Source organism: Colius striatus, chromosome 20 (assembly GCF_028858725.1).
Source record: "Colius striatus isolate bColStr4 chromosome 20, bColStr4.1.hap1, whole genome shotgun sequence".
NCBI classification, from domain to species: domain Eukaryota; kingdom Metazoa; phylum Chordata; class Aves; order Coliiformes; family Coliidae; genus Colius; species Colius striatus.
In genome coordinates, this window is record NC_084778.1 from 1,088,678 (window position 1) to 1,345,784 (window position 257,107).

The 257,107-nt window shown below is 49.4% G+C and overlaps 1 protein-coding gene and 1 long non-coding RNA gene across 13 annotated transcripts; one reads left to right on the plus strand and one right to left on the minus strand.

Annotated features, from left to right (window-relative positions):
* Nucleotides 1-2,650: 2,650 nt before the first annotated feature.
* On the plus strand, nucleotides 2,651-226,962 carry MSI2 (musashi RNA binding protein 2). Of its 6 annotated transcripts, none has more exons than XM_062012243.1 (14): nucleotides 2,651-2,733; nucleotides 2,927-2,967; nucleotides 3,127-3,208; nucleotides 3,575-3,659; nucleotides 7,841-7,882; nucleotides 80,125-80,217; nucleotides 138,985-139,033; nucleotides 176,588-176,670; nucleotides 183,722-183,836; nucleotides 190,693-190,767; nucleotides 204,900-205,007; nucleotides 222,010-222,218; nucleotides 223,882-223,959; nucleotides 226,462-226,962. In XM_062012243.1, the coding sequence occupies exons 1-13, from the start codon at nucleotides 2,672-2,674 to the stop codon at nucleotides 223,921-223,923; spliced, it is 1,086 nt and encodes a 361-aa protein (XP_061868227.1). In that variant the 5' UTR covers nucleotides 2,651-2,671; the 3' UTR covers nucleotides 223,924-223,959; nucleotides 226,462-226,962. The 6 variants fall into 6 exon arrangements, with proteins under 6 accessions (XP_061868227.1, XP_061868229.1, XP_061868231.1 ...); XM_062012245.1 differs by having other exon boundaries at nucleotides 204,900-204,962; XM_062012247.1 differs by having other exon boundaries at nucleotides 204,900-204,962; nucleotides 222,064-222,218.
* A 9,621-nt stretch (nucleotides 226,963-236,583) lies between these two features.
* LOC133627383 (uncharacterized) lies at nucleotides 236,584-252,433 on the minus strand. 7 transcript variants are annotated; one of them, XR_009820125.1, is made up of 10 exons: nucleotides 252,111-252,433; nucleotides 251,573-251,641; nucleotides 250,473-250,594; nucleotides 249,201-249,392; nucleotides 246,335-246,876; nucleotides 245,869-246,034; nucleotides 244,207-245,315; nucleotides 242,237-243,010; nucleotides 239,858-239,975; nucleotides 236,584-239,382 (listed from the first exon to the last, which is right to left on the minus strand). It is a non-coding gene; the product is annotated as an uncharacterized LOC133627383 (long non-coding RNA). The 7 variants fall into 7 exon arrangements; XR_009820127.1 differs by having other exon boundaries at nucleotides 244,207-244,342; nucleotides 245,259-245,315; nucleotides 245,869-246,876; XR_009820126.1 differs by having other exon boundaries at nucleotides 242,237-242,467; nucleotides 242,848-243,010; nucleotides 245,869-246,876.
* Nucleotides 252,434-257,107: the final 4,674 nt, after the last annotated feature.

The window sequence follows — 257,107 nt, forward strand, 5'->3', positions numbered from 1 at the left end:
AAGGGTGAGCCTACAAACTCTCCCTGGTCTGGAGAATAGGCTGTGGTTTGGAGCTGGAACAGCTCTCAGCAGGTCCTGCTTGGTCACCCCTGGGCATGTGGGGCAAACGGGCTCACTGGGCTTTGGTGGTCTGCAGAGGCTGGCAGCTGGTCACACTCTGGGTGTGCTCTGAGCTGCCATGAGGCAAAGGCTTGCATTGGGCTGTTTGCTGATGCTGCAGCATGCACTGTGTCCCTCGGGCCCATCGTGTTCTCGAGGAGCGGGGGCTCTGCTCTGGGGGCAGCAGAACTGGTCTCTGGGCACGTGGAGAGCTGTGAGGGCAGCCTTGACGAGAGGGAAAGCAAGCCCTGAACTCACTCTCCCAACTGTGCTGCCCTGAGCTTTCTCAAAAATCAGTTATTAGTGGGATTTTTCCCCTGCAAGTACCATCAAATGGCCTTTGCCAAAATGCCCTCAGCGAGGGCCAGGGGAGGTTCCAGCCCCACATACACACGTCAGCTGCTGGCTTTGTACAGCTCACGGTGGGCGAAAGCAAATGTGGAGATGGAGGCTGGCTGAAAACAAGCTGGGCTGGTAAATCCCAGCAGCGTGAGCAGAAGTAGCAAAAAATGACTGAACAGATTGAAACTGGTCACCTGCCCAAACCTGGCCTCAGCTCTGGGAGGGGCAGAGAAGGTAGCGGTAAAGGCTTTTAAAAGCCACTTTCCCGGTCACTGATCTAAGGGATAGCAGCAGAGATTTTGGGTTAATGTACAGAAATCCAAACTGTTTCCTTGAGCTGTAAGCAGCTGCACTGAAGCTCCTCCTGTCCATCAGCACATTCTGTCTCGTGCCTGTTCCTTCTGGAAACCCTTTAAAATTCCACCCTGTGGTCAGGGAGATTAAAGGGGTCATTTAACCCCAGGAACCACACTCCTGACGGGCAGCTTCCCGGTGATTATGACAAGAAACAGCGAAGATCTAAAGGAGGCTCAGACTGGGGAGAGAAAGGCTCTTTAATTCCCCCTCCACTTAGGTTGGATATCGGTGCCAGTGAGGAGCGGAGCCTCATGCAGCTGCCTGTCACGCTGCTGAACCGGAATCCATCACTTTGTGGCAAAATGAACCCAGCACAGGGAATTTTATTGGATTTTTACATTGGTTGGCACCAAAACACGAAGCTGACCGTTCCTCTGCCCACCAGACCTGTGCATGGCCTCGAATTTATGCCTTGTTCGTTAGTACAAGTACATTCACACACGGCCCCCACACACCTCACTACAACAGGTTATAAACCCTGAGCTCAAAACAGTTGGCAACCCCAAAATAGCTCTTGCAGCCACATTTGCCTGGCCAGGAGGGCTTCAGGGAGGAGACACTGGGTCTTGGGCGAGCTGAGCTGCTTAAAATCAGTGGATGTGTCTGAAAACGCAGGCCAGAGTGGCTCAGTCCCGTTGGGCAGGCAGCCCGCGCTTCTGCTCTCCGCTTCTCAATTTAGGTGAAACTGATTGCTTTCACCTCATATAATTATGACAATAGTTGGCAGCACCATCGCCACTTCTGTCTGACGCTGCAAATTGCTGTTTAAACGCCGAGCTGAAAATGCAGGAGCTGAGGGTAAGCGCTGCCACTCAGCCTGGGCTGTGCTCGGCTGGGGCTGGAGGCTGCCGGGCTGTGGGAGCGCTGGGAGACGGGGAACCAGGCAGCAGGCTGTCCTCGAGGCGGCGGGTGAAGCGCAGGGTGTTTGCAGCGCTGGGGCAGCGTGCGGAGCCCCAGGGAAGGGCGGAGCGGCTGCCGGTGCCCGGGCTGGGTGACAGATCAGTGACTCCTCACTGTAACGCCCGAGTATTTCACTAGTCCCTCAAAGTCACTTCGGCTGCCTTTTCCGTCCGGCTGCGTTCCCCTTCCAGCGGCCCGCTGCTGACCCTGGGGCCTCCGAGCCGGGCCTGGCGGTGCCGGCGGGGAGCAGGGCAGCGGTCACGGCGGGAAAGGCCCGCTCACGGCCAGGGGCTCTCCTCGCCCTCACGCCGCGGGGCTTGCTGTCGCTTTGGCGTCGCGGACCGTTACACGGCCGCAGCCGTTGCCGGGGCCGTGCCGTTGCCGGGGCCGCGCCGCAGCCGTTGCCGTCGCCGTCGCCGTTGCCGTTGCCGTCGCCGGGGCCGCGCCGCAGCTGTTGCCGTTGCCGTTGCCGGGGCCGCGCCGCAGCCGTCGCCGGGGCCGCGCCGCAGCCGTTGCCGTTGCCGGGGCCGCCCGCGCGGGGAGCGGGGCCCGGCCGCCCTGAGGGGAGCGCGGCGCGCGCGCGCGGCGGGCGGTGACGTCACGGCAGGGCCACGCGCCGGCCGGCGGCTCCGCCCCTTGGCGCGGGGGCGGGAGGGGGCGGGAGGAGGCGGCGGGCGGCCGGGAGGCGGCGCGGGATGGAGGGAGGAGAGGAGGGGATGGTGGCGGGGGGAGGGAGGGACGGCGCGGCGCTGAGCTAAGCCGATCCCACGTGTGACGGATCTGGCTGCTTCCCCAGCGCCTCTCCAGTGAGATCCTCCGGTAGCGGAGGGAGGAGGAGGGGGGAAGGGAAGGGGAAAGGCGACCGGAGCGAACCGAGCCGTAGCCGGGCAAGGGGGGGGGGGGCGGGTTGGGGGGGGTCCTCTCGGGGGCTTTCGCTCGGCGCGGCGCGGATCGCTGCGGGCTCCGCGCGGCCATGGAGGCGGACGGGAGCCAGGCTACCTCGGGGAGCCCCGGCGAGGCGCAGCACGACCCCGGGTAAGTCGGCGGGCGGCGGGGCGCGGAGCGGAGCGGGGCGGGAAGGACGCGGGGGGCGGCCGGCCGACCGTCCGTCTCCTCTCTCCCGCCCCGCTCCGCTCCGCTCCGCGCCCCTCCGCGCCGCCGTGAGGTGCCCCGTCAAAATGGCCGATCCCGCACCGGCGTTCAACTCCGCTCTCTTCTCTCCCTCCAGCAAGATGTTCATCGGCGGCCTCAGCTGGCAAACCTCACCAGGTAAGGACCGCCGCCCCCCGCACCCCTCCCCGTCGCGGCTCCCCCCCACCCCCCCACGCGTCCCGCCCCGCGTGGGCCGCGTCCCGCCGCGCCGGGGCCTGCCCGCGTCCCCCCCCCGCTCCTCTGCCTCGCTGCCCGTCTCTCTCTCTCTCTCCACAGACAGCCTTAGAGACTATTTTAGCAAATTCGGAGAAATTAGAGAGTGTATGGTCATGCGGGACCCCACCACCAAGCGCTCCAGGTAAAACCGCCGCCCACCCGAGTCGGGGTAACAAACTTCGCGAGTTGCCGGCGGGGCGGGTGGACGCCCCTGGCCCCGCTGCCCCTCATCCCCCCCACGCGTGGCCGCTGGGGCTTTTCGGGAGGTTTCTCCGCGCTCCCCACGCCGCATCCTTCCAGCCGGGAGGAGGAAACAAAGCGGCCGGTGGCGGCGGAGAGGTGCAGGGGCGGCCGGGTCGGGGCTGCCCGCCCGCCTCGGAGCCGGAGGCTGTGGGGAACGGGAGCGGGGAGGAAACGGCGATTTGTTTTTATGACTTCTCTCCCTGTCTCTAGTTCTCATCATCCACACACGCTCCCCCTCCATCTCCTTGCTCTTTGTCTCTCGCAGAGGCTTCGGGTTCGTTACGTTCGCAGATCCGGCGAGTGTAGACAAAGTCCTGGCTCAGCCGCACCACGAGCTGGACTCCAAGACGGTAGGTCCAGCGTGGGGCTGCCCGCCTGCCCTTTGCCGGTGCTGCGTGGGGCTGCCCTTGCGCGGCTGCGGCGGCACGGCTCGGTATGGCGGTGACAGGCGACGGCTCAGGGACCGGCCGTGCCCTCGCCTCCAGCGCGGCCGCAGCAGCCCCTCGGGCTGCGTTTCTGCTGGGTGGTGTCAAGCTGTCATTGAGCTGGGACTTGCGTGGTTGGGTTATTTTCTCTTTTCCTGAAGTCTGCCTTTAACTTACTGAAGCAGGTAACTTTCGTTTTTTTCTCCTGATTTTGCCGGTACTGACCAGTGGCTCCTCCCCCAACCTGAGATTTTATTGAGCAGTGACATTGAAAAAATTATAGAGTGAAACCCAACTTTTTCTGGTGCCCAGCTGCAGAAGGCTTCCTGCAGGGAACTCTCTACTCCTTTGGATGATTTTTTGACTATTTATTTATTGGGGCACGTGTTTTCAAGGTGGGAATGACTGCCCAATGTAAAAGCTGATTCTAGTGTTGTTTCCAAAAGCTGGTTTTTGGCTCAGTCTCCCTTACCTGGGGTGTCAGGGTCTTTATGAAACGTACATTTTAATTTATGGAAAGCTGTGCGAGAGCTGGAGAGTTGATGTGGTGGAGAAGCACAAGTCCTAATTTGTTGTTGTTTCTCCAGAGCTTTTTTGCTACACTCAGTCTCCAGTGGATAACATAAACAAAAAGCGCACCATCAGCTGATCTGTTTTGTAAAAATCAAGATTACCTTTATGGGAGTTTCTTGGTTTATGGTTTTTTCTATTAAATACCAGTTCCATGTGTGAGTTTGCCCCTTGACCTGGGATGGCATTTCCAGCATCGGGTCAAACAAAAGGTGTCGGACGTGTGCAGCTTCAGGCCCTGTTTTTCTCCTTGCCATCAAGGCCACACAAAAGATGGAAGTTTTGTGCCTCTTACTTTGTTGCAGTTTTAAGCCTCAGCAAACCTGTGCAGGGAGAGGGGAAGGACACTGGTAGAGGTCATTACTGCTTGGTACCGATCGGGCTGAAGGGGGTTGTGTTTTGGGAAGGGGAGGATCGTGTTGGTTTGACTGTCTGGCAGAGAGCTTCTGCCGTACGGATCACTGGTGTTTGTGGCTGTAACTGTCTGTTGTAGTCTGTATTCTGGATCTTAAAGGTTTTATTTTAACACGAGCATGGTGTTAGGAGGAATCGTGTCTCAGTGCTGGAACGTCTTGTGTGTGCCTGTGTGTGTGAGATTACAGTTAAATGAGGAATACAAGAAGCAGGGGACAGACATGAGTGGATGGTTTTTGAAATATGTAATTTGTAAGCAAACAAAAAGCCCAAAGCTCTCAGAGAAGCAGGTGGAATCTAGTGTTTTAATTCGACCTACAAATTCTGCTGGGCTTGTCTGAACACGTAGCCCATGCTTTCACATGCCTTAGTAATTTGATTTTAGGTTTAATCAGATATGGTAAGATAACTGATTCAACTGTGCTCCTGAGATTAAACTCACCAGACTTTTCATGTACAGCTATATTCTCTATGTGTTTTTAAAGATAAATTTAGATAAGAGGAACAAAGACAAACAGTATCTTGAATGAGGGTTTAAAAAGAAAGGAGAATCACGGCAGGACACCCTGTCATATTTCTGACTATAATTAGGTCCTCCCCCAGCTTTTTTCCTGTATGATAGTCTAGTCCCTGCAAATGTATTAATTTTCTCTTCTGGGGGAGGGATGACAAGCTGGAGTGGGACAAATTTCCCTCAGTTTTGATTGTGTGATAATGATCGAATCAGTCGAAATAAGAAATCGACCTTGGAATCAAAAGTAAAACATAAAACCAGGCAGGTTCCCTTGCAGGCATTTATTTGTAGACGTATTATAGTAACTGTTCTCTAGTATAACATAGCATTTGACTCTGTTTCAACGTTCAGCACAGGAGGCAGATCGGTTGGGTATTGGCATGGAAACGTCGCTCTTGTTTACAGTTACGTTAAAAGCTTTGTTTAGGTAATGGCCATTCATATCAGAAATAGTATTATAGTCATTTCCTAGAGGACTTGTAGCTACAGTAAGTAGAATTGTACCTAACTAACTAATTCATTTTTTTTTGTTAGAAGTTTTGTTTTTGTTCTTTTTTTTTTGTTGTTGTTGTTGAAATAGTTGACAGGGGTATGCAAAAGGTGTGGATTTGCCATGTTGATTGCTAGTGGGCATCTTCAAACACCCATGGTGTTGATCCAGGAGGTTTTGTGAAGGAAAATTGGGTGATTTAAGGAGGGCTGTCACTGTGGTGCAAAGAGCTCCGTGCTCTTTGAACTGACCTTCAAAAATGAATGTGTTGCTTTAGAGTTTAATGGCTCTTCCAACTTTTAAAGCAGAAGGGCTTTGCAGTGATGTCCTTCTGGTGGGACTGCCGTTCTCTACGGAGAAAGCTTTCCCTTTGGAAGTAGAAATGTGCATATTTGCCTCCACCTTTGGGTATCACCATGGAAAATCCGTACTTGTTGTATTTCCCAAGTAGACAAATGCCTAGTCAGTGCTGAATACATTTGTAGATAATGTTAATCTCTATGCAAAGGTTAGCTTTCTAGATAAAGAATTTTACTTTCTATGCTTTTTGAACAATAAAGTGCCATGTAATCGCTCATTTCTCAGGTATGTCCCAGGAAAGATACTGCATTTGTATCGCGTGTAGGCAAATCAGTTTATCGGTTGCACATCAAATGTTTGTGCAGCTTCAAATTTTGACAAATGAATTGAGTGAAAATGCCTTTTAGGAGAGGCCCGTGGCTATTTGTCAGTGATGGGAATATTTATCATCTCAAGAATAACAATACCAAATGGAAGCAGCTCCTTTTCCTAATCAGGGTTAGCTTGAGGGAGGGGAAACCCAGCAAACCCCAAACTGTTAAAGAAAGGCTCAGCTTCTGACTCTGCCCTAGCACATTGGGGTTAGTTTTGTCAGCCTGTTATATAGGCAAAGACGGTGCCAAAGCAGCCGCCAAGTTGCACAGTTCAAGTAGGATTTAGACCTTTTAAATATCCTTTTCCAGACTCTTTATTTAGAACATCTCTGCATGCAGACGCTGCTAAAAAGCAGAGGTGAAGTCAGCAGCACGGAGACATTTTATCACAAACCTTTTCCTAAAGATGCCAGTTGAAGCTGGGCAGTTGTTTGAAAGGTGTGGCTTTTGTTGACATCCATCCACGCATCTGCCCTGCTGTCTGCTTGGTTTTAAGTGATTTTGGAGCGAGTTGCTCTTTAAGGATGACCCGTGTGGAAGTTGTTTTTACAACTGCAGAACGAGCACTCTGTGGGATTGCAGAGGGGTCAGGCTCTCCAGCACAGTGCTGCATCTTAGACCCAGGGAGCGTGGGGTAAAGCCAAAGGTAGGGGGTTCTTTCTTTTTGTCTCTGTGGTGACATGCTTCATTCAAGAGTACTTTAGGTAACTCCTTCATGGAAAATCTTTTTCCAGAACTTGGTTACTTCTGGTTTAAAACACCTGTACATTTGTTTGTGTCTTGCTCTCCTCTCTTCCTGTTCCTTCTCATAAATGCCCTTTTGTAGTCTTTAATTGCTTGCACATATTTTTTGAGGGTGAGCAAAACCAGGTCGATTTGGCTTATTGTTAGGAGGGACAGTCTTGTAGTCCTCCTAATGTTTTTAGTTTTGATAATTGAGATGTGGATGATTTGACTCTGTGCTTTGCCTGTCCTTTTTGTGCACTGTTGCGAGTCAGTTCACAAAAGAAAGCAGAAGAATAAAGAGTAAGGCCAGACCTAGCTGAGGGAAGAGGCAGGTACGAAACACAACAGGCTAAGATCTTGATCGGGAGTGCTGGCCATCTTTCTGTGCAACCTCCAGATATGCAGATACTGTTTACCACGCAGTTTTTGTTGTAGAGGCAGCACCCAGAGCTGCCTCTAATGTGGAGCTCCCTGAGCACCAGTGGAGACTGTTGTCCAGAAGATGATGTGGGAGGTGTGCAGAAGAGATGTGTTCTTCCTCTCCTCCTGTCTCCCTCCCCCAGACAAACCCATCAGTTCTAGAGTAGTTCTAGATGACCCAGTGTGCTGAATTATAAGCCTGAGAAATGAGGGATTAATAATTCAGAGATTTAAAAACCAAGTAATATAAAATGACAACAAAAGCTATCTTGTTGATTTCCCCTTTCTTTTTCCCCAGATTGACCCTAAAGTTGCATTTCCCCGGCGAGCACAGCCTAAGGTAAGTAGGAGGATCGATAATAGGATTTTAGGCACACAGAGAATCGTTGTTGCCAGGCAGTTCAGGTTTCAAACGGGGAATTGGCAATGAAAGCTTTTAAAGCCGGGTGCATGGCGTCTTAAGGGGCTGTGAAACTCCAGGAGAGCTGCTTTGTCCACCGTGACTTGTCTCCGCTTTAACTGTCTCCTCGCAGAGTCGGGTCAGTCGTGGCTGGCTGAGGAGCAGAGGCTGCTCTGGCTCTGCTGGGAGGCTGTTGCTGCGTTACTTGTGTGTGTTGTGCTGTTTCACACAATATGTTTTGCATGGTGTTTGTGAAGGAGAGCGTTCGGATTAAGTGCAGACTTCAGGCTCGTTTTGAGCCGAGTTCTCGGCTCTGTGGTTGTGATGAATGGGGATATATCTCTGCCTTCATTGTTTGCAAATTTGCCTTTGTATAACTCCAGAGATGTGTGTGTAGACTAATAAGTGTTGGATAGCAAGTTTCTGATGAAGCTCTGAACTCTTCAGGCCACGGGGTATTCTTTTGCAAGAACAGGGAAACAATGAGCTTTAAGTCTCTTGGCCGAGCAGGCTGGCTGGAGCAGTGACCTTCTCCTTCCAGGGCACTCTTGCTGTAGTGCAGCCAGTTTCCAGGCAGGGACAAAGACGGTGTGGAGATGTGTGGAGAAGCTTCTGTCTGTGTGCTTGCTCTGAAATATCCTTGTGAGCCACTTCTCCTGGAGGAGCTGCTGTGGAATAGAAGAGGTTGTTGCTCTTTAGGCTGCGCCTAACAAAACCAGCAGATCAGTTTCAAATCCAAATATACAAGCAGTTGTATTTGGTGTTTTGAAAGCCAGAAGCTAAGAGAAAACTTTGTAGGTTACTTTTTAATGTTTTTGTTTGGTTTTGAGAGTGTTGAAAGAAATTGAGCTGATGAATGCAACTTGTATATACTCTAATTATTGTGGGTTACTTCAGTATTCTGTTAAAAATTGGAAAGACAAGGCTCTAAATTGGTGAGGAAAACTGGCATTGGAGTTGATGGCAGGAGGCTACCTGAACAAGTTCACACTGACAATTTTACTGTGCATCACTCCTCATGGAAGCAAGCAGTTTAATAGCATGTGGAACTATAATGTTAAACACGGTGCAAAACGTGCGTCTGGGGAAACTGCTAGTGGCTTCTTTGAAAGGAAAAAGAAATAAAGGGAACAAAACCCAGCAGCCTACTTGCAGAATTCTCAACCAAACTAATGTAGTCAGAGGTTCTTTTACTTCATAAGACATATCTAATAACTGATTAGTGGATAATGGCATCCCTGGCTTGCTTCTTGCTAAACAAAGGCTTCACAGTTTGTAGGGTTTGTGTCGTCTGTACTGTGTTGGTGGATTAATGCTCTTTGAGATACAATTTCCAGAATTACCAGAATTTTGTAGGGACTCATAAAGTGTGAAGGTGATCCTGTGCTGTGACTGATATCCCATTCCCCCTTCTGCAGTACCTTTAAAAGGCTTATTTACATTTTGAACTGTTTTCAGATACTAGTTACCTCTTTCAACAGTGTTATTTGTCAAAGTTTACAGTGCTTACAAGGGAGCTGCTAAGCTGTCCCAGCTCACTTCTTCTGTGACAATTAAAAAAACCAGAGCATGTCTTATGCTGAGGATCTTACTGAGTTACATTTTTGTGTTGCCACAAATGTGAAATCAGGTCGGTTTTACAAAGAGGATTTTGTTTTTCTCCACGTAGGTTGTGTGTTTACTTTTTTTCCCTCTGGCTTTGGGTAACACATCTTTGAGTTGTGGGGCAAATCCTGGAACCGAGGCTGGATTCCACTCTTAGCAGGAACTCGCTCTCTCTGGAGAGGTCAGCGGTGTCTGTTTCTCTGCTTTTTACACACTTGTCCTTTCTGAGGAGCTGGGGAGCGTTTGAAAAAAGATATCTTACGCTCGAAAGGAGTATTACTGGGAAGCTGGAGAAAATGAGATGCCACAAAGAGCAGGTTTTGCACCAATTATGAGTTATTATTCTGGACAGCATTTCATAGTCTGGATTTTTTGTTTTCTGTTTTTTAATGAGATACTGAATTAAGGTTTTGGACTTCAGTCGTTGGTTTATCCCAGCTGAATAGCAAGTGCTCACCGTTAAAATGTGGCAGTACTTTAGTCTAATTAACTCGCTAATGCTGGGGTCTGTGCAGATTAATGGCGTTTAATGAAACGTCTTTGTCTCTCTCTAGGTGCGAGGGGGTTTTGTTGTGTTATTTTTCCCTTCTCGATGCGTTCAGCAAAACGGGGATTGGGCTTTTTTCTGTGTCTTTCCCGGCAGGGACTGGCTGCTGAGGTGGAAGCAAGGCTGCGTCCTGTCCTCCCTTCTTCTGGTGCAGACAGACCTTCTGGCATCCTTAACTCCATCCACCCCCTTCCTTCTGGAGCCCTTTTGACCTTCCTCGGCACAATTAACTCTTCACTGGGCAGCGCTGTGCTGGTTCTCTGGCAGCCTTTGCCTCCCGTGCCAGATGACACGCTGCTCTGCGGGTCACACTCACTTATTTGGGCACATACGATCATTTGTGCTGTTCCTTCCCCCCTTCTGATTCACTTTAATTGGCTACTCTCCCCCTTTCAAACTACAGCCCAGTAAAATGCTTTCTTTTGGGCTTTTTAAACTGCTGCTCCGTGATTTGACACCTCTCTGGTGATGCAAATTGGTTACTGAGCAAGAAGTGGCAGGTTGTAACAGTAGAGCATTCTTCCCTGATTTTCTTAGAATGACCCTGGCAGAAAAGGCTGGGTGATTGCCTCCAGTGGATTATGCCATGATGTGTAATCCTCCTCTCCTTGTGAAGTCCAGGAAGACTTGAAGCCATTGTTTCAGGAAATTTGCTGCAGGGTTTAAACTTGCTGAGGTTCCAGTGTGTGGCTAACGGGGAGATGAAAGGAACAGACGTGTGTGCTCTCTGCCTGCTGCTGCCTTGATAAAAATCTGTCTTGCTCCCAAGTGCTGGAAGGTGCTCTGTAACAGCTGATCATTTGCAACTCTGCTGACTTAAAAACCCTTAAAAAGCACCAGTGATGGGAAAGGTAGCAGTTTTGTACCCCCTCTTGAATACTGAAGACTGCAATATTTTGCCTTTTTAATATACATAGGCTGTCAGTTGTGACATTACCTGCTGGATTAGGCTGGAGAAGCCTTATCAAGTTTAGCATGTTCATTAGATATTTTTGAATGTAAGCAATTTCCTCCCTCACCCTCCTGCCTCTGAGGTTTATTTAAACAAACCAGACCTGAAGAGCAAAAGGACAGCAGCCTCAGTGCATGAGGAAGCTCTGTGGCTGGGAAAACATCTTTGTGGGACTTACTAGTACAGAAATTTGGGTGCTTTGTCGTGCAAAGCCACCCATGAAATGCAGACAGAGAAAACTTCCAAGTTTACAGTTAGTGAGGCTACGTGCTGAGTTGGATTTTGTGCTCAGGTTCCTCCAGGATGAGACTGAGGGGCATTTTCTTCCCACCACTTACTACAAGGGCATAGTGCATGTGGCTGGCAATTGCTTTGGCAAGTCAACAAGCTGGAGCTGCTTGCAGTAGCATTCGGTGGCATTTGTTAGTGCTGTGTATGTGACCTGGTGACTGTAGGTTGTATCCTTCCTCTTCAGGGAAAGCCGGTGGAAAGGGCTGTAGCTACTGGAGCTGCTCCTGTGCCTTGCTGGTGTGGCTGGGCACTGGATGTCCAGTGTCATGTCTGCTGGTGGCCCAGAGCAGAGGTGCTTGTTCTCAAGATTTGTACTTTGAGTCCTAGCCTGCCCCAGTTGGGCTCAATACTCCAGAGACCATTTGGTCACAATAGCAAAAGGGCTTTATTGGGTGGGAGAAGCCTTTTGTGTGCTGATCAGGTGGTGATGCTGGGTACTGATGTGTTTTATGCTAACAGGACAGTGCAGGACTGATAACTGGTTCAGGCATCTCCATGCTCCAGTCAGTGTCTGTGCAAGCCCTGTGCACCTTGTTTGTGGACTGGCTGGGTTCCTGTGCACATCAGTTCTTTCTTCCCAGGTGAAAACCAGAGTGTCGACAACACGCCTTTCATTTGGGTCGCTGCTGGTTAAACCCATGTGAGGCTGGCTACTCCAGAGCAGCACATGGAGGGCATCCCCTTCTGCACTAACACCCAGGCTAACCTAGCCTATATATTTTTTAAAGCTAAGCAGTGGAGTTGGATGTCTGATTCCAGTTGAGCTAACTGTGGTGAGGTGTCTGTCCCTTGGCTGCCTGATAAGCGTGAGCCAGGGTTGCAGAGAAAGATTTTATTCCAAAGAAAATGATGGACCCTGAAAATCAAGAGTTCTGTTGTTTATTTCCTCCCCTGCTTTCTGTATACTCCTCCAGGTTAGTCCCACTACTTCCCATCGTATTTTAAGTACTGGGTAGACTTTGAAGTCTTTTTCAAAAGAATGTGAACCGAACGCAGCAGCAGAGCTCAGGATTCTTCCTTTCCTGCCACCCTTCCTTCCCCCCAGGCTCTGAAGAGCAGCAAGGTCAGACCTTTTCCCTATGATTTTTTTAATTCCCCTGCATTTGCAGGTCTGGATGAAGTAAGAGAGGAAATCTTTTCTGATCTTGGCATTGGGCATACACATGTACCTTCATAATATAGCTGTACTGTCTGCATACAGAGTGATGGGAAGTCTGCAGCAGATGGTGTGAGGGATTTCTTTCTGTGGTTGATGGACAGTGTTTGGGCATCATGTTTAACCAGACTTGACGTAGATCCTTGTCCAGGGTAAGCTACTCCTAGAATTTGTCTCCCTCTGACATTGGATGGTCAAATGGAAAAAATGGATGAGTCTGAGTGGCTAATCAGCCCAGTTCTTCTCGGGTAGTAGCAGATCAGAGTTTTGAAACCCATTATTCTTCGGCTCAGATTGTGTCTCTTTGTGATCTGTTCAAGGAAGAGTGTGATCTCTATTCTTGGATGCTGGCAGCCAGAGGGAAAAGTGGCTGTGCAAAGCATTCTGTGGAGTGCAGTGGGTTTTGTCAGAAGCAAGAGCTGAACTGGATTTTTGTAATGTTGGTTTTGGAAGTGTAAACATTTGTTTCTCCTCCCCAGCCACTCAGGTAGATTGCTCATGTTGTCCTTAATTCCCACAGACTGTCTTGTACTTGTGTGAAATTGTGTATTTTCATTATCACTGCCTAAGGACGTCTTTCATGTTAACAACAGTCCTGATGTACTTTCCTTTCCTTTGAGTTACTGCTAACTAAAAATTGAGGTTTAACGTTACCTAACTTGGGGATTGTACACTCCCCATGCTTTTCTGTGTTGATGGATTCTATTTAATGGCATCTGCCAGGTAACTTTTGTGCACTGAGACCTTGCTACTTGCATGTGCCAGGAAAGAGTCTGAAAGAGGGAGGTCAGGGAAATGGAAGAAGAGCAGCATGCTAACACACTTGTGTGTTCCTCTGCTTCCAGATTGAGTACATCTCGTCGGCAAAGTGCTGAGCCTCTGTCAGCCCGGGGGTAGGTCTACTAATGACTGATCTAAAACCATCAAATTCATTTATTTGTCACTGCCAGTGACAGGCCAGTTAATGCTAATGGATTCTTTTTTTAGCCTGTTGACTGTAGTGATAGTCTCATAAATGTTGTGAAATCCAAAGCATTAAGGGAACTTGTAACTTATTTTTAGAGGAGAGCTATTGAAACAAGGTAACATGGTGTATGTGGATCAAGGTCTTTGTTAGGTTGGGAAGGAAGAAGATGAGCTCCTGTGTTTCATTAAGCCATATGTAGATATCTCTGCTGTTTCTAATAGCTATTTGACTTTTCAGTTGTATTTTAGTGTGCTCTTTAATCGTATTTTGGGTCATGCTGTAAAGAGAGGAGAAGCTGTCAGTAGAGCCAATCATCTTAGGAAAAAAGGTCTTATTTCAGAAAGCAGTTCATCTGCAGGGCCTGAACCTTCTCTGTCCCTATTGTGTGAAAGCACTTAAGCATATACTTAAGTTGGCATAAGCATGTGAGTAAGTGCTTTGCTGAATCAGGATGGACTAAAAGCACATTATGAAATGCTTTGTTGAACTGTGGAGCCTGTAGCAGAAAAAGATTAAAAGATTACTTGGAGCATTTGACAGTACTTTGTGTATGGGCAGTCCCATCCCTTCCTTTTCAGAGAGCTCCAGTTTCATCTCTCTCACTTTCCTCCCACCAAAGATTCTCACTCACAAGAAAATACTAATGTGCTGTTTCCTCAAGAAAATGATTGCAAGGTCAGTGTGGCACCAGCCTTTGAAAAAAAGTAAAATCGTTGTCTAAGCTTTCTGTAGTCCCTTGCCCTGCAATCACACATTCTGTTTGCCTTAGTCACTGGAATAGTTCTGTAAGCTACGTGAATAGTGTTCAACGTGGCTTAGGTTTCTAAGATGTTATTGCTGTAGAAATTGTGGTTTGCTGAGTAATTTGAAAGTTAATGTGAATCTCTGTAGTCAGATCAGCATGTGGTATTAATAAGTTACTTCTAAACTTTGGCATTCTGCTGCTCTCCCGTTGAAACTATTTCCTTTTATATTCTTGAGTGCAGAGAAAACTTGGAGACTGTTAAGAAGTTCTCTTCAGTCAGTCCTTGTGCTGGGCCTTCTGCAGCTGCCTGTATTGTTGTGACTGAGTAGGTTTAAATAAGTATTAAGGCTGTACTTCAGAAACTTGCTACAAAGAAGGACCCTGCTTTGCAAAGACTTTTGCAGCTCTACAGATGAGGAGCAGGTACAGAGACCTCAGCAAGCACAGTTAAATGAGGAGAAGGCTTCTTAATATGTTGGTGAAGTGTACGTGGCAAGAAGGGTGAAGGAAAAGGAGTACTGACAGCAGCAGAAAGCATCTCTCCTTCTGCCCTTCCCTCCCCCCAGCAAAGACTTGCATTAATTTCCATTGACTCTGATGTACAATGGGGAAGAGGTTTCAAGCTGGCTGAAGGGGCAAAGGTCCAAGAAAACTACTGTAGCAAGAACTGATGCAGAGTGACAGTAATGAGGTGGCCTGGCAGGTGGGAGGGAAAATGGTGGGGTGGGGGAAAGAAACTAATATCTGTTGAATTAAGTAGTTCCCAGGGTTTGAAGCTGCTGAGTCCTCTTTGGTTTATTTTCCTCTGTTAGTGTCACACACCTGTGAGAGGTGGCTGGAGCAAGGCCTCCTTGGCCAAGAACAAGGGCAGGGTCCTGGTGAAGCTCCAGGCCTTGTGCTTCAGGGCTGGGTCACTGGAAGTGCTGGTGTTGCCCAAAGGATGTGAAAGTCTTCTGTATTGTCCCCAAACCTGTGCTGTGCTGTTTTAATTTGTGTTTGAGCATTCCTGACAACATCTTTATGTTGTTGTGTGGGTCAGTTTTGCGTCAAGTAGAAAGTGAGGTGAGGAGCACAGAGTGAAGTGTTCTGAAAGTGTGATGTATTTAAAATAGGAGCTGTGAGATGCCAACAAGACTCTCAGCTTCTTCAATGCCTGCTAGGTAGAGTCAGTAAAGTATTTTTACTACAATTGCTGGATGGATATTGTTCAGGAATCTTCCTGAAGGGGTAATTTTGGTGTGGTGTCTAAAGAGGCTGCATGGAGCTGAGTATTTGTCCCGAGTACCTGTAAATCCCACTGGACTCAGAGGTGTCGCTTGTGTGGGCTCGGTTTGTGGTGAAGGCTTGTCAGCAGCAAACCCTCAGCACTGGCAGAAGGTTTGCTGTTTGCTGCACTGATGGAAAAAGGTGTTACTGGAGGGGACATGGCTTGTTACTTTCCTGCGGGGCTTGCTGAAAGAGTGAACCTTCCGTGCCGTTTTCCTTTTGGCCACGTTATCAGTCATTTACATTCAGAGATGCATCGGTGCTGTTCCCTGCACTGAGCCCGAGCTGAGCACAGAGCCTGATACATACACTGACCATTTATCCTTTTGCCAGGGCTTTGCAGAGTGTTGTGAGCATAAAGATATTCGTTTGCTGGTGAAACTTGCCTGCTTCTGGTGTTGTGTTTGGCAGACCTACAAAGCCTGTAGCAGCGCTGTGTGCTCAGTGAATTGTGGAAGGGAACAGAAAACACTGGAAAGAAATGTGAAGTGAATGTTGAGGTGTGAAGTACAATAGGGATTTTCTGAGGACACGAGAGGTATCTCCCCATCTTTTGGTCCAGGGCTGCTGCTGACCGTTGTGCTCTGCCGTATCCAGAGGATCCCTGGGAGATGTCTCATGCTCTCACTGAGCCAGCTGTGGTGGAATATGTTAGCTTCTTGCAGCTGGGGCTCCCTCTCCACAAAAGGTCTCCAGTATAAGGTGTTTGGGGTTTTTTTGATGGATGTATTTGTACTAGACAGCTCACCTTCCTCCCCAAGTGCTTTCTGTAGGTCAATTCTGTAATTCCAGCCCTGGATGGGTGGCCTGCTGAATACACAGCACACATAACGTTGGAACTCTACCCCGTTCAAGTATTACTTGGAGAAAAAGCCCCTTGTAAAACCTGCTGTGATACTGTCCCAGGACCTCTGTGAGCTGAGTTTGGCCGCTGAGGAGGCACACACACCATCGCTGTCGGGGTTGGTCAGTCTGAGCATAGTGTATGGGAACCCAAAGAAGGCCCTGATGGGTCTGGAGCTGGTGCTGCCCTTGAGCCTGGACAGGCAAGGTTGGAGGGAAGAAGAGCAACGAGAGATGATCCAAAGCATCTCTGGCAGAGAACACGGCTGTTTCCTCACGCCCAGGTTTGATACCACACGGAAAACGGCCGCCTCTGTCTGACAGATGTTGGCGACGTCCCTGGGCATTGGGAAGGAAGCGTGAGGTGCAGCAGTGCTGGGTGCTGCGGCTCTGGACGCCACTTGTCTTTGAGGGGTTAAACTGAGAGGGGGTTTTGTTTGCTTTTAACAACTTCTGATTGGAACACTGCTCTGGGAGGCCCTGACCTGAGCGCTGGCTCTCTGGTGCACGGCAGAGGTTGCAACTGCCGAGTCCTGAGGTTTCTGCCCTGTGCTGGGGTTTCTGAACAGCAGCAGCGAGACTCTGGCGAGGGGGAAGCGAGATAAGGATGCTGGGCTGTAGTTTGTGGCATGAATTATGGCTAATGCCGGTCACATGGTGGTTGCAAACTCGCGTGGGGGCTGGGGCCCGGGGCCTGTGCGCTGGCAGGCAAGGGGGCAGACTGGCAGTGGCTTTAAATGTGCTCAGTGGTGCATTGCAGCGCAGGGTCCATCCTGGTGCCCTCAGTAACGAGAGGAGAGGAGGAAGCATGCTAAGCTGCAGGTGTCCTGGAGTCCTTCTGCCTCCAGATAAGCGTTGGCTCCTCTCCTCCCCGCAGAGCTGGGCGCTCAGCCATGCCGGACGCTCCTCCGCCCCCATGTCCAGCTCCTGGGAGCTGCCTTTCTCCTTTGTGCTGCGGGGCCGTACCCGTTTCTCCCTGTGTGGCCCGTCGTTGCTCCCTGTTGGAGCCTGGAGGGATGGCTGTGGCGGTTCCTCTGTCTTACACAGACAGGAGTGTGTCCTGACACGCTTGCCCTGCGCAGCACGGCCCGGCGGCAGGCTGCAGCCAGCCGGGGATTTCCTGCCCTAGCTGGCCTGGGATCCTGGGGGTGAAAAGCACCGGAGAGAGTCTCCTGCCACAGTACCTTTGTGCTTCAAGTTCCTGACTCACCCAGTCCCGTGCACTGTGATCAAAGCAGCAGGTTACAGGGTATGCACGCGCTGTGCCTGGCGGTTTATGGATGAGGAGAGAGTTGGGATTGCCTTGTGTAGTTTTTGTTTTTCCCTTCCCCTTTTTCATCTGGTCACATCCTCTCTGTCATTAATCTTCCAGATCAAATACAATGATAGTTGAAAGTCCTCCACAGTTGTGATTCCCCCAAAGTTTTGTGAGCATGGCTTTGATTTTGCTGTATTTATTAGAAGTCAGTGTAGGTTTGTGGACCTCTGTTCTGTAGGTGTCTCCAGTGAATATCTGAGTGTGTGGGGGGTTCTCAAATCAAGTATGTGTATGCAATAGGAAAAGAACAAAATATAGATTAGGAAAAAAAAATGAGAGCAGTTTCATTCCCAGTCCGAAGGCTTTGATGCTAAACAGCCACGAGGAAACTTTATTGGAACTATAATTGCAGACATAAGCAGTGATTATCTATCTTCATGATTTTATAGCCCCCATCACTGTCATCTGAAGCCATGAAGCTGATGAGAGTGTGTGCAGAACGTTATTCAGCTGATGCTCTGTAATCTCTATCTCTTGCAATATGTGGAAAGTAAAATAAAGTGTCAATTCACTTGAAAATGATGGGGAAAGAAAAAGGTGGGAGAGGACGAGAGTGCGGGAAGCAGCAGGCAGGAAGCACACGAGTATGCAGAAAGCATAACCTTATTTCATCCAGCCTGCAGCTGAAGGAATGGAGTTGACAGGGTAAACATCTTATATGGACACGGTCAAAAGAAATGTTGCTGTTTCTTAATGTTCTTAGAGGCCTTGAGCAGGTGCAGCCCTTCATCTTTGCAGGGTGCCTCCCTTTGTTCCCTGAAATGTTCTGAATTTCCTCCAGCTCAGAGGAGGACAACAGCACCTGTTTGTCTTGTGTTCTTAGGAACTGGAGATTGTTGGATCAAGGCAGACAAATGGATGCTGCCAAGTGCTTCTTGAGGTGGAACAGAGATCAGAGAGCAAGTCCTGAGTTGCTTGGCCTGATTATGGGTGCTGGTTATGCAGGTGAAAATGTGCTCTGGGCTGTGAAGAGTCGAAGGGAGGAAGAGGAAATTTGGTGGTTGAACACAAGATTCTTTTCCTGGTACTTGGCAGCCTGAAAGAGCTGAAATTCCTGGTATTGGCTGCCTGGTAGGTCGGTAGGCACAGGCTCAGGTGGTTTGAGTTTACTTAATGCAGACCAGTGTTGCCAGGGTCTGCCTGCAGTCTCTCCTGGCCCCGGCTCTCTGGCTGTTGTGCTTTCCAGGCAGGTGTGTCCATCACCTGGAGTCAATTTCTCAGCCTGCTGATTTTCATTGCAGTCACCTGCTCAGGGTGGCCTGGGAGTCAGTGGAAGAGATGAGTCAGGAGCCACAAGCCCTGGGATCTAGCTCTGGATCGTTCCTGTCCTCTTTGTTAAGTTTGGGCCTTAAGAAGGTAACTTTTGTGGCTGATTTTCGGGGAGGGGAGGTGCTTGTTGGGCAGGGGACTGGTTGTACTTTTTTAACTTCTTTTCCTGAAATGTGAAGACAAAAAGACAGCTGTTTTGAAGGAGGAATCCAAAACTTCCTAATCTGATTTTTGTTCACTCTTCCACTGAATTAGGACCAGATAAAAACACAAGTGATGAGTATGCTTTGGTAGACTTGTCTGAGTTTCTTAGTGGTGATTGACTTTGCTTTCCTTGAAGTTAGCAGCAGTTAACCACTGATGTCTGTTAGAGCAGGTCAAAGCAAAGCTCCTAAATTGCCTAATACATTCAAAGCCATTTTAAAACAAAATCAGAAATCTACTAGTGAGGTGCCCAGATAGATAAAGGAGTAGGTAATGCAGTTTCTGGAGACATGTGCCTGCCTGCCCTCTATTTGAAATCAAAATGAGATAGTGATGCTTTGGAAGTTTCTGGTCTTGAGCTTAGTGAGTTGCCAATGAAAAACTGGTTCTGGGAAAAGTTGTGTTCAAAATGCAGTTGAAAGTCTGGGACACACATTCCTGGAGCCTTCAGCATCCTACCTGCACAGAAGATTTACATGCTGAAGTAAACTAGTTTAAATCTGACCCTTATTCTTGTCATATGGAGATGAGGCAAGTGGTTGTCATCACCCTTGTTTTATTGATGTGGAAAACACCAGTGCTGCTCACGTGTTCTGCAACAGTGGGAATCTCCTGTGCCTTGGGAGAGGGTCATTCTGAACCTGATGTGGTGCTGGGGCTGTGTGCTTCTATGTGTTGGTGAAGAGAGGAGGCGTGGGGCTGGAGAAGCTGATGTCCTTGCTGTGCTGTGTGAGGAACTGCGTTTTCTTCAGTCCCCACAAGGTGATGAAGCTCTGTGTGAAGATGATCTCAGTGTTGCATCACTGGAGATGGGCAAGTCAGTCATGAAAAGGCTTTTGTAGCTCGTACTGGCTTATTGGAAGCAGTTGTTGAGAGCAGGCCTGGTTTCACCGGGCATCTGAAGCATCCTGAGAGTGATGTGCTCGAAGCCCGAGTGGGGCAGAAGCAGACAGGGTGGTAGGTTGTGAAACACTGAACAGGGTGGGTGCCCAGAAGAACAAAGTGAGTGCAGCAAACTCACCTGACATCTGCCTGGTGCTTCAAAGCCTGTAGTCAGCTACTGTAGTACGAGGCAAGGAGGGGAAGCAGAGGGTACAGAGCTGCTCCCTGCCAGGGTTTGATTAATTTCTGGGGGAAGCTCTGTGTGTGTGAATACGCAGCAGCACGAAGGGGTGATGAAACCCAGGGCTCTGTGCATGAAGGTGTGCTGCTGAACTTGGGTGCAGGGGAGTTGTGCTGTTTGTGTGGTAAGGGGAGGCCATGTGGGAAGCAGCTGGAGGGAGTCAGCACTCCGTGCTTGTTTCTGAGCAGTGCTTAACCTCTCCGTGTGCTTCCATCGCTCTGCAGTGCTGCTGCTGTGGCTCTGAGCACCCTGCACGGGCTCAGCAGCCCTCTGTCCCCGCAACAGGGCTGCCCTTCTGCATGGAAAGGACTTGCCTCTGTGGCACATGTGTAGAAGAGGGAAAAAAATGCAGCTCAGGCCTCTGGTTCCCAAGCTGAACACCCTGAAGACCTTGTTGTCTTGTCGCTGCTGCAGGCTCCTCTGCCAGGCTTGCTGGAAGCTTTAATTCATGTGCTTTGGGATCCTCTGGCAGGCAGAGCTGTAGCAATGAGGAGTATCATTGTGTTTTATTGTGGCTTCTAAGAAGGCCGTGTGTTTGTGCTCCGGGGAGCCCCAGGGGCTTTGTTTTTCACCAGGCCCAAGCTATTCTTCAGTGGAGCCTTCCCGGAGCGTGATCTAGTTCTGCCCATTAGGAGTGAGAGACGGACCTGACTGATTCCTGCTCCCTGCTGCATAATAAATCTGATACTAAAATTAGTGCTGGTCTCCCTAGGCCATAATTCTTGCTGAGATTATAGAGAATTGTGTGTGCAGAGAGGAATTGTGGTTGTGTGTGTTTGGGTTTTTTTTGTAACCTTGAGTGTCCAATTTCCAGGTTTTTTACTTAACCCCCACATCATTTTCCCCCTCTTCCTCTCTTTTGGGAAGTCCTTAGCCTTCCTGTGTGTTTTGGCTATTTAAGCCTCTGTCACTGCAGGCAGATGAGTTCCTTGGGAGCTCTTCTGAAGGTTTTGTAATTGAGTCTTTTACCACGGCGACAGGATATTATTAACCTTCAGTAAAGCAATTTATTTCGTACTCCTTTGTGGGACTAAGCCTTTTTTCCCCCAGGAAAACGTGTATGTGGGAAGGGTTTGACGTGCAGGGGGAGCTGGACGTGCAGCAGCCCTTGTGGTGGGATTTTTTGGGGAAAAAGTATAATTTACATGAGAAATGGGCAGTTGTGTGTGCGTCAGTGTGGGAGGAACCTTTGGTCCTGAATCACTCCCACCTCTGCCCCCGGGTTTAAAATAAAACAACACGCTTTTTGCCTATCAGTGGCTTTGAGAGGAGGTTGTATTTCATTTTGGAGCTCTAGATATTTAGCCCTTGTGAGCACTAAAACGTTTTGTTTTCATCTTTTGAGACGGCCTTAAAAATGAGCTGGGAGCTGGAGGGAGGAGCTCCGTGCAGGGTCTCCCTCTTGGCTTGGCCTTTGCCCTCAAATCAAACGCAGACTAGTCCAGAAGTCGTTAAAGACTGGGTAGCTCCTGGAACAGCAGTCTCCAGGGAAGCAGTGGGAATGCTGCCTCCGTGGCCAGCCTGGCTGAGTAACTGGTGCTTTCTATTGAACGTGGTGACGAAGGCACCAGTCTAGGACTGGGGGGATCTGGGCTGCTCTGTTACAGGCTGTTGTGTCATTGTTATCTCCCTGTGCCTAAATCGTTGTTTGAAGAAGAGGGTGAGAGTACTTCTTTTCCCATATCTGGTTAGACCTTGCTTCTTACTCCAGTAGGCTGTCAAGCACAAAAACAAAGGAGCAGTGTGCGGGTTTGTGTCTCTGCTTTCTGGTCTTCCAGATGCATTCATCACTTTGTATCCAAACTTTCTAGTGTCTCCTTGGTGGTTCCATCACTTCCCCATTGGATGGGCATTTGGGACACAGGCTGTATCCCAAAGCAGTTGCTCTTGACTTGAGAAGCAGTTGCTTGCTTTTGATTTGAACGCAGGTGCCTTGTGGCAGGGGCTGCAGATCTGCAGGGAGAGTGGGGCAGTTGCAGACAAGATGACCAAGATGAGGGTCAGGACAGTGAGTGTACTGCTTGCTATAGATTGTTCCAGCTGGGAGAGGATACTGGTGGTAAATGTATCTGCTGGGAAAAGCCGTAAGCACTCAGTGCATGCGGTGCTGTGGTGGTGGTGTGCACAGGCTTACTGGAAGGACTTGCCCCTTCCTTTGAGGTTCTCACTGCAGCAGTGACCTGAGAGTTTGAAATATAAAGGCCACAGCCTTACTTTTATGTCCCAGTCTTCAAATACCATCAGTTCAATGAGCTTCTGTGTCTTCTGACTTGCCAAGCCCAGCACCATGGTGCTCCTGCTTCAGGGGAACAAAGGGGCTTCTCCAGAATCTGCTCTCCTGTCGATCCCTCTCTCATGCCTGGCCAGTGCTTGGCCCTTTGGGGAAAGGGCACTTTCCTGTGTGGTCCTTTAACCTCTGCTAAAATGCCAGAGACATGTTACATGCAACAGAATGTTGGTTTTTGTTATCAAGGGTTTTTGGCCCCTCCACGAACTGGTTTTGTCCCAGCTGGTCGATGTGTTCTCACATCTTCAACCAGAGAGTTAAAAATGCCTAAAGTACCTTTTCCCCCCTTTTTACTGGAGCTGTTGTTGTAAATGAGCCCCACAATCTAGGAAAAAAAAAAAGTCTTTAAAGCTTCCCCAGCAGAGATTTAATTAAAATATTGTGAAAGGCAGTCATTGAAAATGAGAAACCTTTTGAGTGGAAGGCACCCTGATTTCCCTCCGTGGAGCTTTTTGTCACCATAGAGATGAAAAGAGAAGCTCAAAATTGCACTTTCCCCTTGTGTGTTGCTACTGAGGGACAGGGCTGCAGGTAGCAGCTGGCTAAAATGTGCTGGGAGGGCTGGGGAGGCTGGGCTGGGGCTGCAGGCTTTAACCCTTTGCAGGGCACAAGCGTGGCAGCGGGATTTCCTTCCCTGGTGGAAGCGCTTCTTCATCAGCTATTATTCTGGTTTAATTTCCTGTACTTGGGGGCTGGAATTTATCTGGGCTTGTGAAGGGGAAGAGCGAAGGTGCCCGTCTTTTGTCTCAATAAAAGCATAACTGAGCAAGTTTGTGGGCGGCTGTGGAGCTGCAGCACGCTGGAAATCTCGGCATTGTTCCCGAGGCGTTGTGCAGAGCTGCTGGGGAACAGGGCTGAAATCCCACTCTGCCTTCTTCACTTCACCACGGTGTATGAACTGGGACTCTGCAGCAGGGGTCAAGCCTGGCTGATTGTTACTCAGGATCTGTGAGCGGTTGGGCTTTTTGTTTGTTTGTATTTTAAAATAAGTGGGTTAATGTGGTTTTGTTTGTTTTTTCCTTTTGCTTTCAGTAACTCCTGGAAGTGTAGGGATTGGCAAACCAAAAATACACACTGTGAGTGATAAAACTGCTCTGATATGGGTTCAAAGACAGTCCCACCAGGGGAAGATTACTGGAGGGCACACGGCACTGGGCAGTGTTGTGCCTTTAATCGTTTCAAAACCAAATTTTTCTCCCTAATTGTATTAAGAGAGAGTGAAGAGCAGGCTGGAGGGCATGCTTGGCACAAGCCTCTCAGACAAATGAAAGTAAAATGTATATTCAAGCTGTCTGCTGTTGTTTATTTTACACCATACCTGTCTTTGTGCCTGATCTCAAATGGATGTAATGGTTTAATTTTAAGCTGTGTGAGCGAGACCTGTTGTGTTTAAACTTCCAGACAGAGAATGAACATAACCCATGTAATGGCATTATTAATAGGGAGTATTACTGAATTGTAACTTGCAAATTAATGGTTTAACTCTGAGATTAAATATACAGCTGTGATCTTGTGTAATGGTACAAGACAAAATTAGATCAGGTATTTAAAAACAGAAGGGCTTCATCCAAGACAAGCCAAGTGTCTTCCTGGGGCCTTCACTGAGCTTTGTGCTTGGCCTTTTCTAGCGCTCAGGGAGGCTGTGGGCCTGTGGCACCAGCAAAGTTACTGAAACCTGCTTGTGCCCTCAGGAGTGAGTTGTTAATATACAGATGTATGTGGAGCAAAGTAACGAGATTACTTGTTTGCATGGTGGCAGTGGCCAGGGCCACCCATGTGATGGTTGGGCTTAGCTCGTCCCGGGCTGTGCTGCTGTACAGATCTATTTGAGCCCTTGCAGAGTCATAGATACAGTGTTTGAGAGCTGGGCTCAGCTCTGATGCTGTTTGCCCTTGTGCTTTCCTTGGCTGTTGTTAATAAGAAGTGCTGGCCTAAACCAGTGTCCTGGAGAACCATCGATTCGCTAATTGCAGATAATCAAGTCCCTGCTCGTGCTGAGACCACTTTTGTTTCCTGCCATTCTGCCAGGATTCGGGCAGAGTCTTCCAGCCTTTGATGTAACCAAGAAAGTGAGTTTTGAGCTCTCACGTTGTTAATTCTCAGAGGTGATGAAGTTATTGGTGTTCAGGCGTGATAAACAAGGAGCTCTTACACCACTGACCTTTGCTGCCAGCTCGAGATGTGGAGGTGGAGGCTTGCGAGTTGAGTTGGGGGAAAGGGAGGTGTTGGGGAGCTGTGACAGCTCGGACTTTGGCAGCACTTGCCTCAAGTTAGTGCAGTCCTCAGCAGTGCTCTGGCTGCGCTGGGCTGTGCGAATGACGCCTGACACGTGCAGTAGTTGCTAATAATTGTAGTGCTTTTTGGTCACCGGCTGCACGAGGTGTTTGTTGGCTGATCTTGCAGTGGGGAAGGGAATAACGTGGGGGATGTGTGTGATGCACAGAGAGGCTGGCAGTTGTGTGAGGAGTGAGCAGGGGCTGAGCCAGTGGTCCCCAGCCTCCTTCCCTGCCGGGGCCGGTTGTCGGCCACGCTGCCGCTTTAAAGCCAACGCAGAGGAACAGATGATCGCTGGACAGCTTAGGTTACATAATCTCTTTTGGGTTTAATGTCAGGCCTCGCTGAGCCCCATCCAGCGCCAGCTTCCAATCTGGCTCGTAATACTCATGAATGTCCTTTTAATTTTTCTCTTTATTAATAGTTCTCTTACTGTAGTGTGCTGTCTCCCTGGCTTTGTGTGGTATGCGTGCCTCAGAGTTCGTTCCTCTGCTCTCCCCGAGGTCTCCACCGCCTGTGCTTCCTGCTCCTCTGCCAGCCCACAGCTTCTCACATGTGTTCTCTTTGCTCGTCCCAGAGCTGTTTTTGAAGGAGACCTTGTGAGGAGGTGGAGGTCTGCCTGCGAGCAGAGCACCCGCAGTCGGCTCTTGTCATTCATGAATGAAGCTTCTGTCAGTTCAAGCAGTTGAAAAATATTGCAGGGAAAGTATTTAATGCCTGGTGAACATCAGTGCATTGTAACAGCTGTTCCAAAAGAGAAGTAAACCCATGAAGAGCAGAGTGCAGTATACAGAGACTGTGTTCTGCAAATACATTGGTAGCGTGCTGAACCGAGGCAGAGGAGCCTGAGCTCTTGCTGTCTCTTAATCTCTCGGGTCCTTGGTTTATTTTTGCTGCTTTGAATGATGGCTTAGCTAGGAGGGAGGCAGGAGCTAGGTGAGGGGGGAGGAAAGCTAGGGTTGTGGGCAGGATGGATATGTTCAGTTTCTTCTGCAAACATAGGCAAGTGTTGCCCTCACCACCTTGTGCACCAGTAGCTAGTGCTTCCTGAATTCTGATTGTGAGTCAGTAACGAAGCAAAACTGATAATGACATCATGGTCTTGACTGCAAGCCAAGCTGTGCAAAATCCCAGTGGCGTGTCTATAGGTCTAAAAGAGCCAAAATAAATCACTAAGTGCTGATAACACAGTCAGCTGCTGCTATTTGCTGAAGTAGCCTGTGATCCCTAGGTGAGTAAGTCTTTAAGTTGTACTCAGAGATGATATATGGCATAGCTGGAGTACTACTGCCTTCTTTCACCGCCTAACGTGAAGGAGAAGAACCTAGGACTGCTGGGGTGCTTTGTTTTGTTTGAATGTATGGGATCAGTATTTTAGGCTGTGTCATTCTGCTAGTAGATATGTGCAAATAGAAGTCAAGACTGAGATGTGAGGGACATCATTGTTATTTTATGTGTAACTGTCTGTATGAACACACACCAGAGGGATGGCAGAATCTCTTCCATATTTGTGTGTGTTCAAGTGTACAAGAAATGTGATTGACACCACCAAAAAAGGGAGAGGGGAAAGTGAAATGAGTTACAGCTTTTGGTCCCTAAACTACTATTTCTTGCTGTATCCTGGAAGAACCTTCGTACTAATGATGCTGAGCAATAAATAACACAGGAAGATTAATAGCAGCCTATGGTAGCAAATTATAGTTGATTTATTACACATAATATATACAGGTGCAGCTAATTTAATTAAACACAAGACCTTTTTAATGCTGTGAAGACATTCCCCTCTAAAAGTGAAACAGCACTGTGGTACTGTAATAAGGCTCTAAGTGAAATAAGCAGCATTACAAGCAGAGCTGTGGTGGGGCTGATCAGCCTCCCCTGTATTTGGGGGAGGGAGTATTTTCCATAACCATTAATGCCACTTTAAGTCAACTTTCGCTGTAACAAGTCCAATTTAATACACTGAGGCAAGTTATCCCATCTCTGCTTCGTCATGTAACGGCAGCTTCCATAAAGCAGCATATGTAGCTTGTTATTTTCTTGGCTGACTCCTCGGCGCTGTGCAGGGGATGGCTTGACTTGTAGGGGAGGAGGGTTGGAGCTCTGATGGTGTGGGATCTCACCCTGGGATTTGTGAACAAATAACAAACAAGCAGTCATAGTTCCCAGGAGCCTCTCCACTTGCTAGTGGGTTGTCTTCTGTTCCTCCTTCATCTGCAACTGAGGAAGGGGACTGTGTTAAAGGAAGCTCCCGTGGAAGAGCTCGTCCAGGGGTGCACAGGCAGTGCTCTGGGTTAGCTTGTCTGCCTGTTGGCTTTTGCTCTTGTTCTGGGTTTTCATTTTAAATCCTATTCTGTTCTTTTTCTCAAAAAGACAAAGAAGTTGAAGTGGGTACCTGTGTGTGTGTATGCATAAAACTGCAACTTCAGCCTGGCTTTAGCTGTTCCCTCTGCTCCCTGCTGCTGTAATTTTCCTAGGAGCAGGGGCTGGTGGGCTTGCCCTGCAACACAACCTTTCTCAGCTCATCACGATGCAGAGTTGAACGCTTTTCCCTGCATATAATGGGGAAGATGCTCTGTGATACTTTGCCACCATTACTTGATTATTTGTGAACGTGTGCAAGGCTCAAGTAGCTGATTGATTAATTTTTCTCTAAGTTTTTCTTCCCTCTGTTGCCTTCATTTGGAATATGTAATCAGTGAGGGGAGATGTATTAGCAATAGATGGGTATGCATATGAATGCTTAATTTTTTCTAATTCAGGCATTCATGCAGACACATGTATCCTGATGCATGCTGTGCTAAACAAATCTCTTCCAGCACTGGCTGGAGATAGATGAGTGAGTTTGGTGTGTTTTTCTTCTTCAGTACTATAGTTCCTCTGTTCTGAAGCAGTTGCTGTTCCAGCTACTCGGGGAGTTACGAGGAGTGTCCACGGGCACGGCTGGAGGGGGGTGCGTGCACAGCTTGGGATCTCCTAGCACAAATCAAATATCTACTTGACCTTTTTATCCCTCACCACTGGGAGGAAGTCCAGCAACTCTTTGTCATAAATCTTTCTAGTCCGTTTGCTTTGGTCCAACACTTCAGTCAGTCACAGTTAAGGCTTCCGGTTTTAGGTTTAAACAGGTATTTGTTGTCAGAAGCTGGTGCTGGGGAAGTGTGCAGAGATGCAGGATCACTAACGGGTGTGCTGAGGTTGAGCCAGGAACGGGCTGTGGTTCCACATGACCCTGAGAACCTGCAGGCACCGGGTAGAGGGGAGCAGTGGCAGTGCTTGCTGCTGGGGGACACAATCACGTGTGGCTGTGCTTCCAGAGTCGAGCAGTGGAACCTCTCCAGATAGTGTGAATTAAAGCCCTGGAGGAAGAATGGCCTCAGAGATACCTCTTCTGCAAACTGGCAAAGTGCTTTTTAAAGTACTGTTCCAAGAAGAATAGTTTTTGTTTGCTTTTGCTTTTTCCAGGCTGTGTCATGTCTTACCTGCTCTTGTGTCTGTAGTGGCACGTCCCCAGTGCTCGCACGGGAGACACCTGCACATGGAAGGGATTGTTTTATTTTAAAAGGCTCAAAAAATGGTATTTCCATGTGGCTGTCAATTTTAGCAGCAGGTGATGGCAAGCAGTAAGACCAATGGCCTGACTCTATGCAAGCAGCTGCTTTGTTGGTTGATGTGGTGGCTCCATCAGAGATTTTCTGATTCCTCTTTAAAAAAACGGAATTCTTTTTTCTGCCTCTCTGTGCACTTTCTGGATGAGGATCTCTGTGCCTTAGTTGCTTATCTGTTTCATGGATAGAGTAACAATTAATCTCCCTTCTCAAGAGTTATGTTGTGAAGTGCTTTTGAGAAATCTGGGCTGAAATGTCACATTTGATAAGGCTGCTTGAGAGCTTCCATAAAAACTGCTTTTAATCCAAATTATGTTTGATGATAAAATATTGCAGAATGTATTGCTTCGCTCTCTTGCTCTTCTCTGTGCTCACTTTTTGTGTTGGGATGTAGAAGGGACCAGAGAAACTGGAGCCAAAAATGGAGCATTTTTTGAAAGCTGTACAATTACTTTTATGGTTTGGGAAGAATTGTCTGAAAATGTACCTTGAGAGTAAAGCACTGTTTTAGTTTCCTTTGGAAAAATGAACACTGTGTTCCAACCAGGTCCAGTGTTTGCTCTTCTGTGCTATACCAATTCTTCTCGTACTTGTAGTTCTGATTATGTTCCCTCAGCCAGTACTCCAGGAAATGTGTTCATCTTTGAGCATGTCTGGTGACTCAGACACGTCTCCTTAGCATCTGGTGAGCTAATTGTCATTATTAATCTGTCCCATGCCAATCTGTCTTCAGAGCAGCAGTGGGAGGAAGGGAAGGTGTTGCATGACTGGGCGTACATCCCTGGGCCTTGTTCTAGAGACGTGACTTTGGAGAAGAGGCGTATAGCTGAGGTGCTGAGGGACAGGGTTTGGTTTAGTGTGAGGTTAGCAGTTGGACTCTTATCTTAAAGGTCTTACCAGCTGTTAATGACTATGATAAGCTTGGGCTTGGCTGATGTTCTCCTGTCACTGTCTCCAGTACCATCAGAAATAAGCAGATGGGGCTTGATGAGCACTGGTGCTCTGATGTTTTAAAGCTGTGTTTGAGGCATGGCTGTGTGCAGAATAATTGAAGGAAGAGTCTGGAGGGAAGCAGTCCCATGCAGGTGCAATATTGTCACAGTTGTTTTGAATGTGTGCTGCTACCCTTGCTGATTTGAACTGCAGTGGGAGCATTTTGGTGTGAGCAGTTGCATGGGCACACAACCTCCTGAGGAACTGCCATGAGGTTTACTGGATCCCACTGCGTTTTCCTAAAAGCTGCTTAGCTTTCATACAAGCCTGTTAGCCTCTCTTGCAGAGCCCCTGCATGGTGGTGAACAGACACATCCCTGCGTGGCTCTGCTCGCTGACAAGCCGGCGTTCGTGACTCTGGAGGAAGAGCCAGTTGCTGAAGGGGCTGGGAGCAGCGTCCTGCCTGTGCTTGGACATCCTTGGCCATTGCAACCATGTTCTAATTGTGTAATCCTTCTATTTTTGATGTTGTGGGTGAGTGTGGTGTAAGTTCATATCTTGCTTTAGAGTTCAGAGTCAGAGATTCACTGGAAGCAGATACAACTTGGCATTCTCTCCAGAGCTTTGTGCATTTTCATTTTTAAACACAGTTGAGTGAAATCTCCCCTGATAAAGTCTGTTCTTTCCTCTCTGGTTGGTGTAAGGGTTCTGCTTTCCTGAGCTCTAACCACATGGTGGGTAATGCAGTAGTTTTAAAATTGCCTAAGCCCAGACCCTCCTTCATGGTGCCCATTCTTACAGCAAGGCTTTAACCACTTTTTCTGCTGTCTGTCTTCAGTGCTGTGAGTCTCGCTTCCCAGTCCATGTAATCACAGGCTTTTCCTTCATTCTCATTGTTCATCAAACTTGACTGCCTGCCTAATACCTTTTTTCCTGGGTTTTTTTCTGACATGGTGATTTTTGTCATTGCTTCCCTAACAGCCATTTGTTGCCTTTGGCTTTATAATAAATTGGGGAAGTTAATAGTGTGTGATTGAGAGCATATACTTTAAAATAAGTTGAACTAGAAATAGATATTTCTTATTACTATTAAAAATCTCTTTTTGCCGGTGCTTTTGTTTTGAGCAAAGGGCATGTTCTGCTTTAACAATTTTATCAGATGTGTGCTATTGTAATTTACATAAATGAATTTTAAATACAGTTATAAGCTGTGGGAAGATGTTATTGTCTCTGCACAATGAGTGTGGAGATTTATGCTGTGCGTACATCTTGTGTTAGATTAACATTTGTTCCCTTGTCTCTGTTGGATAGTGTCGTGATGGAGTCGTGAAATCTTTACATAGGTACTTCTCAAGCTTATTGAAAATGGCATTTGAATTACTGTTCTTTCAGTCCATTCATTTCATGTAAATATGCCTTTTGGATATTTGACTCAATTCCGATGACACTGGCAAAAATAACAAAAGTTGTGTTGGGAGATGGGAGCTGCTGTCAGTGCCCTCCCGCCCCCCAAAGAGAAAGCAGTTCCCATTGTTGCCAAGGTTTGTGTGTGCAGCTTGAGCTGTTCCACTGAAGTCGGTCCAACCATGTGCTTAAACTTCTGTTGCTTTGATGGATTGGGACCTTCATCACAGAGATTTTCTGCTGTGTTTGTCTGTCTTTTGTCCAAAGCCATCAGTGACAGAAGTCGGTTCAGCTCCTGCCAAGATTATTACGGTCCTCAGCTGTACGCTGCTTGTGACCTGAAATGGAAGAGGGTTTGCACGTGGTGAGGTGGAAGCCTTACCTTGGAGGGTGCTGGGTGTGCACACTCCTCCGTGAGGTGAAACCTCATGTGCAGTACAGACATGCTCTGCGTGTCCCAGGGGGAGATGATGGCAGGGTTTTACAGGGAATTAGAGCAGTTTGGAATGAGGGTCTGTTCTCTTCCTGCCCTTTCCGATTCCTGCTTTTCCTCCAGGGGAACACAACCTGCACGAGGGCGCTTTGCAAATTCTGCACCTTCTTTTTCAAGATAATGTGATGATGAAGTGAAGGTAGTGAAGCGTAGCATCAGGGAGAGGGCTTCTTTTTGCTGAAGGTATGGGTTTGGACAGGATGGCCACATGAACCAAAATGAGTAGGAGAACCTTTCCAAACATGTCTTGAGAGGAAAGCTAACGAACTGTAGCAAGGCTGCTTGCTGACTTGCCAAATCCGAGCCTGTGGTAAATGCTCTTGTGGGGGCAGTTAACATGCATGTTGTTAGGGAAGAGAATAACAATTTGACTTGGGGCTGGTGATAATTCTGTTGCAGTCGTTGGATTTCTTTCAACTGTGGTGGTGTTTTGAGTTTTGGGGACAATTACCAGCTCTTTTAGATGCCTCTTTATTTTCCACAGCTTGCAAACAGCCATTTGAGGCAGATCAACCTTAATAATGTACCTTTCTTTCAAGGCTACCTATTGAATCCTGACCATCAAGAGTCAGGTTTTAAATGCTTCCTTGTCGAGTAAGGGCCTGTTGCTTGGAGCTGGGCTGTGAGCGCACAGGCAGGCACAGGGGTGTGAAGGAAAGGCACGTTCACGTTTCCTGTGCACACCACAAAAGGACAGATTATTATTCTTAATTTGTCATCTACACAAGCTTCCATCTGGATTATTTGAAGCAAACTTTGTTGGACAGCTGTTCAGTTAATCTTAGCTCGTGTCAGCGCTGTCTGGAGAAGGGGTGGCTGTTCGGCTGCGAGCAGTGCAGGCGTGAGCCCGGGCAGCGTTGTGCCGGGCGGGATGGGCCTGGGGTGCTGAGGCTCTCGCTGTCCTGCGCTGCCTGTTGAGCTGCTCTGCACGTGAGGACATGGAGAGCAAAGTGGCTGTCCCAAGGCTGCCATAGCGGTGGGCTGAGGGAGGGCTGCGCAGTGCTGGTGGCACGTTCTCGCCCTGCAGCCCGCGATGCGGCTGTGCTGGGCTGCCAGGAGCAGTGCTGGTGGTGCTTTGTAACGTCACGGCTCTTGGGTTGCTGCCAGCTGGAGTCGTTTCCCATTGTGATGGAGAGCAATCTACTTGCCAGAAACGTTTCCTCTTAAAATAAAAATTAAACCAAGAAACTGAGAGTGCCCGAGGCTCCGGGGGGCGGGCGGCAGTGGCGCCCTGCCCTCAGCTCCCTGCGGCCCTGCTGCTGCCAGCCAGGAGCCCGCAGCCGCCCGCCTGGGTTGGGGCGCTTGTCCTGCCGCCGGCTGGAGGGTGAGGGCTGGGCTGGGGCAGGCTGGGCTGCTGGGGACAGGGAGCTGGGTGGCGCTGGGCACAGTGGGCGCCGTCTCGCTCGCTCACGCCAGCGCTGCTGTCACGGCCGGTGACGTAGGGATGGCTGCTCTGCCAGGGGAGGGAAGGGCTGGGCTTTTGCTTTGTGCCTGCTCTGAGGTGATGGGTTTTTTTGGACAGGGACACACAGGGAACAGTGCTGTGTTCTTTGCACCCTGGATTCTCTTTGCAGGCTCAGAGGGAGGTGCTGCCAGCTCCGCTTAGTGCGGGAGCAGGGGTAGGCAGGGCTGTGATTTTCATGTTTTCAGCTGATTTGCAGGGATAGAGGACAAGGGAGGAAGGCTACACTTAAAAAAGGGAGAAAACAATACAAATAACCTACCTACTTTTTGTTCTTGGAGTTTGCTCGTTACAGGTCTGAGTTGACTGATTATCTGCCAGGTAACATTTCCTTGGGGGGTCATGGCAGTAGGTCTGGGTTCATGGGGTACTGCCCTGGGGTTTTGCTTTTTTAATCTTTATTTGGCTGAAGCAATTCTGTTTCTAAAAATGCTGTGAATGTTTCAATGAGGTTTGGTTTTATGGTGTTAACCAGTTGCTACAGTGAGAGTTCTGCATGCTTTAAGCTCAGGCTCTTGCTCTCTTTCCACTCCTGCTCTGTGCTGCCTTTCATGTCCGAGGAACGCTCTAGTCTTGCTTTCTCGGTTTTGGACCGTTGCTGGCTGTGGGAAGGGCATGAATAACACTCGTTATTAGGTAAAAAAGGATACTGTGTGGTTTTTCCATAGCAACAAGCTCACCTGGAGGGTGGTTTCAGGTCTCTAAGGAGTCACTTGGAAGATTTGGTGAATTAACCTACTGGGAGATGTCCTGACAGGCAGAGGTGGTGAGGTTCTTCTGGCATCCCTGTGGGCTGTCTGGAGTCACCTCAGTCAGGGGAAGTAATTAATTGGCAGCGTGTGAGCATATTTGCTTGAACTCCAGGTAGCTGTTATAATTTCAGAGCTTGGTGCTCCTTGATGCTGAGTGTCTGCTGAAACTTTTTACCCAGATAAGCCATTTGCTGGTTGAGGGCTGTGAAGGAAGGCAGCTGTGACAAGAAGTTGCCAGGCTGAAGTTGCAGCCATTTACATGTGACAGTGTTGATTAAGCTGCTGAAGAGTAAGTGCCCTGGAACACAGGGCTGTTGGTACACGGATGGTCCCTGCCTTGCCCTCCTGTACTCGTTACAAAACCATGAGAGGAGAAAAAGTTTCTAGTCAGAAGCTTTATCTTGTGAGACAACGATTGCTCGTGCCCTGCTGCAGAGGTACAGCAGAGACTGGAAATCACAACAGTGCTTGTTGCTGAGGCAGATGTTATGTGCAGAAGTGCTGTGAGGACTAGAGTAACTGGAGGGGGTCGTGTTAAAAGATGTGCATTTAGGGTCTTAAATTTCCAAAGCCGTGTACAGACATTTAGTCCTCCATTGGGAACTATCACTAACTGCTACACAGGTGCAGAAAACTAAGGCACAGAAGCTGGTAGATGGCTGACAGTGTTTAAATGAATGCCTGGTCTTGAAACCCGAGTTGTGCTGACTAGACTTCGTTGTGATTACTGACTTGAGCTAATCAAAACTGTGGCAGGCCTACAGAAGACTATACAGGGGTCTCTTGTTTTCTTTTCAGGTCTGTGACAGAGAATGACAACAGGACAAGTTCAAGGATAGTCAAATTGAAACCAAAGACCTGCTGTCTGCTTAGAGAGGGACAGGATGGAAGTTATTGCAGTGGGAGCTTGAGACCAGTGCTATGATCAAGTTCAGACAAACCACCTTCTCTCCCTCCACCTCACATAAAATCATGTTCTGTAACATTGTTTGCTAAAACAGTTGGAGCTGAAAGGTGCTAATCCACAGCAGAACACGGGAAGTTTCCTGCAGAGATGGATCAGTGGGCATTGTGTAGGTGCACAATATGAAACTCTAGTTGCCCTCTTTTTGAAGCAATACATTTTCAGTCAGAACTAAAGGCAAGAAGTAAGGTGTGGATGGTTCAGATGTACAGTAATTAAGCTATGGTAATTAAGCATGCTATACCCTGTTCCCATTGTCTCATCTCAGAACTGCAGGAACAATGGCATGCTTCCCCAGCACCTGACGTTTCAATTCTCTCTTTGCCGTGGCTTTCATGCTCTCATGGGGTCAGAAGACACCGAGATCTGTTCTGCACAGGGTACTGTGTGAAATTGGTCATGGAAATATGACCATGCTGAGTGCACTGGTTATTAGGGTGCTTATCTGGAGGGAAGTTTTATCCCACTCATAGTGCAACAGTGGTGAGGAGCTGCTGTTTACAGACTCAGCAATAGGGGAGGAACACACAGAGAACTAAAGGTGGACTCCTTTTCCAGAGATCTTTTATTGTAGTGACAGGATGGGGATAAGTTGGATACCCCCAGTTTGACCTGACTTTTCTGGCTGCTTGGTAGCTGAGCCTTGAAGTTGATGCAGAAATGTTGTTTTGCAGACTATTTTGTCTTTGAAGGTTCCAGCTGGTGTTTCTGGCCAGCCTCACCCATCCCTTGGGAGAAAGCATTAGGTCATTCAGACTCCATTTGCAAGGGCACTGTGCAGGGTAGAAGGCAGCAGTTATTTTAAGCTTCTACTGACCAAAGTGGGATTTTAGACAATAAAAAAAATCCTTTCCTTGTGCTACTTCTTTCAGTTGTCCAGATTCAAGGTGTCTGTGTCACCTGGATGCAGGTTACCATGCAAGAGGAAAAAAATGGACATGGGAGGATGTTGATGGGATTCTGTGGTTTTGGTGGATATTTTCCCTTGGGAAGGCTTGGTCTGGGACACCCATGTGAGGTAATGCAGTGTATTGACATGCTCTGGGTTGTGCTGAGACTCTCTGATAGCAGAGGAAGCACGTGGCATGCCCTCCCTCACATGGAATAGCCGCTGTCACTTTGAATGGTCACATCTCTGCACTTGGGAGTTTTTCCTTTCTTGGTACTGCACGTCGGGTTCTGGGGATTTCACACCTCTGTGCAAAGATGACTCACTGCCAGAGATCAGCTTAAACAATACAAAGCGACTGGGGTCAGCGGTCTGCTGGCTGTGCTGGGCATCTAACCTGTGCTCAGCTCCTTCCTCTGCGTGAGTTAGGTTGTGTGGTGTCCTCTCCCTGCTTCAGAATCTTTCCTGTCTCTGTTTATCTTGTCTGCTCTCATGGGAAGCTTTCTGGAGCAGGGAGTCTTGCTCTGTTTATGTGCAGTGTCCTAACAGGGTATAGCCCTGATGTGCTGTGGACCTCCACGGGTGCTGGCCTCACATGAGGGGGGTAACAGTGCTGATGGTGGTGTCCTTCAGTGTCGTTTGACATGTGCAGCTCCAGTTCCACAGATGCCAAAGGAGAATACTGAAGGCAATTGAATCTGTAGTGCAGGGAATTGTGCAAGTATTGCAGTAAAGAGCCACTGCTTCCAGCATATGGGAACGTTGTGATTGACAGACAGTGTGTGCAGCTTTTCCCATGACTTTTGTTTGGGTTTTGTTTGTTTTGAGGGCTTTGTTTAGGTCACCTGCAGACATGACTTCAGGTTTGACAGAGTCTTGTTGATCCCTGAGTGGAAGTTAAGGGTAGAGAAGGGAATGTTTGCATTTAGCTACTTATGTGATAAACATATCTATCATAGTGACTGATCTATCTATCATAATACTATTTCCATCACTTTGATATATTTGGGTGATACTGAGGGGAGAGGAAGCGTTTGTTTCTGACAAATGAATCTGAAGTACACGTTGATGTTGTTTTCTGTCCTTCCAGTCTCCTCCCTGACAGAGTTTAAAGTTTGTGGAGCAAAGCAGCTTTAATGCTGTCACTGTCGTTCCTTTGCATTTTGAAACATTGCTTGCAGCTGCCATCCTACAGATAAAAACTTGCTTCCTGAGCCAGCAGGACTGCTGCTGGAAAATATGATGCATTCCCTTTCCCAGGCACTGAGAACTCCACTCTCCCTGTGAGTGAGGTCCAAGGACCCTTTGGGTACCCTGTGAGATGGTGACTGTGGTTATGGGGCCTGTTCTGCTTGAGTCTGTGCACTGCTCCTGGCATGGCTAAGTGTTGCCTGTAGGAGTCATGTCTTGGGAGGAGTAGGGGCAAGTGCTTACTGTTAAGAGCCATCTTCAGAAACAGAGCAAATACCAAGTCCCTCAGTGAGGGGGAAGATACATCTTGACTTCATGGAGGAGTCCGCTGCAGTGGTTCTGAATGCTTGCAATGCCAGGTAAGGGGACTTGCCTGGCTGCTGCCTGAGCTGGGGGTAACCTGTCTCCCATTTTGGAGTTGCTAAAGAGTGGGCAGATTATTTTCAAGTGCTTGTGATTTTTGGAAGCTCAAACTGTGAAATTTCACAAGTGTCCCGATGTTTAGAAGGTTCAGAGCCTGTCCTGGAGCAGTCTGAAGATGGAGAGTCCCAGGTTTGAAGCACGCAGAAAACAAGCCACTGTCCCTGTGAGTGTAGCTGTGCAGTGCTGGGGGGTGAGCTCCTGGGACAAGGCAGGCCTGCCTTGATGCTGACAGTTGCTGTTTCATATGGATGGTGTTAAGCAAATAAATTCTCTTCTTCTGCTGTTTTTTGTGGCGTTTCCCTTGTTTAAGGATGGATGGTTGAACCACATGTTTACTGAAATCCTCTTTTGCTGGGAGATCTGGATAGTTGCCAAAATATAAACACCAGTGACCTTGGGATTTGAAGTTCTTATTCCAGGAGCCAGGAGGTATAAGGTCTCTGCTGAGATGTTAACTGTGGCTTGTGCATAACAAAGTGTGCAGTAAGTGAGCACAGCCAGAGCTCTTTGGAGCACACACTTTACGATGCTGCCAAATGTTTTAAGGATGTTCCTTGGTGCACAAGCTGTGTAGTCCAAAAGAGAAGTAGTTTGCTTCCTGCATGAGGAGGGGAATGCTGTTAAACATGTTGCAGCATAAAGGTTATCTCTTATTAATGAAACTTGAAGGGAAGTTCTTACTGGAAGGAATCTCTTGAGCTTGTTTTAATGAAACATGGGGTCCAACTGTAGAGCTTGGTAGCAGGAGCAGGGAGAGTGTATTTTAGGGATTTAGTGCAAAAAGTCCCTGCAGTCTCTCTTGCTACTTCTCATCTCTTAGTAGTATGTGATTGTGCTTTTCTTGCTCTAACTTTGCACAGCAGCAGAGGTGTTGCACTGCCAGAGGACGGATTACTGCACACATTTGTTCATTGAGTGGAGATCCAAGGCTAACCAGTGAGATGGAAGAGTGTGAGGCAAATCCTCCCACCTACCCTGTAACACAAATATTTCCTGTCATGAAAACTTGGATGATGTTTCTCTCCTGTTGACTTCTGTAAATCATGTCTCCATAAGCAGTGGTCTCCTCCTCTTCCATACATAAGCCTTTGATCATTGCTTTTGCTTCGGAGCAAAGTGCCTGTGTGGCAGCAGGAGAGCAGCTGGCACAAAGAACTGATCGATACTGTGGGTTTTTAAACATTTCTAGTTTCAAAGATTAAATATTGTACTAGACTTTATGATTTAAGGTCATTTTAACCTCCTACCTCTGGGCTAAGACAGCTCATCTGCCTCTCATTTTTCAGGCTTTGTTACATATGTATTTGAAGCCATATGTAGAATAGTAAAAGCTTGTAGCTCTCTTCTGGTAGCAGCTGAAAAAGGGAGGGAGTGATGTAAGTGCCACGGGCTGTTTGACAGCTAATACTCCCCCAGCTTCTGATCAGAATTCAAAGTAAGCTTACAGCATTTGCCTTGCGACTGATGTTGCCACATTAGTGGTTAACCTCAGCAGGACACTCCCCACAGGGTCATTATTTTCTTTCAGGAAAATTGCTGAAAGAAAATTAAGTTCAAGTTGTATCAGGCAGACTTTTTTTTTAAGACCATTGGGGGAATTCCTTCTGAACAGGGCACTTGTGGGGAAGGAGGAAAGTTATGAGCCTTATTTAAGAGAAGTAAGTCAGGAGATCAGTCTCCCACAGCCAACAGAGGCTGGGAAATGTGATGGTGAAAGAGGATGGTGTTTGCTCTCCCTTTCCTTTTGCACATCTGAGGACATTAGCCCAGAGGAGAAGAATATTAAGTTCTGATGCTATTGGAGTGTGAGGTTAGAATGTAAAGTGCCAGCTGCTGAGGGCTCCCTGACCCTTAAAACCCAGGCCATCTTTCCTTTTAATTTTTCAGTAAAATGAGCTGTCTACCTGAAGTTCCTCCTCATGGTCTTTGTCTCTTTGCTTCAGTGATAAACCAACCAACCAGGAACAGTGGTTGTGTTTTGCTCAGGAGTTCACTGTGTAGACCTGATCATGCTGCAGTTGATGTTTACTCACGTTGGAAAGCAACTGCTGTCTTTTAAGATTAAAGGTGTAAGTGAATGGATGGTTCTGGTTCTGTGCATGTGTGTACTAAGTCTGTGTCTATTTTTGGACTTTTTTTCTTAAACATCTATGTGATGGTTTGAAGCTTTTTGAAGGGGCATTACAGAGTGAGGCTGGTGTTGGGAGCGTGGTGCTGCTGTGTGTGCCCTCTTCAAGTGGTCTTTAGCACTGGAGTAGCAAGCTGTTGTGGATGAGTGTTACTAGCCAAACCTGGAATGCTGCACAGAGGTGCAGGTGGCTTGAATTGATACATATTTCCATTACTCTTAAGCTGGATTCTGATTTCAGCAGTCAGGTTTCCATGTCCTGAATTGGTTTAGGTGATAGGAGAAGCTTACTAGAAGTGATTTGCCGTGCATTGCTCTTCCCCTAAAGGAACGGTGTCGAGAATTGCAGGGGAAGATTAAACACTTAGTCTTGCTCTCCTAATCAGAATTGTTCTGTGAAAGCTTAATTTTAAAGAGTGTGCTCCTGAACCAAATTTGCTGATCCCCCCTGGCAGCCAGTTCTGCAGCATATCTATAGCACACACACAGGATGCTGAGGGGAGTCGATTTAACCTCTGCCAAGAGGAAAACACAACAGTTGGGAGAGGCACAACGTAATGGTAAATATTTTATTGACATGTTCCAAACATATTGGATGTAAATTTACACTCTATCCGAGATTTGTTAAGTTTCCTTGTGAATTTTTTATGTTCCTGTAAATCCTGGTTTGTTAATTGGCTGTAAAGTAACAAACGGCTGAGCCAGTCCTTGGCCAGCAAGGGAAGCCTATGGTGGCTGATAACAGCCCCTCTGCCAGGACAGAGCCCAGACCCCCTCTGAGCAGCCCTGCTGAGTGCTCAGCTCGCTCTTCTGCACGCCTTGGGAGGTTCTGGCACAGGGGAAGACTCTTGGCTTGACTCCTCTCCAAAATGCTGGGGAGATAAAGTGCACGTTTGTGTCCATGAATGAAAGATGGGCCAGGAGGTGCAGAGAATGGGTTTCTGTCTGTGAAACAGGGTAGGGGGAGTCTCCAAAGAAACTGAAACTCAGGTTTCCTGGGTAAGTTTAATTAAAAAAATAGTGAAACCTTCTAAAGTAGTGGTTTTGGGCACTGACACCATATTGTTTGCATTATCAGTTAGCCCTAATATGGCTCCTGTTCAACAGTTTGTGACAGGAATGGCGCTGGATTTGGGGCAAGGCTCAATCCTTCAGTAGCTATGGAGGAACAAACAGCCCACAGGAGAAGCAGACCTTGATCCCTCTGCTCCCTGTGCTTCCCTCCCTGGGACAAGAGCAAAAACCTGAGGGCAGGAGGAGTTGAAAACCTCCCAAGGGGTGTCTGGATAGCAAGGTGACCTTGGGCAGGGTGACTGGCTGGTACCACAGTTTCAGGGAAATCTTGGTAAAGGCTGGAGAATTTTTTTCCCCTCTGTGGTTCTAAAATCTGAGAGTTTGTCCAAAAAGCAAAGGGTAGAAAAATTTTGATAAGTCAGCAGCTTGCTGTGGGTGTTGCACCTAAATGAGATGATACAGATGTGTGTCCTTCTGCCTTCTATCAGCGTCCTCATACTGTGAAGGTTCTCCATTAGATGTACAATAACGGTTTTCACTCTTGTGACATTCTGAAAGTGTTTTCTGCTGCCTGCCCTTGGATATTGGCTCTCTAATTGGTGATTATTAAAAAGAAAACACAAATCCAGTTTGGCACATACAGTTTGGCTCCAAAAGGTTGCACAACATCCATTTCACTGCAGTTCTAAAATTCCTTTCCTGGAGGATCGGGAGGCTTTTGTGTTTTTTAGTCTATCTAATTAGATTTCTGGGGCTCAGAGAACTTGGCTTGCTCTGCCAGTTGGGCTCTGTCAGAGCTGTCTTTGCCATGAGAAATCCAGAGACAGTAATGATGTCTGTATTCCAGTAGTTAACTGCAGGGGTTTGCAAGAACAAGTGATTCATAAGCTATGGCTTTCCATCTGAAGGTGGCCTGGTTGTAGCTGTTGCTCTCCTAAGGTGATTCTAACGTGGGGCAGTGGGGTGTTTGTGTGTTCATTTTTTAGACTTTCCAGGAGTGAAATCTTGTGTTCTGATCCAAGGTTAAAAAATAAAAGCAGGCTTATGTGCTCCAGTGAATCTCCTTCTGGAGATTACTTCAAGATTCAAAGTAACTGAGGCATGGCTAAATATCTTTTGAAAGATGCTTCTGCAGAAATTAAGAGCTTGGGCATGAGTCAGTTACTGGCAGCAAGGAGGTGCCTTGAACCTGGTGCAGAGCTTCACTCATTCCGTGGGACACATCCCTGCTGCTGCTGCAGAGGCTGTTTAACCCTGTCTGCAGCCACACCTCCTAAATACCAAATCCACAAGCTTCTGTCTCATCACCTGGAGAGAGCACGACACGGAGGATTAAGACTTGAGTAAGGCTTTCAAGAGGGTGCTTGCAGGCTGGAACACCTGTTCCAGGCAAAATTGAGATGCTGATTTGTTAAATGTAAATTTTCTGATGTTTACTGAGTTGGCACAGGAGGTAGGCAGGAAATCTGTATAAACCTGTCTTTCACTCTTCATTTAGAAGCATATTACACATCAGAGGGACCCATTTCGTGTTCTGCGTACTCGGGAGCTTGTTTTGAGCAGCTGTTTTGGAGACTTGCCCTCTCCTGTGCTCCTCTGGGTGACAGCAGCACTTGTGCTGCAGGGCTGCAGTGGGACAGTCCTGTCTGAGCAGGGAGAAGTGTCCTGCTGCTTTCCTGCCATTTTCCTGCTGCCTCAAGGGAAGTTTTATGTGTGTTAAAGTCCATGACAGTAATGGGAGAATAGAAAGTACTGCCCTGGAGGCTGTTCTTTTGCAGCTAGTAACGCCTGCAGAAACTCTGTCAGAGTCCTGTGCTGCCATTTCTTTACCTGCCTTCTTTTAGTTAGCTTTCTCCATTATCTCATTAGATTAGCTGCTGGATTAGATGGTGGTGATTGCAGTATGCAGCTCTGCTTTTTGGAAGGAGGACCTTATGTAATCACAGAAGAACAAAAACTGTAGCCATAGGAAATGTTGCTTGAAGGAAACACAAGGCATCTATTACTATTTTAGCCTACAACCTTGATGAGAAACGCTGTGTTTCCCCTCTGTACCCCCCTGGGATGGTACGTGGTCCTGTTGGGAACAGGAGTTCATCTGCTCTCACCCAGGAATGTAGTTCACAGCAGATCTGTAGCACACCAAAGAAAACAGCTTAAAAAACTCTGTTGGGGATAAAGGGAAGGATCAAAAGGAACCAACCTTTTGTCATCTCCTAACAAGCACAACACTCTTCTCAAATGTTAGTTATGGAAATATCCCTTTTACAGAAAGGAGTGTGTAGTCCTCCCAGCATTGAGTGTCTAATCTTCACTTGACCTGAACACAGGAAGCCTTTGTACACGTGGACTCTTTTTTTGTCCTGGATCTGCTTTTATCTTGCCTTAGCTCACCTGGCTTGAGCCTGTCTGGTGCTATGTGCAAATGTGCCAGTGCAGATGTGATAGGACTTGAAGAGAGTTGCAAGATTAGCTGAGCAATGCTTTTTCTTTCTGTTTTGCCATTTTAATCTTGGTTAAACCTCTTAGAGGATGATTTCCATTTCATCTTGAGTTACACTGGGCTTCCATGGCTCATTTCAAGCTCTAGCTTGTCTCCTTAAACTCCTGATGTAACCTGTTACTGCATGACCCCCATGGCAGCAGGGAGCCATTCCTACTCCTGGGTAGAGAAATGTTTTCTATTCTTTGCCTTCCTTTGTCAGACTTTTGGGTTTGGTATGAGCATGAACAGAAGAGTTTATGCTTGTTTCAGTGGGAAGGCAACAAACGTTTATCTGGATGATCAAAGCAGAATTTATGGGGAAATACAATGGAAACTATTCCTGGCTGTGTAGAAGCTGAGGTACAGCAGTAAGCCAAGAGGGAAAGAAATGAGTGCACTTGGTTTGCTTTTTCTTCTTAAGTCAGACTTCTGGGCCTTTCGTGGTCCTGAGCGTCAGCTTTGGCTCTGTGGCTTCTCTTTCAGAGTACAGTAATGTCTCTTGATTTCTTCATTGAACTTGGTTATTCCTGAGGAAGACCAAGTGTGTGTGTAAGGCTCATTTGGTAACAAAACCCAGGAAGTCTGGCTGCTATTTTACTGTGAATTAGGCTCCATTAACTGAAGGCAGCTTTATTCTGTCCTGTCAGTTGCTTGCTTTTGGGGCCAGAGGTGTGGGACCCTCTGCCACCATGGGATGGGCTTTAACTTCTGTTTCACCCACACTGATCTATATTTGCTTTGGCTTTCTTGGGTACTTTATCTCTTAATTGTGTTCAACCTGCTGGTACTGGATACACCCCTTCTTGCCCTAGGCAGGAGCATTGAGGGAATACTTACTCTGTTGCAATAGCAGCTTCAGGCTGTTGCTGGACTGGCAAAGCCCTTCATTCTTTGGACGGAAGTCAATGTAGTTAATGTCATGCCAGCTGAAGCTGTGCTGGACACTATGCTGGAAAATTAAAGATTTGTGGAGTTCAAAGGTTTCTGTTGTTTTCTTCAAAGTCTTTCGTTCCTCCCTCCTGTTGTTATGTTTCAAGACAGTTCTGTGTATCTTCTGAGATCTTGCAGAGCAACGCTGCTGCTGTTGTGGAGCTTGTGTAGGCCATTCCCAGATGGATATAATGCCTACAAGATGCTAAATACGTGTTTTACAGAGTGGGACAATCACCTGGTGGTGTCTCATTTAGTGCTTTTGTGATGTTTTTAATGACAACTGCAGCAGGTGTGTCAAGGGGCAGCATTGCCTCTTGGTGTAGAAAGAGACTGAGCTGGTGACTGAGAACGGATAGAAGCAAAGAGATTTGCACCAGCTGATCCTGCCCAGAGCTGCCGGTGCAGCCAGACTCTCGGCTGCCCCCGTGGTGCTCCCTGGAGCACAGCACAGTGCAGCAGCCCGTTTTAGCCTGGGAGCTGAAGGTTAGGCTGCAGCCTTTCCAAATCAATGAGCTTACCATCTCGTTCCCTCCCACACTCAGCATTTGGAACAGCAGTGTCCAATTATGGCCAGGAGACGCTGCAAGAGCTTCACAGAAGGGTCATTATTTTGTCACCTAGGTGACAGTTTGTTACCCTGCCAGTTGTCTGGAGTGCAGCAAGCCACTTCACATACAGCTGACGTGGTTTAGACACTTTTTAGTGAACAGAACAGATAGCTGTACCCTTAGTCCTTGTCGCCTGGAAAAATCAGTTTCCAACTGTTGCTTCTGTGATGAGGCTGCTTTGAATTGGTGAATTTTGCAGCAGTTGTTCTGCTTTGTCTCCTTCTTGCTTGAAAAGGTGATGTGAAGAGGGCTGTCTTGATTTAGAAGTGCTTTTAGAAACACGTATCTTCAGAAGGCGCTGGGAGATACGGCGGTGCTGTTCCTGCTTCTCAGATAGGTAAACTGAGATGTGGCACTGTGACTTGTGCAGAGCTGCCAGAGGCCATCCAGGGATCACCTCTTAGACTAAGAGCAGGCTTCTGTGTTTATGTGAACGTATATTTATTATACCTCCCTTTAAGAGGCTCCTCCAGGCTGTCCACGGTGGATTTACAGAGCAGATCATGAATCTAAGCTGGGCAACGACTCTTTGGTGACACCAGATTTAGGTTCTGTTCTGTGATTCTATTTTAAGTTAGTTGCTTTTTAATGCACTCTGGTATCTAATGCTGAAGTTTCTTCTTGGCTGATGGCCAAGTACCAAAGTTCCATCCCTTGCTGCAGGGCAAAGAACTTGCACCTCTGCTGTGTGTCTGTGGTGCCTTCTTGGGGCTGGTTTACATGTGTGGTGTTCAAGTCGTGTTGCACATAACATCCTGTTAAGCATTTGACTGCTCTCCATTGCCACAAGCTGCGTTCTAAAGGAATCCTTTGCTGTCTCCTCACAGGAAGATGAATTTGAAACCCTTCCTTTCATTTTAAGCAGGGGCAAGGTTGTGTTACTGGATAAGACTTTGCCTTGTCTACTTCTGAAGCAATGCTGCTTGTGCCAGCGTTTAGAAGGTCTCCTGGAGTGCCTTGTGCTCTCAGTGGTGTGTGGAGCTGAGCTTCCCCCAGTGAAACCAGTGGAGGAGTGGCTTCTGGGAGTAAGGCAAGCTGATAAAACGTGCCAGCTGACTTTTTTTAGCAGTCTGCCCTCTACCACCTCTTGAGGAGTCGTTCGTTAACAAAGGTACTCTCAGCCTGGGGAGTGCTCTGTAATCCTTGCAAGTCATTTAAGGCAGCGTAGGCAGTTAAAGATTAATTTTGCATGCAGTGACCTCTTTATTTTTAACTGCTTTGCCTCCTGCATCTTTAGAAATAACAAACAAATGTTCCAAACATACCAACCCCCTTGGAAGACAATGATTTCATTGTGGCCGTGAACATGACACACGTTACATAAATATTGGTGCTTACATGCCTGCTGATCCTTTGTCCTTGGATGCTGAGCCTCCCAGCCCCGCTGGTCCTGTTTTGTAAGAGCCTGGGAGGAAGCTCAGTCAACAATGTAAGACACTGACGTTGCTGACCGGTCACAACTGCTTCTCTGGCTTAGCAAGGTGGATGTTTTTTTATTAGCATGATGGGCTGGTTTCTCTGTTACTGGCAGACCACAGCTATTGATGCATTTGTCTTGAGCTTTTGGATGTAGTTATGTTGGTTATTGCAGGATGCAAAAGAGCTTTACCAGTGCAGTTCAAGGCTTGTGTTATTCCTGGAAGAAAAGTAACAAAATCTTATCCTTTTGAAGGTGAGAGGAGGTAGAGAAATTGTCCTTGTAACACACTGTAGATGGTGTTGCATTATGCCCCTTCCTCCCACGTGGCTTCTGTCCACGGCCAGTAGCGTCCTCCTCCAGCTATGCAGTCGTGCTGCTCTTTTAGCTCAAGTGCTGGGGTATTGTGTTAAGGAGGTGCAAGTCCCAGTTTTCAAACCCCATTCATGAGTGATGCTGGGGGTAGTTTTAATTGCCTGAAGACTGCATAGAACTCCAGTGGAGCTAAGAGTTGTTCTCTGCTTGTTCCTGTAGCTAGGCCACGCTTCCTTGCAGAGAATGAAATCTAAATCTCTACACGAGCCAACAGTTGTTTCCTAAAATATGAAGAAAATCAAAGAGTGAAGAATGTGTGTCGTTCAGAGCAGCCTGAGGAACTGAAATATTGACTGAAGTATCTGAGAAAATGTGTTTTGTGCGGGGTTTTTATAGATTGTTTAATGTGTTAAAATTAACTTTGCTGGCAAACCCTTTTTAAATTAAGTAAAAATAATTGTGTCTATGTGCTCCTGTAATTGTAAGGTTATTAAGGGGGTAAGTTTTGGTGCAGTGCCTCACTCCTTGGATCAGAGATACTTTATTATAGAAGACTGAGATACCTGTGTAAGAGAAGTGTAATCCACATATAGACACTTGAGGGTGGGGAGAGAGCCCAGTAGACTTGTTTAACCTTTGAATGCCTCTTGGCTCAATGGCCTTTGGATACTGCTACTTCATGGAAAAAGTTCTAAATATAGTACTCGTTTGTTGTTGAATAATGACTTTAGAGGGTGGATGTGAGAGTTTCCAGCTCCTTGCAGGGCAGAAACAGTGCAGAAGCTGTATACTGTAAATGAGACCAATGTTGAGTACTCAGCCCAGTAATACTGCTCAGCACTGACACAATTTACTTGTTGATTTGTTTGTAGACTATTCTGTTGAAAATCTGTCATGGAAAGACCGAGCTCTCCAAGGGGAAACCTGAGGCTCATTTTCCTCCTTGCCTTTTCATTCCCATTTTTTCTGGTATTTATCAGCTGCCAGCAGTGGGACCTTGCTGTCTGTTCATCTGCTTGCAGATTTGAAGGTGAACAGAATGAACGGGCAGGAAATGTTCTGGGGAAGGGGATCAACGAGACCATCTTTCCCTACGAGAGGGAGAGAAGAAATCTAGGGAGAGGTGGATCAGTTTGCCTGAGGTCAGCCAGGAAGGCTGCTATGGAGCTGGGGCCTGAAACAGAATTCAGTCCTTTAACCAAGATGTCCTCATTTGCTGGAAGTTCAAAAACGCTCTTGGTTTTAACCACCCAGGGAGTGAATCTGCTGCCTTTGTTGCTCTTGTTTTTCCCAGAGCTTTTACCTTAGAAGACCCCGCCGCCTTGAACAATTTCCCTGTATAATGCTTGCTTCATTGCTGTTTCATTTCACTAACTTTCACTTGAAAATCAGATGCTTCCCTCTCTTTTCTTTTTTACTTCCTTATACAGCCTTCCCCTGTTGCTGTGGCACATTAAATTGTGCAGCTGTGTGTTATTTAACATCATAAAGCGTTTAGAGATATCATTCATGTAAAAGGGTACAAGATGAATGTGCATTGTGATTCTAGTCTCGAGGTAGTGAGCTTCTACTTCAGTGTGGAGTAGTGACTTAACTTTTATGGCTTTGTGAAAGCTTTAACTTGCCTTTTTTATTTAGTGCTTTTCTGATTATTAATGATTTGTATGTAGGTAAATACATTTATAATGCAGTTATTAAGTAATCTGTATAATTATGTACATTACATTAACACAGGTATGAAGTTGTATTGAAACTGCCAATTTTTCTCCCTCCCAGTTCAGCAGCAGCAATGTGCTGAGGTGGATTGCTGCACACTGGCATAACCCCACGTGTACACCCTGACCTGTGGTCACAGGGCTTCTGTTCTGCTGGGAACTGCACATAAAACCGTGCACCAAACCTGTCCCTTCTGCTGGGGCAGGTGTGTTAGTGCCAAGGGACTAACCTCAGAGAAAGAAGACAAGATGACAGAACTTTGTTATCCAATTATTTGGTAATGAGAATCTTGCTGGAGTTTAGCAGCACAGATCTGAAGCAGGATGCCAGCTCTTTTGTGTTGTATTGGGTATTCATCACTCACTATTGAAAAGTAGCTGGCTTTCGCCTCTGCTTTCTTTTTCTTTTTCCTTTTCTAATGCAAGTTACTGAGCATTCTGTGTCTAGATTTTCTCTGCTGAGGCACAGAGATCATGCATGTTCTCTCCAGGAAGATGGAGAGACTCGCTTGGTGTCAATCACTTATGAAGTCAGGGGTGATACAGACAGGTCTGTCTATATCTGGGTTTTGGACTTTTGTGTGTGTTTGTTGTTGTGTGGGCTTTGTTTGTTGCTTTTAAATTCAAATACTCATTTCAGGCTTAATTGCCATTGTTTGCTTCTGTATTCTGGGTTAGAGTCAGGGAGTCTGTCTGCTGGTAGCTCTGCAGAGCTGTTCCTGAGATCAGGATCTCTTGGCCCCTGAGCCTCAGGATGCTGCAGGGGCAGTGAGGCTGTGAGGCTGTGGCTGCTCCTGGCCACCTTCAGTGGGACTCACTCCCCAGGGTAATGGGGAAACTTGACCATTTTGCCTCTCTATAGGTGTGTGTGTACAAACTTGTGCATGTTTTGAAGGGAAGGTGTTGATGTAGAAGGGTGTCCCATGGAGTACACGCATAGTGCTCTGCTCTTCTGGCTTTGCTTTTGAATGTGTGGTTGCTTGTGTTTCCATGAGAGCTGGTTTGTGGATCTCTTGCCCAACAGCGGAAACATCTTTAGCTGTGATGTGTGGGATATGGCTCTTCTCAACTTTGCTGTATGTGCAGGTAAAAGCTGTGTCATTGGTTTTATGTCTTAGAGTGACAATAGGATGCTTTCAGTAGTGCCCTGTCTTGCAGAACATCTTAGTAAAACCTTTTCACATTCCCCCTTGAATAATCATTTGAAGCTTTTTTCTTTTTTTAAAAGCATTCTGGCCAGAGCAAATAGGATAAAGAATGAGAGCAAGCTGAGGCTGGCACAGGGTACTAAACCATGACTCTAACAGCAATTAACGCAGAGGAATGAACGCTTTGCAGTGCCCTGCAGTTATCCTCGGTTCTCAGTGATGAACTGAAATAAGCCTGATCTCTATGTACTCACTAGGTTAACTGCCATTTTTACTGCATTACGTGGTTTATTGCTCATTTCCTCTTCAGTTTCGAGGCTTCTCTCGGGCTGCTCTCCTTTCACAGTGACCCTCAAAGGAGAACATTTCAGTTTTTGGCACAGTTGAGCTCTGATACTTGTACACGGTCTGAACAACTTGACATTTGACTGTATTCCTCTGGAGGTGGCTGAGAGAGCCTCTTCCCCGGAGGAGAGGGAAGGAAAACGGAGTGATTGGCGACGATTTCCCTGGCTCAGCAGTGTCTAAGTGCATGTCTTGCTTTAAGCTCAGGATAGTTCTAACTTTGCAGTTGCTCACATGCTCGGTTGAGCCTACATCCCGCCGTGTCCCAGGTCCTCTCTCAACAAGGAAGTTGTCCTGCCTCGTACACGGGGTATACTCTGCAAATAAATCTGTTTCTAGAAGCACTGTGCCCCATTCAGAAAGATAAGGTGGCTCTGTAATCTTACCACACAGGTCTTCGGTTTTGGACTGACACAATAATTTTCAGTAAGAACCTGACTGTCTTTGCATTTAAGAAGGAAAAGCATGAGTCAGCGTAGTTCCTTCCCCTTTGCAAAGACACTCACACCCTCTTGCTCTCCCACCCTTTGTCTTGGAGTCTGTAACTTGCAGTAAGTTTGGGGCAGGAACCATGAAGAGTATGCAGAGGAGCTTGTTTTGGTTGTGGCAGCCCTGAATCAGATAAGAGCATAGCTGTGAGCAATTCCTAAGCCAGCATTACCCCGCTGGCCTTGAAGCCTTACCACTTGTTTATGGAAAGAGGAGAGGAGGCAGAGCCTGAGCTGCAGTAGCTTGCTGCATGTGTGCAGTACTGCTGTATGAAGAACAGCTGTGTGCAAACTTGAAGAAATACACTCTTCAGGCAAGAAAAAGAATGTGTAATGTAAGAAAACACTGTAACTTCATACATTTCTTTTTGGCTTGGAAGCTGTAGTCGACACATGCTGTAATGCTCCTCACTGGTGTGATACAGTAGCAGCACAGCACTTCGGATTTATTGCTTCTGGGTTCTCTTTAAAGAAATCCCGATTCTGGAATCAGAAGAATGCTTTTTTCTCTTAAGCTACAGAAGGGAAAATATTTCAAAATGACATAAATCAAAAAGATATTAAAGGCCAACAAAACAGACGAAGGCTTTTTTGGAAGATTGTCTATAATGTTTGGCAGTAGACACTAATGTGCTGTGGTTTTTGGCTGAGTTTGTATATGTGAAATACTCTAGGGTCCATCTCCTTGAAATGAGCTATTTTTATGTATTTTATCTCTCTATATATTAAAATACCATCAGAGGTGATGTGTGTGTATTAGTGTGTGTAATTTATGTTAAGTATATATACTAGTTATAGCAATTCAATTACAATTTTATAGAGAATATTCAATTACGAACTGATTTATGTAGTGCAAACACTGGATCTCTCCATCTCAGCCAACGAATTCTGTATCCTCTTGTTGATCACAGGACAGGCAGTACTTAATTTTTTGGTGTAGATTAATTTCTCTGATGTGTTTATGTTGATGCACTTCATGGCAATTATGTTAGTGCATGTATGTGCTCAGCCTTTTTCTGGCAATCTGCACCATCTCCTGTTTGGAAGGTGCACCAGGGGCTTGTGATGAAAGCCAGGAGTGTTTGAGGCTTGCCTTGTGCCTCGCAGCAGCCGGATGGAAGTCGACAGGCCAAGTGGATGAGGATGAGTCGGCTTTGTGTGTGTTTGCGCTTAAGTAAACTTTTAAATGACGTGTTTCTTCCTCTTTTAATGCATTTTAAAGTTCAGTTGTGTGGTTGTGTTCAGTGTAACCAAGTCACACCACAAAGGACGCAGTGTGGGATAATAAGTAAAAGCCAATGCTTCCTCCTCTGACGCTTTGGCCTTCTGCCTCTGATCTCTAGAACGTTTCGGACAGTTTAAGCAAGGACAGTCCCTCTCTGGACTGGGCTTGTTTACTTTTAATCTAGGGAGGTTGTTTCAAAGTCAAGAGTTTCTGTAGCCCATCCTCCTAGGCTGGGAATCTGTTACAATCCCTGCCCTGTGATACGAAATGGATCCTCTTTTTCCCTCTAAATGGAGACTGTGAAGCTTTTCAGGGAAGGAGATTTGAACCCCGTATGCTGGTCACTTCAGTGATGCTGTCTGGCACAGTTTACATTCTGAAACTCAGCTGCAGGCTTGGGGCTCAGATCATCTTCCTGAGATTGACAAATTGCCATTTTTAAAAGCAGATCTTTCTGTGTAGAAATGCCTGTGTGTCTGTGTATGCAACAGCTCCTGAATTGCTACTGACACTGCTTAGTGTTTACAAGAAGAGGGTGACACTTCAAAGCTATCAATTAGAAATGACTAGAGCAATGACAAAAGATGTGAAAACAGTTATCGGTTTGGTTTCCAAAATAAATCTTGGGGCTGACCCTCTGGGCACGGCTGGTGGGTTTGGAAGCAACAGCTCTGGAGAAGACGAAGCCACCATCTGCTGCCAGCGAGGCTTCGAGGTATCAGCACTTCAGTGCAAACTCTGCTGAAGCCGGCGACTGTGCCCAATGAACAGGCTCCAAAATAGCAGAGACTTATCTTAAAGCTTTGATGGCAGAACATAATCAAGAGCAATTAATAGCGGTTGGTGATCTGAAAAGGGGCCTGTGGAGCCAAGGCTGTGTTTGAGCTACAGGCCCACCAGAAAGGACTCATCTTTTCAGGGCTGTGTGGCATCTTCCATGCTACTCAGAGTTGCACAAAGCAGTGCATTATAGAGCTGGGCTCCAGCTCTCTATTTCCCTTCTGTCCCTTTCTGCTGTGACTCTTTCCTAAGGTGCAGTAATGCTCATAACGCTTCCCAGTTTTGCTGTTTGCAGTGGGGAGGTAACAACTGAAAGCTACATGTAAACAGCTTTGTTGGCTACTTTTACTTTCCTTGCTTATATTGTACACCTTAAATGTGCTATTTCTTTTGGCATAATGGCAAAATCGCTGCTTATGGGAACTGCTGTAGATAATACAAAAAGCTCTTTGAAAAGAGCTTTATCAGAGTACAAAGTACTTGGAATTGAAAGCCCCTGGAGGGTTGCTTTATTTTCCCCCTTCATTCAAACTTGTAGTGGTGCAGGATCGAGATACATCATGCCCTATTTTCAGCTGATTTGCATGTTAGAGAGAACGGAGTAATTGGTGTTTAACCAGAACAAAAGAGGATCTGTTTGCTAAAAGAAAAAGAATTCTTGAAGTAGACCCTAATACATATACTGCCTTTGTCTCTTCTCTCATTAAGAATTGAATAGGATGGCCTAGTAATTAGAATGTGGAAGGCATTGCTTTGGTGTTGCTGCTTTTTGAGCTAATTGGTTTGAAAATTATATTTGATGTAGCTCTAAGGGATGTTGGCACAACACCTTCTTGGGACATGGGCATCCTGTACTCCCGTTTAACCACAGAAATAGGCACTTTGAGGCAAGGATTTGCCTTTTTTCCTTTTTTTTATTAAACCCATATTTACCTTCCCCATTGAATGCACAGGGTGCACTGTCACATGCCAATAATGCTCTCACTGGTTTGAAAACCTTGAACTGACCTTAGGAAGAGATAAGCCCCTCTTTTCCCAAATAAGTACTTGGTTCAGACCTTAATAACAGATATCTGAGGTAACCTGGATTTGGATTTCTGCCTTTTTGCATCTTGGAAGGGTTGTGTTGTTGTTTGTTTGCTTTTTTTCATTTGTTTTGGTTTTGTTTTGAGAAAAAGAGGAGAACAAATGTAGTTCTTGAGCAGGCTGGAGTGAGAGACGGGTGAGATGGTCCTGGAAACATGCAAGGGGCTTTGTGCTCATCTTCAGTCTGGTCTCTGATGCTGAAGATGTTAGGGAAACATTGATTGCCTCAATGGATCGTTCTGTTGAGTTCTGAAGTGGGATCACTTTAATCTGAGAACTTGGAAACTCTGTAAACATTTCCTGGGTCTCTCAGATTGCTGAGGGAGTCTTTGGACTTTGTCCAGATCACTTTGGACAAGCCCACGGGATGGTCTTTTTGATTTGCATCCCCTCTGTACCCAATGGTTTTAGGGTGGATGGAGGTACTAGGACCTTCAGAGAAGGAAGATACGTTTCTTAGACTGAGAGAAACTTTCAAGGTTTCAGTTTTTCATTTCTCAGTGTTTTTGTTTCTCTTCTTGCTTGCCAGAGTATTTCAAGTCAGTAGTAAAGTTGTGATCCTGCTTTAAGGTTTATGTGTTTATTGCACTGTGGCTTCAATGCCTGTTAGAGTCTTAAGGCTTTATCTTCAGATACTGTAGGTATCTAGAGGTCTTGGATATCTTGGTAAGTGACACTCAACTGTGTTGCATTTCTTAAAATGAGCTGTGTTAGGACTGTGGGCTCTGAGGCCTGTCGGTGTCTGTGTCCCAGGGAAGTCCTGTTTGACTTCTCTTTGGAGTTTCCACCTGTCTGTGTGGCAAACCCCTGCTCAGGGATCATCCTGGGTGGGAGCTTTCTATTAGTCTAACCTGGCTGCAAACAGCTTCTGCAGCACCAACCTCTGTTTCTTCCTCCATCTGTGCACATCAGCATGTCAGGAATCCGCCAGCTGGGCAGCGACAGTGAGGCTCCTACGGGCTGAAGTGCTGTCAGGGTAAGATCTTCCCCAGCTCTTTGTCTCCCTTCTTGCTTGTTTAGTGAATCACTCCCTTCTGGACTGTCAGCCAGGGGCTTTTCAGGCTGCAGGGGATGGCTGCTGGATGTGGGGCCGTAGTTAACCAGGCAGCAGTTCCATGCTGGGTGTGGACTGTGGCAGTCCAGGGCATTTGCTCCACTCGTGTACCTGATGTTCAGTGTTCAATACTACCCTAAACACGTGCTTTATATATCTGGGTTGTACATAAAGGCTCTTATATTTTGCATTTATGCAACACATGGTTTGCTCAGTGTGGTTTGCTGTGTCAGCATGCCTTTTGGCATGCATTTTTTTGTTGGCTGCAGTATGAATATCCCCAGTGGCACCAAAATCCTGCTCTTGGGAATGAGGGCACCCAGCAACGACCTACAGGTGCACCTTAGGAGTTTTTAATCACAAGTAGTATCTCCATAAGAGGGAGCTTGGAGGAGAAGAGGTAGGAAGAGAAACTTGCAAGATCAGACATGAGTTGGAGGCCACAATGTTGATATTTTGTAAAAGAAACTTCCTTTTTTTAATGTATTCTCCTTATTGAAAAGTGGGCCTAAAAGACAAATGGTTTGAAAGGGGTTAAATAAACAGAACAAAGCCCCATCAGTGTGTTTCCGTTCAGAGTTAAAACAAGATGTTGGGGATTGACTCAAAATGAAATTTTTCTCTTTTTTTTTCCTTTTAAGTTTTGCCAACAAGCTGAGAACATGTTTGTTCAATCATAGGCAAATTTATCCTCCTCTCTTCTGGTTCAGTTTTGTTTTCAGTTTAGCCAGCAAATTGAAAAATGGAGCTGTTCTGCCAGTGCTACTTCCAGTTAGGGTTGCTGCAGGGAAGCCGTGTGCATCTCCCCCTTTTACACTTTATCTAGGAACCATCAGAATTGATTTGCTGATTAATACCTTGGAAATTACAAATTAATCTCATGGAACTGCTTCAGTTTAAGTCAGTCGTATGTTCTGATGATAGCTAATCCCCTTAAAACGTGTTTTTAATGACCAGTTTATTTTCACCTGAGGTCATTAATGCTCTAAAAATAGCTGTTAAATGCACTAAAGACTTTTTTTTTTTGCCCAAGGAGCAATGCTGCTGTGCAACATATTTAATGGTCTAATACATTTTATTCTGCCTTACCTACTGGAGTCGCTGGCCTTTTGTAATGACCACGTTGGAAAATAAACTGTTTATTTTCTGTCTGGTGGTGACTGATCTTCCAGCCAGCTGGAGTGAGGGCTGTGGAGTAGGCAGTGCCCTGAAGCAGTGGCAGGAGCTGGCAGGGCATGGGGCTCAGGGCTGCCTGCTGCAGAGGGAAGGGGCACACAGCCCACTGCCTCCTCCTGCAGCCCTGTCGTGCTCTGAGTCATCAAGTCACCGAGGATATGAAAACTTTGGACGATGGGCTGTGGTAATTTCTCCTGCTTCCTTCTGCTTAGTTTTTTGTGCTGATTTATTGCTCCTCTATATTCCTACTTCTGTCACCTAAATGCAAATGCCCTGGCAGGCTGCTTTATGGATAACACTTAGAAAATAATGGTGCAGTAATGAAGGAGGAATTGCAGCAGAGATCTCGCTGAAGTGCTGGCAGTACCCGCATTAATTTCCAATGAATTAATTGCAGTTAATACTATTGTATTTAAAACTTGTCAGAAGCCATAATGGTGATTAGGGTGTAAGTGTAAAATGTTATTTCAGAGCAGCATCAACATAGTTTTGAAATAGCAATATGTGGTGTTAAAGTACGTCTGACCTCATGGCCAGCAGCAGCAGCTTTTGTGCTAAGCCAGTCTGGAACAGATGAATTGAGAGTATCTAACTGACGAAGAATAAGGACCGTAAACTCATTCATTTTTTCCCCTGATCAGAAGTGGGCAGATTCTCTAGTGGCAGGGAGAAAGAGGAGTTTTATCCATCAGGGCTTTGGGTCCTATCGATCTGTGGTGGAGGCTTGCACATGCTGCTGCTGCCAAACCTCTGTCACCAGGGGAGGGTTCCAGCAGGGACACAGGGAAATGAGGAACCAGCATGGAGCTAGGAAAGAAGCATTTCTTTACTATTCATTTCCAGTCCTTCAGAACAAATCAATGCTATGGCAAATGTATTTTTTATTCAGCAGTTAATACTCCAAACCAAAACCGTCCCAGTGCCTTTCACTTGAACCCTTGTTGGCCATGCCTGAAGCGTCTCCAGCAGGCTCAGGAATTTCCCCCTTGGCATTTCCCCTGCCAGCATCTGCTTGACACTTGGTCCAATTGCATCTTCATTCCTGCTGCCTGCAGTGGAAGTTACAGCTGAAATCACTCCCCAGGTGTTCACAGGTGAGGGATTGGGAGGCCTTGAAGTTGGGCAGTTGGGGCAGGTAAGGTCAAAAATGAAGCTTGTTCTTGTAAGGTGAGGCAAGTGTGAATGGAACTTAGTGCTTCAGGGTAAGAGCTGTCAAAGGCTAGGCCCAGAAAGGGTAGCACATGGGCAAAGACCTCTGCTCTGCTGCAGCTTGGAGAAACCTGGAGAGTCAGAAGAGGAGGGAGGCAGGGCAAGCTCCCTCTGATGTTAAACAGCCGTGGTGTCGTTTGCGCTCCCATTGCGTGCCATCAGAGACACTCCTCCATCCTCACACCTGGAGCAGAGAAACAGGCCTGTAGCTGTACTTTCAGTTTAACCACTTGTATTTCTATTTTAGTTCTTAGTGTCTGGCTTTGAAGAGCACTACACCTGCACTTTGTCTCCTGGTAGCGGAAAGCACAGAATATAATCTAAGATTAAGCCAGCTGCGTTCTGTTCATCTCGAGCACGAGTTCTGCTCGGCGATTTGCAGACACAGCTCCTGTCTGACATGAAGGCAGGGACTAATTCTGTGGGACTGATAAGATTTTAGGCCAGATCTCTTTTTTGGTGTGTTAGGTAGTTCAGTAATGAGTTTCCAGGTGCTTTGATTAGATCTGTGCTTTAGCTGATTGAGCTGCATTTCTCAATACACAAATAATTTATAAGGGGGGGTAAAACCCAGAGGTGGGTGTTAATCTCCAGCAGGTGATACTCTGTGCTGAAGTCACTCTGCACTGATTGTGAGATGTGCTGCACTGTTCAGTCTGAGCTTTACAGTTGTGTTGTTAAAAGCCTTTTATTGATGTAGATTTGTATGTATGTTTACATTTATATGGAAATGTCATTATTCAGTGGAGATCAGCAGTCAATTGTGTGTTACTAGTCATTTGCAAATTCATTTCAGCACAGGTCAAAAATTACTGTTACCGTGACATTTGTTTAATGCAATTCACCATTTTCTTGGACAGCCTTTCTGCTGCAAATTTCATCTGATTTCTTTCAAAAGCAGTGGGGAAGTTCATCATAGTCTCTCCTATTCTTAACCCCATCCCCATGTGGTAGTTTGGTAGTCACTCCCTGAAAAAGAGATCTGGGCCATGGAACCTATGGAAACCATGGATAACTGTCTAACCAGGTGACTAGTAGTGGAGGTGTTTGGCGTTACAGCAGCGTGTCTGAGCTCTGTGGTGTGGGGATGTGCTGTGTGGCATTGTGGGGTCTGACTGCTGTTGTCTGGAGTTTATTCATGATCAAAGAGTGTGACAGTGCTTTGCTGTTCACAGCTCACCTTGGGGATGTGATGGTGGTGACATTTCCCTCCTGCCCCAAAAGCCCAAGTGGCTGCTGGACGTGGTCCATGCTGTGCCCCAGGAGTGATCAGGATAATTCTGCTTCCTCTGTTCTGCTTTCTCTGTAGTTAGAGTAGAATTTGGGGCCTGAGGGTATGCTGGCTCACTCTTGTAATTGTGTCACTCCCACTATTAACTAAAGAGAGCAGATTCTTTTTTTAATAAAAGCTTCCTCATATGCATTCTTGAGTGTTGTTTTAGTTTGCAACTACTCAAATTGGAATGCATCCAGACGCCAAGTCCTTATGTTTCCTTCATGTCCTCAAACTCTCTTATGGGTAATTTGCATTTCAGCGCTGCTCAGTTGCACTTTGCTCAGTTGAAGGGAGGGAAAGGTCCATGTGGTAGCATTTGCTGATTTACATATGTTGCTACTACTAGCTAATTGTAATGTGGATGCTTCCTTTCCTTGGGGCAACCAAACCAGGGTATCTTTGCTGTAGTGTCCTGGTGGGTTAAGGTGAGAGGTAAATCGGAGCTTGCTCTGCTTGATTTACAGCTGCAATCTTGGTTTGAGGTCTGGTGGCAAAGATCCGAGGTGCCTGGAGGATGTGATCAGAGCTCAGGGTATCACTTAAAGAGCTGTTGCAAAAACTTGAGAAAACAAACTTTGCGGTTCACTAACTGAAAATAATAAAGGAAGGGAAGAAACAGCACAGGGAGCTGCTGAGGAGCTGCATGACGTGTCCTTTGATGTCTCAGCCTTTAGCAAACATTACGACATCTCTAGAGCTCCAGTGCATGCAGGCAGTGCTCGCCCTGGCCAGCTGCAAAGGTTTGCTGTCACCGTTTGCTTTGCTGAAAAGACAAGTTTCCAGATACTGGATCGTGTCTGTTAGTCTGCTGTGACTTTTAACAAAGTCAGCATGAGAGGGGGAAAGATGTTGTGAAGGGAGGTAAATAACGTGCTGATTGCAGTTTGCCCCTGCTACTGGTTGGCAGAGAGGGGTCCTGACTGAACTTGGAGGAGGTTTTGTGGTTCCTGCAGCAGAGCTGCGTTGATGTGGCTGCGTCTTGGCCTGGGCCAGTGTGCATAAAGGACACCAGCAGGCTGGGGAGCCCACTGAGGCGGTGTCCAGGCACTGCCAGGGTAATGCTTTTTCGCTTGCATTAGTTCTGTACCTGCTAGAAGGTTGTTGGAGTTTGTCACATGGAGACCTGCCCAGATGATCCAGCCCAGGTGTGAGGCTTCCTCTGCTGCCATCCGTGGTTGTGTTCAGATGGAAATGTTTCTAAAGCCTTCCCTGAAAAAAGTGTTTCCTGATTACTTCTGGAATTTGGGCTTTCTCTTCCAAAGCTGGGGGGATATCCTGATTGCTGTTTTCTTACTACAATGTGCCTTAATGACAGAGAAGAACCTCCTGCTGAAACAAAGCAAACCTCTAAACAACCTTCCTGTGGCTCTGGGTGCTGCCCACAGCATCCTCCCAAGCGCACGCAGTGGCTGCTGCATGGCCCTGGTCTAACCTGGGTAACAGCAAATGCAACCCTCAGAATTTGTGCTGTTGGGTGTAAAAATAAAATGGACTGCAAAGAGATGTCCCATTAAATTGTGGCTGTGCCACGCGAGGGCTGCGGACGGTGATGGCGCAGAGCAGCGCACTGGGCCCTTGGTAACGGTCTTTTCTTTCCCTGAGAGCTCTGGAGCAGATCCCTTATCAAAATGCTTAGTTTGAATGCTAATAACAACAATTTTGTTGTTATTTTACCATTTGCAGTGCCGATGGGTAGTTATTATTATTGTTATTATTGCTATTTGCAGTTCTGGTGAGGGCAAAGCTCCAGAGAGGTGCTGCAGGGAGACTGACCTCCATCAGCTCGCTCACGGGCATCGGTTCCTTGCCCACAGGCCTTGTTGCATGTGCAGGTGGCAAGTTGAATGCAAGGCTTCACACAGCTACTACACAGTCAAAACCACTGCTGTGCTGTATCCAAAACCCAGTGGCTGGTGTTAGGAGAGAGCTTAGGATGAGGTACACGTACACTTGATAACGGGATTGAGCTTTTCAGCTCATTTTTAGGGTTTGGTTTTGCATTGGTGTCCCGTCAGTGCAGAAGGGCCTCGGCCAGGTCTGTGTGCTTGGCTTCAGCAGGGAGCATCTGCCTGAGAGGGAGAGCAGGCAAACGGCAGCAGGGACGGTGCTGATGGAGCAGCTCGTTGCTGATAATTGCTGTGTGAGTCCTGACAAACTGGATGCAATGCTGGCTGGGTATAAACACAAGATCCTCATAGCAGCAGAGAGGTCTTTGCATGCTCTGACTCATGGAGCTGGTTTTAAAGAAAATTGGCATTTTTTTAATCCTATTTTCCTTCCATTTTCACCCTGCTTTGATGAAAGCACTTGAAACACCTTTTTAACTCTACATTTTAAATGCCTTTTTAAAGCCATGAAATACACCCTTGTGTGGATTTCGGGTCTTTTTAATTTTTAAAAGCCCTCCTTATTGCTGCTGCACGAGGAGAAATTTTTAGATTATGGAGGGAAGCAAATGTGACATTCTGTTCTGTATTAAAAGTTAATTTAGGGCAGAACTGCAGACTAAGAAGTGTCTTTTCTTTTCCTTTACCTCCTTGTAATGTAATTGACCCCTAATACCTCTGCAAGATCTGGCACCCAGGCAGTGGAAGCTAACTGCCCAGGGGCACAGTGCTAACACTGCTGAAGGAATTTGCCCAACCAGAAAAAAAGTTGCAGTATTCAAGGGTTTTAAAGCAGGTCTGTTAAAGCATGTTCTTGTCTAAAGTAAAGCTCATGGTACCAGATCTGGGCAGCAAGTGAGATGATGGAGGTTATTTGGGGGGGTAGAGCAGAAAAGGTGAGCAGACTGCTTTGCACAGGTCTAGAGGAGCAAGTTTGGCACCAGCCTAGAACTGGATTCAAAGCCTATCCCTGGTTAGTCTTGATGTAAATGGTTACCTGGCTGTGAGGACTGGAGGAACCTCTAGGCCACTGGGCCTGAACACCAACCGTGTTCTTTGTTAATGGAAGCTGTAAAAAAAAGGTGCTGTGACCCTCGGCCATGGGACGATGTGGGATTTGAACTGCTGCTGGTGCCAAGTCTGAGCCCTAAGATGGTTTGTGTCCTTGTCTCTTATACGGTACTTTGGTCTCGTGCTGACTTTGGGTGTTGCAGACTATTAAAAATGACAACTTAATTCAGATTGTGGTCATGGAAACAAGATTTTTTGCTAGGACCACTCTTCACTGCTGAGATTGATAAAAGCCTTTGATACCGTGAAGCTGGAGAGAAGAATAGGTTTGTCTCAATACACAGGTAGGAGAGAGGCAGGATGATGTCAGCCTTGTGGAAGAGCAAACACTACTTTGCCATAATCATAGTTCCCTTCCTCCCCTGGTAGTTACTGGAATGTCTCTCCAAAGCCTTTTTGAAGCCCTGGGCCGAAGGACTCACAGGCATCCTCGGTGTTGGAGCTGAGGCGGAGCCGCAGCCTGCAGCACTGAATGAGCTGTGTGGTCTGGATCGGGGGCAGCGACTGGAGCTGCTCCTGAGCCTTAATTATGCAATTGTAGTTTTCTATAAAATGCATCATAAAACCTATTCATGCCTTATTGGCTTCAAAGAGTTATTCCAGCCTCTCCAGTTGTAGAGTACACACTTTAGGAAATTGCCTAGGTCTTTATTTTTCTTGGAGCGGTGCGAGCCAGCCCCACAGGTTGCTGATAAATATTTCATAACCTTCCATGAAGGATTGTTAAAATAATTTAAATATCTAAATGACTTGCTCTCCTTGGCCCAGGCAAAGCCCAGAAGCAGGTCATTGTTCATTTCTCTGACCCCTCTTGCCCTGCCATTAGAATGCCCTGAGTTGTCCACACTAGGTAAACACTGACCTGTTCTCACAGGCTTGGAATGGCTTCTGTCATTAAATCTGGGGGACACACACTATTAGGTAAAACATAGTTTCGTACTTCCACAACATTTACAGTGCAGGATTTAAAGATCTCTAGTATGCATTAACTTAGCATGAACTCCTTCATCGGGGCTGAGGAAATGCTTTTGCCATTTTAACAGTCAGAAAGGTGGGAGAAGAAAGTGAGTTTCCACCTGCCTCAGTTCTTGTTTTCTCTCTCCCATTGATAAGTAAGAAATTAGAAAGGGAAGAGGGAGAGACTGACACAGTGATTGTCATAGTTGGGAAAATGGGCAGGCATACCTTTAATTTCCTGCAATGTGATATTTCTCTTTTCTAGAGTGAACCTAGACCAGTTCAATACTCTTAAATCCCCTTTAACCCGTGGCAGAGGCAGTGCCCCCGAGGAGTGCCTTCCATCGCTGTGCCCTGGCGAGGCTGCCTAGGGCGATGTAGGACTGAGCTCCCCAGGAGCAGAGCAGGTGCAGTCACTGGTTTCCTGCAGTGTTCAAGCACAGATCCTGAAGTGAATGTGTTGTGTGATGAGCTGAGCCGTGAGCGCTTGGGAGCTCTTGTCCTACGTCTCGGGTGAGGTACTTGCTACTCAGCCAGGGCAGCTCTGACAGCCTGGCTCCTCTCTGTGGTGGGGTTACTCACAGCAGCAAGTCGTATGTTTGATAGTATTTGTAGGCTTTCAGGGCTCTTCATTCTGCTAATTTGACGTCAGTGAAGTTCTGTTTCCCAAACTGTGCTGTGGGTTACACGGAGTGACAGCTTGATCTTTATTTGCGTGTGCAATATTTATGTATGTAAATTACTGGCATGTTTGCCTTTATCTCTAGATATAAATACAGGAGATGTACACAAATACAATGAGGCAGCACAGGAAGCCCGTTTTGTTTAAGCAAAAGGCAGCACATGAAGCCATCATGCCCCGACACTTGTTTCGTAGCGGAAGACAAAAAGGGAAGCGTCGAACTTTGGCTGGGAGACGTGGGACTTGCTGCGTGTTTGCATACGGGGTGTTACGGCTCTACGTGCCAGAATCATTGGGGGGTTTCTTATTATCATTATTTTTCCTTTTGGTGAAGACTGAAAAAAGACAAAGACTAGAAATAAAAAGTGCGATTCCTTTGTACAACTGGAAGCGTGGTTAGCTGTGACACAGCAGGCGGCCGAGGGACGCGGCCGGCAGGAGCCAGCAGTGCTTGCAGTGCAATCAAAGCTAAGTGCAGAGATTTAATTAAATGGTAGCAAGGCTGGCAGAAACTTTGTAAAGCAGCAGTGCATTGTCACATTCAACAATTATTTCAAGGAGCACAATCCACAGATGGCGTCTAATTGATAAATTAAGGTTCTGGTGCCTGATTCCGCTCACATTTAAAGGTTCTCTTTTCTTAAACAAAACCTTAAAATGTTCAGGCTGCATCACTGTTCTGAAAACGTAACAAGCTGGCCTGTGGTGTTGGGAGTGAGAAATGCAAGCTTTTTGTGTTAAACAGAGAAGGTGTTTGGTGTATATTTTCCCTGTCTGGCATTCCGGAAGGGATGTGCTGTGGCGTTGGTAAGGCACCTCACTGGAATCTCTGGTATTCAGAGCTCAGCTCCTGGGGACCTCCCTTCTGTGTTGGGGCAGGCAGTTGAATAATCTCTCGCAGCTTTTATAAGCTTTTCAGCTTGCTTGTCTATATCTTAAAGCTGTCTGTCTACTTTGGGACCTCATTATCAATGAATGCAAATCCTTCAGAGCTTGATAGCCTGCTTTGCAAACCCTTCCTAGCACTAAGCTTTTCAACCTAGGGGACTGAGCCCAGAAGAACAGTGTCCAACATCTCATTGCCATGGTCACTTGCAAGTATGGTGTGTCTTTTTTTTTTATGGGATTCTGGACTGGCTTTATGTTTGCTGCCTTCCTTGGGTGTCCCTGAGGGCCCCCCACCACATTGTGTTGGTGTGGGTGAGGGATCCTGCAGCAGACCTGAGAAGAGCTTCATGTGACATTCTGGATGTCTGTAGAGTTTATTAAAACAAACAAGCAAGCCCTGTTTTCCCTCTTTTTCAACTGAAAAAGGATATTCCGGGATATTTTGTCTCTGTATGTGTTTGATTTTCATGTGTAAATACAGGTCCCTTTCCAAGGTTCAACATAGCACTTCAGAGAAGGGAGCAGAAAAATTGAATCCAGCTCTTCAAATACACTTTGCATGTTGTCCTTCAGTGCTGGAGAGGGCCTTTTCTCTGAGCTAGTGGCACTTTCCCTCTCAAACTAAGTGTTCTGAAGAAGGATGAGAGTTGAGAGAGAAATGGTATCAGACTACATAATAGGTATGTGTAGTCTGCATGTGTATACATACCTGTTTATACAACAGTCATTTGGCACTTGCCTAAAAAAAGAACATTTTTAACCCTCTAATTCCATACTCTCAGCTTCTGCCTGACAGAGCTGAATCTGCTCTGAGCAGTGTCGCTGAATCAGTGCTTGATATTTTTGGTTACTAACAGTACACTTGAATTCAGTAACTCCACTGCTCCCTTCCCCCTTCCTACTCTCCTGTACCTAAATATATCCAACCAGTCAATCGGCACTGGCAGGCATCAATGCTATGGCTGTCAGATTGAGTTAGCTGTGGATAGCCTAAACTACTGGCTTGGGTTTTTTGGGCTTGAAAATGTATTCAAATAGTGGCATCATCATTTGACTTGCAAATAAGTACAGTCTGGTAATGGGGCCCTTGTATAGAAAGAATGATGCAGCACTTTAGACAAATGTATGTTTCCTTCCCATGAAGCAGATTAGAAAGAACACAATCCGAGCTGATGTTTATGGCTGCACACTCAGTGAACAGAGGCAGGGCTGAGTTTTCATTAATGGTGGATTTTGTAGTTTTTAATGAAACAAAGGGAAAATACTGGAAATTAAAGAAATGCTAATGCCTTCCTGGAAAACTTGGAGAACATTTGGTTTGGAGGCAGATCTGCTCTGGTGGTTGTTTTCTCTCTTAATTTTTTCCCTCTTATCTGGGCTTGTTTGGCTGGTTGGTTGTTTAAGAGCAACACTCAAGTGACACATTATCTCTGTTGCTGTTCCTTCCCAAACTGAAGGAACTGGCCTTTGCTGGTGACGGCACAGCTATTTCCACAGCAACCAGGCGGGATGTCACAAATTCAGAAGTGTGATTTTACATGCAGAACAGCAGCAGGAGCAGATGGATATTGGAAACAAAATCCCCACCCCCTCCCTTTGCCTTCTTCCACATCTTCTGGAAGAAATAAAAGCCCTTCTCACAACGTCTTTCTTTGCAAACCTTCCGGTATGCAGCACAACTTTCCTGGATTGTTTGTGCTGTGCACTGGAAAAGCAGCAAGTGCTGGAGGGGAATGTGGCGACTGTGTGTGGCAGCAGTGCCTTGGCAGTGGCAGGGTGCTGGAGCAAGACTTGGAGAGGAATTCGGTGCCTTTTTGTAGCTTTGGGACTGATGCAGGTAAAGTGAGCTCACTTGGGAATTCAGGCTCAGGTTTAGCCTGGAATTGTTTCACTAACTTTGGTAGTTGTCCTAGTTTTGTTAATCTTGAACTTAGCAAAATGAACAACCCAACCCACCCTTGCCTTAGGTATCCAGACTCGTTAGGTAACCATCTTGCATAGAAGTTTATCACAACACAGCCACGGTGTGTGGGCAGAAACCTCAGGAACATACCCTCAGTCTGTTTCCTCAACAAAGATAATACTGGAAACAGATGCAGAAAAGGTTTTGCAATTAATAAAATTTAAGGTCAGGGCCTGTGGTTTGAAAAACATGGAACTGGTTCAGCATCCCAGTTGAGAAAGCTCTGAGCAGCTTGCAAGAGTCACCGAGGGATGGATGGATACCAAACAAAGCTGGGGTGCAGGAGAGAGTGAAACAAGCCGTTCTTTGTGCTCCCTGTTGAAGTCTGACAAACCCATGAGGAGTAAAGCCAGATGTCCACTGTTTGCTTACCACCAGGTTGTGTGAGTCAGGTGGTGAGGAGCTGTAAAGGCGAGCTGGGACATCCTGAGCTGAGAGCCGTGCAGGCTGAGGGGAGAGCCCTCTGTGTTGGGAAGGGTTGGTGTTCCCCGGGAGTGCTGCCCCTGCTCAGGTGAGGGCTTGTGCTGGGCAGGGGCTCAGGGGGGGCAATGGGTGCACGGCCTTCTCGTGGCTCCTGCTGCTCCCTGGCAGGGAACACACCAACCTTCTGCCTCATTTTGTGCTGGAAGTTTGTTTCAGAAGTCACAGTAAAGGGAACATCAGTTGTAACAACATCAAACCCATATGTATTTGATTGGCTTGACGTGAGAGACTTCAAGTGGTCTCCCAGCCTCTCAGAGTAATCTCACAATTTAACACATCTTCCCTCATATCTCCATTGCATCTGCTGTGCTGCAGGGTCAGCCTCTGCTTTTCCATACCCTCAGCCCCTGTGGACTTGGCAGGTAGCTTGTGGTTGCTTTGTGAATCTTTTCACATAGACTGGAAGTCAGCAGCTTTGTCCTGCTGAAGGATCCTTACTGGTGACAGGTACCCCGTCAGCAGTTTAGCTCGGTGCTCAGAGCAGTCCTTCCTTAGCTGGGTGACAGTGCTAATGCTGTGGAGGAATGCCTGGTGCTGGAGTGAAGGCAGAGCACTGCAGATGCCACATCTGCCCTTTGGTGGCCTGTGAGTGCTGGCCCTCTGTCACAGCTGCCCCAACCTTGCATTTCCTCCTCCTGTTGAGCCACTTTCTGTGCCTGATTGATCCCCTGGTGCTGTGGTTCAGGGCATCAGCAAGAGTGCCAGACCCTTGTGAGTGTTGAAGGGATGTGCCCCTGAGGACTCACCATTGAGGAGAAGCCAGGTAAACCTCAGTGATCTTCTGCCTGAGCTTGTTCTGGCAAAGCCTTGAGCAGACTCTTCTGTCAGACTTCCATTTATCAGACAGTATCTTGAACTTGTGTGTGTCACAGCCACTTAAATGCTGATACAAGAAAGAAACAAGTTCTGGAACTCAGCTCACTTGCATAAATGTGGCCACGGGTCCTCGGAGGCTCCTGGTTGTGCTGGGAATTGTGGACTCTGGTCTAGTGGATTGAGGGAGTCCGAAATTATGCTCAAGTTTAAAGTTTCAAAGGAGTTAGGTGTCAAACTTGCACTGACTTGAATTTCAGTAGGAGCTGGGTGTCTATTTTTGTCTTGGAGCAGTAGAGTTGCAGACCAAGAGCCCCTTGTATTTTTATTTTGTTACTTGACTTTGAAAACAGCAGCTGAAATCCTCTGTACTACTGGTGAGGTTTTAATCAGTTCGGGTGAGGAGAAGGGGAGTTCTGGTTAGTTTATTCAATGTACAAATGCCCCTCTGCTTTTGTTGGTTTATGTGCTGGAAAGATTGTATTAGAAATTTTCTATTACAAAGGAGATTAAAGGTGGTTTTATGATTTTCTTGAAATCAAAATGTGTCTCTCAACTGTTCAGATGAAAGGGGCTATTGAGATTTCACTATTTCAGGTGAAAGTAGATGATGATGTTGTTATTACCACCACTCAGTGGTGGTGGAACTTAGGCAGTTGGAGGTGACTCAACAAATCCAAGTGCTGTTTGGTTCAGCCAGTTGCAAAACACAATCCCCTTACTGTGGAAGTTACAGCACTCTGTTTGTTGCAGAGGGATGTAAAGTGTTTTCATCTTCTGCATGCAATAGGACCTGCTCCAGTCTGTATCTTTCTATAAAGGGCCGTTAATTAAGCTTCTTGTCTTCCACAGTGCCCAGAAAATCCCCTCTGGGATCGGGAGATGTGTCCTCTTTGATGCTTTATGAGGTACAGCACCAGTCCTGGAGAGCTTTTTCACTTGGGAGATGCCCTGACAGATAATGTCAGAAGGACTTTGCTTTTGCAAGCTGGTGCCGTGATCAGGGGGCTGCTCTCTTAAATCAGAACCTGTCAGAGACAAGTTTCTATTTTAGGAAATTATCCTTTGCTTCCTTCCTCCCCTTTCCTGGTCCATCTAGTATTCATCTGCAGTCCCACTCCTTTTACTGTCATTTCACTCTTCCTCCCAGTTAATTGACTTGGGAGATCATGCTAATTTCTCTTGATTGGGGCTGCCACCTTTGCTTTCTCCTAATCTGCCATGCACATACTCTCAGCTCACCTGTCTCTGCAGTTCCTGAAAGTCTTTATGCACATTCCTTGAGCTTCAGAGAGAAACACACGGGCACATGCTAGCAGTTTCCTCAACAAGTGGCTGTGTCTCTGAGGACTGGCTTTATCTGGAAGGCCAGATTTTCTTTCCCAGTGCAGATGTTACTGTCAGCAGCAGGACTCCTCTGCCTATGCAGAGCTTTTGGTCTTTCCTTCTACCTCTGCTCCTTAGGCTCTTAATTGCTGTTTCCCTTCTCTGCTTTCTTTTGTGTTTCTTAAACAATGAAAGATTAAAAAACCCTTGTGAACTCTTCAGGTAACTCCATAAGAAATACAGCAATGATGATATTAATACCTGTTCTGTCTGGGATAGGCTGTTAGTGCTAGAAATGATCTCTATTCTCCCCCAGTATTTTACAGATGAGCACTGAAAAGCGTCTTTATTCGGTTTGACTGTTGCTATTATGTGGCGAGGCATTCAATAAAAGTTGTGATTTATGAGATGTGTGTGGCCGTTGTTGTTTTTTGCTCTGTCATCTATCAGGGAGAGAAAAGCCAGGCCTGATAATTCTTGGCACATAGCTTTTTCAGTTAAGAATGTCAGCTGTCAGGCTGTCAAGAGAAGTTATTTCTCCGGGTTTTTTTCAAACAGGCAGAGATCTGCTTCTTACTGCGCTCTGTTGATAAGGGAGTGCTTTCTGTGCGCTGAAAAAGTGTGTCCCATGGTAAGGCCCTTTAGTGTATGCCCACTTAAACTTCCAGTGCTTTGTGTTTTCAGTGTGTGACAGCATTTGATTGCTTAATATGAAAATGCATCCAGTTTCTTTTTTGCAGCTGTTATGTGTTTCCCCCCAGCCCTTTTCTCTCTTAGTGAGTGAAGTGCCTTTTCTCCCCTCCCCCTCTGTGACTAGGTATTTTAAAAGTAATGTTTTTCAAAATATGTGCACATTAGATAATCTGGTGTTGCATAAAAGCTCTTTGATATTTTGGGGGGCTTCATGCATGCATAAAGCAGACCTAATTGAAGACAGAGGCTGTCTGTCACAGATGGGAACGTAAGGATGAGGGATGCAGGGGAAGAACGATGGTAAATGGCAGGGTGTTGGGTGTTTGTTCCTTATTAGTTATTTGCAAAAATGTATCAGGAAGTAATTTTGATGCAGTGTACAATAGTATCACAAACTTGTGCTTTGCATCCTAAGTGCCTGGTTAGAGCACAGTCAGAAGCTGAAATCATTCCTCGATTAGTCCCTGGAGTCCTATGTAAGTCTTTAGCTCTCAGCATGTGGTCTGTGATTTAACAATGGATGAAGGATTGCTGAATGTATAACCTGAAATTTTCAAACCTGCAACCCCTTTGCTTCCTCCTCTCCCCTTCTTTCTGGAGAAGATCCATCAAAACCTTTCCCCAGCTGGCAGCCTATTTGCCTTCAGGGCAGAACTTTGGAGCTGGAGAGACTGGCAGACCTTGCTTCATAAAAATGGAGAGCAAAACCTTCCCAAAGAGAGGCAAGGAAGGTGTCTGGCTGCCATAGAGTTGTTGGGTGTTACATTAGGGATCCAAGTCCTCCTGGAGGATAGGAGGGGATTGGTCCCTGGTCACTGCTATCTACATGTGGCTGTGGGTGCAGCTAGTGATGTGCTCATTTTGTTGATGTACAAGGAGAACGTTTCCCATGTGCTAATTCAATCTGGACACCTCAATTTCCATATTTTATATCACTTCAAAGATATGAGGCTGGAGAAGAGGCACAGAGCTTCTAATCTTATGTTAACATTTCCAGTGTAGTTCCAGACCATGTGATTCCTTGGGAAGAATGAGATCTCATACCCCTCTGCAGGCAGCCAGGCAATGGTGGTTAGTTTGCCTGGAGTTTGGGACTTCAGGAGAGGTAGGTTCCTCTAGTGCCACAGCACATCTGCTGCTGTACAAGTGGTGTTGCTGCTTTTCTGCTGGTACCCAGGATCTATATTCTCCTGCAGCAGAGGCTGAGCTCAAATGGCAGGAACTGGCTCTAGAGGTCGTGAGCTCGATCCCCATGGTATCAGGCAGGAGGCAGATGTTAATGACGTTCAGATTTGGCTCGAGTCAAACTGTACAAGTGGCTGTTCATGGGAAGTTGTCCCAGCTTTTCATGTCCTGCCAGACCTGGAAATCCAGTCATCTCAGTGACTTGGCCTTTTTATGTGAGGTTTTTGGCAGTGTTGTAGTGATCTTGGGTGCTTTCAAGTCTTTAAGTGTATTGAGCTGCGATAGTCTTTGATATTGGCAGAATTCTTGTGCTGGGGAAGACAGGGCAGGAGTGTTATTTCCAGCCAAGTGCTCATTTTCAGTAACATAATCATTATTAGAGAGCTGTTGGTGTTACAGATCAGGTAGGAATGAGTCCCTTCATTGTAGCAGGCGTTGCTCTGGGAGCCAGTAAGGCACCGATGCAGCACAGCGCTGTGCTTCTGAGCCTTGGTGGGGAAGGAGGGAACCAGCATCTCTCTTCGTATCCTTCAGTAAGTAGGAGGCTAAGCTAGGGACCAAAATGCCACAATTCGGTGATTCTTTTTGAGCTCTGCAGGTCTTGGAGCCCTCAGGGGAGAAAGAAATCACAGGACTGTCAACATGACAACAATTTTCTTTCAATCCACCGTCTGTGCCAAATGTTGTGAGTGCTGGAACAGGGAGAGCCTTGCATTTGAGAGCAGGGAGGCACAGTGCAAAAACCTGTGCTTGTGATGTTGTGATTTGCAGGGAGTTTGGTTTTGCTGATCTTATGAGGGGTGGGTGAGTGTCTCTGAAATGAGACACACGGGGGTCAGGCAGGCTCAGAGCTGAAGGCATTGCCCCCTGAAATGTCCAGGTTGTTTGCATACTTGGCTGGGAGGGGGCAAGAAAGTCGTTGTAAGCTCTGGTGCCTTTTGCTGGTGCTCTGTCTCCTGTCCAGGAGCCTCCACTTCCATGCCATGCATTTCTTTCCCTCGGTTCCTTACTTTGTGCAGGGAGCTGTGGTGGGGCTGTTCTGTAGATCATTAGTACCATGATTACAACCTGGTCAGTAGCAGAGAGCTTGGCAGCCTGCCTTCTTGTGTCTGTTGGAGGGCTGAGGCTGAGCTTAGTTACACATGCCCAAAGTTGAGCTGGGCCTAGTTCCCTCTTGCTTTTTCAAGTCCCCTGAGCTGCTGTGGGGACTTTGCCTGCTGTAAGCCCAAGCCCGGTGCTCTGCAGTTCTGGGATTCTGCCACAGCCTCACATGGGAGGGGAGAAACGAGCACCAGAACTGGCCCATCCTGGTGGACAGAAGCCTGGGGTCTTGCTTAGAGATGGTCTCGTTAAAGCCTGGCTGCTGAGTCACTCTGTGTGTTCTGCCATCCAAGTGCCAGTGTATAAACACATCCGTTTCTGAAGGATCTCCTGCCAAGTGCTGGGGTGTACAATGGTAACAGCTTTAAATAAATTCTTCCTGGAGATAACTGATTTATTAGGCTCCTACCCTCTGAAGGCAAAGCCAGTCACAATTAACAAACAAAGCAGCATGAGACAGTTATCATCCTGGGTAATAAATCTCTCGGTGTTGGGTACCACTTGCTAATGGGCTTTGAAAGCAAAACGATACGTCAGGCAGCGTGTTGTCAGGCAGCGTGTGCACAGCCGGCCGGGAGGGGTGTGACGGCCATCACGGGCACACCAGTGCTTCCCGTTTACAGACCCAGGAGGGTGCTGGAAGTGGATGATGGTTTGTGTTCAGTGAGGGGCAGCGGTGGGCTGCAGCCCCCTGCAGCTGTGCCAAGTCCTTCTGTGGGGTCCTGGCCCTGCTCTGTGGTGTGGAGACAGCGACCTGCCTGGGAGAGAGCAGTGGCCTGCCTGGGACCAGCAGTGACCTGCTGTGCAATGGGTGCTCTTTGGGGACTTGGAGCCTGGAAGAGGAAAGGGCTGTACGCTGTGAGTGGAGGCAAGGGATAGGTGACTGCCCAGATGTGCTGTTTCTCCTCTGTTCTCAGGGTGCAGCAGTTGCCCTCAGTCCTTATGCTTTACTTGTGTTTTTTCTGCTAACCCTCCCCTCCTCCTTTGCCCCTTTCCTCACACCCCCTTCTCTGCCCCATGTCTTACTGCCAGCTCCTCTTTCAGCCCGGCATCCTTTTCTGTCTCTCATTCTTGGCGGTACGTGGCTGAGAAATGAGCCCTCCAAGTTTGGGTTGGTAGTTGTCATTGTTCCCTGACGGCATCTTTGTTTGGATAAACAATTGGTCCAGGACCTGTTAGCGAGGTTTCCAGCACCGGGGAGATATTTCTTGCCGGCTTTGTAAAAATGATCTAAATGGATCCGACATCCTGGCTATAAAACATCTGCAACATTACACATTTAGTTATGTTACTAGAGACTTGAGTTCATTTTGATGGGCAGTATTTTATCTGCTACTTTTCCCCTTCTGAAAGCAAGGCTTTCTGTAGAGGAGGATTTATAGAAATATATTTCCAGCACAAGAAAAGTCATGCACATTAAGATGTTGGAGTAAAGGAGAAATAATGCCTCTTTTTGGAGACCTTGGCTGATTTATCTCTTGCTTGGTAGTTTGGTGTGACCTTCCTAGCTAGGAATAACATTTTTTTTATTCTTCCTTTAATAACAGTAATGTCAGTAACAATCTCTTGCACCGTCCCAGCGTCTTCAAATCAGCCTTTCAGGGGTTAGGCGTTTAATGAGTGAAGCCTCACGGGCTCCATTGAGCTGTGGGGGTATATTTTTGTTCTCCTTTTTGTGGAAATCAAGACACATAGCACTTGATTGTGCAACGTACTCAACTTAATGAGGCTTCCAGAAACGCTCTGAGTTAAAATGTGTGCTTAAATGCTGAGCCCTGCAGCCTCCAGCTGAGTTTCTCCCAGGCCTCTTTGATGCATCAGCCCTACGGAGGCTGAAAGGGCTTGTCCCGTGGTCAGTAAATATCACACCAGGGAGACAAGCTCTTGTAGCTATGAGGTGCTGCCAGCTTTTGGAAAGAGTACCAGTGTTCTCCTTGTCTTGCTTCCCCTCTTGGTTCTCAATGCTGCTCCTCAGGGGCCCTTCCATTCCTAGTCAGGGGTTATTTGATCCGCTTCAGAGCGACAACTCCGTCGCTTTATAGTGGCTGGTGGGTTCCCTCCCTGGCGAGAGAAACGTCTTTCTTTTGTGAGAGGAAGGTGGGAGTGCTGTAATTCTTGCAGTTCACCAACCCATTTGTGTGGGGGGAAGAGGATAAAAGAAAAGGTGACATCTCTTAAAATCGAGGAAGTGTTTCAAGAGCAGTAACAAGCAAATCTGGACACTGCACGACTCAGTGGTCTCGCATCAGAGGGAAAGATCACCCTGGTGAAGAAGCCAAGCAGTGTGTTGCACAGACATCAGCTTGACTCAGCAGATGAAGTGAGACTTGCTCATCAGTGACTGATTGCCATGTGCATCTGTATTATGCAGATGAAATTAATCAATGCTAAGGGTTAAAGTTTCCCATTTGTTCTTTTCAGAGGAATCATCTGGCGTGTGTTGGGAGGGAGGTAAATTGCTTTCCATGTTTCTTTTCCCATCCTGCAAATTTTTCTTGTTTTAGCAGAACTTCATGTAGACTCTGAACAGAGAGCTCTCACTGCTGATTTGACAGGGGTAGCATGAGAAACAAGTTGATACTAACCGAAAAGTATTGAAATTGTCGTGCTTTTTGCACTGTAAAGGCAACAGAGTTGTTGTTTGGAGTGACCTCGGTGTATGGGGCTGGCAGAGTTCACCAGCTCTTACAGAATGTTCACTTTCCTTAGTGTCTGAGTTGCACTGTGCTGTCACATTTTGTTAAACACTGAGTTAAGCCTCCAAATATATTTCTTCCTTCTCCTTTTTGTAAGAACCGTAAAGAAAGGTTCATTGATAAATGAAAGCCATTCTACCTGCAGAGCCACGTGCTTTGGGGCATATTGACAGGGCAAGCTGCTTGCTGCTGATGTGTGCTCTCCCAGCTTCATGGGTAGATGTGGAGCAACCAAAGCAGGAGAAGTGATAGATTGTGCCCAGACTGTGGGAGCACGTCCCCTGCAAGTCTGTTGATGGCTTTCCCTGCACAGCAGCAGTGCCTGCAATGGAAGAGGCTTGGGCAGGATCAGTGGTTTGGCTCCAGATGACTGCTGTGGAGTGGCAAACGTGACTTCATGGGCTTGGGCAACCTGCCTGCTTATTAGGCAGCAGCTCTGAGTTGAACGTGGCTCTGCCTGAGCTTCCACGAGCCATTTGGCTTGGGGATGGCTACTGGGAACATCTCCCTTTGTGCCTGCAGTGCCTGGGAGCTGGGGAGGCTTTGGGCAGCAACTGCAGCTGTATGCAAATACAGCAACAATCAAAGGTACTTACTCCATGTTGCCACTGCTTTGGCTTTAACAGTTTTATAGATTCTAATTGAGTTGATACAACTCGAATCAGAACAATATTGTGAGGGCTCTTGGATGAGGGTTTTGAGTCAATGGGAGCTGCAGGACCTGGAAAAATTAGGCCACTTAAGTGCCTCAGCTTGGTTTTTGGATCCATCCCCAGGCACACAGCTTTTGAAGCTGTTGGCCTTTGTGACCAGCTGTCCTCTGGGACAGACCCTCAGCCCCTCTTAGCAGTGGAAACCCCACACAGCCCTGTGCTCTCAGCAGCTCTGTGGCAGTGGAGCCTGTGTGGGGGAGGCAGCCTGTGCTTTGGCAGGAGACACTGCCACTGCTCTGGCCAGCCTCCACACACAGTCTGTCTCGCTGCATAGCTCTCCCAGATCTGGGAAAGCAGGGATGGCTGATTGCCTCCTGCTTGTATTCTTCCAGATGAAAAGAGAATGAGGGCTTGGGTGTGTTTTGGGAAGCTGTTCAGCTTGGTTTCTCACTCTGCTTCATGTGTAGAGCCTTACTCCAGATGGACCTGGAACATGCCTTTGTAAACACGTTCTTTCACAGCTTTATGTTCTGCTGGGGGACACAAGTTCTCTGTGTTTTGGGTGTGGGATATGATGTTTCTTTGCAGAAGACAGGACAAGTAGAGGAATTGATGAGCACTGTCATGGTCAGTTAATGCTGTATTCCCATCAAATATTGCTGCCACATCTCAATGTGGGGTCTGTGGGCAGAACACTCACTTCCCTTCTGCCCCTCATTACATGAGCACTGGAAAAATCCCACCCCATACACCATGTCACATTGGGCAGTGAACTCCATTGTTGTCTTGAGATGTGCTCCTTTAACTACCTTCAGCTCAACCTATTAGTGCAGCTTTTAAGCACTGATGACCAGGAGTTGGGCTGATGTGTTGGTGAAGTTGTCTATGCTCAGCCAATACTCACAGTCACTTTCCTTCCCATAGTGTGGCTGAGAAGCTGAAGCAGCCAGGGGGATTTAAATGGATTTTCTGTCTGCTCCCCTCTTCCTGCCTCTGTGCTGTGCTTGTGTAACCCATGAAAGAGTTAATGAGAGCACAGGGGAGGGAAGCAGCCTGGAGGGGTATGATATAACTGGTTATAGTGAGGCTGTGGGGCTGTGATCTGCTTCTGTTCTGCAGAGGGTGTGAAGTCTGGCTTGGGTGAATTTTACTGTATCTTTTGATATAGAGCTTGAAGCCAGATTTTGCTCAAGAAAATGCTGAGCTCTCACAGCTGGGGCTAATTTTCAGGAGATTGGATCTCCCATGAAGGTGTTTCTTCATGGTGGCACATGGAAAGGCCTGGCTGTGCCTGGGGGTGGTTTGCAGGGTGCTTTGTGGAGGGTCAGAGATGCTCCTGCCTGCACAGCAAACCCTTCTTCTGGGGAGATGGCCGTGAGCTGTGACAGGCTCCCATTGCTTAACTGTACCTGTGAGTGAGCAAGGGGCTGGTCCTCCAAGGCAGGCAAATGAGAGTTCAGTTTGGTCTTGGTCAGGAGGATGACCACGAAGGGCTGTGCTGAGCCAGGCCAGACTTGCTGCTGAAGCTCCAAGGATGGCTTTGGCCATGGCTGCCAATTCAGTCTGTCATATAGAAGTGACTGTGTGTTCTGCCTCCTGCTGTAGCGTAGTCACTGAGAGAGAAAAACACACCAGCAGCAAAGAAACCATCAAAGTTATCAGCAAAACAAAGCCCCAAACTAGGAAGAGAGCAGGGACTAAGTGAAGTTTCATTTATGAATGGCTGGGGAGAATACAGCCCATCTCTATGTTCCACAGAAATCAAGGGAACTGATTTGCTGTGCTGCTTGTTTGGATTAGAGAGCTCTCTCGTTCCTGCATACCTCTCTGTGCCGGGTAGGTTCTCACAGGATGACATGAGCTTACACAAGGGTCAGGCACAAGGTATTTGCACTGTTTAAGTCTTGCTGAAATCCTATTTTGATGACTTAAGCATGTTGTATGTGGCACATAAAGCCGAGCTGCCTTTGCACAGGACTGAGCTCCTCTCGCTGCCATGGGGCTGGAGAGGCTCATCTTTATGAGCTGATGGTACATGGTGCTCAGCAAAATATGTCCATCAGTTGTCAGCAGCGCAGGAGCACTGGGGAAGGGGATGGTTCCTGGAGTGTTCCCTTGGTTAATGGAGAAGAGCTGGCTGGTGGCTTTCCATAAACATTGCCCTTTGCATCCTGGCCTTTGCATCGTGTTTCAGGTTGTTTTTTAAGGACTTTTTGGAACTTGCTCTGAGGATCCCGTAGGCAAAAACAAACCTGGAAGATTCTTGCTTATGGTCTGTGCTCTGCCAAAGAAACCTGGCCATTTAGTTAACAAGATCACTTCCCCTATTACATGAGTTATTGTTGTTTTTAATTAGAAGTAATGCTGTAGTTTGGATGTACAACACAATGGGGTATAAAATGCAGTTCAGCATATATACCAAAGATGATTTTGGCAATTATAAACCTATTTAGAAGGCAGAAACATTAGAAATGATGAAATGTCAAACTGCAGATGAGGTGAGCACGCTGGAATACACATGCACCCACGCACAGCGCTGGCGGGCAAGGAAGAGGAAAGTGCTCTGGAACACAGTTACAAATGCAGAATTAGTTTAATCTGAAATTAATGCTAATTCCAGCCATTTGCAATGCAGCTTCACTGTTAATACTCCAGTCCACTTCCACCTTAACTGAGGAGCTGAGGTGCAGAGCCATGACGGGTCCCACAGCGGTGTGCCCCAGAGCTGGCCTCACCTGCCCCTTGCCAGGCTGTTGCTGTGTCAAACACAGGCTGGGCATTGGCTCCTCTGAGAAGTGTGCTGGGCCCTTGTTGCAGGAGGCTTCCGAATTCTGGGAATGACAATAAGAGGGTTTCAGTGGGGAGGAAAATACCCCACCAAGAAAACCAAGGACAGAGTTGGTAGCTGGGTTTGCAGGGGCAGGAACAGGCTCCAGGCTGCAGACTGACTTTGCAGAGCAGCAGGTCCCTCACTTTTCCCAGTCAGTTGGTTTTAGCTGGTGAAGTGTATCGATGTGCTGGAGCAGGGCAGCGTTTTTGTTTCCAGAGGCTGCATCTCCAGCCTGTCGTTAAGAGAAGATTTACCTGATATGCACCCAACCAACCTAACGACAACCTTAACCTTGCAAAGAACGACTTCACATCAGAGGGCTTCTCGTGCTGAGGCAGGGTGGGTTTTTTCCTGCTCCTGCACCACCTGAAGTGTTTGCTCAGTTCCAAAGCACAAAGGCCAATGTATTTTTCAAAAGCCAAGCCAATAAAGAGATTGTAACCTTGGATGACTCTTGGCAGTAGTAGTCTCCTGTGTTGTGATGAGCTGCAGCACTAGCAGTGTACCAGCAGCAGTTCTGAAGGGACTGACAATTGCCAGACTCACAGCAGCCTTCGATCTGGCTCTGCCCGTCGGTACCTTCTGCAGCGAGACAGAGACACCTTCAGTACACAAATAAAAAGCAGAGGTATGAAGCTGGAACTCCTGTGCTTTCAGTGACCTGGGCCTCTTGGAGGCATTCACAAAGCACAGAGTTGTGATTGATTCACACAGATCGCTTCCCATTACCCAAACTCCGCTGTTGCTGCCCGAGGCAAAGGGCAGATGGAGCTGCTGTCCCAGGGACCAAACCCAGGGTCACTCCAGGTGACTCGCTTTGCTGTTGGCAGGAGTGTTTCTGTTGGAAGCAACCTCCAGAAAGCAGATCCTAAGTTGACTTGCAGGACAAGATAAGGATCCTCAGTGAGTTCAGCCTGGAGGCTCTTAGATTTGAGGCTGTTTGTGATTACTTTTAATGATGAGTGCTGTTCTTAGATACAGACAGAGACCTTTAAATAAACCTGCAGATGCTTTTCTTAGAGATGCTGATTTATTTTCTGAGCCAGATGAGAAATTTTGATTTAGGAAACCTTTCATTTTTAAGAAGAGCTTCAGGTGGCTCAGTTCCTTGTGCCTCTGATCATTTGTCATCTTTAAAGTTTACCAAGCAGCACTAATTGTGCTTCATTAAACACTTCTTAACCCTTTGCTTTTTCTCCCTGAAACAAGCACAGCTCTGGGGAGGTGATGGTGGGGAATATCATCTCAGATAGCAAGAACATAACTTGCTGGGATGAACCAAAAACCCTTTGATGTTGGTGCCATCTCCTGCTGAGAGTACTTAGTGAGGAGTAAGGTGGACTCCTCCTGTGCCCTCACAGCCATTAGCAATGAGAGTTTCTGTGGCTTTCTAGTTAATGCCAGTTTTCTCAGAACTAGTGTGTGAATGTGCCTGGTCCTGGCAGTCTGACGTGCTTTAAAGTCTTTTTATTGGTGATTCAACAGCTGATCTCCACAGAAGATGTCCCCAGTGTACTGAAATCCCTGAGCTGGTGAATACTTTTAATTCTTTCTTAATTCCTTTGAATGCTCCGTGGTGTTGGGCTGATAGATGTGCACACAGCCTAATGGTGGGCACCTCTCTGTAGAGCAGGGCACAGTGCTCTGTGGTGTACACCCTGATGAAGCCTTGCTTTGGAACCCTTCTCCTTGGCTAATGAGAGAGGATCTGCAGGTTAGAGCAGGAGTTGGAGGCTTTGTTTCCAATTGGTCTGAGTCCTGCTAGTTATCTAATAACTGCAAATTAGTGGGGCTGTACCAGCACAGACAAGTTAAGTGTGTATGGCAGTTCAGCTGGCAGGGGTGTCTGAGAAGGAAATGGTTAGTTCCAGCACAAGCAGGAGCTCTGCTCACGTGCTGGGGTGAAAGCCGAGCAGAGCTGGTCGTGTCGCTGGCTGCAGGAACCCGTCCTCACCCCACAGCCTGCCACACAGCTCCACTGAACACATCCAGACCTACACAGGGAAAAGGCTGGTTTCCAAACCTGCATCCCTGTCACGAGCACAACCCTGGGCGCTTGGGGGTGGTTGGGTCAGGGGAGATGGGGACGAGAAGGTGACTCCTGGCTGGGAGCATGACGAGTCCGGGCATGTTGGTGCGTAGTGCCGGGGTGAAAGGAAGGCAGAGACATCGCCAGTTGGGCTCATCAGAGAGGGAGGAATTATTAAGGCTACACATCAGTTGTGTCCTTTTGCTGAGGGGAATGTGTATAACAAAGCAATCGAGCTGCCTCTTCAGGAAAATGCAGATTGTAAAAGCAGACTTAATTTTGTGCTTCACTTTTGTACCAAAGAGCTGATTTCTGAAGCCATTTCCCAGCTCGCAACACATCTCCAGGCATTAAAATGTTGTGAATTTGCCTGTCATTACCAATATTTTCTTTGACTGAAGCTATTGAAACAAAGTAGTCCTTTTTTTTTTTCTTCTTTTAACCTTCAATCTTGCTTCTAAAAGAAGTAGCTCTCTTTTTCTTTCTTTCTTGGTCAAATATAAAAATGATGATAATTTCAAATATTGCTTTAGAATAATTGCTTTCCTCCCTCTTTTGTATGACAACAGAAGCTTGGCTTGATCTTAAATCAGATGCTGGCAGGCAGAGGGCTCTTGACAGCCCTGCAAAATCCTTTAGTTACAAGTCGGCTTTAGCCAATTCTTTATTTGTAAATGACAATTTTCTACAGAAAAATATATGCTGGGGCTTCAATTTCGGAGCCTAGATTGCAGCCAGGAAAAAATAATTGAATTTTTACAGAGGTTTTTTCTCTCTTTTCTTCGGAACTTAAAAAACCCTGAAGTGAAGCTGTGTGAAGTGTGGCTGGGGCTGGCTGAGGGAAGGACCTGCTCTGCCTCGTTTGAATGGCAGTGGAGACCAGAGCGATGTGTGGTTTGCTCTGCACTGAGAAGATTTGGGGCTCCTCCGAGCTTTCTGTTGGGTGTCTCAGTCGTGCAAAGCTCTGCCCACAGCCTCAAATCACAGCTTGTCCCCCTGGCTCTGCTCGCGTGGCACGGCCAGGGGTGGTTCGGGGAGCTCTGCTGCATCAGTAGCTCTCACTGTCTTGTCCTGTGATTATTTTTGAAGTAGCTCTGCAAGTTCCTCTTAAAGTGACCCGTGGAAACTTAATAACACTTGTCTTTGATTTGCTGTAATTAAGTTCTGTATGCCAAAGAGCACGCACTGTGTCTGCAGGACAAAAGGGAGGGAGGGAGGGAAATGCCACGTCCCCTTTGAGACGGTAACCAGGAGGATACAACACTTGGGCTCCTTTTTCACTTACATTTACATTGAAAAGCACAATAAAAATCATTTATTAAAAAAAAATATCCAGAGGCTAGAGTTGTTATTGAATGTCTTTACTCAGCCATTTCTCAAACAGAAACAAAACAAGGCAGAGAAGAAAAGAAACATCTCATCGAGTCTGAATTGCTTTCATGAAGACACATTCTCATTAACTGGGTTAGGGATGGCATCTGAAGAACATTTCTTTTTTTCCATATATTGTTTAAAATAACCTGGTTAAACTGTCTGCTTGTCTTGTAATTTCTTACAGATGGTCACGAGAACAAAGAAAATATTTGTAGGTGGATTATCGGCTAACACAGTAGTGGAAGATGTAAAGCAATACTTCGAACAGTTTGGCAAGGTAAGTTCCTGCCCAAGTGAGCACGACATATCTTGAATTCTTCTCTTTTTTTTTTTCCCCTCCTTCTTTCTTTTTAAATGTGTTTTGAAAAACAGAAGTGCCATGAGGCCTGTGCTTAAAGGACAGCCACATTCTTTGCCTTTTTATGTAATTTCTCAAAGCCTCTCAGATTGCTCCTGGATTCCATTTCTGTTTGTTGCATGTGGATGGGCACAGCATTGCCAGCACTCTTTAGTTTCATTACAGAAAACAAGACTTATTGGGAGGTGAATGTGTGCATGTTCAGGAAGAATTTGACCCTTAGGTGAATGATTGCACAGTTGTTTTCTGCACAAAATAAGCCTCGTGTTTACCTCTGAGTCCAGTGGCAAAAGGAGCAGATAGACCTATTTGAGAGGGCTCATTAAGCTGTGAAAAGGCCTGAAGGAATCACATGAATAGCAGGAGTAATATGAAAGTCACTGGAAATCCATTTAATCTCTTATTAAAAGAAAAAAACCTCCTGCAAGATGCTGTGGAGATAAATGTACAATCCTGACATCATTTAAAAACCAACCCAAGAAGTTTATGCACAGAGGAAGCCCTGAACTTCAGCAGAACAGCCTTTTCTGTGATGAATGGCTCAAACCCTGTCACAGTCCAGGCTCTGACTGGAGCTTGGTGCCACTGACTTCCATGGAGCTTCCCTGCGGCTTGTGGGTGCTTGTTCAGGAGACTGATGCAGTGAAGAGCTTTGAGAGCTGTCTGCTGAGAGAGCAGTTCAGGGTCCCAACTTCATGGAGACCCTGTCAGCCTCACTGATTGCAGGGCTCCATACAGCTCAACCCTTGTCCTGTGGAGTGCATCAATGATGACTTGGATGCGTGATTGCATGAGGATACAGTGAGATATCCCAAAGCAAAGTGGCTCCTGTTCCTTGTAGTTAATGTTTCTTTTATCTGCACTGAAGAGCCTTGGCCAGGAGATGTTTGGTTGGGGGCTGGGGAAGGGGGGTTTATAAATTGTTCCTGTGCCAGACTGATAGCTGTTTTGCAAACCATTCATTTGGTTTTCAATAATCATCTTCGATTCCAGCAGGGTGTTTACAGCCTGCTGAGCCTTTTATTAAAGGATTACGTGAGATTTTGGATGTTTCTTCTGTAGTTACTTCTAATTGCAGAACTTCTCTAACCTGTATTTTTAAAGTTAATAATAGTTTCAGTATAAGCACTTTGCATATTGTCTGGATGCTGGCTTAATATAGTCTTTTTAATGTCACCATCTGGTAGTTTCATGCTGGCAGTTTCAGAGTCCCTGAGAACGCTGACAACCCGGTGGTTTCCAGTGGTGACTAGTGATTCGGGACGCGGCAGCTCTGCGTCTGTGCTCTCCCTTTCTTGAGGTAGCTTGGAATTGCTCTGGCTTTCCAGAGGCCATCTCTTGTGAAAATCAAATATTTTTTTTCCCAAGTGTCTTAATTTGAAGGCAAAAAAATTGAGGTGCTGCAAACAATCAGCCAAGTTGCATCAAGGCTGGAACACATTCCTCTGGCAGAAGAGCTGGGCTGTGTCCTCCTGAGGCTGTGTGTTCCAGTCGTTAGAGCTCAGCTCCTCTCAGGGCTTGGTCCCCGTGGTACCAGGTGATGTGTTCCAGTTGTTTCCCTATTTCACGCTTCCCTGTTCCAGCTTGTGAAGAGGAAATGAGTTGGAGGAAGTTGGTGGCGTGGAGAGGAGAGGCTTTGTGGCTGTGTCACCATGACCCGACTTGCGTGCAGGTGTTGAAGTTCTCTTTGCTGCACTTTGCTGTTTATCAACTGATACGGCTTGTGGGGTGCTTTGAGGTGATTCTTCCCAAGACCCTGGTTGTGAAAAGATGCAGAGATAGTTAATGACCCAAGGAAATGGAGTAAATTAGAAGGCTCATTAATACACTGCAGTGGGTGAGACGCTGAACTCAGATATAATGACCCAGGACTGGCTCTGTGGGATCTTGCAGGAGCTGCTTCCTTCTCCATTCCCTCTCCCCCACCTTTCCTGGAGTTGCTGGCTCAGATTGCAAGCTCTTTGTGGCAGGGACTGGTGGTGTAGTGCTCAGCACACGAGCCTCACTCTCCAGCCAAGCCATTACAGTGCAAGCAGTGCATTACCATCGATTGGCAAGGTTTGCATTTGCTTAGCACTTTCTTAAAATAAAAACTGCATTACATAATTAATGTGTAGAGGAGCCGCCCATGTTTGATAAGAGCATCTCAGGTGACTTGCTCTTTGAAATGCTGAGCTTATTTATTGGTGTGGAAAAAATTGCTTACCTACTGCTGTGATTCCTGAAATCCTGTTTGTACTTGCTGCAGAGAAAAGCTTTGCAACCAGGGGAGGTTGTTTAGGAAACTGGAGGTAGTTCTCAAAATCCACAAGGTGGTCAGAGCAGCCACCAGCTCCGGGGCCAGGCAGCCTCACACGTGTCACTGGAGTTGGCAGGAAAGGGCCTGAAGTGTTGAATTTGAAACTGCAGCTTTTGGAAAAGTAAATGCCAAAGCCTTTTTCTCCAATAAAGGATGACTGCTTTAATAAACCCTCTTCCCTGGCCTCACCAGTGAAAATGCCTGCCCGTTAGAGCACCAAAATACGTGGTAATGATAACTCCTGAGACTTTGATCATGGAATTTCTGATAGTGATTATTTTTCCTTTCTGTAAAGCCTGGGATCTGTAGGAGTCCCAGCTTTCATTTTGCAAAGACAGACATCTCTAGCTGCTGTAAGCTGTGGAGGAAGACTGGGAAAAATTACCTGAGTGAGGCTAAAAGGCTTAACAGAAGGAGCACGAAGCAGTGTAATTAACAGCCTCGTGATTGCTGAGTGCCTGGCGCTGGCGCCGCCAGAGCTGTGCACGAACAGTTGTTGTGGGGCAGGGAGTGCAGCCTCGTGCCTCCAATAATGTGGGAGCCTGGGCGAGAGTTAAAGGATAGAGGAGTGCTTTCAGGGAGCAGGATCCACAGGAAGATGTGAGGAGGCTGAGCTGGGAAAGCAAAACCCCAAACTCAGCCATAACTGTTTACAATCACATGGAAGAAACCAGGCTCCTTCCCTGATCCTGATGGTCTGAGGCGGTTGTTTCTGTGAGCCACTGTTATTTCGGTCAAAGACGTTTCAAACAGCCTTGCAAACAAAATAAATTCATGGGCTGTGGTAGCACATCCAGGGGCTGCAGCACTGCCCGTGTGAAGAGCCAAGTTTTACAGGAGTGAGGAGTGTTGGAAGAGGGGCGTTGCAAAGGGAAGGCGGCAGGGCTGTGCTCCCCTTCTGCCGCCTTCCTCCTCTTCAGTGCCTGGAGCCATCAGCAGGGCTGTGGCTGCAGATCTGCCTGGTTTATGGCTTTCTGAAAGTTTAGGCAAAATGCTGCTTTCCAAGATCAGGGCGTGTTGGAGCGTTTAAGGCTTCTGGTATCGTTTATAAAGAACTCGGAAAGGCTTCCCCAGAGGGCTGTGAGCAGCAGGAGGAAGCCCCCGGACGCTGAAGAATTGCACTTCTCTCAGGACGTGCATGTTCTGCACCTTTTAAACTGCAAGTGACTGATGATAAGGGACTTCTTAGGGTTCACTTTTTACTAGGTAATGCTCCCTTTATAGAGCTCCTGTGAAAGTAGTGGAGTCCTCATTTTGCAACTCGCAATTATACTTCACATGGCGAACTGTGTAATTAGTTTGGAAGACTTATGCCTAGTCATTGGTTTATCCTAATCGGCTTTGGCTTTTCCCAACAACAAAGTGAGCTTATTTTCCTAAGCTGAAACAACTCTGCTCCCTTTGTTCCTCTCTTTTATTGTCTCATTCCTTTCATTCTGTTTTACTGCCAAAGTTTTGTTTCATTAGGCCTACAAGTCATTTCCAATCCAGTGGGCTGCTACAATAAGGCCTTTATAACTCAGCTGCCCTGGTTCCCATGTCCCTTCTGGTCTGGAGCCAGGACCCGCCGTTTGACATGGGATTTTAACCCCTTCAGTGCCCCAGCTGCTGCTCCTCTCCCTTTGCATTGCTCAAGATGTGGGCTGGAGGGACCTCCTGATGAGCTTACAGATCCAAACGATTGCGTGCAGCCATTAATGGATTGGTTAATGAGGTGGGGCTCCAGGTACACTTTTTGACCCAATTATTGAAGCAGAGTTCTGAGTAAAAAAAAAATCACCTTACTGAAATGACTGTAATCAGTCTGGTGGGAACAGTCCTTTGGATGAAAAGGCTACTGTGTCCTTCCAGACCCTGTTTCCAGCTCGATGGGAACAGAGTTATGTCAAAGGTATGTTTCAATTGTCTTGAGTGATTAGATCAGCCCAAATGTGATTGTTCTGGTAGGGAAATCATGGTTTCTTGTGTGGGAGACAGCACGTTACATTTATACCCTTTTGGGAGAGAGGTGATTTTTTTCAAGGAGACGTGTGAAATAATTTTGTGGACAAACAATGTTTTTACATATTGTTATTTGAAACTGCTAGCAAAGCAATGATGGTGTTGGTGCCCCAGCTGTTGTGTTGCTGCTAAGAATCCTGCAGCAGTAGCGCTGGCTCTGTTCTTTTTCTTTCCCAGCAATCCCAAAGCGACTTTGTGGAAGGAGGCTGTGGCGTTCGCTTTTTATTTTAAATTTCCAGATGAAATTGGAACAGACCAGTAGGCATTAATTTTGTTTTCTGTTCTGGCTTGCTACAGAGGCATGTTTCAACTTTGCTTGGAATATGTTGTTTCCTCCAGAATGGCTTTTAAGATTTGGAAATTCTGCAGCAAGGCAGGGTTTCTGAGCTGCGCGTCTGGATCTGAAAGGTTTTGTACACTCACTTGTTATTTCCTGTGAGACGCAAAACAGAGCAGTGGAATAATAATATCTAGCTTCTGATGGGTTGGGTTTTTTCCCTGTGAAATGGTTGAGCTTTTGAAAGCTTGTAATTTTCTCATGTCATCCGTCTGTAGCCGTGACTTAGTGCCCAGCGGCAGTTCGGCGAGGGGAGAGTCACTTCTCCAAGCAGGGCTGTGCTCCAGGCTCACCTGAGCAGGAAAGCGAAAGCTGAGAGCAGCCAGGCTGCAAAGGACAGCAAAATGTGAGCCTGATAATTTCCTTCATCTCTGTACAGCGTCATGCATTGGAACACAGGCAGCAAACAAACAACGACCAGTTTAACCTCTGAAAACAGGAGCCTTTTGTGACCAAGTGCTTGTGCCTGCTCCGTGTGAGCGTGCCGGGAGGAGAGAGGGAAGGAGGGGTGATCCATGCCCAGCATTTTGGCCTAATGGAGTGGTTTACATAACTTGCCTTCCTCCATGCTTTCCTCTCTGACAGCTGTGAAAATATAAATCAAGGAAACAGGAGAGACAGCTCCTCCTTGTTTGGCAGGGCTGTCTGGGTGTGAACGAGTTAATGCGCCCGTGTAGTATTAAGCACTCCAGTGGTTTACTTTTCCCTGAGACCTTGAATATGGCCTCTGGAGATGTTATTACAATAGAGTTGTTAGCATGAGAAAGGGTGGTTTTCTCCTATGGGTTCATTTTGGAGGGATTTGTAAGTCTGTGTGGAGCTGGGGCTAAGGCCAGAATCAAGAGGTGCAAGGAATTTGGCTTGTGTGAAAGCGAAAGCTTAGTTAATTTAGACTTGGCACACAGTTTGAATGGCATTGTTACAAGTCTGTTGGACATTGATATGTAGATTTAATGGTCAATAGGATGCCTGGATGGTCTAGTCTGAAAAGTATTTGCTTTGCAGAAGAGTCATGCCTCGGTTTGACAGGTTGGTTGGCCTTTGATGGTTTTCAGCACTGTATTTCAGATTCAACATTTGTGAGTTGGTTACATGTTATGAAATGAAGAGACAGATTCAGCCTCTTGTTTCCATTCCGGTCTGTAATAGTCAGAGTTCCCCAAACATGTGCAATATGCAGTAAAACAGAATGTGTTGGTCTCTTTTGAGTGCCTGCAAACTGAGTTACTTGGGTGTACCTTGGTAGAAGTTGCTTAAATCTTTTCACCTCCTTAAAACAGAGGGAGGAATAGACAAAGATGTCATTGTTTGCAGCTTTTAATAAGATTATGACAATCAAAACCAGTTTATGGAGGACTGCTTAGTTATGGTAGTGCCGACTGTGATTCAGCCTCTGCCCTCTGCTTGTGCTTTAGAGTCTGGGTTTCCCTATTTCACTGTTCTGTCTGGGAGATTCTAAAGAACAAAGAATGTTCCTTCAAAATTTTGCCTCAGCATGTGACAGAGGGTCTGAGACAGAGTGATCCTTCGTGGCCTGGAGCACTTGGTCTGATTTCTTCTCCCTGCCATGCTTGTTTTCTGTTTGAACAAACTGAGGAACTCAGTCGTTGCCTAGAAAGTCAGTGTTCTCCTGTCAGTGAGAAGCTGTGCACGGGAAGGCAGTTTTTAGGTGGTCTGTACTAACACATGCTCTGTGGAAGTGGTTTTGGTATAAATTAGATGTTGGTTTCTACCTGGATTTTATGAAAAGCGGAAATGTGACGGCAGGATTTGTGGGCAAGGGGCCTGTATCAGAGCTCAGCAGAAGCTTGGAGCACAGTTTTATTTCCTTTTCTGCTCTGGTTAAATGAAATGGCAAGGAAGCTTTTGTGCTGTAATGCAGTAACCTGTGTGAGATTAGATAATTGTGGTGGAGAGTCGGGGCCCTGAGCATCTGTCTTCTGTTTCCCACTGTGCCACCCACTTGCTGTCTGACTTTGGGCAAGCTGTTTTATCTCGCCTTACATTTCCTTGCCTTTCTTACTTAGTAAGCTCTGAAGGGCATGGGAAATGTAAATATGCCAACACTCTTGTCACTCACAGCCTTGGTCAGGGTGGACTGAACAGAGCCTGCAGGGATCACCCTGACAGCAGCGTGGGGGGCTGGTGCCAGCAGCACCCGAGCTGGTGCAGAGGCTGTGCAGAGCAGGAGGTGCAGCCCCGAGGGCAGGGCCTCCATCCTTTGTTTGAAATGTCTGTAAGATAGCTCTGCTATGTCCAGTGGTCTTTAAGAGGAGTTTTTTTGGCATAAAGTTATGACTAGTGCCCCGTGTTCTGTCGCTCATATTGAGTAGGGGAGCAGCAGTGATCCTGAGCTCTCAGAGTAGGGGGCACCAGTAGCAACCCAGAATCCTATCAGGAGCCCAGATATAATTCATGCTTAGGGGTCGTGCTTGAGCACAGAGAAGTTGTAAAAAGGATTCACGTTTCCTCCTCCAACATGTCTGTGGACATTTGTTTGTGTCTTTATTCCAGCTTTGCAACCCAGCCAAAGCCATGGAAGTGACCTGTTTGTTTTCTGAGACCACAAGGGAGTCAGTTTAGTGCTTCACACCCCACTTTTGTTTAATACAAACAGGGTAGACTGTATGAAATACCCAGCAAATGTAATTAATCATGTTTGGTGACATCTTTACATTTTCCTGGAGTGTTCCTGCATTCAGCCTGGGTGTGGATGAGTGGGGCTGTAGCTTTAGAACTTCTCAGGTAGGAAATGGGTTGTTTTTGTTGTGCTGTGGCAGCGTCTCAGAGCCCCTGTTTGGGAGCGGGGCCCATGGGGCCGGCTGCTACGCAGGAAAACAACAGCAAGATGAACTCTGCCCCAGCAAACTGCATCAGAAGAGAAGATTGTGGTGTTAAAGCACAGCAATAGGAGGCAGGTAAAATTTTCTCATAGCTATTTCCAATATATGCTGCGAAATTGCATCAGATTCCACTTTGGCACTTGCCTTGAAGTGCAGCCTCCAGGACTCTACAGGAAGTTATTTATAAATGTAGGCGCTGCTCCTGACATCCCTCCAAGTGATAACCTGCGTCCATCACTTCTGTTCTCTGTGTAGCTCCAGCTGAGAGTGCCAGAGCTCTGCCATGGGTAAACTCTGGCTTTCAAGCTGCTGTTTTAACGTTGGTTCTCTACTGAAAAAATAGCAGCAGATATCTAAAACTTTGTCTGGTGTAACTGAAGCTTGTACTACTCTGCTGACAAATTTGGGGTAGGCTCATCAGCTAAAGTGAGCTACTTAAAGTTTAATTGATTGGAGAGTATTTGATCACTGTCATCTTACTACATAATAAATACACCACTATTGAGTGATGGAATGTGAAACGGGAGGACTGAGAAAATGGAGCTCTGAGTCTGGGCACTTAAAAAAAGGGACCTTTAGTAGAATCCCTGAGGAATTTGATACACATTGTTCCCAGTGTGGGGAAAGAGCACAGCACACGTTGCTGGAGGGAGGTGTGTAATGTTATTTCTGTGTGGAAATGAACGGCTGCACTCGGCCGCTCGTGCCCTGTTCAGCTGGAACTGCAGGGAGTGCAGTGAGCAGAGGGGTGCCAGGCTCTCCCTTCCCTCTGTCCCCAGGAGCTGGTGACCCTCTGCTCAGCCACGTGCCCACAGAGCTCGCTGTGCTCCAGCCCTTGCTCCAGCTGGGGCTGCCTTTCACCCTGCTGCACAGGGTTAAGGAAATGCCTGCTTGGATCTGCAGATGGATTTTTCAAGCTTACATTTTTCTGCATGGAAAACTTGTTTTTGAAGTGGAGGGTTCTGTGCAGAGCCTGGTGGTTCTTGTTTCGTTTGTGTGCTCTGTATTTATTCCTGTGATTTTCCATCAGGGCACTAATGGGAGGTGATTTTCAGTCAGTCCTAGAGGTGATTTGCTCACACACGCAATGTTGAGGTGCCACCAGTTTGATTAAACTTACACTCGTTCTGCAGAGGTAGAACATGGAATTCATTTGATGTCCATCTTACACAATTGTATCTCTCTTAGAACTTAGCATTTCGTTTTCTGGGGAAGAAATGCACTTGGGCATGTTTTGGTAGGAGTGGTGACGGAGTGAGGCAGGTTGGGCAGCGTCAGTGCTGTCACTGTACGGGGCAGCACGTGGCAGCCCTGTGAGGGAGGCGAGTGTAGCCGTGCTCTGTGTGTGTGCTGCAGTATGGACATATATAAATATCACTTCAGAAACGGGGACAAGGGCAAAGTAGCTCAAATGAAGAGCCAATTAAAGATAATCTAAGCAGAATGAGGATTAACTGCCTCTTAATCTGAAGGATACCTAAAATGCACATGGTCAGTTTAGATCAAACAAAGATTGCCCCTGACAGGGACATTGCAAGGGGTTTGGGATGAGTAGGATTCAGCAATGGTGTTTTCAACTTAATGTCCAGGGCAAAATGGTGTTGAAAATGGTGATCTGGGCTCTGGTGGGTGCTGCTGGCACAGTGTGTCATAGAACAGATTTCTTTGCTGTTGCATCATCAGTGTGCAAGTTTGAAGAAGTCAGAGTGTTGGATGTGTCTTAAAGAAACAGTTGCTCATATGAAAGGCCATGGATTTTAAACCTGAGCACATGTGAGTGTGTGCAGGATCCCACTTGGAGCATCTATTTATTGTACCGCTGGCAGTACCAAGTGCTTTGTGTGTGTGCAGCCTGAAGGTGCTGGGCTGCAGGCTCGGCCCAGGGGTGCTTTTGGAGAAGAGGGAGAGCAGCAGACCCTGCTGGGGCCGTGCTCCCTTTCTGGGGAGGCTGCCGTGCGAGCGGTGACTTTGCAGGAGAAGGTCCCTGTGTTGACTCTATTACTCTGATGAGTGGTTTAGCGAGTTCAGATTGGTGCCATGTTAATTGTCAGGACTGGGAGGGTGGGAGCAGATTTCACCGGGGGCAATGGAAAAGATCCAATGAATTTCCACTCTGTTTCCCTGCTTGGCAAACCAGCACTTACTGTCACTTTGCATAAATAGGTCTATTTCAGAGGGTCAGCCGTCACCACTCCCCCTCTTCCCCTGCCGGCCCACCCTCCCCTGAAGGATAGGAGGCCGACGAGCATTTAATTTCCCCAACAGCAGGTGCTTGTCATCCATCTGAAGATAGCTGCCAACATCTGGTGCAATTGCCTCAGCAAACGCAGTAACAAGGCGGCCTGCAGTTCAAACGCAGAGAGAGCATTGCCTCTTTAATGATAACAAGCTGTTGGCTTCCCCTCTGAGATGAATTCATCTCACAGATGTTTGTCTAGTTTTGGCAATCTTATCACTATAGCTTTGGTGATTATGCTCAACTGGAGACTATTACAATAAAAGAAGTTTGAACTGGTTCCATTTTTGCATTATTTATTTATTTAGCCATTTATTTCTTTGCTCTCTGGATATCATTTGTAGCAACAACTGGAACGTTGGTCCCGTCGCCCGCACACGCCTGTGCCGCATCTGCTCCACGGCAGCTCGCTACTTGACATTCACCACTGGCGAATGTCTTTCAGCCATCCTGACGCTTCTAACATTCCCCATCAAGAGCTTTGTGGTTTGAACCCTCTATTTAACACTGCATTTTCTGGGATTACTTGGCTCTCGCTGTCTGTTCTCTTTAATAACTGCAGTGCACTTCCTATTTCTGCAAAGCACGAGCCGCCAGGAGTATTCTGGATACTTGGGTTTGGACGGTAGCGCTCTGGTGACCTTGGCAGGGGTTTGTAATGACAACCTACAACCGTCTTCATTGTTGCATCTTAAAAGTTTCCAGCCTCAGCATGATCATCCAGAACGTGGCTTGCTGCAGGCTGAAGGCTACAGTGCCTGTTTGCTGCTGTTGGGTTTGCTAACATGCTGTTGCCCGCTGTTTTGGTTTTAAGGAGACATTTTCTCCCTGAGTGTGTGGAGTTTAATTCTGGTAAATAGGATCTTTTTTTGGAAACGTGCTTGTGAATAGGTGACTCATGCCTGAATGAAGATGTGTCACTGTTGATGGGGACACCACGTATATAATTTCTCGGGCTATAAATAGATGTCAGTCCAAGTATTGGTGACACAGTGATGCTTTGCACTGACTTGTTAGCTGCAGAGTGGCTTCTGAGGAGAGTGTTTAGAGTGTCAGTCTCTGCTGCTGGAGCAGTAATTTCTGCTGATGCTGAAGAAATAGACATGGATAGTTTTGTAAAATGCTGGGAGTACTTTAATTGGCACAATGGAATTGGGACTTGGGGCGCGTTCCCATGGCAGTGGCCTGGGGTGTACTCGCATTGCTGCTCTCCATTGCAGAGGTCAAGAAACGGAGTTGGGGAGCTTGTCAGAGGCTGAAGTACTGCATGCAGGGTCCTGAGATTCAGAACCTCACATGTGCTCGTTGCATGCATCCACTCATTTCTGTTACTTGAGCTGAACTTTCAGATCAGAGATCACAAGGGTTTTCAAACCCTGGAACTAAAGGGTGTGTTTTTCCCGTCCCTGATGCTGAGCTGGTTCCGTGTTGCTGATGTTTGCTCACCACCATTTACCCACCGACACAGCACATATGGTTTAATGTCAGTCTATTTTTCTGCTTCTGCTGTAGTTACAGTATTATTAAAAATCCATTAAATGTTGATGTACATCATAAAGTGTGTGCTCCTGTGAACGGGAGATAATTATTTCTGATGAATAAACCAAAAGGACAAGTGTGTAAGAAGTTCATCCTGCAGCTTTCAATTTTCATTACATACATCTCCTGCAGGGGCAATCGTCCTGATGTTGCAGCTGGTTATTTCTGTGGCCTGGCTCTCTCCAGAGATGGATGATGACAATGCAAACTTGAACCAGCAGAAGTGCCAACGTTTTTGTGGGCATGTTTGCAGAGAAATGGTTGGGCAGGGGAGGTAACCCTCTGGAAGGTAGAGGATGTGAAGAGTGCTGCAACACAGCAGCAACTTCTGAGTTTCTGTTCATTGCATATGGGCTCTGTGGAATCTTGGAAAGTAACCCAATTATTTCTCATTAATTCCCAGAAATGTAGCAACAGGCAAAGTATCATTGCTAAAACATCACCAGAAAGCCAGGCAAAGCTCTTCTTGGGATTCCAGGGCCTGAAGGAGGCAAGGGAATCATTAAAAATAATGCATTACAGTGCCCATAAAGTTTCTTGCAGTATATAATGGTCCATAGAGGCCTCACCTAGTTTTCCATATATGATATATACATAATGGTTAGAGCTTCTCATTAACTTCACCATAACACTGGATATACTTCTCTTTAACACCCCCTTCAGGCTTGGTGTGACTTGCCAAGCGTTTCCTAATAAGCAGGAACTTAAATATTTATCATGCTTGCTTCCTGTTCCCAAATGCTCTGGACAAAGCCCAGCTCTGTCACGGTCCTGTCTCGCTCACACGACTTTCCTCAGGTTCTCCTCCTCTCATTTCAACAGTGTCCTCCCCCAGCATTTCTTGTGTTTAAAGTATTTGTGCACCCAAAGAATTAGTTCTAATGTAGTCCATGTACTCTTGCAGGGACCTTGGTCATAGCAACAGCACGTAGCCCTTAGCTATCCCAAACAAGAAAGCCAAATTATCCCAAGCAGTCCTAGAGATCCCCACGAAGATTTAGTGCCTATGGTTTCTTTGCACTTGGCTGTTTGTGCTGAAACTATTCAGGTCTTGGTGGATTCTCCATGGTGACTTGACTGCTTTTTGTCCTGGAAAGGTGTCTTTCAGGGCTTGCACTGCTGCTGGGAAGCGTTTTGGCTGGCTTGAAGTTAGTACAGAGGAAACAGGATGTTTTAAGCTGCCAGGTGAGTCCAGGAGTAAAGAGGAGAAACAGAGTTCTGGCTGTGCTGGGACCAGTTGAGGAACTTGGCTTAGTGGACATGACACTGATTTGCTGTGTTATTTTGGTCTCATTCACATCCCCACCCAAAGCCCAGGACTAACAGTGCAGCTTTCCTATTGCTTTTCCATAGCTGCAGGCGTTTCTGAGGGGAGTGAGCGTGTCTGTGTGCAGCACCTTGCCATGACCTTGATCAAAGTCACAGCGCTGCTGTGATACCAAATGATGACAAATAAATTCACCTTCACACAGTTTAGTCTAGCTGGCTTTGTTCCTTCATCTCTGATCCTCCCTGTGAAGGATTTTGTTTACTTTTCCTGAAATGGAAGAGGCCCCTCTTTCAAAAATAAACTTCTACAAAGGAAAACAAAAGAGAAGGAACAAAAATCAGAGGCTGTGTGATAACACAGAGCAGATACTGATCTTGAGTTCAAGGCAACGTGAACCAGAGGTTTGTTTAAGCGTGACACATATTCTGCCATTTTTGGATGGTTTAAAACTCTCCCTCCTGTACTTTCTGGAAAAAAAAGTCAGAAGAGAACTGCAGTAAGAGTGTGGAAGGAACAGCGATTCATCCTTTTGTTTGTTGTTTTCTTTGGGGTTTTTTCCCCCCCGACACGGTCTTCAGTTAGATTTGTGCTCTGAAGGTCACAGAGGCAGTTAGGTGCCATGGAGAAGCTGTCTTTCATTTGACCTTCTGACTGTATTTTGACTTTAGGAAAGTAAAAATTGTTGGGTAAAGGCCAGGCTGCATCCCTTCCCAGCCCAGCAACAGAAGGAAGAGGGAGAGAGAGAGAAAGCCCTTGGCTGCTGCCTGAGGGATGGGTCGGACCCTCCCTGCAGGCCGTGCTCCCGCCAGCTCCACGGGCAGCACGGGTGTGCTGAGCAGCTCACTCAGCTTTTGGTGTGTTTATTTACTTACTGACATTTATTTGCACTTGAAATGTCTTATTCCTGTTTGGAGCTTGGAAAGCTCGCTTGTCAAAATGGTCGTGAGCTCTCCGGAGCGGCGATGTGGGAGTGAGCTGTGCTGGCTGTTTATGGAATCCAGAGTCATTTACTTGATGGACTCTTCAGGCTGTGATGACTCCAGAGGAGCCCATCGTGTCAAAGGAAAAGAGCTGCAGAGATTAGATACCCAGTGATGGCGAAAGCAAGTGAATCAACATAAACATCACTCTGTGCTCTGCCCTCCTGGATGTGACCTTGGCTGCCGATGCCGCTGAGGGCACAGTGTCCCACTGCTGCCTGTCCTGGGGCTGGGGGGCTGCAGCTGCAGGAGGGGCTTTCCTGGGGAGAAGGAAGGGAGCTCGAGCCTTTCTTTTAGTGAAGAGTTCAGCTTCTTTTTCCTGCAGATTGACTGTGGATGTGGGTTGGATTTTTTAACTGGTAAAGCAAGAATCCCAGCTGAAGGAAAGATGTCCTCTCCTTTGCTGCTGGTTGATGTTTCAAAGCACACCACGTAGCACCTCTTACTTTCCTTTTGGTGACTTGGGGAGACTTCATGTTGCCTTGTGAGGCTTCCTGGGGGCAGTGGCCAGAGCCTTAATTACAAACCTCAGCGTTTCCTTGGCTGAAAGCAGAGCTCTGGAATGTGCATGTGAGCTGCTGTGCCACCGCCGGCTCACTGGGTCGAACGTGGGAGTGCTGAGATGGCTGCAGTCGCTTTGGGTGGCTTCAGGCTCCCTTCCTCTGACACTGGAGCTGCTGGCAGTGGGCTGGTGCAAGGCGTGAGGCTTTGTGGCTTGGGTTGGCTGCCAAACAAGCCTCTTGGGTGCAACCGACTTAAACACCTTAGTGGCATCGGCAGATGCATCTTGAGCAGTTTGCAGTCACGTTTCTGAAGTAAATAAGTAGTTAATGTTGGTTGTTGCCCACCCCTAGAAAAACAGGAGAGGGAGAACCTCAGTAATGTCAGAACTGTGCATCCTTCTTTAATAATTAGGAAATGGGTTCCTGGTGGTAATTAAGCTTTGTGCTTGGTTGACTCATGTCTTCCTGCTTTTCTGTTGAAGTGGATATGTTTATGTACTATTCCTTGACCTAAAAATATGCTCCATAAAATGTACAGAAGGTGCAGTCTGAGAGAGTGCATCTTTCAGGACCAGAGGCTTTCTGCTGACCTCTATTTACATGATGTAAATCAAACTGGAGTGGAGTAGTAGAACTAGGACAGGGCAGCTCCTGTGTCAGGGGCTGCTCAGCCTGCTCACGGCTGTGCTGACGTGTGGGATGGTTGAGCCGTGGCCTCTGCTGATCAGGGAAGTGCTCTAAAAAGAAAAGAATTAGAAGCAATTGTTGATTTCAGCAACATTATTTACAGATGTAAACTAACAAAACTCCTCCTCCTGAGATGAGAGGAGCTGTGCTGATGGACACCCCTGGGGCGTGAGCGAACCTGATCCGGGCATCAGCAGCGTGGCTCTGCGCTGCTGCACCCAGCTGCCAGGCAGACACTGGGTTTTGAACGGTGTGTGGCTGGAAGAAAACGTTCTCATTGAATGAAGGGTCTAGCTGTGCTGTTCCATGTCTCATTCTTGTCAGTGCTCCACGAGCAGGAGTCGTAGCGCAGCCCCGGTGTGGGCACGCGTGGTGCTCCTGGGCGGGTGTGCTGCTTTGCTTACAGCCCAGGAAGAAATCCCTTCATTTGCTTACAGTGCTGCTGAAATATTAATGCAGAGCAAATCATCCAGTTTAAACCCAACATCAGACGGAGGAGAGAGAAATGGTGTGTGATGGTGTAAGGGGACACGTGCCTGTGCTGGCACCGAACCCTCCTGGCAGCGCGCCCTGTGTCCGGTGGGCAGGAGGATCTTTGATAGCCAGGATGTCTCAGTGGGGCAGGTTTTGGTCTTTAACCCTTCACTATTTTGCATCATCTGTGGCTGACTGGGAGGATATTTGGGAAATGCTAACTGCTCTTGGGACTTTCTCAAACAGGCTGTTTCAAGTAGCTACTTTTCCCAGATGGTGAATACAGGAGAAATCCCCAGCAGCCTGCTAGTAATAATAATACTTACATGGCACTTTACGTTTTTAAAGTGCTGGCCAAGTAGCTGATCTGTCTTGTCTTCTGCAGCAATTTGTAGTTAAAGTTGAGGGATATTGCCCTGAATTTGTAGCAGTTTATCACCCACATCTGCAGGTGAATTTACTTTTCTGCTGTTTCGTACTAATCAGTAAAGCGATTGCTCCTGTGTGTCCCGACATTGATTCCGGCCTTTCATCTTGGTGGTGAAGATGATCTTTAAGCAGAACTGAGAAGAAAGATGTCTTTCTGCCTGTTGCACTGCAAAAAAAGATGAGCACAGCTTTACAGAAAAAGGAATGTTTTTCAGCCTGTGTAACACAGAGATGAACTAACACTTCCTTAAAGGGAGCATCCTTTTTCGCTGGGGAGTGACATCCCGAGCTCCATGCTCCGGCTCAGCGTGTGCTCGGGTGCATGTAGCAGCAGTTGTAGCCTTGGCTGTTTCGTTCCAGGTGAAACTCAGCCTGGTTCTGCCCACCTGGCTTCTGGAACTGTGGGGATGGTTCATTGCCTTAAACCTGAACTCTTAGCAAAACCATTTTCTGTGTGTCCTCAGTTTGGGGATGGAGCAGGACTGGGACAGGCAGCACAGCACGAGTTCTGGAGGCTGTGGGGACAGAGGCATTCACTGTGGCTCACAGCCTGTGTCTTGGTGGTGGTGGGTCAGAAGAGGGTCCTCGGTCCCTGAGGAGCCCGGGCGTTGCTGTGCCATGGCCTGTCTGTGTGGCACAGGCACGGCTGTCGTGGCTCTGCCCTGCATCTCTTGGGTAATCTCTCCAAGGGCTTTCTTTTCTTTAAAGGCATTGCTGAAGAGCGTTAGGGGCAGGGAGGGGGAATAGGTTTGCACACCTGCCTGCAGTTAAGTAGTTTGTTTTTATGCTCCTTAATCTTTTATGACAGTTGCCAGGACAGTCTGTGTAATGCGAAATTGTCATTAAGCCAAGAGCCTAATGCTCATGAATGAACTGCTCCACACCCAGCCCTGCTCCTGCTGCTGTTACTGTCTCCTGTGCTGCTGCTCGCTGCCTCCTGCAATAGGAGCCCAGGATGCCAAACCAAGCAGTGCCGAGGGCTGGCATGGGCAGGGAATGGAGTGTGGGGGCACTGGTGCTTGGTGATGGCTTATGGAAAGGGTGGGGGAAGGAAGAAAACATCCTTAATGAAAGGGGCCAAGGGAGAGAGAGCCAAGTTCCTAGAAAGAGAGCTTTGCAAGGAATGTGCAGATGACATGAAAAAGTAATTAAAAGGAAAGCCCTAATGGGACGTTAGGGGGAGATGCAGCTGGAACTTGAATAAGCAAATGTAAAGAGGGAATTAAGTTGGTGAGCTTTCCTCTGAGGAGCTGCTGGGGAAAATACGGCATCAGCTTCTGTTTGATGTAAATCGACATCGAGTCCACTGCTGAAGAGCCTTAGCTTGTGAGTCTGGCTGGTTTGATATTTGCCAGTCCTAAACCCTGAAAACACACAGGGAAAGAGGATGTGGTGCTTTGCAGAGGTGACATGAAGGACACTTGGTTCCAAAGCAAAGGATATTGACTTAAAAAACGAAGTGAAAGTGTTGGTAATGTAGTTCGCCTGGGGCAAACTGGTGGTTTGCTATAAGTAATAGTCATTTGAGTGTAAAATGCTTGAAATTATCTGGATAATTTAATCTATGTGATTTTAAAGAAATAATTTATCAGCTCTGATCTTGAATAAAAATAAAACAAATGAAACAAACCCCTTCAATTAATATTAGCACTTCCCTTTTACTCTGGAGAGTAATATACGGCAGAGACGTTTATTTTTAGCCATGAAGAATTTGCATGTGTATTTCCAGATGTATTCTTAGACTTTGTGCTGTTTAAAATTCAGCAGCCACAGTATGTAGATGTGAATTTTCTTTTCCTTAGCTTTTTGTCTCTGCCACTGTGAATATCTTTTTGGTTTGTTGTCTGCTTTTTCCCAGCAGAGGCTGGGGGTGGGGGGTGATTAAGGCAGCCGGTAAGTCTCTTAGCTTCCTCTGAACTTTACTCCCTCTGCGAGGAGTGACCTATTTTGATGAGGCCCTTTGATGCAGTTGGGGAGGTCAGGTGAGGTCAGAGCTCTGGCCGTGCCAGAAGTCCCACAGATGCAGGAAGCAGGAGCTTCTGGAGGATGCGGGTTGAAGGGGCCGTTATTTCAGTGTGTTCTTGCTCTGTGTGTGCATTTGTTCTCTTACCAAATTCCTGAGCCAGAGAGGGACGGACCCTCTGCAGTGCAGGCAGCAGCCGTGGCACCTCTGTGTCTTGCAGGCGGGTGGAGAGCCCCCCCAGACCATGGGCAGGGTCAGAGAGGGCAGGGGTGAGGCCACGGTGATGGGCAGCAGTGCCAGAGCTGGGTTGTCTCTGGCTCTGATACCCCATGCACTGGATCACTCAGTGCTTATGCAGATGCATGTGAGTTGCAGCCCTGCCTGCCCAGCTCCTCCTTCCCAGACCCTTCGGGTCTGTCTCCTTCCTTACAGCTTGTTATCTAAGAAAGGGGGCTAAGCAGATGTCTTAAATCCTCCTCCTTTTAATTTCTCTAATTGCCATGTGGAAGAAAGGGAAGGAGGAAGACTGCTCCTCTCAGCTTGGTCGTCCCAAAGTAAAATCCCAGCTGAGCAGCTTAAAATAGATGGTCAGCTGGTTGTGAGGGCCAGAACTAGCCCCGAGAGCATGGCATCTGTCTCCCAGGAACGCTGCCTGATCATCAGGCCAGATAAATTAGGACTAGCACTGGTCTGTGTTTGTGTGAGGGACAGACTGTACTGAGGATGGGGGGCTGCCCTAAATGTCAGTGAGGCTGGCGTGCTCTGTTCCTCTAACATCTGCCTGGGAATGGGTGTTTCACTGGTGGTGGCCATGGCAGGTCCGACACACGGACGTGCTGATGCCGTGAAGGTGCTGCTGCCTGCGCCGGGGCACCACGTCCTCTGCCTTGGTCTGCCCTTGGAAGCTCTGACTCTGAACTACTTTTAATGGTACATCTAATAACTGATCCAGCTTAAAAAGAGGAAAAAGAAGAAGAAGATTATGCCAGTGATATCAGTGCAATGGCCAAGTCTGTATGTTACCTTCTGTGCCTTTCCTCCGCACGCTGCCGCCTCCCTCCCTCCCTCCCTCCCTCGGAGGCCGGGGGCTGGATCCAGTGACAGCACTGCTGCTCCTCAGATGCAGCACAAAACAGATTTTTCTAGTAGCTGAATTTAATCACTTAGATGCAGAACACTGATAGACTGAATCAATTTAATTCCTATTGCTCACGACTGGGAGGGGAGAGACGGGAGGAGGAAGGTCATATAACAATTTAGCAAGCAACAACTTGGCTTAAAAATGTAACCAGAAGGTCAGTCTCTGACTTTTTGGGGGTGTTTTAAACCTAGCCCAGGCCGAGGAGCGTGGGCAGCCCTGGGAGGTGGGAAGGGCTGTGCTCTGCGAGGGGGGGAGAGGTCACTGACTGCAGTGAGTGTGAGGTCTGAGATGCTGGGGCTGCTGCAAAGCTGTAGGAGCATCTCCCCTCCAGGAGCCAGGAAGGGAAGTTGATGTTACCCCCTCTCCCTTTTGAGGGAACCAGTGGAAAGGCGTGTGCTCGTTGGGTTGGGGATGGCTGAAGCGGCACGTGAGCCGAGCATTGCCATGTCCTGTGTGTTTGCTCTGCCGAGGCAGCGAGAGCTGAGCTGCAGCGGTCTCACATGGTGCCAGATCTCTTTGGGAGACTTCAGTTACCTGCTGGGGCACAGTCTTGCTCAAAGAATAGGAGGATTTAATTGCAAATGGAGCAATCTGTGAGTCTTCTTGGAAAAATCAGGCCCTGCTTTTCCTAGTATCTGTTGCAGCTGTAGCGTCCCTGTTTCATAGGAAGCCCAAAGCCAAGGGTCTGTGTGCAGCACTCTTGTGCCTTTTCCAGGGATGGTGGCTCTGCAGAGCATGGGCTGTCTGGGTGTCTGTCCAGCCCCACACCTTGGATACGGCCTTTTCTGTGCCTGCTGCTTTCAGACACCATTGGAATTTCAGTGAACCCAGGAGATGAAACTCCTGTGAAGAAAAGATCCCCAGGGTTCACCCAGTCAATGTTGGATTCATCTTTTACAAGCATCTTGTCTTCCCCAGAGAAACCTCAGGTGCAGCAGCCTGAGTGCCCGCCCTGGGTGGCATTTCAGAAGGCTTTGTGATAATTTCTTACACAGCTCTTACCCAGGTGGGTGCTGCAGGGCTTGGGTGAGACTGTCATCTCTTCAGTGCTGCTGCTCTGTCCCTCGCAGGGAACGTGCCTGTCTCATGAGGCCTCTCGAGGTGCCATCCAGCTGGAGTGGGCAGAGCAGCACAGCTCTCCATCCAACTGCTGCAGCCGCCGGGGCTGGCAGCAGGAGCAGCCCTTGTTCTTAAGCGAGACACACAGTAGTAGTGAAGTAATAAAAGCAAACTTGGCCAGCTTGACAGCAAACTTGGTAGCCTGCCACAGCCATCGGCCCATATGCACAATGGTAAATAAAAGCTGTAGCTGAATTTCTTTCAAGTTTTATGTATTTGACAATATGGAATGGAGGGGGGAATCCCTCCTATGATTAGTTCTACCCAAAACCAAATCTGAAGCTCTCTCGTAAGTGATGCTGTTGCAGAGGAGGGAGCTCTCTGTTCATCATAGCTTCTCTGAGGCTGTGTAAGGCCGTGGTACCTCCAGAAACAGGCTCAGCCCTGCCCTGGGGCTTTTGCAGGCTGGTGTTCAGTGACGAGCTTGCACAAGGGGAGCAGCACAAGGATGCAGCGTGAGTTACCCAGGGCAAAGCAAACTCGAAATGCAGGCAGTTACCGCAGAGGTGCTCTGATCTGGGCCTGGTGCTGCGTGCGCAGCTGAGCAAGGACGTAAACCATAGCAATGACGGTGGGAGCAGAAGGGGAGGAAGTTTGACCGCACTAAGTGATGGTCAACTTAAAAATAGACCCGTCTATTTATAGCATTGACAGCACGCTGCTGCCCCCACAGCGAGCCACAGGCCTGACTGCAACTGCACCGCGCACACACACGTCTGCAGCGAGGCTGGGCCAGGGAGCTGTGTGTGCTGACACAGCCCTGCTCTGTGGGGCAGGCAGCTCTGCCTCGGGGAGCTGTGTGTGTGCTCTGACACAGCCCTGCTCTGTGGGGCAGGCAGCCCTGCCTCGGGGAGCTGTGTGTATGCTCTGACACAGCCCTGCTCTGTGGGGCAGGGGCAGGCAGCTCTGCCTCGGGGAGCTGGGACTCTGCAGGGGCTGCCCCATCACTCTGCTCCCAGCCCCTGGCTTGTGCCTCTTGAGCACAGACCCCTCATGAGGGTTTCTGCTCCGGCTCAGAGCATTGTGGGCTGTTGTCCCCAGCCTGTGGGCGCTGGCTGCCCTCCCGCCCGCTCGGGGGCCTGCCCAAGGCCGCAGCCATGCCCAGGGCACCCCAGGACCGAGCGCCATGGCTGCCGGCACACGGGTTGGCAGCGCTCCCTCCCCCGCCTGAGCCCATTTGGGTGCTTTTTCCTTCATGCCTGTGTTGTGAAATGCCCAACTAATGTGTGGGTGGCCTCGTGCTCTGTTGCTGCCGGCAAGGAAGGAGGTGTAATGTAAACACCGGTTAATTGCCACATGTCGATCACAGGCGAGTTCCTGGGTAGAGCCGAGGCGACAGCGGCGCTGGTTCAGCCGCCATGAACGGGCCTTGCAGAGGAAGGAGAGCAGGAGGGGGCATCGTGTGCATGCAGAGAGGCCACACAAATTACCCCGTGTGCCCTTGCAAATGCAATTCTTTCTGATGGGGCAGAGCTGTGTCTCTGCCTGAACTCCCCTTGTTTGCTCATGGCCAGAGATGTTTGGGCTAGCTGCAGACCAGGCCGGGAGGAGAACGCAGGGCAGTGTCTGCTGTGCCAGGGCAGGCTGCTCACCCCACGCTCCCTCAGCACCGGCGCTGTGAACCGGGAGGGATTGGTATCCCAAATTCATCCCTCCCTCCCTTTTGTTCCCACGCAGGTATTTTTGTGGTCACTGACGCTTTCTGAGCTGCCATGAGTTGTTTTGTCTGTCAGTGGAAAATGGAGACCTTTCAGTCCTAGCTGGGAAGAGCAGAGATGTCGGCCGAGCAGAGAGAGGCCCTTTCAGATGGTTCATGCTGACAGGTCAGCAGGACAGCCACGGCTCAGGAGTGGAGGGAGAGTTTGCTTTGGCTTTCCAGTGTGGTGTTGGCTCGCAGATTTTGTTTTCTGTTTTCCCACTGCCCATCCCAGGGGAGCGGGACCTCTCATTATGAGGACCAGCAGTGCCAGGGAGCTGCGTGGGCAGCTCGAGCTGCTGTTGCTGCTTTGCTGCCAGGCTGGCACCACACTGCCCAGGGCTGGTGAGACGTTGGACCTCGGGAGCTGCTCTTTGACCATCACCCATCACTCAGTGCATCACCCTGATGAGGAGCTGGGTGCCCTGGTGAGCCTCCTCCTTCAGAGAGCAAATGCAGCCCGTCCGCAGTGGGTGACCTGGTTGTCAGTGAGCGCCCGTGTTAACGTGCTGGGGATTGCTGACTCTGCTCATTTACCCTGAAACTCTGTCTCTCCTGTCCTTTTGCTTGGTGGGGAAGCCAGATCCCCTCTTAGCTAGCACAGATTCAGACCAGGACACATTGATTCATTTCACATGCAGTCTGTTCTTAATTGTGAGTTGTGGGGGCTTTTTTCAGCCCCTCTGATGTATTTTCCGTTTCCCACTCCAAACGAGAGGGTATTTGAGAGTTTGTTCTCATGAGCTTTTTCATTCCTAAAAGGAAACCTGTGCCACTGCTTCCATTGCAAACCCCTGCTTAAAAAAATATCTGCTCCTGGTTGAAACTTCATCTAATTAAATCTTAATTATATGGGGCCCCAGCACAAGGTTGTGATTTTTTTACATACATTTGAAAACAGGAAAGAAGAAGAAAGGAAAGAGGGTGTGTAGAGGCTCCTTCCTTTGAGATTGTCTGCCCAACACTGAGGAATATTCTATTTGTTATCTGGATGTTTGTAATCAATTTAATTCCAGGCAGGGGTGTGACCTTTTTGGTTTTTGTTTGTTGAGCCCTTTGCACATTGAGTTCTAAACCATAACTGGTACTTGCAATGGAAATAACCAGCAGAATAGTACAAGCTTTTTTGATGGATGTCACTTTCAGTCATGAAAGCTGTCACCCATGAGAACAGAAGTGGGTTTTCAGAGGGGTTTGAGTAGAGAGGATGATCCAGTACCTTGGCTAAGCTCGAGTTTTCCTGTAGGATGGGGAGTCGGGTACAGAGAGAGCAGGAGCAGCTGTGAACTGCTGCTTTTTTGGGGTGGGTGTGTGGACTGATGCTGTCACAGAATACAGGTTTGCTTGCAGAGCAGTAGCACTTGTGCCTTTCCAGTGAATGCTGACTCTCTGCCTAAATACATTTTTACCTAGAGGACCCTTTACCTAAATCAGAAGTTTCAGTAACGTTTTGTGAGGGAGCTTCTTGCACTTGAAATGAAACCAGCTGGTTTGATTCCAAAGAGCATATTGAGAGGAGATTAATGTCTTTCCATACACAATTCATACAAGGGCAGTTGTGGGCTCTTTTGGTTTGTTTTCTTTTTTAACAGAAGAGCGATTTCATATTGATGTCTCAGCTTTGGATGGCCAGTTCAGGGTTGAAAGTTGGAGCTGCTGGTTCACTCACCGGTATACACTTAAGTGTAGAATTTCTGCTTTAGTTTTCAGCCTCCTGAGCTTTTGTCATTTTTTTATCACAACCTTACATATTATTTAAACACTTTTTTATTTAATCACTTATTCTTTTAAGTGGGCTTAATTGTATAAAGATTATAAATGCTTAAGAGACGTCTATAATTAGAAGGGGGGATTGGTGCTGTTAGACTGTTTTAGTGAAGAAAATTATAGTGTTCATAAACTGCAGAGTAAAGGTAACACATTACCATTCAACAGGTTCTGTGTAATCCTAACAGAAGATTGACTCTTGCTCACTTGGATAAGTCTGGGCTGCTCCAGTATTTCTTCAACAGCCTGGTCCAATGTTCTCTTCCTTCTTCCTCTGCCTTTCCTCCTGGCAGTGCTGTGAGGGTGACCTGGAGACCTGGATGTCATGTGAGGTTCAGTCCATTAAATTAAATAGCAATGTGTGGTGCAATGCTGGAGACTCTGAAAAGCTTCTGAAACTCTCATTCTTGCTGTGTTTTTGGATGTGAGTTGTGGTCTGGAGTTCTCTCTCATGGAAACAGTACACAACATCAAAATTGCTGGTGGGGAACCAGCCCTCATTCTGGTGGATGTGCCTTTAGGACAGTCCAGATGTTTTCCATCTTGAAGGATTCATCAGTGGGGTGTGCACTGGCTGGTATAAGGCCTCCTGTGCTCTTTCCAGACTCAATTCTGGGCCAGCTCTCTTGAAAAGAAAACGTTACCACTGGTCTGTTTTTCACTGGCATCCTCCTGTAACCAGCGTGTGTGTGTGAAGGTACAAACACACACCCAGAGCTTCTGTGCTGCAGGTAGGTAACTGATCAGGAACAATTACTCGATGCGTGGTTTGTGAGCTGGAAGGAGCAGGAGGGAGGCTGTTGGCAGCCTGCCAGCAGTACCTGAATTGTTGGGATTTCTGCTCCCTCCATCTCCTCCCCTTCCCCGTTGAAGTGACGTGACACCAGGGGACCATCGATTTCTGCTCTCCACGTTGTTAATGAAAAATTCCTTGTTGGCTCCTGGTTCTCTAAATCCTTTGAGACAGCTGCAACAGTTTAGATACTTCAGGAGCAAACATGCCAGCCTGGGTGATGGATGACTTTGTGAACTTCCAAGGGACAAAAGGGGAGGCTTTTGTTGGCCGTGAAAGCGAGAGCCTCTCATCCTTGTCGTTATTACATTTTCTGTAGCCAGTCTGCTGAACATATTTTGGTAACTCGGTACAGAGCTTCCATCTCAGACAGCATATGAGATTGATCATGTTTCTTAATGCTTAATAATTTTGTTTTGAAGTTTAGATCCAGCCAAATAAGAGCCATGAGTCTCGATGGTGCTAAATAAAGCCTTCTCATATGTTTCCTAGGACTCCAAACACAGTCTGCGTTTTCTCCTCTGCTGCGTGTCTCTCTGCCAAGCTAAAGCCATTAATTCTGAGAGAAGGGAAGTATTATTTGAGATCACCTTGTAATGCTTTGTTGCCACATTTTATGTTCCTGGACAGCATGGTAGTGGAACACTCACCATTTATGAAGTGCAGGGTACAGATGGCAACTCATTAAAACTTTAGTGATAATCACCCTTCCTATGGAATTACCACTTAAATCTGGTTAGCAGAGGAGGAGTGTCACAGGAGCTTGCTGCTTCTGGGTGATTTAAAAGCATATGGGGTTGAGTGTTTTATGTGTGCCCCCCTGTCAGGAGTCCTCAGAGCAGATTGCCAGAATTGTTGAGCAGTTAGAGTTTAATGGAGGTGCAGGAGCTTTTGCTCTTGATCCCTGTGACAGTTAAGCTGTCGTCTTCAAGTGCTTTTTCTTTTAAAAAACAAAGTCTTTTAAATACAGCTGTGTTTTCCAGAATAAATGGAGGCAAGAACAAGTGTGTGAGGGAGCTGCTGAGGAGCTTTTTGGTCATTTCAAGGTTGGGAAGCATTCTTCGGGGAGTAATGCATCATTGTTAGATGGTCTCAAAGTAAAAAAGGTACTTGCTTGTTTGTCCTCAGTTGTGCAGATGGTAAGAGAAATGGTCCCAAGGGCTCACTGAGAGCTTGCAGTTGCCTGGGAGTTGGGAAGAAATATTTGGATTCAGGTCTCAGCACTGTTACAGATTTTCTTTGGGACTTTAAGCAAGTCACTTATTTCTTCTCTGCCATGATTTACCGTCTGTAAAACCTGGTTGGAGAGCCACTGCCTGCATCGTTCACAGTATTGGTGCCGTGTGCATTGGATTGTGAAGTGTTTAGGTAGGAGCAGGACTGTATGTTAATGATGGGTCTCACAATGTGTTTTGAGACTTAGAGGCAGTGAGTGCAACTGGTGATTCCCAGAGGTGGGTAGAGATGTCTCCTTTTCCAGACAGCTGCATTCAGGCCTCATTACAGAGTGTACCCAGCAGTTTCTTGAATATACCAACAAATTCCAGCCCAGAGGAGTGTGAAACCTCCCCAAATAAATTGCTTTTGCTAAAAATGCCATTGTTACCTTGTGAAATATTGTTTTAAAATGGATCTCAAGGGTTTGGGATCTGCAGGCCTGGAGTGGACGTTCCAGGTGCTTAGGCAGTGACATCCTGGGCCCTTCTCCAGCCTGAGTTTTTCTATCTGTCACCTGAGCATCCTCTGTAATCTGTGTATTTGCTGAGCAGAAGGCTTCTCATCTCATGCTAAACTGCTTTGAGTGTCAGTTGGGCTTCCTGTCTTTCCCTCTTCTTTCCTGTTCTCTTTAACAAGTGCAGCATCTCCAAAGGTGACTTGTGCTCAGGAAGGCAGGGGCCAGAAGGCTGGGTGAGCTCAGCACACCTTTGCACAGTGCTATCACATTACAGCACGGTGAGCAATTTGGCCCATACTTGAAGCAGGCCAGCAAATTATCCCTTATAATAACCTTAAATGATCTGCCTTCCCTGGGTAATGCAGGGATGGGGAAGGTGGGGACCTCTTTCTCCTGTTGCAAGGAGTTGTGTTGAAGTCCCCTGTGAGTGCAGCTCTGCCTTTGCAGGGCTTTCCCTGGAGGGCAGCCAGCGGCTGGGCCGGCTGCGATGGCTGCTCCTGCTCTTGGCTGCAGGTTTGCTGGTGTGTGTGGGATGAGCCACCAGCCAAAATTTGGCTACTGTTTCATCTGAGTCACATCTGTCCAGTCTTCCTAAAGCAAACAGAAAAGCTTTCCTGCTTTTGGTGCTACAGGGCCAAGAGCCGTGTCCAAGTCTGCTCCCTGCCTGGCTCTGGCTCTCTGGTCAGACCTGTGCCTGGTGGCAGTGCTAGCCAAGAGCTTCAGTTCCCTGTGCCAGGTAAATGGGGGATGCTTGGGAGGAGCAAAATGTTTTGAACAGTGTCCTGCCTTCAGTCAGTTTTTGTATGGGAAAACCATGGTGCAGGGTGGGTCACAGTGAGATCTCTTAAATACAAACCTTCCTCCTCATGGTAGCTGTATTTGAAATAACAGTGTAGTGTACTTCAATGAATTCCTCATCTGTCCTTGCATCATCTGGCAGTCTGATTGAGGTTCAGTCTCCACCCTGCACTCCACTGTCACTCAGCCAGTTGGAAACTGGATTTAAGTGCCTTTAGGTGCTTTTTGCTTATCTTGTAGCTTGGCATTTGCCTCATTCATCAGCAGACAGAGCTTTGCTGCAGCCTGAGCCCTTTCTCTGACAGCACTGATGTGAGTGAGAGACAGCAGAGGTGACCAGGGCCACGCACACTCCCTCTGGTCTTGCTGCTGTAACATCCTCTGGTTTTGGAGAGGAGCTTTGGCCTTGTCCAGACCTCTCTGCTGGCCACTAACATGGGGTGAGAGCAGGATGTGGAGTGCTCTGGTCAGTGCTGCTGGCGTGTGTGATGGAGGTGCTCCCTTCCTACCCTGGGATCAGCCTCGTTTCCTTGGAGTTTGAACTCCAGCCTTTGGATTTGCCAGCTGCATTTTCAAAAGGAGATTAACAACTTTTTTTTCCTCTCTCATCTCCCCTGTAACAGCCACTTGAGCTGTGGGTGACACCGAGTACGTGTTTACTGGCAGCTGTGGGGTCTGCAGTGATTCTGACCTCTTGGGCAGCACCACTAAACATGTGTCTCTCTGCAAGCTGCAGGGGAGTTACAGTCTCAGGGACAGTGACCCAGAGTGGGATGTGAAGTTGTACACAGGTGGTTTGGTCTTTATCCAGGGCTTTTTTCCAGCAGGTGGTGTCACTGGGTTTATACCTGGTCATCTAAAGGTTTGAGTTCACAGTTGGACTTGCAGCAAACCCTCAGGTTAGGTTTGCTGGGCTGGTCAGCCTCACGCCTCAGGGCTTTACGTGTGCTGCCCTCTGCTCTCCTTGCCTGGGGTGTTTTATGTGTGTGGTCCCATTGTGTCTGAGAGAAACTCCTGCAACTGCAATCCATCAGCTCAGCCTGTGCAGAAGCAGCAGCAGCTCTTGGCTTGCAGGAGGACCTGAGAAGCACAGCCCAGGAGTTGTGGGGCATGTTGAGGACACGTGTACACTGCTCACTTCTTCCTGCAGTGGCTGTGAGAAACGTGGGCCAAGCAGATGAAGGAAGGTTTCTGCTTTGGGCATTTGTATGCAAGACAGCGAAAACCAGAAGTACCCAGCCTCCTGGAAGGATGGCATCTTTTAAATAAGGCACATTTGAAAAAAAAAATACAATACCATTTGGATCTGTTTGTTGCAGTATAAACACACATGCTCCTGGGTGGCAGATGTGGGGCTGCGGGTCTGCAGCGACACGCACGTGTACAGCCCGGGCAGCGGGACGAGCCGAGCTGAGCCGAGCTGCTGGGCTGTGTAGAATGCTTAGTTCTGCATTATTACCACCCCTAGCCCCCCGCCAAAAGAAAAAGAAAAGAACATCTGCTGGTGCATGGCTTAGAAAAAGAGAAAAGAGGCTGCAAAGGAAAGCACAGTCGCTTGAGTGCGGCTGAACTCGGTGAGGAGTTCACCAAAGGGCACCCGAGCGGCGGCCGTGGGTTTGGAGTGTGCTCCTGGTCACTCCTGCACACTCCCTGTGTGTGGCACTGCACCTCGGGGGTCCATGCACTTGTAAATTGTATGGAACAACAGCAAAGGCACGTTAATTGTAACAGAAATCTGTAGCAGCTCACGAGGCTGAAATATGGTGTCTCTGACAATCGCTATTTTTGGTGGAAGCAGACCCTGAGGCCCTTGCAGTGCTACTGTGTGTGTATAAACACTGCTGTCTGCAAGGGAGGAAATGTGGGTTTCAGCATCTCCATGCAGTAAGTAATTTTTGTCTCTGATTTAATGGAAAACTTCAGTGTTGATGCTATGGACTACTGATTTGTTCCCTTTGCCTGGAGATGAGAATTCTTAGCTGTTATTCTAGGATTTGTTTTCTCTCTCTTCCTGAAAGTCGGTTCAGAAACTGCTGGAGGCCAATACCTCTGGAGAACTTGTGGCTGTTTAGCAGACACTTGAGTCACCGTGGCAGTTGTTGCAGGGGGCTCTTCCCTTTCTGCTGGATCATCTGCACGTACCCAGCTTTTATTTTTATCCTGAGACAATTCTGCAGGACTCTCCCTCAGGCACCAACAGCCACGGTGCTTGCAGAAGGGTTTGGCCCTGGGTACCACTGGCTCCTCACTTCTGCTCCAGCGTGAGAGAGGAGAGCTTGCACGGTGCTGCTGGATTTTTCGCTGCAGTGAAGTTTGCGAGTAGCCCGTACGCGTGCAGCCGTCCTTTATTAGACTATCAAGAGGGTTTGTGTTCCCAAATAACCCTCTGAATTATTCTGTGCAATTAACTCATGAACTTATTTAAAATGATAACGGGGTAGGGAGGAGGAGAGGAGCCGTTGTGGAGCTTAGTAAACCGATAGGATTGCATCCCTTCTCCCCACTGATCGCAAGGTCGTCCCCAGCAGCTGTTGAGGCGTAATTAGCCAACCCGGGCTTCGTGGCTGGAACAATTGAAAAATTACAGGGGTCAGTGACTCTGTGTCTTAAATTTTAATAAGTACATAAAAACAAACTGCTGAGTTATTAAAAATTAATCCTGCTAAGCGTCTGGTTGGGCCTTCTGGAGAGGGGAAGGCTGAGCGTGGCCATTTGTCCACGGGGGCTGCAGAAGTGTGGGTGGTTATCGCGCTGCCCCGCAGCCGCTTAATGGGGATATTGAGTTTGATTATTAATTTAATCAAGGTCATACTTTGTTTATGCAGAAGTAGAATGAACTGTGGCCCTCGGTAATCCTTTCTCTCCTCAGTAGCTCAGCCTTTGTAATTCCTGTAAGCTGCTCAAACGAGCAGAGTTGGGATATTCACACAGTCAAGTGGATATTGTGCAAGTGTTGATTACAGCGTGCAGCTCCGTCTCTTCCTAAGCACAGAGATGTTCTATTAACACGGAAGGTAAATCTGTCAGCATTAACATCATAAGCCTAATTTTTTTCTTCCCCTCTTTTGGGGCTTTGGATCCTGGTTGTAAAACTGTTGAGAGCTTAAAGTGTGGTGAGTGTGCCTTCTTCCCTCTGCACATTCTTTGGTCGTGTTCAGCTGTAACATTTATACAAGAACAAATTTGGGAACTTTTGGCTGCTCTGATTTCACAGTTGTGTGTGTGTCTGTGTCTATGTGTGCTGTTCTGGGGGTGAACCCCTCCTCTTACCCACCTGCCATTGTTTTCAGAGGCAATTAAGTACAAAGGGCATGCGAAGTAGGAAGGATAGGTTGAGCCTGGGGGTGGGTTATGGAATGAGATGTTTGTTTCCTTAAGTTGTGTGCAGGAATTCATAAAGGAATCCAATCAGAATGTTTGCTTTTATTTAAACAAGAATATTGTGAAGATGCTGTCTGATTGCCTGAGGGGTAGATGGAAAAATCATGAGGTGCATTAGACATGTAATGTGAATTCTGAGATAGCTGGAGATAGGATATTGGATCTCTTTCCTCCATCCTGAGCACAAACCTTTGAGGTAGCCAAGGTCATTGCTGACCAGCTCCCCAGCCTGCATAACAGGACTTTTTTCTATATAGTAGTTCCTAAACTTCTTCAAGCAGCAGCCACAGGGAAAACTTTGGGGACCTTTACAGCAAACAGCCTTCGCCTCCTTTGAGGGGACAGCCTGTGGCTGGGAGCTGAGCTTCATGGTCCTGGTCAGCTCCCTCCCAGCATGACCTTGAGCCGCTCAAGTGCTGAAATCCACAGCCAGGGATACTGAGATTAATCTGATGCTGATTTTCGTTTTCTGTGATTCACTGGGCTGTAATTGAGGGCTGTAACTCGCAGCTGAGCAGTGGCCACGTGAGCGTGCTGGGAGCCGAAGGTGGGGGACGGGGGTGAGGAAGCTGCTCACTGACAGCCCCGAGCAGCCGTGGTGCTGCCCTGGGCCAGAGCCTGCAGCTGCCTCACGTCACCCTCTGCAGAACCTGTCCCCCCACAGAGCAGGGCTGTGGGGATTGGTGCTTTGAGGTTGCAGAGTCCATGGGCACTCTGCCTTCAAGCTGCTTGAGAAATAAGGTGTATATAACCCACCAGCATCCCAGCACCTACTTTTGGGTGATACAGGATGTCAGTGGGGACGAGAGGTAGGTGTCTCTCCAGACCTCTTTCCCCACAGCACAAAGAAACTGTGCCTTTATTTCCTCAGCCCTTTAGTGAGGAGTGAGCAGGAGGCTGTGGGAGGCAGAGCTGCGTGGGGAGGGCTGTGGACCCTTCCCTCCCCTGGCTGTCATTAGCAGATGGGGTGATGATGCTGAGGGGTGGTCGCATTCCTCCGGGGCGGGTGTGGGCCATCGCCTCCTCCCCTCAGCCCCTGTGCTGAGCTGCCTTTAACTACCTCCCCTTTGGTAAGCAGCGAGGTGAGAGAATAGCAAGAGCCTTATTAAGATGTTTTTAGATAACGTTTGCTCAGCTGCGAGCCGGCAAAAGATTTTTCAGAGTCTATTAGGCAGCCAGTGCTATTGAATCGAGAGCTTCATTTGAAAAATTGGCACCTAATGGTTTACAACCAGAATAAATCTCCAGAAATTGGACCACAGAAAGTTCAGTGTGTGTGTGCAGGGTGCTGGTGAACCTGTCTGCAGCCCCTGCCCCTGCCAGGGATTCTCACTTCAGTCTCCACCCGGGATTTTTCCCTGTTAATTAGGGAACAGGAGGAGTTCAGGTCAGCTTCTATTCATTTCTCTGTTTTGACAAAGCTATTTGATGGGGAGAGTGGTGCTGGGGGGAAGCTCTCCTCCTGGCTGGAGTCTCTTTCTCCCCTTCCCTCCTCCTGCTGCGTTTTGTAAAGGCCAAAGCCTGAGAATTCCTGAAAAATTAATGGGGCCTCAGTAGGTGCTTTGCATCTGCTGCTGCCCCTGCCCAAACCCAGCACGATCACCACTGAAAAGTTTGTGGCATAATGGCTGCACAGCAGCTGCTCTTTTGTATGTAAATATGACCTAAAGCAGTGTGGGGAGCCCCTTGGCCACTGGCACCCCAACAGACTGGCTCCAGACCAAGGGGTCTCTGATGCTCCAGCCAGACGCCACAAATGTCACCAGCAGCTGCATCCCCATCCCGCTGTGGGGGTGCCACCGGCTCCTTCAGCACCAAACCTAATCACCCTGCTGCTCAATAATTTAAAGAGCTGCCTCAGAGGAGTTGGGGGTGGGGGAAAGGTCTCTGCCTGCAAGTTGCTTGTTTTAGTGTTTGAAATATTCAGAAGCATCCTGGAGGGCTCTGAACTCATAAGCGTGGCCTTTTTTCCATTATAGAGAAGCCCTGCTTGGTTTTCATTACTGTTATTATTATGCTATTTCCAGTTAGCTGGTGCTTGTCTCCCAGCCTGGCTTTAAAATGAAAGGTGCTGGGAAGGCTCCCTTTATTAAGTTGGACCTGACTCTGTGAGTCTTCTTGTTCTGTGTCCTGAGGTTTCTGACTGTACGTCTCCCACAGCGCAGAGTCCCTCACTTCCCTCTTCAGACTTGGTGCTTAGCTGACAGTACTTCAGTTAAATCTCTCTCTGCTCTTTGCCTTGAAAACTTAAAAAGTTTCCAGCTTGCTGTAATAGCTTCTTGCTTCATCCAAAACACTCCTGAACAGCAAAAGCTGAAGCGTGAGTGCCAAGTTGTGTTCGTCATCTCGTGCCTCGTGTGTGTGGGATGGGACTGTGTGGGGTGTCATCCTGCATCTGCTGGGCTTCCCAGCCCTTGACCTTCTCTGTTAGCAGGGAAGGTCAGAGGCCTTCCTTGTTCCTGAAGTAGGTTGGGGTTACTTTTATTCCCTTTGTTAATATAAGACCCCCCCAAAGGAAAAAACAAAGCAAAGTGAGAAGTCTTCTCAATTTGGCAGTGTGTAAAGGCTTTTTAAAGCTAAACAAGAAAACCAATTATTTTTCTAACTGCTTTACTCCTTCAAATCTTTCACTGTAATGGAGATTTAGAATCCATCACTGTTTAGCTATTATTTCTGTGTAAACAGAGTCATGCCCTATTGCACCAAGCAAACAGTCAATTTTTTCTATTATTCTTAGCTGCAAATAACAAGGGTATGGAATAGATGACCTGTTTTGGAGCATATTTTTCTCTATGCAGTGCTCTGTGTGCCTGTGTCCCCAGAGGACGGTGAGGAAGGGTTAAGGCATTGCCTGGGCTCTGCATGATGGTGCTCCTCCTCGGTCTCCCTGCCTTGTGCCAAGGGAAAGGGGCTGCAGGGAGGGTGAGGGTCCCCACGGGCTGCTGTCCTGCGTGGGGTGGCAGGTCCTCCTCAGACCAGGCAGGGCTGTCCCTGCTGCCTGTGGTGTGGCAGGAGCAGCTGCCTGCAGATCCAGGATCCTTTTGAGCCCTTCTGTGACCCTCAGCTTCCCCTGAGCCCAAAGACAGCTGAACATCCACGGGAGCCATCAGCATGGCTGGTTGTCCTGTGCCGCTGTGTAGGGGTGGGCAGCCTCGGGAGGGTTTCCCCTCTGGCTGGGGAGCAGTGAGGGCTCAGGAAGGTTGTTGTTCTTCCTGGTGCCCGTTGGCTCGGTGTGGCTTCGGCTGCAAGGCGGCTGCTCTCGCAGGCTCTGGGTGTTGTGTGAGACTGAAGCACAAATACGGAGCCAGCAGCTGGTTTTTCAAATTAAACAGACACTTGAGGTTAAAAACCCCCAAGTTGAACGTTCCCTTCCTTCTGTGCTATTAAGTTTGGATTACATCCAAAAACTTGCTAATTTTGGTCGGTGTCATTGGGTCTGTTTGTTTACATTTTGCATCTCATTCACATGTCACTGTTAGGTTTTGCTTTCCAGCTCAGGCTTCAGCCCTGGGCAGCACTGCTGGTGTTGTGAGCTTCCTCAGCCGAGGGGCTGCTCCAGACCCAGACATCCATTTTTGTTTTATGGTTTTGGGGGCTGTTTTTGAAAAGGCATTTCAATGAAAGCAGTATTTTTGGCAGCTCTGAGGGTCTGGGCCAGAGCTGTCAGTGTCTGTGGTGCTGTGTGCTGGGGGATGCAAGTGACTCTGGTGACTCAAAGCTGCATCCTCGCTGCAGAGCAGGTTCCAACTATCTCATAGGACCAGCCAGAAATGTCAGTGAAAACTGAAATAGTAAGGTGTGATAAATTAATGGAATAAAACACCATAAGGGACTCATTAAAAAAAATAGCTTTAGGAGAAGTGTGTGAGGAGGATTTGAGTATGACGGGGAACCAGCCGTGGGAATGCCCAGGCGGTGCTGGTAACAACAGGGAAGGGCCTTTGCACAAGATCTCAACTCGATCACCCGTCATTAAGAGAAATGAATCCTAATTGGAAAGATAGAGCAGTGGGTTATTAAGGTGATTGAGGAAAAGGGGAGGAAGCCAGAAGAGTTGTTCAGTGCAGCAAAACAGAGTGGAGTGATGCCTCTCCCGAGCTGTGTCGGGGGTAAGCACCATGCGGAGGATTATTTGACTGAGGAGCAGAGTCAACAAGAGAACCAAAGGAAGTAAGAGTAATAGATTTAGCCTGGAGGTTGAAACTAAATTTCACACTATCAGTAAGTGAAAGGAATAACATGGGCTGTTGCTAAAGACACTGAAGGACTGTAAGACAGAGGATGTCCCTTCAGTGCTGAGTTCCCATGACTTTCACACCCTTCTTTACAGTGAATTGCACGACTGAGAAAGGACTTTTGCTTTTGCTCTCTCTCTTTTAAAAACATTTTTTTGTGCAGCCTGTTGCCAATTGAGGCTTTTGTTCGAGAAACAAATGCTTCTGGTTAGCTTCTGTATGGAATGTGTCCAGCTTTAAACCACTGCCATGAGCAAAATTCATTGACAGCAAAATGAAGCCAAACTTTCCCTGAGATGGGGCACTTTTGTCTGTGGGCCAGCAGGAAATGCTTCCTTTAAAGGAAAATAATATTCATGTGTTTAGAATGTGAAATAGATGTGTGTCTGCACACACACACACACCTGGCAGCCGGGGCCAGGAGCTGAGCCCTGGGCATGCCTGGGGCTGTGCCTCTGTGGCCACGTGTGCAGGGCAGTGGCCTGGGGAGGTTGTGTAAAGCCCAGCTGACTGCAGGGAACTGGTCAAGTACCTTTGTTTGGAAAGGGGAAAATCTGCTTGTGGTAGCTGTGGTTGGCAGTTCAGGGAGGGAGGAATGCCTCTCTCTGGGCAGTGGCTGTGAGCTGCAGTGGCTGCTGCCGGAGCTGTTCCTCCCGGTGCTGCTGGGTTTGATGGGGAGGCTGCAGAGGCAGCTGGGCTTTGGGGGACTGAGCCCTTCAGGGAAGTGGGCTGTGTTAGCTTTTTGGTGATGTGGGCTGCTGGGGTTTTTGTTTGTTTGTTTGTTTCTTCCACTGTCTTAGCTCAAGGGAGCACAGATCAAACTGGAATCTCTTGGGTATTCGTGTCCTTCTTACACAAACCTATTTTCCTCTTTCTTTCCTTCCCTTTGGGTATGGGAAGAGCTCTCTGTGGTTTCCCTTCCTCAGTCTTCCCTTGGCATAACCACACAGTGCCTACAATCACTGCTTTTGCTAAACAGCATTTTGCACCAGAGGGATGAACTGAAGAAGTCCTTATTTAAACCATGAGATGTTGTTTTCCGCTGTCAGTGATCTTGAACAAAGCAGATGCTCTGGGGGAAGAGACCCAACACCAATCTGACCCCTTGCAGAACCACAGGCTGTGCTCCATGCCAGCCCTGGAGAGGGCATCCTGTCTGAAGAATCCTCAGCAAGGTGTTTATAGTTTTTTTTAAAGGCATGCAAAATCGTTTTTTCCTCTTTTTTATTAAACAATAGTGTAGGTTCAGATTGTTCTGGTGAGTCTTTAATTGGCACAAAAGAGCAGTTTAGCTTCATCTTAAGGAAGAGTTGTCAAACAAGCTGGAATTGTTTGCCACTCAGAAACATGTAGAGCTGTGTTCTGTGATTTGCATCTTCTTTCCAACCATTACATCGTGCAGCGAGTTACCTCACTGGCGTGAAAAGAACATCTAATGAGGACATTTTTCCATCTCTGATGCTATCTCTGCAACAAATAGACTTCATAAGAGAAATGTAATTTCTGGGCTGGAGATAAGAGATTTAACACCCTGTGTGTGGCAGCTGCATTTGGGTGCCAGGTGAAGCGGCTGACTTGGGCAGGCCGCTGTTCCAGGGAGCAAGGATGTAAAGAGCCAGACCGTAATGTGCTCCACGTTCAACAGCAGCCCAGGCCTGTGGCATGTTACTCCCTTTCCCCATCCCCTGCATCTCCCCTAGATCTTGTTTTGATCAGCACGTGGATGTTCTGGAGCATCTCGAATTGAATCAAAGCAGCAAGAAATTGATTTTTCCAAAGAAGCTTCTTAAATGAAAGACTTCCATTCTGTGTTTTTCATTTTTAAGTCCATGCAGTAATTCACAGTAAGTCCTTTAAGTTCTGCTGTGTATCTCCAGTGTAACACAGTGTTTTGGACTGCTGCTGGAGTACATTTCACTACAATTGTTTTCTACTTGATGAGTGTTTTCTGGGGTTCTTTCTCCTGGTTGGAGAGCCAATACCATCCCGTGCTGCAGACTCTTGTACGGTTCAGTGCACGTTCAGGAAGAGTAAGTGTGGGGTTTGCAGAGGATACACACATGCAGCCCTCAGTTTACCAGACGTTGTGTAACTCCTGCTAGATGCAGTGGGGCTGGTGGTGGCCACCAAGCCTGGCGTGTCCGTGGGTGCTCAGCAGAGCCTCTGCGCTGCTTTCCTGGAGGAAAGAAGCCCCGTGCTGCAGGAGTTTTCTCCTCCAGGAATGGACTAGGAGAAGGCTGTGAAATGGGCTGTCTTGTCCTCTCCTCCACAAAGACAAGAGCGTGGACTAGGGAAGCTCTGCAGACTGAGCAGCACTGTCAGGAGTGAGAGTACAAATAGCAGCCCAGGCCTCTGGGCGATTGCACGAGTCTTTCATGGCCTGAGGTGTTCAGTGTAAATGCTGGCTAAAACCCATCAGAGGCTGAGGGGATCTTATCCACCAAGTTGTTAATTTAACCTTTTGTTCTAATCCCTTTTGTTGCACGATGATTTAGTAAAAGTCCAAGGAGAGAGAGAGGAGTTATTGTTTTGAGGTCAGGGCCGGCGTGTAGGAGGGAGCAGCTGAGGATGCTGGAGAGGAGAGGCAGAGTCAAGGGGGGACACAGCACGTCTGCAGAGGAGAGCCCTGGGAAGATGAAGAGGGTCTGTGGTTAAGTGGCCACTCCTTGGCAGGCTGCTTACCTCCACGTTAGTACTTTTCAGCATAACTGGTGATTTCTTTTCCACGTGGGTTGCTGGAACACAGGCCGTGCTGCCGGCCAGGCCACGGGAGCCTAATTAGAGCAGAGCTGTCAGCACGGGGCTGCGCTGGGTAATTGGCACGGCACAGGTCCTGCAGGCAGCCCCTTCTGCAGCCTGCTTAGCCTTTGGCCAGCCGTGCAGCTTGTCCTCTGCCACACGACCCGGGCACCCCCAGCCACCCACGGCCCTGCAGGCATCCGCCAGCCCCCTCTGAGCAGAGCAAAGGCCGGCAGTTAGCGGAGCTCTGAAATCCAAACAGCTGGCCATTTCCTGCAAACAATGCACCAGCATGTCTTAACCTTTAGGTTAGCTGGTAGCAGCAGAGATCTGTCCTTTTGGTTGCATTGAAGTGCACAGAAACCTTTTAACAGCAGAGGAGCTGCAGTGACTCCTCCGAGCGGGTGTCTGATGCTGCTATTGATTCAGGGGGAAGGGGGCACCCACTGTGAGTTCAGCTTCTGCTGCTTTGTAGCACAGAATTAAAACTTGCTGGCAGAATAATGAGAGTTCGACCTAAGCCCTCCCCAGCACCATGTTCACGGCTTGAGTGTGTGTCCCCAGGCACTGCTGTCCTCCCAGGCTGTCCCCAGGCCAGGTGGGTGCTCGGTGGGCTGTGGGGCAGGGTTGTGGGGAGCCTGAGCACTGAGCCACTGCACTTTCCACTCCTGCTTACCCCTGGTGAAAGCTGTACTAAACCCTCTCTGAAGTCAGCAGCAAAAAATACCCCTCTTTAAAGGAGGCAGGTGTTTCAATACCAAGGGTTGAGAGTTCTACTTGCAAATCCCAGAGGGAAGTGATTTTCTGAAAGCTCTCAGTGGTTGTGTTACGATGGCAGCGCTCAGTGGGCTCCAGGCTTGGCAATGTGAGTGATAGACTGTCAATGTATCCTGTGCTGAGAGCAAACCACTAACTCAGATTTAAGCTGAATAGTGGGAGTGGCTAATGTTTGCTATTCCTGTGTTATTTTCTTTGAAAAATAATTAAGCTAAGGTCAATTTTATTTTATGATCTTAGGAAGGTGTGAAAGCTTTCCTAAAGGAACTGCTTCTGTCCTGAATAGCCATGGACCTTTCTGGGCAGTGGTTAGTGCCAGGGGTATCAGGGGCTGGTAAAGCTGGACTGGAGGAACAACGAGCATTTTAGTGCCAGTTTCCCAGCTGTAAGACGTCAAGGCCAGCTGCCAGCATTGCAGGATGGGGTAACAGGATTAATGTATGTGAAGTGCTCAGAAGCGTCTGTGGCCAGTGCTCTGGTCCCATTACACCTCAGAATTCTTTCTGACTATTTATTTTGCCATCAGCAGCGTGTCTCTGTCAGTCTGAGCCCTGGTTCTTGATGCCAGCAAGAGCACTGTGAATGCCCACAGTACAGTCTCGGGAGCGGGGGTTGGAACGGAGGGAGGAGTTTTATTTGGATCGAGACAGCTTTTAGGTCTTGGGTTTCATTTTGTTGCTGTTATTGTTGTTTTCCAAATTCCCTTCCAATCCATCTTTTCTCCTGACATCCTTTTTATGTTGTTCAGAGGATAGGGGAGCAGTTGCATCGTGAGTGTGGTCAGGTCAAACTCCTCACTTTTATCTTTGCTCTCTTGTAGGTGATGGGTATTTGGGGAATCAGACGCTAGGAGCAGGGTTTAACAGGCCTTTGTTTGCTATTGTCCAGCTGTGCTTGAGACAGCAACAGAGATGAGGAACAATAAACAGTGAAAGGAAATAGAGATTTTAAACATAACTGTTTCTTTTCTTCTTATTCCAGTGCTACTGGAATCTGACACATGAGTCCCAAGTGTATTAGTAAATATACCAAAGGAAAGTGCATTCAGTACAGCTCAGAGCAGTTGTGATTTGGGCTGTTGCTTAATCGTTTTATATATCCACTTCTGTGTGTATATGTGTTTGTGGAGGGTGTCTGTATGCTCTGAAGGTGTTGAAAAAGAGGTAATTACATTTAATGACGAACCCTCCTCAGGTCGATGTCGTTGCTGCATAATCCCCCGTGGTCCCTTGGGCTGCAGGGGTTTAGCCTGAGCCTTTGGGAGCACCGGGCTGGAAGGGGCTTTGGAGCTAAGGTTCTTGATATCTTGGGCAGCTTCATTGTGCAGCCTTTCCAGAGCTCCTGGAGTATTGCCCTAGAAGGGGTTGGCTTTTCTTACCCTCGGTTTAGACCTTGTTTGACACTTTGCTGTTATGATGGCTATAAGCTCACCAAATTTATTACCTCAATTTATTTGTGGCTGTTTTATACCCACTAGATTCTCTTGCAGCTCTGTGGGAAGCTGGACACCTTGTCTAAGGCTTCTTTGAAACTCCTGTCTCCAAGTCATGGCAGCAAATGTCAAAGCCTTCACTTTTTTCTACTTGCCACTAGTTAAACGTGTGTTCAGACCCTGATGTAAAAGGTTTGTGTGTTGGTTTAATGTTATTTGTAAGGATGTCTGCGAGAAGACTCCACTGTCAGATCACCATTTCGAATTTCTCCCCCTTATTTTTTTCCCATTTGGTGTCTCATTTTCCTGGGCTGTGTTCTCAGTCCCTGCTCTGGCCCCTTTCATTCGCCTGCACAGGCTCATTTATGCTGATGATGAGAAAATGAAGGAACATGGCAGAGAGCAGCATTCTTTGGCCAGTTTTGTTACATGAGCCAGCTTTTAGTGTTTTACATACTGCACACAAAGGTAAATCTTCCCCACCTAACCCCTTCTCCATGTAAGCTTTGGTGTCCTGCTTTGCCCTGCACTCGGGAGCATCCCCAGATGTGAGGCAGCTGAGGGGGGCCTGGGATTGCAGCCGCTGCTTCTTGCCCTCTTTGCTCCATCTGGCATTAAAAAGCCCAGGGCTTCTGTGTAATAAAAGAACATTTCCTCACTGTTTTTATTTCAGATCATAAATATCAAGTAAGTAATTCTGTGCCATCCCTTTCTTTCATCTTTTTTAAGGCTTTAACGTGCGTGATGTGCCCGTTCGTCACGGTGGCCTCGCAGGTCGTGCGTGGGGGGCTGGGTTTGCGGCAGGCTGTGCTGGGCAGGGGAGGGCTTGTCTTTGGCCACGCTCTGCTCTCGGTACCTGGCATTTGGGATGAGTTTTAAGGCAGTTCAGGTGAGGCCAGGCTCTGAGGCAGGTGTGTTTGTCTTCCCCCGTCCTCTCTGGGTTTATACCCACCCCTCCTTGTGGGAAGTTAGCTGAATCTCCCTTTGAAAAGCTCCACCTACTTCAGAAACGCTGTTTTTAATAGCTGCACTGTTCTTAATTTTTAAACCCCGGGAGTAGCTCTCTAGTAGGAATAGAAACTGAAAAACAAAGCAATCAAAGGAAAGCTGTCCTGCTCTCTGGGCTTGTTTGGTTAGTGGCATCTCCGGGGGACGCTGAATCTAGTTCTTGAAACCGATGCGTCTCCGTGGTGTGAAAGTTGCAGCCCACAGCATCTCTCAAACTCATCTGTGGCTTGTAATGTATATCGAATGGAGATATCCGTTCTGCTGAAGAGCATGGAGCAAAAATAATCTAACCTATTCCACCCAAATAAATAAGCCTCAAAATAAATCTCTCCTCACACTGTCTTTATAAATATCTTTTAAATTGAGTATGAGTGACAAGCCGTGGTTGAGTCACTGGAAGAGCATCTCTGATAGCGTTGGAGAAAGCTTTTCAGATATGTTTTATTCCTCAGTTGTCGTTGCAGCCGTCCGTAGCCCAGCCGCCTGCGCTGCCCTTCGCTGGCTCCGGGATTTAAAATGACAATCGGGAGATTGAAGACCGAGATACTTCTGAATGCTCCTTGGAGCTTCCTTGATTGGGCCTGAATAGCCAGGAAGGGAAAAACACCTCCCTGCAAGGGAGGGGAAGGGGGCAGCTGGTCCCCATACCCCTGGCACAGACCCGCGGGGACAGGGCTGCCCGACGTGCGGTGATCACGGGAGCTGGCGGATCAGGCTGTGTGTCCGTCGCCCCGAGCGGGGACTCGCAGGGACTCTGCGTGTGCTTATTACCTTTTCAAATGTTATTTAGCTTGATTGCAGCCTTTCTACAAAAGGAGTTAAGACACGGATGCAAAAGATAATAGAACTATAAATTGCAAGGCACGTTGTTACGAAATCAGTAAATTAGTCATTTGGCGGTTCCGTGGAGCTCATTTCATGTTGCTATGGCATCTCACCACGGAGGAGGCAGGTCAGCGTGCAGCCCGGGCCCGGCCGAGCGCAGGGCTGAGGGAGGCAGATAACACACAGCCTTCTGCTGAGTGATGAACTGCCTCGGTATCTGCCACTGTCCAGGGACATCCAGGGCAGGCAACTGAAAGAGATGTTTCACACCAGCTAACGTTCTTTGGAGCTAGACCAAAAATCACACATTTCAGTCTCAAAATCTGTTGAAGTGTGCATTGTCTTTGTGGCAGCTCTTCTGGGTCTGTCTCTGGAGACAGACAGATCACAAGAGGCTGAAAGCCGGCTTTCGGGCTGCCTTCGTGCTTGTGTGTCTGCGCTCTGCTGTTGCTGGTGGGCAGTGAAAGGTACTTGTGGAAAGTGGGTTTTCCTCTAGCTGCTGTTTCCAGGAAGGAGCCGTTGCTGTCTGCTGGGTCTGAGGGTGTTTTGGAATAACTTATTAACGGACAGAAAATGTCTTGCAAAAGTACCGAGTGTTTCCCAAGCACCTGGGACATGGGATAGAGGAATCCACTGGGGTCATACAACACAGGTATGTTCGGTCAGGGCGAGGCCTCCAGGCTGGCATTTTCCTCTCCCTGCTGCCTCCACACACCGTACGAGTTCCCAGACAGCTCTACACGCACTGACGCAAATCTGGGAGGCTTTGGTACAAATGACCAGGAGCCTGTAAGGCTGCATTACCCAGAGGGAAACAACAACTCTTCCATGACAGTGGGATCTTTCCTGCCTTGCCTGGTTAATTGAGCCCACTGTGAATGTTTGGGAGCATGGGTAGCTAATGGCTTTTTTTCCCCAAGACACCAAATGCAGAGAATATATGTGTACAAATGAGGAAGCATTTGTGGTCTTTTGCACTGAACAGTCTTAAGTCTTCCTACTGGCACACGTGCTAACTGCTGCTGCACTTCAGGTAAGAAGATAATGATCACATCATTAAGACACTACTAAAGCTGGCATTACTTGTTAGGTCAACATATCGATCTTGACATTACGCTGCAAGATTTTTTTTAGATAATGCCTGTCCATCCTGCCTCTTGCTCACGGAGCAGGAAAGAAGAGGCAGAGAGGAAATGCAAAACTATAAAAGCCAACTTGACACAGGTCTTTTCCCCAAAATAAAAGCACTTTGCTCCTTGAGAGATTTGTTCTGCTGTGAAGGCTGCTGCCTTGTTGCTGCTGATTGGATTACTGGCAGATTTCCTTTAAGTCGATAGAAATCCCGAGGGAGCTGCTGGGCTCGTGGGCAGATCGTTTGGTCACTCTAAAAAAAGACTCTGTTGTGTGTGGGTGCACAGTCCCTTCCCAGAGACAGGCACAGCCCCTCCAGCTCCTGGGCCAGGGGCAGGCTGCGCTGAGCTGCCCTGGGCAGCGTCTGCCATCTCATCGGGCTTTGGCTTCGCAGGGGCCCCGGGTGTGGTGGGTGGCACAACCTGACAGGGTCTGTGCATGCCGAGGGCACCCACAGCACTTAAAGGTTCTTGGCGATCTGCAAGTAAATGATCCATCAGTCAGCTCCCTGAATGACCTGTCTGGAACTGTAGCTTTCCTTTGAAGCTTGCTCTTCGTTGGCACTGTACCTGTATGCTGAGCTTATTAGAAACCTTGGAAGTACCCTTCCTGTCTTGCTGCAGAAAGAAACACCTCTCACTTTTTAATAAATTTCTGCTTGTCTTGTTATCTCTGCTGTATTGAAGCTGTCTGAGCCACTTTTCCTCATTTCACTGGGCTCTTTTTATAGCATGCTGCTTAAAGGCATCAGGTAAAAATAGGAGTATTTTTTCTTTATGTGTGAGTGTGTTTTATATCATTAAAGCTTTATTGGGTGTTTTGATCTGAGCTTACTGACTGCACTTTTAAGGACTTTTAAATCAAAAGCGATAGTTCAAAAATTCATGATGCTTCTTCAGTCTCTGACTTCCAGAGGAGCAAGCAGTGCTTACACCAGTGCTGGGATAGTTTAGTGTCTCTCTCTAAATACATTTCATTAAGAACGGTCCATATGGTGTGTCAGGGAGAAGGGGAATGCAGAGCAGAACCTGTGTCTGCCAAAGAAAACTGTTGTGATCTGACATTGAGCATAGTACAGCTTCGGAGGGGAAAATAAACACTGTCAGATGGGTGCCGCCAAATTTCACAATCTATCAAGGATTTCAGGCTGTTCAGTGATTACTTGATTTTCTTTTTCATCTGAATCCCCCAGTTTCTGGAGTCTCGTGATTTACACAAGACTGTTCATTTTCATTTCAAAAATATGTTGTAGAAAACAGCCTGAAAATACAGAACGAGGAAGCTCCAGTGTCAGCAGGTTAATAAAACCCTCACTGGATTCTATTTAAGATCTGGTGGCTTTTTAAGTGTATCTCCTGATTTGGAGATGGTGAGATGTGGAATGTCAGAGTCCGTGTGGAACAGGAACCAGGGGAAAGGGAACTTCTCACGGGTATTGGGTGTATTGTTTTATTTTGATCATTTCCAGGGTAAATCCATCTGACTCCTTCTCCTGTTCTCTTTGAGCTTTGCTGCTTTCTCATGCTGCTTCTGATTTCCCAATGAAAGCAGTTAATGAGGTGTGCAGGTGCTGGTGCAGGGACATGTGGGCATGTTTGTATGTAGGTGTGTGCTGGTGTTCCCCAGAGGCTCCTGTGGAAGCACAGGAGGAGAGTTGGTGTTTTTCCCTGTTACTTTGGCCCAAAAAAACCAAGTTGCTTCATCTCTGCAGCCCTTTGCTTTTGTGATGGTGCTCCAGGCAGGTGACAGTTTGCTATTGTCTTCAGAGAGCCTCAGCCCCATCTCTGATGGGAAATACGGCCATGAATGCTCCTCTTTTAAGGTGGGACAGAGTAAACGCCAGAGTTTGGGAAATGAGCTGTTTTCCCTTCCTCCTAGCCCTGCCTGAGCCCCAGCCCATACTGACCCTTCCCTGCTCAGTGGTGGGGGACACCCACTTTTCTCATGATTTTCTTTCATCTCATTTGAACTCATCTTGATTATTTTACCATACCCACTTTTCCAGGGAGGGTGTGGAGGCTCCTTCTCAGGAGGTTTCCAACCCCACCTGGACACGTTCCTGTGCCCCCTGAGCCAGGGGAACCTGCTGGAGCAGGCTGGGGCTGGAGCATTGGCATTGTGTGATTTCCATTACCTGTATTCTAGCATTGAAGTGCTGGGGAAGCCCTTGGGGGTGTCAGTGAGTGCTCAGGAAAGAAAACTGTCATGTTTCCATCATGCTTTGGTAGGGTTTTGGCTAATCATTATAAAGGTCCCTCTAAAGAGGCTGCCAAGCTCTCACCACGCAGGGCTTTAGGAAGGGAGTGACAAGGGGAGCAGTTGCTGAGTGTTGCAGAAAAGCCCAGACAAATGGGCACCTCTGGGAAGGGGAAATGCCGAGTCCCGGTCAAGGTCTGTACATCCAGGTAGTTTTATTTCTGGCCCCCGTTTGTCTTCTGACCTGGAACAAGTCACTGCTCGTGCTTTCCTCCTCCTGACTTTATTTGGTCCTATCCTGTCGGGTTAGCATTGATTTACTGCGTCGAAGCAAACTTTATAGGAATGAAATGGGGAGGATTGCAGTAGAAAACAAGCAGATGATGAGAATAAGGAGCTGAAAGAGCCTGTGTCCTACAGTTGGAGCAGCAAGGTTAAAATCCAGGCACTTTCAGCCTGCTGTGGATTTAGTTGCGAGATCAGCACTGTAACCTTACTTATGGAAGGGGTATAAATCTCATTTCTCGAGGCAGTTAAAACTGGGTTAGCAAAAGCACAAGCAAAACACAGTAGAGAACACTTTTGCCTCATGGGGGTGCGACAAAACCTTCTACTTCTCCTTACAGACATTTCCCAGCTTGCAGAGGGCTCTGGAACATGCTCTGTTCTAAATGTGTGAATCTTTTCTGTGCCTGTTCCCAGGTTATTTTTCGTGTTCTTTTCCTTTCTTCCTTTTCCTATTTTGAGCTTTGGCTACACAATGAATGCTGTGCTTTCTGCACTCCTTTATCATGTCATGTTTTCAGCAGACACTCCAGAATTAAATATGTGCCATTTCCATAATCCTGGTTATCCCTGTTTAAGTGCTATTTGAAAGGGTATTCATTTCTGTTGCAGTAACAGCAGCAGCACTTAGTGCCACGGGCCCAGTTTTGCCTCTGTGTTGAGACTTGGGTTTGATGTGTGCCAGGGTTTGGACTGAGCTGCCCAGCATCACTTTTGGCCTCACTGCTCTGGATGGAAATGCCTTTCTGTGTTGCAGACAGCCAGGGAGACCCAGGCAGGAGTCGATGCTCAGTTTGAAGAAGGCTGCCTCGGTCCCTTTCCATACCTTCTGTTTCTTATATGCAGAAACACAAAGCACAATTAGAATACAGTTATATATCCTCATAGTTATTAAAGCTTGGATTAACATGACATAAAGTTTTGTCTGGGGAGCCTTTTGCTATGGCTCAGGGAGCATTTTTGTGTGACAGTAATAGGCTACAGTTAATATACTTGAATGATACCAGGATCTGTGTAATAAGACAGAACAAAGAGGTTTATTTGAAGCTGAATTACAAAGGTGGAATTATCATTGTGAACAATCCACTGAGATTGCAGCTTAATTATTGTATCTGGTGTGATTTTGGCACAATAAAGTGTAGTCAGTGAAGCAACGTTAAAGAAACCCCAGTGTATACAGATCTCAGAAGGACATCTTGTCAGTCATGCAGGATTGATGGGTTGGGCCTGTCGCCTTATTCTTAACACCCAAATCCTCTCTCTGCCCGTTTTTGCCGTTTGTTTGATTTACTGATCCTGTTTGCCATGATTCAAGAGTGTCTTGTAATGTCTCTAGGAGAGATTCATCACTGAGACATAATCCATTCAAATAGCTTTTGGGCAAGAAATAAGAAGTGTTTGAAGCCAAGAGGTTTCAAGCTAAATGTTCAAAGGCAGCTGTTGGGCCCTGAAGAGGAAGAGAAGGGATGACTTACTTGTTGTCCAGGGCTTAGGGGGGAAAAAAGGTGGGAGCTTCCTTTTGATTCGTGTTTTCCCAGCTTCAAGTGAGACTCTGACACCCACGCTCTGCTCCCTGGCCCTGCCCTGGGAAACAGGGTGCTGGGGGCGGCTCTGGGGAAGTGAGGAGACAGGGCACACGTCCCGTGCCTGTGTTGGATGTCTGCATGTGCCCACACGTGGCATGAGACGGGTGGAAATGGCAGCTTTGGAAAACTGCTGCACATACAGATTGTTTTGGAAAGCACTTGCAAATACACGTTGTTTTGGTCAACAGCAGAGATAAGCCATCCTTTTTAAAGAGAGGGATCAGACCAGAGCGTGGAAAGTCGACAACGTGGTTTGCATGAAACCCACATGGAATGCTATTTCAGTGAACTGGATGCATCATTTTGTGGGTAGAATAGGGGGTTTTGGTTAAGGTATTTAGGTTGCCTTTCTGTTTTTAACCCTGGAGGTGAGGCAGTCTCCCTGTCCCCAGGAAAGATGCAGCGACTGCAGAGCACGTGGGAACACGTGCCACGAGAGCACCTCCCTGTAACGGTTACAGCGGGTTTTGGTGAGAGAGGATGGCATCTGTGGCCAGATGCTGGTTTCATGGCTGGCACAGCCTGTCCTTCATGACAGGGTGCTCATGCTCAGCATGTGCCTGCAGCTGCCACACTCTCTGCCCCGTGGAGGAGCCTCTGCTCACAGCTGCTTTGGCCACTGTCACGTGTGAGACATCGCTCATCCATCCCACATTTGTACTGAAAGTTAACTCTGCCCGTGCCTTGAATCCCTGTTTATGGCCAGGAAGAGTGGAGCAGGGTCCCTTTGTAAATTTCCATTAATAAACTGAAGGAAATGATTTAATTTTCACAGAAATGTTTTGGTGGTTTCAGTTGGTTGAGTGGCTTCAACCTGGGTTTAAAAAACAACCAGCCAAACAAAACCACCCCCAACAGAAAACACTGGGGTTTTCTGCCATGGGCTTTAAAAAAGCAGCAACGTAATTTCAGGAGTCTGGGCATGGTGGTTGTGCCTGTAATCCCTGTGCTGTTCAGGGGTAATTAAACACTGCAGCTGGACCTTGGTTTCAAATGCCTGGATGAGGCTCTGTCAGACTGATGAGAGCTTGCCTTGTTGACACGTGTAAAACTCAATTTGCCCACCAATAACTGCAGCTTGTGGGCCTTGAATCTCTCTGCAAACAACGTGCCAGCGGGGCACAGCGGGACACAAGGGTGCCAGAGGGGCTGAGGTGTGAGGAGCTGTGCCCAGCCGCAGCCAGCCCCGCTAATTGCTTGCTTTTTAATCTTGTATTCAGCCTTAATGGCCTGTTCTCCTGGTGGATTGCCTTTCCCAGTGGTTACTGCAGTGCTTAGGAGCCTGACTGGAGAGTGGGAAGGGGTGGAGGAGCTGAAGGGAATAAAATCAAGGTGGTACTTCCACAGCCTAAACTAATGTTTCAGTCTGAGCTCCCTGATTGAACTCAAATTAAAGGGGGCTAGGCTGCAGTGAGCGTCATAAGGTCTTGAGTGATCAAAATGGCATTTCAAGTTCCTTGCTCCTCATTTTGTAAAACCCTGGGGACAGCAAGTGGGCTGGGGGTGGGTGATGGAGGGGCGAGCGGAGTGGTGATTGCCCCAAAGGTCACCGGTAACGATGCTCTTCTGCGGTGAACAGGCTTCAAAAGACACGTTCCCACCGATGGCTTTGGGCATCTCTCTTCTCATCAAGACTTGCTGGCAGATTTAAAAAAGGTAATGGGAGAGTTTAAACCCACAAACAACAGGAATTAGAGCTAGCTTATGTTATTTCTCTTCTCTTGAAAGTGGGCGACGTGATGCAGGGATGTGATCGGGGCTGCAAGCCCAGGGGAGTCAGGGCTGCCAGCCCTGGCTGTGTCAGGGCAGAGCTCTTGGCTTTCCCCATCCTCTTGAAAAGACAACCCAAGGTCTTGTCTTCCATTCTGTCAGTATTTTGTGGCAGTGCTCTGTGTGTGTGGGTGCTGTGAGCTGCTGGAGTGGGCAGTGTCTCTGCTGTGTGAGGGGCTTGGATCCAACAGCCTGACGAAAGCTGTAAATCATCAGTGGAATGAGCTTGGTCAGAGCAGAGTTCTCTGAATCCTCACCTTGTCGGCAGCCTGTGCAGGAGGCGAGGACATGGGAGCCCAGCTGCCTTCCTCTGCCTGCTGCGAAGGCTGGGGGTACAGAGGGGGCTTGGACCCCCGAGCCCACAATCCGGCGCCTCTCCTGAGCGCAGCACTCGGCACACTCGGTACCCGAGAGGCACTCGGTACAGCAAGGTCTAGGGCAGGAGGGGTTTTTCCATGAGCTCTCTTTGATTTGGAGTTGAAGGACAAGGGAGGAGAGAGTTCTGCTTAGAAGAAATAGCCCTGGAAAAATATTCTTTGATATGCAAGTCAGTGTATGAAAAGAACAATAAAAGGAGAAAGGATCTGGCAGGAAATAAAATGGAACTTTTTTTCATTACAGTCGAGGGAAACTTAGATGAGTTTTTTCTTTGCTAATAAACTACACTGTTTCATTTTGCAGCTGAGCCTTTTGCTGAAGCTGACTGTGGCAATTGTCTATACTTGGGGTTTTTTTAAAACTCTGGGCAATAAAAAAGCCCTTCATGCATCAGGAAACATGGCAAGGCAGCGCTTGCCTTATCTGCACCCTGATTCAGCAGGTATTTACAAAAGGGCAGCAGGAAGCTCTTTAAACTTGATCCCATTTCTTTGCTCAGGATGTCTCTTAATCAGAACTGTTTACCTGTGTCCGTCCTACACCGAAATTGTACTGCAAAGGCAGCTGTGAAAAAACCCGTTGCTTTCCTGTGAGCAGTTTTCCTCAATACACTCTGTAACAGGCAAAGCTCCGAGCTAGATTGCGCTGTATGGCTTAAGGGCACTGACTGGAAACCTCTAAGTTATTGTGGTGCCTTTAGTGGGTAAGATAGGCTTGTGCTTTAATGCTGTGTCTTTGTCCTCTGCAGTGTGAGAGCAAGCTGTGTGAGCAGGTTATTTCTCCTTGGGGTTTGTCACTGGGTGAACAGGAGCTTCTTGCAGGGGTGATGTGAATCGTGGTGTGCTGAGCAGTGGCCCCTCAGGTCTCAACTTCAGAGAGTGTTTAACAGGAAAATGTGCCAATGCCATTGTTGTTTTCAAAACCCACTTATTGGGAGGACTTTTTTGGGCTTAACCACGTGCTTGGAATTGAGCCACCCTTAAGAGTGGTTTCTGTTTATTGGAGAAACTACATCTGTTCCTGGAGTGGTCAAGTGTGTGATTCAGAGTCCAACGTGTCGTACTTGGGTGTGCAGTGAGATGGTTTCTGATGCTCTTGTTGGCATGTGGCTTTTAATGGTCTCTCTGAATCTTGTTATTTGGCATGTTTGTTTGGAGTAAACAAACCAGCTGCTCGTGTTTTAGTGTTGTGTCAACAGGGAAAACGCTGGGTTTGGAAAGAAGAGGCTTCACCCTGTACGTAGCACTCTTCATCCCAGGACCTGCAAGTGCTTGCTGTTGCTGCAGCCCAGAAAGGAGGAGAGATGTTTAAAACTGTTGTCTTTTGAGGTGATGGGCAAAGCCCATCAGGAGAGGAAGGGTTTGTCTGTGTGTGTACACAGAACTGTGAGTTCACCAGGAGCTGCCTCCTCTGGCCAGAGCTGGAACAGAGTCCTGGGTTCCGCGCTGTGCGTTGGCCAGGCCTAATGGGCAGCACCTCTGAAGTATTGTTTGGAAAGGAAAACAGATTGTGGTGCTGCTATGCAAACGAGCAGAGGGAGGGGGAATTATTTCTGCTGACAGCAGCTAATGTTCCGTGACAGTAAAATCGCAAACTGCCTTGCACCTGGCTGGCTGAAGTGCTGAGGGAGCAATGTTCCTGCAGAGCCCCTGCCGCCAGCAGAGCCGCCCTTCCCTGCCCACGGCCACGGCGGGGCCGGGTGCTGCGTGGGGAGACCTGAGAGCACCTGGTGGAGTCACGGAGCTGAGCTGAACCCGTGGGGTCGGCTCTTGTTGTGCCATGGCTCTTGGAGACTCAGTATGTTTAAGCTCCAGTGATGTGGTTCCATGGAGCTCTCAGCACTTGCTTTTAAGGAGCAAAAATCCTCCTGCATTTCCACAGCAGAAGATGAAAGATGGAAACCTGAGTGGTTCCTGTGTGAGCACCAAAAGGATGCCTGCAGAAGATCGTGCATGCATTCAGAAAGCACAGTTTGTGTGGGCTTGTCTCGTGTTTGACCTGGTGATAACTTGTTCAGGCAGCTGGTGAGGGGACTGGGCTGGAGCGGGATGGATGGAGCTCGGGCTCATCATTCCTTTGTGAATCTCACAAGGAAAGACCAAAAGTTACTCAGTTGTTGGAGAAATTCGTAGAAAATAATGGCTGGTGCGTGCCTGTGTGTGTGTGCCCAGGGAGACAGCACGTCTTGAATAAACACACAAGGATGCATGTGGGAGAGAGCTCTCCTGACAGCAGCAGGGAACCCACAGCAAAGATTCCTGGGATGATGGTTGACTCTGAGGCCACACACGGGTCACTAAAATGCCTGGAGCTTCACTTCACTTCTCGTCCCACCCTCCTCCGTGTCGCTTAGAGGGGTAAAACACAAAGATGTTTTGAGGCAGGGTGAATTAAATGTTTGTAAGAGAGTTTGGAGGCTCTCCAGCAGATGTTTTGAAATAGATTCTGTTCTTGCCTCTCTGGCAAAGGGCAGCAGCAGGAGCTCTGTGTTCTAACACTGGCTTCAGGTTGAGCAAGCTCAGAATATGCTCCTTCTCTTGCTTTTCAATGCATACTGAAGGGTTTTTAGCTGTTGACTTGTATTTTAAAGTTATCAATCGCTCGCTGTCTCTATCTGTAGCATGGACTGACTTTGATCGCAGAAGAAATGTCTGTGGCAGGGATTCCTGGCAGAAATGCAGCTCAGGTTTTGTTCTAGCAGGGAGGGAGCTGCTGTTCTACATCACAAACACATTTTGTTAACCAAGTGCTACAGCTTGGTGTAAACATGTGTACCCTGTGGCATTAGAGAGTCTGCTTCCAGAAACAAGGATGGATGTCTGCTCTCTGTGTTAGCTTAGCCTCTTTTAAAGAAAAAAACTTCCATGGCAAAAACCTGTGTGGCTGGGCCATGTCTCTGCCCGTTCTTAGCAAAAGGTGCTGCCCTTCTGTGGTGAAATTCCCACTTTGTTGCTGCAGATCTGCCCCAGTGCAGGGCTGTGTGTGCAGCGCATCAGCTGCTCTTAACCCATGGTTCGGGATTTCTGTGTGTTGGTTGTGACCATGTGGAGTCAAAGCTCAGGTTCCCGCTGCAGGGTGGTCGTGTGTCCCCCCTGTAGCCTTTCCCACTGGGCTCTGGGAGCACTGGACTGCAGCTGGGTGTTTGTTAGCTGCAGTGCTGCCAGCCTGAGAGAGGGCAGGACGGGGGATGCCGCTGGCCCCTGCAAGCTCTCCAAGATGCCGTCTCCATGTCGGCTCCTCTGACTTACTCAGTTTCAGAAATGCAGCCCTGGAACCTGTTTTGCTGTCAGACTAAGGAGGCCCAGGGGACAGCTGCCTGTGTGCTGGCGGGCATAAATTGTTCTGGGCAATTAGACCTGGCTGCAGGGCTTGATTGCAGAGATCAGACCCAGCCCAAGGCTTGCTCTGCTCTGACAGAGGCGTCTATTCTGTCTCAGTCAAAGCACAGCAAATATTCGTGTGCCCTGCGGCCAAGGAGGAGGTAGCACCATGATGGTGTTGCTTGGCTGGCTGTGGCTGTTGTCCTTAGCGTGATTTCCATTGTGAAAGGCATCCCTGAAGTCCTCAGCGTTACAGGAACGAAGGGAAGAGGGGGCAGGTCCTCTGGAGAGAGGAGCTGCGGGTACCAGCTGAATGATGATAGTGCTGTCTCCTGCACGGCTTTGTTCTGCATCTCTTTCTTGTAGGGACTCCTCTGCCTCTCTCTGGTGGTGATCCTGCCTGTGTAGGTATGTCATACCCTTTGGAGAAATGGCCCTGGGAGGTTGCACAGTGCCAGCCATTCTGCCAGCTGCAGGGCATTACCAACCCAAGCTGACGTTACAGCATCTGGCACTGGCCTTGCTTCATTTCCTTCCTGTGCTCACTGCCGTCCCTGCTGCTGGTCCTGGAGTGCCACAGCAGCCTCTGGTGCCAACAAAAGAACTGCCCATGAGTTGTTCAATGGTTGACTCAGTCTTGGGTTGGGTTAATGAGGGTTTTTTGTAAGAATCCTGTCTTCCCAGTTGGTGATGTGTGCTAGGAACCTGATGGGGACAAGGGAAGTTCTCAGCCAAGACAGGAGGTCAAATGAAAACTCCAAGAGTCCTCTTAGAGTTCATAGCTGGATCTGAGCGTGGCACACAGCCTTGCTTTCGTCAGTGCTTCGTGTTATTTTTGCCAGAGGAGGAATTCATGAGAGATCATCTACAGAGTCATCTTTAATTTGTCCTGCTGTGGAAAGCTGTTTTTTCTGGAGAGCATTAGTCATTCTCACATCCATCCCCGTTGGTAGAGTAAGCGTTGAGTAACATGCTGGTGTTTTGCAGGATCATTTTGAAGTCCAGGAGCAGCCACTGTGCTTTCTGGCAGGCGTGTGGGAAGCTGTGTGCCGTGGCACGGCTGGTGAGCAAGCCCCGGCATTAACGTCATTGAGTCACTGTTTTAATTTCAGCCCTGATGGAGCAAAATTAGTTACAATGATATGTGTGTGTTGAATAAAATGGTGGGTTTATTAGCTATAATTGCCGAAGAAGACTTTTTAAAGACTCGACTGCTGGGGGGAGAAATTGCTAGCGCTGGAATTTGTTCTTGCACAGTGTGGCATTGATCGTTATCGTGGTGCATAATAGGTCAGTCCTGGGTTTGTAAGTCATCGCTGGGAAGTGCTCAGTGAGGAACCTCACCCTGGGTCTCCATCTCCTGGGAGTGTGACAGACAGTGCCTGGTCCTCACAGGGTACCAGCCTCTCACCCTGCAGCCAGCAGCAGGGGCTACCTGTGCAACGAGTGAGGGTGCCAGGAGGAGGAGAGATGCTGGACAGGAAGAGGGGAAAAGGTTAAAGTATTTGTTTCTTAGTTTAATCTCATTGTAATCAAACCCAGAGGCTTGGTGTGGAAGAACCATTTTTTCCTGACTGTCTGGCATGCCATATGCATTTATCTTAATTTATGTGGGGGGAGGTTGTAAATCTGCAGCAGCACGTTGCCGGGGCTTAGATTTCACATGAGCGTTCACAATAATAGCACCTGACAGTTTACTAGCAGCTAAGAGGTTTTTCTGCTTCAGAAAGCAAAATGTTGGAGGAGTTGTACAGTGTGTATAAATAATTTGGGAATTAGACCAGAATATCCAGCACGCTTCTGTTGGAAGAGCAGAAGAAGAGACAGACCTGTAAAGTTACGAGTTGGGGGTGAGAGCAGGTAGAAGCACGACCCAGCTGTGTGTAGCTCAGTGTCATCCATCTGCAACTTCTTTTCTGCTGTGACCACAACTGAGTTGCCACAGTGTTTGATTGCAGCTCCTTATTCCATTTGTCTTCCCTAATGCTTCTTTACTTTGAAAGGATGGGGACAGTAATACCAGCTCAGCTCGGGAGCGGTGGAAACAAGCAGCCCCCACATCCCCGTCTGCTCCAGGTGTGTCAGCAACTCAGGTTTTGGATCAGGAGGAACCTTCCTGGGCTGGATGAGGAGTGTGAGAGACTGTTGTGTGACCATTCAGTTATGGAGGTCGATGGTTTCTCCACTGAGGATTTACTCTGGACAAACTTGGTTCAGAGGGAAGCTGGAGACATGAGCTGTGGCTGTTGCTGCTCCTGAGTGCTCGTGCAGGCAGCACATAAAGAAAGGTTGTCCGTGGAAGCTGTGTCTGTGGCGGCCTCCTCGGGTTTGCCCGTCCATGCAGACATCTGCACTTGCAGAAATACAAGACCAGATGTGGGGGTTTCCAGAGGCTGTCCTGGTTTGTTGGTGTGAGCTCTGGGGCAGCGCTGGGCTCCGTCCCTGGAGCAGCGTCCTGCTGGGTGAGTCGCTGCCGGCCTTGGCAGGAGGCTCAGCCCGGTCCCTGCGCTCCGAGGGTGACGGGACGGGCTGGCGGAGGTTTGATCATCTCTGACGGCCCCGTAGGAAAGAGAGGAGCTGCAAATCCTGAAGAGGAAAGTGGGAGGAATGAATGGAGGATATTGTGTGTTCTCTGCTGGGCCGGATCAGTTGCATTAAATTCAGAGCCTTTCTGAGTACAATTAATAGTCATTTTATTTAGGTCACCTCGGTTTTGTTGCTTTAAATGTATGCCTCCATTAAAGTGGAAGGAAATCAAATACATTTATCTCTGTGGAGCCTTTTGTGAACTGGTTGGGCATATTTTAAATAACCCTGGGAACTGTTAGGATTATTAAAGCCTTTGGCTCCTCCAGGGTTTTTTCTTCCCTCCTATTCTCCCCTTTTCCTCCTCCCAGGCAGTGAGTAATGAAGTGGTGTAGCCCTTCCTTTTCTCAGAGCCCCGAGTGGGTTGGGGGAAAAAAAAGTTAAATAAACTAAAGCTCATTAGTTAGGCTCTGTGTGAGAAACTGGGTCTAAATTGGATATATATATGGGGTATGCTGGGACAGAGGAGAAGTCTGTTGGGCTTAAATGTCCATCTGTCACGGGTGTTACCTGGGAAGGATTTTCTTCTGCTCTTTGTTTTAATTTAAGTGCTAAGATTGGTCATTTTGTAATTCACTCATTTGATGCCCCGAATCAGTTCAGATCAATCAGCTCCTGTAAGCCTCCACTTTGAGCCATTCCACATCTGAAAAGGTGTTTGGATTTCCAGAGCAGTCTGCGCCCTGCCCCAGAGAAAGAGGCTTACAGAGGCCACTGCCAGGGCTGGTGCCAGGGTTCAGCTGGCAGTGTGTGACCAGCCAAGCCTGCCAGGTGCCAGTTGCCTCTTCCAGTCTTCTTCCTTCTCCTTCCAGCCTCTTCCTTCTCTTTTGCAAGCAAGGTGCTAGTTGCATGTGTTCAGTCGAGACCCGGAAAGCTGCAGTTGGGGCATCTTTAAAATAGTGTGTGAGTCAGGGAGCCTGGGGCTGGGGGAGGGGGTCAGCCTGTGGACTCACAGCTCCTGAATGCACTTGAATGTCTTCTGTGAGCTGTTGTTTTTTTTCCCTTCCCTGAAATAGGGATCAATTTGCTTACTACAGGGTTTACTGCCGGTTACCTTGACTGTGTCCCTTCTTTCTCCTTGATGAAAACTTGAACAAGCCGCTTGTGTTTGGTTCACAGAGAACCGTGAGAAACAGGCTGTGTGTGTGAGGCACTGGGCTTTTTCTCATTCTATTCAGCCCTTTGTATATTCAGATTCTTCTAGTTTCAGTTCTTGCTGTTCTGCCAGATTTCCATACCATTGATGAGTTTTCTGCATTAATAAGTTTCTTTCTCCCCCTCCCTCCCATACCCTCACCACCTTTTTGCAACTGGTGAAAAGTTTCTCTAAGCTGGTGCCCTCTCCATCTCCATTCCCTTCTCTGGCTTGTCCAACCAACTCTCAGATGTTTTACTTTGCAAAGCGTTGATAGAATTTTCCTTTTGCGCTGCACTTGGTCTATTCAGGAGGTTTCAAGAAGTCTCATTGTGTCACCGGACTATGGAGGAAAGAGGCTATTCTTCTGTTACAATGGCTGCCCTAAAAAATAACTCAGGGTGGGGTAAACTCAGAAAGGGCAGAGACGGAGATAAAATGTTCTGACCTTAGGGAACAGAAAAGATAACCAATTAGACATTGTTGAAAGGGTACCAGCTGGCTTCAACAACACCCCACTGATTATTTTTTCTTCAAGGCGTGCTTGGTGCAGCTCTGGAACACGGCTGATGGCACCTCCCCCTGCAGCCTCTCACGTTGGAGCTGCTGGGGGTGACCCTCTCGTAGGCAACTGCACCCCGTTCTGAGCCCAGAAGTGGTCCCGCTGCTTGGAGGGATGAAGGCTCACCCCGGGGTGTCTGCATGCCTGGGACCCTGCATTAGCCTGTGCAGGCTGCCTTTGGGGCTGCTAATAAGGAGCTATTTGCATAAAAAAAGATCTTTGCCAAATGATCCTTGCAGTGGAGCAGGACCCTACTGCACAGGGCACAAAACGCTGGATCTGCTGGGCCAGGTGATGCTGTGTCAGGAGGCACAGGTGGGGACGTGACTGAAGCAGCACATCCCCAGCGTGAGCAGGAACCAGCCCAGAGCCCCTCACCCCTCCAGTGCCTGGTCTGTGCCAGGGCCTGTCTCTCCTGTGCCATGGCAGTGCTTGGGGGAGCAGAGCTGCATGAAGCTGCACAGGAGGTTCAGCCCTGTGGTGCTGCCACCAGCCACACCTGAGCCCAAGAGGGTTTTCCACCCCTCAGCTCAGGCTTCAGCCTGTTGGGAGACTTTAAACTGGGACATGGCCATGTTAAAGTGAGGTTAGAGTTGTGTTGAGCCTCATCTTGTGTCTCTCCTCTAGCTAACAGCAATACAAACAGCCTCCTGAACACCCCCAGTGCTGTCCTTGCAGGAGGAGGTGTCATTTTGAGCTGACAGCCCTTTCAGTGTGGGTCCGGCCAGGAGGAGCCTGCACACAGCAGCAGCCTCTGGGTCAGGGGCCAGAGGACCTCTCTGGGCTGGTGGGAGCTGTGCTGCAGCGTGTCCAAGACCTCTCTGGGCCCTGGTGTGGGATCAGAGGCAGAAAGGTGATGCTGGAAGTGATTGACATGGGGACAAAAGAGTGGTCAGCATGCTGGTGTGGACTGAGGCAGAGGGAGCTGAGATGCTCTGACATTGGGTGCAGTGTGTGATTTTTGTGTTCCAGTGAGGCCAAGACCTGTGAGAATGAAAAATAAAGATTGCTCTGCAAACATAACCCCAGAGCAGAGATAAGGAGTGGTGGTAGGGTGAAGGGGAGCTCTGTCCTTATCTGCCTTCTGACATTGCTCATACTTGTGAGTTTTCTTCCTTGGAGTGGAGAAAGCAGGAAAAATGGCTCTGGGCTTAATGTGGTTTGGATTTTACAGTGCATCAGCATCTTTAGGTCTTATTCAAGATGGATATCAAGGAGACATGCTGTTCTCCATCTCCAGCCTCTGCTAACACATTTTGCAAATGATTGTGACTGAAAAAGTGAAGAACAAGTTAACCAGAGGCAGGTTTTTAGATGAGTTCATGAATAGTGTGAGGTTTTGCTGCGCTGTATTTTTTCACTGTGTCCTGGAACTTATTTCAGTGCCACAGTTACAAGAGGTTCAAGCTGTGCTTTTAGCAACTTCCCAAAATATGTCTGTGCCCAGCAAAGACTGAGATTGTAATTCTGCACAGAAGTAAGCTTGATGTGTGCCCTGCATAAGAGGACTAGAGTAAAACTCCACTCCCTGAACTGTTGATTTTATCCAGACAGGAGCTTTCAAATCCTGCTGTAAGTGCAAGCTGGCATTGAGGCAGCAGGAGCTGGCACAGCCACCCCAAGTGATCCCACCTTCCCCTGAGGTGCTGCTTCCCTGCCCTGGGCAGCAGCCTGTCCCTCATGTCAGCACAAGCAGTGGTCTGGCCGTGCCAGGAAGCTGATCTGGCTTCAGACTGACCTGGAAGAGAAAGTGTGGTTCATTTTAACCAGAAGCCATTCTGGCTTCATCTGCCACACAAACATGCTGGCAGAAGGGGAGAGGTCACACAGTGTCCCCCCAGCAAACCCCAAACCCCACCCCACAGGCAGCCAGAGCAGTCCTGTAGAGCATCAAAGCTTTCCTCTAAAGATCTTCTCCCATCCCCCAGCTGCAGTTTGGTGGTGGTACAGGTTTTCATCACCCCTGGTTTACAGTGGGGAACAGCAAGTCTGTCGTTTCTTTTCAGAGAGATTGCTCTGGTTGTTTCCTGCAGGACCATTCCTGCAGCCCCAGCTCCTGCAGCCCTGAGCAGTGGCTTAACGTGTGGCAATGCTGGAGAATAAACTCCAGCACAACATTCTCCTAAAATAAGTGTAAAATTTTAGGTGTGGCTGCACAGATTAAATGGAGGTGGAATAAATCATGCAAATAGTAATGAAAGTTGAAAGCAATTTGGTTGCACTTCAATACGTTTCATCAGTCATCTCTCTTCTGAAGTGGAAATGCCAAGCCTGATGCGAATTAAACTTTCTCCCTCCTCCCTCTTTCCTCCAGCTTTTCAAAAGGCCTTTTGAAAACCTCTGAATACCTTTCTTGGCTGACCAGATTTCACCCTGCTCATACTTCTTGTAACCTTCTAATTCTCAGCCAAGACAGTGACTCTAATTTGGAGAAGTCGTGGGCTTGGTTTGCAGCCACGATTCCTCTCTTGGCCCTTATCTCCCTGCAAAAGGGAAGGAGGCTGGAGATGAGGCACAGCCAGGGACTGATGAGAGGTGGAAGAGCTGCTTGGGATTTTTAGGGCAACAGAACTTGCAATGTTTGCTTTAGGATCAAACATCAGCTGGGACAGGGGTTGAAAGCAGCAGATTTCCAAAGGGAAGAGCTGACTGAGCAAAAGCTCTGAAGCACCATTTGTACTCAAGCTGAAGCTGCTCCTGCCTTTGTCTGCCCTCCCCACTCTGTCTGTGTGCCTTTGCCAGCCTTGCAGCCATGTGTTAAAGTGTCCATCTCCCTCTTGTGTCTTGCAGGTAGAGGATGCCATGCTTATGTTTGACAAGACGACCAACAGGCACAGAGGTAAGCGAGAGCGGGAGCTCAGGCATCACGTTTTGGTGAGCACAGCCGAAACTCACTGTCAGCATGATGACCTGGGGGCTAAATCCAGTGCTGGTAAATCCCTCTGACCTGCAGGTGTTGCAGAGGAAGGGCTGTTTGACATGTAATGCGACATGTCATGTGGATTTTCTTACTAGAGATGACTTTTCTGGTCAGTGTAATGAGTTCTCTTTGGGAGGACCGTTGTCAGGCTCCATGACATCCTTGGAGAAAGCAAAGCCCAGGGAGCTGTGTGTGGTGAGGCTGCAGGGAAGCAGGGGGTTTGTACTAAGGTGACTGCTATCAGATTAAGCTAAGCATAAGGCCAGTTAAGCTGAGACACCAGGAAATTAAGGTGCTGAACCCCTGCAGTGGAGTTCTGAAGCTGAGGACACCTCCAGTGATGGTAACTCGGAATAAGCAGCATCTCCAGAGAGAAGAATTTCCCTCCACATACTTCACAAGAGAGATGGGGTTTCATCACTGCTGGTATAGTTCTGTGGAAATGAACTGAGGATTATTTCTAGTGTTATGGCTGTTCCTTTCAGTGGACATAAATGATGCTCCTCTGTGTCCCTGGGAGCGGTTCAGGCCGTCGCTGCAGCACAGCAGCCTGGCAGCTGCCCCGTTCAGCCGGGAGAGGGGGAACGTACCTGGGCTGTCACAGTGGCAGCAGAACCTGCCCTGGGGACGGGCTCCCAGAGCCTCTTCCCTTCTCTCTGAGTGAGATTGATGTTCTGCCTGCAGTCTCCCTGCTGTGACAGGGTGTGTTGGGAGGCAGTGCAGCGTGGGGCTTGTGCCCCGAGCACCAGCGTGGCCCTGAGCTTTGTCGTCTGCCCTTCACGCTCTGGACTCTCTGTGGGGGATCTCGGGATAGAATGGAGTTGTCTGAGCCACAAACGTGTCACTACTCAGAGTGGTGGAGGCAGCCCATTTGTTTAGGGAGGCTGCCAGAAAGTGTTGAGGAGCCTGTGCAGGCAGCAATGGGAGCCCTGGGAAGGAGAGAGGTGAGCAGCCCAGAGAGCCTGGCCGCTGCCTCCCCTCATCTGCATCTCTGTGGCAGGGTCAGGAGACCTGACCTCCCAGCACTCTCTGAATTATTCACTGCTCTGATATTTGCCTTAACAAGCAACTTGGTGCCTGTGGATGGCTGGATGAGTCGGGCAAACCTCCAGGATTGCATTTCCTCCCTCCAGCAGTTCCCTCCCGGGCACTGATCCCTCTCTGAAGTCAGGGATCTGTAGTACCCTGGAAAATTCAGCATCAGTAAGCAAAAGACTTGCTTGGAAAGATAAGCTGTTCAGAGCCAGGGAAGGCATGTGAACAGCCAGTGCCCATGAGTTTGGTAACAAGAACTGAGTGTTCAAAACTCTTATAAAGAGTTTGGAAAGTTCAACCCTTGACAACTTCCTTTTATATCCAGGGAATTTTCCAACCCTCTCTTTGCAGCCACCCTGAAATGGGCCATAAAAACCCTTCTCTATTCAGGATCTTGCTGTGTTGTTTGTTGCATTTAGGAGCTGTGCTATGTGGTGCTTTTGTGGTGGCAGAAGGGTCCTGTTGGCCTGGCTCTGAGGGGTGCTGCAGGCAGCTGGGCCAGAGGAGTGCCGGGGGGTCTGGCCACAGCAAGGCACGTTCTCACGTTTGGCCCCTGTGAATGTGTTTCAGTGAGTCTTCTGCCTGCTCCTCTTAGTTTAAAAGAAGGAAACAAGTCTTTTAACCTGGCATGTTAATGTGGTGTGCAGCAGATAGGCTGGCAGCAGGCTGCAGGGTGTCCCAGCCTTTTGAGACTTTTGCAGCCCAATTTGCAAGGCTGTGACCTGCAGTTTCTTGTCTCTGCCCTGTCACACTGAGCTCTGTCCCTGCCCACCAAACACACTGGTGGTCTCTTCCACAGCTTGTGCTTGCCCTGACTGCCAGGGTGGGCAGGAGGGGACATGAAAATCACAGCAATGGTGTGTTCACCTCTCCTTTGCTTCCTCCAAGCAGGATGCTCATCTCTTCCCTTTGTGCCTCTGCTCCCAAGTAATGAGTGATAGGACAAGAGAAAACAGGCTCCCGTTGCCCCAGGGGAGGTTGAGGTTGGAGCTGAGGCAGAACTGTTTCCCTGAGAGGGGTGTCAGCCCCTGTGCCAGGCTGCCCAGGGAGCTGGGGCAGTGCCCAGCCTTGGAGGGAGCCCAAAGCCCTGGAGCTGAGGTGCTGAGGCTGTGGGTCAGTGGTGGCTGTGGCAGGGTGAGGGCAGAGCTGGGACTTGATCTTAAAAGTCTTTTCCACCTGAAACGATTCTCTGATTCCATGATGTTACTCTCACCTGCCACACACTCCACCAGCACCAGGCTCCAGGCACAGCTCTGTCCTGCTGTCCAGTGGGCTCCCCTCCCCGCTCCTGGCAAGTAAGGGAGTCCTCTGGCCCCTGGATGATCAGCTCTGCTGGTAAAGCTGTTTCCCAGGGAACAGGCTTACCCTTTGCTTGGTGAAGGACAATGCTGCTTGTTTGCTGGGATTAGCCAGAATTCCTGGGAGCAGGTGAAGCCCGGCCAGGGCTGAGGGGCTGCACTGCTGCAGCTGGAGCCTCTGCCAGGGCCGTGATGCTTCAGCTCCTGGCCTTTACCTCTGCCAAGTACAGGCGGAAGGGAAAACCAGAGTGAAGTCATCTTCATCTTCACACCTGTATTTATCCAGTCTTTCCTGACATGTTTTCCCTCTCTGTACGGGTAGCTCCCACTAATCAGGCTGATGAGCCGGTGAGTGAAGCGCGTTCTGCGGCATCGATCGCTTCCAAAATCACCCCAGATTTTACAAATCGAGACGTTGTGATTGTGTTGGCAGCACGTTCAAAATGCAGCAGCAGCAGCAGCAGCGTGCAGCAGCAGTTCCTAAAACCACTTGCGGGTTGCAGTCTGTACCTTCAAATTAGCCAAGGGAAAGAGGAATGGCAGATAAAATATCCGCTGTGGTTTGCTGTAGTTAGTCTATGCCTGGAATAATCAAGGCAGACAAGGGAAGGGAAGAGAATTAAAATTCCCTCCCTGCTGCTGGGAGGCAAGCTGAACTTCCTTGCAAGCAAATTGAGGATATAGGTTGACACAGTTCTGGCACACGTGTGGGTTGTGGTGGTGTGTAACTGTCCTGCATGCACAGCACCAGACCAACACTGCTCAGTCAGAGGAGAGGCAGAGGCTTAACAAGGCACAGTAAGAGCAAATGTCAAAGCTCAGCGTTGAACAGCTTCATTAACACCCTGGGAAAGCTTGAAAACCCACCCAAAATAAAGCTTAATGCCTTGCTGATGGCAAGGCATTTCATGACTTTTATAACACTACAGATGCCATCAGGCTGACCACCTTGTAGCCTCTGCTGGTGTCTTTCTCTGTTTTAATGCCCAGCTACTCCTGGACATTCTCTGAGGAGAATGTTGTGTGTCATGGCTGTCCATCCAGCTGTAGTGATGGCAGGCTGCAAAGACTCTGAGTATTTAATCAAAGGAGTGGCTATTTTTTTGAGTATTGTAGGTCAGACAATCTCTGGCCTCACTGTGGTGCTGTGTCTTCTTGCAAGGGTTCTCCTTCTAGCTTGACCACTTAGTTGTGGTAGTGGGCACCCAATAACCATCCCTTAGAAAGCAACTGTCTCTGTTCAGCTGGGTTCAGATGCTGTTTCTTTATGGAAAGTGTTGCTAATCCTCTGCTTCTGTACCCTGTGCCATACTTTGCACTTCTGTCCAGGGAGCAAAGCCACACACAAAACCTCTCCAAACACTCTGGAAATCACTTTCTTCACTTTGTTCACTGCTTCAGGTTTCACAGAGCTGAAAACGCCGGGGTCAGCCTTGAAAGGGTTTAGTAATTGGAAAGGAAGAAAAGAGGGTGGTGTTGTTACCCTTGCAAAGTGCAGATAAGATCTAGAGTTCAGCATTAATTATTGATCTTTGGGGTTGGAGGGAGCCTGGCAAGATGACAGTGTCCTTCTAACTTGATTATGGAAGGGAGCTCCAGGAAGCATACCAATGTGCAGCCCAGCACGGCAGGCGGCAGCCCTGGGGGGCAGCGCCGTGCCCTCGGGCTCTGGCATCCCTCACCCTGGCAGCAGGAGCTGGGGTGGTTGTGTCCAGCAAAGCTGAGAAAAAACCCTGTGCACAGTGAGCTGCTTGTGAGGAGGGAGGACGGAGAGGGTAGAAGAAGGTGCTTGAACTCAGGAGAATGCAGTGAAGTGTCCTCCTGATTGATTTGTTTGGCAGCTCCCCTTTCTCCCCTTTCCTTCTGTGACTGTTAAGCGTGAGGGTAGAGGTCAGACAAGAGAAGGTGACGCATCAGTTACAGAATGGGATGCTCTTAAATGCTCCCCAGCAGCATGTGCTCGTTCCCTGCCTGCCTGTAGCCATCAGCTGCTCTAGAACTGCCCACGGTGTGCATCACAACAGTCTCATGGCTTCAGCTTGCACAACAGATAAAGATTCTGAGTGACTGAATCCTCCAAGCTGTAATTGCTGGTATTGAATGTAATGTTACATGTTTTTGGAAGCTATACAGCCCCCAGAGTTGTTTTCATATCAGTTATTTCTCTTTCACATGGTTAGGGGAGAGAGGAGGGGAGTGACAGCTTGTGATTTGGATTTCTTTAATCTTAAAACTAAAGAAAATTAATGAAAGGCTGGGCTGTGTGCATGGTGCAAACCACAGCCTGTGTGTTAGAGGTTAAAACATCTCCAGAAGGCTGACATTGGCTGTGGCAGAGTGTTAAAATTACTGGGATTTTTGCAGTTGTTGAAAACTGTTGTTTTGAGCAGAGGGGCACAGGAATGTGTCCAGGCAGGTTTGGAAACCTCCACACCCTCCCTGGGCAGCCTGGGCCAGGGCTCCCTCAGCTCAACTTCACTCCTGTCCCAGAACTTCTTGTGTTCCAGCTTGTGCTTTTTGCTCTTTGTCCTGGCACTGGCCACCACACAACAAACACTGACACCCACCCTTTAAGTGTTTATCAGGTCCCCCAAGCTCAGGCTGAGCAGCCCCAGGGCTGCAGCCTTTCATCCTCACACACATGTTCCATCCCTTCAGCATCTTGGTGTCCCTGTGCTGGTCTCTGTCCAGCAGTTCCCTGTCTCTCTGGAACTGGGCAGCCCAAACTCCCAGCAGCCTGACACGGCAGCAACTCCTTCTCCTGGAGACCCAGAAACTCTGCAGCCACGCAGAGGCTGACGTGCCCGAGGTTGAGGTTTGATCTGAGACCACAGAATCCAGACTGAAAGATTTGTGTGCTTCATACCACCGAGAGCACACACAGGAGCACGGGGTCTGCTGCATCCCCCGAGGTCTGTGCTCACGAGCAGGCACGTGAGGGTCGTGCTCTGTGTTTGCACCATCCCCATGTAGCAGAGACCGGGGCATAAGTCATCCAGGTGGGAGCAGTTGGTTGTGTTTCTGGGGACAGACCGGAGTGATGTTGTCGGTGAGGTGTCGCCTCGGCCAAGGGCCACGCTTTGCTTAGGAGAAAAGCAGCCGTTTGTGTTCTGTCTGGCTGCCAAACCCTCAGTTTGTAGTTGACCTCTGGAGTTATACTTGACATTTTTATAGATGAGATATAAATATAATTAAGAGTCGCTGCAATTATTTGTTTATCGCCGTCTCCCTCAAGTAAGACAAGGTCGTGTGCATTTAAAAACACATCCCTGGGCAGTTTTCAGGAAAGAGTGTTTAAAATACATAGAAATAATTGCTGTGTTTGGGCATTTTCAGCACAGCTTCTCTGGGCAGCAGCAGCACCGAGCGTTTGCAGGCGGCGCAGAGGGAACCTTTCATCTGCTCACATAGTTTTGCTTTTAGAAGGACGAGGCTGAAGTGAGAGAGATGCTGTTTGACCTGTAGGATTTTGGAAAAGCATCCACAAACACGGTGGTGGTGTTTTTTTAGAGCATAAAGTGCTTTAAGGGCTTTGGATGAGAAGTGTGACATAAGGTATAAATGGAGGCAGCGTTATTGTTGCTTTCCTAGATGAGCTGGGCTTTTATTCCCTTGTCAGTTGTATCACTTCATAAATGGGACTCCAGAGAGTGCAGTTGTTTTGAGGAAAGCGCTGGCTCGGCTCAGCCTCGCTGCTCCCTACCCAGAGCAGTTCATCCCAGGGACCTGAACACACAGAGACTTTAACCCTTGCTGCATACAGACGCCGAGTGTTTATCCCCTGACAAAGGCTCAGAGGGCTGGAGGGAGGAGAAGCAGACAGAGGGGTTTAGAGTGATTTTTAAGCAAATATTTGCTTCAAAAGTTGCCGAGGGCTGCAAGGATTCATTAGTTAATGTTATTTACCATTCACAGCCCCGTCAGTGGCGGTGCTGATGGCTGGGCGACGGCTCCGTCACTCACACCTGTCTGTTTAGATTGCAGTTGTGACATGTGCCATATTAATATTTTATGTGTGTGTGTTTTTAATATTACATCCTCACTTATAAATATTCATGTTGTAAAAGCCATTAACCACAGCAGCTCTGGAGAGCAACAGTCACACCTCCCTGCTCCACGCCGGGAGCTCGCCTCCATCCCGGCTGGAACCCGGGCAGGGGTTGGAGTGGCTGTGGTTAGCGAGGCAGGGCACGGGGAAGGGGCTCGTGGCTTCAGGTCTGGGTGGTCATGTCCCAGCAGTTTCCCATTTGGCATCAGTTTCTCGCCCTCAGCCTCTGCACTGGTCAGCAGGGACCAGGAGTGTTCCCTCCCCTGGCCGGGGTGATGGCCACGGCTGTGCTGGTGGCGTTCACACCGTGGCGTGCCCGTGGCCCCGAGCCCGACAGGCTCAGTGCTGCTCCCTACCTGGGTGTTAATAAACACAAAACAAAAGGGACAAGCTGCCAGTTCCTGGATCTTTCTCCCTTGTCTTCCATCTCCTGGCCAGCACCTCTTGCTGCTGCACCAGGGCACCTCATGTGAAGTGTAAAGATGAACGCACTCAGGCCGGCGTGAGCCCCACGAGCAGCAGGTTCCCTCGGAACAGCAAATGAGGCTCCTGGCCACGCTGCTCGAGGCGGTTACTGAACGTCTCGGGTGGTTGCAGCCATTCTGCCCCCAGCCTCATGCTGGATAACGCCACCTGAGGCTTGGAGTAATTGCCCAGCTATGTACTGTCTGTCATACCTTATTGCTTAATTTTATACCAGTAATGAAAATTGCATCCAGAGGAGGGAAAGCGGCGAACAGCTGCACTGGCCAGGCTGCACCAGAGGAGTAGATGTGTGCAAATGCTTTCTGTGAGGAAGGGGAGAGGCTCTGCTTGCCAGCAGCACTCAGGAGATGCCCTGACATTTTTATTTTCTTGTTTAACAAACAAATGCAATAATAAGAGGGGAAAAAACCCCTCCCACCAACCTGCAGTAAAGGTTGCAAGCACAGCCCAGCAATTAGTGTGAGAGTCTCTAGTTATACAACCAGGCTTTAAAGCAAATATCAAAGTGAATGTATATTGTAGAGGACAGCAGGTTTGTGGAACTCAGTTGTGTCTTGTGCTCATAGCTAACACGTGCAAACAAACCACTCAGTTCCCTCTTCCCCGAGGCAGAGCCCTACACAGCCAGACCTTTGTGACCCTCTGAGTTCATCCAGCCTCCTTTCAGTCAGCCTCGGCGTGGGCAGTGCGGGAGGTGCTGGCTGCAGGGCTCGTCCCGGGACGAGAGGGCAGCAGCCCCGAGGGCCACGCTGGGTCACAGGCAGCTCTGCAAAGGGGCCCTCAGGTGCTGACCAATGCAGGAGGCCACATCCTGCTCATTCCCATGATGGAAACAGCTGCAGGAAGGGAGGGTCGCAGACAGAGCGTAAAACTGAGAGGAAGGAAGAGGTGTGCAGGGGGAAACTGAGCGTTTGCTGTGGCACCTGTGTACAGAAGATATTAAAGAGCTTTTTAAATGTCAGTTAAACTTTCTGGGGTGCCATAAATGATGGTTTTGTAGATTAGCAGAAGCTGGTACCCAGATCCTCGGGTGGGAAAGCAGAGACACAGGAAGATGGAGCTGGCAGTGTTGGTCTCACAGAGGGGATCTGTGTGGCATGCAGGGTCAGGCGTAGGCAGAACACTGGGCATCTCCTTCCCATGCAACAGCGCCTGGCTTCACCAGAGAAATCATCCCATTCACTTGGCACTGAGCAGCAGCAGTAACAGTGCAGTTAGACTGCAGTCACACTGGGGAGTAGGAAGTAAGTCAGTGCAGCTCTTCTCATCTCTGAAGGATTCTTCTGGCAACAGCAAAGCCAGAGTTGGGCAAGTGTTCCAAAACTTTCTGGAAGTGATGCTGACAGTTGTGTCCCACCTGCAGAACGTGGGGATGTGTGTGCTGTGGCCCGAGCAATGCTTGTGTTAGAGGCTCCCTGCAGCCCTCCTGGCTGAAGCTGCCTTGAGAAGACAGTGAGGTCATTTTAATAGGATTTCAGTCTGCCATCTCCATTGTCACTCTTGAGCAGCCAGTTTGAGTGACAGATAAATTAGCAAAAATCCTGATGGTCTGTGAATGGAGAGAAACCCTGAGCGCCCTGAATAGGTTCTTGCTCGTGAATCTGCTCAGCTGATGAAGACAAACCCCTTCTGCTGCCCAGAAAGCGGGAGCAAAGTGATTAGCAGGTAGTGCCTGGAGTCTTGAGGGACCATTTGAAAATGTTAATTGAGGAAAGGCCAGAAACAGGAGGAGAACAAAATGCAACATTTACATAGACGGGCAGTCTTAATACAACGAGCAGAATGAAAATCAGCGTGGTGACCTTGAGGAAACAGGCAGCTCCTCACAGCAGGCCCGTGCCCAAAAATGTGATATGGAAATACAGAGATGCACTGAGCAGCTTTCCCTCCCTGGTGTGTTGTTTTCTTCTCCCAGTGGATTGCTGAGAGGAGACTGAGCGAGTCCTCTCCAATATGCACGAGGGAGGGAGAGCTGCTTTTATTTGTCCTGTATCTGTGCTTTCTATCAGCTGGTTTTAATAATAAAGCCTTTAGAGCAGTTTTACTGAAGGTGAGGAGAATATTCACAGAGAAGGGGCTGGTTTGCCTCCCCGTGCCCAGTGTAGCCCCCTGACTCATTCCTCCTCCATCAGTTGCCGTCTCGCTGGTGCCCAGATGCTGCTGAAGCGGTGCCTTTAATTTTACAAGGTCGTTGCCATATGTGAAGCTTCTTGGTGATCTGTTTAAACAAAAGAGATAGCACATCCCCTATCCCAAAAAGCTTGAGATTCAGCAGAAGTGTAGGTTACATGGATAATGCCGGTAGCAAAGGCTTTTACTGCTGAGCCTCCCGTTCCAGCAGGCTGTGCCGTGCCATCTCTGCTGCCCTCACCGTCCCTGGCTGTGAACCTGCTTTCCTGGGTGTTTGTCTTTAAGTGTTGGTGGCTCAGGTGGGGGATGCTGGTCTGAGCTCACAGGTACATGAGCGTGTGCTCCTGTCTTGCTGACCAGGGTGGGGATGCTCCAGCGAGTGCCTGAGCCGGGTCCCACTCTGTGTAAAGGAAGCAGAAGTCACTCCTGGGGTGGTTTTTGTGAGGCAGAAGCTTTGAGGGGCTCCAGTGCAGAAGGAGGGTTGGACAGGGCAAGGGGGGATGGATGTGGACATGTTGCTACCCTGCAATTAAGGGTTTACAGCTCTTGCATGGATACATTCCACCTAATCAATCCTCTTGTATTAGCAAATTAAAAGCTGTTAAAATTACTAGCTTAGATACGTTAAATGTGTGCCTGGGCTCAGGGCAGCTCCTGCAGAGCCTCCCTTGCCTCCTGCTCCAGCTCCCCCCAGCCCTTTTCTCCCCTCTCCCCTGCACACCCTCAGCCCCGGCTGCTTTGGGCAGGTGAAGGCGGGCGGCTGCCTCTGCCCCTTGGCTGGCTCGGTGCTGGGGGCATTTGCAGCTCGGTCCACGCACACCCCTGATCCCATTCTGGCTGGTTTTGAGCTGCAGGGCTGGTGCTGGGGGCAGAGCCTGGCGGGGTGACACCAGGCAGCCCTGTGACAGGGACCCACGCAGCCCCCACGCCTTTCCCTGGCAGATCCCGCTCAGCTGGGCCTCAGAGCTCTGCTCCCAAAATGATCCGTGTTGACCGAAGATTCCTTTAATTAGGTTGAGTAACACACACTGGCAAGGGGAGATTTTGCTGATCCTGTGTGGTTTTTTTGTCTGTATAAGCTGAAGTAAGAACATCTGGCACTTTTTTTGCTGGACCCGGTAGAATAAGTTGAAGAGCAGCTCCTGTCAGAAACTGCAGGTCGGCACATTTGGGTATGTGGGGGGGTTCTTTTTAATTTATTGAGTGTTTTCTGGACCTTCAACCAGGGCAGTAATTCACAGGTCGTTCTCCATGTTAAAGCCCCTCTCCATGCTGACAGCTTCAGCATTTATCTGCTTTGCAGGCAGACCAGGAGCAGACCCTGTGCTCCTAACCCTCCACAGCCCTCTGCTGAGGGATTCCAAAGCTCTTGGCAGGCACACGGTGCCTTGCAGTGTCCCAGGGAACCAGGGGGGTGTGGGGATTACGGCCATGGGGCTGTGAGCCGAGCGTGGATCCGGGTCGTTGGACACGGCACCGTCCCGCTGAGGGTGCTCCCGGGGACTGTCGCCAGCCCTGGGGTGAGTCGTGTGGGAGCTGGGAGGCTGGCTTCAGTCAGAGCAGGGCTGTGGTGGTGGAAGCCATCCTCCTCAGCTGCACACTCAGAGTTAGGGCAGGACCCGCAGGGAGAGGCCTGGCAAGAGTCTGCACGTTGAGCATCACAAACAGCCACCCGCCGGCTCACAGGAGCTTCGGGTGAGCTCAGATCGCTCAGAGGTGCTGGGGGCGGGTTGAGCTCTGCTCCTGCGAGCCTGTTTCCCTCTGTTTAGACCTCTGCCCTCAGCTCCAGCCTGTCCCTGGAGCAGAGGGCTTGCTTCCCTGCTGCTGGCAAGCTCCAGCCTGTGGGCACAAAGGAGCGAAAACATTTGTTTCCCTCCATTCTCTGCAACTGCAGGAACATGAACCTGCAGGCAGTAGGAGCGTGGGATTCATCTTGTGTCAGGTCAGCAGCCCCTGAGCCCTCCCAGCAGTGCCACACGGGGTTTGCTGTGTCCCTGGCAGGGCAGGCTGCTGGTTCCATCCCCGCCCCACGGTTCTGGGGGTTCTGGAGCAGGATGGGGGTGGTGGGGGCTGGAGGTGGGCTGTGAGAGCTCTGCCTGGCTGCTCGGGTGTGGAGCAGCTGCGGAGGGAAGATGGGAGCAGCTGTGGGATGGAATTAGTCATTCTGTGAAGAAATGGATTTGATAAATAATAAAATAGTGGTATTAACAACAGATGCTTTCCAGGTCAGATGACTTTGATAAAAGCACCCAACAGCCGTGGGTAATGGTATGAAAAACATGTATCTGTATTTATAGATCCATCTGTATGAAAAGGCCTATCAATAAGCATGTGTTTGTGTACAGATGTGTGTCCATGCTCACCTGTCCGTGCACCTGGCTCGGTGTTTCTGTTCTAAAGCGACATGGAACTGTTCTTTGCAGAGTTTGAGACTTGCCAAGAAAGCCCGAGATCTGATCAGTGTCTCCCGACTGCGGAGCGTTCCCTCGCTGCTGCCTCCAGTTGTTTTCACATTCATACCTTTTCATTTTGATAACTGTTTTGATTCGTAAAATACCATGCCTTATACAGCGTTTCCTTTATGATGATTTAGTGTGCTCTTCTTATCTTTCACCTTAAATCTTTGATAAGAGCATTTTAAAAATGAAATTGCTACCTGACACCATTATCCACTCCTGGCTGCCTGCCAGCAGAGACAGGAGCTGCCGGGAGGAGAGAGGCTCCAGCAGCCTTCCCCAGCAGCCTGGGGAGTGCAGGGGCTGGGCTGGCTGGCGGGAGGGATGGAGGAGGCTGGGCAAGGGGAGGAAGCACATCGGGACCATGCAGGGACCTCCACAACCCTGTTGTGTTCCTCATGGCATGGCCCCTGGGCTTTTGCAGGGGTGGATGTTTTAGCTCTGTCCTGGCAATGCCAATGGTTGCTGACCGTTTCTGTCCTCCTGCTACATTGCTTATTGGTCTAATGGAGTGTCCCAGGCGCTGTGCTGTGGGGAGGGGGCAGGAGGGGAGCACAGCGGGGGTGTCCCATTGTTTTCCCTTCAAAAGCTCTAACAGTGAACCTTGTGATCACAGTGTTCTTAGAGGGTGACCCAACATTGCTTGTGAGTTTCCAGCACGTCCAAGTAATTGAAATGGTTTTGGATAACTGTTGGTTGTGCCTAGTGAATGTGATTTATCAGGGGAAGGCATCGGCACTGGGAATATCAGTAAATAGAACTGTCTGACATGGCAGGTCATTTTTATTTTAATATAGTAGATTTAATGAACTCTTGTCTTTATAATTCATGGTACTTGCCAAATGCATCCATTTCCCCTCCATAATGACATTAGTTACAGATCTATCCTTCGTTAGAGGCTTTATTACGGCTGTCGAACTTAACTCTCTCGGAGATGCAGTGATATGTTCCCCAAGTGCAAAGGCTTATCTAATAAATTGTTGTCTTTTGCATTCAATACTATTAGTAATAAACAGCCCAAAACTTCCCTGAGTAGCTCATGCATTATTAATTACGATTGCTGAATCCCTTGGAAGGCTGTTTGCCAAGAGCTCGGCGTGGCTTTGGCTGGGGGCAGGTTGCTGCCGCATCGCCCCGCCGGTAGCTTGTGCGTGTTCGAGAGTGTGTTTAGGTCAGAGGTGATGGCAGACCCCAAATCTGCTGTCAAGTGATTTAATAGCATTTGTGTCCAGCCTAACCCAATCTACCTCGCCTCGCAGAGAAGAGGAAAATAATCCTCCATCAAAATGACTGCTTTTGGAACTGTCTTGTCTCCTTTGAGTAGCAACTGGAGACAACGAGACAAGCTTCAATGAAAGCGAATAAAGAAACATTACTTTCTGAACACAATCTTCTGTTACCAGTCACTTTTCAACAGACATTCAATCAAAATGCTAATAGCAAAGGCAACAAGGGAGCGAGGTTATTGTAATACTAATTGATAGGCTGCAGGGATGGGGCTTGATAAGTGCTGTTGGAGATACATTTTTGAAATATGATTCTCTTTAATTACAGTGATACTAATAAAAATGAACAAATGATTTAACGATGGTTTTCTAGGTAATGGCTTGGAGATTTCTGTACAAGTTATTTTGTAGGGCTGTCTTGTTTGTAAAAAACCAGAAATTATGAAAATCACCTCAAAAATGAAGCCGTAGTGGAAGGAAGTGACTTTATCTGGGCTTGCGTGGCCACTTTGCATCAAAATTAATACTGTCAAATCTGAAGCTCTTGAATAAGAAATCCAGTCATTTATTTCTACAATAGACTTTGCTGAAAGCCTGTGGTTGAAGCCACGTTGCATGTAGGAATGCATTTAATAGCGAATGCTTATAATAATTAGGATCAATTGTGCCAGCAAGGGGTTTAAAATGCAATTTGAGGGAGGGGAGGAATGGACTGAGAGATATTCACTGAGATTCTAAAGGGCATCTGGGGTACCAGATTTGGTCGTGTTAATGGGGATTATTGACAATCAGTGATGGGAAGCTCCAAACCGGGACCTGCTGTGGCAGTGCAGCAGCCGCTGGTGCCCGTCCCGTGCCCCAGGGGCTGCATCAGCACACGGCATCCTCTGGGAAACGGGGGCACAGAGACAAGGACAGACCTGTCACTGATGGGCAGCCCCTGTTTCAGCTAAGTTTGGATGAATTAATTGATAACAAAACAAAGAAGGTGGGTTTTTTTGATAGGATGTGTGTGTGTTGCTTTCGTTGCTGGGGGTGGGGGCTCTTGCTGGGGCAGGAAGGATGATCTCTTCTGCCTTTCAATTTGTCAAGCTCTCTCTCAAAGATCTGCCAGAGAAGAAAGGGTAATTAATAGGCTTGAAGTCATTTCCGATGTGTCAGTATTTCTGCCTTGCTTCCAAGTGATAATGTTTGCTGGCTCGAGGCCTCCAGGGAGCCTTCCATCTTATTAACTTGTCTGGGAGAAGCAGTGAGTGGGGACAGCTTGGGCCAGTGGGTGACATGAAATAAGGATTTGTGGTGTAGCGAGCTGTAAACACGGGGGCTGATGGAGTAAAGAGAGAAGAAAAATATCTTAAAAAGGCCACTGGTCACAAGTCCATCTGATGGAGGCAGGGGGGGATGCACCTTATTTAGGGCAGCCTGTACTCAGCCCATAGAGCTGAGCCTGCTCTTGTGCTGTGTAACCCACGGCTAACTCTGGCCCATGCCAAAATCAGGTCCTGGCTCTGTGGGTCCCTCTGACCACCGTCCAGCATCAGCTGCCTTGTGCCAACATCAGGGCAAGTGCTGCCACCAAAGCCCCGTGCCCCAGACAGGTCTCAGTGGCATCTTCTTTAACCAGAGGTAACTGTGGAGGTTTGAGGGTGTCTCACGGTCCTGACCTGCTGCCTGTGCTACCTGGTGCCACGGTCTCGAACACCAGCGGCCTCGGAGCAGCTGGGAGAAGTCACCTGTGATTTTTAGGATGCTCAACCTGAGGTGCTGAACAGGGACTTGTTTGTCAGCAGGCTGAGGGCTGGATCCTTCTCCTCAGCACTTGTGTTTGCCAAGTTTGTTGGCAGTTTTTGTAGCTTGTCTTAATTGCATTTGGAAACATACATGCTAAACTTAGGGCACTTGGGTGTGAAGACACCTTCAGTCTCAGAGAACCACAAGGATTCAGTAATCCTACATCCTGTACAGAGCCTGGGAGGCTGGAGCATGGACAATACCAGGGTGAGGATGTGCAGGCACAACAGGAGTGCGATCCCTGCGTGAGCACACTGTGCTCTGCCTCCCAGCTGCCTCGGCAGGGCGAGAAACAACCTGCTCGTTCCCTGGGTCTCAAAAACTGCTGAGGCTCTGCATCCTGGACTTCCATCCTCCCTGGTGCATGTCGATATGTTCCTTATCCCTTTGTCAGCACAGCCCCAGCCTCCTGCTTCCTCCGTCTGTGCTCTGCAGCGTGTGGGACGTCACCCAGCGCCTGCCCAGGCACCTGCGTGGGATGGGTTTGGAGGGGACCGTGCCCTGTACTGCTCAGTTGTCCTTTGTCAGCTTTGGTCAGCACAGGCAATATTAGAGGAGCAGCTGTGTGAGGGTATCTGGCAAAGCAATGTTTGGTTTCTTGCTCTAACTCCCTGTTGTTACATGGCTTCAAGGTCTTGCTTTGGAAGGGATGCAGCGGAGAGGAGAGGTCTCTAGGCACTGCGTGCGTTTGGTAACTGCACCTGTAATCACAGGGCTGTGTCGACACAAGCTTGTGTGTAATTGCCTTCCCTCCCGCAGTCCTGGTGAGGGTTTGGTAATTAGAAGCAGAACACTTAAAAACAGAGATTATCTTTTAACTGTTTTCCGATGATCCTGCACAATGCAGAGAGGAGGCTGGATGATGGGAGCTGTTTCCCCAGGTGCTCTGTCCAGTTTGGGCCCTGACCCCCCAGAGCCATCGCTGTGTCTCCCACAGGCTCGTCCTGGAAGCAGGAGAGGTTCAGGGCTGTGGGCTGCACCCAGCCCTGCAGATTCCCAGGGCTGGGGATGAAGTGCCTATAGGTAGGTTCTGCTTTCTGAGCACGCCGAGTTGCCCACTTGCCTTTGGTAAAAGCTGCAGGACACCCTGGGAAAGAGGGAGAGAGGGACAAGCGAGCCTCATGCGTCAGCTCATTGGGGTAGAAGGAGGAGGAGGTGTCCTGGAGCAATGCTGTGTGCAGCTGAGCTGCTGGTGCTGAGCATCGCTGCTGCCGGAGCACTGACCTTCCTGGCAGATGTGGCCTTACGTAAGGCTGAGACTGTAACTCCACGTTTAACCTTCTGTGCTTTCCTTGCTTTGTTTTTAACTTCTCCTTCATAGCACAAGTGCAGGAGGGGTTTCATTAGCTGTTACAGAAGGACACGCTGGAGGCAGCACTGGTCTCACCACGTACAGGCTGTTCCTTGGAGATTGTTCCCTTTTTGCTTTTCAGAGCAGCAGACCTGGCTGCTTTGGGTCACTGGGAGGGAACGGGATGTCTTTCACGTATTGACAGGCTTTTTTCTTCGCTTTTCTTTTCTGATCTCACTCCTGTTTGTCAAGCTCACTTCTCATTTTCCAGAGAAATGATTATGACTAAACATCTCTGACAGCCCCTTTGCAAAGTGTGAGGAGGCTGCAATGACACACGAAAAAAGGAGCCACCTCAAAGCTCTCCAGTGATTAAGCTACTTAACTGGCAAGTTTTCCCCTCCTGCTGCAGAGTGTGTTTCTCCACAGTGGAGTTCCCCTTGCAAGCACTTCTTGGGGAGGCACTGGTGTAAGCTAATTAACATTTGGTTTAATATTCAGTGCAAATGAAACCCGAATCCTCCCTGTCAGGGAGAATGACCGTGCATGTGTTAGCTCTGTGCTTTGTTGTTGTTGTGAGCTTATTCAAATATTAACACTGTCTGCATGCTCAAAACCTTAGTTTGCCTCCATTAGCAGAGCTTAATTCTCAAACTGAACGATGTGATGCATAAGAATAGGTGAAAAACGCTTGCTGGCTGTTCCTTTTTCGTTTTTCACTGCTAATGTTACCTCCCAGAGGTAAATACGGGGAGGGGACACTGTGCAGTGTCACCAGTGTGAAATGGAAATGAAGTCATGTGATGTGAGGATGGAATTTACTGGCCAAAGCTTTACTCTTCATCTGAACCTTCATCCAGAGTTCTTCCAGCTAATTGCCTGCTGATGGGTTGAACACAGGCGTTGCTGATGCTGGCCTTGAGCATCGCCTTATCTCCTGCCAAGTGTTGGGTTTGTGTTGAGGAGGGTTGGGTGGGGCTGAAGCTGTGTGAGCCCAGAGGACAGGGCTTCCCCGACCCCCCTGGAGCCCTGCGAGGGGCATGTGGCTGCAGGGGCAGGACACAGCAAACCCCTCCATGTTCTGCTGCTGCTGCTGTGTCCTGAGCTGCCCCTGCCCCACACACAGCCAGGACTGGGCAGGGCTGGGTGGTGTGAGCCGTTCTGGCCCTGTGAGGAGGTGGCACCAGCCTGGGCACACCCTGCCTGCCTCTTGCTTTCATTCAGTTCACAGTCCTGCATTCATTTACTTGTTCTTTCTTCCTTTCTTTTTTTTTCTGCTGAGAGTTTTGGGCTCTTTCCAGTGAAGGGACTTTGGCAGGCAGGGCAGATGTACTTGCTGTGTGTGTGCAAATGAAGTGCTGACCTCCAAACAACAGGTAGCAGCCATTTCCCTGCATTTTCTGCTCACACTTAATTCTTCTTGGAGGGGTTTTTTTTTTGAGGAAAAAGATACAGAACTTAAAGCTGCAATTGATTTAAAAAAAAGAGAAACCCTAAATCTTTTATTCTTGCACCAAGATGGAAAAATTACCAAAGTGCCAGAAAACATCTGAGTGTGTGAATGTTTCCCCTTTCCCAGCTGTCCTGAACTTGATTCACGCTGAAAACGTCTGTGTTGAGAGTTTCCATTACTGACTGGCAGAAGGGCTGTTTGTGTGTGTGTCTGGCTTGTGGGCAAAAGGTAACTTTAAAGAGCACCATGTTTATCCGGAGGGAGCAGCGTGGGGAGGCAGCAGCCCCAGGCCAGCTGCCAGGAGGGAGCTGAAATGGGAGCAGAGATGGGAGGGAGGATCTGCCATGAAATGTGTTGGGAGGAAAAAGCCCTCAGCTAGTGTTTGAGGGCACTTTAACAGCATGGACAGGGCAGCAGAGGCCAGTGTGCCCCTTCCCCTCTGGGACCAGCACTCTCCAGACCCCCTACTCCCTCCTCCTCCTCTTCCTCAGAGAGCTGGACGCTAATGAAGCTGTACCAGGCTGGAGGGACCCGTAAACAGAGCTCTGTAGCGATGGCAACTTGAGAAACAAGAGCTGTGTGGAGTATTTGGAAGGAGAGCCCTTGTTATTGAGAGTTTAAAGGGAAGGTGCTTAATAACACAGAGCTGCTTGGCAGGGGAATAAGACCTGAGTGAATTTATGGCTTGACGGAGCGTTACCAGCCTGGCTGGGCCCTCGCTGAGAAATGCAGAACCACTTGGCAGAAGAGCAGCTCGGCCCCTGGGCTGGGCTGGTGCAGACACCAGTGGCTTTTACACTCATACCTTATTCCCCACACTCACAGTGGTGTTCCCACTGCCCTCAGCCCCTTTCCCAGTGTGTCCAGAGACCGTCTCTGGTGCTTTGGTGGGGAAAACTCTTTTTTTCTCAGCCAAAGATACGATACAGATCAAAGCCTGAAAACTGCACTTGGCTCTGGGGCAGGGAGCATTGGTACATGCTGGGACCTGGGCTTGGTTTGCTGGGAGTCTGCTGCTGAGCTCAGCATTGCTGGTGGCCTCCAAAGTGTCCTGTGGCCCGGCTGCACATGCACTGCACACTCCTGAGGCCAGCTCTAGGCATTGTTAGGTCAAAATGCAGCCAGTTAGTGAGTTACTGTGTGATGTCTCATGCCAAGCCCCCTGATGAACCTTGAGCTGGATGAAAATGGAGTGTGCCTTGTTAATGGCTCAGTTGGGGCTGGGATAGCTTCACTGGGGGCTGATGCAGGAGGAGCTGCCACTCTGGATGATGCTCAGCACCTCTGCTCCAGGTCCTTCCTCTGATGCTGGTGGGCATCAGACATGCTGGTGGCCCTGCCAGCCCTGCCCTTCCTCAGGGGCAGAAATAAAGCACTAACAGTGAGGGTGGGTGCTTGGGAAGAGGGTTGCTCAACTTCCCTTGGCTTTTTGGCCTCTCCCAGCTCTAGGTTGGAACAAGCACCTTTCGTGGTGTGTGGTGATGCATTTTGTTAAAAACCAAGGCATTATTCATAATTATGCAGCTGTATGAGAGGATGCATGGCAGTGTTCTTCCCAGGGCAGGCTGTGGGAGCTGGCATAATGTTTAAATAAGAGCCCTGGGGAAAGGACACGCTTGGGTTGGGAGCGAGGCTGGGCTCAGCCCATTGAACTGCCGGGTAATTGCCTCTGTAGAGCGCTGCCCTGGGTGAGCAGCAGGCAGGGCAAGGGCAGCCTTTGCAAATGACACAGATTGTTAGAGAACATCAAACTTTTTTAATGCAGTTAATGATCCTCAGCTATAAATAGTCTGTTCCCATTGACTGGCAATAAGGCTCTTGTAGAGCTGCAAGGCTTTGCTTAGTGTGTTGGGTTTTTTTCCACCTCTGTAGGCCCTTTCATTCAGATGCCTTTACAAATAGCAGCTCTCCCTCTCTGGGTCTGGAAGTGAAGGTCCTGCAGAGCAGGAATTTGCCCAAGGTCACGTGGGAGGTTAGTGGGTGAGCAATGTGGGGGGCTGGCAGCTCCATCTCCTGGTTGCTAAACTCTGGTCCGTCCCCAGGGACCAGCATGGGGATGCAATGGGCTCCTCAGGGGCTCCCCCCCTCTTTCATGCCACTGAGTGTCTGGGAACAGCCAGCTTTTATTTTGTTGGTAAGACAGGCAGCTTTTGTATGTGCTGTGCCCCAGAAGTTTCCTTGTTATCTCCCAGGTTGAAATAGAACTGTATGTTCATGAAGGAGAGTTCAGAGAAGGCGCTTTCCGAGCTCAGTGGCTGCACTCAGCTGCAGCCCAGGAGCTGGAAGCGACCAGGATTTGGTCTGAAGAGACCCTCGTCCTGGCAGTGCCCTGCTCTGACACAGTAAATCCTTGAACAAGTGTAAATCTGCAAGGAGAATTATCTGTGTGAAACCTGGCCAGTGCATTTCTGCATGCTTGAGCTGCATTGTGAGCAGTTGCTATTCCCTGTGAGTGCTCACAGATCCCTGTAGATTGCTTCACCCTTTACAAAATGGGGTTTGAACTAGCCAAGAAGTCTGAGAGCAGCACTTAAAAGCCCCGAGTGCCAGAAGCACTTGGAGCTGGAAACAGCGTCTGAGGCTCGGGTGGGTGTCAGGCTGAGCTGTTGTGGTGGGTTTCTCATCCTCAGCGCTGCTTGAATCTCCTGAGCCGACCCCATGACTTGCACAGCAGCGATGAAATGGCCACGGTTCCCATCAGATTCCACCACAGCTTTGTTCTCAAGTGCCCACAGACACAATAGGAAAAGGTCATTGCATAAACACCACTTCTGCAAAGGCAATTTCTTTGTCTCTTTTGAAAGCCAGGAAGCAAAGGGTATTCTAATTTGAACTGCTCTGCCAGTGCCAGGGGTGCCCCCCTCCCTGCACCTTTCTGGTTTCAGGCACATCTTCAGGTCAAGAGCGTTGCTCTGCTGGAGAAACAGTCTGTGGGCTTTGTGCTGCTGCTGGGTGCAATGTGTTTGCTCCTGCTGCAGGCGAGAATGGAGCCGGGTGGGCTGAGTGTGAGCTTGAGGAGGGGAATGCAGCAGGCAGGAGCTTGAGGTCTGGGCCAGTAGCACCCAGACTGTGAAAACACTTGGGGGAATGCTGTGGTGTGTATAATTAGTTCACCTTTTCCCTCTGCCTGTGGCTGCTGTTCGTGGTGCTTTTGTTTTTCAGCACAAAGATTTCAGCGTTTTCCCCAAAGGTTTGAACAAAGGTTGGGCGTGTGGGGAAATCCATAAAACAATGTCACCAAAGCTGCAAGGAGGAGAGGAAAGCTTTTAATAAAGCACTGCTGGGCACAGGCACCTGGGAACTGGGCTTGGATGAGTTTGAACAGGAGGGAGGCTGCTGGAGAAGGTCACCTCTGAAGGTGGCAGATGAAAAAGCAGCATGGCCAGCTCTTCTCAGGGGAGTTTGGCACAAACCCATCAGGCCATCGATGCTCCTTAGCCCCATCCTGCAGCATGTGATTCCCCAGCATCCCCAGGCTCAGCATCCCCGGGACGGTGCTTGTGCTCATCGTGGCGGGGGAGGTGAAGGGGAGCAGACATCCAGGGACCCTTCCCCAGCAGGGAAGGCCTCGGGGCTGTTGGGGCAGTTGGAAGTGGACATTGAGGCTCCCAGCCCTGAGCAGAGTGTGGTTATTTGAGCTCTGGTGCTCAGCAAAGGCAGCGTCTCTCTCTTGCCCCATCTCTCCGTGCGTGGTCTCAGGAGGCAGCTGCAGAGGAAGGAAAGTATCTCCTGTATGTGAGGAATGCTGGAGTGCACACTGAAATTACAGACCAGGTTATTAGCAAGGGGGCTGGATTTTGTGCCTGCCATGTGCCTGGCTCAGTCTTGTGTGCCCTTCCCATTGCCAGCAGATCTGTTTTACAGAGCTGTTTGCCTCTGTGTGGCCCCTATTAAAAGTTTCCATTCCCAGGGTGATTCTGCTCCTTTGTTGCATCAGGTTGTTGAACACTTTATACTATCAAACAGCAAAACTGCTTTGATTGATACAGCAAAGAACAATGGGCTCTTTCCCACAGTGCTCCCAAAATATGCTCTGGCCTTGTGGGGTTTTTTTTCCCACACCTGTGTTCCAGCAGCAGAAAAAATGATGAAGATATGTTGGGTTGACTCTGGTCACTTCAACAGGAGATTGGTAATACCAACAAACGAGTGCAGTAAATGGATTAGCTCCCCTTCTCCAGCGAGCCTGGAGCGGCGTGTACTTGCCCTCTGCTCTTTCTGCAAGACAGACAGCTGAAAAAGCAGAGAGCATCCTCAGTTTAATAGAGCACAGATCGGGTTAGGCAAAGATGATGGCACTGGGCTTGTGTCAGGTCACTGGAGTGTGATTGCAGGCTGGTGGGACGAGCGTGGCTGCTGCTCACGCAGCGGCTGCACCCGCCCTGGCCCAAGGCTCACGCTCAGTTCCTCCCAGATGCAATTTCCCATCTGCAGGGAAGGCAGGAAGGGTGAGCAGAGACATAGAACCAGTTCTGCTCCGTGTGCCTGGGCTGAGCTTTGCTCAGTGCTGACTTTGTGTTGTCCGTGTGAGCAGGGGTCAGGGTGAGTGTGTGTCTGCCACGTGAAAACAACACAGGTGACGTATTAAAAATCTGTGTATATCTTAATGGCCACTGTCAGCCTTTGGCCCCTGGATGTGTGTGTAAAATCTGATGCCTCCTGACTCTGGAATTGTTACTGTAAAAACAAAGCTGTTTGCCCTGTTTTAGAAGAGGAGTGCAGAGCTTTGGATGGATGCTGGGGCTGAGAGTGTCCGTGATGTTACTGAGGGGATGCTGCCGTGGCCACCAGCACTACACGGCCGGGGTCCTGTGCTGCCTCAGAGATGCTGATTAAGGAAAAGTCCTTGCAAGAGGTGATGCCGCCTCCCCCAGCAGCAGAAAGGGCTGAGGAGTGGGTTGGGTGTGTTAGAGCTTGCAGCAATACCTGCCAGCCCGGCGGGGAGGGGGAATCCCCTTTGGGGTGTGCAGGAAGGGTCCTGCCAGGCCAGGCAGCACACCTGGGAGCCCACCCCAGGAGCTGTAAGGGCACACAGGGCTGCTGGCCCGGGTGGGGGGTCCCCAGAGGGAAGTGGGAACACCCACAAATTTTGATGGCTACAAAGGCTCATCCAGTGCTCTGCATCTGGTACGGGGGGAGGCCAAGAGGAGGGCTGTGTGCTCTGCATCTGACGCAGGGGGACACTGAGAGGAGAGGTGTGTGGCAGCAGATGCTTCCAGAAGGATCCTTTGGTTTGTAGCATTCCTTAAAAAAACCCAAACATACAAAATCTACAGAACCCCCAAACCCAGGAGTGGTGTTCAGGGCTGGCAGGAGCCTGGGGGAGCACACAGGGTGTGAGTTCTGCGTGTGCTGGGTAATGTTTTTGTTCATGTGTCGATTCTTTTGGAGGGCCTTAGCACTGGCCCTTTGTTTTTCCTCAGCTCTAATGTGCTTGTTACAGCCAGCTCGCCTGCCTTCCACTTCTAAACTGTCCATTTCCACAGCAGGTTGCATCTGGCTTACTGGGGAAGAAAAGAGTCTGTATACAGTGATTGAAGATTTCTTCTTTATATAGTGCCTTTAAAGAAAGGTGTTATGCCACTGAAATCAAAGCCCAGCTCTCTGTGATAAAGGGCTCTGCAAATTGACCGCAGGGTCTTTCAGAGGAGTCTGTCTCCTTTTGATACAGACATTGCCAGGGGAAAAGAAAAGGGAAAAATAAGGTTGCCAGTTCTCAGAGGGGTAAACAGGTTGAGCAGTGTTGGTGTGAGCGCTGAGGAGCAGCTCTGCAGACACTGCTCCTGCTGCCCAGTCAGTGCTTCGCGCCGGCGTCTCGGCTCTCGGCAGATTGGCCCCACGCAGACGCTGCCCGTGTGGTGAGTGCTGGCCCATGGTGAGTGCTGGCCCGTGGTGAGTGCTGGGCCATGGTGAGTGCTGGGCCATGGTGAGTGCTGGGCCATGCTGAGTGCTGGGCCGTGGTGAGTGCTGGGCCGTGGTGAGTGCTGGCCCGTGGTGAGTGCTGGCCCGTGGTGAGTGCTGGCCCGTGGTGAGTGCTGGGCCATGCTGAGTGCTGGGCCATGGCAGGTGCCAGACTGGGGCTCGTGCTGGCCCATGGCTCGTGCTGGCCCATGGCTCAGTGCTCTTGCTGTCACAGCAGAGACCTGCTGACACTTCAGAGCTGCCTTTGGGATGGGTCCCTACCAGTTCCAAGTACAGGCAATCCTCAGGTGGTCAAGGGAGAGTTGAGGTGAGTTTCTAAATGTTCATGTAGCTGATGAGGGTTTTTCCCCCATACACCAACTCTAAATATGTGTAAGAAAGTGATTATCTTCATGTAATCCATCATTTTGCTTGAAGTGCATGCTAAACCCCAACCTGTTCACTCTGATAAGCATTTATGTACTGAAGGGATTGATGTTATCTCTCTTTCCCTGTGGTCTTGAACAAAAAAGCAGCCTTTGAGCTTAGACCAAAAAAGGGCAATTTCTCCCTCCTCCTCTAACTCTTGTGATCAGAGGTTTCCTGGGAACGGCACATAGAGGGGGTTGAACTTTTTTGTTCTTCTTAACCCCTGTACACAGGGAAATTGGGGGTATTTCAGCGTTTGCAGGGGTGTTTGAGGCTGTATCTTGCACCCCCTCAGCCAGCCTGCAGCGTGCTGACCTCTCCAATGTGGTGGGAGCTGGTTTCCAGGAATAACTCAGCAAATACTTGCACTCTTTACATGTGTATCCAGAGGAACAAATGGTGCATATATTCAAAGCATCTGTCATAGCCAGACACTCTTTCTCACAGTAGTATATGTTGTTTGCTTAGGCAAATGCTGATACGGTGCATGAGCAGCAGGGATGGAGTCCTGGCCAAGGATATTAATAATGTCTAAGAATGTTGTGTGCTGTCTGAAGCTATAGCCTTGAGGGGTCATACTGCTCCACTCAAAGGTATTATTTTAACCTGAGGCTAAGCTGCTTATTTTTGCTGGTATTTCCCTTGACTCTGGTCAGTATTCGTTTAAATTCCTTGCATTTTTGTTGCTGTTTGGTGCCTAATTCTTTATTCTTTTGCATTATGATATGGAGAGTCAGCAGGGCAGCAGAGAGTCCACACTCTCCTTCCCAACCCGGGCTTGCAAAGCTTTGGGGTTCAGCCCAGGGTGGGTAAAACACCCACCAGAGAGCAGACCTGTAAGAAAGTGCATTGGTGAGGATTTCATCTGGTTTGCACACAGCAACGTTTGACCTGGAGATGAGACACAAGTGCAGCAGGTAAAGCACAGCTGTGATACCCAATGGAAGATTGGGAATTTTAACAAACACAAGCTGAAGCACAAAAAAGTTCCCCTGGAGCAGAAGGAGAAAGTCCTTTGGTGCTGAGGGGAGGGAGCCCTGGCCCAGGCTGCCCAGGGAGGGTGTGGAGGCTCCTCAGGAGGTTTCCAACCCCACCTGGACACGTTCCTGTGCCCCCTGAGCCAGGGGAAGCTGCTGTAGCAGGGGCTGGGGCTGGAGCAGCTCTGCAGGGCCCTTCCAGCCCCCACCATGCTGGGATTCTGTACTTTTGGCAGCATGGTTCCCTCTGTGGCCGTGCAGCCTGCAGAAACCGGCCCTCGTGTGCTTGCTCACGTGAGCTGCGCGTTGGCAGCTCCTGTGGTGGTTCAAAGGGGCAGCAGGCTGTTACGGGCTGTGGTGTTGGGGCTGGATCAGTCTCATCTTGGCTCTTCTGTCCCCCAGAGTGGGGAGGGGGACATCTCAGCCGGGGTGCAGCCCTGTCTGGGTGCTCTGCCTGCTGGCAGCATCCCCTCAGCCGTGCTGGGGGCGTGCCCGTGGTAATGCGTGGCCCTTCTTCCCATTTGTCTCAGCGATGGGCGCATGTTAATGAGAGGGAAGGTGTCTGCTCTCACAGTCAAGTGTCCTTTGCTTTGCATCACGTCCTCTGCAGTTTGGGAGGGAGGACTCAGTAACCTCCTCTGGCAGCTGGTGAGCCTGGGGGCGGCACGTGTTTTGGGGGGGAGTGCCCACCCGGCACAGTGGGTCTGTCCCCCCGCCCTGAGCTGTCAGGATGCTGCTGCAGTAACCAGGTAGGCAGGAGTCACCTTGAGCACAGCTTCTCAGCTGCTTGAAAAATGTCCCCCTCAGAGGCCGGTTGTGTAGACATGTCGTTTCTCTGGGGGCGCCTCTGGCAGCTGCTGCGCCCCTGAACTCTCCAGCGATGGTGATTAAACAAGGAGGCAGGGACAAGGAGAAGGCTCTGGCTTTGGCCGGTGTGTTGGAGAGGAGCAGTGGCAGGTCTTGGCTTCGTTCCTTCGCCATGGAACTGCTTTGTGCCTCTCCTCTTGCTGAAATCAAGCAGAAATCCCCGTCTTTGTAAATCCTCTTTGTCTGAGGGACTGGTTGGCTCTGAGGACACGGGCTCCAGGCAGGGGCTGCGGGCACTGGGGTGCCGAGGGGCTGCTACACCCGGCCGTCACCAGACCCGCGGTGTAGCCACGCCACGGCACGTGGGTTTACCGGTGTGTTTTGGTGAAAGAGCCTGAAACTGGACCATTGCTGACATAGGACACAAATGAGCCTTGATGGGGGTAAGATGGCCTTGTGGGGTGGGAGGTGACAGCATCTCCCAGCTCCAGTGTGTCCAGCTGGGGATGTGGGATGAGTAAAGATACAAAGCCCTTGGCAAGGTCACAGTGAGCGTGCAGCACTGTGGGAGCTCTGGTTTTCTCCTCTTTTACCACAGGCAGAGCTGCTGTGATACTGACACAGAAACCATCCTATTCCTTGTACTGTTACCAGCCTCTGGATTTGCTGATTTTCTAACTGTGACCTCAAATTACAAAGGCACTTCACAGTTTTATGCTCTACTTTTGCAAAGTTGATGAACACTAAAAACTTGTGCTCCTGTGGTCGGTCACGGTGCTGTTGGGGAGGGAGGGAGCATTTCTCAGCTCTTTGTCACAAGAGAGACAACTCTGGGAGAGCTTACTTCCATTTTTATAATAGTCTGCTTCTGTAATCGAAGGATTTCAGATTTCTTTTGTAAGAGCAGGCACCTACTTAAACATGGAGACAAATACAACCAATAATATGTACTTGAAATGTAATGCAAGCTAATTCACTTTGGCACAGTCCCAGATATGCTGATTAAATGGCCTGTGAAGTGCTACAATATCTTGATAATGCAGGTTCTACATTTGATTATATAATCAATTATGTTGCACCTAATAAAATGTGGAATTAGTGAAAAAGCCGTGAGCAGCTTGTGTCAGATGCAGGGAGAGTCTTGGGCAGCTTTGAGGAAGCTTCCACACGCCTGTGCTCTGGAGGAGTGTGCACATGGCTACATCTGTCTTCAAAATGCCCATCTTTAGTAAACCAGAGACTCGGTGGAATGTTCCAGATAATTTAGTGACTTGGTTTAAAGTGTCTCCAGCTCCTACCAGCCTTGCTCTGAAACGTGGGGAGGGGGCAGCTCACTTGAGTCCCTCAGCCCTGTTGACATCTTCCATCAAGACATGACCTTGCACTGCGTTTTTGGATATTCTTGGCAGTAATTCTGTGGTGGCTTTAGGAGGGATGTTCTCCCACCTGGCCAGACCCAGGGTTCAGCTCTGCATATTGGGGTTTTCCTGCAGCTACCAGTGAGAACAACCTAAAAGGGGGAACAAAGCCACGTTCACTGGCTCTTGACTGCTCAGGCAGCCTGGATGTCCAGCCCTGGGGAGGACTGTGTGTCCCAGCCACCTCCTGCATCATAGAATCACAGAATGGTAGGGTTGGAAGGGACCTTTAGAGACCATCTAGTCCAACCCCCCTGCAGAAGCAGGTTCACCAAGACATCTTCACTTGCTGCTGGGGCTGTTCAGCCTGGAGAAGAGAAGGCTGGGGAGGGGGTACTTTATCAATGCTGATCAATAACTAAAGGGTGGATATTGAGAGGATGTCCTGTGGTGGCCAGTGACAGGACAAGGGGTAAAGGGCACCAGCTGGAACAGGCAGTGCCGCTGGAACACCTGCAGCAGGGAGCAGCCAGGATCCTCTGGCACACGTTTCTCATTCCTTTGCGGGACAGTTGGCGGATGAGCTGCAGCAGGTTGGGGGGGATTTGGCCTGGGTTTTATGGCCCTCTGGTAAGAGAGAGTTGATGGGAAACAAATGTGTTATGGCCCCAGACAAGCTGTTGCAACATTTTTTGTTCAGTTTTAAAGAAGCACCATCAACCAGTTGCAACAGAGGCCTGGAGTATCGCAGGAGTAATCTAATTAGTATGAAGTCAATTCACTAGTTCCTTTTGTATCTCGTGATTAAATAAGTGGGAAAATGGCTTGAAAATTAGGTGCTAGAACAACCCAATTACATTTCTGTAGCTTTTTGTATTCAATTTCATAAACAATTTTGCTCTTCGCTGGTTAATCAGTGAATGCCTTTTTCCAGTTTGAAAAGCACTTTTGAAATTATAATGCAATTAAATTGTGTGTGGATGTTCTGGCATAGCGAGTGTGAAAGCTGGGGGCCTGGCAGCCAGCCATGTTGTACCTTGACAGTAATGAGTTCCTGAGCTGGCAGCTTGCTGGTGTCATTCATAATATTGTCCATGCTGGGTTACTGTAAAATGCAGCCGCCTCAACTCCTTTGCAGCCAGGGTCACCAGAATCCGGGCACCGGGTCCTCTCCCGCCCTCGGCAGAGACCACAGCGCTGGGAACGATTCCTGGGGCAGATCCCCCACCTCTGAGCAGCAGGGATGGGCCTGCAGGGCCTGGGATGGTGCTGGGGGAGCAGATGCAGGTGAGCAGGCAGGGGACGGGCTTTTGCAGAGTCGTAGAGCAGTCGCGTGTTTGCTTCAGGTTTGGGGGTTTCGGGTCTCCCTCGTGAACCTCTGAAGGTGGACGAGAGAGCTGCAAAGGATTTTGTATTATTTTTCTGAGGACATAACTAAGGCAAGTGGGAAAACATCTCAGTGTCTCGTCCTCCGAGGCAGCAGATCTGCCATTGGCAGTGTGGTAGCCATTGGTCTCTCACCGGGCAGGGTGTCCCCAGGTGAGCTCACTCCTACATGGGCTTTGAAGCTGCTGTTTTCCTCACTAGCCCCAAAGTATGTAAGGGCTGAGGTGTAGTTTAAGCTCCCCTCTTCACAGCCAAGCTGCTGGTGATCCGTGTGGCATGTGAACCACAGGCCAGCACCAGGTGGCATCTCAGTGGGTGCCAGATGCAGCAACTTCCAAAGGCACACGGGCTCGTGGATGCCACCAGCCTGTGAACACCACTATCTGCTACATGGTCCTGCTGTAGTTTGATGTCAAGAGCTTTTCAAGGCATGGTTTTTATTCTCATGGGGCATTTGTCTTGTGTTCAGTCTGCTCATGGTGAGTGGGAGCTGAATTCAGGCTCCTGGAGAAGGGCAACTGAGTCTGTGTTTGCCACCTCCTGTGATTTACAGCCAGGTACTGCAAGGGGAAGGGCAGAAACCTGTGTTAAAAGAAGTAATGCTAGAAATAATGACTTGCTTGGCAGGTTTTAACAAGTTCAGTAATGGTATTAGGTGCCCTTGGCTCAAGGTAGTAACCTCCTCTTAAACGATCATTACCTGGCTAATAAAGACCTCAGAGCAGGTCATTACAGCTTAATTTAGACATAGCATCCTGTTTGGTTTGCACAGCTTTGCCATCTTTCAGGGTGTCGAAACTATTGCCTGAGTGCCATGGTTGGGAGTTGGGGTTTGCCTGGGTTTTTCCTCTCCCAGCAGCTGTTTAACAGGGAACTGAGCGTTTGCTGAGCCTTGGTGGCCCTTCGGCGTGGCTGCTTGTGGAGGGGGGGATGTGCAGGGGAGGGGATGGGGGACATCTCCAGCTCCACCTCAGCTCTGCCTTCAGCCCATGCTGTTCATGAGCATCAGTTCAAGGAAAGGCAGGACGAAGCAATAGGAATGGATGGCCCTGTTTGGGAAAGCTCTGAAGTATGTGTCTAATTTCACACCTTTTTCGGATCAGTGGGGTTTCAGTCAGGTCTGGAGGGCTTTGCCCTCTCAAAGTGTTGTTTCACAGAAGCTTTGGCTTTCAAAGTGTTTCAGGTAACGCTTGGCCAGGCATCTCCTCCGTGTGGGGACCTTGCCCTGGCCATCCCAGGACATCCCAGGCGTGCACATGTGTCCCTTGCCACCCTCCCTTTGGGAAGAGGAGCTGGTTTCAGGGCTGAGCAGGGGCAGCCATGAGCCATCACACTTCCCTCACCCCATTAGCAGCAGGTTTCAAATGCAGGTCATTATAATCCCCAGCTCCCACCCAGTATTAATATTTTGAAGACATCTCTTTGATAAGCCCATCTTCTCAGCCAATTTCCTATTTCTACTGAAAGCAAAGCATCTTTCCTCCCAGTATTGTAAATCTGTTGTTAAAATGAAGGAAAGGAAATGGAAAAAAGAATCACACTCCCCCCCCAGCACCCTCCCAGCCCCATAACACCAGGCTCGGTGCTGGGCTGCCTTTGTCAGCCCTGGATAGAATTATGCATCATGAATAAAAACTGCTGTCAACATGCATTGGTTTCAAAACATTAGAGCATATGGTATGTGATTATCTGTATTGTCAAATGCAATAAAGCGAATTTGGATATAATAAAAAACGTAATATTTTAGAAATTTGGTAATAAACTGTGGGAGAATTGACAGGCAGAGAGTGTTTGATGCCTGTGGGCAAACAGATAAAGAGGGCAGGACTCTGCTGCGGGCAGTGGGTGCTGCAGGCACGCTGGGGGTGTGACGGGAGCCTGGCTGGGCTGAGCTGGCAGCGCAGGGGCCCCTTCCCCGGGGCTGCAGTAGGAAGGGGGGTGACAGTTGCCTTGTGGCACGGTGAGGGGCTGCAGGGCACTTGTTTTAGGGTGGAAACACGCCTTCAGTTTTGCCACTGGCTCTGGGTGCTGCAGGTCTCACAAATGAATAGACAGAGGCATTCCCTTGAAGCACGAGGTTCCCGTTCTGGCTGCAGACAGATTGATTTTACAGGCTTTTGGGGTTTTTTCACTGATGGCAAAAAGAAATGTGTTGGATTGTGTCACTGTTCCCCCCTCAGCTTCACCCTCATTGCTCTTGTACCACTGACTCGTTTGAGAGCTTGGAAATCCCAGAACTGAAGGGAGCAGTGAAAATCCGTGAGGAGCAAGGAGGGGTCTGAGGAGCTGGAGTTAGAACTGATGGGAAAGCAAACACTGTCCCAGAGAAGTTTCTTCTTCAGTGTCTCACATTTCATCCCAGTGCTTGAATTCTCATCTTCGGACAGAAGTGCCCCGTTGAGACGTGATGTGTCTGGCAGAAGCTGAGGTGGGAACTGACTTTGGGGCCTCTTGTGTTGAAAGTTCAGATGCAAAAGAAAACACAGCCTTAAGTGTATCACACGTACATGCAGTTTTTCTTAGGTCACTGCTAATGCTCCTAAATGATCTGTGAATGCATTAATGGTTTCTGTTAATTAACAATATGATAAAGCTGGCATTTAGTGAGCTGCTGTGGGTGCGTTTCAGGCGTCATGTACCCAGCGCTTTGGGTCGGTTTCAGAATGTCAGTAGAATCAAAATTTAATGAAGATTTGTTATGAAAAACGGATTTCAGGGAGCTGAGGCCTCACTGACACCAGGGTGCCCCTGGCTCACCGGGGCTCCCCGCTGGCAGCCTGGGACGGCTGCGGCAACAACCCGTGTCCTGCCTCGGGCTGTGTGGCCCCTGCAAGGGGAGGCACGTGAGACCCTCAGCCTGGGAGTCTGTGGTCAGAATGGGTCATGTGGGACAGGGTCCCTGCTACCTTTCATCCTCTCCTTGGGGAAAATTGTTTCCCCACACCGATCTAGGGGGATTGTTGCCTGCCTGGAGGCACAGGCTGCTGTGTGGCACAGCGGCTGCTCGCCCTAAGGGGCCTTTCTTGGGTTTTGGAGCAGTGCCCCCTTTGCAAATGCCAGGCAGCCGTGGGAGGACGGAGCCAGGGGCCAGAGCCTCACAGCTTTCCAGGGCAAAAGCAGAGGAGTATCTTGCTGGTGCCCTTTATCCAGCTGTGTGACTGACCTCAGCTCTTTGCTCCCCTGCCGCGCCGGTATCGGAACGGCAGCACCTTGTGTGGAGGTTTTGATCTGAGGCACTTGTCTGCTGATTGAATTCTGAGAATTTACTCTCGTGTCAGGGAGTATATATTGATACTTTAACCAGCAGTAATGCCTGCCTGTGTCTGCCAGGAGAACCTGACTGTTTTCCATACCCACCCAAGATGCACATAAACACTAAGTGGATGTGCAGGCTAATCATCTGTCTTGATGAGCATCATTCACAGAAGCACTGCTAGAGAGCACACTTTACAGTTAAATGAGGAAGATATTTTCTGTCCTAGACTATAGGTGTTAACCTTCTCTTTCCCCTCCCATCACCTGGTGCATCCCTCCCCAATCTGGTTATCACGGTGGGTGAGATCTTGTTCTCCATAGGCAGGAGGTACCCCCAGGTGGTACCTTCAGGTGTGGCAGACCCCTCCTTAGAGGTGAGGAGGTAAACCTGAGCAGCGTGGTCTCATATGAAGGCTGTATGCTGTGAGTCTGGAGCCAGTTCCTTCTTTGGAAGCCAAACCCTCTGCGTTGGTGTGTTTGCAGCACAGGAAATTGGAATAACAGGAAATAACGAGTTAGAAGTGACAGCTTTTATCCTGCAGGATCCTCAGCTTTAACGAGCTGAGTTGCAATTGCCAGATGAAAACTTTGAGGAAGGGACTGGAAAGTGAGAGGGAAGAAATGTGGGACCTGGACCACAAGGGAGATTTAAGCAGCTTCTCCAAGACACAACACAGGAAGGCGACAGAGTCAGGGCTGAGTTGTTGAGTCCTGGCTACTGGGTTCTAGTGTTAACAAATGGCTTTTCCCAATGTCAGGATTAAACCCACAGGTCCCTGTTCCCTGACTGTCTGGGTAATGACTTGAATTACCTTTGCAGACAGCAAGAAGTTAGAAACATCCATGGTTCACTGTCAAAGTAGTTAAAGTGTCCCAGCCCATCTCCTTGCTTCATTCTGTTTGTCCATCAAGGTGAGATTTGGTGACCATGACGGGACTGGGTTTCATGTCTCCCTCTCCACCCCTCCCTGCAGGTTTATTGTTATTGTTTCTGTGTTTCTGAGCTGGCCTGGCAGGCTGGGCTGTGCAGGAGCTTACTAAGGAACTTTTTCCCCTCTGATTACAAGGGATGTGTGAATAAAGAAGAGCGGTATTGATTCACACCAATCTATGCATCGACTGTGTGGGAGCCACTTGCAATTCCCAGCAGCACCAGAAAGCTTTGCAACAGGGAGAAATATGACCAGGCAAGTTGAGAAAATAAACTAGTGTCAACTTTTCTTGTTTCTTCCCTCATTATTAATGGATGGAATAGGGCTCGTTTATCAAGAAGAGGAAAAATTAATTGACACAGGCTTTAATGTTATTATGCCTGGCTTGTCTGGTCACATTTCTTCATTCTTGTGGTTTTTTTTACTTTTTGAAAGGCATTTTATTACATTTTACAGGACCAGCTGCCAAAACTGTTGGTACAAGCATGAAAGCAGGTGCATAAATAATGCCACAGCAGGACTGGACCTTTCTCTCTCTCTCTCAGCTTAAGTAACTTAAATCTGGGGAGAAGAGAGGAGGCATGAAGCAAAAACAAATGAGCAGGTCAGGTGCTGAGACCTAACACAAAAGGGGGATGGAGCTTGAACTGATAATCCCTGGTGAGGGTGCTGCAGCGGGTGTCAGGCTGTGTGTTCCCATCCAGCAGCACCATGAGCCAGTGGGACCATAGACCCCCAGGTCCCAGGGCTCTCTGGTGCCCAGTGCCAGAACCAGGGGTAATGGGCACAGGCTGGAACACTAAAAGTTCCACTAGAACATGAGGAGAAAGTCCTTTGGTGCTGAGGGGAGGGAGCCCTGGCCCAGGCTGCCCAGGGAGGGTGTGGAGGCTCCTCAGGAGGTTGCCAACCCCACCTGGACACGTTCCTGTGCCCCCTGAGCCAGGGGAAGCTGCTTTGGCTGGGGCTGACACAGTCCCTGGCAAACTGGCACACTCTGACTCTCCTTCCAGTGCCTTTATCCAGCAGAGCATCTGTGCTGGTGGCTGAGGAGCCTCTTCCCAGAGCAGCAATGCCCGTGCTGGGTGGTGTGTGAGCCTGGAGTGAAGGTGTTTTTGTCGCTGGTGCTGGTGGTGGAGGTGCTGCATTGCCCCGGCTGTGGGGGGGTGTCCCAGGCCGCCTGTCAGATGCTCCTGGGGCTGACCCCAGCATTAGCCTCGGTTTAACCTTCTGCACAGGATGCAATCACCTTGTTTTCCTTGTTTTAATGCCTGCACAGGCTCGAAAGAGCGAGACCTTTCACCCCCTGAGCTGCTCTTGTGTAATTGTACTGAGGAGTGACGTCCTCTGTGTCTGCAAACACAGCTGCAATATGTATTGCTGTATGCACAGATAAAACCCAGCCTGTGGAAAAACTGCTGCCAACTAGCAAGGGAAAGTAGACATATTTCATAGCAATGGTGTCGTCATCTCAGCTATATTTTACCAAGGTTGGCATAAAACATCTCAAGTGACGACAAAGGTGTGAAATATAGATGGTGTGAGTGTGAAAGAACCAAACTGCAGAGCGCAGGAGCACTGACTTTTGGTATCTTGAGTGTGGCTTCTTAATATTATTTATTACTTCTAACTTTTTATTATTATTATTATTACTTTAATCTTTTTATGGCTTCAGTCACTCTCTCTGAACAATGTTTCTCTTGTTTCTGAGATACCGTGGTGGGAAGTGCTGCAGCTGGGCTCTGCTTCGCTGCAAGGGGCTGTCCACCCTGCCTGGGCAGCTTTCTGGGCTGAACCAGGCTCTGGATCAAAGGGAGCTCTTCGGTGTAATGAATGTGTGTCAGGGGATGTGCTCTGGACTGGCATCTGCAGACTCATTGGAAACATTTCCAGGGGAACTCAGGGTTATTTGGGTACTTGAGACTGGCTTGACTTGCACTAAGAAAAGTCTTTCGCCACGTATTCCCTCCCCTGTGAAAAACACACTTGCATCTGTTTCCAAGTGAAAAAATACCTTGTTGTGAGTCACCATGGTGTGAGGCAGCCATCCTGGAAGGGACCTGTTCTGCTGGGGTACTGAGTGCCTCCCACTTCCATGGAGCTCCAGCTAAGTGCCAGGACTTGTCCTGAATCAGTGCTTGGTCAAGTGAGCTGCAAGTCCTTCTGATCCAGGAACTGCAAAGCAGCTTTTTGCTGGATACCCTGCTCCATCTCCTTCCTTTGCCTGGATCAGTCCTGGAGCCCAGGTCAGTCCTGGCACGTAGCTGGAGCTCCATGCATGTGCAGACACCCGTCCTTTCCATCAGCAAGGAACCTCTCCCTTCAGGTGCTGGGAGAGCCTCCACGTGCTTTCAGTTGGTACCCACTGACAGCAGATGAATGGAGTGAAATGACTCCCTTTTCTGAGGAGATGCCAAAGGAGGGTTTGTTCACCTGAAGGTCACGAATACATCTCAGCTTCCCTTAGTGATCAGGCTTGGCTTGGAACCTCTGGTTTGGGGGTATCTCTTTGCCTTTTACTTTATTTTTTCCCTCTTCTTTGTCTTTTCTTCAACAGAAAGGATTATTCAAATGAATGTTCAGTTTTATTCATTTGAATAAAAAACCCAGCCGTTGTTTGACTCTGTTAACTGCTTATCTCTTAAACAGAGCTTGTAGGCTTCCAAGAATAGCTTCATTCAGAAGGATGCGGTGTGATTTCATTTTAGAACGCTCCTTGACAACCAGGATCCTGTTCCTGTTTCAAACACCCGTCTTTGTTTTGTGTTAATCTTCTTACACTTCCCCAGAAGCCTCTCTTTTTGTGGACTCGTGGTACCTCTCAGAAGAAATAATTGTCTGTTTAGTCCAGGCAGTTTCTGCGAGCTTTGGTTATTTAGGAATGAGCGTGTGTTCGTTCTGTTCCCCGCTGACACACACACACAGCCGTGTTTCTGTGGCATCTCACGTTCAGATTAATGTAGTGGAAAAAGGACCCATCACTTTTGTGAGTGTTTTTGTTCTGGGGCATATGATCTCTTGAGGCTCCTTAAGGAGTGGTGGCATCTCTTGAACAGCATCCCGTGCAGTTTGCACACCCGTGTGCTTGCAGATTAAAATGCTTCCCAATCAGTTCAAGATGTTGGTGATCATAAAGCACTGTGAGCCTTCAGCCAAGGGGTGAGTGCCCTGCGTGGGCTCTGGGCCTGAGCCTGCCATCTCCATGCCCACAGGAGCTGCCTCTCTGCCCTTCAGTGGGCTCCAGGGAGGAGGGAATTAGGGATGCTGCTGGGCTTTCTTACAGACTGTTTTTTCTGGCCAAGCCAGCTGAGGGGCCTGCACAAAGGGACACAGATCTTACAAAAACCTGCAAATGAGCTGACACCACGGACTGCTATTTCATTCTTGCTGTAAAATCTGTAGCTGCAGAAAGCTGGGTGGCTGATTTTAATCAGATAAATAATTTCTCCACAAACCTGTGTTTAAGCCATATGGAGCGGGATGAGGATGGGAAGCTTGAGTCCAAATGTGTAATGACTGCAGTGGGCTTTCTTCAGTGTTCTGCACATTAAGGCTAATCTCTAAATTCCCTCCCTCTCCTCCATCCTGGCAGTGAGACCTGAGGAAAGTTGAAAGAGAAATCCTCAACTGCTGTACTCGCTAATGAGTTACTAATGATGAAGATGTTGCTGGCACTCAGACAATTAATGGCTTGTAGACCCAGGCCCCTGGCACAGCAGCTCTGGGATTCCTGGGATGCCACAGTCACACAGTTAACCACAAAAATTTTAGCTTTAACTACAGGTCTGTTTAAGGTAGATTTAAATGGAGTAATTTAGAAGGCAAATGAAAGACTTAAGTAAAATACTTCAAGCTGCTACATGCTTTAAGTGCAAAGTGTGTTCTGAGCGCTGGGTTTGAGTCTGATGTGCTGTCAGATGATGTGTTGTGCTTTAGAGGAGACGGACAAACCATCTCTGGTGGGTTTTTCCTCCCAACAAGAGGGTCCAAAGAGGGACTGGAGCATTGCTGTGTGTACTGTGCATTCCTAAACAAGCCATCTGGGAGCTGCTCAGACATCCCCTTGAAATGCACTTCAGAGCTGCAGCTCCTGTAGCCTGCAAATCGTGTTTTGTACCCACAGGATGCCAGGAACAGCCTACAGTTTCAGTATTTTCTGAAGTCTGTCCTGTTACTACATCTTTAAGATTTCAGAAGCTTAGTTGGTGTCGCTGTTGACTCATCAAGCCTGTGCTTGATGAAATGTGGAACGCTGGATTTGTTTTGTTTATTAGCTTGGTTATTATTGTTTGTAAGGAAGGAGCAGGGAACATGTCTGTGTGTAGCTGTGGTGGGCTGCCAGCTTTCTTTAGTGTGGCCACAGCAGAGCAAACACAGTGTACAGCTACAGGCAAGCAGCAGGCATCAAACGACCCTAAACCAGCCCAAATCCACTGCTCCTTTGAAGCAGCAGCAGAGAAGAGAAGAATGATTAGATCAGAGGCCTTAAATGTAATGGATTCTTGGAGGCCTCAGGATGTCCTGATGAGGTATTAGAGGAAGTAATTCAGGAAGAAAAGGACAAATAAGCACCTCCGGAGCCGGCTGAGCCGCGGGCAGGCGGGGTGTTTGGTGTTTGCTCACAGGGATGGGAGCACACAGTGCTGCTGCATGTTTGGGGAACCACTGGGGCTTTTTTCCTCACCAGGGGTAAATGGAAGAGTTATCATCCATCTGCCCAGAGTTCTCTGGTTTTGGGCCGTGTAATGAGTCAGCTCTAATGGAGAAGTCCCGTGGAATTAAACAAGAGATAAAATCAATATGGTTCCATAGGAATATAATTGGGTTTTGTAGAGATTGCTCTTAAAAACCTATGAGATATAAAAGAAAATACAGCCTTGTTGTGGTTTCTGAGCCATCGTGTAGCTGGGGTGTAACTATCCATTAAATTCTGCAGGATGGATCAAAAAATCCATGAGGAGGTTTTAACTCTCCATTAAATCCCACGGACGGGCTGGGACGGAACTGTCTTCGTTTTCCCCGAGACTGCTGCTGCCTGCCATGAGCCTGCAGCGAGTTCAGTGACAGCTCCACAGACAGCAGCTGGATTTATTTACACATGCATCTTCTTAGGAAAGTTATCCAAAGTCCCAGTGGCTGAGTGATGCTTGATTAAAACAGCATCGTTTCGCTTCACTCACATTTTCTTTTCCCCTTTTCTGTTTCTTTATCAAACAGGATTTGGCTTCGTAACTTTTGAAAACGAAGACGTGGTGGAAAAAGTCTGTGAAATTCATTTCCATGAAATCAATAATAAAATGGTAAGTTGGTTTTGTGGTGCAGCACGTGCTGGTGGCAGCAGGCTCTCACCCTTTGTCACAGGCGTGTGCCCTGCCTGGGTGCTGGCCAGGCTCCTGGCTGAGGTGAATTGGGTGCTGGGCACACGCTGCCTGCAGGAGGGGCCACGGGAACGGGATGTGGAGCCTCAGCCACGGCTCCTGGCCCTGCCACAGGACGGGTGTCTGTCCTGAGGCCTTGCCTGCAGACTCGGGCTGCTGCCCTGGAGCAGGTTTTGGTGTGGGAGGTCAAATGGCTGGCAATGACCTGAGTCAACCTGAACCTTGGAGAAGTCCTCTTTCTGCTCCCCTGCTGAGTGGCTGAACTGTGGGTTTTCAGGAGGGGAGGAGCTGGAGTGGCTGTTAGAGACCGTGTGCTCCCTAAATGGCCACTCTGGTTGAGCTCCTGGGTCCTGGTGCTGCGTTGCTGCTGCCTGCTGGGCCGTGTCCCCATGGCAGAGCCACCGTCACTTTCCACCAAGTCCCATCCCAGGAGCCAGACCTGGGTGAAGTTCCTCCTAAAATTACAGTCAGGTCCCAGGTTGCAGGTTGCCCTGTCAGTAAAGCTACTGAGGCAGATGAAAAAGGGCATTTGTATTTCAATTGATGCCATAACTTTGATATTTTCAGCTAAAATATTCTTTTTCTCTGTGTCAAAACATCCTTCTCAAATGTGTGTTCAGATATGCATTGTATATTGGTCTGATATGTGTTCACAGACTTTAAATTCAATAATAGAGCTTTTAGTGTGGATAAGATCAAAGCAATCTCCTTGGCATATGCTGGAGGCCTGATTCAATATTTGACTTGCTAATTTTTCCCAGGGCACTGAAATAATATTCCTCATATTGTTACTCACTGCAATATGCATCTGAAATAAGAGGAAGGGTCTCCTTGGCAAACTGAGGGGTGGCAGGGCAGGGCAGGGCTGGGGCAGTTGCCCTTGTCCTCTGGCTCCATCTTGGATGGCTGCTGTGGGCTTTGCCTGTTCCCTGTCCCAGCATCTGCTTCCCCAGCCTCCTCCTGCTTCAGGGCTCTCCTGCCTGCCTCCAGTGGTACCTGGCCTGAGATACAGGAGAGCTGCAGGGGAGGCTCTCATTCCCCTCTGTACAGTTACTAAATGCTGATTAATCTGCCTTAAAACAAACAAAAAAGAACAAGCCCCACCCACCCCCACCTCAGCATCCAGAGAACAGCCCCAGCACCACATCAGAGATGCTTGGCATTAAATTGAGGTGGGATTGTGAGTTGGGAGGGAAGAGCCTGCATCCAGCATCTCCCTACGCTCACGGCCAGTGTGTGTCGTGTCAAACTCCAGGGGTTTATTTCCTTCACACAACGGGTTTTTCCCTGGAGCAAGGCTCAGCCTTCGCCTGGCTGCCCTGGGGAGGGCTGGATGTAGGCTGGAAGGAGCAGCAGGGTGCTGGCGTGTCCTGGCCAAAGGGGTGCCCACAGTGGGGCACAGCACGGTGTGTGGCACTTCCCGCGGGCTCCACGCTCCAGGGCTCTGCAAACCTTCCAGGCTGCTGGGAGAACTGCTCCCCGGGTGAAAGGCTGCTTGGGAGTGTACCAGCAGTGCAGGGAACAGGAAGGATGGGACAGGGCAAAAACGCTCAGGGAGCACCACGAGGAGACAAAGGGTTGGCTGTTGGTGTTTCCTTGTCCCAGGTAATGAAAATCTCCTCTCCTGGGCTCCCTGAGCCCGCTCAGTGCACGACCCAGGTGCCACAATGCCGAGAGCCTTCGCTTCTTGTCACTTCTTCTACGGCACTAATTTCAAAAGCAGCCCACGGGGGAGGAGATGAGACATGGGCTTGTCTCAGGACTGACTCATGTTGCTGATGCGTCTGCAGATGAGTTACCGAAGCCACGGAGGGCCGGGAGAGCTGGTGCACACGGCTGTGCAGGGAGCTGGGGCAGGTAGCTGCAGGTGACACACTGGCTGGGGGCAGAGTCAGGCACAGATGGGCTTCCCACGGAGCCCTCAGGGGCTGCCCAGTCCCCCTCTCGGGGGCAGGTTCACAGCCCCAGCTCGAGGCAGTGGGATTTGCAGCCGCAGAGCGAGCCAGGACAGGGACACCCCCTCCCCAGGCTGCTCAGCTGTGGCATCCACGGGTCTGTGGGCACTGACTCGCCCTGAGCTCACTTCTTCACCTCCTCAGTGCAGTCATTCCCCAAAACGTGGGGGCAAGCCGAGGGTAGCAGGGCTGCTGCTGTTCACAAGCCTATTTCCAGCCTCCCGGCTCCCCGGCGAGCTATTTTTAGCCCAGGCGTTCTGCTTCTGTTGCCATCCGTAAAGCCCAGAATGTCAGATGTAATATTAAACGAGCAGCGTGAACGTGAAAAGAAAATGCCAGGGAGGTATTTAATAGATGAAACTTGGAATTTACGTGGGAAGCCAGAGATGCTCTCCAAACATTGCGGGGGACACAAAACCCAAACAAGCTCTCCCCGGAACAGTGTTCCTTCCTTCCACACAGCAGGCTGCTTTGCAAAGAGAAACCTGATCTTATTTAAGAGGTGCAGAAGTAGCTGGAAAGGAGATGGGATGGGGTGATTCATTTTCCTGCGGGTGTCAGCAATAGCCACCCACAGCAGCAGTTTGGTGGGATGAGCAGAACCATGAGCTGGCCTGGCTGGGGCCCTTCGCAGCGAGGTCAGGTCTCAAATCAGACCCTGCAGCAGCTGACAAAGATGTTGGGCTGTTCTAAAATAGCCTTTGGCACTGCATAGCACCTGTGGCTGTTCCTCTCTCTCTCTCTTGGTGGGGTTTGTGGGGGTTTTGCTGTGGGTTTTTGGATGATGTGGCTGATGAGGCTGCCCTTGGCAGGTTCCCCAGGGCTGACTGTGTTCTGCAGCTCACACGGGACAGGGAGCAGCTGCGCAGCTCTGGCTGTTAGCGGGTGTTTGGGAGGCAAACTGAACTGAGGAACTGCAGAGAGACCATCAGACTCCTCTGCTCACCTGAATTGCAGAGAAACCATCAGACTCCTCTGCTGACCCGAATTGCAGAGAGACCATCAGACTCCTGCTCACCCGCAGCTGCCGGCTTCTCCTCTCAGGGTCTGAGGACATGAGGTCCCATTGTCCCCACACCACCTTTCTCAGGGACCCAGTGCATGTTCCTGAGCATGCCCATAACCCTGCTGCTGCCGTGGCCCTGCCTCTGCACATGGGTTTCTCTGTCAGAGGAGGGATGGTTTTGGCTCGTGTTGTCCCAAGGTAGTCTCAGCTAGCTGTGAATCACACGTTGCTGGCAAGACAAAGGTGCCTTGTCTTTGGGTGGTAAAATGTTTTTTGTGCATTGTGAGCATGTGTGCTTTCTGCTTCCCTCAAAATAGCCCCAGTTTCCCTGGAAAGCTGTTAGCCAGGGGGTTTTGTGAGACATGCTGGTGCTGAGAGCTGACAGCCTGTTTTGTTGCACTGGGTATAAGAGGCTTTTCACTCCCCATCTCAGCTGTCCTGGGTTCCAGTGGCTTTGACTGCTCGGCTTGACCCAAGAGTACCCCAGTGTAATGTTAATTCTCAGAACTAGACTAAACAAAAATAGTGAATTTCAGTTTCCCTGCTTTCCCCCCCCCTTTAGCCTTAGATTAAAACTGCCTTTGTTGGGCTGCTGGGGGGAAGCACATCCCTCTCACAGGGGAGGTGGAAAAAACCTGGAAATTATTAAGGTGTGCAGAAATGCTGAACTGAAGGTTTGTGCAAGACCCAGATTTATGTACAGAACGCTCACCTTGGGGCGGGCTCTTGGGGGTGATTCGCTGCACAGCTCAGCACTGACTCATAAATCCAGACACATCCCTCCTGGAGAAGCCCCGAGGCACGTCCTGCTTTGCTGGCACGGGCAGGACGTCCCTGCTGCCTCTCAGGTAACCCTCAGGGGATCTTTGGCCATCTCCATCCCCTTCCCCAAGAAGGAGAGGGCTGGCTTCTTGCAGAAAAGAAGCCTGACCCGTTTTTTTGAGTTTTTGCTGCCTCTTGGGTGAAGAGGCACGATCCCAGCCCACTGACACGGTGCTTCACCTCTTGTGGCTGCACTTTCCCCATTGCTGACAGGATGGTTGCTGGGCAGGTTCTGCAGAGCACCTCTGGGCCTGAACAGGGAGTGTGGAAGTCCCCTGGGCTGTGCTGCTGGGCCAGGGTCCCACAGCCCTTCCCAAGGGCTGGCAGAGCATGGCCAGGGCTCCAGATCCTGTATCTTTGTGTCATCCCTCCCACGGGAAAAGGCTCTGCTGGATCCCAAGGAATATTCCTGCCCTCACCCTGGGCTGTGTATGTTTACAAAGGCTTAGGAATTACTTCTGTTTCCTCCTGGTGATGTTGTCTTCCCCTTTAAATCCCGGTGACATCTTCCTTGCAGCTCGCTGCCGTTCGCCTCGTGTCCTCGTGTGTGTGAGGATCATAAATTACGCCGCTCTTTCAGAGAGCAGCAGTAGGCTGGTTTGTGGTTGCAAAAGCTAATTACTGGGTTATTGTTTCTAACAGTGCTAATCCAAACTTCATTTTCCTGTTAATTGTCCACCGAGCCAGGCTGGATTGTTTTTATCACGCTGGCTGTTTGCGGCACAGTGTAACCAATGCTGTGAGCCCGAAACACGCGGCTGCGAAGCGAGACGACACAGTTCTGGTGCTCACCCCAGGTCGTTTGGCTGGAGAAATTACATTGACACACTCCTGTTAAATGCTCCTCTGTTAAAAATAAGCAAAGGACAGTTTCAGAGGGTGCTGAGGAGCTGATGAGGCGGCGGGAAGGGAGGCTGGTGGTAGCGCTCGACATTTCAAGCTGGCCACGTCCCTGGGCTCTTGGGGTGGTGACAGGCTGTGGGCTCTGGGGCTCAGTTAGGCTGAAACCCACCACCAAGGCTCAGGCTTAAGCCTCCCTGGGAAGCTCTGAAGGTTCTGTGCCCATGGGGCAGTGATAGGGCTGAGCACTGGGCACACACGTCCTGCTGTCCTGTCCCCAGCCCCACGCTGACAGAGGCACCTCAGTGTGCAGACGGCTGCTTGAGGGTTTTCTGTTTCATTTTCTTCCTCTTTGCCCCGTGAGGCACTCTGGGGGTTACCATTGGACACCCAGTAGTGTGTCTGCAGGGGATGTGCGTGGGGAGGTGTGTGGGCCTGCAGAGGACAATGTGTGTGGCACTTGGTGGCCCCAGCTGAAGGACACACCAGCCCTCACGGTGACCCTTGCTGGGCTGTTTCTCCCGTGGAGGACTTGCTGCCCTGGCAGCACTGAAGAGGAGATGGAGGGAATCACTGGTGCTGCTCTGACTGTGCCCAAGTTATGAGATGTCCAGAGAGCAGGCTGTTCCATACCTCTCTTGCTCCTGCTCTCCCCTGTTTCCCTTTCCCAGCTGTGCACACACACCTCCCAGCTCCAGGCGCCCCCTGTCCCTCTCTGACCTTCTCCCGCTGCCTCCTGCAGGGACCCAAACGCTTCTTGGCAGAAAAGTAGCAAAAGATGAACTCCAGTATAATTTTGCTCCAAGCTTCTCTGGATTGGGGCAGCTTGTTTCTAGGAAGCTTGTGTTTTGACAGCACTGGCAGTGTCTGAGCATTGTAGCTTCGGGAAGTGTTGCAAGCAAGCAAAGTAAATACGGTCTGTGGAGGTTTGCAGCAGAAAGGGAGGAGTAGGTGGTTTTGTTTAAAATACTCCCATTACAGTCAGTTAACCTTTATGTTACCTAAATGAAAACTGTATAAACCTGAGATTTTCGCTGATGGTGTTGCTTAGGAACAGGCGGGTGCCTCTGTAAGACAATGAGCACACAGTCACTGATCCGGCTGTTAGGCACCACCACGCTCAGCCACGTGTCCGCAAGGGCCACCCCGCACCTTCCCCAGCCTGTGTGAGACATGGAGGGGGTGTGGGAGGCAGGACCCTGCTTGGAGCCATCCCCAGCACCAGCCCTGAGGCCATGCTGGCAGGCTGGCGGTGCCAGGGGAGGACGGGGGCTGCGGGTGGCTGTGCCACCACGGCTGCCAGGAGCATGGCCCTGGCTTGTGGCACTCCTGCTCCAGTCTGGTCTGGCCAGACGAGGGCTGGGGGAGTGTAAATGTGCAAAGGGGATGAGGAACTGGTGGAAGAACAGAGTTAGAGACAGAAAGCTCAAACCTCTACACTCAGCCTGAGACCTTGACCCTTAGAGCAGCGATTCTCATCATGCAAGGCAGTGGCACAGCTCAGGACTTCCCTGCACCCCGTGCAGCACTGTGCTGCCCATCCACACATCTCCTTCTGCTCAGAGCATGGGCTGGAGTGGAGAGCATTGGGTTGGGATAACTGTTTAGCTCCAAGTCAATTTCCCAGCGTGGCCACAGGGCCAGTGCTGAGGGGAGCCTGGGGCGGTCTGTGATGGGGACGAGTCAGCGGTGCCGGACCTAGAAAACATGGGAAAGTGCTTTATTTCTCCTTTTTCCTACCCAAAATGGGGCTGTGAGCCAGGGTCTGGGGGTCCTGGTGTCCTGCCACCAACTGGAGTGACTCCCTGCCTCTCACAGGCGTTGGCAGAGGCTCGCAACGTGGTTCAAGTGGCATTAAGCAACTTCAAAAGGCAGCAGGAGTAACTGGAAGTGAAAGAATGCAGATCCTTTATTAATAGGGCTTCCAGAAATGTTCTGCTGGGTAGAAATATTGATTCTTTATTCCTATTTGAAAAGGAGCTTTTTGTAACGATCACCGAGAGTCGTTTTCTGTTATGGATTGCAATAGAGCCGTGCTGGAGACCTCCCTCCATTCATTCCACGCCCGCGGGTACCATCCAGGGGAAGCAGCACAGGTTTTCCTTTCAGGAGCACGGCAGCGTTTGTGTCACCCTTGCAGCGGGGCTCTGCTCTGTGTGTTTAAAGAGACATCCACGTTTGCTCTTTGAAATCCGTGGACGCCGTTGTTAAAGTTCAGCTTTGCGGGGGAGGCGGAGTGGGGCGGCAGCCGCTAAAAATAAACCTCCCCCCCCCCAAGTAGATCAGTTCTGCATTTGACATTTACATGGAATTCATTTGCATCTCATTTGTACATGTTTCTGCTCAATAGGTAGAATGTAAGAAAGCACAACCTAAAGAAGTGATGTTTCCACCAGGGACGAGAGGAAGGGCACGTGGATTACCGTATACCATGGACGCTTTTATGCTAGGGATGGGAATGTTGGGTAAGTGCTGGAGCCACCACACGTCTCCCGGAGCTGGCAGCTCCCCTCTTGTCTCCCCGATTCCTGACCCTCACACCGCAGGGGTGAGCGAATCCCCACGAGCCTCCAACTTCCACAGGGCTGGAGTGGGGGGAAATAACCCTGTCTGTGGTAAATGATGAACTCCTCCCGCCCCTCTCCCTGCACCGTGAGGATTTGCATTTAAATGGGTGTTTTAAATAGCCTGTTTTACTTTTACTCGCAAAAAATAGAATGATGAAAGACGCAGCGTGTTCATTCTGACTAAAAATGATCTCTCCCCTTTTTTAGAGGAATTGAGTCACACATTATTCCCCTTCTCTTAAAGGTACCTTTGACAGTTCAGCATAGATAATTGAAAATCTTGCCTGTTCTTAAATGGCATGGAAGATGGGGAGAGCAGGGAGATGCGTAACGGGAGAGGTCGCAGCAATAATTACAGGCTTCAAGGAGATGGAACAGTATTTTAGTGCAGGGTATTGTGTCCAGAAAATACTAATTAAATGGGATAAATGATATTTAATGGCAAAATTCTATTTGTGCATGAGGTCTATCTGGTTATAATTGGTTCTCATTTGTTTCTGCCTAGATAGTTCTTTTGTGTGTATAGGCTGACAACCTCTTGATACTCTGTCCTCAGCCTTCCAGAGCAAAATGCTACTAATCCATTGCTAGCCTGTTTGTGTAAAACACCATCTACATCAATATAATATCAATATAAACCCCATGTATTTGCAACTTTCTGCTCTCTTTGAATCACTGGCCTTTCCCTCAGTTGTCACCTGCTGTGCCCATAAAGCATGAGAGAAGGAGAGGGCATCTGGAGGTACTCCCAGGCAGAAGTGAGCCTTTCCCAGGCTGGTGTCCCTGCAACGGGGCCTCCCCAGGATGCTTGGAATTCTCTGTCTTGGCAGAAGCTGAGCACAAAAACCAGCCTTGAGAGCTGGGGCTCAGCTGTCCTGAGCTCTGCCAGGCACGTCCATGGGCTGTCAGAGATGCTGGAGGGACCCCAGGGCTGCCGGAGTGGGCGTCGGGTCAGGGGATTCGGTTCTGATGAGGCTCAGGCTGTTGTGCTGAGACATCTGACTTCAGGCACCCCTTGATTTGATAGGGAAAACTTTTCCTGCCATGTTTGCTTTATCTCTGAATTAATAGTGCTGCTGTTTGTGTGGCTGGAACGATCCATTTCTGGGATGTGTAATTCGGTTATTCCAGCTGATCATCTATTTTTCTGTCCCCCTGCTCCACCACCACCCTGCCCCACCGTGTCTGGAAATTACATTTTGTGGTTAAAATATTTATCATCTTCTAGTCAGCCTGTGATTTCGTTACCTGGGATGCTTGAGTGTGTGCATTTCATCCCTGTTGTTTGTCCTTCCTTTCTGCCCGTGGTGCCTGTGGTTTGGGGTGCTGGAGGTGGTGAGTGCTGCCTTGCTGGCCAGTCCCCCTGGCTGCTAGAAGAGAGCCCAGGTCACCCCACAGAGGCAAATACCCCAGGGCAGCATTCTTCTTCTGCTCACCATGGGCAGAGTTGTCTCAACCCTTCTTCTCACAGCCAGGAAAGGAGTGAAGGGAGCCAGGGGCCAACCCAGTGACCTGGAGGGAAAATCCAGCCCCAGGGTACGGTGTGAGTCGTTCCCAGGGGGCTGTCTCTCTGGAAAAAGATGATTTCAAGCTGTAAGGAGCCCTCAGTGAGTGGATCTGTGCCTGCACAGAGCCAGCAATGCAGCTGCCCGTTGGCACAGGCCTGCCTTGAGCCATGGGGTGGGTCAGGTCACCCCGACCGGCTCCTGCTCCGGCCGGTCCCGCGGTGTGCTCTGGTTAGATTTCAGGTCGGGGGGATTGGCTCAGAGTTAATGGTTGATTCATGGTGAAGGCCAAAGCTTCATTATCTGCTATAGCTGGGATGTTTTTTTCATCTTCCAAGTTCTTGTTTGCTACAGTGGCACCATGTTAAGTAATTAAGTGCTAAACAAGGCAATTGCAAGGCTGGTGGCCATTGTAAATCCCAAAGGCTGCCTGTAAGACTTGGGCTGATGGGCAGCAGCTCGGTGAGGTGCCCAAATATCACCTTCCCAAGACCCAGCAGCTCCTCCCTCCCCTCCCAGTGGAGCCCTGTCCTGGAAGGGAGAGGGGTGCAATTAAGGGTGTAATTAACCCATCAACCTACAGGCCACAAAAGGTAACGTCCTGCTCCAGGCTGAGGCCTTGGCTGAGATGCCAGGAGGCCAGTGTCAGCCCTGTTCCTCCCTCCAGATGTTTATCTGGGCTGAAATGGAGCACTCTGGGCAGCTCTGGAAGGATTTTTGTACCTGTTTCCAGAAGCCCTTGCTCAAGGTCACCTTCTCCAGATGCCATTCATGGGCAGAGGAGGGAACCGAAGGAAAGAGCGCACGAGACAGCCCAAAGGAAAGAGCAGGGAGCGGCTCCCTCCAAAGCTATTAAGGAAGTTGGTCTTTTTCATTAATCACAGCCTCCCCAAGGAGCCTGCAGCAGCCAGGGTCTAAAGGTGCGTAGGCAGCCGCTTCTGTGCTGATTTGGTTGATTGGAACAAAATTAAAGTGTTCTTCTGAAAGGGTTTTTTAACTCCGAGAGTGCAGGCAGGCTGAGGCTTTGCCAGGGCTGCTTCGTGGCTGTCTCGGGCTCAATCTGCTGATAGGACATGTGCAGTCACAGGGGAGATCAGGAACATTAATTAGCCACTCTGCATAAAGAGCAGGCTGGAGTAGTTTCAGTTCCAGTGATCTCTTTCTCCCCAGCAGCCCACCCAGCAGACAGCAGCTCCCCAGCCCCGTGGGTACCTGTGAACAGGCACCGTGGCCCCTGAGCAGGCCACACACACACATCTGCAGCTGAGTGGGGGCAGCTGGATGGCTGGAGCTCACCATGTGCCCAGGAGCCTCACCTCTGTCACTCGGTCCTGGAGTGCAAACCAGGAGCCCCATCACCCGAGGGCATGGGAGTGTCACTGTGTTAACCCACAGCTTCTTGCCCTCCACTCAGATCTGTACCCAAAAACTTGAAAAGACAGAGAGAAAAGAAGTCAAGTGAGGAGCAGCAGGAATAGGAGGAGTCTCTGTCTGCCCTCCCACCTGAAGCAGCTCTCTGCCTCTGGGCCGGGGCAGTGGTCCCAAGGGTGACCCCAGCTCTGCAGGTGGCTGCTGCCAATGCTCCCTCTGAGAGGGGTCCCGCAGCACATGATTCTTCTGGTGATGGGCACCTTACATTTGCTGGTGTTTAATATTAAAGTTGAGCTCTTTTAAACTTTCAAATCACTCCAGAGACAGGAGTGCTCAGCCCATAAAGCTCCCAGCCCCAGGCTGCCAAAGTGGTGTGATATCAACAGCAGATTTCAGAGGGGCTCCAGCCGACTGCTCCCGTCGCTGCCCAGGCAGAGCAGGGCTCTGCATTACTGCACGTGTTCAATCTAGGTAGGCTCAACTCATGCATAAAAGAAGCCTGTGCCCTTCAAAGAAAGTCATTCCTTTCTTCCATCAGACTCCTGTTAATAGAGTAGCAGGTGCCAGTGGGGCAGGATTCAGGCAGGGCAGCCTGTGGTTCCAGGGAGGCTCCCACGGCTCCTGCAGCAGCACCCACTGTAGCCGTTGGTGAGGAACGTGGCTCTGGGCAGCTTTAGCTTTGCTCTCTAGTTCCCTTCAAGGAAGAGGGATGTCAACTTCATTGTACCAATGGGGACTTCTATGGGATTTCCTAACTTCTATGTGAAATGTGTTTCTTCCCCCTGGTATGTGACCAATTCATTTTGCAGAAGTGTTCCCACATTTAACAATGGAAAGATATTTCCTAGCAGGGTTCAGTGGTCGTGGACACTTCCCTGCAGAGAAGCTGTTTCTCCCTGTAGAGGTGCTGGTGGGATGGAGGGGAGTTGGGAGTCCTGCTGGGGTCTCCTGCCTTTCCAGTGACTTTGTGCATGTGCCATGGCAAGCTGCTCAGTCTCCAGGGCCACATTCTCCCAGCACAGTGCGTGGTGCTTCCAGCAGCCATCACTCTCACCTCACATGCCAGCAGTGCACAGAGAGCATCCAGTGCCGTGAGATGTCCTCAGGGTGTGTGCATTGGACTGATGGCAGAGACAGGAGCTGGGGGGAAGCAGTGGTGTGAAAGAGCTTTGGTTGTTGGTTTGAGTTGTGCTTCCGTGGCAGGAGGGTCTCGCTTCAGAGCAGGTAATCCAGGCAAAACTTGCATTTTTGGTTTAGCAGCAAGGGATAATTAGAGACACTGATCATTCCCCAGGACTACTGAAGCAAATAAACTGTTCGGTGCCCAATGCAGGATGAGAATGGCATCTAATGGAAATGGTGGGTAGGTCAGCATGGCCATAATTTGGCTTGATGAAGCATCCACATGGGCACGGTGTTAATGCGCTATTGATATTCAGCCAGGCAATTTCCCCAGTGTGGCTCAGGCTTTGACTCGTTAGAGCAGAGCTGAGCACTGCAGCAGTAAATGAAGAGGAAAATTGAAGTAATGTTGTATTATAAATTTATGATTTCATCTGGCTGACCTAGAGAGCGTTGAGACATGGGCGAGAGCCCCCGGCACCACCGGCTTCTGCAGAGGGGCTGCACGCTGCCCTGGCTCTGGAGGCAAATCCCCTGGGGCAGGAGCATCCCCGGCCCTGCAGAGCATCCCAGGGCAGGGAGTGGAAGAGATGGCACTGCCAGCTCCAAAACCACCGTGGGCAGGCAGAGGCACAGGGTCCACCTGCGGCCCCCAGGGCTGACCTCGGGCACTGCCCAGGGCATTTGTCCCCCCAGAGCCCTGACAGTCAGGAGCTGACAGATCTGCTTCAGGGTCGTTGAGATCAGAGTAAAACTTACTTTTCCCCACTCGTGGAGGAGAGGGGCAGCAGCCAGAGCCCACAGAGCGTTTTGTGTTAACGGTGCTACTTGCTTGGCAAGGAATCCATTCATCAATAGTGTTGTTTCAGGCAAAAGATAAAAGGGAAAAAAAGGTTTGTAAAGCTTTACTCTGAAAGATCTGATTTAATGACAGAGGTGATTAATTTCTAAGGGAATCCAGCTGTTGAGCTGTGAAATAAATACACAAGGGCTGAGCGGTGTGTACAGAGCGCTGCGAGCGGCGTGCTGCCCGGGGATGGCAGGGCTGCTCTCCTCAGCACTGCTTAATCCCATCATCAAAATTCACCCAAGCACTTTTATCTTCCTGTTCTAGATTATGTCTAATGGTGCATTATATGTATATGTAAATCTAATCAGAAGTGGAGGGACTTGGTGTGGCAGAAGCGCTGTACGGTGTGTGCGTGTGGTAAAGAATGGATAACAGGAGAGAGAGAGGATCCCCAGAAGAACCATTTGGCTGCTAAACCCATTCTTGGGGTCCAGCTGCTGCTGAGATTCCCAGCAACTTCAGACACAGTGAGACCAAACTTCTCCTGATGGTTTCCTGGTATGGAGAAGCCTTTCCTGGAGCCTGGGCTGGCGCTGACAGTCAGCAGGAGTGTTGTGCAGCCTTCAGTGCAGAGGAGTTGCAAAGGGTAGCTCCTGTTTTAAGAAAACTGAGCAAGAAAATGATGAGGAAGGGAACTGAGGTTACAGTTGTAGGAGGTCTCCATAGTGTACAGGACAGTTGGTGGCATTGCTCATGGTAGCAAGCAGCCATGGTGGGGCCAGAAAGGATGGCTGTTGGCTGTTTTCTGTTTACAGGCTGGGGGTGACGAGGTTGGGCTGGAGGAGCTCTGCAGGGCCCTGCCCACCCCCACCATGCTGGAATCCTGTGATTCTGTAAGTCAAAGCAGGAGGGTCACAGCGTGTGACTGTGGCTGCTGCCAGCCCATGCACGTTGAGGAACCAGTGTGACCTCCAGCACACAGACAAACCCTCCTGCCCTGGCTCGAGGGCCACAGCTGAGCTCTGGCAGCCAGGACCTGCCCTGGGTCACAGTGAAACCTGGGCTGGCAGCACGGTGGGATCTCTGTCCATCCACATTTAGTGATGGGTTTGGCAGTGTTGGGTTAGTGGTTGGACTTGATGATCTTAAAGGTCTTTACCAACCAAAACGATTCTGCAGTCCAGTGCCCGCACGTAGACCTCAGCACCCGCCACACGGCCTTGGCTCCCAGCGCTGTGCTGAGCGGGCAGAGCTGCTGGTCCCTGCCTTTGCTTGGGCATCTTTATTAACAGAATGATCTCAAGTGGTATTTTTCTCATCATAAAACTTCAGAAGCTGCCTGGGGTTGGCTGTGTGTCTGCTCCCATCTCAGAAATTGCTTTAGGAAGCGGCTCTCATGGCTGGGCTTTACTTCCCTGAGAAATTAAAAGCTCTTTGACTCTCTCGCTCATTGCTGTTGCTGCCTCTAACTCTTTGATGTGTTAACTGTTGTCCTTCACACTCCTGGGATAAAGAATTACTACTACCTTAATCTCCAACTGTCAATAGCTCTGAAGCAAAGTACATTCATTGTAAGCTCTCCAAATGTCAGAGCAAACCTGTGTTATGTGTTTAGCCTTAGCATTTGGCATTTACTCTTCCAGCTAACAAGTATGCACAGTCCTTGGACTTCAGACACCAAAGTGCATGTTAATTACCTGAGTGACAGGTCTCATGCACAAAGGCAGGTGGGGAAGCCAGCCCCAAAGCTGGCCAGCTCTAGATGTTTCTATTCAAGATAGTAACGAAACCTTTCGGCAGTTTTGCATGAGTGGAGTAAATCCCAGGCTTTAATGCCTGCCATAGAATAAGTCTCACCCATCCTCCATGTCATTTTGCATTATGTGTAAAAACAAAAAGCCTTTATTAATCTTCAAACTTCTCTTTCTTTCTCTCTCTCTTATTCTGTCACATTTCTGTGATCAAGGTTACCCAAACTTCGTGGCAACGTATGGCCGAGGATATCCTGGATTTGCCCCAAGTTACAGCTACCAGTTCCCAGGTATGTACATGTCATTTGCAGATTTACTTTCTTCCCCTTCTTTCCTTCTGTTTTTTTTTTCCTTCCCCCTTTTTTAAATCCCTAGCTGCAAGCTGAGACAGGCAGGTCTGCAGGGAGCACCTCACACAACAGCAAATCCTTTGTAACCGCTTTAAAATAGCTGTTTCTTATCTACATATTGGAACTACAGTTTGACTGACATGTAAATTGGTACTGGTTATTTGAAAACAAACTTCTTAAACTAAAACATAAAGCAACAGATCATTTCAGAGCTGTCACCCTGCCTTTGTTGGGTCGTTCCTTTCAGAGAGAGGTACACAGACACAGGCACACACACTCTCATGCCATCCCGTGGTAAGTGTGTGTTCATGACAAGTGAAGTCTTGGAGTGGAAAGTCTGACCTTCCTGTGTTCTTTTATCAGTCTCTCTGGTGTCCTTCACAGACATAGTTCCTAGCCATGCGTTGATGCTTTGGTTTGGCTTCGGTTTGGTTTCCCCCTTCCCTTGGCGTTGGCTGCCAACCGCCGCGGCGCTGGGACAGGGTCAGGGCGGCCACGGAGCGCAGTGGGGATGTGCAAAGCCCTTTTCCACTGAAACCACCTAGGGGAGAGTTTCCTCTCACCCTTGGGGTCCTGGGCAGCTCTAACGAGCAAAGTGATGCTGCTGTGTTCATGGCTTACTGCCAGCTGAAGCCCACCCCGACAGCACAGTGGGGAAACCGCCTGTGCTGCACATCAAATTCATGAGGGTACTTGTGGGGGTGACAAATGAGCAGCCCCACTGCACTCCTCAGTGGCTAAGAAAGGGAATGGTGGGAGCACAACTCTGCTCAGAGTATGGAGAAACCAAGTGACCCCCCATTGTGAGCAATGGCAGATGCAGGAAGGGCAGCAGCTCTGCAGGGGGAGAAAATGAACACTCTCCTGGGAAGGTCCTTTAGGAGAGGTGAGGACATGGAGGGATGCTCAGCTCTGCTGTGGCGTGCTGGGGTGAAGGTACAGCCTTGTGTTCAGCACCAGGTCATTAGGATGAAGCATTGCACCGGGAACATACCTGTTAGCAACATCCATAAGACAAACAATGTCCTTGGGACAGCGGTTTCTACACGCCTGGTTTCTGCAGAGATTTATTCCTTAATGGCAATCAGAACTGCTGTAGAGTTGTTAGGGGTGTTTTTCTCAGATGGCTTGGGACCCTGGTCTCAAGAAACACGACCAGTCAGAGCAATGTGGGGTGCAGGAGCCCTCCCAGATGGGAGAGGCAACTCAGGGGGGTTTGATGCCCATTAGCAGGACGGGGCATCCCCCTTGCTGAGCCCGATGTTTGGAGGGAGGAGTGCTGGGGGCAGAGCCCTGTGCCACAGGAGCACAGCTCAGGCTGTGAGGGAGTGTTTCAGGAGCAGGTCAGGATTTGCAGATGGGGATGTGCCATAAGAACAGCAGTGGAAGTAAATGGCTCTCACACAGGTGTATGAGGCCGTGTCCCAGCTCCCTGCGTGGCTCTGCCTGCGCTCCTTTCACCTCTCTCTGCTGGAAGGGGCTGTCTCTGGTAGCACAGAGCTTGCCCCGTGCTCACTCCTCCTCCAGACACCCCTGGGGAGGGATTGAGTAGGCAGCCCGACCCAGCAGCTATAGGAAAGGTGTTTAGTGCCATGGGACAAATAGCACAGGCACGGTTCCAGCTCATAGTCCTCCTGAACAGAGCCCAGCCCCCCAGCCCTTCCCTTTGCGCGCCTTGCCGCCTGCAGAGGAGCCTGTGGGCTGCAGCTCGGAGCCTGAGGCGGGAGCACAGGGTGAACCCGATAGAAACACATCTGAAATCTGCTTTTTTAGTGTTGTCCTGCCCAAATGCTCAGTGTCTGATTCGAAAAGCAAAGCAGCTGTCCGTTTCTGCAGGAGCATCCCGGGCCTGTGCCCGAGAGCTTTGCTGCGCCCCGGGCAGCGGCAGCCGCTCGGCGCTGCTGTGGCTCCCGTTACGCTGCCTTTCCTCTCTGATGTAAGCCAAAAAGCTGGGTTCCCATCTGAATGGAACAGTTCTGGTGGGGTTTGCTGGTGTCCAAGTGCAACAAGGCTACAAGTGGCACGATTCACCTGTTTGTGTTTCCATTGCTGTGCCACAGCTCTGGGGGCCAGACACACGCCCTCGCCTTGGCCGCTGCTCTGTGTCCTCCCATCACGTTGTCTTCCTGCTCTGGGCCTTTGCAGCCTGCTGCACACCCTTCAGAGCCTTCTGGGGTTGTTTTGGAATTGCAATCACTCCCTTTCTGTGTCTTTTTTTTTGCTTAATTTCTGGGACTTATCTTTTCAGTTTAATCTATTAATTTCTGTTCTCATTTCACTTTGCAGACTATTTGCCGATTTCACAAGACATAATTTTTATCAACTAGTTCTTAAAGATGCATAACAAATTAATCTGGGTTTACTACAGTGCTAATGAGAGAGAGACAGACAGAAAAAGCCTGGGTGGTCCATGTTTAATATCAATGTCCACTGAAAAAATGCTGCTCTTACTGACTGGTTTGATTGACTGGACTTTATATTTTATTTTTTTAAAGGCTCCATATCCTCACTGCTTTGAGTTTGCTTTTTCTTCCCTTTCCTTTTTCTGGTTTTGTTTTCCCTCTGCTTTGTTATGAGTTTTTAATGCCCACTGGAATGTAACTCACAAGGATTGGGGATAGGGGCGTTACCAAGGCATGACTTCTCACAAACTTTTTAGCGGTAACTTTATCAAGGAGGCAAAAACCAATGATTGGGTCTGCCAGGCAGCCCCAGAGAGAGAGGGAGATTGGCACTTTCTAACGTGGAGACGTTCAGCAGTAGCAGGAATCATAACGAGGGTGGCACAGGGCTGGTGTTCCCTGGCTCTGGGATTGGCAGCGCCGCAGGGTCTTGTTACCAGAACGTGTGGCCCCGCGGCGCTGGCGGCTGCGGCCGTAGCACCCACCTGTGTTTGCTCCCTTCTTCCTTCCCTTTGGGCTGGTGGCCACAGTTGGAAGCCCCCGAGCACGGGGCTTAAGCAGCTCCAGCACCTCCAGCAGCAGCCCCAGCCCAGCCGCCCTCGCCTTGCAGCCGGCGCTGCTCTCGCAGGCTCCCTGCAGCCGCTTCTGCTTCCAGATTTTGCTTGCAAATCATAGGCAAATTGCCTAAATTTTGGCTGGAAGGAGGAGCTTTCCCCCAGCAGCCTCAGCTGGATTGCACCTCTTACTCTCCACCCCAATGGCAGACGAGCTGCAGGCCGGTGGGATGATGCTCCATCCACCACCTTTGGTTTTAGCGGACCAGATTCTGGGTAGAGAACACGCCTCGTGTTTAAATCCTGGTTTTCTGTAAGTGATTCTACCCATTGTATAAGTTTGTGAGAAGTAATCTGCATGCTTACAGTAGAACTGTAATGCATTTTAATGTTTGTTAATCCACCTGTTTAAAATGTCAGTGTCAAAGGCTCTACGATACACGGCCGTGCTGTTCATTTCATTAAAGATGCTTGATGTAATAATTGGTTAGTTTTCTTTGGACTTTTCTGCAGGCAAACAGCTTTTTTTTTTAATCTGTATGGCTTCTTATTATTTTGTTTGGGGTTTTTTTTGCTATGAATTGCTTTGCTTTTGTGAACTTGTCTTAGTGTGCATGATGTGCAGACGTTTCGGCTGTTGTGAATTCGCTCAGTTTTTGTAAATAGTCCATCTGTGCTTTGCTCTTTTTTTTTGCCTTTTTTTTTGCTTTTTTGCTTTTTTATGACTTTTTTTCCTGTAAGTACCTGAGGTAGAAAATAACAATAAATTGTTTCCAACGGACCTGCTGTGTTGCTGCTCTCTTAGCTTGCAGTTTCAATCATTTGATTGGGACGGACCAAATAACCAGTACCAATGACAGTTTAATAAAAGAACAACCCAACCATCCCTCCAAGTGTGTGCCCCGGTGCCTGAAGAACCTGCAGATGAACGTGCCAGGTGTGTTTACAGCAAAAGCTGAAACCAAAAGTGACGACAATGGGCTTGTGAGTGGGGGGAGAGGAGCTGAAATCGTGGTGTTCCCCGCGCCTGGTCCTCCGCTGCGGTGGGCGGTGCAGCCCGTGCTGCCCACTGAGGTGGGTTTGAAGCATCAAACCCCTGAGCCTGTTAGAAACCCGTGTTGCAAACTCTCCAGCACTGACGTGCAGGAATCTGCTGCTGCAGTTGGGAAGTTGACAATGAAGCAGGTAACAGTTGTGGCTGTGAGGAGGTCCCTGGCTGGGACCTGCGCTCCTGGCACAGAGCCTGCAGTGGGACGGCTGCTGCTGCCCTGTGAGGCAGGGATGTGCCCATCACTCAGCTCATCTCATTTGTGTCTTCTTCCATCATTACCTGGATGTTTGGGGGTTGTCAAAGTTCCTTCCAAGCCTTCAGCTTGGGAAGTTTTGATTTATTGCTTTTTAATTAAGGGTTTGTTTGCTTGTGTGTTTGATAAAGCTCATTAAAAACTTTGTATATGGGCAGAGGTGGGAAAAACAAATATTTTCACAAACTTTTCAGAGCTCAGGGAAGTCCCCTTGCTTACTAATAATGGTACTGCATAGTCTGCAAAGCCCAGCCTTGTGTCACACTCCTGCAGTGCCTGGTGCTGGGAGAATGCAACAGAAGATCCATCCAAAGTTTAAACTGATGTTTTATTCATCATGGTGAGACCATTTCAAAAGCAACTTTCTGTAACCTATAGAGCTTGATTTAGTTTCTTTCCTGACACCAGTCACAAACTGTTTTGGCTGGCAGTGCTGGGCAGGAAGGTGTTCTTGTGTCAGAGTTACTTGTGACGCTTGCCTAGTAGGTGTAATAGTGACTTTCTGGGTTGAGGAAAGGAGCTGGTACCAGAGACAAGGGTATTTATTATAATAATGACATGCTTAAGGCTTCTTTTTCATAGTGTCTGAGAGAAGGAGGTGAGGTAAGGAATTCTTGTGTCTGCGATTTAGGACACCCAGCAGCACGAGGAAGCTGCCAGGTCCGTTGCTGCTGCAGGGCTCGATCTTGGTTGATAACCTCGTCAGGGGAGTGCGGTGGGAATGGGAGGAAAGGAGTGATGTTTGTGGCATCACCTGCTGCACAGCTGCCTGCTGCATCCCCCAAGGTGTGGTGCAGAGCAGTGGCTCGGCACGCTCTGGAGAGCTCTGGCACTTGGTACGTTCAGCTCAGCAGGAAGAGCAAAGGACTTGGCTGTAATTGTGCCTGTTGCTGGCAGCCAGGGTCTGGCTCCCAGCGTGATGTGTGTGGTGCTTCACCGACCCCGAGCCACATTCCCGTGGACACGAGCACCCAACTGTCTGCTCTGATGATGTAAAGGGATTCTCAAGGGGAGATGCTGCCAACACGTGGCTTTGCCATCAGGGAGTAATGAAGTTAGTATTAATGAGAGTCAGCTCTGTAAAACACTGTTACACAAGGGTAAGGCTTGTATAACGTTAAGTAGTGGGTGCAGACATTGTCTGGTTATGATACTGTAATGATTAAGAAAGAAGGAGAGATTGCTGGCAGCTGCAGAATAGAAGGAGGAAGTACAAGGTATACTTTAAATTGCCTGTTCAGTTAGTTAAGCCTTGTAACAGTAAGAGATGCAGAACGAAGCTGGGAATGTTTCTCACTCCTTTGTCTAACCCTTTCTTAACTGTTTAACTCTGCTCTAATCATCCTTGTGCTGCATGCTCTTTCCACCTAAAACACATTACTGCATCTGCATGGCATAAAATACAAAGTGCATTTGAAGTCTGCCAGAACCACCTTAATTACCACTCTTCAAACCTCTCCGTTTCAGCCTCTGTCAGTGAAAATAAAGACAACAGACTGGACCTGGCTTCAAATTTAGATCCTGGGTTTCTTTTGCTGTAGGAGGGCAAAGCTGAGGAGGGACAGTTCACATTGCAGGTGCCTCCCTGGAGTGAGGAGCAGCTGGAACTGCAGACAGCAAACTGAGAAATTAATATAGCAAAGCCCATAAATTTCCAGCCAGAAGGTATTTCTTCAGGTTCTGCTTAGATGACAGTGGCTTTTGTTTTGATGCAGGAAAAAATGGTGTCTCGAGCTGTTCCCTGAGCCTGAGCAGAGCAAAAGCACCTTTGCCTCTTTGGAACATTTTTTCTGAGTAACTGCTTTTTTTTTTTACTGTTGCAGAGAACTGTGTAAAATCCCTTTTCACCTCCCACACCCCTTAAAACAACCTCCTGGATATTCAGGGTTAGATGAGGTTTGTAAGAGAGAAGCTGTTGATCTGAGTCAGTGGTCCAGCTCCCCCCAGTTTGAAGTAGCAGCAGAGTGTGGCCGGTGCAAATGCTGCCTGTCCCATCTCCTCTGTGTGAGTGGGGCTGCTCTTAAGGTTTCCTCAGACAGTGTGTTCTGGTCACGGTCCAGAACTGCCCCCAGCCTGCAGCAGGTTTTTCTCTGCTGATGCCATGAATAACTGCTTAAGCAATAAGAACATCTTGAGCATTGAACTTAAATGCTGATTATCCTGTTCCCAGCTGCTCGCTGATCCATGCATGGAGTTGGAGACAGGCTTTAAAACTTCGGGTTCCTTGCCCTGAAAAGGAGAGATTGTGTAAGGACAGAGGGAAGAGAAAAGGAAGAAAAAAAAAACCCCAAACCTGCCAGTCTCTGAGGTGCCCTTTGTATTTTGGGGTGGTACTGCAGCAGCAGAAGTCCTGAGCAATCGTTTCTGCTGCAAACAGGCCACAGCTGCAGCTACTGGGAAGTGTAATGAGAGTAATTAGTCACAAAAGAGGTGTGAGGCAAACAGACATGTGTGGAAGAGAAGGTGGATGACCCTGTAGGAAGAAGAACACAGTCTGGTAAGGCCAGTTCTGCTGTAAGGAATTCTACATGTCTGTTAGCCAGAGCACAATAGCTGCTCTGCTTTTATGCCTCTGGAGACACAATTCTAAGCGTAAAGCTGTTAAAAATTGGGAGCTGGGGGTTGCAAAGGACTTGAAGAGATTATTCTGCTTAAAGTGTAGAAACATTGAATTGTGAATGTTTGTCAGTCACGTTGAGGAGCAGGATTTCAGCTGATAATTAAGGAGCTTCCAAGTCCTCCTTTGCCCCGAAGCGGTAATATTTAGTCACTGCAGTGATGCCCTAAAGGTTTGTGGGCTCAGCATCACAATCCTCTCCTCTGACCTTTTTTATCCCGTGGATTACGAGCTGCCCGTGGCAGTTCCTGCAGCGAGGCAGTGGGAGGTTCCCTGTCTCTGCCAGCCCTGCCTGTTGCTCTGGGTGAGCTGCAGCATCTCTCTGAGGGGGACATTCGCTCCCCACTTTGACACACGTGGGGTGTGAAGAATTTGCTGCCCTCTGTTAACCTTGTCCTCTGATTAATTATCTTCTCTTCTGCATAGTTGCCTCTTGTCTGTGTTGGATTTCTCCAGCTTCAGCCTCCAGACACAAGCTCTTTTTACGCCTCTGTTCATCATCAGGGATTTGTCTTTAATCCCTTACCCAGGTAGTTCAGATCATTCATAAAAATTTAAGCAAGTGGTTTAACCAAGCAGCTCCTTTTCTGTGCCATCAGAGCAACTGAAATGAGGCTTGAAGCAAATCACTTTGCTGAGCCTTAAATATGTGCCTCGCTGTAACAGTTCCATCTGACCTGCCCTTAGTCATCCAGCAGCAAGTGCCTGAGACTGGGAGCTCCCGGCAGCTCGAGCACAGGCAGGTCCCAGGTATCCCTCCCCCTGCAGTGCTCCTGTCATTTGTACTTGCCTTGTTTATGAAAAAATCGATAGTAAATGTTTGGCTTTGGGCTTTGAAATGAGAGAGGCTTTTGTCAGAGCGACCAACGTGGCGTTAAACAGTTTCTTGCTTTTAGGAAGCGGTTTGGTTGAGATTCTCTTTCACCCACATCAGCTGCGTTCACTTGAAGCTCATAATTCCCTGTATCACCAGTTACTGAGTTGGGGAGAATCCAAATTGCATCTCGAGTTGGAGTGTTGGATGGTGGGAGGTATAGTTTTCATAGGCCACATTTGAGAAGTAGAGTGGATGCCTTGAAGCTGCAGTAGGGTAGGAACAGATTTAGAGTAAATAAACTGAATCAGCTCACAGCTTGTGCTCCTTGCTCTGCATAAATAGTTTCCTTAGAATAAACTGTTTGCCTTTGAGAAGTTTCCCAGTTTTCTGTACAGTGAAATAGCTGCAAAAGGGTTGTTACACTTGAAACGATAATTTGGAGACAAACAAGGCTTTGTCTCACTGATGCAGAAAGTAATTACCGGGCAAAAGTGCATCCTTCTCCTTTCAGCACCCAGGCCTGAGAGTGGTAAACAGCTGAAAAATGGGTCGTTTGCTGTACGTAAAGTGGAAGTGCCAAGTTTTAAATTAACTGTATTTGGGGTTTTACTGTTTTGTTGAAATTTCAGAGCAGAAATACTTGTTGCTAACAACATCCATCTGCAGAGGGGCCTGGGGCTGAGGCGGGCGCCTGGGAGGAGGCAGCGTGCCGCGTGTGTGACGTGTGACGTGCCGTGTGTGACGTGCCGTGTGTGACGTGCCGTGTGTGACGTGCCGTGTGTGACGTGCTGTGTGTGACATGCTGCAACTCCAGGCACTCATTTTCTGACCCAGTGAAATAGATTTTAGTAAGCTTGATGTGACACAGACAAAGAGAAGCACTTAACGGGGCTGTCACACACTGAGCGGGCTCGGGGATGCTGAAAGCGTTAATAGTATTGAGCAGCAGCTCAGGAGAGAAGCTCTGCTTTGCTCTGGGGGTCTGTCCTGCCCCTTGCTTGGTCCCTTCAGTTTGCTGTTCTGTGGACGGGACTCTCCCACTTCTTTAAAGACAAACATGAGGCATTTCTAAGCCGGGCTTGTAGCTGCCTCTGCTTCCTCCCAACTTAGGGAGAGCTTCAGCAGAGACTGCAGTCAAATCCTAACGTGTTAACTGGTACTAAAGCCTGGTAATGAGCTGTGAGTGTTTGGGTAGAACCCCAATCTTTCATCAGTTCTGGATGAAATGTTGTTTTCCTGGGTATATGTTGCTCTGTAAATATTGAGCATTGAGTTGTTAATCTGAAGCAGGTTTTTCTACTTCTCCTTCTTGTTTCCTTATAGAAAAGGTGGGAGAGTCTGAGACAGAGAGGCCTGAAAGATGAAGGTTTTAAGCATAAAGGGATTGTTTTGGGCTGGAGCTTTCCCCTGAGCGTGCTCACCATTAAAGGCTCCATTTCTGTCCAGTAAATTGGACCCACACCTGCCTGCCTTCAAAAAAAAAAACCCCAGCTACCAGGCTCTTCTGCTTCATGGTTGTGAGTCTCTGATACTTTTGAAATGAAGCCTAAAGATCCTACAAAGAGGATAACACTGCCTAATGGAAAGAATAATGCAAGCGAGAACCCATTTGAAATGACAGCTGTGAGCCTGGCAAAGCTTTTCTGTGCTGATCAAAGCTGCTGGTAACGTTGTGTGAAAAGGGGAGATCAGTGGAAAGGGGCTATCAGTTTCCTTCTCTCCTTTTCCCACTCAACCTGCAGATGAATTTCTGTTCCACACTTTGCCCTTTTTGTTCCTGGGAGATCAAGTGAGGCGTGAGGGGCAAAGTGTTGGGGGGATCCAGCCCCAGAGCTCCATCCCCCCTACACAGGGCCCTCCAAAACGCCCCGTGAGACCGAGCCACAGTGTCCAGCCCTTGTGCCAGTGTGTCCCAGTGGGCAGAGAGGAAGAGTGTTCCTTGCTAGACACACTTTGAGGGCAGCTTTTCTCACTCTCCATGTGTATCCCATAACTTTAGTTACTGCCTGAAGTCTGGTGCCAGGGTCAGGTGATGATCTGAGCATCGTGGCTTCCAGTTTTAGTCTTGCTTTAAACCCCTGTGCTTGTTGCTGGAGTCCAAGCATCTGGCCTCATGTGCCACAAGTGCTTCGGCCATTAGAAGCAAATTCTTTCTGTGATATTTTTTCAGTGTAAGAACTAATTTTCTGATCTTTGTGACTTCTTTTTGCTTTGGTTCCTATTGTCTGGCTGCTTGTAGAGGTCATGATCTTGTGTCTTTTGTGGATGAAGGATGTTTGGGGTCCTCAGGGCCTGAGCAGAGCAGGTCTGAAGGAGTCGCTCATAGGGGCCAGGGCTGTGTGCAGGGAGTGCTGGCAACACAGGTGGAGGAATGGGCTGTAAAATACTTCTTGTGTTTGTCACTTGCTCCTGGTTTCTTTGTAGCCAGCCTCAGGCTGGAGAAGCCGGTGGTTTGAGAAGGGAAGCTCCTCCTTGGAGTGGGAGATGGAGCAGGGCAGGGACGCTGCGGAGGGAGCGTGCCCTTGAGCCCCTCCAGTCCCCCCTAGGGATTGGGTCTGCTCAGGCACTGAAGCTCCGGCCAGATTTGTTCACAAAGCCCCTGGAAGATGCAGTAAATCCTGGGCTCTGGGTGTGCTGCTGCTCCTGGGCATGTGCCACTCCTTGATCCCCCTTCTCCCGAGCTTCCCAGGCCTTGCAGAGGCCGTTGCTCGCAGCCAGCCCCTGGCTACATCAGTGACCTCAGGGCAAAGCGTTTAAAAGCAGATGTGGCCATCTTCCCTCACACGAGGCTGCTGCAGTGTTTGAAGTGAAACTATTGATGCAGGGAGCAGAAAAATTTATCTGTGAAAAATTGAACTTCAGATCCTGGCTCCAGCTCCTTCAGAGCAAGAAGAGAGCGTGAAATTGATGTGAGTCCTCAGGGCTTTCCTGGACAGCCTGCAAGCCCCTTGCAAAACATTGACTGTAAAATAGCTTCTAATTGTGATGCCTGAAGTGGGCACTTTGTCCTTTGGAACAGCTCTGGTGTCTTGTTTTCTGTAGGCAATTAGAAGCAGCAGATACACAGAGGATGGGGATTGTTTTGGCAGGAATCAGAGTGCCTTAAACACAATGAATGAATGAATCGATCTCTCCCTTCAACCCCTTTGATTTTGCAGTTGGCTCCAGAGAGCAGAGGGCTCAGGGGGAGTGTGGCTGGTGGTGGGGCTGTGGCTGGGGACGGGATCACAGTGCACTGTGGTCGATGCTCCCATTGACTTCAAGGCGCTCTGGCCCAGGCACCCATTTGTAGCACCCAGTGACCTCCAAGCCTGCTGAAAAGGGAGTGTACAAGCCCCTCAGGAGCTGGTTACAGGGTGCTAAGAGCTGTCCATAGCCCCTGGGGTCCCCTGCACTCCTGCATCCTGGGCCCAGCTGAGGGCACACACTGGCACATCACACTGGGCTCTGTCCCTGCTCCCTCAGAGGTGTCCCCAGTGCCAGGAGATGGGGTCCCTGTCAGTCAGAGCAGGATGGAGTACATCCACCTCTGCCCCTGAAGGTGCCACTGGCACTCAGTGGCTGCATTTCACCCTGGTTTAATGGCTGGTGCCAGGGCAGGGGAGCATGAGCAGGCACAGAGCCCCCTCACCAAAGCATCCCTGCAGCCTGGGGCACCAGCCAGAGGCTCCGTGCACAAGCAGGTTCCTTCTGGGAGCCCTGGAGACCAGCAGAAGTACCTGCTAATGCTTTCCTCTCCACTGAAGGGCTGCAGATACTTCAGCTGTCAAGTTGTAATGAAATGGTGTGACAAGGAGGCAGAAGTTTCCTGCAGCACACAAGATAGGTTCAGTATCACTTGTACTGTCACTGTAGAGCTATTCTTTGAAATCCTCACCAGTGTGGAAGTTATAAACAACAGGAGGGAATAATACAGTGTGATCAAAGTGCCCAAGTGATGCAACAGGACTGATTCAGGGGAAACTGCAGAGATCAGTGATAGAGCTTGAGACCAGAACCTGTGAGAGCCCAGCTGCACCCTTGGCTGTACACAAATGTCTTTCTCAAGTCATTTGGTTTCTCTGTGTCTCATTTTATCCCCTCTGTGATGAGGGGACGGCATCAGCTGCCGACCACTGCAGAGAGGTTGGGGAGCAAACGGGCAGGAGCGAGTTGTGAGGCTGCACAGTGTCAGGACTCAGCAGTGAGCTGCCGGGGAGCCTGCCTGCAGCTGGAAGAGCTGAGCAGTGCATTTCAGCAGGGGGACTGATTCAGTGCATTGGACGGATTTAGGGGTCCTCCAGTGCTGGAGTGAGCCTGTGGGTCTGTGTTGGTAAAGAAGTTGTTGCCAATCCTGATAATCAATCCCCATTTCAGCCCGCAGCCTCCGGGGGCTGAGCAGCCCATCACACTTGAGCTGCCTGGAGTGCCGTGTCCCGCAGAGGCTTTCATCTCACAGTTGGGATAAGAGCTTTCTTTGGGGGTGGAGGGATTAATTTTTCACACATCTGTCCACTGGAATGCAAGAACAGATCCTTTGTTCAGGCTCTTTCTGTGGAGGGCCTTCTCCACCCTTGTTATTTCATTCTTCTTTTGCATGGCAAAACTTTTTGTCCTGCATTTGAAATGGATACTGAGTGTCCCTGGCAGTTGAACAAGAGAAACAAACTTCCCAGCGCTGTTTTTTATGCTGCTTTCAGGGGATGCTTGGTAATTTGAAGGATGTTTGATTGGTTTTGACAGAGGCATTTTATTCTGTGGAAAATCCACAGTTCTTCTGATCCATTTTGGATGGTTGATGAAGCCCCTGGAGCCTCCGAATGAGAGATTTGCTGGTGGCCAACTCATGCTGGGAGTGCTGAGCACACTGCTCGTGGGAGGACAGGGAGCCGAGGAGAGGCTGTAGGGATGGTGCCAGCTTTGCCCTCCTAACCCACGGTGGGAGGACTCAGAGCCTGGCCTAGGCATGGCTCTGCAGGAAAACAAAGCCTCAGAGCCTCAGCTCATGTGCTGCAGATGCTCTCCCTGATGTTTGGAGATTGGTTTGACTCTTAACACCAAGGTCTTCTCACTCCAGGGTATTGCAGCTCCAACCCTAAATTCGTGTCAGGAGACCTGAGCAAGGTCAATGGCTACATCATAGCAAGAGGGAGTTTAGTGCTTGTGGATTTGGTTGTGATGTCCCCCAGCCTGGAGGTGCTTCCTCCTGCACCCCAGAGATCGTAGCAGTTCATTGACATAATAAAAACAGCCAGCTTTGCATCAGCACTGAGGGCCAGGCTGTGCTGTGCAGCACGTGGGCTGTGCACTGGGGGAGCAGCAGCAGCCAGCAGCCTGGGACACCCCTGCATATATTTACCTAAGCTATTTTTTTCCCCCACAGCCCTTTTACCATATTTAAATGCAAGTATGTCGTTTTTTAATTGATGTTTTAAGTAGCTTCAAGCCACTCTAGCCTAGTTGTTCTCTGCTCCTTTCCACCAGTAGATGACCCGTAGCCGAGATGATAGTGCTAGAGGTAGCAGGCTTGTAGTCTGCTGGTTTCTCTGGGTCTCGCTCTCTCCCTTCCTGCAGCTCGCTGGTCTCTTTTGCTTTTGCCTCTGTAGTTTGTCTCTGGCATTGCAAAGCAGCTGTGATCAAAGTCCTGGAGCCTACTGGAGGGGCAAGTCCCCTGCTGGGGACTATCCCCAGGGATGGCACCAGGAACCCCCGAGGGGTTTGTTGGCAGTGCAGCAGGGGGGTTTGGGGTTCTTGCTGACCACCTGGACCTTGCCATTGCCCTCTGAAACTACAGATATGGAAAGCCAGGGCCTCTGGCAGAATTTGTGAGTATTGATTAAGCAAGGAAACTCAATCTGCCAGCAGCATGTCCTTCACCTGTGAGGGCTGGGTCCCCCGTAGCAGTGTGTGTCTGACAGCTCTGATCTGCCGCTGTTTTGCTTTCAAAAGCTTCTTTTGCTGTTTTTCTTTCTGTTTTGTTTCAGTCACATTCCAGTGAGGGGGTTTTTTTTCTGCTTGATCCCAGCAAATCTGTGATCTTGACGTGAGGACCTCCTCATATTTTCCATTACTGCCGTGTCTGTAGATCAGCACGTTATTATCACTTGCAAATAAGCAAAGAGGAGAATCCCCTGGTTGTTTTGTGAAGCGGTCTGACCCTCACCGTGTGAGAGGACAGAGATGTGACCTGGGCACTGCCGGCTCTGCGCCCGCTCTGGCTGCCCCCTTCCTCTGCTGCCGAGGGCATTTGGGCCCCCTCTGTGCGGGCAGAGCCCACCAGTGCTGGGCAGCCGGCAAGGGCTCGGCTCCTGACACGGTGCCCGCTGAGCTCTGGGAACGCAGAGACTCACGCTACCCGCTGGCTTCTTTCTTTACCCTTCTCCTTTTCTCCACGGCCAGGTTTTCCGGCAGCGGCTTACGGACCAGTAGCAGCGGCAGCCGTGGCGGCAGCAAGAGGATCAGGTAGGGGGGCCCGTGGAAGAGCAAACCCTCAGAGTGCAGGGTCAGGTAAAAGCTCTGTCGGTATTCTGTGTGGCTGCAGCTCTCCATCATTTCTCTGATTTTCCTCACACTTATCCTGGGGACCTGAAAAACAAACAAAAAATTGTATGAGAAATCAGTAGTTTACCCCAGACCAACCCCCAACTACAAGCAGAGGCCACGGGGCCTGGAGCACCTTGCAGGAGATTGGCACAAGAACTGCCAAACCCAGGGTAGATATTCTGATTTATTTCTTTCTTTATTCCTTTGTTATGTTGGTTTCTTTGTTTCTTTGGTTTAAATTCGAGGTTATGAAGGATACTCCCACAACCAAATCTGATTTGTGCTCTTGAGAAAAGAGTTTTCGTTCCTGATGGAAAGCTGGTGTTGGGCCGAGGTGGCGACGGCGGCCCCGGGCGCTGCCGCCGTGCCCAGAGCTGCTCTCGCCGCCTCTGCTGTGGCCAGGGCCTCGTGGAGAGGGGTCTGGGACCCTGGGGCATGGAGACGGCGTCTCTGCCCAAATGCTCGTGTGTCAGCACCAAGGCAGCAGCTGGCTGCCGCCGCCCACCTCCAGCCCCAGCCTGTTTCCATCAGCAGCGTCAAAAGCTTTTCTTCTGTCCCACTGAAAACTTCAGTTCTTTTTCCCCTTAAGGGAAACAAATAAATCGCTGCCAACCACCATTATGACCTTAGGCTTTAAATTTACCTGCTGAGGGGAATTAGTGCTCTGCTCAGGTGATGAGGGGTTCAGTACAGCCAGCAGTGAGCTGCTGGCTCGGCTGCGGACTGCACGGCCCCGGGCCCGGCTCCAGGACACGGCGCTGCCAGCAGCTCACTCCTGGCCCAGTCCTGAAGTGGGGGTTTCTCGGTGGCTTCTCTGGCAGTCCCTGGGTTAACTGGGCTCTTCCCGAAAAGACCCGACCAAACCGCTGCGTGAGGGGTTCCGAGGAGGGCGCAGGCCCAGGCGTGTCTCGAGTGCGAGCCTGATGCCATGGAGGCCAAAGAAAGACACCAGGAGAACTCCGTTCCATGCAAACTGGCACTGCTTGCAGGCTACAAAGGATTATTTGTACCAGTTTCATCTTGTGGCATGTAGAGAGCGCCTAAGGGGTGACTTGCCAGCCTGGTTGTGGGGATCCCCCATCTCCCGGCTTTTCCTGCTCCCCCTTTGTGGAGGGGGAAAAACAAACCCAAAGAGAAAAAGAAAAGGAAAATCATGTGAGAAAACAACAACAACAACAAAAAGATTGATTCTGCCTGTGATTTCAGGAAAACAGAGCTCATTGTTTCTGCCTCTTCCTCATGTTTTGCCCTTCAGGTTTTGTTTTACGTGCAAACAGACCTGGTGAGTTGCCCCTTAGCAAGGCACAGAGGGTTTGGCTGGATTAACGTTGCTTCCCTGATTATGATGATCATTTTTTTTTAATTGGAGTGCTTTTGGTGCCCATTACAACTGAACTGAGCATTGATCAATTTCTGTGCCTGAAAATCATTTGTCTTTAATTTGAGTGTTTTTTGGTTCGTTTTTCCTTTCGTTGGGTTTTGGTTTCTGGTTCTTTTTCGGTTTTGTTTTTTATTTGAACTTGCAATACGAATCTAAATCTAACCCTAAATTAACAACACCCCTTTCTGGCAAGTTTAAAGAGCAGTATGGTGTTTGGAAATACCTTTCAAGCCTCAAAATTGTCTGTGTACACAAAACTGGCAAAACCCCAAAACTGAATCAAAAGAGACACTCCCCCCCACCTCCCCTCCCCAGCCCTGAGCTTTTACGGAGGAAGATGGGTTTGTCACCGGCCCGGCCGCTTACGTTGGCAGTGGAATGTGCTCTGGGATCAGTGGTGTTTTATGTAGAGTCATTTCCATGCAGAGATGGTTTTTGGAAGGGACATCTTGGGTTTGCCACTTCCATCCAGCAACGGTAGTGAATTGTATTCAGGAGCAGTGAGTCCGACCGACCTTGCGCTGCAGTGTGTGGGCCCCGATTCATTACAAGAAAAATGGTTGGGGTGGGAGGATTTTTCCTTTCTTTTCAGCTGGGTTTCTCTTTTCCCTTTGCAAATTTGCACAGCCCTCCTCCCCACATGCCTAACCCCAAAGCACAGGGGGCAGCACAGTTGGCCCTCCCTGGCCCCTTCCTGCCAGGCAATGGGAAAGAGCTGAAACCCCTGTCAGGCGCATCCCACCACCCCTGTGCTCGCTGGGCAGCGCTGTGCCCAGAGGCTGCCCACACATCCCCATCACTGCTGCACCCTCTGCAGCCTTCCAGCCCTGCCAGATCACCCCAAAATCACCCCCTCTGCTCTCTGCCCTTGTCCTGCCAGCTCTTCCCCACTGGCCTAGGGTCGCTGCCAGCCCTCTGGTCTTCCAAGGAAGCTGCAGCCCTTTTGCTCCAGCCCCCAGGCTGTGGTGTGTGTGCACCCACCACCCCTGTTTCTGCCTGAGGTGATGTTCCTCCTCTTAGTAAACCTGCAGAGGCAGCCATGACCTGCACAGGGCAGCACCCAGCCCCAGCTCCACGCTGCCCGCTCTTCCCTGCCCTCCCTCCCTTTCTCCATTGCAGAGGGTGAGGGTGCAGTCACCACTTTACCTTGCTAGATAAACAAGTTCTTTCACCTGCCATGGCATCTCTCTCCTGCAGCCAGCAGACAGGGCCGTATCCCTGGACTCATGCTCAGTGCCACTCATGGATTCCCATCGAGCTCAGCTGCGCACACACCAGCAGGGCCAACGTAGCCACGCTTCTGTTGCTAGATCAGGGGCCCAATCCACGTCCCAGTGCCAAGGCGATCGCTGAGACCCCTCAGCACACACGGGGCTTTGGCCCTCACGAGGGGTGTGCCTGTGCTGCCGAATCTCTCGGCTGCTTTTCACAACATCATCCATTCTTGTATTTTTTGTTAATGAATTGGGACCTGAGCCACGGAAAACGAGCAAAGTTAAAAGCCCGAGTGCTGCAAACTCCTCCTAGACAACTTCACTATCAGTGTCACGTTTCTGTTTGAACTCACCTCACATATTTTACGTGTGAAACATTTTTGTCGTGTAGATGTATTTTTTGCAGTACAGTCATGGGGGGGGGGGGCACATCTTTATCCTGCATTTGACATGGGAAGGGTTCATCTGGCAGGACAGCGAGACGAGGAAAATTTGCCAGGAGAGGGGGTTTCGTTCCTCTTTGGTTCATTGACAAGCCTCAGATCTTTTTGTTTTGTTTTGTTCCAATTCCCAACCTGTTGCCACCAACTGTTCCTCCCTGGGGACTGGAGACAAAACCCATGATGCCACCCGTGACGCAGGCCCCGTGGGCTCTGCCACGAGGCCCCCGGCGGCGCGGCGGGATGGCACCGGTGCTGCTCCCCACCACCCCCACCCCGGCACGGCTGGATTTTGGGTGCCAGTCCCGGCTTGCCAGTGCTGCCTTTGCGCCCTGACAACCCCTTACTGTACTTTATACTTGCCAGCTATAACAAATCTCGTAACGTGAGCTACTGACCTTGATGGTGAGTGTGAGCAGTTATGTTTTGTTGTTTTCTCTCTTGCTTGGTTGGGGCTGCTGTGAGAGAGGGTGTCTCTGAGGCATACTTTCCGGCCTCTCTTACACTCGGACGTGCACACCTCCTCTCAAACACTCTTCTGAGCGCTCTCAGCGGGAAGGTTTGTCCACACCTATTAATCCTCTCTCAGTGTCCAGCTTCTTGTTAGTAGCAGCTGGTTGCATGTTCTTTGCTTGTTCGGACGAAACGGTTCAAGAAACGACTCATATCAACTCTTGAGAAATGTCTCTATTTTTTTGTACACTTTCTTTCTTTTGATGTTTTTTATTAATTTCCCTTACTTAAAAAACAAAACACCTGTCGTCCCGTACAACATTTCACATCTCCCCTTGCCTGTTCTTAGAGTGTATGTATCTGTGGGACTGAACTAAATGCATGCACTGTAGTAGTCGTACTGGTAGCAGTAGATGTAGTTGTAGAACATGCATTGTCGAGTTGATATTATAGGCACCACCAACAGGAACTAGCGTGGCAGGCCAAAGCATAGCCTCGGTCCGGCTGAGAGCGTAGGGCAGCGCAGCAGAGAGCTGCTGACGGCTTGGATCCATAGTCCTGGATTTGATAAATCCCATTATCTGGCAGTTTAAATTGAAGCTGGCTGTAGGCAACCTGCACCCTCTGCACAAGAACCCGCACATGCTCTTTGCTTGAGGGGAAATCTGCCTCTTTTTTGGTGCTTTTTTCAAATTAACCCCCCTGGTAGCCAAAACACCGACTACAACCGTGTGTTCTTTTTATTTCCTATTCCAAAGAACTGAAGATACTTTTAAAATCATTTTACAATCATGGTTTCTTCATCAGCCCGTCCCTCGTCCATGTTAGCCCATAGAACCATCCCTTGGCAGCCGTGGGCCAGGCGTGCCACACACAAATCACTCCATTGGGGTAGGACAGCGTGTGTGTGTGTGTGTGTGAGGCGGCTCCCTGCAGGCTGGGCTGGGGCACGACACGAGTGCTTTTAGGTCATAAACCTTAAATCTTGTTATGCAACAGAGACTCTGAGCTAGTGGTGGGTCGTACTCATTGCCATGTCACCCAGCTTAAGGGAGCAGTTCCAAAATGAAGGTTTAGCATTTCATCAGTAGCAGCGTGGGGAGTTTGAGGCGAGTCCATCATCTTTGCCACTGAGCCAGCCACAGATTTTGCTGCTTGTGCCCAGGTTCCTGTGTTAAACTTCCAAAACCCTTTCGCAGATGAAGCTGCAGTCAGTAAATTGAACAGATGGGAATGGAGATCCCCAGTTAGGCTTTTGGTGTCTTGGTTTTGTTTGTTGCCTGTCAGAGGCATCCTGCTGGGAGTAAGAGAGATAGGGTAGGGCACGGTCACAGCCTCCCTGCTCCCCACAGCCTGGCCCTCCCACCAGCCACACGTGCTGAGCTGGAGCATCCCCCTGCTCTGCTGGGCATAGCTGAGGCAGTCTGTAGCACACTAATCCCAGCGAGCGCTTTCGAAGGAAATAAAATACCCAGAATGGGCTTTCAGAAGGTAATTAAGGGTTTGTATCTGCTCCTTACCTCTGATAGAGCAGCAAGTAAATCAACCCAACCGCCACCGGGATGGGGCTGACGCAACGCCAGCCTGCACAAGGCAACCTGAGCCACCCCTCCTGCTTCCCTGTAACAGGAAAGCTGCCAGGGAGCTGGAACACTTGTGCATCGAGGGGGAGAATAATTTCCCCCTTAGATCTCAATCTGCCAGGGAGATGGGGGGACCCACTGTGTGAGGCGCCAGGCGTATGATGAAGCGAGGAGTCTATCTAAAAGCCAGCCGAGCGACAAATTGCACAGGGTTTGGGAAGCCTTGTCTTGCACTTAAAGAAGGTGCTCTAAAAATTTAATCTTGTCATTAGGCACCCATGGTGTTAGCAAATTACAGCCATAAAGAGTGGGACACGGGTTGGTCTGGTGTGTGTGGAGGGAGCGAAGCTGCCAGCGGCTCACGGCGATTACATAGGAGCAGCACTTGAGAGTCGGCTGTGCACCAGCCTGGGATTTATAGGGCCTGTTGGGAGGGCTCCTGTGTGGCATGGCAGCCCTCATAGAACACTCTGCCTCTTTTATTCTATGGTATTGAAGTATATAGAGTTTACTCCAACATCTGGAATCTCAAAAGGCAGAACTTAAGGAGTGGCCTGCCTGTGAGCAGCGAGCAGGCTGAAATCCCTCCCTGCGCCGGAGCTGCCGGTGATGATGAGCCAGAGCCTGGTGTTGGACAGTTAACGGCTGCATCCCATCTTCTCTCTTGCTGATCCCAGCAGAGGCAGCCTGTCTGGAGAGCAGTGCAGGGGAGGGTGAGCTGCAGGGACTGCACGCCCTAAGGGCAGGATACAAGGTGTTAAAGAGAAATCCCAGCAGCCAGGCTCTGCCCCAGGCTGTGCTCCTCTCCTGAGACTGGGGCAGCTCTAGAGGAAGCTGCCCTGTTTCTGTGGGTGATTTTGGCCTGACAGTATCCTCGTGCTCTGTTGTGAGCACTACAGTTACTTTCCTGACTAGTAGTCCAAAGTGAAAAAAGAATCTAATGCAAGGGGAGTCCCTTCTGTTCTGGTTCAGAAGTGCTGTGCTGGTCCAGGGTGGGAGTCAGGGGGGTCTTTCCCACAATGTGGGCACACAAACGGTTCTTGTTGTTTTACTGTAGGAGGCCACTTGTTGTTTCTTTGGGTCGGTGAGAGACTGAGCTTCCTGCAAAAGAAAATTCAGCAGATGTAAAACAACTCGTTGCTGTTGAAGCCTCGCCCACGGTGGCGGTGGTTTTACAGGGCTGGCTGAAGTCCTTTGTGGTTAAAACACATCAGCTTTAATCAATAATTTTGTAATAGAAAATCTTGTGCACTTGATAAATCATCTCCAGTGCAATTAGTGACCACCTCTGAAGTGCAGGCTTAAGTACAGTGGAAGTTAATCTTTAATGAATTTAGCAGCTAACTTTTAATGGTCTTTTCAATCAGAGGAATTCTTTTCAATGGGAAAACACTGCTCAGCAAATCTCATCCCTGCCCTGGCAGGAACCACTGTGCTGGTGGGCAGCACCACAGGGCAGCCCTGCTCAGCCCTGCAGCAGCCACCAGCGCTGCTCCCTTCCCTTGCCCCCAGCAGAGGTGGAGGGATGGAGCTGTAGGACAGGGTCACTGGACTTTGTTCCACAGAAGATGCCGGTGAGTGGTTGTGAAGTGGGACACAGCACCCATTTTACTGACATACTGTTGTGTTTCTTTTCCTGCTGATTCTCTCCCCAAATGCTTTAAAAGTAAATACGTAATTACTTTTTTCCTCTGTCCTTTCTGGAGTAGCAAACTGAGACAGCAGCAGTGGAGTTTTCCCTTGCAGCAGATGTTAGCATGCATCTGGCTCTGCATTAGCTTGAGGAGCGTGGTGAATTAGTAGTTGTCAGAGAATGCAAAATTGGTCTGCAGGTAGATAAACTTGAGCTATTGAAAAACTCACTCAGATGGGTCTTTTTAAGGGTATTTCCTGACAGTTAAGAGACCAGAGCTTTGTGCCATCAGGACTCCAAGGTGTCTGTGCCCAAATCCTCCCCAGACAAGGAGCTGGGGTGTTAGCTGCTGACAGCAGAGCTGGTGCCAGGAGCTCTCCCCCAGACACTGCGTGGGGAGCAGCAGCTTCTCTCGCTATTTCCTTATCAGTGAGCCCAGGTTTTCCTTTGTGGGGGTGTTATTACCAGCCACCCATGCCATGGAGCACCCCACACTCCACGTTGCTCAGATGTGGCCTCGGTGCCTGCCTGGCCAGGCGGGTCTGCTCAAAGTGCCCAGCATCTTTCTTGGTGCAGGCTGCCCCATTGCAGGGAGAGCACCAGGGTTCTGTGGGATGGATTTCTCTTGTGTTACCTGGATAACTCCGTGCTCCTCAGCAGCCAGCCAGCCCACAGGGTCCAGCAGCAGTGGGAAGGTGCCCCTGAGCAATGTCCTGCCACTACAAATACACAGCAAAACAAAGACTCATTTTTGGTTTAATTTTCCTCTCGTATTGTCTGTTATTGTACAAAAGGCTTCAATTTAAAATGAACAGGAGTGATAGCCAGTTAATGTGGTACAGTGGGAGGCCGGAGTTTCTGTTGCTATGGCGATGGAGTTCGGCTCATTTGTTTTGTAGATGAGTAATTACTACGCAATTAGAGTAGGCTAAAAATAAAGGGGCCTTTTGTTCCCTGTTACTCATTAATATTAATAAAAGACCTGTCCAGGCTGTGGTAAACAATTAATGCAGATGTGGTTGCCCGTGGTAAAAGTAGCAACAGCTTTCCTGTTACCCAGCACGAGGTGAAAGCGCCGGCGTCGCCCGGCTCTTCCTTCATTTGAAATGGGAAAATCGTGAGAGAGGTCTGTGTTAGCACAGCATCACAAGCTTTAGCCCTTATTTGCCAGTTGGGTGGATGGTAATAAGTGTTAAAGCTTAATGTGCAGACACAGACAGCAGGTACAACGCGGGGGTCAGATCCTGCGAGGCAGCAAGCGTCCGCAGCCCTCCCAGCTGCGTGCAAGAGGAACGTGATGGCAGCACTTCCCAGAGGATGAAATCTCTTCCTTTCTCCCCACTAGCCCTGCCTTGCCCAAGGGAGGGCACAGGGCCATGCTGCTGCTGTTGCCTCCAGAGCCAGGGCTTGAGCAAAGAGCTTGCCTGAAAAACCTGAGTGCGTGGCAGTCTGAGTGTGGTGCTGCTGAAATGGCTCCAGTGCAGCACGTTACAAACACTGGGCGCTGAAAAAGAGTGGAAGGAGGCAGTTCTGAGTGTTCATGCCAGATTTGAAACTCAGTGTAAAACCAGTTAAATGGACAGAGGAACCTGTTAGGAAGATGACTAATGGGACAGAGTTTATTTACCCCTCTGTTTTATTTGCGTGTCTGGACATAGCTGGTGAGAGTCTGGTGTTGGCGGAGAGGGACGGCCGAGCAGTGCAGAGCCAAGCCATGGCTGGCCTGGTGGGCATGGGGGGCTATGGGGTGGCCACCCTGCTCCTGGGGTGCTCAGCACCCCTGGCAAACACCACCAGCAAGGTGGACGATCTCCATCAGGCAGCAGAGGCACCCGAGTACCCTCGGCCTGAAACCCTGGAGGGCTGTGCTGGGGGGGTGGGTTGCAGCCAAATGGGAACTGCATCCCTCCCAAACTGTTTAACTAATGGAGGGAAACGCAGCACAGCCTTTGTAAGGTCGACATTTGTTTGTTGTTAAGGATCTAATTAGAAACATGAGAGGGAGCTGAATGGCTGCTTGCTCGGCTAATTAGCGACATGCACGAAGACCACTTTGAACTTCAAGGACACAAAGCTATTAGCGCTTACATCAAAAATGGATTAAACTTCTGTGCTTTTATAATGATTAAAGATGAGCCGCTCGAGAGGAAATCCTTTTGTGGGGCTATGACAAGAGCTGGCTCCCTGATTGTGGCTTCTACCAGCGGAGCTTTGTGTGGCCTCTGCGTAGCGCTCGGCCGGGCGCGAGGGTGACGCCGATTTCACTTGCAACGTGGAAAACGGGATTAGGCAATAAATATTGATCGCTTGCAACGAAGTCACAGACAGGCTGGAAATGTGTTTGTCCTGCTGTATAACTGCAGGACTTGGAAAAACTGGGTTTGAAGGCATCGAGTTTTGTGTCTTTGCTTTTGGAAGCGGGTGCAGATCAGCAGCTTCCAGCCGTGGCAGATGCCTCGGCTGCGAGAAGCGCGGGGCTCAGCAAAAGGAGGTGCTGCTGACACGCCTGCAGCGTGCACGAGGGACAGTGGGAGCTGAATTTTTAGCTTGCCCAAGCTTGTGGAAGCAGCCCATCTCTTGTTCTGGGCTCAGATAAGGTAGCTCAGCAGTTGCTTTTAGTGTCTGTGCCGCCTGCTTAGCATCCGTGCCAGTGCTGGAGCAGAAGCCCCTGTGCTGCACCATGAGGGAGGGCACTGGGCCCATGTCCAGAACAGTCACCACAAGATCCTGAAAGCCATTATCACACCAGAGTGCCCAGCTCGGGTCCTGTCAGCTGGGGCTGCTGCCAGGAGGGCTCTGGGGGCGCGGGTCTGGGTGCCAGCAGCTCTCCCTCCCCGTTCCCCACACACTTCCAGCAGTAATTGCTGAGCCAGGAGCCTGCTCACCACCCACTGCTTTCTGTCGTTAGCCCTGCGATATTGTGATGTGTTAAGCCATTGCCAAAGAGGCTGCAGAGGCAGAACAACCTTTTAAAGTGTGACTGCAGATAGAAAATAACGTACAAATAGTACCTTGTTATGGCAGATAGCTGCTCTCAGTGTCTCTTGGCCTCATCACCACTTATGTTACTGATGAGCCCGACAGTTGCTTTATTTTTTTCCCCTGCAGGGCCAATATAGCTGCAGGGGAGGAACAACTGCTGCCACTAACCCAGGGCTGCTGGCTGCTCCCCGCTACAGAGCCGTGGCAGGGCCACAGGGAAGGCACAAAGCTCACACTTTGATTTTCCAGCGTCGGGGCTGAACCGACTGTCACAGGGAAAGTAGCTACAGCCTCTCAGCTTGCAGAGCAGCTCTGCTGCCACGGGCTTCTTACCGAGAGCTGTTTGCTTTTCAAGTCTGCTTGGGAAGAGCTGGAGCAAAGTGCTGTGCTTTACAGGTCCCTGGGAGAGATGTACCAAATGACACCTCTAATTGTGACGTTGGGGTTATTTGTTTTTCTAGTCTCCCGCTTTCTGTTTCAGCTACTTGGGAGCTGTTTGTACGTTGTTACTCTCCAGAATACCTGTGTTTCCAGCTCATTATTTCTGAGACATTTTTGAGTTGGAGCATTGATCTGAATTTGAGGTGTGCTGCCTCAGACATAAAACCAATACTGTTTGTAGAAGCAGGGATAGAAGCCAGCGATGCTTCCACTGTTCAGCCTGACCACAAACAAACGTGTTTGTGCCTCTAGCTGGAGCTGTGTGTGGTGATGGCTGTAGAAGAAAAGAGCCTCAATGTGAGCATTTAATTCTAAGTGCTGTGCCTGTGTGCTCCTGCAGCCTGAACAGATAACCAGGAGTGCTCATGCCTCATTTCAGACTGGCATTAATTTGTACATCCAGTCCCAGGTAAATCACATCTCGGTTGGCAGCATCTCTGAAAAGCAAGATACAAGCTCCCATTAGCTTCATCCGTGAATGTACAAAGAATTAGGTTTGGCCAAGCTGTCTATAGCCTGGGTGCAGGGCTAGCTAATGATATTTGTAAGGCTCTAAGCAGTAATGATGTGAGATTTGCATACAGGGCTGAAGTTTTCCCGCAGTCCGTGCCGGGGCTGGTTATTTTAAGTATCAACATCACAGTGCGACTGCTGGTCTGTTAGTCATGCATGCTACGGTGTGGCCATTAGTGCTCATGCTTCAGGACACATGGCATCCCCAAGGAAGGGCCAGATCTTCCCTGCACCAGTCACCGTGGTGTTACTGTAACGTCTTCAGCAGCGTTGGTGCTCGGGTGGCGGCAGAGGCAGCGCAGCAGGCTGCAAGGCTCGGGCAAGGCGTCGTATCCCTTCCCTGAAAAATCTGCTCTTAAAATCCAGAAGTAAATCCCAAGTGACTCAAATTAAATGCCTCCAGACTGTGGTGTAGTTCCCTGACAGCTTTGCAGCCCTGCTGATCCCGGCGTGGGCAGAGGGACGGGCTGCAGCGCGTGCGGCTCATCACCCAGTGCCCCTCGCCCTCTGGGGCTGCTGCAGCTCCGTGCCCTGAGCCCACAGCCCTGCCCCTTCCCAGCCCTCTCAGCAGCCTTCAGCGTCGTTATATCATTTACTCCTCCGAGCTGGAAGATGATGTTTGCAGCGTGTTAGATGAATTTTTCATAAAGACAGAAAAAACAGCCTAATCTTGTGAGCCCTGAGTCTTGGTGGTGGGTAATGGCTTTGATTTAAAGCATTTTGTCTTAATGATAGTTATATTGAAAATTTCCTGCTGCTTTCAAGCACGTGTAGTTATTATCATAAACACTGATGGCAGAAATGCCTGCCAAATTGTGCGTGGCTGTGTATGGTAGATGAGAGAGTCATCCAGAAATGAGAGCACTGGATCAACAAGTTGTCCAGAAGCCTGTTGGTACAGAAAGCCACCCTGGGGCTGGTGGGACGAGGCAGGAGCCAGGAGGGCAGTGGAGTGCTGGAGGTGACCAGCACTAGGTGTGGAAAAGCTTGGTCTGAGATTAAAACTGAATTTCTGATGAGAAGAAATGTGTTTCTGGCTGGGATAATGGAGCACAGGATCCCATCCTGATGTATCCTCCCTCAAAGAGGAAATCCAGTGCATTCTTTCAAACATGAGGTTTGTCCTGCGTGTGCACCACGGCTGGGAAGGCAGCCAGGAGGGTCTCTGACCACATTTGGCACCACTGTTCTTCACCTTGGCTTGGGGTTGGTTTTTTGCTTTTGAAATACTCATATTTATTAAAACAAAAGGCAAACCCACAGGAGTTAACAGTGAGGAGACTGCTGTAGGAGCCTGTCCTCCCCCCACAAGGGTGTTGAAGGTTTGGGGCTGTGGGAAAGGGAAAAGTGTTGTCAGCAAAGGCTTCGTGTGGGTTGTGTGCAGGGGACAGTGATCCTCAGGCAGAGAGAGTGATCCTTGTGCAGGGGCCAGTGATCCTTGTGCAGGGCCTGTTTCACACCTCTGTACATGTTTTGCCTGGTTTGTTTCCTTTGTAATGCAAGGACTTCAGTGGTGCTTGTAAGTGTTGCTTTGTCATCAAATCTAATATACCAGGTACTAAGGGACCGGCCACCAGCCCTCACTGTGCCAGTTGTTCTTGTAGGACACTAATGCCAAAATCCTGACGTTTCTTCTCCCTTTCCCTCTTTCCCTTCATCATTTGTGGCTGAATTGAGTTGGCTTGGGTGGGATTCCAGCATGGGGCTCGTGCTTTTCCTGCCCTCTCCCCCCAGCTTCGTTAGTGTAACGCACCGTTGGCGAAGGCAAATGTCACCACGAGTCCTGACTCAGGAATTTCTCAAGAGTTCATCGAGAGAGAGTTTATCTTTCAGTGGTGACCTTTCTTGTTGAACACGGATTAATGTATAAGCAGGGTCTGTGTTAACATGGCAGTTTGCAGGAGAAGGCACTTGATAAGCGAGCTCCAGCAGCTCCTTCCCTGCTCCCAGCAGAGCATTCCTGCCTCTGCCTCAGCCCAGGCTGGGAGGTGCATTTTGGGCTCCCAACTCCCAGCTCCTTGACATGAATCCCTTGTCCTAGCTCTGTGTTGAGAAGTGTCTTGCACACAGGTGGAATGTGGGTAAAGGATGCCACGAGGAGTTAGTGATAAAGCAGAATTACTCCTTGAAGCACTGTTGTTAGGTTATGGATGCCTGTGTAAAATACTCTCCAAATTCATGTTTATTTTAGCAGAAAGACTTTCAGTGGGAGGAGCTGCAGCTTGGGGCAGAGGAGAGGGGGCAGTTGACATGCATGGTTGCACCAGACACGTCCCCAGGACGAGCTGCAGCAGGGAGTACAGCAGACCCTGGCTTTTGCCACAGCAAACCTGACCACTGTAAATACTAACCTGGCAATGATTTGTGGCAGGCCACCAAGTCTGAGTTCCTTTTATCCATGCCCAGCGTTGTCAGCCATGGCATTTCTGTGTCTCTTCCCATGATGAGGCAGTACTGATGTTTGTCGTGGCTCTGCCAGTCTCCCCTTCAGATAAGGCCCAGCTCTTGCTGTGCCAGCCATGCACAGCAGATCCCAATTCCACCGTTGCCAACACTTGGCATTTAAAGTAAGCCTGTCCAGGAGCTGCTTTATGAGCCCACATTAGCTGCAATGTCTTGTGCCCCATCTTGTTGCTTTCCAGTGCTGCCCAATCCACCACAGTGCTGGGCAGGGTCGAGCTGAGGCTCTGCAGAGGCTGCCCCTCACAGGGAAACGGTCACTTACTGATCCAAATTCACAGGCTCAGAGCCTTTTCCATAAGAAGATCTGCAGCAAATTCAAAGTGAAGCAAGCAAGACATTGAACTTCCTTGTTCCCCATTACTGCCACATCTCTTGGCTGCTGTCTCTTGATCTCCATAGGCATAGGAGGGAGCTTCTGTAGCCCAGAGGATGGGAGATCGTTGGGGCTGAAGTAGATAAAAGTCGGTTCTCTGTGACTGACAGACAACGTATAATCTTTTCCACATCACTCCTGACCTTGATCTATCACAGGGCTTCCTGCTGGCACTTGGGATTGCAAATGATGTGTAGAGGAAACCCTTGAGTTGGAGGCACTGAGCCACAGTCTCGGAGCTGTGAAAGCATCCAGTGCAGGATGGTTTCCTGAGCAATTGGTTGGTAAATTGGACTTGAACCTTTTGGAGCGTGTTGGAAATGGTTACTTTGATTAGCAGGTCTTCCTGAGTGCTGTCAGTCCTTGGAAAGGAAGGAGATGGCCCTGACAACCACCAGGCAATGCTGGATCAGGCTGATGGGTCCTCCTGGCAAAGCAAAGCCAAGAGACAGTTGGTCAGCTTGGCTGGACCAGGCAACAGGTCAGGCTTTGCTCCTGGTCTCCATTAACTGGCATCAAGTCCCCTCTCCTGGGACAGCACAATCCCCTGACAGCTTTTCAGCAACATGCTTCCAAACTCGTGCCCTTCATTATTTCCTGCTCTGGTTGCAGGATGTGAGTGGCTGAGGGAAAGGCTCAGGTTCCTCCCAGCCTGCCAGGCATTGCTGTTAATGCTCTGTGACTCCTGCAGCTCACGGCAGCCGTGGCTCTTGGGCAGCTTCTGCTTCCTCCAGCAGCCGAGCTGACATCAGGAACGTTGTCATAAAGACACATCTCTCCAAAGAGCCTTACGTTTGCTTTGAGGACCGAAGCAGTATCTGGAGTCTGGAAGACTGACAGGGGAGTTCTTCATTTTAGTCTGTTTTATACAGGATTGTGTAAGAGAAATTTCTTTCCACGTGTTTCTTGCCATCACGTCTTGAACATGTTGGGAAAGCTGCTCAGGGTCCCTTTGCTGCTGTGTCACAGCCATGGTGGAAGTGCCTGTGGCTCCAGGTGAGCTGCTGTGCAGCTATTGTAAGAAGGCAAATATTTAGCAGCTCTCCACGGCTGAGTGAATCGTTAAAATACGGCTTTCCGAGGCGTGCTTGGCCTCCTAGGAATTACCAGAGCTTTTCTGTTTCATTTATTGGGTCTGGAGCAAAATGTCAGCTCTGTAAAAGCTTCCAGCCCTCTCTGTGCAGCTCTGCAAAAGCTTCCAGCCCTTTCTGTGCAGCTCTGCGGGCAGCGGCTCAGCCGGCAGCGTGGGGCAGCCCCGGCGCTTGGCGTGCCCGTTCCCCACAGCAGCCTTCAGCTGATGCTCTGTGCTTAGAGAATGACCCATGTCTTACATGTCCTGCCCACAATCAGAAGGACTTTTGAATAGCCAGCTGCCACGTCTTCCTGCGTGGATGCAAGCCGGTATTTCCAGTCTTAAGAGGTGTAAATGACAGCGTCTGGGGTGGGAGGTTTGTGGGGACAGAGCAGAGTGTCTCTGGCTCCTCAGCCTCTGTTTGCTGTTCCCAGGACACAGCCAAGGGCATCCCCTTGTTGACCATGCACAGGTCTGAGGTTGTGGGTAAGTGAGGCAGGACTGTCCCTCTGGATGCCACAGTGGCTATCCTGTTAGCCAGGGCATCGCCACGACTCCTCAGCATGGGCACATGCTTGAGGCTGGCTGAGATGGCACTGCGATGGGTTCTTCTGGCAGCGTGAGGGGGTTCGTAGGAGTGTTTCACTGGGAGGATCCCCTCTTGCCTTGCTGTGTCCCTCTGCCACGCTCAGACTGGCCAACTGGGTTTTCTGTGTGATTTGGCAGTAAAACACATCCATTTTATTGAACCAGAAGGAAAATAGTGGGAAAAAAAGTGGTAGCTTACAGTAATAAAGGGCTGCTGAACATCTCAGATGGATATTTTTCTTTGTGAGTGAGAAAGCCAAATGTTATCCTGACATTTAATCTTTAATAATAAAAAAGGCACTTTGTTTGCCACTGAATTCCAAAAGCTGTTTACTCTCTCATGCTTTATTCCTTTTAACTTGCTAGCTTAGATGTCCTACTTACTTCCCCCCTGCTACCAGTCCAGAGCTACATCAAGTCATTTGTTCTGTAAAGTTCCCTTTCCTGTCATTGCAGAGCCGAAGGCTGCCGGGGCGCCTCTTTTGTCCATTCATTCATTCGAAACCCCGTTGGGAGGGTGGTGCAGGGGGAAGGGCCAGGGCAGGAGAGGCAACGGCCCAGCAGCTGAGCCCTTGGCAGCCCACGTGAGGTGCTGCCAAGCCTCCCCTCGGGCTGCCCTCGTTGAGCGAGCAGGGCTTTCTCCCAGGCTGGTCGCCGTCCCCGGTAGAACCCTGCAGTGGGTCAGCACAGCTCTGGCCGGTGCTGAGGCTGTAGTTGGTGTGGGCAGGGAAGCCTCTGTGTGTTCCTCAGGACCTTGCAGGTGCCACTCGGGTGTAGCTCCAGCTTCCCGCGAGCCATCTCCATCCAGCTCCTCCCAGGCCGCTACCTTTCCTTTCACATTGAAACTTCCTACTCATGAATTCTACATCCAAGAGCAGCTGTGGGAAATGCCAGAAGCCTGATCATCTAACATGCTCTAATACCTAAATTTGTTCTTCAGTATCATTCTTATTTACATTGTTTTTCTGTCTCAAACAACAAAGAAAGTAAAAAAGGGGAGGAAAACATTAAGGTTTTCTCTTAGTTGCACGTTAGGAGGTGAGTTGTCACACACCCTCTGCAGTTCTTTTTTGCTTTTGATCTTTATTTATTTGTTTCATTTTGGTTGATGTCCCCAGCATGGTTTTTGGAGACGAAGGTAGGTCTTCGCTCTCCAAATCAACAGGGAAAAAAACCAACAGATACAACAACACTGTCCTTGGTCATGTTAAAGGGAAAAAAAAGCCCAAACTGTTCCATTCCATACCATGTAAAGAAAACCAAAAAGATCCTCTGCTGAAGCATTTCTCCAGCTCCCTGATTCCAAAGGGCGGGTTTCTTTTTCCAAAAGTACCGAATGGATCCAAAATCGATTTTCCCAGAAGCGATTTGAAGTGATTTGCTGTCGACATTTTAATATCAATGTTACCACAATGTGTAGTCTCAAAACTAGTTCCTTTGTAGTTTGCATGGGATGTGAATGCTGTCTCGGCGTGCCCAGACCTAGAGAACTTGTTACTACTGCATGAGCATCAAGTCAGATGTTGAAAAATACCTATTCTATTTTGTGATAATTTGGTGAAAATGAGCACCTCCAGTCTCTGGTTGCAGTAGTGTGTTGAATGATTGTTCTTTTTCTTTTCTTTTATATATATCCATATATATATTTTTGGAGCTCTAAGCTTCGTAGTAGTACGGGCTGACTCTTCTCCAGTACTTGCTCTCCTATCGCATGGCCTTGGTTAAGTGTTAGAAGTTGGGCCTAGGCTGTTTATTCTGGTGTTTGGCTTTGTAATAACGGTGCATGCCCGGCGTCTGGCCTCATACCCAGCTTTATTCTCTGCACACCAGTCTTGAATAGCTACAGTGCTCAACCGAATTTTGGCGCACCCGCTTCCCCGGCAGGCTCCAACCCAGCCCGACCCGGAGGCTTCCCCGGGGCCAACAGCCCAGGGCCCGTCGCGGACCTCTACGGCACGGCCAGCCAGGACTCCGGCGTGGGTAACTACATAAGCGCCGCCAGCCCGCAGCCGGGCTCCGGCTTCGGCCACGGCATCGCCGTAAGTACCGCGGGCAGCCGGGCACGCGCGGGGGAGGCGGCTGGCGGTTAACGGTGCCGGGAGGCGGCCGCTTGGGGTTTGGGCGCCGTGACGTGACGGCGAGCGGAGCGCCTTGCTGCTGTAGCCTGCCAGAGCTGGGCCCGACCCTCTGGGGCTGCCAAAGGGCTGGAGATGCTCTGGGGCCTCCTGCAGCTCACGGCAGACACGGTTAAAGGAGATGCTTAAGAGTTATGGGCTTAGTTCCTGCTGGCCTGTGCGGTCACATCAGCCCAGCCACCCTTCCCGGCCAGTGCAGACAACACACCAGTCCCTGCTCCCACCTAAGCGGGCAACAAGCAGCTCGGTAATTGGGCTGGCAGGACCCCAGAGTTGCCCACAGCCACCCTGGTGAGAGGGGGCCTGTCCCACTCCCCTTCTCCCATCCCTGTAGCTGCAGCATCCCTGTGGCCCAGGGCTGGGTGCTGCCCACCCAGGTCACTTCCAGCCGGGCACATGGCCACCAGGACTCCAAATCTGCAGGTTACCAGTAAGTCGCTGCCGTTTCGTTGTCAAGTCACTGGCAAAGTGCCTCTGAGTGGTGTGGGGCTGCAATCTCACTAATGAGGGGCGATGGAGATTTGCTTAACCAAGCTGCATGCTGTTCTCAGACCCACTGTGTTACCTGTGTGTGTTAGCATGAATGTGGTCGCACCTCTTTGGTGGCTGTCAGTCTCCCAAACAGAAAACTTCCAGCTCCAGTTGGTTCTCTTTTTGTAGTAAAACGATCAGGTTTGTGGGGTTTTTCTCTCCTCCTGTACACTAATGCTGGCAAAGCACAGAGGGCTCCCCCACATCCCTCCAACCCAGCAGTGAGTTCCACTCTGACCAACTGGTTGAGTGGGGGGAGCGGGAGCGTAGTGCAGACAAAGTGCCTGAAACTGGGGGGGTTTTATTGCTTGAGCAACCAGTACCCAAGAAGACCAAACAAACCCCCTTCTGCCTCTGTTTGTGCCCTTGTACTCACTTCCCATCCCGGCCCTGCCGCTCGTGCAGCCACACCAGGGGCTTGACAATCCCTTTGGATCAATTCTAGTACCAAACACGGAATATTATTGCTGTGCTAAGAGCTGCATCAATTTAAACTGGTGTCTCTCACCACTTACAACACCTCTTATTTCCATTTTTCACCTCAAGAAAAAGACCTGTTTGTTCTGGAAGGCTTGGGCACTTTAGCCTCAGCAACATCCTGATTTTCCAAGTGATGGGAGGCACGAGCCTGGGTCCCTGGATTTGTCTGCACTGACGCTTCTCCACAGACTGCTGTTGTATGTGACTTGCAGATTGGCAGCCTCTCAATTTCCCCCAATAACTGCAAAGAGTCCTATAGCTTTTTTTTTTACCTATATATTTACTTAACACTCTCCATTTACTAACCCTGGTTTAAAAATAAGGGCAAAACCCAAAGCTAATTTTTACAACTGGGGGAATGAGAAGATTATGGTCTTGGAAAGGTAACCACAGGGTTCAGCACACTGAGTCACTGGTGACCAGAACAGCTCTTGGAAACACCTATTCATGCTGGCAACACAGTCTTTCAAGTCCTTTGATAATTTCTTGCCAAAATTAATAATCATCTGTTCCCATGTATAGAGCACTGATGAACTTAACAATTGTGCAATTTTAGGGACCTTTGATTGCAACGGCTTTTACAAATGGATACCATTGAAACGTTACACATGGTTGGTTGCCATCTCACTTGGAGGTATTACAGTATATACCATTTGTACTTTGTGCTAAACTACCATCTCCCCTATATTTACTTTTAAGTGAACAATTTTGTACCTTCATTTCGTCTTTCCTTGGCCTTTAATCATTCCTTTCTGTGATTTACGTTACTCGAATCAATCTCACGGGCTGGAAACTGGAAGGTGAATTGGGAGCTGAAACACCCCCTCCCCCAAAACTCACCTTTTCGTACTCCTGACACTTTGTGCAGTAATTTGGAGAGTTGCAAAACCCCACAGCAAACCCTGAAACCTGTGGGGAAGCAGCCAAGGGCCAGCTGATGGCATCCTGATGGGGATTATAGATCTGTTACCGACGCACCTGGCTAAAAATAGTCCCCACTGCTTTGTCACAGAGAAACCATCATTCTTAATTAAGTGCTGTACCAAATATTACAGCTAAAAGATAACATTGTAACCAGTAACTATAGAGCAATTATCAAGATTAAAAAAAATATTAAACCTAAGCAAATTAAATTAAAGACATTAGTGGGTGATGCATCCCTGGATCGCCGCCAGCTTCCTGCCCTTTGAACTGAGCTCAACTTAATTAAATGTTTAATTCTTTACCTTTTTTTGTTGGCCTTTGGCATATTCATCTTTGCAAACAAATGTTCTTACACCGAGAACAGAGCAGGTTAGAAAAGCCAGCCAGTGAAAGACAGAAGTTACCCCTGTTAAACGGCACAGGTTTGCCTGTAGAGCTCTTGGTGCCTGCAAAGCCATGGGACAGGTTTTGTTTGCCTGCCTTTGGGCTGGCCAGTGGCAGTTTTACCATCACAGTCAGTGTGTGGAATTAGAATTACAGTTAGTCGAGGGGCTGGGGGCTGTGGAAAAAGTTTGGAGGCTTTAAATTAGGTAAATATAGATTTCTGCCTAACTAGTAGTGAATAAAGGGGGTTGCTGTTCACCCCTCAGCTCCCCACCTGTACCCACCAGTACCTGAAACTGCTCTGTCACTCAATTTGCTCCACCAAGCAGACCTGACCTAGGTGAACCTGCTTCTGCAGGGGGGTTGGACTGGATGATCTCTAAAGGTCCCTTCCAAACCCACCATTCTGTGATTCTATGAAAGAAAACGTGTCATAAGCACTTCAGTCCCAGTGATCTGCACATATGAGTGCTCGTCCCCAGGTGGGTTTGCCAGGACCCCTCAGGTTCCCCAGGCCATGCCCTGAGGTGATGCAGATGCCACAGCAGCCCTGAGCAGAGCATCTCCCGCTGCCCACAGCACACACAGAGCGTTCAGCAGCCCTGTGTTGGAATCCTGCTCCTCCCACCACGCGTCAGGCTGTTGCCAGCATTTACTGGCCAGGATTAAGATTCAAACCATTAATAACTTAAAAACAGAAAGTGCTTTTGATGTTGCACATTACTGATTAAAATGAACTTGGAGAGGAGGAAATGAGCCTTATTATTAATTCCCAAAGGACCACTGAGTCTGAGGGTTTTACTGCAGCGTCACATCCCTCGGCTGCCCCAGGCAGGATAGAGTCATGGAATTGGTTTGGTTGGAAAAGACCTTTAAGAGCATCAAGTCCAAGCCCTCCTCTCACCCTGCCAAGCCTACCACTAACCCATGGCCCTCAGCTCCTTGGCTTTGGGATCCCTCCAGGGCTGGGCACTCCCCCAGCTCTCTGGGCAGCCTGGCACAGGGGCTGACACCCCTCTCAGGGAAACAGTTCTGCCTCAGCTCCAGCTTCAACCTCCCCTGGGACAACTTGAGGCCGTTTCCTCTTGTCCCATCTCACTAAAACCCCCAGTCAGGTAGTTGCAGAACGTGATCACATCTTCTGCAGACCCTTCATGGCCATAGAGGATGGATTTGGTGGAGGTGCAGGTCCCTGAGGCTGGGACCTCACCCTGGGTATGGCCCTTTGGGGTTAGGTTTTGGAGATCACCCCAAAAAATGCATAAGCCTCACCCCAGGCAGCCAGTGAGCAGCTGCCTGCAGAACCAGGCCCCTAATACTTACTGTTTCCATCTCAACACGAAGCCCCAGCAGGAAGGAGCGTTAGAAGCTGAAGCACTGCACTGTGCTGGTGTAAAAGTTGTTACCTTCCAGGTACTTCAGCTGTGTCTTTAAAGCTCATTTTACCAAAGCTGTGTAAATTCCAGGTGTAACAAACGCCTGAGGAACAGGTTTTGTCCTTCCAATATATCAAGTCTCATTTCACTGTTCCTGAACCAGCCTCTCCCACAGCTAAGCCCAGCCTGGCAGGGTAGCACTGCTGCCTGCAGCCCAGGCTCAGCTGGCAGGCAGCTTTCCAGGGGCATGGAGCTGAGAGTGAGAGCAGTAACTCCATCACACACACTCTGCCACGGGACTGTCCTGGGAAGGTGCTCTGGATTCACCCTTTGTGTGGGTCTGAGCTGTTGGCAAACACTTGGGGTTTTTTTTGTTAAACACCCTGATTACCCTCAATTAACTCTCCCTTCTGTCTCCTCTGTGTCCCGTGCGTGCCGTCTCTTCCCCGCAGAGTCTCTCTGGATGTCCGGGCAAGACGGGGCGAAGTTTCTGAGCAGGCCCTTGTGTGGGTGATCTCATCAGACTCTGAGCACTACATCCTCACCAGTAACAGACGAACTGGAGGTGGCACTCGACGGACTTAGGTTGTTTAAAAAACAAACAAATCTCTCTCATCATCTCATGAATCTGCTGTACTATAAAACAACAGCTTTTAAAAGTATGTATATAAAACCCATTTCTTGTTCGTTTTACTTTCTCGATGGGTTCCCCCCCACCACCTCTTTTTAAACCTCTCCAAACCACGGTTTTTTTCGTAGCATTTTTGACATAGTCTCGTAGCCACGTAGCTCTTAATTCTTTGTGTATGTAGCAAGAGCCTAACCATAGCAGAACTGTTGAGATTAAGGGGTTTCTTTCGGTTTTTCTTCCCCTCTCCCTCCCTTCTCTTTTACGTAACCGTCGTTGCTTGAAGGATGCTGAGATGGTGACAGGAGGCTCCTGCTCTGCAGGTGGTGGGGGTGGGCACGGCGTGGGGGTGGCCTTGCAGGGCAAGGGGGGGATTAGGGGTGAGCAGCAGCTTCTCTAAGCCCTTCTTTTTGCTTGTGGCGTCTTCGTTAACCGAATTCCGTCAGCTTGGGGCAATAAGGCAGGGACTGCAAACTCTGTGCGTCCTTTTTTTTACTATAAGTGCTTCTTTTGTGTGTTGCTGTTGAAAGAGGTGATCTAAGGTTTCCTGAAATTGTGAATTCTGAAAAAAAAGGAAAGAAAAAGAACCCCACCCCACTGTAAATACAATTCCATTAACTGCATGTAAACGATTAAGAAAGAGAAATACGAAGCTATTTTTGTGATGGAGTCAGCCAAGGGCAGCTTCTCTAGGGGAAAAAGGAAGAAAACTCAAAAGAAAAAGCAAGTTTGAGAGCTTTTTGCCCAAGTGCTGGCACTGGCTTGTGAGAGGCAGGAGCTGCCAGCCCAGCCCACACACCTACACAGCTCATACACACACACAGCTCACACACACAGAGTTCACACACCTGCACAGCTCATGCACACACATACAGCTCACACACCTACACAGCTCATGCACACAGAGCTCATACATCACACAGCTCACACACCTACACAGCTCACACATACACATACAGCTCACACACAGAGCTCATACACCTGCACAGCTCACACATACAGCTCACACACACACACAGAGCTCACAGCTCACACACACAGCTCACACACTTACACAGCTCACACATACACACACACAGAGCTCACACACCTGCACAGCTCACACACACCTCATACACACACACACAGGGCTCACACAGAGCTCACACGGCTGCACAGCTCACACACACAGCTCATACACACACACACACAGGGCTCACACACAGGCCAGTGGTTTGGGGGGGTTAATTTAATATAAGAAAACCAAACCCCACCACCACATCACACACACACACGCACACATACACACTGCTTTTCCCAAGACTGAAGGAGAGCAGCGAGGCTTCTCCCTTGTGAAGCACCTGCAGTCTGTGCTTTCGGTCCGTGTTTTTCACCCAGCTGGACTGAGCCCCTTGCTGCCCCAGCCCCTCCTCACCCAGGGCTTGCTCCAGTAACATTCTGAAAGCAACTCCGGTTTGGCTCTTTGTTTCTTGTTTTGGTTCGGTCGTTTGGGTTGGTTTATGGGGTTATTTTTCTGGGAATACCTCAGTGCTCCAGGTTTCACCCTCTCAAGCAACGGAAGAGTTTAATTTATTGTAGCTGTAAAACAGAATTTAAAAGACAAAAAAAAAAAGTATAAACCATCATTGCACTGTGACTGGGAGGGGAAAAACTGACAGGTTCCTATTTGCACATGTTTAATATTTGGCTGTTATGTATATGGTCCCTCTGCTGGGGGAGGAAACTGATGAAGGATGTTTTTTAATTTAATTGTTTTGTAATATTGGTCACTAGGGGCTGCAGCAGCAGCCCAGGAGCCAGCCTGGCCCGTGCCATTCACAGCATGCTCTAGTGTGGGTAGATCTTTTCCTTCTGTTTTTAACGTACTATCAACGAGGTTTATTGATATTTTTTTAAACTGTTACGTTTATAAATTTGGTACTTGAGGCACAGCCAGGAGCCACTGGCCGAGGCTCTGCTGCCACTGAGCTGCTGCACTCCTATTTTTGTAACCTTTACTAACCAGTAGACTAATGTAGGCGTTCACTAGACAAGGTAGAGCGAGGCATCTTTAACTGAAACAAGGCACCATCCTGCTAACAGAAAGGAGAAAAAAAAAACACCACCCTGTTTGTTTCTTGTTTTTAACAGAAATCACGCTTTTTATGTACCGTGTTAGCTTTGTTTCCTAGTGCAGAACAACCAGGTTTAAGCAGAATGCTGGATGCTTTTTAACTATCGAGACTTGATCAAGTAATAAACAGAAATGAATAAAACAGTTCTTTAAACTATAAAAATGAAAAAAAAATACACACATACACAAAAAAAAGAAGCAAATTCCCTGCAATCCAGTGACCATCAGGGGGTTTGGTGTTGCTATTTTGTCAATGTTGATGATGTACTGTACTACCAGTTGGTTTTCCTCTCCATTCCCTGTCACCTCATAGAATATTCTTTGTTGATCATTGTTGTATGTTAATAGTGTATAAAATGGCTATCTTGTAAGAGTGCTGTCCTGATGCTAGTGTAGTGAATTCCCCCCCCCCCTCCTCCTCTCTCTCTCTCTCAATCTCTCTCTCTTCCTCTTCTAGTACATATTGGTAGGTGTATCGTAATTAAGGTTAAAAATTTAGCTGTAGTTATTCAGATTTAGGACCAGTAAGGATAGAACTTTCTCTTATTTAAGGAAAAAAAAAAAACCACAAAAAAGCTAATGATTTTGGGAAGGTTTCCCTGGTTTGTTTTCTTTCCTCTTTTCTTTGGGTTCTTTTTCTCTCGTCGTGTTTTTTTTCTTCTTCTTCTTTTGCTGATCTGATGCGGTTTCAACTAACCAAAGGTCTCACAACGTTAAAAATGCTGGCAAACTCCTAAGGCATTTGTAGATCCCCACCCTTTGAGAAGGGGACGTGCCATACTACCTTAAATGCTAACGCTAGATATGCAAAACTGGATTTTTTGAGTTTATTTTTTACCAGAGGGAGACACAGGAGATGAAATCGATTTTACTAAGAGAAAAAAGAAAAAAAAACACAAAAAAAAAAGACCTATTTTTTTAAGAATGCTCAGAAGAAATTGCTGATCTGTGTGAATATGTTTTAGATGTTTATATACCTTTTGAGAAGTCCCAGTGGCCCAGAGCACAAACGTCTTGGAATCCGATATGTTTTGATGTGGCTACCTAGACTAAGGTTCACGTTAGTCCCCCCACTCATCTAGAAGTCCATTTTGAAGAGGTTTTGGGGGTTTTTTTCTTGTTTTTTGGAGGTTTTTTGGTAGTTTTTTTCAGCACAGAGGCTCAGCTCCCACCTTTGTTTTGGTCAAGTGCAGCGAGCGGAGGAGCCTCCGGAGGGGCATCGCCCCTTTCTTCCCAAACGCCTCGCACAGACCCGCTGCCCCTGGAGGGACTGGCAAGGGAGACATTTCCATCTTGTTGTGTGAAATGGGCACCCAGAGCTCCTGGGCAGAGCTAAGGGCAGGCTCAGCCCCTGCCTGCAGCGCCCAGCAGCGTGCCCTGCGACGGGCTGTGTCCCACCCGCGAGGGAGCTGTAGCAGAGCCCCGGAGCTGGGGTACCCTCCCCCTGCAGAAGGAAACAGCCCGTTGCACTTGGCTTGATTAAAACAAAGCCAGATCTGTCCTTATTACTATATTTTTTTTTCTTCATCAATGTTCATTTTCAGTTGAGTTTGTAGCTTGGACTTTAAGGTAGCATGGCTCTCTGCTGTAAGTTGATTTTCGCTTCTTTTTCTCCATTGTACAGCATTGCCCTGCTGGTGAGTGTCACACGTCTTGCTAGGCTAGTTAAACCATCGGGTAACTGTCGGTAATAACGACCTGAAAGGTGTTCAGATTTCTTTTCTTCCCTGCTCTGAAGCCCAGGATGCTGTTCTTCTTCATCCCTTAGCGTGTGAACGAGGGCTAGCGACTCCAGCCACACTTTACCTTCCTGTTTCCTTTCTGCCATTCACTCAATGCAACATAATCAATAATAAAGCAATATAGTTTACTACATTTTTACTGAAGGCCAGCCATGGTTGTGTATGATATTGCTTATGAAACTGTTTACAAAAAAATAAACACACACAAAAGGAAAAAAAAACCACACAAAGCAAGCAACACTAACTCAGAGCTGTTTCGTGCTGTGGACACGGCTCGGGAGGGCGCTGTCCCCAGGGGTTGTTTTTAGCTCTTTGGTTTGGGTATTGCTTTTTTTTTTTAGGTGAAATAATAGTTAAAAAAGAAACAAAAAAAAAAAACATTAAAAAAAAAGTAAGCAGAGCAGTGGAGTTAGTGGTAAAGTGAAGAGAGACAGGAAAAGCCTCGAAGACACAAGGGCAGATCCCGGTCTGCACACAGACACTGTAGAGTTTCATACGTACAGAATCCCAGCCCAGCCCGTGCCGTGTGCGAACACTACGTGAGGAGATTCTGTGAGTTAAGCAATACTTTAATACTGTAACACAAGTACCAAAAACAGAGAAAAAACAGGAAAAAAAAGAGAAAAGACAAAAAAAAATAAAGAGGAAAAAAAAAAAAAAAGACTAAAAAGAAGTAGCTTTGAGCAAGTGAATCCTCGTGGTGGGTGCCCTGGCAGCCCCAGCGTGCTGTGCCAGGCTGTGAGGGCAGGGGGAGCCCTGTGCTGCTCTGCCCCACGCCTGGGCTCCTGTGTCGCGTCGCCCCTCGTAGGTAGCGAATCCCCCTCCCCCCATTCTCTGTTGTACGAGGTCTGAACTCCATCAGTACTAGGATGCAAGTCTAAGCATTTCAGGTGGTCATAAATGTACCTAAATAAACTATGGCACAGTGGCAGGCCTAGCCCTTCCTTTTATACTTTAGTATGAACTGATGAGAACTTTGGTAGTGACTTTTTTTTTATATATATACATATATATATGTATCTATATATATCAAGCATCTTTCAGGTCTCTGTGTATGGCTTTCTGAAGCCCTGTTGTAAAATACTATGTGGATGGGGGTCTCTCACATCACAGATGTGGAAAGTATAATTTTATATTTGTATTTTCAAATAAATAAGTTTGTGAAAGGTTTCCATCCTCTACTGTGGTCCAGAAATCAACGTGTTTGTCTGACGAAAAAATACAATAAACTGTTTTGAACAGAGCCCTGGAGTCCTTTTCATTGAGGGGAGGGGGGCGAGATGGCTGTTACCTGGCAGCCCCCACACAGCCCCATCCTGCACACAGACCCTATCCCCAGCCTCAGCCCTGGCCAGGGAGGAGGAGTCCGGGTGCTTCGCATCAATTCGCTCTACAGAGATGGTTTTAGGCTGTGCCAAGTTGGCAAGACACCACAATAAAGGGCAGGAGGTTTTCCTGGTTCATCCTCCCCCCTCCCTCGATTTAAAGTGTCTGAACAACTTTTACTCCCTGGAAAGGCCCCTACAAGGGAGGGGGTGGCAGCTGGGGACTGTGCCGGTGAAGGTCAGCGCGTGGCAGGATGGGCTGGTCTCTGGAAAGCAGTCAACACATGCAGCCCTTAATGGGATTGATGATTAGTGGAGCACCGAGGGGAAAATTAGATTAGAAAAACAAATGAAAATCATTTTGGAAGTGGTGTTTATTTGGGGTGGAAGGAGCTTCCCCTGCAAGGGCTGCAGGAAACCATTTGACTGCAATCCAGGAGCAAAGGAGCGCGGGTCTGGAGTACATTAGTGTGGTGGGAGGCCGGGAATAGCAGCCACTTAACCCTGTCATTCAGCAAACATTAGTGAATTATGAGTGTGTTATGGGTTGGGTTCTGTGTTCTGTGCAGAGCCTGGGGGCTGCTGGAGCTGCACCCAAACGGGACCAGGGGCGGCTGTGGCCAAATGGAAATTTGTTACACCGGCTCCAGAATAAGAATGAGATTTTGTGTTGGCCTCCCAGCTACTGAAATCAAATTGCAGCCAACACCAGAGTTGTAAAATAAGCAAAAATTTCCCTTCCCTGTCAAATTAGTGCCCCGATAAAGAAAACAAGGGCTATAAATGTGATTTACTTCCTTTCCCTCCTGTCATAAACATTTATGATCGAGCCATAACGAGGGGTTTCGGGAGGCAGCCGGGGCTTTGCAGCAGGGGGTGTTGGGAGGCCAAGCCCTGGGTTGCCTGTGCCACAGAAACACGGGGCAGGTGGGGTGGGACCCCCAGCCCCAGCCCCTGTCCCGGGAGCTCTGCACACACAGCACCCGCGGCTGTTCCAGCAGAGCTGTCTGACCCCACCAGACATCTGGAGGCTGCAGTTCTGCGGCAGAAACCAAGCCAGCATTTATTAATTATGAGCTTAAGCACTTCCTTTCATGCCTATTTACAAGGGCCGCCTCGTTATTAATAAAGAAGGATAAAATAGAGGGGGTTTTAAAGCTCATTTGTTCCACAGGGTTCTGATCCCCTGATGCCACCCAGCACGCAGCCCCGCTGCACTCAACCCTGAGACCCTGATGGTACCAACACCTCAACCCCCCTCCCCCAAAACCCCAAGCCCTGGCACCTCTCTGGACACCAGAAGACACGAGCACTTACAGCAGGCTCCACGCTCCCCAGGCTGCGGCTCCTGTGCAGCGATGCTTGGCATTCATTAGCTCTTTGCAAAGGGCACTGCTACTTGACTCCATTTCTGCAGCAGCCGCCGCTCATTTCTCTTCTATTTACCTCCATGGCAGCAGCTGGAATTAGTGCTGACTCCCCACAGGCTGCTGCTCTGTGATTCTCCCTCTGCAGGGTGAGCAAAGAGAATTAAAGTTTGTTTTTGGGCTGAGTGGAAGAGCCTTGTCCTCAGAGCCACGGTACCCCAAGGGGACAGTGAGCACCAGTCCCCAGCTCCTGCACCCAGCTTGGCCTTACTGACATCACCCACGACCAAGAGGGGTGTCAGCCCCTGTGCCAGGCTGCCTGGGGAGGTGGGGGAGTCCCCAGCCCTGGAGGGATCCCAAAGCCATGGAGCTGAGGTGCTGAAGGCCATGGGCTTGGCAGGCTGAGGGGAGGGAGGGAGGGGGTCTTTTCCAACCAAAATGATTCCGTGAGGGGTGGGTGCCAGTGGCACAGGCACCTTTCCATTGCTGGAGCCCATTTCCATTGCTGGGGCTGGGGACAGTGGTGGCTTCCAGCCCACGGTGCTAATTGCTGTGACATACTGAGCAGCACTTGCCCAGGGAGGGGGCAAGAGGAGCCCACACACCACTCCTGCTCACTGGTAATTACTGATTAAGAACTGGTTAATAAGGCAATTGGGGCTGAACTGTGCATTAACCAAATGACCCCCCCATCTCAGGCACAAAGATGGGAGCCATTATCAACTCATCCCTCACAGCATCTGCAAACACTAACAGCAGCTCCAATGTCCCCAGGATTTATGGTGCACAGGGGCTGAGCCATGGGGATGCTCCTTCCTGGGCTCTCCCAACTCCTTTGCACCCAAGCTCTTCAAGCCCTTCTCACAAAAGCAAGCTTTTGCTGTCACCTCCTGCATCTAAAGAACACCCAGAGTTGTGGGCACAGATGCAGCATAAACATCAGCAAGAATAATAGGCACGAGAAAGTACACACTTTCGCCTCTTTAAAGCCTGAGATGCAATTGAGCCACTAATAAAACTGCTCAGGATTTATACCAGGCTTTGCAGCTTCAAAGCAAGGCAGCATTTTGCTCCTCCTCAGCCCTTTTCATCCAGAGATCCAAAGCACTTCCTGGGGTTCTTTCACCACCTTTTGATGGGTGGGGGAGGAATTCCTCTGTTTTATCTTGAAAGGGTAAGCTGGTGGAGCTGGAACCACATCCCTGTCCCTCCACCCTGACTGTGGCTGGGTGGCTGAGGCGTGCCTGAGCTGGGGTGCTGAGGGAGAGGAGCACCCCAAGGGGTGCCTGAGCTGAGGTGCTGAGGAGGGGAGCACCCTGAGGGGTGTCCGAGCTGAGGTGCTGAGGAGGGGAGCACCCTGAGGGGTGCCTGAGCTGAGGTGCTGAGGAGGGGAGCACCCCAAGGGGTGCCTCAGCTGAGGTGCTGAGGGAGGGGAGCACCCCAAGGGGTGTCTGAGCTGAGGTGCTGAGGGAGGGGAGCACCCCAAGGGGTGCAGCACTCGGGGCCAGGCTCAGCATCCCTGGCTGGACACTGAGCTCGAGCCACCAGTGACTCCCCCCCAGCAGCTCAGGGGCTGCTGGGGCATCAATAAGCTGAGAGCACACCATGCTCCGAAGGACACACAGCCCAGCTGTCAATACTGATGCTCATGACAGTGTGTAAATGCAGCCTCTCCTCTCCCAGCCCCATCGATCCCCAGCAGCGCTGGGAACGTCCCCAGAGCAAGGTGACGGCCCCGGTGCAGCCCGGAGCTGGGGTGCTGCTGGCTGAGGGTGCCCAGCGCTGCTCCACATGGGGGCTTTGCATCCACCTCAAACCAGGTCCCTCAGCATCCTGCCCTGAACAATGCTGCCATCAGCAATCAGCATCACGGCCTCCTGCACGCCGAATCAAGAGGCAAAATAATTGAGTCAATAGCGATGCCAGGATTGCTCCTTCAGCCCCATTCTTGTGCTGACAACCCTTCAGCAGGGCTGCAAAACCCAAACGCTCGGGGAATCAAAGAGAAAAAGCCTTGCTTTGATTGGAGCCCCAGCCTGGGCTGTATTTAACAGCACTTGTGCTTGCTCTGCTCTACAGAGAGCAGAGCGTGTGAGGGCAGAAGGGGCTGCCCTGGGAGGCACAGACACAGGGCAGGGAGCACCTGCAGGAGAATATTCTTGAGGTGCTGCTTTCTGAAGAGCAATTGGAACCACAGTGTCCCTGCAGAGGCTGACAGGCCCCACACAGTGACCTGGGCTCCACACAGCAACCTCCCCCCCAGCTCCCAGCCTCTGCTGAGCCAGCAAGTGAAATGGGACCAGAGAAGATGAAGGGAAGCAGCAAGTGATGCGGATGGGTGCTCTGTGTCCTCTCTGCTTCACCAGAGCTGCCACCACCTCCATCCATCAGCCTCAAGGGCAGCCACTGCAGGTTAAGGGCACAGGACATTGCATAGACTCATAGAAGCCCAGGGCTGGAAGGGCCCTGCAGAGCTGCTGCAGCCCCAGCCCCTGTTAGAGCAGCTTCCCCTGGCTCAGGGGGCACAGGAACGTGTCCAGGTGGGTTTGGAAACCTCCTGAGGAGCCTCCACACGCTCCCTGGGCAGCCTGGGCCAGGGCTCCCTCACCTCAGCACCAAAGGAGTTTCTCCTCCTGTCCCAGCGGAACTTTCTGTGTCCCAGCTTGTGTCCATCACCCCTTGTCCTGTTGCTGGATACTACAGGAAAAAAAGCATCACCTAATGCTGCTGACACCCATCTTTTAGGCACTTACAGGTGTTGCTGAGGTCCCTGCACAGGCGTCTCTTCTCCAGGCTGACCAGCTTCAACTCCTGCAGCTTTCCCTCACCAGAGAGACGTTACAGTCCCCTCAGCATCTTAGCAGCCCTCCTCTGGCTTTTCTCCAGCAGCTCCCTGCCCTGCTTCAGCATCCCACCTGCAGCTCATTACATCAACGATGAGCCAGCAAGGGCACACCTGCCCTGGGTTCCAGCAAACGAGGTGGCAACGACCCAGCAGCAAGAGCAGAGCCTGCAATCCCAGCTCTGACCATGGCAGACCAGCAGCACTGAGGCACTTCACAGCACCCAGTCCTGAGCACCTGTAGAGAAACCTAAATCAAGTGCAGAACTGACCCCAGCCTCAAACACCCCGAGCAGAGGAAGGGCTGAGCACCCAGACTGTCCCAAAGCACAGAAAGCTCATCAAACCCCCGGCGGCTGACGCAGGGGGACACCCAAACCACCCCCCTGGCACCTCATGTGGGGATGAGTAAGTCATGTTGCTATTAATGAGAGGTGTTTGTTTGAATAATAAGGTCAGGGAGTGAAGTTGTTGGTATTCCACTCATATCAAGCAGTTTGCACAGTGTCACTAATAATTAAAGGGGTTTTTTGACTAATCTAGTTGCTCTTCCTAAATATACTCTGCTCTGTTCAAGAAACTCATCAAAGCAGCAAAGTGATCTCCAAGGTTATTAATCTCCTTTGCTCCACAGCTGGAGCAAATTTATTTGCTTGAATTAGCATGTAATAAACTTATAATAAAGCTGCCAGATCCCTCTCTTTAGAGATACAGGTTGTGTAATGGGTAGTTAAATGTAGGTAATGCAGCAACACTGTTCAGGCTCAGAGACTGGAGGAGAGAAAAAGTGCATTGCTGTTTTATCACCAGTGCTGGGCTTGTAACAGGATTTCTTCCAGGTCAGACTGCCAGGAAATGTCAGGGCTGCTGGGGGCACTGGAGGGAGCAGAGGCACCAGGGACCCCTCTGGTGCCCCAGCACCCTGCTGGAGCTCCTGCCAACCCAAACAGCAGGGATATTTGAGAGCTCTTTATTAACTCTTGCTATTGCAAAAGAGGGATTCCCTGCAGACAGGGGAGATGTTCAGCCCTGGAATCAGCCCCCAGCAGGCAGCGTGAGGGCTGGCAGCGAGGGCCAGAGCGTGGCACAGCACCCACCATGCCAAACCCACCCTGCCAGCAGCACCCCCCCAGAGGGCACAGCCTGCACGGGGCTGAGCATGGCACAGGGTGGCTCAGAAGAATCCATTTGCCTCAGTTCACTAAAGTTGAGCCTTTCTGGGTTGCAGCTTCCCCCAAACAATGAATCCTCCCATGTCTCCAGCCCATATAACACTTGCTGCAGGAGCCTCCAGCAGTAAGACAGGGGCAGATGCAGACTAATGGGGGCAGAACCAAAGTTCAGCTGCAGAGGGAAGCTGGCCCCCACCCTTTCCCATCAGAGGTTATTATTCATAGAGCCTGGGCAGTAAATAATATCTCTGTCTCTCTCTCCATTGTAGCTTTTCCCCGTTCTCCATGCAGCTGCTTTGTGCTCCAGAAGGGCCTGGGCATTAGCCAGAGGTGTCAGAGGTGTTAGACAAGGTATTAAGGAGGTGTCAATTTTGAAATAGCTGGGATTACAGTAAAGTCTAAATAAGGTGTAAAATAAAACCAAAGGTGATAAAGTCGTTGATAAGAAAAGCTGGAGAAAAAGAGGAGAGCAATTATTTTTGCTCCCGGTTGTTCTCTCTGGCAGTGCATTATCTGGGGCTTTGCAAAGACTTAAGGCAGATTTTTTTCCTGGTGTATGGTATTTTCTCCTGGCAGCACTGCACAAAGCCACAGGCACCAGGCAGGAGCAGCACGTGCTGAGGAGAAGCTGATGGGCTGCAGTGGCCCAGTCCCAGTCAGCCACGCTGGGTATCTGGAGGAGTCTGCTTAAACTGGGCTTATCCTGGTTTTCCCACACAGTTCTCCAGCAAAGTGTGTGAATAAGCACAGGAGATCCCCACGTTCCAACACACCTCAGCTGCCCCATCCACACGCTCACAGAGTGTCTCAGGGCTGAAACAAACACCCATCCCAGTTGGGTTTCCCTCCTCAGCCTCAGCAAAGATCCCCAGGCTCTGCTGGCCGTGGTCCCTCAGGGAACAGAGCCCAGCCTGTGCTCTGGGATTTCAGGCCGTGTTCTTTGCACTCTGTGGTGTATTTTCCTGCACAAGGCTCCTGTGGGTGATCAGTTTGAATTGCTGATGGTTCTCCTCATTAACACGTTCTGAATTCATAGCTTTCAAAATCCTGCAGCATCTGCTCCTGCCCTTCCCTGGGGCAGATGCCCCATCCCAGACACCAGCTGAGCTCCAAGCAGGGCTGAATTCCCCTTTGCCCCAGGCATCAGTGGGAAAGTCTCTGGTGTTGCTCTGAGGACCTTCGTCCCTTTTGCCCTTTGATGCCTCCCCCCTGCTTCCCTGCAGCAGGAGGCTGGGGCTTGGCACCCACCTCCAACAAGGAGCAAAATAACCCAGGACTTAACAAATGAAACCCCAAAATAACTCTTGGGAGCTTCTGCAGAGCTGCCAAGGCCAGGGAGGCTCCAGGGCCACGTGCCTGGGAGCACTGGGAAACTTGCTGTTTGACCTTAGAGAAGCCACATCACCACATCTTGAGTGGCCAAATGAGCACCTTCCATCCCCAGCCAGAGCAGGACAGAGCCCAGGTCCCTCAGTGACCTGCTGCGAGGGGCAACCCCAGCCCTTGCCCAGCTGCCCAAGCTGTGGCTGCCTCGAGCAGCCCCTCCTGCAGCCCTCATCCAGCCACCCAAGGGGCTGCTGCGGGGAGGACGCCCGAGTTTCGGGGGCTTCTGACCTTGGCAGGACTGTGCAGGCAAACACAAGTACCTGAGGAGGAGGGTGCCATGCAGGGTGAGGCTCTGCCTGGCTGCCAGACCCGGCTGTCACGGCAGAGGGACTCACCTTCTCCAGCAAGAACACATCAATCATCCTGACAGCCCGTCATCAGGCAGCAGGAGCCGGCGCGGGGCTGGGGGAGGATGGAGGGCTCGTGCTGGCAGCAAATTGTGGGGAGGGGGAGGAAAAGTACTGCCAGAAATGATTCCAGACAGCAAATCAACAAATTAGCCTTGATTACTACCCAGGTCTTCCACAGCCTTCTCTTCCTCACGCTGTCAGCTGTGGCTGTTGAGCCTTTTGCTCCCGTGCCGGGTGGCTGGGTGCAGCATCCAGGGGGGTCCCTGCTTGGGGGTTCCCAGGGTGCTCCTGTGGGACCCTCCTCATGCAGCTGTGAGGACAGAGGGCCCTTGCCAGGAGGTATGAGCTCTGCCAGGACACCCTGGCTCTGGGCTTCGAAACCAGCAGCTCTTTGTGCAAGGTATGAGCCAGAATGGGGGGGTTTCAGTAAAGATCCAGAGGAACAGTTCTGGTAAGGGGAAAAAAAATAAAAGTCATTTAAAAACCCATTCATCTGCAATTCTGCTGCTGTGAAGTGTTATTAACTGATTGGGTTTCATCACATCTGACTCGGCTGCTGCCGGGCTGATTGTCCCGTATTTGCATTTCCCTTGGCCGAGCAGCTCTGCCGAGCTCCCACCCCCCAAACCCACCCCCCGGGCCCAGGGGCGGCAGTGGGAGCTCTGCTCAGTCCCACCACAGCCCCACATCAGCTCTGGAAGGACTCCCAGGGTTTGGAGGTGCCATCCCCCCAGGGCTCCCTCGCTCACAGCGGCAGCAGCTCTGGAGTTAATTTGTTTTGATCCTTTGGAAGGGCCCAGAGCTGGCAGGCAGGCTGCCATCCACAGCCAAGGTGTCCTAGCAAATGGATGAATGCAACTGAGAGATGGATGGTGCCGGGCAGGTAGGACCTGTGTGAGCTCAGGAACATGAGCCTGCTGTACCTTCCCTGGTTGGAGCCTTCATCAATAACAGCTTCACTCTGAAGCCACTTCCATCATCGCTGCTTCGCGACATCCACCCCGGTGCAGCCCACCACATCCTGCTGCCATTGCAACCTTCCTACAGAGTAAGCAGCAAAATAAGGGAGATTAAAACCCAGCAGAAACAAGCAGCCTTCAATTTATGGGGGGGTTGAGTTATTAGAGCACGAGATACCCCGGGCAGAGGGGAGGAGGAGGGACGTGAGCAGGCTGTGACGGGAAGGCAGCACCGGCAGCCCCACGCCTGGGAACGGCCAGGTCCGGTGGCCTCGTGCATGGGGGTCACTTAGAGCTGTGGCAGAGGAAACCTGATGTAATAAACCTGCACTTCACTCATCCATCACACCCAGCCTCCCTTTCCCCTCTCTGCATCTATAGGCAGGAGGTGTTTGTGCACAGAGGGCACAGGTCCTGCCGGGCTGGGAGGAAACCCAGCTCTTCCCAGCACAGCCTCTCCTGCTCCCCAGCACCATCACCACCACCTCTGACTGGGTAAGCCTGAGTTTTACAGAGTCAGGGCAGCAGGAAAAGCACCTCCTCTTGCAGGGCTGCACAGACCAAAGGCAGACCCTGGGGATGGTGTCTCATGGAGGTGTCCCAGCTCCTCTCATGCCCCAGCACTGCAAACCCTCCTGGCTCTTCAGACGAGAGGTGCTGAGAAAAAAAACCACAAGTTACTACTAAAAAGGCTGAGGAAGTGACAGGTTTGGCCAGGTTTGCATCAGCCAGGTGCCATCTGAAGTGCTCAGTGGTGTCCCCCAGGCCGGGCTGGGGCCTCACCCGGTGCCCCCCAGGCTGGCACTGCCTGGTTCTGGGAAGCTGCACCATTAAGTGGCTGATTTACATAGTAATCTGCAAGGGGAGAGATGTTCGAGGCCATGGCTCAGCCTTAATCATAACACTTGTCACATTTGTGCTTCAATTTGAGGAGGGAGGAGAAGGAGAAATAAGCCTTTATGTTTCTGCACATGCTATTTTGGCTGAAAGCAGGGACCTGCCGTGGGAAATCACACCCAATATCTCCCCAGCACAGACCTCCCAGCCCCTGCTGAGGGACACGCAGCCTCTCTGGCATCCAGCACAGTCCTGGGGTCTCATCCTGCTCCCCCCCTGCAGCAGCAGGTATCAGCACATGGTGGGTGAAGCAGCACTCGTGGGTGCTGCTGCTCTCCTCACCAACACCTCACCAAGAGTATTAGCAATGGATTTCCACTGGTTGATATATGTATATGAAATGATTCACACTATGAACAGCTCTGTCACTGCCAGACATCCTGCTCCTCTGCCATACATGAAACAAGCTGGTTCAAGCTTTTCAAGTACCCAAACTTGGGCAAAGTCTTAGTAGATCTGGATAAGAGGGAGGAAGGGAAGTAATTTCTCCCCTTGATACAAGCAATTGCAAAGGTATCCACCACCTCTCAAGGGCTGCAGAGCTGGGTTCCATTCAGGGCCAGATGTGTGGTCTCTCACTGCCTCATCCTGCCCCAGGCCCTCAACGATCCAGGCTGCACCACTTCTTTTTCCCACTGAAGCCTGAATTGATTTTATGGAGACAAGTGGACAGGGCCCCTGGATGCTTTGGCTCTGCCAGAGCCATCCTTTACAGCTCCAGCCCAGAAACTGCAAAGCCCCCCACTCAATCCCATGGCCCAGTTGCTCTCACAATTGCTGCATTTGCAACCTGAATCAAGGCAGATCAGCTATTTCAAACCTGTCAGCTCTTATTAATGTAGCTCCCAGCACGAGCAAAGCGAGATAAACCAGCAGTTTCATTAGTCTGTGTGTGTATTGTGTGTGTATTGTGTGTGTATGGTGTGTGTATGGTGTGGGGGGTGTGTAATGTCCCACCCCAGCCTCGCTGCCTTGGGAAATCAACAGATCACAGGGAATTTGGAGGTGGGGAGAAGCCAACCCACTCCCCAAGGGCTGGGACAGCAGCATCCCTGAGCCAGGACATGGTACAGCACCAGGGGGTTCTGCAGAGCACCTGAGCCTGGTGTCAGCCTTGGGGTCTCTGAGACAAATATTGACCTCCCCAAACAAGAGAGCCCATGCTGCAGCACATCCCAGCAGCCTGGAGCACCCTGGCACTGCCAGCACACACCAGGCACACACCACACGTCACATCCCAACACGGCTTCACCTGTGAGATGCTGGTAACAAGGCAAATCCCAAAAGGGAGCAGGGCTGCATCCCCCCAGCCCCAGCTGCCCGAGCGCCCCCAGCCCAGCCTGGCACTCAGGGGTGCTTCACAGCACAGGGCTGCCCCAGCAGCGCTGCTCTCGAGTGTTTTTCACAAAATAAGTACAATAATAGCAATAACAGGAAGAAAAATACCATATGGGAGCTGGGGGAAATGAGGCTCATCACAGGCAGGGAAACCACCGTGTTCATCACACACAGACGCCGTCCTCATGGGCACTGGGAGCATCCCAGCTGGGCTGAACCCACAGCCTGGCTGCTCCTGAAGTGGGACTTAGCCAGGACAAGCCAAACCAAACGACTCCCACTGAGCCCAGCAGGCCAGAGACGACACCCACATACAACCCTCAGTCTTGTCTGGTGCTTCTAGAAAGAGAAACAGAGTCATTTTAATTCCCACTTGTTCAGTCTCTGAGCCCACCCTCAGGACTGGGGACCCCTGGGCAGGCTGGGCTGTGCTGAGAGCTGCTGCAGCCCAGCACCGAGTGACAGCAGTGCCACCAAACGGCCCCGTTTCCCTGCTGCCATCTCCAGAGGACACATGGCTGGGTGATGCTCCATCCCTCCAGGTTCCCAAACTCACTCCACAACCGAGGGGCTCCTAAGTGTGAGCTCTGAGCCACCAGCATTTCCAGCCATCCCATCAGGAAGGTGCTTAACCAAAGCACAGCTGCTGGGAAGCGATCCCCTTCACTTCTGAACGCCCAGAGATCGCTCAGACACACACACACACACGAAAATCCTACTTGAAAGCGAGATTCCAGGTCCATTCCCAAGCACTTGTGTAACATGTTCATTACAGGCTCTTGCCCTGGGCTGGAGCAGAGGGCAGCTGGATTAGGAGCCCTGGGCAGCAGGGGAACGAGCCAGCCCACAGCTACAGATATTCCCCTGTGAGACACAGCAGTGCTGGAAATGAAACAGATTAGAGAGGGGGGAAAAAGTCATTCAGAGCAATTTCTAGTAAAGAGTCAAAGAACCATATAATTCAACTTTATATAGACAAGGCTTCAGGGGGGCTCAAAAAAAAGCAGCCTGGAGGTGATGGTAAGAAACTCGGGCTTGATTTTCCCCCTTTTAAGCTTTCATTTCTCACTGAAGCAGCCCTGCTGCCGTGTGGCCACCCTTGGCCTCCTGCAGGAAGGGTCCCAGCCCTCAGCCCGGCTCTGACTGCTGCTGCCTCCCCTCCCCTTGCTCCCCACAGCCCCCAGACACGGGGCAGGTCCCGCGTGCCGCCCCCAGCCAGCGCTGCGGCAGCGCCCTCGTGCCCACGCCAGCACCCCAAAGCACCTCCATGCAATCTGCCTCCTCCTCATCTTCCCTCCCTCATTCATTGTGCTATAAAAAGAAGGGAAAGGACAATCCTTTTGCTGGGTGATTAATTAGGGCCGAGCGGGCCCGGGGCCGGCAGCGGTACCTGCACCGTTTCCAAGGTGCTGCAGCTGCGACGAGGCGCCGCAGCCCCGTGACTGTCCCCCGCTGTCATTTGTCATCGCCTGACACTGATAAAGAGCTTCTCCAGTGCTGTGTCTTTGCGAGGGAACATATCCATATCAAAGCTGCTTGGATCATCCTTTTGCAAACTATCTGCTGCATTTTCTGGCCTAGTTTCCTTTCCCATCTCAAGCTCTTGTTCTTTCCATCCCTGCCCCGGCACCCAGGGCTGACAGGCTTTTGGGAAACAGCCCACACTGCTCAGCAGGAAAGCTCTGAAAGCTCAGCTTGCTGTGGTGCATCAGCCACAAACACTCTCCTGCATTTACAGTGCAGAGAGCGGGATGCCTCTGGAGCACCCGGGTACCCGCTGCCCTCCGGACGGTGCTGCCCACGGTGGGATGCACCACCCTGAACATGGGGCACATCTCCAAGCAGCAGCCTGTGGGTGCTGGAGGAGGATCACTGCCTGTGAGCTTCACCTGCCCTGCAGCAGCAGAGAGAGCAGCAGTTTGACCCACACAGCCCAGCTCCGCTGCCCTGCCTGGGTGTTAGAGCAGGTAACACGGGGTAAAACCTCTTCACAGCTCAGGAGGTGAGGTCTGCATCCAGCCCAGGGCACAGCACCCACAGGAGTGGCTCTTGGGGCAGCTCAGCAGATCACCACTTACAGCAGCCTGTGTTTTGCAGGTCCAGGCCCCTCTGTCCAGCTCATCCAGGTGACACGGGAGGCTGAAAGCTCCTGCAGACGAGCCAGGGAGGATTTCTGGTCAGGCAGCAAAGTTCCAACACAGTCTGCTGGAAGAGCTACAGATAATATTAATATGCCATAATTATTCATCTGCTCACAATGCCAAGGGGTCCCTGCCCACTTAACCCTGGGGTGATGGATGCTCTGCTCCAGCACCTACAGCCCAAGGTGAGTTCCCAGGTAGGCACACCCTTCAACTTCTTTTGGGCTTCAACACCTCAGCCTTTTAAATGGCACTAAGAATGATTCCATGTGTGATGAAGTCTCATTTGCAGGCACCATTTGACATGGGAGAGAGCTCCTTGGGACATGGGGATGGAGGTGCTGCAAGCAGGTGCATGGGAGACACAGATGCCTGGGGTAGGTGGCCATGTGAAAACAGTTCCTCATTCCCAATATTCCCTCAAGTCACAGTGTCTGCTTAGTAGGAAAGGAAGTAACCACCCCTCCTGAGATGCAGCACAGCTACAGGAGCAGGTTTGTGCAGCCAGAACAACAGCAATGTAGTCACAGCCATTAGGAAAATATCTCCTGGCTTACAAATGGAGACAATTTCATCTGGAAGACCTGGGAAGAGAACAACAAGGGACTGCAGCTTTTTTAATGTGTATATAGAGATGCTTTTCTCTCTATGATGGCACTTTAACAAGAGCTTAATGAACAGCATTTTCTGGTTTTTGAGAGGCACAGACAGGCCAGATGAAGCTACCAATTCATTAGCATCCCATCACAAATGTAGCCTCTGTATTCCCCAGCCATATGGTCAGCACAACAGGCTTCCAAAAAACAGGGACATCTACAAAGGCTTTACTGCCACCAGCCATCATGTCAAAGCAGCCTGTGGTTACAAGGAGATGGGGAACATCTTATTCCAGGATCTTCTGGGTATGGAGGAACACAAGATGGGAAGCAAGGAGACTTTGTAGGGTGTGAGCATCCCTCTTACACAGACAGGATTTTAACAGGGATCACCTCTCAGTCCTGAGACAAACACAGTCTCCAGAGTGGATCCACGTTTCCAGGAGCTACCTGCCCAGGTGAGAGACACAGCATCTGCTTCCACCTCTCTCCAGATAAAATTCCCCATATGACTAATTAAGCCTCACAATGCTTCCAGCAATTAGCTGTATCTGAGCTGAAGCCTCAGCCAGCCATGGAAAACTGAGAGGTTCTCCCCACTCTCACTAAGTGCAGCCCCAACCCCCAGAAGCAGCATCTGCAGAGAGCATTAGGTGCCCATAAATAGCTGTTAAGTGACCATATGCAGCTGCTGAAGGCAGTAATCTGTAAAAGACACCCCTCGCTCTCCCCACGGCAGGCACAGTGAAAAAGCACCCAAAGCCACTGCAGCCAACAGCAGCCTCCTGAGATGACAAGAAGACCATGGGGGCTTCTACAGGCTTTTTGGAGGAGCAAGGGGATTTGCTTTGATGCCCATGGACCGGCCCAAACAGCTGCCAAGCCCTGCACACGGTGGAGCCTGCACCCCAGCTCCCTGTGCACACCCCAGTGACACTTGTCCTTGGAGACCTCCCTTGGCATCTCCCACCCCTCCTGAGACCAAACCATCCCCTCATCTCACCACCATGCAAATCTGCCTCCAGTTCCCAGCAGCAGACGTGTGTTTTCTAACAAGCAGATAACTTCTTGCTTCCTCTGGAGCTCCGTGTGCAGTTCAGTGAGACGCAGCGGGAGGGTTTGTGCTCCTCCTCCGTTAGCTGACCTGTGTCAGCATTTATTCTGCAGCCCTGGAGGGTTTGAGGGGGGAAAAAAAAGAGTTTTCAAAGCTTTAATGGCTTTGAAAAACAACATGGAGAGTTCTCTTTACTGCAGGGGAGGTTAATGATGTCCCTCTGCTACAGAACTAAACTGGACATCATAATAAATAATCGTAATAAGATATAAAGTATCACCTGGAGTCATTCGATAGAGAGAACAGGTAGGAGTTATGATGCATTGCCACTACTCAGACTAACTGCTAGCTGTGAAATTTTCAGAGTATAAATAGTCAAGAAATGAAAAGCAAAAGCTTGCAATTAAAAGATTACCTGGACAGAAGGAGCTCAGGTGAGCCCTGGTCAGCCCGGGACAGCTGATGCTCTGGCTCACGGCCGGGCTGCAGTCCCGAGGCTGCAGTGCCCACAGGTCCCTTCTCCTCACCTCTCCTCCCTGCAGCCCAAGCCAAACACCAGCAGCGTGAGGCCATGTGGCTCTGCCACCAAAGCCCATGGTGGCCCAGCACAACTCACCTGCATCACCCCCCACCAGCCTGAGCTGCAGCCACGGCAGCCCAGGGGTGCTGTGACGAAGCGCATCAGAGCAGCTCCAGCACCCAGCACACCAGAGCTCCCAGCAATGCTCATTTTAGGAGGTGCCTCACATGGGCTCTGCCTGAGCACATCTCCAAGCAGACAAGGCACTTGCAGACAGGACTTCCAGATGTTTCTCTCCCAGTGGTCCTCACTCCAACTGTTCTTGGAGGTGCAACTGCCTTGGCCACATTTCCACACGCAGGCTTTATTCAGGCACTTCCAAAAGGGCATCTGCACTGACTGGCAGCAGGTATGGAAGAGATCTTACAGGAGCATCCCTGTTTGGGCTCACAGAGATCAGAAATGCATGGCTCAGGCTCCACAGCTATTCTGCCCCATTCCTACACTAGACCTAAACGTGGTCATGCTGCCTGCAAAGCCTGGGGTGACACAGTAGGTGCCTGGGCTCTGCTGGAAAGCAGGATCTGAGCAACAAAAACTCCATCAGAAACACCAGCTGCAGCACCAGGGAGCAACTTACAAAGCTCAGCACAAGTCAGGGGTGTCAGCCCCTCTGTCACCCCCCTGCCAGCGCTGCACACAGGGGCGTGAGTCAATCCATCAGTGGAGGCAGGAGCTGCCCCCAGCACGGCCTCAGCAAGGGGAGGGGGCTGGAGTTCGTATCAAATGGCATTAATCACCTTCCCAAGGCTCTGCACGAGCTGGACAGTCCTATTAATCAGAAGCATATCAGCCCTGCAGCCCGGCCGGGGCCCTTTGTGTGGGTCCCTTCCCATCACAGCCAGATAAGATTATCAGTGACACCTATTGAGTTACACCTCACTCCAAGAATGGGATTATTTTTTTGTGTTTATCCCCCTGTCTCAAAGATGAGCTGGTTCTTGTCTTGTCAAATCACATCCTTTTCTTTAAAGAACCAGCTTTAAGAATCCAATTTGTCCAGCTGGACAATCATTTGAGAATCCATAAAACAGCCTGGTGACTTCATAAAAAAATAAATCAGAAGGTTTTGAATGGTAACTGAAAGGGATTTGAAAATAGGTTGAGTGGCCTACATCAATTAATCTTCAGAGAGCTGGGGCTTTGTGAAGCTGAAGTGGCAGAGAAGTGTCAAAGGCTAGTTACTGGGCTGGAGGAGATGGAAGGTATCGATATTTCTCCTCTGCTTTTTCTCCCTTTTCCCCTGTCTCTTCAGAACATGGTAAAGCAACATCCCCTGCACAGGGCACTGCAGAGCCAGGGAGGGCTGGGTGGGCAAAGCCCCTCTTTCCTGGTGAGGATTTCCTCTGGTCGTTCCCAGCATCAGCTGCCAGGGGCCAGACCTGCTCTCCCCCTGCGGCTGGGAGTCCTTCAGTGTCCCTGTGCTGGAGCTGGAGCTCTCCTCTGCTGCAGCCACGGGGCAACCCTCAGAAGGAGCTGCCAGACACCACACTGACACAGACACTTAAAGGCAGCTGGGGAGTGTGGAGCCACATTATGAAACCTGAGGGTCCTGCCACCTCCATCACCAGGCGAGGCTCAGCAACGCCTCGGGAGGGGAGTTAAAAAATAGCTTCAGTTTAACCCTGGGGTCTGAGCAAAGCATCACAAATCAACAGGAGGACCCCAGAACATGCAAAACAAAATAAAGCAGCTGGTAAATGAGGTATTTGGCTGAACAGACACAGCCCCCTGCAACAGCAATGGATTTCCTCACCTGCACGAGGAAAGCAGACGGCCCCGAGTGCTCCTCGCTCAGCCACACTGTCCCCAAAGACATGGCCCAGGGGTGGGCACAAAGATGCTGAGCCCCAGGGAACACAACCAGGAATCAGAGAGACTTGAGAGGGACACAGGGATGACAACAGCAGGGTGGAGAATTTACTTACAGGGATAAAAAGACCTCAGGAAGAACGGAAGGGCTGCGTGGGGAAGGGCCAGGCTGCTGTGCCCAGGGACACCCAGCGCCCCTGGGTTCAGTGCTATGGACAATGGAATCTGACAGGCAGGTGTGAGGCTGGATGATGAGCATGATGATGATGATGATGATGATGATCATAACAACACCATCACAAAAAATTTCCTTTAAAAAAAATGAATCAAACAGCTCAAAGATACCTGCATTTGCTGCAAAGGGAAGAGGCTCTGTGAAGCTGCTGCAAAGGGAAGAGGCTCTGTGTGAGTTGCTGCAGGTGGGAGCACGCTCACGAGCTTTCAAACAGTGTTTTGTTGCAGAAGCATAATATGAGGCCACTTTACCTGCTTTCCAGCCTGGGCAAATAGCTCTGACTTGGAAATGAGCCAGAAGGGCTGTAAGTTAGGGCTCTGAAGCGAAGGTGATAACTTTGCCAATTAAATATGGATGTGATTTTGTTCTTTCTCCTTCCCCTGAATACTTTTGCACTGTCATTAGGTGATGATATAAAGACACAGGCCTCCTGGTGCAGCTTAATTGCTCATATATAGAAAAATGATGAGCTCCGTTGCACTGCACAGCCCTGCCTGGGCTACTCGCTGCCTTATTAATAGGTGATACCAACACGAGTTTAATTCTCCTGCCCAAGGAAAAACAGGAAGACAGCAAAGCCCCTGCTCAGCAAAGCACTTCAGCACAGGCTGAGCTGCTGAACAGCAATGGGCTGAAAAGCACACACTTGCTTACCCTGAATCACGCAGCTGAAGCGTTCTGCTGAGCTGATAGTTGGTGCAGGGGAGCAGGACGGACTCCCTATTGACTGAGCTTTTATTTCCATGTCCTTGTATCTCCCCTTTTTATTGATTCCCAGTGCAGATGATCCTGTGTTGTGCAACCTGCAGCTGAATGGTTTCTAGTCCAGGTTGAAGGCCAGGCAAGCTAAGGGCAAGAAAGGCACAGACCTCAGCACTTCAGAGTGGGACAGCCCACTTATTGTTATTGTAAGACTACTAATACCAATGATAACTGAACCTTCAGGAAAGCAGTGTCACTGCATGGTAGCCTTGCACTTCTTCAGCAGCCAACAGAGGTCCTAAAAACCTCCTGGGTATCCACTTTGTGACAACCTCTCTAGGGGAAAGTTTTCAAAGGGATTGACCTTCCCCCCTCTAAAAAAATGGGGAAAGCAGCCCTCCTGTCTGCATGAAAAGCTGCTGGGTACAGCCTGGGAAAGCCTGGCTGCAGGGCACTGCATTTGCATCCACCAGGGCTCTGAAGGCTGAGCTTCACTCCCAAATCAGCTGTGGTTAGCACGGGAGGGAGGCAGCAGGGAGGGGAGCCCACGGCTAAACTGATGGCAACAGAAAAGCAGCAGGACATACAGAGGGCTGGAGAGAAGGTGTGATGAGATGTGACTGCCCTGGGTCCTGGGACTGGAAAGAGCAAAATGGGAAAAGACCACCTGAAGGAAGAGAAAGTGCTTGTGATTGCTCGGGGAGAAACGGAGTTAAAGCTCATTGGAGCAGACACGGCAATCTGGCAGCAGCACCGTGCTCTGATCACACGGGGCTGGGGGCACGTGTCCCTCCTGGCTCTGTCCCTCCTGGGCTGCCCACTGCAGGGGCACAGGGCAGCATCAGCTGGAAGGGGTGTGGGAGCACTGGTAACCCCAGTTTTGCCAACTCCCTTTAGTCCTTTACAGACTGGAAAGCTCATACCCAAGGTAGGGGCTGCAGGAGAGCCAAGGGCCGCCCTGCCCAGCCAGGGCTCTGCATGGGAAACAAAAGAGAACCAAACCACTCCAGGGCAGCACCTGTGCATGGGGTAACTCAAAGCCTGGGTTGGGATAGACCCCTGTGTCCCTCCAGCCCAAGGGCCTGAACCCCAAGTGATGCTGCAGCGCACCCCGGGCGTCCCTGTGCTCTGGGCTTTGGATTCACACCCACAAAGGCTTTCTGAAGGTTATGCAAAGGCTGGCACACAATGGCTGTGCTGGATCAGTTGGATCAGCACACTCACTTTGTTTGCCTCATTTCCAGGGTCTGGAGGCAGCTCAACAGCACGGCTTGAAAGGCTCCAGTTCCCCCCAGACATCTGTACTGATACTTCAGCCCTGAGCCACGTTCCATCACACGGGGTGACTGCAGCGAGGAAGAGAGCAAGAGATAATGATGGATCCATTTCCCCTACCTTGGGCATTTTTAGGTTGTCTCATCTCAGAAATGAGGCAATCTGAGCGTTTTACATGACGAGCCGTTGGAGCCTCGCTCGCTGACAGGCAGATGGTCGGGTTCCTCTCCACACAACACCTCTTACACCATTACACAGGCTGGCAGCCCAGTGGCTGCCCTGTTTTCAATTCAGTGACCCAGCCTTCTCTAGCTCCTCTGCCTGAAGCCCTCCAGACTCCTGTGGCTCAACAGGGGAGGCAGATCCCCAGGAAGATGGAGCACTGACTTTACCCTGGGTTAGTGAATAAATCAGCCACAGATTCAGGAGCCTGGCCACAGCCTCTGGCTCAGGGTTACCACTGTGTGCAGTACATGCACAGATGGATGGCTTCAAAATAGGCATAATACAGGGTTTTTTCAGTGTCTCCTCTCATGTTATGAATGGTATGTCCTGGGTTACAACACACTAGCAAATCAGGATGATTTCCTTCCCAGCACTGCAAGGCTGTGGCTATTCCCTTTCACTCAGGAGTTTCATCAGCCTTTCCAGACACTTTCCCTGTCAGGCTTCCCACGTATGAGCACAGTTCCCCAGCTTCCAGCATTTAAACCCACCCAGTCTATTCTCACTGCAGCTCAAAGTGCTTCACAAACTCCTCTCCTTGTACTGCAATTTCCCATTCCCAGCTACAGGGTGTGATGGCAGCAGCAGTGCCCTGAAAGCTGCTGCAAAATTAAATGAGCCAGAAGGAAAAAAAAACCCCATTCTGAATCCTTTTCACTTGGACATTTCTGTTTTGAAGGACACTTTAAGGACAGAGAACATAACCTGGCTCCTGCTGATGTTCATGAGGATTTTGTCGTTTGTTTGAACAAGGAATAACAAGGAGGCCTTAGGAATGCAGGGAGGAAAGGTGAAGTTTGATGTGACATTAGGATGGAACTTACTTTTCCAGTCACCTCAGACATTCCACAGAGCAGAGTGGGCTGGCAGGCTCGGCTCTGCTCCTGGCAGCCCTGTGTTAAGAAAATAGAGCTATTAGTAGCAGAAGGTGGAGCCCAAGTGACCTTGCTGGTAGCAAGAAATTGCACAGACATTCTGTAAAAGCTGCTGTTTTGGAGACCCCACCATGAAGCCACACTTGAAGTACCTCAAGAAGCAGCTGTGGCACTGAGACCTTCCCAAAATAAAGAGCAAAACCAGCCCTGGAGCCACAGGGGGAAGGAAGGACACCACAGGCATGTGGAGGCAAACTGCAGCCCAGCCTGGACAACAAACCGTTCCTGCCCCCCAGAAGGTGACACAAGAGAGACTGGCTTTCCTCTCAATAATCTTCCAGGGGTTTCACAGGCTGTGGGAGCCAAAGGAGCAGAGTGGGAGTGGGACAGGGACAAACAGAGCTGGAGATGCTGAATAAACGAGCTTGAGAACAGCTCCAGCTCAGCCAGGGGAAGGCAAACACCTGTGGAGGCACCTCTGTCTTACCTATTTCAGTTGGCTGATGAAGTTATTCATGCTGGGTAGCTTTGGTTTCCTTCCAACACCTGCAAACCAGCCTGTGCTGGGGCTCTGCCCTGAGCCCCTCAGCACCCCTCTCACGCCCATCCTGCCCCACAGAGCCACACAGGGAAACAAACAGCGGCAGAAAGCGGAAAACTTTCTGTCTCTCTCCTGTTAATTATGATCTTATTTTGCACAGGGAACCTGTCATTCAGCCTCCTGTAATGGATAGTTTCTATTTCAATTCTCCCTCCACCCTATTATCTGCTATAAAGCCCAGCCGGGCGGGTGATGGATTGATAAGGGCCGGTCCCGGGGGAGGGGCTGGCTCGGAGCTGCTCTCCTGCCCAGCTTCACTATCTCTTTAAATATTTCAGTTGTTGGAGATCTTTATTTCACATTTCGATTTCCTGTAGTACAGTAAATTTATCTTAGTCACCCAGTCAAGTTCTCTCCAAGCCCCTTATCTTCTCCTGGCTGTACAACTGAAAGCACCAACATTATCTGTGCTGCTGATAACGGCCCCTGGCAGCCACACACCTCACCCAGCCGGCAGCACCCCAGCCAAAAGGAGACCTTGGGAGCCCCGAGCTCGGCACCAGCTGGAAGTTCCTCATACAAATTTGGCACCAGCTCCTGCCGAGGCTAAAAGTGTCTCCTGCTTGGCTGGAGGAGAAGTGCCTGGGGACCTGAGGGATGGAGGGAGCAAAGGCAGCTCCTCCCTGGGGCTGCAGTCTGGGGGAGGCTGGTCCTTGTCCCAGGCACAGCTAAACAGGCCAAGCTATGTCCTTCTCCTGCCTCTCACCAGCACCTGCCACTTCCCCAGCCTGGGGAACAGCTTCCCTGCTCAGGAACAGCTGCAGTGCTCCATTCCTCATCCTAATTGTTCTTAAAGCAAAAACTGGCCTCAATTTTTAAGGGTATCAAAACCTGCACAACCATCTCCAGATTCTACTGTCTATTTGCACGACCAGAAACAACACCAGAACTTCCTCTGGGCTTGGGAGAACTGGATTGAGCCCTGGGAAGGGGCTCCAGCCAGCCATGGGCTACAGAAACCAGAGCTGGGGCTGAGAGCGGTGCAGCAGCTGCACACACAGGGCAGACCAAGAGGCTCTGGCTTCAGTGTGCTCAGGAGAGTCCAGGCACAGGGCTCTGGATGCTGGGACACTCTGGAAGAACTGCACCACAGCACTGGGGCTGCACATGCAGGGGAAAGGGCTGAGGCAGCTCTGCCGTGGCACGATGGCTGTGCAGAAGCCTCCACATCACAGATGACATTTGAGGGTATATAAAAATCCCGAGACACGTGTCTCCTCTGTGCTCCCCCTGCCCAGCTCTGCACGGGGACCAAACACGGAGCACACAGTGCTGGGGACTCAGCCCGGAGCATTCCCCTCCCCGCTGATGCCCAGGGGGGTGGCATCGCCTCCCGGGGGGCAGCAGCCGCAAGGAGAAGCCCAGTGGGGCCCTTTGGGACGCTGGCAGCACAGCTCAGGGACACAAGGACAGATTTCCCTGCAGCAAACCGCAGAAGCTCAAACACCCGGAGAGCGGGAGCAGACAGCATCCCGCGCTGCCGAGGCAAAAACCCCGCCTAAGAGCATCTTCCCCCGCCCGGGGCAGGAGTCGGGGGCAACGGAATAAGCGCGATAACACCCCCCAGCGCCCGGGTCCAGCGCAGCCCCCGCCCTCGCCCCCGGCAGCGCGACCCCGCAGCGCGATCCCGCAGCTCCCCCTGCTGCCGCGGCCCCGGCCCGCGGGAAAAGCCTCCCACGGCTCCACGGGGAACCGCACCGTCCATTCCCACCGACCCTCGCCCGCGGGAGCGCTGCAGAGCCCGGGCGGCCGGGCAGCCCGTGCCGCGGCTCCGAGCCCGGACACCCCAGCGCTCTGTCTCCCCTCTTTGCTGTGGTGCCCCCGCAGCAGCCCGTGCAGCGGCACTGAGCCTTCCGTCCCTCTTCCAGCACCAGGGAGCTGCCCGGGGTGACTCACAGCCGCAGGGTGAGCCTGCACAGAGCGTGCTGGAACCCGGCCGGGGCTGTAGAACAGCAGCTGCTGCTGTGTTTGTTGTACAAGGGTTTCTATGCACTTGGAGGAGAGGGTTGGCACGGTGAGAAGAGGTGAGAGGGCTTTGCTGCCAGTTTGCCAGTGGCTTCCCAGCCCCAACGTGGCAGAAATGTGGAGAGAAAAAACTGACCTCATCCCAAGCAAGTGCTGTTAACTAATGTTTAACAAAGGGAGGAACCTGCCCCAGCTCTGAGCACGGAGCTGGGATCCCCAAACCCCCCTCCCTCGGACTTGTTAGCCTCAGCCCAGGAGAAGGCTAAAGACAGGGCTCCTGCCTCGCTGGCTTGAGGAGGTGCAAGTGCTTCATACTCATTTCTGCTAAGAAAAATGGCCTTTTGAGAAATAACCCTCTAATCTCATAGGCAAAGCCATGCACAACCTCTAGTACAACAAAAGAGAAGCTGAAAGAGAGGCCCATACCCCAGCCCCTGCTCTAGGGGCTCTTGTCTCTCATAAAGACACTCTTCTGCCCAGCCTGTCCCCCAGCACCAGCTTTGGGGTGATGTCAGTGAGTCCTCACAGACTCTTGGGAATATGAGACCAAGACCAGAAACTCCTTGCAACTCAGCAGCCAAATGCAACTTTTAGGCAGGCTACACTCAAAGCTGCAGCCTCTAACTGAGGTGTTTGCTATCCTCTTTCCAGCTCTTGGAGTGGTTTTGTCCCCTGGGATCAAACACAACAGCGGGGCACCCAATAAATCCGTCAGCAGAGGGGTGATTTATCTGTAGGGGAAGCCATGGAAATTCCCAAACCCTCTTAAACATCCGCTTCCTGGCTCTAAACAGTCCATAACTTGCCAACTGGGGAATGCATTTGTCTGCTCCCCTCCATATATTTTCTGCTTTTCATTATAATTTGCTAAATAATACATCACAAGGAGTTCTTCAGCACTCAGCAGTTTCATGATCCCCCTCCATGCAGAGGAATTCCACCCATCAATCCATCACACAACCATCTGTGGGCACTGCTGCAGCCCCAAACCTGCCCCAGCCACCCCCTGAACCAAACTGCCAGGATGGGGAAGAAATCTCCCTCTCCCTGGTCTTCCTCTAGGCACCAGACAAAGGCAAAGAGGGAACAGAAGACAAACCCAGCAGATAAAGCAAGGGGAGGAGGAAGCTTTGCTGGGGGTTCCACCTTCCACACTCCTGTCATTGAGGCTTTAAGCAAAAGTGGCACCAAGAGGTAAATAAATCATTGAAATAAGTGCTCTGGGGATGTCAAGGGACCCTGGGGGAGAGGCTGGATGTTTCTGGCTCCTCCAGATCACACAGCACATGTGGGGATTCACTTTCCCAGCTTCAGGGTTTGATTCCTCAGGTTGAGCCTTTTCTTCTCAGGTCACTCTGCCCTGTCTTTGAAGTAAATTGCTTCACAAACACTGATTCATTTGGCTTTACAACACCCAACACAAACAGTGTCTTGGCTCACAGACAGGGAAATCAAGGCAGGGGAGTCAAAAAGAAAAAGCAGAACCAGGAACAAAACCATCTCTCTGTGCTTTAACTACAAAATCATCTTACCTCATTAGCAGCTAATGAGAACTACCAGAGGGAAAGAGATTACAGCCAGGGCGGAGAGGGGAGTAACTGAGAGCAACAGCCATCACAACACGTTCCCACTTCTGTACTTTATCACAGGGAGTCCCAGGCTCTGGGTCCACTGGAGTCTGCTTTTAGCCTTGCAGGGTCTGGGGATGCTGACTCCAAAATCTAAAAAGTGAACAGGTCCCTGTCACGTGGCACCTGGGGGAGGAGAACATCTGCACTTTGGGGTTGGTTTGGAAGTCTGATATTGCTTTGGCTGCTAGATTAGAAAACCCCACTAATCTCCCCTCACCAGCCTCCTAATCTGTATGGGAACACAGATACCTTATCTCAAAGTTGCTGATTGAAAAGCACCCTGGCTCAGGGGATGGCTGGCAGCGGCTCTGGGACCTGGGGATGGCAGGTGGGGAGTGGGGTGTGTTCTGGCACCCTCTGCCCAGTGCTGCCGTGCCACGGTGGGTGCCAGCCAGCGCTGCTGCCACGGGCAGCCGATCCCCCGGCTCTGCAGCGCTTTAATGGCGGCCAGAGTCAAACATCAGATGCTTGTGCTTCATCTCAGCTGCACATGGGCTGAGCAGCTCCAGAACCAGAGGGGCCAGCTGGGCTCAGGGTCCTGAGGCAGAGCCCACAGCTCCCGTCTGCTCCTCTGAAGCTCTCTGTACACTCCTCCCCACCTTCACGTCTTTAGGTGCCAAAACAAACCAGCAGCAGTTTGGGGGGGTTCTTTTCTCCTCTTTTTGCCCAAAACCAATGTGCAAACAGCAGTGTGTTATTCACTGCAGGCAGAGAATGTCTCATCTTCAAACTTTCTCTCCTTATTTCATCCTGACTTTCCAGAGCTGAGGACACAGAAAGGGACTTACTCATCTGACCACGGCTCCCAGGCACCACGTTGGGCTGGCTGCAGGGTCTCTGCTGGGGACAAAGTCACACCAGCCAGAGGCTGCTCCAGTGGGTCACTCCCTGCACAGCACATTCCCTCCAGCACTTGCAGCCTCGAGCATGAGCCCACGCTGGGAAACGAGGAACATATTGTTAAATAAGAGGAGGAAATGGTGTCTTTGTGTCAGGCAAGTGGAAGAAATCCAGGACCAAGAGACTGCAGAGCCTTTCCACTTCAGACAGCAGGTGCTCTCCAAGATGTGGTTATGGCAACAAAATAAATGATGGATAATTGCTTTTGTGACAACTTGCCAATTAAATTAGACTCAGCAGAATAACATAATGACAATTTGTTATGCTCTGGTGGGCACTAACACACCAATCATAATTAAATGCTATGACTGAAATAGAATGCTGCTGTACACAGGAATATATAACCCCAATTCCCTCCCAGTGAAACATTATAGGTTCAGACTTGAT

What these genes read in the sequence shown, in the direction of transcription:
- MSI2 (XM_062012243.1), top strand. Translation starts at nt 2,672, where the DNA reads ATGGAGGCGGACGGGAGCCAGGCTACCTCGGGGAGCCCCGGCGAGGCG. An exon ending in ACGAGCTGGACTCCAAGACG is followed by an intron (nt 3,660 to 7,840) that starts GTAGGTCCAGCG and finishes CTTTTTCCCCAG; the next exon opens with ATTGACCCTAAAGTTGCATT. An exon ending in CCCTCAGAGTGCAGGGTCAG is followed by an intron (nt 205,008 to 222,009) that starts GTAAAAGCTCTG and finishes TCTGCACACCAG; the next exon opens with TCTTGAATAGCTACAGTGCT.